The 288,358-nt window shown below is 42.0% G+C and overlaps 4 protein-coding genes, 1 long non-coding RNA gene and 3 other non-coding genes across 22 annotated transcripts; 7 read left to right on the top strand and 1 right to left on the bottom strand.

The window, feature by feature from the left end:
- Nucleotides 1–48,150: 48,150 nt before the first annotated feature.
- PREX1 (phosphatidylinositol-3,4,5-trisphosphate dependent Rac exchange factor 1) lies at nt 48,151–171,517 on the bottom strand. The gene is made up of 40 exons (XM_062505361.1): nt 171,353–171,517; nt 115,490–115,561; nt 111,385–111,507; nt 106,490–106,594; nt 103,579–103,680; nt 99,934–100,095; nt 99,399–99,532; nt 96,517–96,632; nt 95,345–95,494; nt 93,588–93,735; nt 89,895–89,995; nt 88,326–88,429; nt 87,613–87,662; nt 83,484–83,559; nt 81,144–81,216; nt 79,713–79,855; nt 76,996–77,088; nt 75,417–75,565; nt 74,419–74,504; nt 73,109–73,245; nt 72,484–72,655; nt 71,059–71,246; nt 70,249–70,410; nt 69,470–69,680; nt 67,971–68,232; nt 66,126–66,332; nt 63,837–63,925; nt 63,374–63,456; nt 62,669–62,759; nt 60,890–61,018; nt 60,132–60,173; nt 58,394–58,611; nt 57,279–57,378; nt 56,521–56,664; nt 55,776–55,890; nt 55,294–55,360; nt 54,359–54,546; nt 52,959–53,061; nt 52,355–52,422; nt 48,151–50,250 (listed from the first exon to the last, which is right to left on the bottom strand). Exons 1-40 carry the CDS (start codon nt 171,515–171,517, stop codon nt 50,208–50,210), a joined length of 4,971 nt encoding a protein of 1,656 aa, XP_062361345.1. The 3' UTR covers nt 48,151–50,207.
- Nucleotides 171,518–187,229: 15,712 nt separating this feature from the next.
- ARFGEF2 (ADP ribosylation factor guanine nucleotide exchange factor 2) lies at nt 187,230–221,204 on the top strand. 5 transcript variants are annotated; one of them, XM_062505211.1, is made up of 40 exons: nt 187,230–187,451; nt 192,838–192,868; nt 193,666–193,789; nt 194,312–194,458; nt 195,312–195,491; nt 195,798–195,967; nt 196,427–196,461; nt 197,112–197,183; nt 197,457–197,605; nt 197,990–198,120; nt 198,645–198,879; nt 199,135–199,234; nt 199,453–199,592; nt 200,076–200,184; nt 200,657–200,858; nt 201,577–201,688; nt 202,296–202,501; nt 203,372–203,456; nt 203,548–203,719; nt 204,826–204,977; nt 205,158–205,286; nt 205,626–205,784; nt 206,924–207,071; nt 207,922–208,021; nt 208,748–208,788; nt 208,859–209,028; nt 209,633–209,784; nt 209,939–210,111; nt 210,517–210,677; nt 211,494–211,624; nt 211,733–211,862; nt 212,303–212,438; nt 213,278–213,416; nt 213,555–213,609; nt 213,863–213,977; nt 214,245–214,375; nt 215,375–215,543; nt 215,940–216,078; nt 217,096–217,213; nt 217,881–221,204. In XM_062505211.1, the coding sequence occupies exons 1-40, from the start codon at nt 187,313–187,315 to the stop codon at nt 218,061–218,063; spliced, it is 5,370 nt and encodes a 1,789-aa protein (XP_062361195.1). In that variant the 5' UTR covers nt 187,230–187,312; the 3' UTR covers nt 218,064–221,204. The 5 variants fall into 5 exon arrangements, with proteins under 5 accessions (XP_062361195.1, XP_062361197.1, XP_062361194.1 ...); XM_062505213.1 differs by lacking the exon at nt 196,427–196,461 and having other exon boundaries at nt 195,798–195,927; XM_062505210.1 differs by lacking the exon at nt 196,427–196,461 and having other exon boundaries at nt 195,798–196,014.
- A 328-nt stretch (nt 221,205–221,532) lies between these two features.
- CSE1L (chromosome segregation 1 like) lies at nt 221,533–242,184 on the top strand. Its single transcript, XM_062505040.1, has 25 exons — nt 221,533–221,635; nt 223,783–223,878; nt 224,390–224,532; nt 225,529–225,630; nt 226,040–226,185; nt 226,461–226,551; nt 226,814–226,921; nt 227,799–227,891; nt 229,134–229,301; nt 229,403–229,532; nt 230,217–230,282; nt 231,784–231,986; nt 233,023–233,107; nt 233,887–233,948; nt 234,694–234,830; nt 234,991–235,094; nt 235,686–235,783; nt 236,658–236,808; nt 237,291–237,499; nt 238,005–238,102; nt 238,306–238,391; nt 239,427–239,508; nt 239,939–240,085; nt 240,915–241,146; nt 241,672–242,184. Exons 2-25 carry the CDS (start codon nt 223,794–223,796, stop codon nt 241,759–241,761), a joined length of 2,916 nt encoding a protein of 971 aa, XP_062361024.1. The 5' UTR covers nt 221,533–221,635; nt 223,783–223,793; the 3' UTR covers nt 241,762–242,184.
- An 8,770-nt stretch (nt 242,185–250,954) lies between these two features.
- STAU1 (staufen double-stranded RNA binding protein 1) lies at nt 250,955–269,911 on the top strand. 10 transcript variants are annotated; one of them, XM_062504930.1, is made up of 14 exons: nt 250,955–251,894; nt 252,685–252,809; nt 253,551–253,689; nt 254,605–254,743; nt 255,387–255,552; nt 260,249–260,347; nt 261,694–261,906; nt 262,468–262,611; nt 263,034–263,180; nt 263,873–263,945; nt 265,352–265,671; nt 266,388–266,510; nt 267,511–267,596; nt 268,241–269,911. In XM_062504930.1, exons 1-14 carry the CDS (start codon nt 251,702–251,704, stop codon nt 268,326–268,328), a joined length of 2,055 nt encoding a protein of 684 aa, XP_062360914.1. In that variant the 5' UTR covers nt 250,955–251,701; the 3' UTR covers nt 268,329–269,911. The 10 variants fall into 10 exon arrangements, with proteins under 10 accessions (XP_062360914.1, XP_062360912.1, XP_062360908.1 ...); XM_062504928.1 differs by having other exon boundaries at nt 253,551–253,707; XM_062504924.1 differs by having other exon boundaries at nt 253,551–253,707; nt 265,304–265,671.
- Nucleotides 269,912–272,653: 2,742 nt separating this feature from the next.
- Nucleotides 272,654–276,546, top strand: LOC134051352 (uncharacterized). 2 transcript variants are annotated; one of them, XR_009933779.1, is made up of 5 exons: nt 272,654–272,779; nt 273,151–273,261; nt 273,969–274,141; nt 274,914–275,042; nt 276,001–276,546. It is a non-coding gene; the product is annotated as an uncharacterized LOC134051352 (long non-coding RNA). The 2 variants fall into 2 exon arrangements; XR_009933778.1 differs by having other exon boundaries at nt 273,969–274,154.
- LOC134051563 (small nucleolar SNORD12/SNORD106) lies at nt 272,991–273,075 on the top strand. The gene has a single exon (XR_009933793.1). It is a non-coding gene; the product is annotated as a small nucleolar SNORD12/SNORD106 (small nucleolar RNA).
- On the top strand, nt 273,778–273,868 carry LOC134051562 (small nucleolar SNORD12/SNORD106). Its single transcript, XR_009933792.1, has one exon. It is a non-coding gene; the product is annotated as a small nucleolar SNORD12/SNORD106 (small nucleolar RNA).
- On the top strand, nt 274,709–274,799 carry LOC134051561 (small nucleolar SNORD12/SNORD106). Its single transcript, XR_009933791.1, has one exon. It is a non-coding gene; the product is annotated as a small nucleolar SNORD12/SNORD106 (small nucleolar RNA).
- Nucleotides 276,547–288,358: the final 11,812 nt, after the last annotated feature.

Below are 288,358 nucleotides of genomic sequence, written 5' to 3'. Positions count from 1 at the left end.
AGTTGGAAGAGCCAGGGTGATGGTTTGTAGGGCACAAGAGTGCACAACCAGTGTTGAAGCCCAGGCTGTGCACCTTGAGATGTGCAGCAGGTACTGACAGAGGACTTCATTCCTCTGCTGATTTATGTTAACTGAAGGAGAAATTACTGATGCCAGTAATTGGGGCACTGACCCAATTTGGGGCACTGACCCCAGCTTTGGTCCTCAGACACAGCTTCTAATCTTCAAATCACTTGGCAAACATCAGCTGGCTGTTGATGTTAACCTTGGTCATTCCTTGAGAGGTGATGACGTTCCATATAATGATGGAACTATTTTTTTTTCATAGTGGCTGTACCACTCAATCATTATCTTGCTGTACGTTTTGAATTCTTGATATTACCCTCCTGGTCTGCTACAGATACGCTGTTGTGTGTTGTGTTATATTAAGAGATACTGCATATAAACAGAGATTCTGCTGTAGCCTGAAAGTCAAAAGAGCTGGTGTTGTAATTTCAATGCAATTTTTTCACCCAAAGGTCTTTGACTATTAATCACATGTCAGGCTGTTTTTTCTAAGTTTGTTGTATCTTGTATCAATCACATCAAAAAGTCTGTTTTTTTTCCTTCTACCACCTTTTCCCTTCCCTTCATACTTTGTCACCCCCTATTTTAATGACAAAACAAATTCTGGTTGTGATCTGATTCATGTTCATTGAAGGGTGAATTCTGGTATTTATGTAGAGCTATTTTAAAGTAGGCAGTTGAGTAAATCAGTTGTCTTGGGTTTTAACTTTCATTCTTTAAATTTTTAGCTTTAGGATATTGTCATGCGTTGTTTCCAGTTTTCTGGGTGTTTTGTGTGTCTTATCTTTCCTGCTTAATCATTAACTGCCAACTCTGTATGTGGTAATGTGTTTAGAGTTAAAAATATTTTGTGCCAGTGTTCTACCTCCCAGGAATTTGAAAAAGATTTACAGCTGCTACTCAATGGAGGTTGTAAAAAATGCTGTGAATCTGTTTAACTTAAAACTAAGGCATAGAAGGGGGAAATGAACTGACTGAAATGCTTTACGTTTCTTAGAGCTTTACACTTCTGTTCAGTTGTGAAAGTCTTGGCTACTGGTCTCACTGTGTAAACCTCTCATGTTTCTGTCAATCTAATGGCATTAGCAGCTTTATAATTGTTCTGTTGCTGGTATGCAGTGCATCAAGGTGATATACAAGGTGGCTATATGGTCATGATGTATAGATTTTGGTCTCTGAGTTTTATAACTGATTTGGCTTTACAGCCAAATGATGAGTAAGATTTGGATGAGTTAGTGCTGCATTATTTGTCACATCTAAGATGAAACTAAAGTTTCTGCTGAAATACTGCATTGTGGGCCCAGTCTATTTCTGTTCATCTCATACTACAAAAAAAGAAAAGAAAAGAAAGGAAAAAGGACAAGGCAAGAGCATACTGAAGTTATGTGCATTTTAGGAATCTGTCACACTGTGAGGTTTTTGTGTGCTGAAATCATACAACTGATATCATCTTGTACAGAATCCATGCAGTTTTTATCACCATTCTCCCATTATTGATGAGCAGGAATTTCAGGACCAGTTTGGCCCTTTGTATTTAATTCTAGAATTATTTAGAACCTTGGACAAATAACATTATTCTGCTTTACCTGCCTAGCTGCAGGAGATGAGGGAAATATCTGGAACTGAGGGAATCCTCTTTGTTGTGAGGGTAAAGCAAGACATGCTCATTCATATATTCTAAAACTAAAGAGCTGGTTGTTGCATACATTTCACCTGCCTGTGCCCTCTGCTACTGCTCTCATTTGTGCTTTATATCTGGCTTTCTGTGTAGGGAATTTGTGTGCTGGGATTTGTGTTCTTAATCTTGGATACCGTTTCTTAAGGCCTTTGTCCCACAGACTGCTTGCTTGTGAGTAACTGCCTGGGAACCCCATTCTGTGTGATGTTACTGAATGTTTCCTTGGTGCATGTAGGAAACATTTGCAGGTGTTTCCTAGTTTATTACGTGCAAAAAGTAAATAGCAAGCACAAAATGCTACAAATTCCCTTTCCTGGTTCTTTTCCAAAAGGAAGGAAAGATATGTGAGAAGTGAACTGTTGCAAATCTATTTTAAAATACAGCTGAGTACATTTACACATTGGATTTGCAAAACAGATATTAATTAACTGCTTTGTAGTCTGCTAGGATGGGCAAAGTTTTTTTTCTTTTCTTTTTGATTAAAAAAAAAGGAGGGAAGAAAGAAGACCTCTGTTCTTGACCTTGTTCATTGTTAGCATCTGCAAAGTATACAGTATACAAACAAGATCTTACGTGGAGCTGTCTCTCAGTGTTTTTTTGTGTGCATTGTTATTAAATACATCCTTGTATTTAAGTTAAAATAAATCAACAATGTAAAGATACAAAATACCCAGCTTAAAAGTTGTGTGAACCCTGATGCTCTGAGTGCAACAAGAGCCAAATGCTGTTTGCAGAAAGCCAATGAAGCACAAAATATAGCAGCATGTGTCCCTCCCTGTGTGCATTATTATCTCTCACACATTATCTGAGGCACCCCATCTTGCACAGTGTGTGGCTGAATAACCCCCTGCTGCTGAGTGGATTCATGCCTGCTGTTCATTTTTGAAAAGTAATTTTGTACAATTATCCTGCTAAATATTGATAGCTTTCACCACTCCAGCCACGGCTAATTAAAAGACACACTGTGTAAAATTTTAATTAGGATTCACATCAGGGTAAATAATGACAAAAAGAAAGAAAAAAAAGAGGGGGGAAAAAAGGAGGAAAAAGAGAGGAAAAATAAAGGAAAGAAAGAGAGGAAAACAAAACCCATTGGCATTTGTGGGGGGATTTTGTTTATGACCTGCTGGTTTGCTGTTGAACCCCTTTTATCCTCAGATTTATTTCCCCTCCCAGGTTGTTCTCAACTCCTGATCTGAGGGTATGGAAGACAAGAGTTGCTCATTGTGAGCCTGTATTTTATACATTGTCGATAGAAGGTTCTGTGTTTTCTACTGTGTTGGTTGCTATCCTTTCAACTGCACTATAATGACTGCATTTCCTGAGGACTGACAGCCACTGAGCTGGAACCTTGGCCCCAAGGAAGAGAAAGCAGTCATTAACTTCAACTGGGCTTCATTCATGTTCTATACACTGGTTTTGGTTGTGCATAAGTCAAAATAATCATTAAAGGGTAATATGTGTGAGAGAAGGAATGAACCCTTATTTTAACTTACATGGCCCACATTATTCCATTTGCATGAAAATGGAAAAAATGATGTAAAATCTATAGTATATACAGTATGGATACTTCTCATGAAGCAATGTGTAATGTTTATTGTTACATGTCAGCTGCAGGGAAGTTTTGGAAGTGTTTTCAGGCTTCTCAGATAAAACTTAATGCATGCAAGTTTTAATTAAAAATTAATAGAAAAAGAGTGAGCAAGTATCCACCAAAAGTAATTTAAATTCAAAAAGCCACCTACATTGTGTAATGAAATCTATTTCTATTTGGGGGCTGACTTTGTCTCCTTCACCATGCTCCATATTTGAGGAATTTTGCATTTAGGTTTTAAACAATTACAAGTGTGTCCCTCATACAAGGAATTTCCTCCAGTGCACAAAAATAACATTACTTAGTGTTAACTTTCTAAGACTGCCACTTACTAAAGGCACTGTTAATTGTTGGGTTTTTTTGCACCCACTGACTAATTAGACATTATGGGCTTTCTTCAGTGAGCAAGGTTAAAACCTTGGACTTGTGTTCATGGACAAAACTTTGGGATCTTAGAATGGCAATGAAAGCAACAGTTGGCTACAGCTGAGCCTTTTGGTAGCACATCTTTTTAATATATCATATCTACAGAGGGGGCAAAGTCAGACTAAAGATTTTAAAGGACCTTTTGTTACACTTGAGCTGCCAATTTATATTTGCTCTATTGTCCTCAAACTGTGAGGGAAGAATGTAAATTTTAAGTATTCCTGGCTGGAGTACATGGATGGTCCAGATTATGTAATGTGAATAAATGAAGAGACATAATCATTGGTTAGAGATAAAATAAACTGAGTATGGAGAAAAGCTGATTTACGTTCATAAAACACTGAAATTATTATCTTAATATTGGAAGAAGGTGTATAGGAAGGAAAGCTCCAATGTTAATACTTGTCAATTGAGCCTTTATTATTTGTCAGTATATAATTTAGTTATGGGTAATTCATTTTTAATGCTGATTTTAGGGATTCATTCTCTGCAATTCTCAGCTTTGCTAAATTCAGCAACTCCTAAAGCTGGTGTCTTCTTTGAGCTGAAAGTCAAACCCTGGCCCATCTGATCTATGCTTTGCCTGACTGTTAATGGAATGTGATCACAATATATCTTTCAGCTTTTTTTTTTTTTTTTAGGTCAAAATGTAACCAGTAGGCAAAAAAAATTGCCTCATATTATGTGAAAACTATGTGTGCACCAATTTATGTATTTATAAATAGTGATTGCAGACTAAATTTTAGCTTATTTTCATATTCTGTTGTGGTTTAGATTTTTCTTTAGCCAATATAAATATGATGATAGGTTCTTAAGTAACTGATTTACAGCTCTTCCAGAAAAATAATAATTAATAGTCACAAATGTTTGCAACATTTAAACAAATGTAGAAGCATGGCATAACAAATACGTATACTGATTTGGAAATCTAAAAAAGCAAAGTGCTTCTGTGACTGTCTTCCAGCATGAAGAATCCTGCTATGGAAGTGGCTGTCTTCCCTTCAAAACAACCTCTGCTACTGAGCATTTTTGTCACTGTGGTACATTTGGTGATTTGCTCTTAGCACATTGTTATGGGGCAGTAGGGGCCTGAGCCATCAAACTCCTAATCACTATGCTGCAGTTCATTTCACCCCATCTATTTTGGAAGTAATTTCATGTTATCCACCTTCTGCCCCCAGTCTATTCAGGCGCAGCTGAATAAGTACTGGGTGCTAATAATGCAAAGAGACCAATAGCCTCAGGAGCCTCTGAATCAGTCTGTAACAAAATACAATTGGGGTTGGCACTTGGATCTGTACAGAGTTAATGTCTTACCTGCTGAAGAACAGGATCCCCCTACGATATGGAAAAATTCGGATAGCTTGGCTGCCACAGAACATGTAAGGGTGCAGTGTAAATATACCCCATGCCATGGAAGCACCTCTAAGACTTTGGGGCTAAGCTCTGTGATGAATTGTTGGGTTTCTACAGGTTCCAGATCCTGTGAAGATACTTCAGCTCAGGCAGAGGATGAAGCTGAGTTGTCTATATTCACAGCATGCTGTTGCTGAGTTAAGAAGCTACCAGAACTCAGAGCCAGGAGGATATTAACTACTCTCTAGCAAACAGCACTGAGTGTATAGCACACTGCAAACATGATATTTCACTTAATTGTAACTCTTGAGTTTCCTACAGCTGTGAATGATGTTACATGGCTTGTCCCTGGGAACAATATTGCATAAATCAATATAAAGCAGCGGAATTTCTGCCAAATTCAGATAGATAGGAGCTATCTTTTTTGGAAGAATCAAAACAGAAGCTTTCCTACTCACAGTAAAATTTGTCTGAAACAGAATATACAGCAGGCATTGCAGCATGACCACAGGGAACAGTTGTAAAAAATAATTCTTTAGAATCCATGCTTTCTTGGTGCTGATTTACATATTCATTATTATATGTATAGCATGCATAATCTCACAGTAAACTCATGGTAAACCTGTTGGGTACCATAATTTCATTAGCATATGTGTCACAGCAAGATTAAATCATGTTAACTTCATTATTCACTTAATCTTACACCAATATTGTACTATTAAAATAATTACTTCTTCACAATACTTTGTCTATTACAAACTCTACAGCAGTATCACCAAGCACCAAATACTAATCCTGCCCACAGACAAATAGCCTGGCATGCTCAGTACTTTGCCTGTTATTGTTTGGGTCCCATTTAAAACAGCAGGAAATTAATGGTAACATTTCTGCTATTCCAGTCTCATCAGGCAACAAGAAGGCACTGTCTGCTTATCCTTACAAATATAGGCCCAAACTGTTCCCAAAGGCAGTGCAGGAAAATTAGCCATTTACTACTGGAAGCACTCACTGAATGGCATGTGAGGCCTCTTGTCAGACGACAAAACTTTACTTGCTACAAGTAGATTTGCATTTGAAAGAAAATAGTCCTTATTCCTCTGTGTTTGTTTGCCATATCTGAGCTGAACGCTGTGATGTTGTTTCTTGGCACTTCACATTTTATCTATTTGGGATCCACATATACCCCTGGCACAATTTCAGTGGCACTGAAGTTTTAGCCAGGACCAAGTCAGTTCTTGTTATGTAAAAACCAAGCAAATTAAAAAATCCCCATGTCTCTCCCACATCCCAAAACCAAATGCAGAAGAAATCACTTGAGCAGAGTTAAGATCACTTCTTGTGTTAAGTGCTGGTGGGTATTATGAGTGTTTTACCTCTGAACTGAAATATGCATTAGAGAGGTTGGCCCTAATTTTCGAATGAATGTACAAAAAATCCTGCATTTTTGAGGCTTTGCTCTTGTTTTGATCCATGCATCACTAAACATCCTTTTTCCCTGACAGTTTGGCTTACCGACATCAGTCTATTTTGTATTAACAGAGGTTTTTCTTCCACCTTGAAAAGCTGGGATTTAAAAGCATTTTCCTCCCATCTCTCATTTGAGAGAACTCTAATGCAATTGCCTTATACCCTCTGGTTACTCATTTCTTACCTGTTCCCACAACATGTCCAGGCAGAGGGGCAGCAACAGATACATGCATAGACTGGAGATTGTTGCCATCTGGGGTGTGTGTAGGCAACAAATATACAAATTCAAGCATGGAAACAAAAATGAATACATGTTGAAAGGGTGTAAAATTTAAACTCAAAAGTTATTCAGAAAGAGGTCAAACAAGGGAAAAGGGTTGATGGAGTATGAGGAGTGAAACTGAATAAAGAGATTCAGTTTGAAACAAAGCATAAGACAAAATGATAATGTTCTTGTTTGTCAGAAATTAACGGGAAAAAAGTAGTCTTGAAAATCTCTGAACTGGACCCTCTGTGAACCCTTCTGGAAGAAAATGCTGCAGCACACCTGCACAGAATAATTTATAATATGATAATGTATTAATAATCAATAATAAATTTTGAGTATGAACATCTCTCAGACTAGTATATATTCACTTTAATCCAGGGTGTAAAGTCATATATTCTTAAGAATATCACTGTCTAACTCTGAATTCCTATTTAAACATCACTGTCAGATATGTTTGGTTTTTTTTAAAGACTGATACACTGTGTAAAATAGGTATGCATGCACAGATATCCCCAACATATTCTTATGAGGATCTGCCACCCTTGCCTCAAGATTCTGTGCTAAATGAATTCTGCTTTAGATTTATTTTTCTATTAGAGGTGGAGTTGGAGAATTCAGTGCACTTGAGTCGAAAGGAGAATTACAGAAACTCTTAGGACCAATCTATACACACTGATTAGCACTGGTTTAGTTTAAACAGTGTAACTATTTTTGTAGCGACTTATTTCAAATTTCTTTGATTACTATCCTTACTTTAAATATGTTGTTAACTAACTTTGAATTGTCACAATGAGATGCGGACAGCTGTAAGACAGTTCTGTTAACATTATAAACTATTTTGCTGTTTGTGCAGATTAGTGAGGGACTGTTCTCAAACTAGCAAATCCCGTGGTTTTAAAGCACCAGGTCTAAGTTGAATCTTAAATTAAGCTTTTGTAACATTTTCTGTAAACAAATCTGTTCTGCTTTTGGTAAATCTGGAACTATTCTGGCTATGCCTGCATAATGAAATGACTCTGAATTTAGAATAGCACTTGAGAGCTCACCTGAGTAGAATGTGCTTGACTGTAGTCACTTAAATTCTACAAAAAATACCTGAGTGCTGCTGGCATCCATCAATTCATAGGCTTATGTCTATTTGCTGTTCTTTAAACTCCTATCTCCCTATTAACTGAAAGTTTATTTAATAAGTCTATCGAGCGTGAAGGAAAGATTCTTTAAAATAATTCATGATGGAATAAAAAATAATGAAGTTTGCTGCAGAGAAAAAAAAAAGAGTGTTCTGCTGAGTTCATCTTTTTACTGTGCGAAAAATTTTAAAGGAGCTCACAGGCTTGTGTGAAGGAATTGTAAGAAATAAGGTGTTCAGAGCATTTTTTTCCCCTGCATTTTTTTTATGGATGCTTTTCATGCAAGATTATGCCAATAAATTGGCAGAAGTGTTCCATTTTGTTAGGTTCTACCTATGAAATGGGAGGATTCACTGTATTGGTTGTTTCTGCTCTATGCCAGGACACAAACACCATCAAGTTTATGCTATTAAATGTGCAGCACCTGCACATGCCATTGAGTTGAAATTTAGACATACTTTTCTATTTTAGTGGAATACTTGCTATTGATTTGCTTTTAGTTGTTTAGTGGAAGTTGTTGCTAGTACATTACCAATTTAGTAAAGCTAGTAGAAATAATCCAGAGAGGTGGTACCAAAGTTGGAAATAAGTGAATTCATATAAATGAGAACACCTTGTCTGTTGCATATTTGAGTATTTTCCTTCTCTAGCATATGTAATTTTATGAAAAAGACTAATTTTTTCAGCAATTATCTCCACATTTGAGTTTCTATGTTTGCATGTGAATAAACTGAATAAATAATAACTAAACTTGTCATTACAGCAGTCTACATCAGGGGTTAGTCTCATGTTTATTCTTGAATTTTACCTAAGGCAGAGCACAAGTTTTGACTAAAAAGGATTAGATATAAAAGTAAGTGTATGTTGTTGTATAAGAGAGAAAGAGTAGGCAAGAGGATGGTTCATGGTTTTTAAAGTAGATTTCCATAAATCAAACATCAATGGGAAAGGGAGGTTACTGTGCTGTGTTGGCTGCACTTCATCCTCTCCATACACAGTAATGTCCTTCACCTGAACCTGAAAGAGCCATCACCTTTGTGAAGCCAGTGACAATAATTCTGAGTTTTCATTATTACTAGAGAGGCAGGCATTTTTTGCTAAACAGTACTGAGTGATGTGTGGTGATTTTATGATCTTATCCAGGGATTAGGGAGTTGGAGCTAAACTCATTTACCTTAGAGTCACATACTGGCCTCAAACCACAGTTCGTGGACCATGGCGATAAAAAGCAAATGTTTTTATTCAGTTCACATTAAATTCAAACTTCTGGTCCTGGAGATCTGCAGAAAGTATGTGTTAACACGTATCTTACAGAGCTGAATCTTCTAGGAATAGCAATCATTCAGCAGCAGAGCAGAGAGAATGTTAAGGCTTTCAGGAGTATGGCATTTTGTCCTGAAGAAAGCATTGTGCTACAAACTAAATTTTGAATTTTGGGAGTGCAGTTTTCAGGAGATGTGTGTGCTGCTCCCAAAGGGTCACAGGAATAATATTTGTACATTCTAAAGTTAAGTCAAATTTTAATTATTGCTGAAGATAAAACTGAAAGAGCAGTCTGTTCCTATTACCTGAAAGAATCCCTTCATATTTGAGTAGGGGACAGAATGAGAAGAGCTGGATAGGAAAAGGCCTCAAACAAAGGTTTTGACTGATTCTTAGTATCTACACCCCACACCCCCTTATAGTACACATAGTATCAGGTATGTGTTGATTTAGAGTAAAGAAGCATTTGTCTGTCAAGTGGGATCCCAAGATTATATTCTTGTTACATCATCATTCAGTGACAACAGTGCACTAGAAGACATTGGAAAATTAAAACCAAATGATGACACACAATATGGAAATGGGTGGACGTATCATAGGGGGAAATTAAGATATAGAAACTTATTTCTAATGCTGAGTCATTGTGGAGGAGTATATTCTGGATTCTGGCAATGAAAGAGAGGACATTTTTCTCTGGAGTTGCATGCTCATAAATATCTCCAATATTTCTTTGGTCAATGTTTCAGCATTGTAAATTCACAGAAGGAATTATAATGCACTTGTAGTAGAAAAGCGATAAGCTATTTTTCTGCTATCCAAAAATGGGCATCAGCATGTAAAAATCCCTTCTTCCCCCAAGCCTGTGCCAATCAGAAAGAACTCTGATTTCACAGCTGGTCACCATTACAAACTGAGAACTTTCAGCAAGTTATTCAACTCTGTTTCTCCTGATTAGGTAAATGGGTGCTACTTCCTGAAATGATCAAATGAAATTAAAAGGTAGCTTAGTGCCTAACACCAGTTAATATACCGGTTTGCCTGTGGAAGTAGACTGGTTTGTCTAGGATTTCAAAGAGATTAAACCAACCAACTGATGACAGCATAACCAGCCAGAACAGTGGCTTATAAATGCTTACAGAATTTACAGAATTTTAAATTATATATCTGTGTTTAAGAAGCCTGCTGACATAAGAGTGAGTGTTCATAACTTAGCCTAACATTCTTTGTTCATTTAGTTAAGAGAATTAGATGGAACCTACTATATCTGTGTGTTAACTTCATAATTAGGTAAAGACTTAACAAGGAGGTATAGGGACTGTAGTTGTTGCATTAGTTCTCTCCTGCAGCAGGAATTCCTCCTGTAATGGGAATTGCAACTTTCCACCCAATACCCACAGAACCTTTATGGCTTATTTGCCTTTCCTGTTTAAAAGTCAACATAGTAAGTTAGAGACTGATTTCATCGAGACTGAAGAAATGTTAACCACAACAATGAGGGCAAAGCTATTCTCTAAACTACAACAAGAAAAGAACATATCAGAAAGTGTTAGATAATGCTAACCTTGGAATCATCACAAATATGAACAGTCACTTTTTTTGATTACTAGCACTTTATGGGTACCTAATTCTCTTCTATTAAATTACCTCCCCTCTGAAAATATTGCAGTATGTACTGAATAGCCTCTACGAAGTGTAGGAGTTGTTCCTTCTTTATGGACAGTTTTATTTTTGTACTTTTAATGAGAGAATATACTGACTGCCTTTTTCTGCAGTTCCATTAGTTTTTGCAATAAGTTAAAGCTGGTATCCTTTTAGATGCATGGCTAATTTTTGCTCTGCCAGTCTGGATAAAGATCTCCTAAATTAGATTAATTTCTACTATGAAACACCTTTTTCAGGGACACCTTCCAACTCTTGACACTCTGTGTTACAGGACATCCTAGACTGTTTCATATTAAGGTTCTCTGCCATTTGCGCCTATTTTCTTCTAAAGAAATGTTCCCACACTTTTAAAATCTCTCACATTCTTCTACTTTCTTCTTATCTGGTTCCCCAACCTGGAAGCACTGTTCTCATTTCTCAAATTGAGTGCAATAGATTACATCTGTGTCTTACATATCACTCCTGTAGCAATACCTCCCAGAATGAGATCAGTCTGTTGTGTTTGAGCATCATGTTATTAATTCACCATAGACTTTAGATGATTTTATGCTGAAATGATGCCTTGCCAGATGGTCCCCATTTTGCTTTTATGTATTTCATTTGTCTTTCCTAAGTATAGAGCATTTTACACTTACCTTTATTGAAGTTAACTTCGTTCAGTTTAGATTCTCTCTAACCTGCAAAGATAATTTTGAATTCTCAGCTCTGAAATGTTTGCAGCAGCTCTAAAGGATGTGTCACAGACAGATGTTACAATTATCCTCTACTCTTATTACCTGTACTGAAAATAGAAAATACTTTTTAAACTGAGTTTACAACACCATCCCTCTATGTATCCCACTTAAAATGTTTTCACTGTTTGACAAAGGAGCATTTTTCAAAAGTTATACATGTATATAACCTGATATAACTTATATATATACTCCCTCTGCAATTTCTATCAAGGACATATACCACTCCTTAAGTATTTGTCTCTTAATGCAGCAGTGTTTCAGAGCTTAAGCAAGACTTATTCCCTCAGTATTTTTGTACTGCTTCTGTCTTTGAACCATGCCACAGGTACATCATTGACTTTATCACATGCTTGTAACTCAGAATGTTGTACCATCAGAATTAATTCTAAGATCACAGAAAATCCTCCATCTCAGCAACATTTCTGCATTGACTGGGAACTCTTGGGGTACACAGCAAAAATATTAGTTACTGGAATTAGTAAAAATTTTCTTCATTATTTATGCTATTCTTGATTCATGTAATGTTATGCCATGCTACTCTTCAACTGAAAAATTAGACATTTCACTAGAATAGCCAAATACATTAATTCCTGTTTTAAATGTGGAAAATATGTTTCTGAAAAATAAGAAGAGAGGAAAATGAAAAAAACATCAAGCTACCTGCAGTTCAGCATCACAGCAGGTGTATGTGTGGGCAATTTATTCCATGGTTCTCTTTTCCTTTATACTCTTCCGCTTGTGTTACCGAAAAGCCAGCTCCCCTTAGAGCCCTTTCTATCCTGATTTTCACCTGTTGCCTGCTTCTGCTACCCTAATACCATACTCCTATTTTTTTTTTTATTATTGTAATTTGCCTAAGATGTGGACTGTACCCTTTTCACTCTAAGTACGGCCATGTCATTAAATTCCTTCACTTAGTATTCTGAAAGGCAAAAAAAATCACGGCCTAGCTGAAGGGGTTGTAAAGCGACTATAAGACGGCTCCAGCTTCAAAGATCGGGAGTGTTCTTCCAGAGCACACCTGCGCTGCAGCCGTGAAATCCCGCCCATCTAGCTGGCAATTAAGCAGCTCAAATAGCGAAATGAATTACAATACCTCTTCCTTGTTCTTTGGGCGGGGTAGCTGATACCTTCACAAAATAAATATTTAAAGTGGGGAAAGATAATAGAGTGGAAAGGCACGTCACTGGAAAGCACGAGCGGCTGTCCTCAGGTCTCCAGCTCTCGCGAGAGCCGCCGCGAGCCCCGCGGTATTTGAAAAGCAGCGCGGCGCGTGAGCAGACCGCGCGCGGGAGGCGTCGGGGCTGCCGAGGGGAGCGGCTGGGGGGAGCGGGTGGAGGGGAGAGTCTGAGGGGAGCGTCTGAGGGGAGCGGGTGAAGGGGAGCGTCTGAGGGGAGCGGGTGAAGGGGAGCGGCTCGGGGGGCGACTGGCTGTGGCGTTGTTCCCTCAGCGCCGAGCCGTGTTCTCTGCAAGGACCAGAACAAGATTTCGAGACTTTGACGCTGTGGATGTGCAAGGTGGCGAATATGTGATATGGTGATGACCCATCTGCGTCAGAGGTGTTGCCAGGGGCAGACGGGTTAAACTGTGATTTGGTCGAAAATAAAGGTAGGTTGTAGTTGTAGGTGACTATTCCCCTTCTGAGAGGAATAGAGGGTCTGAATGCCAGACACTCCTCTTGGAGATGTCTGCTGCTTCCCCAGGCCTAGGTTAAGTGCATCACTAGGAAACTTCCTGATCTGGCATGGTTCTTGGGCTATTGCCTATTATGCTTTTCCTTGTGGGTGGTGATGGAACCAGAATGCACAGTCCAGAGTTAATCAAAAGTGCCTTCAGGGCCTTGGGACACCTGGGGAGGGAATCTGGAGCACAGGTCACCTTTTCCTTCCAGCTGCAGGCAGCAACATTGGAAAAAAATAGATATGGATAGGCCCAGTCTATTAATTTGTGACTCTAAGATGTGCTGACAATGCTGCAGCACACTGGAAGATTTACAGAGAAGAGCCAGATGCTCCTCAGATGATAGGACTCACCAGGGAAACTGCTCGTATGTGTCCATAACAAAAAGGTTTGGTGTTTGAAATTTCTGCTATATCTCTAAAACATAATTTCTGTTTCTTTACTGTTCTAAGGACTTTGTGTGGCAAACAGTAATCGCTTCTGTTTAAGAGAAGGTACCTTACAGAAAGAACTTATTTCTAGGCTTGTGGCCACAGCTAAAAATTGATTAGTGCATCATGGGACTATTTCATGTTGCAGACTAAAGATGTCATAAGCGGAAAGATTAATGAAATGCTGGAATATTAGGAATGCATATTGAAGGTAGTGTGTTGCAATAAATAGGGCTTTTCTGAAGTTAATGACTTGATTTTGTGAAAACCACTAAAATCCTGGGAGGAGCTATTTATTTTTTTTGTATATTCTTTCTGCACAGTGATGTTTGCAAGTGGTATGTTCCATTTCTTATGACTGGTAAAACAGCTTAATGTGCTTCAGGCGCTGAATGGACATTTGGCTATTGTAACAATGAACCCTGCTTTAACTTCTGTTCTCCTTTGCCAGTTTTTGGAACGTCTTTAACAAAAGGAATAAAACTCGCTCTACTGCAGTGCAGCGTCTTTTGCATTAACTGGCAGTGCATAGATGTTAGGGGAAATGTAAAATAAAGTTACAGATAATGGAGCTGTGTTGCCAGGTCTTGGGAATTACTAATTTTTAGAGACTACATGAAGGGCAACAATGTATAATGTGGCAGCATTATAATGTCATGCCATTTCAGAATGGTAGAATATTGCATTTCTCCTGATGGCAAAGATTATCCTGCATTTATATTTCTTTTTCTTGCCTTGTAACACGAGTCTAATGTCAACTGTTTTGTTAATGTTGTTTTATTATTCAAGTATTAAGAAACACAAAGCCACATCTCAAAGCTCAGGTTGTAAACTCCACTGTTCTGCTCTTCTGGTGACTCTGTTGATTGATGGAAACAGACTAAACCAGGTTTCCTTTTCATTGTGTAAGAAATGATCTCCATTTCTGCCTCAAGATAATGATTCTGTTTCCTGCAGTGATGAATTCTGTGTAGAATGCTTTCATCAGAAGCTTAAAAAGAAAACAGATGTGTTTGCATTGTCTCCATGGAGATGCAAACACACAAGCTAAATTCACATTATCATCAGGGAGAAGATTCCTCCTACTTTGTCTTCCAGAGAAGGAGAATTACGGACAGAATATTTGAAGCAAATGACACAGAACAGTCTACAGACCGTTTTTCTCCCTTTCCTTTTCAGCAGAGGATTCTTTGATCCTTCAGTGAAGATTCCGGAATGCCATGATAGTTGCTTGTAGTTCCACTGGGATTTTGGTAAGAGTTCAAAGTACTGTAAGATGTATGAATGTTTTAAGTAATGGTAAACAGGTAATTCTTCAAACAACTTCATTCCTTGTCTCCACTATTGGAGTAATTTCAGTTTATTCGGTAAGCAAGCATTATTAAACCATATGATGTTCCTTCTGCTCCTTGTTTGGAGGACCATTAACTAGGTTTGCATAGACATTAACTCTAAAATATTTTCCTAGCATATTTTCATCCCTTTGTACATGTCTATTTTCGTGAATCCTTACAAAGCACTGTGTTTCTCCAAGCAGATTCAGTTTGGCCATATGACATGTGAAAACTATTTGAGGCTCATAGTGACTGGGAAAGGAAGGGAGGAATCTTTCCCCTTTTCGGCTCTTTTTCTGGAGGCCATGATTTATTTACAAATGGTACCGGGCTGAATATATCCTTATAAAGTAATGTGGATTTTAAAATTCTTTTAAAGCAAGAACAGATCTTACCTTGACAGAAGGAAATAGGTCATTACATTACATTACATATGTGATGTCAAATGAATCTTTGTGTAGTTTCATATTTCACTCACCCAGCAGTCCTTAGCAGTCTAGTAGATCACTGGGATTATAAATGTACTGAATATAGTTTATTCTAGTATGATTTATACTGTGATTCCTGCTGCAGTCACAGGAATGGGCATTATTGCTGTTAGTGACTGCTTAGTGTATTAGCTGCTCCTTTGCTTTTTCTTCTCACTAAATTAATGAATTAGTCACTATCTGCTATCCAAAGACAACTTTTGGGAGAGCCAAGGGCATTGCTGAGGCACAGCATTTACCAATCTACCAAGATTTTTGTTATTTTATACAGAAAAAATTATCGGAAAGTAGAGGAGAAGGAACAGAATCAGTTGAAATTTAAGCACAAAAAGAAAACTGTTCTCATAACTAGTTTATTGACCAAACAGTGGCATTTGAAATTCACCAGCCAGTTTGGTTTATTTTCGTGTAATGTGTTCACTCTTCTCAGGAAGCAAATGATACACAAGTATCTGCACAGTGACCTAGAGGGGCCTTTACTTCTGCAGCCATTATCAGCTTGTCTTACTGTCATGGCTACAAAGAGACAAAGAAAACACAGATCATGCTCTATCACTTCTAGCAGTCTGTGGCATCTCAGTTCCAAGTAAACAAGTCATATATATTATTTCTGCTAATATAAGTAGAGGAGCTCTTTTAATACACAGATACAAACTGACTTACAGTCAAACCTGGCTTGCTGTCATTAACTTTTGCCACCTGCTGTTCACTTTAACCTATTTCTTCTGTTGCACAGGGGTCTATGGTTCTTTTCAGGCTTTAGCCAACTGTTTAACAAAATTAACAGTTTTTAATATACACTTCATTTGTCTCCATCAAAACATTTAAATCAGGTTTGAAAATACTTTAAAATGCCTCATTTGCTCATTACATGCAAAGCAGGGAGCTAGATGCATTGAACCAGATGGAGTCATGCTTCTTACGTGTACATAAGATTTCTCGTGCTGATTATAGTTTTACCTTATCACATGTAGGTCACTTGGCTATAAAACTATTAATGTCTCCTGGATATACTGTAGTTCCTATGATGATAAATTACTCTCTTCCCTGGGAAAGTGTGTATTAAGGATAGCTGTTCGTGCTGAGCTACGAATTCAGGTAAGGGAGCCTGTAAGCCCTGGACTCTAATGCTCTCTTTTTCTGATCATAATCTTCTATGTCTATGCAGTTATCTTTTGCTCATAACATTATCCAGGACTTTTCTCAAAGGTGTTTGAAAGAATGGCACCTTAATGGCAGCCAGTGTCACTATATCCATCCTGTAGCTAAGTAATGAGATGCTGAGATGCTAAGCAAACAGAGTAAAGGGTGATTTATGCCTGTTGATCTGACTCATGTTATTGATGCATGAAGGTGACAGAACATAGTAAGGAGGTGTCTTACCCAGTTAATTTAGTGAGGGGGAAAGCAAATGTGTAAAATTGTTCTCACACAGCTTAACATTGCACATCTGATTTAAAACCCCAGGCTGGGAGACTAGTCTCTCTTTGATTCCTACATAGTCAAAAGAGAAAGACAGTCCCTCTACTACCTCTTGCAGTAGCAGTACAGAAGCCTGATCTTATTCTAATTCCTGATTCTAAATAGTTGAGATTTACTTCATTTTTATATTGGCTTTTTCTTAACAGTCAATATTATATTCTGCAAGATAAACTGATTTATCAGTACTGTTTCCATCAGGAAGGTCAGTTAAAATGGAAGAGACTCTGTACATTTATAACAAGATTTGTTGAGATACTGTATTAATCTAAAGGCAAACTGCAATTTTATGCCAATGGGTTGTGGACATTTTCCCTGAATGTTTTACGTGTTCATTCAGTAAACCTGGAGCACATCAAAGCAACTAATGGCATTAAGGATGAAACACAACATTTTGATTAGCAAATTCCATCATCATGGGCACAGTTGTCAAGCAGATAAATAAACATTAGGGAGCTAATATGTTTATCCTGAAGGGACAGCTCAAGCCAAAACCATAATTTTTAAATGGAACATCCTGATGGTGTTAGTGTGTACACACCTATTGGTGGAAACAAAATAACCAATACTGGTTGGAAAATCTATTTCTGGAGAACTTGCTTGAAAATTCTACACAGGCAAGTGTTCAAGTGCAGCCTTCACTTCAAATTACTGTTAGCAGAAGCATTTATCCTTCTTATTGTCATTCTTCTTTTAGTTATAGCGAGTCACAATGTCTGCAAAGGTTATGAAGTCTGAGTTGAGAGGAGGTGATAATTCCTAGATGAGAGCTGAACTGGTGACCCTTGTATTATATGGCAGGAAAATAATGCTTCTTGTTATTTCTTAGGGTAAGAAACCCAAATAAGCTAAAGGATGAAGCTAAGTAAACACTGTGCAGCTGCGTTCAAGGGTAGTTACTCAAATGCATTCAGTTCAGCCACACTTAGACAGTTTTTCACCTTCATGGAAATGGGCCTTTGTTTGTCTCAGTTCACAGGAAAAGCTCCATACATACATATACGCACAGTTAAGAAAAAGACTATTTACTTATTTCCAGCTTGGAGGAATCAATAATTGACTATGTAAGTCACGAAGCAGCCAAAATTGATTGAAAAATGATAGTTTTACTAACAATGTCAGGCTGTAACATATTTGCAAATAAAGCTATGCATAACCAACAACTTCATAAATACGAAGATCTGTTTGCAGAAAATTACAAACAAATGTTTTATTCATGCCATACATAGTTTATTACACATAAAACCTCTGCATATTTGATTGTAAGATCTGCTCTGTGTCCTTTTCTTCTATTTGTAGGAAAGTGAGGAAAGTAGTTACAGTGAACCATATTCTCTAGCAAAATATAAATCCTCTGAAGGTGAGTGGTCCATTTGTACAAAAGCCTTTTGCTAGCTGTAGAAGTGTTTCTGTGGAGCTATTTAAGTTTCTTTTCATAGAGCCCCTCTTTAAAGGGGATGAGTTCTTCATTGCAGAGAATTCATGTGTTTAGCTTTTGATTCATAATGCTTCCTGGTGCTGAAATGCAAAGGCGCAGGTTGAGTTGAACCAGCAGAAAAAACCTTCCCTAATTATGATGTCTTATAATCCATCTCCCTACAAAACCAAAAATAAAGACAAAGCACACCTTAATTTGCTAAAAAGAAGAGAGAAAGAAAGGAATAAAGGAGGCGAGGCGAGGAAAGGAGAGAGTGTTTCTCTTCTTGAGTACCCCAAGGATAAACTTATTGGCTGCTTGCTCACTGTGGGTGCAATCAACCAAAGTAGTGCATCCAAGAGATTCTGAACATCATTCTTTCCACTCTTTTGCATTCTGTTACAATGCCAGGTTTCCAAAAGGACATTAAGAAAAAGTTGGCTATGGAAGGCAGGAAGGGAAGGGCCAAGATCATAATTCAAGCCTTCAGCCTGGCTGTTTCTCCTGTAGCTATAGTGCAATGCCAAAACTACTTGCATGCAGACTTCCAGTGTAATTCTGATCACACTCACCTCCAATAAATTTCAAGCCAAGAGATGGAGATGATCCAACATGGCAGTAGTAAATGGAGGTGCTTTTATGGCCCATAGTGTGTATATATCCTCCTCACATCACCAGAAAAAAAATTGTATTGCTCAGGATAAATGAGGAGTATAATTAATAAATAGAGGCATTTGGCTATCAGGGTGTCAAATAAATGCAATTAATGAAGTAGGGAAATAGAAGGAAATGTAAAGTGACAAACCTTTTTTGTTGGCATTTTGTGCATTTTGAATACAGTATTAACCTGGTATATATATCTGTTAAATGCATATGAACTTCATTTAGGAAAGAAGAGGAACAGCTTCTGTCAGCTGGTGATTAGTATTAGGTCAATTTATTTTCTCAAAGTGAGACTGAATAATATTTACATGGTGCAGTCTATCATTCATTATTTACAAGAATTTTCTAAAAACGTTTGACAAGGAAAACCTGGAATTTGGTTGATTACAAAAATGGTCACAAAAATTTAGTAGTTCATACAAGAATCAAACTGCAGTTTTGAGAGCGTATTTACCTTTTAAATTAGCGGTCTCATACAGCAGCTTCTGCCCTATAGAAAATTCATCTTTTCCACTGTGGCTTGCCTGTGGGTTTGTATACAGTCAGTTGCCACCTTGATCCCCACTACTTTCGCAGCTCCAGCATTTCAACTGGGGGTTCAGTCTCTCAGTTTTTACTCAGTACAGCTTCAAGCAAAAGAACCCATTGATCCCACATCAGTGGGAGCTGGGCCTAAATAAGAACAGCAGATTCTGGCCCCTGAGTTGTAAGTCTGTGCAATGCATTTTTGCTAACAGCTGGGACACACATTTATGTAAGTCTTTATGGAAAATCTTTGTTTTTCATTTCTGCAGTAGAACAATGAAGATTGGCTAACCTTACCCATAAACTTATTAGAGCTGTTGAGGGCATCTGGGGGCGGGGGGGTGGCGAAGCTGTGAAAGTGCTCAGTGCTTTCCATTTGAATGTTACATTATCTCTTGAATTTAACTGAATTCAGGTAAGACACTGGCTCTTCATGTTTTTAATTATCGGAGGGGCATAAATCCAGCAATGTGCTGGGTCAGCTGTCCTCTTTTCTCCTAAGCAGTGCATTTTCAGCACACACATGTTCTCAGGTGATTATTCTCTTATCAATTATGGTATCTAAACTTCTTTCCTGATAAATCTAGTTCATATAAATCTACAGTTACAGAGACTGAGTTTTGAATAATGTAAATGGGAGGCGGGTGACAATGCGCAATGCTGTGAGCGCAATTAGTGAGATAAGCACAGAGCTAGATTCATTTTCTCTGAAAGGAGACCAATCTGATTGCTATGCAAAAAGCACCTTTATTTGTGATACTGGCTGTTCATAATGTGGTTTGCAATGCACAAAGTAGCATTTTGTTTTGGAGTTTTAAAGAATTCTGAGATGAATAAAACATGAAATTAATTGCCAGAGAAGAACCTTTGCCAGACTAGATGAGATCTACTGTGCTGAATAGAAGCTATAACTTATGACAGGATCTGTTCCAGTCCCAAAGGAAATTATGTCAATACCAGGAAAGGTTAAATAGCACTTAAGATAATTTGCAGTACCAGAAGTTCTTCCTCTTCATATGTGGGTTGAGGGTACATATGTAGGTTAGGGGTAAACATGTATTAATGTTTCCTATCATCCTGCACAAGGTATTAGAACAGAAATATGTAAAATACCAAGCTCCATGCTTTGTTTTACTTAATTTGAATGAGTGTTGCAGTCAATTTTGACCTAGAGAAAGCTGTGAAATTGAAAGAATAATAATTGGCAGATTTGGATGTTTTGATATATGGAGGTGCTACTGGAATCCTCAGAATATTTGGGATAAGACTCTGCCTTTTTAGTATTAGGGAATAAGACACTACTTTATTCTTGGTCAAGAGGTATGTATGTGTAGCTGACAAAGTTCTGGCCTCCGCCTAGACCTCAATGCAAGACTTTTCCACTTATCTATACATTTTTAGCAAACAAAGAAATTAATATTCATTGGTTCTAAATTGTATAACTCTCTAAATTAGTTCGTGTTCTGTCCCCTATTGGTTATTGATTTCTCACTCTTCATGCTAATCTGGTCCACATTCTTTAGTTTTTAATCTCTTGCTCAGATGGGGAGTCTCCAGCTTTCCAGGCCTTAATCTCCTCTGTATCTTCTGGTTATGCCGATGTCCTTGGAGGGCCATAAATTTAAAATCCCAAATGCCCAACCTTCAAGTCCTCTTGGTTTTGTTTATTAATGCTTGCCAGGGTTAGTTTTAACAAACTTGAGGTTTGGATGATTTAATGATCAAAGTAACAATGTCTGTGAAGGAACTTAAATGATGCTGGCCAAAAGCGGGCACTACATACAACTAATTAAAATAATTAATTAAAAATTAACTGGGGAACTTATATAATTTCCAACAGAGGATCCTAAGCCCCTATGTGAAGTTGTATATGAAATGTTCCAAGTACTTACAAAACCCTGCTGAAATCAGGGAACACTCCACATGCCCATGAGAATCCTGGGTATCAGTTTAGGAATCTCAATTTATGCATGTGTGTTTGGAAAAACTTCTGTGCTGGAAGACTCTGGCTGTGAATCTCTAAGTAGCTGCTGCTGGAGTGACTTGCCCTGTCAATAGATGGATTTATAGAGGAAATGTAATCATTCGGTTCTGTCTCCCAGTAAAAGTCCAGAAGAACAAATTGAATGTGAAGATACAATTTTAGGAAACATATAGTAGTGAATATTATTTGAGTTGCATTATTTTTTACTGAGCTATTAAATTCACCTGAGGTTTGTTGTGGATTTGCCTTGAATGAATACAGGAGCAGGTTTTTTTTAGCTTGTTAACAAGTAAATTTTGTTCACTTTAATCTGCGTTGTCTTTTTTACTTATAGTCTCCTTGAACGCCCCTTGGAAGTGAAATCCAGAAAGTGAACTAGTCTGGAAGAGAGTAGGTAAAAATGCTATAAGGACAATTAGTACCAAAATGAAAAGGAGCAACAGCTATTCTTTTGCCAAGTTTTTATGGAAAATACACACCAACTCCTACAAATCTAGAGCTGTAAAATTTAATATTCCAATATGCTTTTAGAAAGCACATTAAAAGGTTGTGTGCATGTGTCTAGTGTAATATGATATGGAGGAGAAGAAAGAAGGTAATTTTAAACCTCTTTCTCTAGTGAATGGTGCCAGAGACCTCACTGAAAATCATAATTCTTCTGGAGACTGTGACAGGAGGGAGTCTTACTGATGTGCATATGGGAATGTGATCTCAGTTATAGCTTAATTCTTTGGTTTGTAACTTGAGTGATAATAGATATGGAAGGAGATGAAAAGAAGTTTAAAGGAAGGAATGCATGAGTGAATATTTGCTTTTTCAAAATGTGTGTAGGTTTAATGAATTTCTATTTATTTCAATGCAAATTATGAATTAAAGGGAGAAAGCTTAGGGGACTCACAGGAGTATCCAGCAGACCAATCTTGAAATTAATAAAGCACCCATACAAAAACAATTTTTGTATCAATATTTGTTACATTTTTATTGGTATATTTTATCTGGATGTTTTCTGCAGACGTGTGCATACCAGTGAGATGATGTATCTTTTAAATAAAAGGAAGGTAGAGATTTCTCTGAGAAAGGAATATCCATACCCTGGATATTCAGGGTTTTGTCTGTAATGTAATTAACCGCAATTTGAGCTCTTTCACATGTAAATTAGGTCACTGAGAGCACTGCCAGTCTTAATCCCTTTTCTCGTTGTTTACTGGATTTTGCAGGTTTACAGCCTACCTTTTAATTGGAAATTCTTAAAATTTAAATATTCAATCTTTTCAGCATTCCACTACTATCACATCACATTATATTATGTGATGCAAATCATGCCACGGCCAATTTAATTTGGGGTTAATGATTATGTTGCCTTAAACTTCTCTGAGGCATCCTTTAATAGAAGGACAGTTCAAAAAAAACTATCTTACCTTAAAATTTCTGGACTCAAGAGTATTTCCTATGGGTATTGAATCTGTATTTGACCTGTTGCACATGTAATGAAAAATATTTGTTTAGGAAAAACTTCAGCTGCCTATCAGAGCAGGCATGAAAAACTTCCATATATTAAGATGTCTCTAAATCACAAAACATGATTATAAACCTACCTGAGCCATTTTAGCTCAAGTATTGTGGGTCAGATCTTCAGCTGTGGTTACCACATATATGTTGTCTGTGGAAGTATCAGTTTATAGCCAAAGGTCTAGAGAGTAGTTTGTAGCTATGGGATTTTTTTTTTTTAATTTTTTTTGGTGTATGCAATTCTCACATTTAACCTCTGTACAGATGGTATTTCAAAATAAGAAAAAAAAAAAGTGTGCAAACTGTGTGTGGGGCAGCTGTGAAAAAAATTGATTCATTGGTTAAGAAAGGATGGTTTGGAGTTCCCTGGACAATGCTGTGTGTCTCTGGATGAAATGATAAAAGCCTTCTCCTGTTCCAAGGTCACACCTACCATCTTGGGACTCTCGTGCTTTCCAAAGACCGACTTGTTTATACACACAGATTATTAGATCAAATCAGCACATGGTGCTGATGCAGCAGTATGGGTATCATGTTACTTGGCATTTCAATAGCTGTTCTCCAGTGGAGAGAGGGTTTGTCATGCTGGCAAAAATAGTCAAATCTAGTTTATTGATGTCCATGGTAGGGATTGTGCAAGTATGATATTTTAATTAAAGAAAGCAAAATCAAAAGCCCAACTCTTTAAGCCATGTACTCAGCACTGGTTTGAAAACTAGGTTAACCAAGCATGAAAAAAACCTAGAGGCAGGGGAGGAAGAAAACCCAAACTCTTCATTTTAAGTAACCTGGTGGTAGGTTCATGAGACATTGAATATAACCTGACCCAGTGACTTTGGTTCATGATTTCCTAGACAAATAGGGCCAGAAGGTACTCTGAGAGATCAGCAGAACACTTCCTGAGTTCCAAACCAGGAATAACTGTCCTTTGCAGGTATGTTTGCTTGGCCTGTACTTAACAGTCATCACAATGTCACTTTGTGTCCTATCTCCTTGTTTCATTTTACTTGCTGTTAGAATAGGCCCATCCATTCCCACCAGCTTTAAAAGCTTGTTACCATGTTGCCCTTTGGTCTCCTAAGACTGGGAAAATTAAATTCAGTCTCTGATAGTAGGTCTTTGTTCTGGTCATTCTTGTTCTCCTCTCTATTATCTCTATATTCTTCTTGTGTTTCTTGATATCTTTTTTGGATGGAGTTGATATTGCATTCCATCTGAGGTCTTTGCAGTGCTAAAGAGCCAAGAATAATTATTTTGTCTGTCTTGCAGGTAGTATTAGCCTTTAGAAAAACCAGAACTATGGTTGCACTTTTTTGCAAAAGCGTGACATTTTTAAAGTACGTTGGCTGATTTATGATGCTCTTTTGTACCGTTAATTTGGCCTACATGTCATACATAGCTATAATCTGTTCCATTTCCATTGCTTCTCCTAATTATTTCTCCTCTTTTCCAAGATTTGTTTGCGTTGCTATCCTGTCTGTGATCAGAATGTGTAGGTACTTGCTGATGGTTAATCATACACCATGCAGTGCTTTTGCTGGAAGTGCCTGCTTGTCTTTCTGTGCTGTTTGGCAAGGAAGCAGGTCTGGGTTCTATCTCCTCCTCTCTTGGGGCTCCCATGCAGGAAAAGTGTGTGTGTGTTGTGATTAATAGGATGGAGGATATGAATTTGTTTCTCATGGAAGATGCAGATTTTGCAGAGGTTCCATCTGTGTAATGTGGCACTGGACCAGCCAAGAATTTTGCATTTTTGTGAACTCTGTTGTAGAGTGACTGCACTTCTCTGTACTCAGACTGATCTGGTCTCATAAGGTGTGTAGTGCTCTTGCCAGCTCACCTTATATCTGCTTGAGCTAGTGGACCTTATGGCCAGTTAGCCATTTTTCTCTTTTAAATATGTTTTGATTGTTTTGTTGAAAGATTAATTCTTAAAAGCTAAAGATTGAAAATTTTGTCTTCAGGATATGCAGGATGTATCAATACAAATCTTAATACTATTATTTGAGGAATGCCAGAGAAAATAAGAAGAAATATATGTTTCTGTAAGCAGAGAATGTGATAGTGCTGCTGTTATATATAATAAACTGCTAGTGAGAAGTTTTCTGTAGTTCTGACATTTGAACAAGCGTATTAAGAACAAGTCACAAGCTATTTTGTTTTCAGCCATTCAAAGCTGCCCTATTTAGACACATTCCTTGTTTGCTTTGTGGCAGTTTGAAATCACTTTGTTCTACATCTGTATGGTCATTTTGATTAAATTTTAATGTGAAAGCCATATGCATAAGGCCTGGTGAACTAACAATCAGGGATAAGGTCACCATCTGCTCATTTAATCAAAGCTTTGTGCTTAGAATTGCTTTTTACATTCAATAACAGGCCCTGAATCGCTCTTACAAACGTCAGATGAAAACAGGAAATCAACAGAAGGCTCCTCTCTGTTGTACAGAAACTTGTTGCAGAACTTCTTCATGTTTGGGTCAGGCAATACAATTTTTGTTTAAGATAGAACCTTTTCAACCATCTATACCTTGATTCCAAGTCTCAAATTTATTCTTTTTGTCAATCCATTAACCTTCCTGAAACATTCTTGGGGATACTTTTGGCTTTTACTTTGCTTTCAGAATTTTCTCAGCTCATTTCATGTCGCTGATCTTCTGTACTGTACTTCTGCTCAGCCCAACAGTGTTTTCATCTACTGAAGAAGATGGGACTGACTGATTCTCATGGTAACCCAGGCCTTGGTTGCTGTTGTCCTCTGCCCCTGCTTGGGAACAGTAACCATACTATGCAGTATATCTCCAGCTGAGCCAATCACTTATGGCTGTAGTGTTCCATTACCTTGTCTCCACACATGAATGCTTCAAGCTTCCTTATTAAAAGCTGAGTATATTTCTGTCCTACTTGAAATTACTGTCATCTGAAAATTACTTAACTCAGGATCACTAAGTTCAGAAATTGAAGCCAAGAGAAATCAGATTTTTAGGCTGGGCACTGAAGCCCACGTGTTCAAATTGCTGTATTACTATTTTATTAATAAACTCTTGTCCTTGTTTTTTTTCTCTTAGCTCTTTATTAAGTACACTTTCTCATTGGCAGCCTGACAGCCTGTGTTTCAATTCCAGATTAAGAGCTTCCACAGAATTAACTACTTAGTGGTCTTCTGATACATGGCTTAACTCATGTATCTCTGAATACTTTGAGCATTACTTTGCAGCTGACAGTAATGCTGTGACTCTGTTGTACCTGGACACTCAGAGTGACCTAGAGAAGTCCAAGTCAATATTTAGGCTTACTTGTTTAAGATGGAAGTTATTTAGCAACTCTCCAATGACATTTTTTTAATTAAATGCCAACAGGCATGCATGGTGATAGGTGCCAGGTTTAAATTTTATGTATCAGAGGGTTCTTTCCCACTCTTACCTCACAGACAATGACAACATTAAAGCTGTTGGTTAATACATCTTCATTTCAATATAATTTATTTAATCTTTTCAGACATTCATTCTCAATCAAAGACTAATTCAAAGTAGTAAGGAGAGGAGCAAATGAGTTTCTTTTCTCCTAATTAAAAATACTTCCATATGAAGAAAAGACTCAGAAAATTCTATCTGGAGTGGGTGAAATTAGGCTGCTTCTTCAAGGTTAATTGAATTCTTTCAACCTTCTTTTTCTATGAAGATTAGGACAAAAGCCTACTTCTTTTAAAGAACTTTGTATGCTTTCTTCAGGCAGGAGAGGTAGCTGCAGTGAATAAGATTGATGACATGAAAATTTTGCACTGATAGCAGTGCATTTTGAATACTCTATTGATGTACTGTTTCATATTCATGTTTTTTTTGCAGTAATGTCTATGTTATGGTTAAAAATGACATAAAAACAATTTTTTCCTCACCATTGGAATTAATGAGGTCTAGTTCATAATGGCACCATGTTGCTACTCACTCTAGTGCAGCAACTCACATCCCTCCACAATGCTTTTAGTTCCATGCCGTGTTTCCCTGCTCCTCAGCACGTAGGCAGTGTTTCTTCCCTTTCTCTTGTTGTCTGTATCATGAGAGGCAGCATCTGCTGTGATTGATGCTAAATGTTGTGTGCTGGAATCCATGTGATTAACTGGATAAGCACAAACCAAAGTGGTCTAAAGTGGAGAGAAATGAGCCGAGATGGTTCTCACCTCTTAAGAAAGACTTAGTCTCAGTTTTCTTTATTCAGGTCTTTAATGACAGTTATGGGAAGGTGTTTATTCTTAAGACATCTGAGTGTCAAATATCTCTGAAATCAATGCAAAATCAATTAAATTGGACTGAACCAGAATAAAATACCATGAGATCTCAAATCTGCTTGATTCCAGTCTGCTTGAGAAATATGGACCAAAAGCAACAAGGTCATAAATTTTAGAAGGGTTGGAAATTCTTCCATCGTGGTAATACTGTGGCAGTGATCTGGCTCCTTAGTTAATGTGATTGCTGATTAATCTGGCAAACCTTTGGCCTTCAAGCATTCTAAAGAGAAAATCGATGTGTGTTGCCTATTTTTTCCACTTTAGATGAAGATCCACTACTGCGTTTCAGACACATTTTTCTTCTTTGTCTTTTGAATTAACAGCTTCCAGGCTATTGTAAACTGCTCTTTTTCTGTAGTTTCTTCTTGCCAGTGAATATTTAAGTTGAAAAAACAAGAAACATTTCTTGTTTGTATGTTGTTCTGTTGTTTTGGATATGTTATGTGTCCACTGGGAGTAGGCTTTTATGCATTTACTGAAAAATAGGCAAACTATGGTTTGCCATTTACCCTAAAACCCTCTTCCTACTCCAAGCAAAATCATCCATAGGAAAGTGTAATTTCTATGTTCATTTTCATGTGATTGTTGGAGGTGATATCCCCAGGTAAACATTTATCCCTCTGATTTCCATATGTGTGAAAATTTCAGCTTCTGTGTTGGGCACACTTGAAATCCTGTGATCATTCATCAGACTGTTCTCTTCCATGGTGTTTTTAGGCAATCCCACTTACATCAGTAATACTTACCTTTTGAAAGAATGGCATTTATAGGTGAAAAAGTTGACTTCTGTTACTGTGGTAGTGTGAGTGCTGATACTTTAAATACTCAGTAGCTGAAAAAATAAAGCAAATTTTTAAAAATATCAGCTGGTGAAAAAAACTGAAATAGTGCCTTGTAAGTGAAAATTTGTGCATTTAATGTATTTGCTTGGCTTTTGTTTCAGTTTTACTTTGTGGCTTTGGGAGTAGCAGGTGAAGGAAAAGATTCTGCACAGATACTTCTTACTCCTGGCTTAATTGTTGGCTTTGGGGTGGCTGTACATATTGACTGTAAAACAAATTCTCAAATGTTATTTGTCCTGTCTGAGTAAGGAGGGAGCAAAATGAGAGCAGTGGCAAAAACAAATCAGGTACGCTAATTTGGTTTTGCCACCTCTTTTCTGTTTTGTTTTGGTCTTTAATTAAAATTTCTTTTGAATTTCGAGCTCTCTGAAATCTGGGGAGTTGGTGAGTACTAGTTACTAGTATGTATTTTTTTATCTTAGGGTTATGATCCTGTTCCTCTTCTAGTCAAGGTAAATCCTACTGATTTACAAGTGAGCTGAAACTGACTTGTCATTACACAGCACACCAAAGTGCTTTGTACTCCAGGTATCTGTGTCACCTTTTAGGAATATTTTTTCAGTCTTTTTCCTTTTTAAAATCTGCTCTCTGATATCATGGTATTTTAGTTGTATCAAACCAACAAATGAATACATTTTTTTTTTCTGAGTCCATTTCTTTACCATGTTGCATTACTGTCTGTGGTGTAACCTTTCTTCTGGAACCCAAGCTGAAGAAAACATTCGTATTAATGCATCTCCAAAGTTTCCTGTAATTCCTGCTGCATGACAGGGTCTCTATCAGCCTTAATGACTGCAATTGCTACACAGCACAGTGGCCTCTTGTCAAGATTTGGGTGGCACCACAGAAGTACTACAAGGACCCCTGTCAGAGTATGTTTTACCCCAGGAAAGATCATCCAATTTTTAAGAATATATTTGTTATGGAGAAATACTTTTGATTTCCTTTTGGGGGCTTGGTTGGAAATTGTCAGTTACTTATGTATCCTTCCATTCTCCTGAAATTTTGTTTTGTTATGGCATGTCCATATGGCCCTTTTGGTCATTCAGGTGCTTGATAATACTGGGAACTGAGGTACGGGGATATGTGGCACAGCCCTTTGCCTAATTCCACCGTCCATCCCAGTGTTGCTCATGCTTTAGAAGATGGCATGAAACTGCAGGCATGGAACTGGAGGAGTTGCTTAGTAAGTACTTGGTTTACAAGGACTCATTGCATAAAAGAACATGTAGTCTGTTTCAAGTGGAGATTTTGTCAATTCACCAAGCTTTTGCTCCCTTCTAGCTATTTATTCATTCAGTATTGCTGCTGCATTTGGTGGCCTGTGCTTTCCAGCCACACCATGCAGTGTTATTTAACTGACTGTAAAGCATATTTTTCTATGCAATTCAATATTCATCCAAATTTTTCTAAGTGTTAACATTTCTTCATAGCATAATCTTACTCTCTTTAAGCTTTTTAACCCTTCGAATGTACAGGACATTTTCATTACCTGTACAATGCTACAATCTGAGGACAAGCCTTCAGAATAGGTAGGCACATATTGCTGTATGTGCAGGCAGGGGAACTAAGCATGCTTTCAGAGTCACATCTTGACAGAGTAGAATTGATACTGTTATATTCCCTCAGGAACCCACCTCGGTAATGGGCCCATCAATCAGCACATTTTTGTCATCCATTCTGCTTAGGAACAGTTTCTTTTCTGCTTTAGATCAAATTAATTTGAACAGGACTCTCTAGGAAGGAAAAAAGTTTATATCAATTAGTAGAAGCAAACATATGTTCTGTAGCTGTGCAAAGATCCTATTTAAAATTCTCAAGTAAAGTTAGGACGCACATATTTTAAAATAGAACATAACATGTCACGTGATTGTGGCAGGAGCTGAAATGCAAAAACTGTTACGAACGCCACTGAATGAGGCTGTATGAAAACCTAGAAATATTGATATGCCACCTAGTTACTGTGTAAGAAGCTCTGGGAAAGGCTTGTGTAGCACATGCTTTGTAGGACAATTTCTTTGGCATAACAAGTGAGGGGCAGCCTGTGTGATTTGCTGCCCCTGGGGCCTGACAGGAAAGAGCACAACCACATTTCTGACCATCTAGGACACAGGCTCTTGCTGACTGACCAGCCACCACGCACCTGAGGTGTCCATGGCCTCTCACAGGACAGCTGCCCAGTGGAAATGATTGGCCCCCATGGGCCAAACAGCCTGTGCTGCCTCTTTACCTGCCTAAGTATGTGGAGTTATCTTGGGTGTGATGGGACCTTTGCTGCGTTTTGGGACACTGATGAGAGAAGGGTAATTGAAAAGAAGGAGCAGGCAAAAATAAATTGACAAGGAAGTACAACAAAAGAGGGAAAAGACAGAAAAGCTTGGTCTTTGCCATTTGGAAAGAGAGAGGGCAGCAGTGTGAGTGATGGTAGGACATTACAGGAGTGGCCAGGAGTTTCTGAGGACAAGAGAAGCAGGACCTACTGTGAGAGAAGGGGACAGGGAAAGGATGGCAGCGGTACAGAGTTATCTCAAAGTAGGACACATGAGTTGCTTGACACCAACCATAGTATGAGTATGGAGCCTCAACCTGCATTAGAAATTCATGAACAAAACATCACTCAACACCTTGCATTGGATTAATGAAAAAAAAACACTTCCGATATAACAGTTGCCTCCCTGATGGCCAGGGCAGCCATATGTGTGCATGTTTTTTGAGGTCTTCAGCCAAGAAGGAAGGGATTTTAAGGATGTAAAATAGTTTGTATTCTTAAGAAGAAAAACAGATGTCAAACATCAGATAGTGTCATGGGCACAGTTCATTTCCTGGAAGATAGGCTCAGGAAGTTTCTGAAGGAATTGGTCATCCACCTGAGCTGGCACTGCTAAGGAATAGAGGAAAGCTGGGTGTGTCTTTTTTCACTCTTTGTAAGACATTTACTCTGCACTAATTAATAATTTGTTGTGTGAAAGAGGGGCTCTTCTACTATCAAAATCGCTGTTGTGGAGGAAAGTACAGCTGTAAATCAGAGTAAGTGATGTGGTTGATACACTGTGAGCCTAATGTGAGACAAAGGAAATTTCACGATTGATTACCTTCTCTCAAATGAGAGGAGTTGAATCAGTGTAACACGTGGTTGAAGAAACTTGGAGTTAGACATTCCTGTGTAATTATAACAGTCTTTAGCTGAGGTCTGGATTAGTTCGATCATCACGAAAGCACAGCATAATTTCAACATGCCGTAGTTCTCAGCAGATGAAGATGTATTTCAAGCTGTGCGTATGTTTGAATGAGACAAGGCAAACATACATACAAACATACTGTAAAAATAGACTAGGACCCAAAGTGCATTTGCTTTTTCTCTTTAAAGCTGAAATACTGCTTGACACCTGTTGAACATCATGTCCTCTTTGAAGCATTTGTTTCCTATTCCATGAAGTTAATCTGGTCACATTTCAAAAAATGTTGCTCTGTCTTGATAGTATTTCTTGTTTAATGTATAGATCTCACTTGCAGGGTCTCTTGAGTGTAGAGAATAGGGGTATGAACTATAAAAGTGTTGAAGTTTTGCAACAATGAATCCAATAAAGAGGACTAATAATTTCTGTACTGTAGGCAAGAGAGACTGATGTTTTTTTCTTCCTGGCACCAAGGAATGATAATCTAGCAATGGACATATGACTTCTACTGGTTTTTATGAGCCTCAGGAATGTGCATGCATCATGTGGTACATTTTTCCAGTCCCTAAACACTCAAACATTTGCCATGTCTTCCAGTCCTCTGGAAACAAGTTTTAGGAAGTGTAATAAACCAGAGAAGATGTATTTTTAAATGGAGTCGTCTCTAAGATAATTTCCATTGCTAATGCACCTCTTTTATATGCAAAATATGGATGCACATACATACAGTTGGATTCTCACTTGGTAAAACTGAAGGCTATAAAGAGACAGTTCTTTTGTAAAGAGCTTTAAGGTGAACTAGTGAAAACACTGTTCAAGAGTTAGGTATAACTATCTTTTATTACTTTCTTCAAAAGACTGCCAGAGTGTCAAGGGAACCAAATGTGTGGAATGGTGTTCTTGTGTTAGAGACTAGTGAAGATTCAAATAACTGAAGTACTTTTTATGGGTTTACTTAGTTCTAGACATTTGAATAATATAATGCCTAATGAAAATGATGATGAACCTCTATTTTATCACCATTTGTAGACTCTCTAGAGAGCCTTAAATAGTGGGGGATTTATAAATTAGATTTTGATAACTTGTCTTGGGATACATGTGTATTCATGAAATCTGAGAGAGCACAGTTAATCAGAAGGATGGTGCTCAGCACTTGTACAGAATCAGTTGTGTGTGCAGCTGCATAAATGTTTGCAGTAATTGGTATTCAGAAATGCTTGTGCTGGTTTTAAGTATGGCTATACATATGTTTGGTCAAGTTTTTTAGATTGCACAGTTTTGGCTACTTTTTAAAAAAAATTGACGAATACACGCAGGAAAGTATGATTTTAATTTGTATGTACATTCCCCATCACTGTGTGGGTGTAAACAGGGAATGCAAACATATCTGATTAGTTGATTGCAGCCGAACATACGAGTTCTGAAATGAAAGTATTTGCATAACAGACATGTACATCCAGTGGTAAAACAGTTACTAAAATTGCAACTCCTCAGCTCATCGACACATACAGCTTAGAAATACAAGAGAGAACAGTTTTGGAAGGTAGTAGTCTTCTAAACTATACTTCTTTAATGTATAATTTATCATTTAGAAGGGCTTTCCAGCAGAAGGTTGTTTTGGCACTGAGGTAATGATGATGTGTTCTGTGAAAGGACAGAAATTAATTGTTCTGTAGTTGCTGGGGAAATAGCTCTTCACCTAGCTTGAAAGCAGGGACAATGCACACAAGAATGGTGTAAAATTGTAATGAATCCTATAGAGTATCAATCCATCATCATGACAACAGACCTAAACTTTGCAGTACTTCCACTGGCATATGATGAATATGTTATATCACTATGCTAACAAGCTGCTTCAGTGTTTTTGTGAATTATAAAACACTGTTGAGGGCATGGAAAGCTGTTTAGCTGTATCTAGCTAGAAATGAGAATGAGTGGATATGACTGAAATTCTGTACAATAATAAATTCAGTTTAAATTTGTGTGAAGCTAGGTTGCTTTTTACAAACAATTTCTATTCTGAAATGAGTAAAAGTTATTTAACTGAATACATTAGTCAAATCAAGATTTTAATTTTAGCATGAAATGCACAGTGTTAACTATTTTAGGATTAACTAGCAATGGACCATGTGTTCTTCACTTCAGATAATGCTAGCTTATTTTAAAATGAGCAATCCACTCACTGTTAATGTAGCAGGGCCAATTTTAACCCTCATATAACACCCAACAGAAGCCTGTTGGATTTACCTCAGACCCTGGTTTTAAAGTTTGACATTTTTGTTTTGAAAAACAGTTTCTTATTGCACAGTTCTTCCCACAGACAGCTGTGTAGCTTTGGAGTATTGTACAGGTTCGCTAAAACATTGACAACCAAGATCCGATCCCATTCCAGAGATTCATGCTTGCCAGCCTAATAAGAACATGGTCAATTATTGTCCTTTTAATCCTACTTCATTTCCCTGAGGAGCAAGGAGAAGACTGACTTCATTGCCTGGCATGTCAGATTCTGTAAATCCACTGCTACTATTTTAGTCCTGGTGTTCATATGGAGTGGGAAAGCAAGTCTTAAAATTGTTCTGGAATTTGAGCAGAAGTAGATAAGAAATTAGGCCATGGTAGCTCAGAAAGCAATATGGGTGAGAGTAAAGGTACACATACAGCATAGTTGTTTTTTACTGAACTTGCAGTCTATGAATTACACTTTTATTACATTACATTATCCATATTTGGATATTCTGAGAACCAGAAGTGTCCTTACTGTATCCTGACTACATCCACTTTGAGTCCAGCATTATGATTTCTTTCTCAGAACTGAGACAGAGAATAGCAATTCCTCTGTTCTTGGTAGGTCACAGAGGAGAAGGAAAGCTTCCATTAGAAGTCTCTGCTCTGGTAGACTTTCAGCCTAGTGAGTAACAAGTAACATTGCTGTTCCACTTCAGCAGGCTGTCAAATTAAATATGTTTCTGCAATGATGCTTCTGGCATAGCTGGCCTAATGCATATGCAATTCATGTACTCAAGTAAAACAGAAATGAAATCAAGTGCACAGGGAGGGTGTGAGCTGGAAAACGTTATGCCATTTCTGTGACTAAGGTAGGTGACTTGGGTGTTAGGCTGTGTTTCCCTGGAGCAGGAGGAGAGGCCTCTGCTGTTGAAAGTTGTAGCACTAGTACAGCCAGGGTTCCTGAAATCATCAGTCTACATGCCTATTCCCTTGGCACGAAGAGGCAGAGTGAGATGAGTTGCAATGGTTCCAGCCATGGGACATATTCGAATCTTGTCATTGACCAAATATCTGTAGAAATAAATGGCAAAACCTGTATTGCAAAGTGAAGGGCAAAAGCCTGACTTTGAGATGCAGAAATACTTGAGTGAGGTCAGTCTCCACAAGCATCTAGGAGTTTTGGACCTGTTTTTCACAGGGGTTTTGATGTTTGTTCTAGCTTTTAGCAACTGCTGACCAGAAACAGAGCCAGGGCTCTTTTGCAAGCCATATAGGAACTGCTGCAGTTGACTGACTCTCTGGAAGCTTACAAGGGTTACAAATATGGGAAAGCTTTTCCTCTATAATGCTGTTTTGCCTTGACTCTCTTAGAGTTTATAATGAGCACCCTTTATTTTTGAAACAAGGGCTAACCCTGATCTGATACAAGATCCTAGATTTTTATTTCACAGAAGTAATAACTGCACAACCCCCTCTTCCTAAGAGGAACAGGTTAGACAGGTATAAAAAATGTTGAGTGAGGCAGACTAGCTTCTGCTTATTGTTTAGCAGTTGAATGCTTTGTATACTGGAGGGCATAGCGAGGCAGGGAGGGAAATGGCAAACAGGACTGGGAGAGCAAGGACATTTGTGGCTTGAAGACAAATCTGATGTAATTGGAGTAACTGAAATGTGTCCTGTTCAGGAAATAGGCTGTAATATTACATTATCCAGATACAGAGTTTAAGGACAGGCAATTGTCACTGAGAACAGAGGAGGAGATGTGACAGTCTGAATGAGGAAGGACGTTATGCTGAAAACAGAATAACATTCACATGGATGGCAACAACTAAGAGACAACTTGAACTTGAGGCTAAAGACTGAAATGGCGAAACAAGCATAATAGAAAGCCATTTCAGATTTCCCAGGACTGGGTGAAAAGACAGATCAGGAAATATTTATGCGGATGGGGGACTTTACTTGGGCTAGGACATTGATCATATGAAACTGCAATTACTCTGACATTGACTGGAATGAGAACTACAGAGGGATTTAGGAAGCTGGAGCTGTGTGTATTGACACATTCTTTCTACCCTGCAGCTTGTCAACCAACAAGATTAGAGGCCATTTGGAGAAAGCTGCAGTGGCTATGCAAGGCAGAGCATCTGCTGATGCCAGCACTCAGGCCAGAATGATATTAGCTGAAAGTTAGGATGGAAAGAAATTGATGTGGAATGTGACCATGATCCTGATTTCCACATGTGAGGAAATCCATGCTCTGTTGTATTCTGTGGGCCATAACTTTTGGGTGAATTGAAGTGGATGCCATTTCACTGGATAACTTGTCACATTTGTTTTCAGGACTACATGTCCTGACATGGGTTTGAAACTGAATCACTGAGCCTTGTGGGGTTTGGTTGTATTTGTCTTAAACTTTTGAGAACAAATAGCTAACACAAATATAATTTCTAAGTAGGATCAAGGAAGTAGACAGCAGGTATCTGGCCAAAATTGCAAAGGCCTAACTTTGTAAAGGACAAATGAAAAAGGAGATTTATGCCTGTTAACTAATAGATCACAAAATACTAAATGACAGGCCCAGAGCACAATTTAATTCAGTTTGTTTTGATTCGACAAAAGGACAGAATGTGGTGGTTTTAAGGAAAAATGTAAAGAGACTTTAAGAAGAAGTAGATCCTTCTAATGATCAGATATTAGATTGAGGTTAAATAATCAGGGCTTATTGTCATTGAGACTTATTACTGCAGTTATACTAATCATATCCATCAAAAATATAACTTCTCCAGCTTATCTTTTTGGACCTTTTCATTTTCCTGCTGTCATGTTGTTTCTGATACACTTGAGTTGTGCTGTGACACCTGTCTTTGTTTGAACTAAGCTATTCTCTCACTAAAAGCAATTAATTCATTATTTGGTGTATTCAGCCAAATAGCCTTGTCTATGGTTTGATGTTTTCGTGACTGTATGAGGGTAAACCCAGCAAGCTGACACTGAAGAAATTAATCTTTAAAGCTGTATCAAATGGTTACAATCTAAATCTAAACCAAAAGAAAATAAACCAAAATAACATAATATAATGTAATGTAATAGAATAATATTCTTCCTATAGTGAAGGTATAGGAGGGAAGTTTACAAAGAATGTAAAAAGTGTTTAAAGAAATTTACTTAAAGCAAACTGTGTGAATAAATACTGGCTAGTGGGACAAAAATCTTCACCATTTATCTTGCTCCAACAGTGCAGTAATGTTTAACAGTAATGCTTATTCATATGGATATGACAGTACACTATAAAACAAATACATATTAATGCAAAGTCTGTAATTTCTCTCTTTGGACTGTTATGATACAGGATGGTAGAAGCTTAATGGAGAAATAATGCTAACCTCTTCCATGTTGTTTTCTTTCATTCTGTGGCAGTGTGCTTCCATCCAAGTGCCATACACTGAGGTGTACATACACCTGGTGTTGACGTACATTTTCTAGACACTAAAAGACTAAAGGATACTTTTAATTTATATATGCCATCTGAAAGAGAAGTTGCTGCTCTCCTTAGGGCTAAACTACAATAGTTACCTAAACATAAGCGCAATTTTTTTAAAGCCAATGGAATCAGTGGAGACTGGTTATGTCCACAACTAGCTAAAACTGGACTGGCTTTTGTAGATGCACAAGAATTATTGCATGAAGGCAGTCTCTGTCCTCTAACCTGTGGGTGAGGTGAATTTGTTCCACAGTGCTACAGGCTGTGTTAATGTGACTTTTCAGCTTCTTGGCTTGAATTCTAAGCCAGCTTGCTTTGATCCCACACAAAGTATGCCTGTATTTATTTGCAAAATGCCTTCTTGCCACAGTGTGGCCCAACATAACTATTGAACTTAGAGTGTTATGTCTGCAGAGCTTCAGTGCGAGCCTAGAGTACAATTATACCCTCCAAGGGACTGGAATATGTCTGCCTGGAAGATGGAGGATTGCATGATGTTGGAGTAGTTAATGCCAGCTGCAAAAAGACAGCTTGAGGAGCTGTTCTTGCTTGGTAGAAGGAGTTGAGACTGACAAGGTGGGGATAAATACTTTTTCTACTGGATGCAGATGACAGCAGTTACAAAGTATCACGCATAGTAAGTGAAAGGCAAATGACAGATGGAGAGAAAGCCTTATTCCAACAGTTCTTAGCAATTTGTCCCGCAGAATTCTTTTAAAAGACACAAGACATAATTTACAGAAAGACCCATGCCCTTTCTTGCATTGGCATAACATTGTGGACTAACTTGTGGTGTATATTTACACTGCTGTAATGAATATTTGATGTGAAAAGTTTCTCTCATGGGAGTTATTTGCTAGGAATGTTCATCATGACTTTCGATGTATTAACTCCTTTGAATGGGCAAATTATATTACTCTACTTATTCTGCCAGATTTTTGGTAAAAATCTGCAAATGTGTTTTGGATTGAGATTAATGGGGCAGCATCACACAACCTCACCCAGATCTGTCATAGTAATCAAATAAATTTATAACTTTCATACTTCTAGGATAAATATGATTTTGAAATGTGGTTGGCATTAATACCTTTTAAGAACCACACCAAATTCGCTATATTTTTCAGCAGTCTGGCCTGGATATTCCTTCTGAGGTTTTTTCTACAGAATGCTAGGGGTTGTAAGGGACCCAGTTCCAACACTTCCCCTGCCATGGGGAAGTGTTAGCCTGCTAGCCCAGGTTCTTCCAAAAACCCATCCAGTCTGGCCTTGGACACCCAGAGCTCCCTTGGCCAGTTCAGGAGCGATGCTGTCAGTGTGGGCCAGGGTGAGGCGGGCAGGATTTGCAGCACATACCCAGGATGTGTTCTGGGGGACAATGGTGGGCTCTAGGAAGTTGCAAGGGGGGAAGATGGACAGAGCACAAAGGGGCAGTGGCAGGGAGCAGTGCTGAGCAGCTGCCTGTTCTGAGTCACAGGACTGGCACAGGAATATGCAGCATTTCTCTGTGGAAGAGCCTTGCAGGGGGAATCTCTTCTGCTTATTCAGGTTCTTTCTAATGTACAAGCTTCTGAGCATGTTTTCACAAATAACACTAAAATACAAGTAATATTGACATACAGCTGCTGAGTGACAGATAAATTTGTTGCTACTCTTGAAATAGGATTAGTGCTAAAAATAATACCAAACTGAAAGCTCTAGGTGCTGTGCATCTCCAAGGATTTTTCTTTCTTTTAGACACCAAAGAAATAATAAAGATAGTCACAGAAACAAGAAAAACAGCTTAGCTGTCCTCCTTCTGCTGTCTGCAATGTGATTGAGCCTAAGCAGGCTGCTCTCTGTGTGTCTTTCCCTGTCTGTTAATGCAGTTCTGTGTCTTTTTGGAGCTTTCTTGTTTCTGCAGAGGGAATCACTGCCATCTTCTGGTCAAGCAACAGAGAATAATAAAATCCTTCCATCCACTCACGAGCTGTACCATTGCCCCACTCTGTGGAAGCAGGGATTTTCAGTGAGGATCCCTATGGATTTTGTGCAGGCCATTCCATGACTATCATACCAGTTATTTATCTGAGCATTCAGAGAAAAGGGGAACACTTAATTCATCATAGGCTGGCTGCCTGGTCCAATGGGTCCTGACTAGTCAAATTTGTACATTTGATCCATCACTGGTGTAATATGTAAATGAAGATGAATCCATTATTTGTGCTATAAAAGTGGGACAATTTAGGTACTCTTTCCTTAGACAATGCCTTACACTTCTTTAACAATACCCTTACATATCAACAATACACTTCTGTGTTACAGATCCACATAAATTCAGTCTGTACTTTCAGTTTTGCTTCCTGAAGTGGCTGTATCAGCACAGGTCATTCAAGAGCACAAAAATCTGTTGGAGTGAACGGCTGAAGGCACAGCTGGGTGCCATCAGTCCTATCAACTAGTCACATTGTGCTGATAAATGCCTTATGCTTTCTTTGCTGTTTAAGAAATAGAAATATCCCTGTGACTGCATGTGAAGGGACAAAACTGTTTCCTTTCATTTATTAGGAACAATCATTTCCATGAGACCTTTATGTCTCTCCTAAAAATCTAGTCTTCAGTATGATTATATTTTCTATGATCTTTCTTCATCAGAAAACTCTGACTTAAATTTATGTCAGCTTATTTATTTACCCAAATACCAGTTTAGAATGAGCATTTCCTAATTTTTTTGTCTTCCAATAACTTGCTTCCATTGTGACCTCTGAGTTCATAGCCAGAAGCAGATTAAACAACTCACTTAAGTATAGCCACTTTGGAGTGAATCTGCCGGCTAGTGCTATATAAAGGTTGCACTTCAAAATGTCAGTATGCATTGTACTTTGTGTATCTGGAGAAGACTAATGGGTAAGGGGGTAAAGCTGGGAAGTACCAGTACAGAATTTTTGAGACTTTGGCTTGTGTATTACAAGAAAAAAAAATATTCTTAAAGAATGAGACCAGGGGCTTGCAGCCATTTAACATTTAGATTCATTGTGTTTGTTCACATCCTTTCTGTGCTCTAGTTCCACAGCTCTCTCAGTCAGCTGCATGGAAGAAAATATTTGGCCAGAAGCTGATACCACTTCTCAACAAGATTAGGAGCAACCTTTAATCTAACTTTTTGTTATTCTTAGTTCCCATTTGTATATACAATGAAGGACAATAGTTTTTTATTGTCCCCACCATGTAGTCTGTGGGACTTTCAGGATAAAGGATTTTGTGTATAATGGTTTTAATCTTTTTACTTCTTAAAGAGTAGAACTTACTTTACAGCATTCTTTTCATACTTACTAGGCCTCCACTCATCCCATTAACTGTTTCTAGTAAATTATCTGAGCATTTTGTTGTGTCCTGAAAGATGTGTATGTCTGTGTCATATAGATCAGCCAAATGTTCCAAAAAACCCCCATGCAGTGGAATAGATAATTGTAAAAAGCTTCTCACCAGGAAATAATTCAGAAGAAATCAAACCTGACCGTGGTAAGTTTTGGAGCTTTTTAATTATCTTTAGTAGACATACAAGGTGAACTCAGGTTAAGACTTTGACCTGTCTTTGATAGAAAGTCTAACTACAGCAGACAGTAAAGCAAGAATGGTGGCAGATTTAATCATGGTTTTTACCCACATTCAGGCCAGCAGGGCACTCATTTCAGAGACTTGTAAGATTGTTCTTTCCTGGTGAAATCCTCTTGCTGCTTTCTGGTTCACTGACAGCATCTGAAAATGTATTCTGATCTGATGTGGTACCACTAACGAAGGAATTCTCTCTGGCCTTCATCAGTAATGGAAGTTGCAAGAGATATTACTTCTAAACTGGTAACTGATCTTTAAATTCACTTCAAAAAAACACATGCCAATCTTGCTGAGCTGCGAGTCGGTGAAAGATTACACCTGTTTTCCTGTTCTCGCCTACAATGCCTACTGCTCTAAGTCAAAGGGCAAAAACCAGTGAACACAAGGAATGGTTTTCATCTTAAGTTTTCATGTTTAAAACCTGGAACCTTCAGGTTTACTGTCAAGCTTATACTTTTCTAGATCTCTTAACAGTACAGAGTCATCATGTGTAGTAGGCTCCAGAGTGTTCTGCTGAAAAAAAGAAATCATAATCTTTTCACAGGGTGTTTCATCTAGCTGAACCCCCTCATTTCCTTGTCTCCTTTCATCTTTTCCTCCCTGAGGTTTAAAATGGAGGGCTGTGATCACTATGCAAAAGATAATGGATGTTACCAGCAGTTTTCAGTGTGCCTTTGGAGGAGGTGCAGACAGAGCTGACAGGGTGTGTTATCCATCTGTTCACTGTCAATTTATCATGAAGTCTGCCCCTGTTTACCAAACAGCATTTAAGGAGGGAGGGATAAAAGGAGCACTTTACACTGAAGCAGATGAGAATACTGACATGAGCTGTTTGTTCAGCTGGAGGGTCCCAGACTGCACCAGGGAGGCCAAGATACACCCCTGGCAATGGTAACAGCCTTGGATGCCTGCAGCCTTCTTCATAGTAATGGCAGTGCCTGTGGCTGTACCCCTCAACTGGCCATCAGGAAACTCTTTACTTAGGTATGTCTGTGTGCAGAGTTCCAGAAAGGTGAAGACTGAGTTTTCCTGACGTATCTCAGAGTGAAGTTCCACCCATGAAGAACACAGTGCTGAGAGGACAGAGTGCTGCTTCTGCTCTGCACTCCCTGCTTTGCTCCAGCACCCTGTGGTGATTCGTTGGAGCCTGCTGTGAGCTGATGCGGCTTGGTAACTGAGCAGAAAGCATGCCAGCAACAGGATGAAGAGATTGTTGGTGAGTTAGCAAGTGGAAGCAGTTCACAGAGAAGTGGGATGAGTGCCAAACCTGGCCCAGGACACGACAGAACTACAAGGCTGGAGCCCTTCCCTTCAGCTGCAGCACTGACGCTCTGGGTACGTGCACACCCGTGCTCTCAGGCAACCCCCCCCACCTGACCTTGCCTTTAAGCACACATGACTGCTGTGCCAAGCAGCATCTAGAATGAAAGAAAGATATTTTCAGGGAACTAAATTAAATGAAGGGAAATCTATTGGTTTCTGTAGAAGTTCTGTCTAGGGAAAGACTAAATAAGAGAGAAGGATTTCCATGTTGTCAGATGTATCAATCACATGGGTGTCCTATGTATAAACTGTTGATGTTTTGTGGCTCTGCAAAGACAGTCACTTATTAAAAACCTCTTCCATTTAAGAGAGAACATTGAGAAGAAACTATAAATAGAAAAATTAAAAGAAATAGTTATTTTTGCAAATCTGGCATATTTTCATCTTTGTTCTACAGCATCCCACATTAAATCATGCTGTAGTGCTTACCACAGGACAGAAGCAGCTGTATATAGGGTGATCTGAATGCAGGGAACCAAAATCTCCTTCCCCTTGTACTAACTATACTTCTACTGTTTTCAATTGAGATGTATTACAAAAAAAACTAGCCAGAAGTTTCTTGGTTTCTGTTCATGAGATTCATCTGCAGGATTAGCTATTGATTTTTTAGTGGCAATTTTAATATGAAGCGATCGTTCCTCCTGTGAAGAAGCTGGCTTAAATGCCAGGGGGAAAATGCATCCTAACATGGTTTTGTGAAACAATCATTTCTTAGGTGTTTTCAGCCAGGAAGTGAAACAAAGAATGTCTAAGTCTTTCCTTTGGCTGTCCCATGCTCTCCACTCTTTTGTGGAAAAGAGGAAAAAAAATCAGGTGACTAAAATTCCTTTCAACAGAGACTGTTATCTTTCTCGTTTGTTTTTTTTTTTTTTTTTTTTTTTTTTTTTTTTTTTTTTTGCAAGAGCTGATGAACTGTAAGGAATCGGTCAGAGAGTGAATTGTGCACATAACCTTACCATCTGACTTAGTTAATCTTCCAAAATGCAATTCATCTGAGTGCTAACTGTAGTGAATTTAATGGAACACAAGGTTAAATTGAGAAACCAGAAACAAATCTGATCTAAAGGCAGTCAATAACTGAATAGTTAGACAATCCCAAACCCCTGCCACTTTAATGTAACTGAAGTGTCTGGAAAAGACATCCTCTTTCAGCGCTTCCATTACAGGTAATAGCACTCAGAATATATTCAGGCTGTACTGGTGTAATAAGGGGAAAGGAGTGGGAATGGACTGTTGTACTGTTTTTAAAATTTATTTATTTTGAGGGGGTCTTGTAGTTTTAAACAGGTTGCTGTTTACTGTATGTATCAGTTTTGGAACACACATGAAAGCTCTTAGTATGTTTGAAGATTTTTATGGGCTGGTCTGTCTAAACTAGTGAGGCTTACCGCTTTTGAAGGTGGTTATGGGGAGTCTCTCTAGCAGTCCATCATCTGTGTCCTGTACAGATGAGCAAAAAAAGTAATATTTCTGGAGTGGTATTATGCAACAAATCATGTGAAGGACATAATGTGCAAAAAGATATGACCAGTGAAATTAATTTTTAATAATCACCCTTAGTGTTCATTCAGTTGTATTGATTAAAAATTGCTTTCTGAAAACAACTTCCTGTGACTACTTAGACCCTATTTGCTTATTACTTATTTGCCTATTACTCACTATTATATTACTAAGTGGGAAAATCCATTTGGAGAAAGAGAGAGTCTGGGCGTGATTCACTTTGTTTCCTCTGGCTTTCCGAGGTAAGAAGCAATTTTGCATGTTTGAGTGTCATTCAACTGCAGTGAAGGACAGCACCAGCAGAACCAGGAGTTAAGGACAATGTGTTGTCGTGCCACGGGCTGATGGAACTGTACATAAAAAAGCTGAGTTCTACACGTGTCTTTTTTGGAAAGCCCGTTGTTTTATGGGTGTTTATAGCTGGATAGGTTTTGAAATGTCCTGCTGACAAAAGCAGCCAAATTATCCCAGTTGAAGCTAATCGAATATTTACTTCATTTCTCTCTTTGGGGGATCCAACTACTCCAGACAGCATTGCAAACCTGGGCTACTGTTCTTAATGTCCTTTCAGCTGTAGATATAGGCAGCATAATTGTAAAGTGATAGTGGAAATTTCTTTGCCTGATAGGGATTTTTTAGTTTTAATTCTGCAACCTCTGCCATTTTTTAGAATCTGACAATGGAAATTTCAGATTCACATCTAACATAGTATTAATTTGGAAGAGTCATGAGTTTATGAGTTTCCTTAAACACGAATCCAGAAGCAGATTTTTGACTGTGATAAACACTTACGCAACTTTAGTGGTTGCCTAGTATTTGGTTGTTCTGGGAGAAGAAAAAGCCTTGCATTGACTGTGTGCTGATCATGAGCAACCTTCTGGAAGACTGGCTTGGCCCAGAAGAAAAAGTTTCCATCTGAGGAAAAGAGGAAACTTATTTTCTTCTTTTCTAGCTTGATATGGTAATTTACCTTCTCTGTTTTTAATTTCTCCACATGCAAAGAGGGATAAGGCTATTATCAGCCAGTAAACACACAGCTGATTAAGTTTCTATGGATTGTTAATGCACAAATATGCTGAAATTGTAGCTTTAATTCCATTACTAATTGCAAATTTGGAAGTTTCCTAGAGCCTTTATCAAATGAAACATAGTAAATGTCTCTCATAGTAAATGTGTTTTTGTAAGCCATGGCAACTTGTCATAAAATCTTTTCTCCTGCCTGATTTTATGTCTGAAAAAGGCTGTTGAAACCAGCAGGGGTTTTACTTACTGCTGCTTATACAGATATTTCCATGAGATTTAATGTATTTTACAATTTTATGAGTATCCATGAATAAAACTTAAGTACTAATGAGGAATTAAGCTACAAATATGTGGTTTCCTATGGGTTTTCTTCCATCACTTTGAGACTAGACTTGGATGAGTCTGATTTCAGCTATTAAGGCAAATTCTAAACAGTATTCTTGAGATTTTTTTAATGGTTATAAATACCCAAACTAAAGGAAACTCATTGAAGGGAAAAACCCTGAGCTTCTCATCAATAACCTTTCTGGGGTATATACAGAGATGAAAGTCAGGAGGAAAAATTGCTGAATTTGAAGTACAGGTTTTTCAGAGGTCAGAGGATGTCTACACTGCCATGAACTGGAGTTATTTCTGTGCTGCAAAAGTCCTTGCATGGCACAGGACATGCTGCTTGTGTGCAGATTCTCAAGGTGGTTCAAAAATGTTTCATGCCTAAACCAATAATAATTCTCATAGTGGTTAAGATTCAGAAGCACCATGGAATTAATAAGTTATGGTTTCTTTTCTGTTCCTCACAATTCCAGTTTCTTTTAGGTTGGCAGAAAATGCTGAACTAAAGATTCCAGGGAATGGTTCATGGAAACTCTGAAAGATTTTCCAAAGCTTGGGTATCAAATTTAAAACCTGACTTTGTACTCAAGTGCCTAATGATTTATTTTGTGTGACCAATGCTCTGCAGTTGCTGGTAGTTCATTTTATTACAATTAAATCACTTCAGACACTCATTACTGCAACTTTCTTTTACAGCTTTTTAAATTGCCTTTAGATTTTGTTATCGTAAACACCATTTTATTTTTTTTTCTCACCAGACCATTTATCCCATTTATCTGATCATTGATGAACAACTCCTGGCAGATCCCAAGAGATATGAGCAGTGTAGTGCTGGTCACACCCATCTAGTGTGAAAACTGCTGTTTTCTGTCACTCCACAATCTTAATGCAGTAATTTCTGTTAGAATTACAACTTATTCTCATTTCTCATCCATACAGAGGTGAAATAGGCTCTCTAGTTCATAGCTTTAAACTATTGCTTAAAAAGTTGAAAACTTTTGTTGCATTTGAGTTACATGCTCAAACCTGTTGGTAGTTGCTGGTTTGCAATCAACTCTAGAACATGGATTCAACTGAATTTACTGAAACTACACCCAAGCAGGCATAAGAAATAAGGCTTGAGGTTTGTTACTTCTTGCAGCAAGACATACCATGTGTCGTACCAGTTCTAAAAATGTGTATTTCCAAAAACTATAATAAATTCCCTGAAAATAAAACAGAACTGAGTTCACATGGAGTCAGAGATGAATGATGCATCCTTGCCAAATCTTGCCAAATCAAAGCATTGCATTCATGTGATAGCCACATTAACTTTCATGTGATAATTTGCAGATAAATTCCATCAGAATCCCAATATTCAAGCACCTCTAATAATGTTAGTTTGATTTTTGCACATTAAAACTGTGATAAAGCCATTATTTTTAATTATCTCAAGATGAAAATATGTCACTCATGTAAGTAATTTAAAGCTGATTAAATAATAATGATTCTTTCCACACTGCCTTCAAAGTGCTTATAACTAAATTTAATTTTAAGCAAGATCAAGAAAATAATCATTTGATTCAAACATTAATTACTAATTTTTATCCCAAGTCATTTTAAAGCAGAACTTTTTTTTTTTTTTTGCAGACTCTGCAGGGCATTAATTGTCATTTTACAAAATGAGTCATTATTTTGGCAAGGCAAAGTATTTTTCAAACATTGAATCATGACAACCAGAAGGGGTTGTTAAAGAGCTGCAAGGGAGCCTTGGCAGCTCAGTGAAAGCAGCTTTATTTAGCAGCAGTTTGTCTTCTCCAGGATGACTGGAAAAATCGTGGTAACTCTGCTCTTCACAGCAGCCAGGGCACTGCTCTGCTTTCACTACTGCCAGTGGGTGAGAGCTGAACAAAGTGTGTCCTAAAGCATTAAACAGCTTTACTGAGGCATGCTGGAACAGGATAGAGAACACTTGAGATCACTTGAGGAGTCTAAGAATCAGGAGGTTTATTGCTTTGTTTTTAATCCAGTTTGAAATGGATAGAGAGCCTGAGCAATCTGCTCAGGATTTGACCCAGGACCATGAGCCTTACAAGAGTAGGGCTGGTTTTGTTGGGGTTTTTCTGTCTGGACCCTCTGTATCTTGTTAGGAACCCTCCCCTGTTAGGAACTGGGGGAGTAATGGCATCCTCCAAAAATGGGCCAGATTTTTGGATGTAAATTCCTTTGGTAAAGAACTTTTTGATATGTAACTTGTAAGAATGAAACGCAGTGGCTGACTGGTTCTATAGGATATGTTAAGAAAAACTGCATTAATATATCAGTAGTTTTTCTGATAGTAGATCTTAAGCCCCAATGAGATTATTATAATGATCATGTGCAATAGGTGACAAATGTCACCCATGGGTTTTACCACTTTTTTCTGCAGCTAATTAAATCACTCAGTTTTGCTGTCTCAAATCATATGCTTTGTAAGCTCAAGGGTGACCAGGACTCCACCTAAGGGAGTGTACTGTCATTTTATTGACTATGCACAGTCAGCCTACATTTGTTACATGTACCAATTTCACCTTTCTCTCCCTTTAGGTCCTCAGAGAATCCATTTTAATCAGAACTGGAGACAGCTTGCATGTTCTCCTGCTGCACCAGGCACTGCTTCAGCCTTTACTGCTTGCTTTGAATAAGTTATTTCTTCTTTTGTCAAAGCCTGATGGAAGAAAAACTATCAGTCAATATTTCTCCCTGATCACTTTTTCTCCTTCAGGCTGTATTTAAATTGAGATTGAACTGTCTTGACCTTTCTCATTATTACTGTCTTATAAAGGCATCTGTTTTCTCCAACACCTAGCTACTGCATTTTCACTTACTTGCCCTTTGGTTGGTTTGTGCATTGCCCTCTTCTTTTCCCCCTTGAACCTGATAGTTTCCAGCACTGGTTCAAACAATTTTACAGCATCAAACCAGTTTTTCTTTTCTACCTTAACAGGAGCCTGTGGTCTCCCTCACATCTTTAGGCGACTGTATAAACAGGAAGAGTTCAGCTCTACACTGCCAGTTTGAGCTGAAATCAAACCCAGCTTTCCCCTGACCATTTAAACTTCTGACTGCTCCCCATGCTATACAAGTATAACTGCTCAACAGAATGCAGGGTGAAGGAGCTAAGGGTGTAACAAAAAACAAGATTAACTTTCTTTCCTTATGATATAAACCAACTTTTAATAATAAAAACATCTCTCAGGTTTTCAGTGAGAAGAACATATACATTTCAGTGTAAAACAGTGCACAGTGTCAATGCCCTTGGACACCCTTCTCTGCATCTCTCATGTTGCCAGAGGCTGCAGGCCCCAGGCTGCAGAACACAGCTGATGGAGAGGCAGGCAGGGCTCGCCCAACAGGTTCTTTTATACTTTGGGGTGTTCCTACAGTTTTTATAGTACTAAGTACATTTGAAATTGAGGCTTCAGTGAAGAAACATCCATTTTTTCTTCATATAGCAAATGGTAAGAGTAACTTTTCCAAAATTAACAAAAAGTGCATTGAAATAGATCTGCTCATCTGGCTGCAGTCCAGAACGGACACCCAGTGCCAAATCTGTATCCCAAAGCTAGCAGTCCATGGGCTGTCCTAGTTCCCTGCAGCATGTTGCTGTAGATCAGGAAACAGTTAAAAGTAAGAAATTTTTAGAAAGAGATAATAAAAACCAAGTTCCTTCCCCAAAATTATTTCAGTCTGTGAGAGAATAAAACAAATATTAAAAAATTCAAGAAAAAATATTCAAACTGCACCCCCAACTTGCCATAAACAGTATTACGTTCAAGAGAAGATTAGAAAAATTAGAGGCCTTCATGCCCAAATGAGAACATCCAGTTTTAGTTTTTGAGTTGCTCTGGATATTAATAAAATAAAATTAAGCCCACTAAAAAACAAGCAACAACACAAATAAAACCCCCAAACCTTTATTGTCTAAAATATACATTACTGCAACGCTCCTGGGTTTCCTCACTGGGAGCTGGTTTAAAGGATGCGGCAGAGAACAGGAATGGGAACTTTCTTGTACACCTGCCATGTTAGGGAGGGTTGGTCTTGTTAAGGCACTCACTCCAAAAGAACATTATCTCTGTCCTGAGACTGCTGACATGCTTTGATTAGTTTCAGCCAGTAATTTGGAAAAAACTACAGTGCTTAGGGTAATAATGACAGAATGGAGAACAATTATTCAAACAAGAAGAAAAAAAAACATTATGTACATGGTTCCTTTTTTCTTTTAACTTAAAAGCATCCCTAATACATCTTAATAACTGTATTAAAGACTACTTAAGTATTGAGCATTTTAAATAATGTAGATTTTTTTCAGTAAACTGGGAGTAGCTGTGTAACTGCCAGTATATTGGTCCCATTTTAAACAATATAATTTTTATTTTAATCTTGTACATATAATAACATGATCGAAAACACGTATTATTCCACTCCACATAAATAAGTATAGTTCTTCTGACCTGTTTTAAAAACTACATCTGTTCAAATAATCAGATGATAAGACTGTGTTTTTTAATTTGTAAAGTTTTCTTTAAAATCCTACACTCCTCTTCGTTAGCACTGTATTCCAGAGTACATAATCACAGGGCATTAGTAAAAAGAGTTAATCAAAAACCTGACAGCTACAGTAAGTAAAATGAAATAATGATAAGAAGTATTACGGAATGTATACTCTGCAGCATAGAGAGAGTCTCCCACTGGGCTGAAGTGGAAAATTACTCCAAAAGAAATTATGTTCCTATTTGAATAAACCATAGATTGTGCTATTCTTTGCTCAAAAGTGCCCATCATTTCATGAAAAAGAGGAGGTTATGAAACTGCCGCTAAAAGACGTTGAGCAAAAGCCCTGCTGGCAGTGAATGGGTGCCAGGGGCAGTAGAGGGAGAGAGGTGTGTCCAGCAGGATTTTCTGAACCAAGCCTTATCTTGTAGTCTACAACTTTCTGGTGGTGGCATAAAAAAATCACCAGGAGAACTGCGCTTTCTTGAAGAATAATGGTCATGTTCCCGGCGTCTGCTGAATGGCAGCAGCATCCATTCTTGTCTGTAGTACTTGTTTCAAGAATTTATTCAAGAAGTCAAAGAAACACATGGATCCTGGCTGGGCTTCAAGAGTTCAAAGGTAGATTCCTGATGCCTGGGCCAGCAGGTCCCTGTCCTCCAGAGCCTAGCAGCACCACTGGGGTCAGTCCGTGGGGTCCTTGGCCAGGGCTCCTCAGGGCCGAGTGCTCTGCCGGGGCTGTCAGGGGCTGCCTCTGACTTCTATAAATCCCCCTCTGTCGGCGGCTGGCACAACCTATAGAGTCTTTAGTGCACAGGAAGAGCAGGGAATTAAAGCTCATAGGGATAATAACAAAGTTAATGGAATCATGTACAAGGGTCTGCAGCTTCTTAGTAATTCTGCAAGCTTTAGAGGTAGTGATGTATCAAAAATACTCCTATTTTTAATAATTGCAAGTTTAGAGAGTGCCGCTAGCCATTTGTTAACTAAAGTATTTACAATCACTGTTTACGATATTATTTGAGACTCTCCATTGCTTCCTCTTAATTTTGGCTCAGTTTGGTTCTTCAACAGTCCCTCTCTCTTTTTCTATTTCTTTTGGTTTTAAACCCAGTTCAGCATTTTTTCTGAACAAAAATGTAGTCCCCTTCATACAGGCTGGGATATCAAACATAAAAAAAACATATCTGATGGTTGACATGCTTGAACAAATCTAAAAATTAATAATCATCTTTGTTGAGAAATTTTTTGACTCACAATATTATCAAATTGAGAACAGTGGTTAAACCTAGGCACATATTGACTTGTCATTCATGTATGACTTTGTGAGCTTTTTCTCAGCTTTTTGTTCTTTATATCAGGAAAAATTTACAACTTCTCTTTCAAGACAGGTGTTAGAGATTTGTGCTAAGAAATACAATCCTGGGAGCTAATTCACCAGATCTCCGTTTAACTTTGCTCAGTTTATTTTGCATTGTGATGGAACCCAGTAGGAAAACACATATCTGAGCTTTATTGCCCCAAAATAATCCCAGTAAATAGTTATTTGTCATTGTGATTTAGAGCATAGTCAAAAGAAAAAAAATGCCTCATCTTGTGATTTGTTTTTAAAACTGCTTCTTTTTGAAGGTAATATGGTTATGGCCATAACAATGGAGCCAAAGTACACAGCCGTTAATAATGCAAAATAACTACACTGCCGTGGTTCAGGAGCCAACACCGGTGTTTTATGTGCTTTTGAAATAGCAGTTACAATCCAACAGGAGGATAATTCTACTCTTTTTAAAGTCTCTGAGAAAATGAATCAAGACTGTTAGAGGAAGCATCACCATTGTCTCTAAAATTTAAAATAATTTTCTATAAACATTTTGAGGAGTGGATAGGAGAGAAAAAAGAAAAATCAAAAGAGGGGCTAATTTAGACTAACTCAGAAGTCTTAATGGGTGAATAAGGTATCAGTGTTAAAGGAAGTCTTAACACTGAAGCAATGAACTCTTTGGACGACTGAGGCACTAGCAAACACATTGGTTCTGTCTGAAGATATGGCATGGACTTTGCTGGACCTCTTCTGACACTGATTCTTGTGGGCCAGAACTGTTTTTTCTTCATGTAAACAATGCCACTAACAACAGCAGAATCAGAACTTTTTCTGGTATTTGTACAGACAGATTCTGTGTGTACTGTCATCTAAAATGTGACAAACTGTTCTTGGCATTGTGGGAAAATGTTGTGTTACAGTTTATTGAAGAACATTATTTTCTCTCTTAGAGGTGAAATTGGAAGAAACTGACTCAAGATACTTTACTTAAAAGTAAAGGTATCATTCTCCTGTAAAGAGAGATGAACATCTCTATCTCCTACTACTAGGTGCAGTAGGATTCACAAATGTACAGTACTTTTCAAAGCTGCTTTCTAGACAAACCAGTATATAATCCTGAGTAACTGAAGTTCCTTAGGGCTGCATTACTGTGTGGTTAACTCTGACTGGCAGTGCTTGCTCTTAAACCTGCTCTGGCAGAGCTAAGCCATCAGACTCTTGTAAGCACACTACTGTATTATCTTTGCATATCTGCAGTCAAATTTGCTGTTCAGAAATTTTTCTTTGTAAACATTCTGGAGATGACTGTCCATCACTAGCTTTGCCAACTCATAGAAACAGTCCAAAAAAAATCAGCTATGCTTGATTCAGAAAATGCAGAAACCCTTGAATCTGATGATCTGCAAATCATAAGCATCAAAGCTGATTAATCTACAGTGTGTACTTAGTTTAGTACGGGGAGAAAGAAGAATATGAATTTTCTTTTCTGGTATTGCTACTAAGATCATCTTTGGTTACAGCATGAACTCCACAATTGTTACAGAAACAAAATCAGCACTCATAGAAAATGTATAATACATAATAACCTACCGAGGTGCATGCTGTGGCATTTGGTCCATCACTTTCAGATTCTTGGCAGAGATTTCAACCCTTGGTCCCTGTGGAAAAAGAAAATTTATGGTACCGACAATATTGATAAAGCAAATGATCCTTAGGAAAAAATATTATAATGGGAGTATGGTTCTTATTTGAGACTCCATTAGCAACTGCTAAAAGATTCAGAATTCTGTGGGTGGATACAGTTATCATCTGTTTATTTAAAGGATAAATTAGTCCCGAAGCACTTTACAAGCACTGCTGCCTAGCAATAGGTAATTTCTGCTATTTTAACACTATGATTGAGACTTGGATTTTTTCTGTACAGATACTGTCTTAAATATGCTGCACATTCTCTCTTTTCTAACCATCAAGGCACACACAATGTACACTGGGGCATAGATTTGAATTGCTCTAGGGGCTGTACATGCAAAAGATAACTTGCTCCTGTCACACGCCGGTAGAGTTATTCAGCCATTAGTAGGAGCTGGGATACGGAGGTGTTTGCACAAAGTACTGTGCCACACCAAAATAAAGTGGTGTTTTGCCCCATGATGTGGCAAAGAAGTGGCATGCAGCAGACACATGCAGCACTCACCTGCTTTCGCATGATGTCTGTGGCTTGCATGATACACTTGGGCAGCAGCCCGTGACTGCGGGCCAGTATGGCTGCTTGCTCCAGGGACACACTCAGAGTACTCCTGAACGAGGCAACAAGAGTTAGGAAATCACAGATCATAGCTTCCAAAGCATAAATAGGTGTCCTGGTTTAGGGCAAACTGGGAAGGAAACCTCCGAATGGGGTTCCTCTAGAAAGCAGATTCAAGCAGCCCCTCCCCCAACTGGTTCGGCAAAATATTTCCTTGAAGAAAAGTGAAAAAAAACTGTTTATTTAACAAGCAAACTATTCACAAGCATAAAAAATGAGTAATATTAAACAATGGAACCTCTCGCTGTTCTGAAGAGATGGCAAATTCTGAAAGTTCTTGTCATGGGGAGTAGCTGGGCTTGCTCAGTCTCTTATCAGTCCCTCTGACGCTGGCAAATGCCACGTCCCAGGCCCTTGTGGGCCACAGGTGTGAGCTCCTGCTGTTCTTCTGAGTTTTCAGTCCAGAGCAGGGCTGACCAGTTCCAAGAAAAAGAAAAAGCCATAGTTTGGGGAACTTCTCTGCCTCAGCTAGCTAAAAACACTAACTGAAAGCACAGGAGAGCTCTCTGGCACTGTGTGCTGCAGACAGCACAGCCCAGGAGCAGCCATGTGGGACAAGGGAATCTTTGATAACAGACCGTGCACTTCTGCTCTCCCCCTTCACTCTCAGAACCAGCCTTAGAGCTGAGAACTCAACATCCAGCAGAAACAGAACAGATAATGGGAGATACATGCATCAGAAAGTCACCCTAGGACAACAGGCATGTGCAGGACACTTACCTGTTAAGTATTGCTTCTGTTAGCTGTTTACTTTTATTTACTTTTTTAGATTTTCTTACATACAAAACTATTAAATTACCTCAGTCTTGTTGCACCTGGATGCTGCAATTATGTGAGTCTCCAGCATCATTACAAGGCTGTGTGTCACTGCTCTTCTGCATTGAGTAATTTTGAAGGGATTCACAAATTAATCTTTACTTTTAAGACACTGACAGAACAGTGGTGTGTTTCAAAATCAGTGTGGGCACACATCAAGATTCGACAGCTATTTTTGAGCAACTTCCTACATTTTCAGTGCGTGACTGAAAACAATGCTGACTACAAGTTCTGTGCAACGAGATCACTTGCATGGGATGACACACAGAAACACAAAATATTTTGTGTCGAAACTACTTCTTAATAAAAGTATTAGAAATTACAACCAACCCTGAAGGAAAGATGTCAGCAGATTTAGGTCCTTATTACATTCCCTTAAAATTGACCATATTTTGCTTTGAATAGGATCACATCTCTAGAAAGGACAGAAGGTGCCATCACACAAGTAGCACACAGGTTTAAGCCTCCCTTACCTCTGCATCCCAGTGGCACACATGGTGATCTGACAGGCTCCCAGCCGGTAGCAGAGCTCCGAGGATACGGGCAGCAGGCCAGCTCCTGATGAGGCACTGCTGGAGCATCCTGACTGCCCCACCTTTGTACTAATGAAAGACTTCAGCAGCCTGCAAAGCTCATCCATTGCATTGATAGGGCGAATAAGCTGAACAAAGCAATACAAAAACCAGCAGTAGCATATTAACACCCTCAAGCTATAAAGACATTTACAGGTCTTTATCCTATTGTCTAAGCACGATATTCTACACAGAGTAACTGCCTCACAGTAACAACTATTTACAACATATATGAACTTTGGAAGTGGCAAAATAAAATTACTCAGGCTTGGGACAATTTTTTTATCACAAATCACACAGGTTGTTCACAATGTGTATTACAATTGCAAAGATGTTCCCTGCAAGAGCATTTTAATACTTTACATGCACATATCCACATTTCACCTGCTCAGTTAGACAAACTACCTATACATGAGATGCTGGGCAGCACTATTTTCTTGTTTTCTCTGCAACAAAGTGTACAAAGTGAACAAAGCATAACTTCAAAAGTGAACATTTGTTGGTTTTCATGCATCTGTGGGAGAGGAAAATGAACCCATTCTGTCTGGCATCCGTGTCTGGAAAGGGCAGGCAGGGTCACATGGTCTCCTTAGAGCTGCAGCAAAGGGTTTTTGTGTCTACCCAGGTTCTGAACATTTTCTTCTCCACTAAAGAACTGTAGCCAAGCTTCAGATAAATTCAGATTCCCCCCTTTAAAATAGGGAATATTTTTAAATGCTGTTTGGGTTTGCATAGATCTGCCATACAGGTATCCATCCCTCAACTGGAATTTTAGAAATGTTGAAATTATACTTCTATGACAGAATTTATTGCAGAAATAAATGCAGAAACAATACCTGGTCAATCTTCACAGCAGTAGTATTGGAATCAGTGGGCAAGTTTGATCTCTCTAGGTAAAATGTCCTGCAAAAGGCCAGCAGGTATTACATTAGTTTGGTTTGTCCCACTTCAAGCACATATATGTGTACTATCTTGTATAAAAACAGCTGAGAAAGCTGTGCGAAGAATCTTGCACTTGAAGATCTGCTTCCTTATTGAACCACTGTGATTGCAGTAATTTACAGAGTCTAACATATTCCAAATCCCCATTAAGAAAAATATAATTCTAGCTCTGCACAAAATTCTGAGGTCAAATCTGCATTCCTTCTGAACGGGCTAAACTACTGGAAAAAAATTGCCAAGTTTCCGACACAATGAGGATTTCCAAAAATCCTATTTGTGCAAAAATTGCATCTTTTTCATTAAATTTTAAGACCCTTAGCAACGAGTGCTCTGAAATTTTCAATGTCTTTTAAGGCAAAGCAGAAGTACAAAATACCTGAGTTTACGGTAGTATTGCTGCACTTTTTCGAGTGAAATACCATTAATTTGCTGTGGGAGTTCTTCTAGAGATGAACCAGCTGGTTGTGATTGCCCCTCTGTACTCTCCAGAGCTGAAGAAGAAAACATTTTACTAAAGCTATGTTATTAGTGTTTTTTTTTTTAATTCGTTTATTTCTCTCTGTATCATCTAATTGCTCAGTAGATAACTCTTGGATCATGTCAGGCTGATTCTGTTACTCTATAAATTCAACGCTTTTCCCAGTATGGGAGTACAGTGGTAGTATCACGGAGATGAGCTTCACAGAAAGCAGTTCTGTCTGACAGCAATTACTCTCCATTAATGGTCCCTTGAAAGAAATTTCCTGTCTTCTATTTTGGTGTGAAAAGTTGCTTATCAAGTCTATTTCTAGCCCAGATGATTCTGTCATGTTGTTTGCTTTTTGAAACTCTTCTCTGTAGCCTGGGCACATCTCTTGATCCTACACTACATCAAACTATCCATGTAGTCCAGTATAATGTCTCTATGGCCGAGATGTAAAAAAGCCCCAAACCAGCACATCTTGTTCTCATAACTGTGTCTAATTCTAAAGTCTAGCACTCCCCCAGAGAAAATGTCTGCTTCCTAAGTGAGTCTGTAGGTCTCAACTGCTTTTTAAAAGAACTTCATGGTCATTCTTTATTTTTAATCTTTCAAAATCAGTAGTTAGCATATTTTTCTCAAGAAAGCTTTTTATAGACACCTTTTGTAAAGAGCACTGTGTGCAGCTTCAAGGTTCCCCCATTCTGAAACCGAGCAGGCAGTTTGGAGAAGTAGTAGCTGTCAAGATAAAATATAACCTTCAAGGCCTGACGACTTCCTTCGATGTGGTAGAAGACATGAGTATCTGGAGAAATAAAGATAAACACGTGCTGCTTTACCACAGCAGGAGAATTGTGAAACCAATGGTCTCTAAGTTTGTTAGATTACCTAATGACACATCACATCTTCACCATAAAGTAAGGGAGAGCCATTATGGAGAGAATGCAGGCTCTGAAATCTTGTACTTAAAAGATCATAGTTAGTGTGACCTAGTATGATGTTTGATCCAAATACAGTAAATACAGTTAATAATTAGAATCCCATGTTGTTTCATGGTATTTCATAGCCAGTAGACATGAAGAGAGAGATCTGGCAGGGTTAGACACTGGACACTGAAAAGCTGGGAATTCACCACAGGGCATGTGGTGCTAATTCTCTGTCGTATCTCCACCCCTGTACAGAATCACACAGATAAGGCACATTGGCACAGGCCACAGCTGCACAGCACACACATCCATTCCATCAGTCGTGCTTTAGGGGCTGTGTGCTTCAGGGGAGCTGAGGGAATGCAGCAGTGCTTCAGATAAGCTGCCCAGTGCTCTCCAGGTGTGACATGGTCTCTAAGATTTACAGTCAGAGAAGATATTAAATCCATAGAATGTAAAAAAAAAGTGCCTCAAAGAAACGGAGAATACACACTTGCTACAAGGATTTCATCCAGCTGCTTGAAAAAAAAGGCAACTTTGTCTAGTTCAGCCAGAGTGACCTGGATGTCTTCCAGCATGGTGCGCTCCTCCTTCTGTAGGGCAAGGCAACAGAGACAAACAGGTTATTATCTGCCAGAAGATGAGTGACAGGAAGATGCTGTTGTTATGGACATGTTTTGGTTCAGGAAACTTAAAGCAGAGTGCAGAGCTTTCCATGAGCTCCATCTCAGCCAGGAAATCACTAAAAGCTTTTTAGCTCTGTGATACAACTTTAACCACCCTTTGCTTAGATGTTATTTGATGTGATTTACAGAGTAGAGAGGCTCAAGAACTAAGTAAGTTTGAAGGGATGTCTTTCTCCAAACTTTATACCTACAAATGCAAGGAACAATTGATCAGTTACTGCAAAATAAATAGTGACACATTCTATGCAATGCAAACAAATAGCAGTTTCATGGATAGTTTGGATTGCATTTTATAAAAAAATCTCCACACTCAATCTACAATGTCTACGAAGTAGAGAAAAAAAAAAACCTCCCTTCTCTATAATGTCAGAAGTCCTTTTCTGTTTTATGCCTCTTTTCTTAGCATTTTTAGAGTTTCAGCAGCTGAGCTTCTGTAGCTGTAGCTCATCTGTTTATTAGGCGCAGATGAACTACGCAAGCACAGCTCCTGTCATTAGACATGGTGCCTCAAGCCCCAGCACCACAGACCTGAGAGACAGACTGCACTCCATCTGTTTGCCTGAACCCCTGCAATACTCAGAACTTCCTCACCAGTTTGGGAGCTGTGTGTCCTTACCAGGGGATGGCAGGGGATACTCCTGCCACCAACAGCTGGGCACTAAAACCCCTCTAAATGCAGCAGCATTGCTCCAAATTCAAAGGCTGACTGTTTTCTATATTGTTAAAGAGGTGAACATGACTGGAGAAGGAATATGGCACTTGGTCGTCAGCTGTGGAAATCAACAGAGTTTGCAGTAGTGACAGTCTGAATACACTGCTGGAATGCAGGTAAGAGGCTCAACAGCTCTGGCTGTGCTGAGTGGCACAGAATCACACAGGCAAATGTTGGCAGGCCCAAGGATACCACAGTTCTTCATCTTACCACGGTGGGGGAGAGAAGAGACTGGTAGTTCAGTAAAACTCCAGTGGCTGCTATCTGCTCCAGCCATTTTCTGCTAGCATCTCTGCTGCTCTCTTCATACTCCCCGTTGTTGTTGTACCGATGGTTGAGAGCAGCCAGTAACTGCTCTGAAAAGGTGCAAATAGCAGCCACAAGAGACTGACAGAAGATGGAATCACATCTCAGCTGTAGCTCAGTATCTGTCAGAGAAAAGGAGAGAAGCAAAAAGAAGTCATCGATATGCTCATCTTCCTTCTCACTGCCAACAAAGTAGTTTGTGTGTGTGTGTGTGTGGGCACATAATGTTCAGCTTCTGCTGCAGCTTTGCTCTGACTTCACAGACAACCTCTCGTTGCTGTGTGACCTGGGTGGATAGATAAAGACAGCACAGCTGGCACACGTGCATGTTGCGAAATTTTCTAGTCCAATTGGTTCTTCATTATTCCCTCTGCCATCTGCATGCTCCTTCTGACTGGAAAGAAACTAACTGCAGGAAAGCAACTATCTCCTTAGTTAGAGCCATATCTGGACTGATTCCTTTTTTATGTTTACAGGAGCAAGAGAATTACTGAAAAAAGGTCTCTGCCATTACATCTCTCCTGGGCTACTAGAGATTAATCTTACCTCATCCATCTGTATTTTTTGGGCTTCCCATATGCCTAATGCATTAACTGGGCCCATCCATATGGTACCAATTGGTTTGTCTCTTGGGAGAATTTCCCCACATTAATTTTGCTTCCAGAGTGCCTGCCAGGCAGCCACATGCTGGTCAAATCAATCTTGTCATGCTTCAGGGGATTGCAGGCCAGAGAGGCACATGAATAAGAAAAGAGTTACTTCCTAGGTGCCCCCAGCCCCTCCAGCAGGCTCAGTGCTGCAGCAGTTGCTCTCATTGGCAAGGCACTGTTCCCTAGGGAAAGAAGCTGAACGCATCACCCAGAGGCTTTGAAGGTCTGGATTATTTTTATAAGCACTGAACACAATAGACTGACTAACACACTCCAGGCCCTGGGCCATATTCTCACCTGAAGGACAACCATCCTTCTTTCCAGTGGATGTTCACTGAAGTGCTGCAGGAGATGGGGCACACAGAGAGAGACACTTTGGGAAACATTTTATCTACTATCAAAACCCAGCCTTTATGGTCAGTAGACTGGCACACAGCTTTGGACAGACTCACAGACCAGCCCTGGCAGGAGCTGAGAGATAAGTCAGAGCCATACAAATCTCTGACCTTCATTCTGTGAAGATTTGAGAATCAAGTGTGGCACAGTGAAACACCAGTTTCCAGTTATGTATAATCTTATTTTCAAACAAAAGGACACCAAATAAGTGCTACAATCACAAAAAGCCTGTGGCCAGGCTCCTTAAAGACCTGCATCTTGCTCTGCAAGCACAATGTTTGGTGTGTGGCAACAGGTTCCTGATGTCCCCAGTGTATTTGGGTTCTCCTTGCACATTTAAGGTCTTTGTCTGCTCTTGGCTGTAATTCCAGCATGCCTGCTCTGTTTGGAATGATGACAGTCCATGGGCTCAAAAAAGTTGTGCAATAGATCTCATGTTTGCTGCATGTTCTCACCACAACAGGAAGGAGTAAAGGGGAGGAAGGTTCTCTTCCATCTGGGAAGGAGGGTTGTACAAAGGAAAAAATGAAGACAGAAAACCCCTATCTTAGGGACTTCTTGGGTACGTTGTTTTATAAAGAATGAATACCCCTTACCTGTGCATTTTAACAAGGCCAAAAGCAGTTGATTTTTCCCATCTGAAACAGTGAAGAAAATAAATGCTGTAATCAACATAATACCAAAGTAGATGTGATTGCAGCTGGTTAACAGTTTCCTCATACCCCCCAAATCCCTGGCACCTGCATGGCCATGTCTGTTTACTCTGGTAGCCCTCACATGCACAGACATATTCATGACTGAAAAAAAAAAAAACCCTAAGTGTAAAGCAAAGAATTTCACTGGCTACATGCTCTCTTAACTACCAAGAATTACTGGAAACAAATTGCATTTGCAGATGAATCCCCAAGGAGCTGATTTCCACCCAGTGCTTCACACTGATCTGTAAACATCTATGTAACTATGTAAACATAGTTTCATCTACAGTTTCAGTTCAACCAGACTGCAATGGTTTAGGATGTTGTAATATCTGATTAGCATTCACTTCACAGTTTGGAGTATACCCAGTATCTCTCTCTTCATTTTCTAAAAGGGTTTAAAAAGCACATGGGAGATTGCAGTCAGACTGATCTATCTGAATGGGCTGATGAAATCATGTAAGGGGAAATTGCTGCACAGGTTCAATTTTACCATAAAGCACCAGGACTCTGCAAACCATGACCTGCTCTACCTGGTGCTCTCTAGAGCTCAGGACGGCCTTATTACAAAATGAGTTTAAATAATAAAATCAACTGCTAGATTTGACTATGACCTCTTCTCCCTGAAGCTAGTAACAAATGTTTCCTTATTTACAGACCTTCCACATGTTTCTGTATCATGTCAACAAGGTTCTTGATGCGCAATGGAAGGTTCCATGGATCTTCCTGAATGCTGGCTTGAATATTATTCCGGCACCTAACTGTGGTTTCTTCCTTCTGTTTAAATTCTAGAAAACGTGGAGTGTGTTAGCTATTTAGGAAATGCCACATAACTAAGAGTGGCTTAGGAGTTAAAATGTGAATAAAGATGAAAGCAGAGACACAGTATCAACAGCAGTAATTAGGAATTCAAAAAGTCCCTAAATAGAACTAACAGAGAGAGCAAAAGACTATTCCCATAGTCCCAGTATCAGCAGAGTCCCTGCACTGCTTTCAGGATTGTGGGCCTGGCTGACATGCAGGTGCAGGGAGCTCTGCCCCACTCACAGACAAAGAACCCATGCTTCCTCTGCCTTTAATGACCTGCCCAGCTGTACCAGGCAAATCCAGAGAGCAAGATCAACTTCTTGGCTGCAACTTTCATATCCCATAATACGGATGAGAAGTTCTGAAATATCCTGCTTTCTTTCACTGATGAAAGCTAACTATTTAATTATAGAGTAGAAAATTTATTCTCCATGACTTAGCTATGTAGTTAAGCCAAACATGCCATTGTTGGTGATGAGTGCATAAGCAGACAGAGAAACCAAAACAAATTATGCCAAAAAACTGATCCCGGACAGGACGAGGAAAGCACTCCAATGTCCATCCATCTCAAAAAGGTGTCTATGATAGCTATTAAACAGACACTGTGGTCCAGGATTCCAGCTGAATGTAAGCAGGGCTTGTCTGTTCCTCAGTGTGATCAGTTAACTAAAAGACTCTTTCAGGGTAATTAAGATACTTTCAGTAAATGAGATTCTGTTTAAGTAAAAGAAAAGAAATGTCATTTCTTCACTTCATTCCAACAGTGCATGAAAAGGCTAACATTCTACACAAATGTGAATGTGTTCATAGAGATGAGTACATATAACAGAACTCCACAGGAGTTATTTCTGGAGTCAAGGAAAAAAAAAGGGAGGAAAAGATCTCTACTTCTAGATTTTGTAACTAAAAACCAGAGCCTGTGAGAGGTTGGAGCTCTCACTTCCTACAACACCTGAGGTACAGCAGGAGTAGTAGGGAACATTTCCATTTTCAAGTGGGAAAGGAAAAGCAGCAAATATTTAGAAAAAAAAAAATCTTCTGTATTTTAGGCAGAAAAGAAACCACATCCTGAGCCCCAAAAGTACTAAAACCAAAGAGTCCTCATGCTTCCTGAGGAAAAAGAAAACATTATACCATCTGTTTCCTCTCCATGGGAATTAGTTTTCAAAATAAGTGTTATGTGAGGATGAGTTTACTCTGGCAATCAACCATCTGAAGAAAAGCAGAGTAAGTCATTAAGCAAACTGAGGCAGAACTTTTGGTGCCTTGGAGCTCCAGTGGTCAGCTCCTCATCAGCTTATCAGAGCACTCCACTCTGAATTTGACTATGCCTCCATTGCACCTTTTCAAATATGTGCTCATCTAAGCAGGGATTTGGAAACTGGTGAAAGAGCACAAGAATTGAGCAGCATGTAACAAAAGAGGCCTCTGTGTGTTTCAGGAGGAATTCCCATGAAAATGACCTCTTAGAGATACAAAATTTCAGTGGTCAGACATGGTACCTGCCTCATGCATGACTGGGTAGACTGCAGAGGTATGGAACTCTGTGTGGCCATAGCACATTTGCTTTTATGTTAAGCACTTAAGTCCTGGAAATCACATTATTAAATACAGTCAGTCTATTTCTTTACCTTGCAAACTGTGGTCCATGGGAAAGTGCTTGGTTTCCTCAAAAGCCTTATTTATTCCTGGTCCTTTTAGAAGTGCATTGATTGCATCAACCTACAATTGGAACATTATCAATCAGTGTCAGTAAGACTTGCAGAAAAAAATCTGAACAGAACTCTTGTGGGAAACGGCTGAAGCCCTTACACTACTTGTGTTTTGGAATGACTGATACACCAGCAGTCACACTTTGTGGCCATGAACTGGCTGCAAGAGCTTCTCACATTTAATAGCAGCATTTTGCACAACGATGATCTATGTGCTGATGAGATAAGAGAATTGCAAACAACTCCCCAGGGTTACACATTATAACCACATCTGCACGCCAGACTTGTGAGAACCTCCTGAAATCTGTAAATGTGATCTATTTACATCAAACAAAGTATTAGAAGTTTGTCCTTTTTTTTTCGCAAAAGCTTTTTTTCCCCTAAGTGCCATGCCTTAGGTAGGGCAAGTCAGCCTTTCTTAAATCACACAGCAACTTTAATAACACAAACAAAAGTGATTAATCAAACCGTCCTATAATATACTCGCTTACAGTGTACTCCAAAATCTCAACAGTACACCTTCCTCAAAATATTATTTTATAACACAAATTAGTACTTCCAATTTCTTGGTTGACATTGCTATAAAGAGAAAACAACTCTGTGTAAGAATAATGCTTTACATACCTGGTTAAAAAGGTGTTCCAGACAGCCATGAAGTTTGTCTTGTTTGTCTAAAGGTATCCTCATATCATTGGGAAGTTCATCTCCTAATACAGAAGAAATGAAAACCTTTTAACTTATAAACATGATCTGCGATGAGGCATGGGCACACCTTCACACTGATGTGAAGAAAATAATGATTGCTGCTTTATCTCCAATTCTTAGATCAAAATACTTATTATTTTCATATAATGAAAGTATGCAATAACTAAAGAAACTTATCCCTGCCTAATACCTCTCCCATGTTCCATATTTACTGTGGTTTATTAGAAAAGGACAAATCTGTATCTTAATATTCCTGTGATTAGTTCTGAAGAGACCACTGGTGCAAATTAAATATGAAAGTGCTTGTAATCAGCAAAGACTTCTCAGTGCTGCTGAAGGGCTGGGCACGAGATGGACACCCGTGACCTGTGCACACACTCACCTGAGCCCATCTCATCACTGCCCAGGTAAGAGCTGTTGCTCCGCACGCTAGTGTAGGACAACACGGAGTCCCGGTTACTGTTACACTCACTGCAAAGGAGAGCACAGAGAGCATTGAACAAAAGTTGTCCCCACACCCAGGCACCCACACTGCCATTCTGCCTTTATCAGCACTGTCTCCCCAGATCTAGTTCTGTGAAAAAGAACTGACTAACTAATGACATGCAGAACAGCCTTTAGGAAAGGACCCTGGAGCCAGACCGCTGCAGGACGTCTTCTTCCATTTGCAGTTAACACTGAACGTGTAACACACAGACCTCTCCTCTGATCCTTTGCTACCAATTCTCAGGGTATTACAACACCCAAATTCAGCATTTAGGAAGGCTGCAGTAGCACAGATACTGGAGGTGGGAGAGAAAATCTAGGGAATCTAAGTCATTGGAGAATCAGGCACTGCAGATGCTATAATGAAGCAGAGGAGTCACCACAGCTCTACACCCATCTTGCCTCATGCACACCTAGAAAATTCTAGAGTGAATCTCCTCTCTTTAAAGTTCACTTTAATCTTACTAAAAGTAATCAAAAAGACTGGATCTCAGGCTGTTCCTTTCCAATGACGTGACAAAGACAGTGGATTCAATGGTAGAAGCCCAAAACAAAGCTTAAAAAAGTTCTCCACTGCCTCTGCCTCTGATGCAATTTTTAACTGAGAGGAAAGAAAAATATAAAACCAACTGAAAGTACTCTAATTGGGATTCTTGCTGTTCTTTTTTAAAGCTAGTATCAAACAAACCTGTTTTCTTTCTCAGGAAGAGTAATACTTATGGCAACTACTCTGGCAGTATAAACCCTTATGAATTACACCTCCATGTACATAATTTGGATCTGGATCCAAATGATCCCAGAAAATAAGCATGGCTATTGCAAAGAAGGTATTTTCTTATCTGCAATTTGCTTGGGTTTGTAGCTAATCAATGCTGTTTTAAATCAAAACCCATAAAAACACATTCCCCCTCGAGTAACTATTATCTGTAATACATGCTTAATTCTCTACCTCTGTCTAATAAAAATAAGACAGAATAACGCTTCTCAAATTGATGTGTAGAATTCTGGAACAAGTGACAAACCCAGAGAGACTGTTTGTGCTGTCACTTTGTTACCCAGAATAAATTAGGCTGAATTACAGAAATTTAAACTACAGGGATACCCTACTAACAGTGAAAGAAATACAGCACATTTCACTCAGAAAGCTCCAAAGCACACATGCAGATTGAAATCTCACACCACAGAGATGCCCCAGATCTCAGCACTGCAAGTGCTGTTCTATTTCTTTACTGACTTCATATTTGCTGTCCTTTGAGGGGATCAATATTCAACTGGACAAGACCCCAAACAACCAATCTCACTGGCCCTGTCCTGAACAAGGTACTGCAGACTCCAGAAACCCCTTCCAACACAAACTATTCCCCTTCTGCCATTCTGCAGGTCCTGCATGGGTGGCACCTATTGCTACTGGTACGAGTGACCAACAAGAGCAAGTAAAGCCTCAGGACTGCAGTGGGGATGTTACAGAGACAGATCATTCACTCAGGTCCCTGGAATCCTCCCAGCTCTATGCTCTTACTAGAAATGTAAAAATGGCCTATTAAGGATGCTAAATTGCAGTGATCAGACATGGCCATAACTTGTTAGCCCAGTTATTCTGAAGCTGAGTTTTCAAATGTTTCCTACCAAAACAGAGAGAACTGGGAGTAAGATTGCCTTTGGCAGCAAATATTCCTATAGTCAATAATAGTCAATAGTCAATCATGTCCCAAAAATATTTTAAGACACCTCAATAAACATTTCCATTTGTGGTTTCAAAGGCCCATTAAAAATAAAAAACTCAATGTCCATTTCTGTTTCTAGGTGTCTTAGACTTTCAGGAAAATTGGCTGCAGAACTGAATGTTAATACCAGCTATTATAAGACCAAGCAGACTGAGAACTCTGCTGGGCTTCTGTAGTTTCTGGGTACAGGGTGCAGAATGTCACACTAGACCTATTTATTTAATTTTATTCCATTTTCTAGGAGCTTTAGTATTTTGGCATTATTCTGGGGGAAGCGTTTTTGCTGGGTATGTCTCCAGGGTAATAAATGTAATCAATACTAAAGTGAAGTGAATACTCTACTAAGTGAATATTACGTAATTGACTGAATGAAAAACAACCTGTTTGTTGAACCCATACTGGAATCAGAACTTTGAAACACTGTATTAGTATGGTAAAAGTGGCACCATCTTCTGACTGACCTGTAGGAGTCTCTGAAACTCATTGTGTCATGTCCAGAGTCTTCCTGGTCCTCCTCAGAAACTTTGAAACAAACCTTCTTGATTCCACCATGGTCAGCTTTGTCAGGATCACTCTCTTCTGTTCCCAGGGAAGCTGAGGATGCCTCCTCAGTAGATGGTGGCTCACAGGCACCAGCTTCTGTAGGTTCTGTTATAGTGGACAAAAGTCTGCAGAAGCACAACATAGAGCTCTCAGTCCCACAAATGAACTGTTATGACTAAGGCTAAATACATCTATGTGAAATCAGAGCCAACTTTGTGAGCACTTTACATAGACTACTACCTAACATCTGATCTGAACCTGCTCTCAGTTTGAGGCCATTCCCCCTTGTCCTGTCACTCCAGGCCCTTGTAAAGAGTCTCTCCATCTTTCTTGCAGGCTCCCATCAGGTACTGATGCACTCAGTCTTGTTAAACCTCAGGAGATTCCCATGAATCCCAGTTCCCAAAAGGTCCTGTTTCCACAGGTACCCTACTTCTATAACGTGTAGCTTAATCACTGTAACCACAGTTGCCTGAGAATCCTCACTTTCTTCTCCAAAGCACTGGATTTCTCCTCCTCAGCTCGCAGGCCCTACCCAGCAGCTACCACCCTTCTGTACACATGTTGGATCCAAGACTCCATGTGATTTCCTTTCAGGTGCAGTTTTGGTCATATGCTGCTTTTGGCAGGGATACAGGTAATTTTTTTTCCATTGGCTGGTATGGGACTGTTGTGGATTTGTGCTGAACACAAGGTTGATAATACAGAGATACTCCTGTGATTGCTGAGCTTACACAGAACCAAGGCCTTTTCTGTCCCTCATACAGCCACACTGGAGAGGGGGCTGGGGTGTGTGGGAGACTGGGAGGAGACATACCCAGGAGGACAGGTGAGCCCAACTGACCCAAGGGATATTCCAGATCACGTGATACTATGCTAAGCATATAAAGTGGGCAGAAAAAGGAGGAAAGGGAAGATATTTGGAGTAATGGTGCTTGTCTTCCCAAGTCACCATTCTGCAGGATGGGACCCTACAGTGGGACCCCTGGAGGTGGCTGAATGCCTGCCTGCCCATGGGAATCCCTGGCATTGCTTTGTTTCTGTGCACCTTTTGCTTCACTTGTTGAACTGTCTTGATTTCAGCCCACAAATTTTCTCACTTTTATTCTTGTGACTCCATTCCTAATCCCTCTGGCAGAGACTGAGCAGTGGCTGTGTGGGGCTGAGCTGCTGGCGGGGGTCACACCATGCCAGGGCACAATGGGCTGTTCTGTTCATGACTGGGATTCCTGGAAGTGGTGGTCATCAGCTTAGGCATAGTACAGCCTCCTCCCACACAGCTCATCCCTGCAGCCCCTGCTACCAAAACCTTGGCTCTTATGCACCAACCACAGACACACTACTCCATCTTTTGTTACTGGTACAAGGAGACCTGTGATGATGATAAAGAGAGAAAGACAAAAAGAGGAAGGGAAACCATAGGTTCCATAGAGAAACTGGCCTGCAATTACAAGTTTTGCTTAGTCTGCCTTATGACAGACCAAATCTCAAGGGCTCTTAACGACAAATAGATTCTTATTTGGGAATATATAGTAAGCAAAATGGTGGCTGTCAAACTCAGGTAGACTTTTAGAAGCAAAAGACAGCAAAATACCAACATAGGTGGACCTAGTAGTAGACCTGACAGAACCAGCAAGGCCCTGGTGTAAGAGGAGAGTAAAGAGGCTGACAGCTGGGGCCAACAGCACAATGTGTTTGGGGACATCACTGCCTCAATGTTGTAAGAATTTCTTTCCCCAGGGCATACAGGATTTTGTACTCACTTATTTATCTGAATGACATACTGCTTCATTTCCTTCACTGCAATGTCAAGTTTATTAAAAAGGTGCAAGTAGGTGTCCTGCATCTCCCAGTCTTCCTGTTTCAGCAGAAAACTGAGTCCTCTTTCTTCCCGAATTGTTCCTCCATTCTGCTGGCCAAAGCTTCCATCAGGATCTCCATCTTCTGGGGCTGGACATCTCCAGGATGGTGCAGCCATAGTGGTGATGCAATGCTGGGTATATGAGACTGGATTTAAGGTACCTACTAAACATTAAAAGATCTAGTTAGTATCTAGAAAGTCTCTCATGACTTTTCCCACTCCCTCCCAGTGATGATCATTTAGGATAAGTGGAGTTTTAACAGGAAAAATGAAAATTTCACAGAACAGTTTTATATAATTACATTCCATGACAAAATCATTATGGAAAAAAACACAACAAAACAAAACAAAACAACCCCCCCCAAAAAAAAAAAAAAAAAACCCACAAAAAACCAAAGAAGTTGGGATTTTTTTCCTGGCATGCCACCTAGATATTTTGAATTTACTGCAGTTCAGAAACTGGCTAAATTATCGAAGTAAAGACCTATGTCCACAGCTATACTCATACAGACAACACAGAAGCTCTCTAAAAGCATTTATTGAAAAGTTATTGAATTTGGGTTCTCAGCAGTCTGTGCTATTATTCCAGCTCTACAGACATTTACACTTACACACATTCATACATATATAAAGGAATAGGATCCTGTCCTTTCAGAAGATAAATTAATTCTTTTTCATTTAGAATTGCTGATGGTTTTGGTGCAGTAGTTTGCTAACTACCGTAGCTCACATTAAAAATACTAGTGCCAAAGCAAGCAGGGCTCCTTTATAGACCTCAATTTGAATAGTCAATGCCATTGTTCAGAAGGTTGGTTAGTCTATACTTCCCTCTTCCAAACATTCCTGCACTCTAACCTTCACATAGCAATGAACCAGAAGCATGTTAAGTGAGATCATGATAAAGAAATGTTGGAATTCAACCAGATTATAGGAGAAACGCTGCATAGCAGCAATTTATCAGAAAATAGATCCCCTGACAGAGTACAGACTTTCAACTCCAGTGCACAGAATTTATTTAGCAGTGAGAGTAGAAAGCAGCACTACAGTGTGATTGACTTTCATTTTCACCCCAAATGAAGCACTAGCATTGCCATCAGTCCCTGCTCACTTTTAGTCAGCAAGTCACCTCTAGTAAGGGCACAGGACCCCAGCCGCATAACTACCATAAGATCATGCCCAAACCAGTTTAGCCAGCAAAAACATGACACCTGAAGCCCCTCCATGCTGAAAGCCATTATTTTTCACAACACAAGAAGGCTGCCATTTAACTATAAAATTTTAAGGAGGAAAAAAGGGTACGGGCAAGACTACGTTGGAATTTACATTTGATTTTGCTGAGTAGTGGAAAAACACAACTTTTTGTATAGATAAAATCAGTATGATTTGAAAGTTAATGATCACCTTGCTCTGGATCAAGACCAATAATAGAAGGTTTCCGTCCAATGCGAATACTGAATGATCTCCCTGCTGAGGTAGTGCTTTTGGGGTATGACACCTCCATGAGGTTAATATGGCAGTTGGTGGGGCAGAAATCCATGCTGTTGAGGGAATGTGGTTCCATAATGGCTTGTTTGAAGGCTGGGCTCACCTTTGCTTTCAACTCATCTGCAAACTGGGAAAAATAAAATAGGTGTGTGCTACTCCACTTTCCAAAAAAAAAAAAAGTTTATGCAATACAGAAAATTCTTTTATTTTCCTGCCTCCTATTCCAGAAATACAGGAATTCAGATTTCTGCTGCAGCTGGAATAACATGTTACTAAAAAGCTCATAAAACAACAAAGGAAAGCAACTACCTGTACCTCCTAACATGCTCTTTTCAAGCAGCTCAGGTAACTGCACAAAGAAAGCACACACACTTTGTTTACACCATGACACACTGTAGTTACATTCATGTTAAATAAGACATGCATCAATCTGTTCTCACATTTATTCATTCATACAGTGGAAATGAACCTGCAATAATATGTTTTAACCTACAGCTCTGACAAGCAGAAAGGAGTGATTTACAGACAAGGTATTTTTCACTCAAAACTTGCAATTTCAGAACTTGCAGAGCTGTTCTCATGCCTCCAGGACACCACCTCAGAAACAGTTTGGATTCATTAATGAAGAATACTAAGACCCACTTAACACAATGAAGTATTGTCTCAGACTTCACCAATAACTAGTAGTGTTGTACCTCTTGGTAGCTCGTGAGCCTCCTGCTAATGCTTTCCAGCTTAGTGTCACAGATTTGCCGGAATTCATACTGGGGCATAGTGGCCACAGCACTGCTTAGGGATAGCAGTCTTTCACAGTTCCTTACAAAGTGACTGTCCTCTGCAGCAAAGGCTGCTAAAATCTAAACAAAAAGACAGGATGTCAGTGATGTGAGTCTTGACAGTGAGGGAAAATAGAGTTTTCTTCCACTCAGTGAGTAGCAAAGCCCCATGGTTGAATAACACTGCCTCTAGAACAAGCTGCCTTTATCACTACCTGAGAACCACTAATGTATCTAATCCTCAGTCATATAACGTTCCTTAAAAATGTTTAGAATCACAGAAGTTAATCTAAATATCCAATGTCCAAGTTACCTGCTCTTGCATGCTTTCATGGGACATAACGATAATATTACAGGGATTTGACAAACATTCACTATTAGCTGATTTTTGTCAGAGATGACCAAGCCACTCAGCACTCTCTGCTGCCTTCCAATAGCAGCAGTTCTACCCAATTCCTGTAGTAACCCATCCATCCTCTCAGGTGGGAAAAAGCTGCTTTTCTTGCAAGGTAAAGCAAATTTCTGCCTGAAAAGATTAATCTTAAATATCAGCAGAGCGTATGTTACCAGGCAGATAAAAGCATGCTACTGAACAAAACTCTAAAAGGGCTGAGAAGACCAACATCAACCTCAGCTGAAGAGCCAAGCCCACAGCAGCCAATAATAAGCACTATTACTGGTTTCCCATTCTGTTCAGGAACAGAGCTGACCACGCATAGTTTTTGGTACCTTCGCAGTGAGATTGAAGCAACCTTTTGGTTCCACAATTTTCTCCAGAACAAAGGATTTGATTCCTGCACTGCTAACATATTCATACACCACCCCATGCTCCAGGTGGGTGTTATCCACAGTCAGGCTGATGAGAGGGGTTTCTTCACCAATAACCAGTGGAGAAATAACAGTCCGTGGTGTCTGGGCTGGAACCAAAGTAAGTCATTAGATGTGTCTGGCAGCACATGTGAACACAGGCCTGCCCAGGCAAGAGAAACCTGCTGAGAAGTAGTACTGAATGCAGAGACACAACCTTTGGCTCAAGGAGTGTCTGGAACTATGTACTGCTGGAGACTGAGAGAATATTCTTAGGAAGAAATTTGCTGTTGGCTATTAATGGAGACAGCGGCAGAGTTTTAGATAATACACATGCTCCAATCCCCATTCTGATGTTCTTCCATGTGCATGTGCACATATCCATGCTCAGGACTTTACTTCTAGCTCTGTTCACAGATCTTGGAAGAAGCTTATAAGGGCAGGGAAGTATGTTAATCTCTGAGTCCTGTTGTCTGCAATAACGCTCTGGAAGACTGAGATGTGAGGGCAGGGATGTGGTGAGAAGACAACATCTTACACAGAAAGCAATTCTATTTTCACTAGAGACCAGATTCAAGTTCCAGTCAGATTGAGATTTTCCAGGGAGCTGCTCACCCACTTCTACCAGGGTACTGCTGCAGCTGTTCCACTGCTGGAACATTGTGTGACTGTGAGACCACCAGCAGCACCAGACCTTACATGGCATCTGCACAGATGTGCATCTATTCCTGGAGAAGCTGCCAATGGCATTAAGGGAGTCTGGGCTCAGTCCTTTGCAAAATTAAATTTTGCTTTAGTAGTCTCCCTTAACATCTACTTTTCCAAATAAGCCCTCAATATGAAAGTAGACCTGTTTTTTGAGCTATGCCTTTAAAAGTTGTTGGAAATACACACACACACCTTTTTCTGACATAGAAGTAACATGCCTTGAAAACTTGCTCCAGATCAAAGTAATTTAACATCCTAATCTTTAATCAAAAGTAACAGAAAATAGAGATTATTCTAGGTGGAGTTACTTGCAGACCTTCCCTCTCCATCAGCTACTGCCCATAAATGTGTGCTTTGCACAGGCTACCAAAGGATTCTAAAAATGCTGAGTCTCTTCATTCCCACAACTGGCTGTCTTGTAAAGAACAGAGACTCACAGGTGCATGATTTCTATGTGTTTTCTCCATTTTTTCTTCCCCTAAATAAACTTCAGCAAGGAAATACTTCCTCTGGCAGACCTCATTCAATTACAAAGCCTTGCTAAGACAAGAGATACTCTACAATAATAATTATACTTCATATTTCTACTGAAAGCCCCTGAATTGTCCCTAGGTTTTCTTCCCCCATTAGAATCTTTACCAGATTCCTGCTGGCTTCTTTGAAGGGGTTCCAATTCTGCATGTCCTTCTAGTACAGAGTTGTCTTTGCTGGGGCCCGGGTGACTGCCATTCAAACAAGCAGGGGATGCTGCTTGCTGAGCTCTGTCCTCTTCAGCATCTTCATGTGTTCTGTACACCCACTGGTACAACCCCTTTCAAGAGATATAGGCTTCAGCTAGGATATCAAAATGCCCAATCTCCAAATATTTGGACTACAAAGGTGAATCTAGCCATAAATCCTATATCTTCTAAGTAGGCTGAAATATCAACATTCCCCCAGCTTTTCTGCTTTTCTCTGAATTTCAGAGAACATAAAAATTAGATCAATAACTGGGTAAACTTCTATGGTTAGTAACAGTTAATAATTTTCAGTACTGTATGCATGAAATGGCTTTCATATTATTTGTAGGTGTCTTGCAACTCTGGGCAAATGGAATCAGGTTCCCTCAGTGATAGCAGGACCCTGGCATAGAAGGAAATTAGTCAAAACAAAACATGCAGATGTTCTTTTGCTGAGTATTTAGTAAGCATAAAAGCACACAAAAAGGGAAGGGCAGAAGAAGGGTGGGAATTAATGTACTTCCTTTGAGGCTGTGCATTCATACCAGTGCTTCCTGCTGCCTGGTCCTATAGGCTGTGAAGTGCTCCAGAACTTCCTTGTAACTTCCATGTGTTGCATTATTCCCATTAACTTTCAAAATACACTGCCCTGGATGAAGGCCTACAGCTGCAGCCTCAGAACCTGAAAAGTAACAGGAGAGAAGTTAGACAGAAATGCCACCTGCCTATGGGTGAGAACACTGGAAAGTTTGCAAAAGCTGTTTGGTTAGAAAAAGCAGGAAGAGCTGGGTCAGTCCTGTCATGCCTTTGCTACTATTCAGAGAGCTTTCTTGTGTAAGGATAAAATCGTGTGTCTATCCTTCATGTTTTCAGCAGTGCTGGGAGGATAAGCAATCTCCTAGATCTAAATGCATTCATGGCTACATTAGCTGTGGTCTTGCTTAAGGACAAACTGTTATATTTGTTTGAGCCTCTGGCACCTGATAGACAGAACACTTGCATGTTACACAGTTTGCCACAGAAAAAAGACTAGGATGTCAAATGTAATTTGTCTTTTCCAGGCAAAATCCTGAAATAGGACAATCTTCCCAGCTGCAATTTCTAGCTTGCATTCCAGAGAAAGCGTTTCTGAGTGCTGCTATAAAAGGGGTATAATAAATGTGTGCCCCGGGAATGCATCTGTGGGTGCTGCCTAAGCTAACTGCACCCAGCTGGAGACACATTTGTTCTGAAGGAAGGAAGTGCTATATGTCTAAAAGGTCGTATTTTCTGCATCTGCTTAACATAAAGCTGTGCTTTGTTTCTAGCTCAGTTCATATTTCAGGTACAGAAGTAGTAAATATCTCTGTCAAATTGTGTTTTCTCCTTTTAAAAAGACCAAGGAGAGCAGTTTGCCTCTGTCTTATAGTGGTAATTTGTAGCAATAATTCCTCTGTAAAGGGAGAAGTAGTCTCCAAGTCTTCTGTCATACTTTGTGATGTCCAGATCGTGTTATGACTTGTCTACCAACCTGCTGATCCTACGGCACCTTCAAAACCCAGTGACCCAAACTGTGGATGACCACAGGCAAAAATACTGAGGAAGCAACAGACAGCATGACCCCTCAATTACTTAGATAATAAGCAGTTCGAGACAGAAAATCTCACACTATTCTATGGTTATGTGAGTGTACTTCTTGTCTATCACAGCTTCTTGTCACTATGGTCACTGAATTTGTCAGAACTTGTGTAAAACAAGCTGGACAATGAAATCTGGATCTGTCTTTGTTGAAATATGTATGTACACACACACACTTCATATACACATGTCTGTTGAGCTGTTCTCCCAGCTGAACTGTACCACAGTTTCTACTTACCCCTTCCTACTGCGTGAACATATGGTGGTGCTGCTCCCCGGATCTGAAAGCAAAGTGCTTCAGGACAATCTGGGATTTTAATAATCCTGAAAATAAATCAAGGAGAAAGAAAGCATGGTATTAATTTAGGCTGCCAGAGTTCTGGGCAGTTCTTAATATCATCTTTCCTTGGCATTCACAACTGGGTTTGGATGAAAGAAAGCATCCACAGTGTTTACAAATAAAAAACAAAAAAACAGACCTGAAGAAATATACTCCATCTTCAATCTCCAAGGCAGATGGAAGATTCTATTTGTTAATTAAAATTTGGCACTTCTTAATTTATTACATCTTTAAGTGAAAAATAATTGACAGAAACCTTCTAAGGCATTTCTATTCACTTCCATTTCCATGCAAACTTCAGTGCAGCTGTGCTGACCTATACCAGCAGAGGATTTTTTTCCACTAGAAAATTCAAAAAAACAAAACAGACTGGACAAGACATTCTGGACTAGAATTCAGCAACAAATGTTCACTGAAATATTCAGTTCTATGGCACATTCTGGGATTACAGAATCTAACAATACACAAGACACTAAGAGAGCCAACTCTCATTATAAGAAACAGACTGAAAAATTGTAAGGGTTGATATTGATAGAGTCATGCAAAAATAAGCTAAACTTTAATGGCTGGAAATAGTTTTCCCATGCACATAACAAAGTGTGAGAAGCTTCACACCTGAGAAAGAATGACAATCCTTGTGATTCAGTTTTGTTTGTACACAGGGAAGCCAAAAATTATCTGCAGTATAAAGAGAGCACCTGCCAACCTCTCCTAGCAGCCCAAGGGTCATCACTAAAAACAAGCCATGACTCTTGTATCTCTCATTTCTGTCATGTTTTCCTATTGAGTAGCTTTTGCACAGCAAAGTGTTTACAGAGGTTTCACTACAACTGTAGAAGTACTACATAGTAACCGATATTTCTCAATAATCTCTCTCTGCCCATCTTGGCACTTACTCTTTTGATTTGGTGGCTACCAGAAGCCTAAGTGGCCTTCGTGAGCAGAAGGACTGGGATAAGATGGTTTCCACTTCAGCAAACGGGCGCAGGAATACTAAATCCTCATTGATGGAATAGATTTTTCTTCCTGCTTGCAGGCCAGACATCTGCAAGGGGAACAAACACCACAGAGCACTTCGGATCACTGGCAGCAACTCTGAAAGCTCAGGCTTCGAGGTTCAACTGTTCCATACTTATGGACATTTCTAGAATTACTTTCACATGGAATATTCTATAAGTAGTGTTGGTTCATCAAGTCATTTGTCACTCCCCATTAAAGTTTTCTGCATTTACAGAAAACAGAGATTTCTCCAGTATCCTTAAAAATATGCCACTCTACACATGTATCTTAGTTTGCAATGAATAAATTTTAGAACTTTCCTGCTACAAATTTTAAAAGGACTATTAAAAAAGGAGACTATAAAAAAAGAGGTAAGGGGACACAAGTGAAAACTGGGAGCCCATAACAGACTGGCTGTGATGCCCAGTGAGACACACAAGTGTGACCTCCCACACCTTGGGCACAGGAGCTCTGGACAGTTTTCAGCCATCAGCCTTGCAAAACCAACTTATGCCCAGTCACATCAGTAAATGTAACCTGGCTTGAAGTGGTGATAAAAACTGTCTCTGCTTGAAGTACTAGCTCTTCATTAGTCTAAAAAGCCGTAATATTTTAATTTTAATCCCTAAGTTTTGCACTTAACTTTAGTTATTTGGTAATGGTCACAAATCCAATGAGAAGACTGAGATCCCCTAATCTGCCAACTGGACAACAGCCTCAAACATACCCCTTGATGATCTCTACCAGTTAAAATGTTAACACAGCAACATTTGAACTAGGTGCTACGTATCAATGAACCATTAAAAATTATTAAACCATCCAGATTAGAATTACTTTGTATAACTTCAAGGTTTAGCAGCTGGGTTTCCTTCTAAATATGGGAAACCCTTTCATATTTTGCCTGGAATCCACTGACAAGTTCCTTGACTCGATAAAGGAGGTCCACACAGCACTACTCTCATATACACTCTGGCTCAGGGAGATGCAGATTTAGTTCTTTGTTAGACCAGTATTATTAGATCAAGTTCAAAAGATGGGCTCATGGTCAAAGACTACCTTGAAAGATCAAGAAAAAGATTCCTTAAAAATGGTGTGCTGCCATCATCCTCAAACACAACAGATTTGCAGGTTATTTCCCAAGTTTCCAGCCAAACAAAGGGCAGAGGATTATCTGGCAGGCAATGGTTCACAGCGCAGGTTTAGATTAATAACATTTTTGTCCAACCTATGTCGATTTTGAGCACTAGATAAAGCATAGGGTTGGTTTCTTTGGTAACCATAAACCAATAATATTCAAGTCCCCCAGCAATGCCAAAACTCTTATCAATTTACAGAAACAGCTTATTACCAGGAATTGTAGAAGACAGCCATCTTCTGTTAGCTGCCTCTAAGGGAAACAGATTCTAAAAGGATGGTTTGTAACTTTTCTAAGTATTGAAACTTCTCAGGTACCAAAAGATGAAAGTGAGGTCCTACCTCGGCAGAAGACTCTCGTCGAACTGACTTCACCACAATTGCTTTGTTCTTCTCTTCTATGTCAAATCCATAGTCATCCTCTTCTGGTAAAATCTTAAGCAGAGCACAATATTTACACATATTTATGCTTCATGAATATGGAGTTCACAAAAAAAGTGAAGACTCAAGATGAGAAATGTGCCTTTTCATTGCAAGCCAGAGCTGATCTGGACTTCTGTCTTAAGATGGAAAGGGACTACCAGATCATTTCACCTACATAACTTGAGCCGTAAAATTTAGTTATTTCTAGTTATTTCTGCATTTTCTGCATTGAGCCCTTAATATGCACCAAAGCAGATTTTCCTGAATTACTGAGGTATGATCTGCAGTCTTTAAGAAGTGAAGAATCTATTCCCATCCTTGGGAGTTTGTTTCAATGGTTAATCAACTCTTAGATACTGCATTTGGTTTTAACTCCTAGCCCTTCATCCTTCAATAGAGCTTTCACTTTTAGATTACAGAATTCATCATTATTCAATATTTTCCACTGTGAATGTACTACAGATTGAGTGTAGTCATTTGTTTATTTTTTAGAATACATCCCACCTACCTGATAATGAATGATCTGAGTGCTTCTCAGCTATCAGCTTCAGACAAATTGCAGATCCCAAACTGCAGACCTGTTATACATCTAAGTGCACACTACGTAACTGTAATTAACACAGCCCTTCTGTGACTGCACACACCTGGATGATGAATGCCTCTTGTCACCCCTTCCCAGCCTGTCCTCCTAGGATCAGAAATCCCTAGAGGATGAGCTCCTTAGTGGCTTTCTTCCCAGAGGTGTTTGAAATCTGTGACTTTACTTATGTAGCTACAACAGACTGTGGTACACCAACACAATGAAGAACAAAGGGAAAGCTCTTCTTTGCCCTCTCTGCTGAAATTTTGCAGAGTAGGGCAACTAGTGCCACACTTTACTGAGCATAGGAAATGTGGGATACCCTGGAGGAATGCAGGAGTTATATCAGGCCTGGGAAGTTGATGACATTTTGAGTTCCAGTCCAGATCTCCAAGTCAGCATAAGAGATTTGAGAATGCTACAGAAAACGTACATAGTCATTATCTTCAAAAATCCTTTAGAATGCTTCTCTTTTGAATCTTCTGGAACTCCATCATCACCTGTGCAATTAAACCTCTCACTCAACTTTGACTGTGGTCAATCTCTACAGGAAACTCTCCTTTGTCTGATACCCAGACCCAAGCAACCAGCTCTGATTTGTGATGTGGTCAGTTTGGGCTTACAAGCAGAGATGCTGACCCCAAGTTCACAGCACACTACAGTACCCAAATCACAATGCCTGGAGTTGGGCCAAAATCCAAATTTCCTTCAACTATGCAAAGAATGTTGTATATTTTGTCAGTTAGTTGAGATTTATGTCCTTCAATGAGAAATAATTGTGCACATAAATAAATACTAGATCTTGTTTGAATCATATTTTCCAGACTGAAAGCACTTTGTTCCTTGGCATTTTTAACAAGTATTTGCCAAGGTTTCTGTTGTTTTCTGTTTTCAAAGGAAAACTGTCTTGAAATAGAGCAAACTTAGATGAAGGGGGTGGGGAAACCTACCCACTAAACAACCAGGATTTCACGGCAGTAGGAAAGCATATTTCAAAATAGTGCTGAGGAAATTCCAAAAAACCTCCTGTGGTGGGATCAGAGGACGGGAAGGATTAATGCCCTATCATCAGTGTAGAGGCAAGCAGTGAAGTTCCACAGACAGCAAAGCCTCAGGATTACAGCTGCTCATAACTGCTAAACACAGCATAAAGCAGAAGTCAGGCAAAATTATTTTGTGGATAAGTGTAATGAATTTACTGCACTGCTTTTGCAGGGTCTTCAGAAGTCCCTTCACTCAAGGGATTGTTAATTTTTATACATGCAAATGAAAGCAGCTCATGACTTAAGCATGACTACTACACATTTGACACAAATCTGTGCCCTCTAAGTAAGAGATTTTTTCCTCAGCATGTGCTCTTCATTTGTCTTCTGTTTGAGACAGGACTGCATTTTGACAGAGGGTGATTGATGAACTTCAGAACTACAACAACAGCATTCATATGGCTGAGAGAATGATGCCCTGAAATATCTGTGTTCATATCAGTCTTTTAACTTGCATCTGAATTTACATATAAGCATGTTTGAATTCAAACTGTACTTAAACTTGATGTCAGATCTCTTCCAAGATAGTAGAGCCCATTACTTCTTTCCTTCACCATATCAACACTGTGGTACCTGCTAAAACATCTCCAGCTCCCTTACACTCTTGAAAGGGCTTCTTGGGAATAGAAAGGGCTTGAGCTGTGCAATGGAAATAGGTGGGAACTTCCATGCACTTGCACCTGTGTGAACTGTACGTCCAAAACTCCCAGCAGAGCAAGTTGGTCAGGAGCTCCAGAAAGGGGCCTGCAATGTAAGAATTTCCCATGCTCCTAGGATAAGTTATGCAGTCTGCCTAACTAAAAAGTCAGAGCTACAGAAGTTGGAGATACACAGCAAAGCAGACTGAGAATTAGTAGCATTTACAAAGTGAAGAAACACCTAGCTACGTGTGCAACTGCCCATTTTAATTAATTAATTTAATTATTAATTTAATACTCTCTCATTATTCTCCTCTACTATAAAACAATACCATTTCAGAAGAAAGATCAAGGTTTACATTAACATATTCTTACCAGAAGTTTCTTTGCCAGGATGTTTTCCACGAGCTTGAAGTCATTACGCAGTTGTTTGCTCTTGGAACTGGTGCCCTCCATCTCCTCATCAGCATAAAAGCGGAAATATAAGGATTCATCCTTAAATTCACTTTTCTCCAGGACTGGAAATGATATATATGAAATACATGCATGCATTTACATGGAGAAAAAAAAGAGAGAAACAGAGAAGAAAGTTAAAGAAAACCCTAAATATTTTCCCAATCTTTACAGAACACAGACCAGATGCATCTCTATCAGTCAGTTCCTCAGCTCTGTATTTTTAAACTAATCCTGCATTTTAGGACAGTAATTTTCTTCACAGTGCATAGTAGCTCATGACATGATGGGACCTCCATGGCATGCAGAATTTATATAAAATGTGAAAGATCCTCTTGGAAGGAAGATGCTGCTCAAGACCTCACACTCCTTTCCTACATCCAAATGAATACTGTAAAACTATAAAAGGAGCAAAGAGGGGTAAAGGGGCTGTTTAAAAGCATGTAAGATGTCCACACAGACTAAGGCTCCACCTTAAAAAACATTGAGAGGGAAGTAAGATCTACAAAATTCTAGAAGGCATGAAAAAGTTCTTTATCAGTTTTTCAAATACAAGACCTGGGGATGTCAAATAAAAGCAGCAAGTGATGAGCAACTCCTCCATCCAACATGTACTTATGCCAAGGTCTTCCTTGACAAAGGATGCATTAAATGCCAGAAGTTTGCATGGGCTCACAACAGACCAAATTATTTTTAAAAGACCTCAACTATTCTTACATTGTTATTAATATCTATGCAAGTTCTCCATTAGTTATTTACAGTTATCTGCCCTCAGAAACACTACTCAAAATACAGTGAGTAAATGTTATCTACGACTAAAATGGAATGTTTCATTTGACAAACTATATTTACTCTTAGGACTTGTATATTCTATTTCATACTGATACAGATGTGATTTGTTTACTTCCTCTGTTTGAAGATGGATGGTGTCTAATCTGGCAATTTGGATTGTCTAACTTCAGTTTTGGATACCTGAGCACTGAGGATTGTGTTTGCTATCCAAGAGGCAAGAACTAGCCAATTTTACTTAACATCTGATATTTTTTGGTGGTATTTCAGGACAGTACTTGGCTTGTGCACTGCTCAGATGGCTCTGGAAGAGATGCAGTGAAAAAACATGCTCCTCCTAGCTTGTCTAATCCCTTCAGTGCTTCCCATAATTATCAGCAAGTGGCTTCCCTTGGGAAGGCACCAGGCTTAGCCATATACTGGCTCAAGGACTGTGCTCTAGAAGGACCTGCAGGAATGCCTGCAAATTGTGTACACAGCATGTATGGCACAGCCTAGAAAAGCTCATCTGACTGAACTAAGAGCTCATTTCAATGGCTGGGGGAAGCAAAACTGATGCATTACCATGATGCATGAAGCCATTATTGCAGAGTCCCACACCCAGTGCGACCGCCTCCTCCCGAGTCTGACAGTCTCCCTAGAAACAGGAGAAGAATGTTACACCTCAGATGGTTTTCTGAGATAAATTACTCCCCCTTCCCCACCTCGTGCTTGTGGCTCTGATGATCTATGTAGGGAACAATAGCAAGCCATTAAAGCGGGTAACCATTGCCCAAATACTGTTCATTCCTCCAGACACCATTTCTCCCTCCTACAGGAACCAGGGGAACAAGGACCAGCACTGGGGTAAGACACCATATTATCTCAATGTAAAGACTTTTTATTTGGAATTAGAGTGTTGGACTTCAAGACCCATTAGTCACAGACAATAAAATTCCTTCTTTGAAGCTGAGAGATCCAATCCATATTCAGCTCAAGGGAGAAAAAGCCAAGTATGTGAACTCCAAGGGTCAGACAGGTTAAAACTACAGTGACAGTTTGCTCACACAGCAGATTACGAAGGCTTCAGTTTCGCACTACCTGGAGCCTTGAGTGTAGTCATTCAAAACAGGTACCAAAGGTGACTTGCAAATTTACAGACTTCCCTGAAACAGCAGCCTTAAGCTTTACATCTACAACTCAGTTAAATACAAGAAATGCCTAGTTTTCTCCACGTATCTGCTGATTTTCAGCCACAAGTAAAGATTTTATAAATGTGGTTGGACTTTTTAGGCAGACAAGTAAGCTTTAAATAGTGCTGGTAAAAATCAGAAGGCACTACTGGTCTTACAAAGATTGTTAACACTGGTCCCTTGATGCAAGACAAGCAAAGGGACACAGGGGAACTTGGGTTCTGCTGTCTCAGTGAGAGCAGCTGCTCAGCTCATTCCAGCAGGGAGGGCACCCGCTGCTTTGGCAACAGAAGCAATTTCATTGTATTTCTTTCAGCCCTATTTAATGAGAAGCTGTACTCTCCACAAGTATTACACCTTTTCTCCCCTCCATCTGAAGAACTAGATACCCAAAAGCTCTCACAGCAGCTGCAGGGTAGTGAACTGACTTTAAGCAATCAAGCACCGTCTGATCTTGTCAGCAGAACATCAGTCCTTCAAATCCTGCTAAGGAGACCAGTAGTTATTTGCAGAGAATTGTAGTTTTGTAGAGATTTGCCAAGCAAATGCTGGCTAAGCCAAACACTATGATGTATTAGCATTATTTAAATACAGGATAAAACAGGATCAGCTCTGGCCAATCCACAGCAATACTAGCTTTCATTAAAGAGGCTGAGAGCAGAAAAGGCACAACATTTACAAATTAAGAACTAAATACTGTTGTCTTGGTAAAAAAGGGATCAAGGCAGTTCTGAAAGAATTGCATAACTGTGTAATCACACAAGGAAAGCCAAGAAGATAGCTTAAAGAAGCCAGAAGTTTAACATTTACTATAAACTAATTTCAAGTCTTCAGAAGTCTTCTCTCATTTTCAACATCCTGTCATGAGACAATGCTCAATACTCACATTGTGTTATTTTATGGAATAAATGGGTAGTTTATTTTACACAGACTGGGATTTAAAAATCCAATTTATTCTTTCAACTGTAAATAAACTGGAGGTGAAATACCTTCTAATGTTACCATCTTAAACCTTTAGCAGTCTACGTTTGTTCTAGGCAACAAAATCTTTGCATAGGAAGGGTCTAAACCAGACTTGGCTACTCCTGATGACGTTACCTTGGCATCAAATCATTCTCCTAGCAAAACAGCATTCTCTAATTAGAAAATATAGCTTAAATTCTTTCAGCTCACTCAGTACTTCTAAATGCTAAATGTAAGCACTTGTCCAAATACAATAAAGGAAATAAGAAAAATCAGAAAACAGAGCCGTTTACAACCATAAATCTTGACAAAACATGTCTCAACCTTTTCATACAGAAACTAGATACACCAATTTTGACGTGGTAACTTAGGTTTATTCCATACAATCTCCATTTGAGTAATCAGAATTACAGAAACAGTTTACAGTCAGTACCACAGTGAAGAAGCATGTCCAGAGCACATTACTATTACTCTTATTACCACTGCCACCATTCAGTGATTATTGCAGTCTAGTTTTGGTAATGATGTGATGCTTAAAGCTCTAATCATGGTGGCTGCTTGCTTTGGGATGTGTAAACCCAGCAATTACACAACAGGGTCTCAGACCAAGACTGTTTACAGCTCCCTTGGAGAAGGAAAGGAAGCAGATGCACACAGGCAGGAACAGTAACCAAACCACTTTTAAACTTTCCACTGATATACTGAAAAATGAAATTTTTAGGATTATGAAGTGCTTCTTAGCAAAGAGAATATCCTAAACTTTTCTTACCTGTGCAATAAGCCAGTCCACTAGTTTACTTGCAGGGATTACTGATTTGTATGTCTTTAGGTGGTAGTCACGGTCTCTAATTAAAAAAGAGAATTCAGGGAAAATCAGGACTAAGAGGTATACATTGCTTTTACACTCTAAACCTATATATACTATTGGGACCTACTACTAATCCTTTCTCTTTAGAAAGTTTTAAATTTTTCTAGGAACTTGAATTAGGTACTTCAGACCAACACAAAGCAGTGTTACTTAAAATTTCTCTAGATGTTGTTTCAAACCGTCTTCAGGGAGCTCACATTCCCACCAGAGGCACCCAGAAGATTCTTTTCACAGATGTCCTAAGCTCCTGCTGTAACTCTGGTTAGAATACTGCCACCAGCAGTTGCACTAAAAATCACACTCTTCTGGCTGGAAATCTTCCAAAATCCATTGATGTCCAGTTTACATCTTTTGGCTCAGTATCAGTCCCATCTGTAAGCTTCAATAATTCTTCTCTAGTGTTTATCTATTAATGTATTCATAGACAGGAACTCTACACATTCGCTCTGTGCCTTCTTTTGCGAGGCTCATGGAATTAGGCATCTTGTAGTCTGTCTTGTCAAGAGATTTTGCACACTTGTTCAGATTTTACTTCCTTTAGTAAAATATCCCATAGTAGCCAGAGACAAATAGAATAGGCAGTATCCTTTTATGGAATTAGATTATTTCAGTCATTGTAAATAAGAAGGGCTGTGTTTATTTCTTGTAACACAACTGGCACCAGCTCACACCCAGCCCTTGCAGAGAGCATCACTGTTCCTGCAAGAAGGAAAAGGAACCCTATTGTAACTTGATGCTTTTTGCAGTTTTCTTCCACTTCTCTTCTCAAAGCCACGGAGATAATTGATGGTTTCAGCCTTTTGTGAAATATTTCAAAAGAATTTTGATACAAATATAAGAAGACTATGTGGCTCAGGACATCGGGTTGTAACACATTTCACCTCCAACGTCACTGGATTTAATCCAGTTTGGAAGAGCATAAAAACCATTTTAAAGCTGTTTACTGGCCCATGTGAAATAAGTTTCATGGTCTTGATCCAGTTTTTAGTTTCATATCACAAAAGTAATTCCAAAATTAATTTGCATTAATTGGCTCCCTCTCGCTGAGAGTCTCAGTAGAGACACCAAATGCTGAATGGTGGGCTATGAACAATTCATTCCTCTCTCACCCTTTGGGTGGTCCTTGTATCTGAAGCTTGAGCTCCACTGGCATGACTGTGGAAGGAAGCACAGCCACTGGGGCTGTTTTACAGTCCAGATGGATCCATGAGACAGGTCAAAACAAGACTTTATTCTTCAGTTCTGTCAAATCAGCCTCTCTCATTAGCACCACACTATCTGATACTGCATTTTCCCTAAAAATCTAATATCCAAGCATCATCTAAAACCCATCCTACCCAACCCTGTTCCTTTTACTAATCATCTATAGCTAGAAATATGTTGTGAGTGGATGTTGTAAATAAATGCAGCAGAAATGTCTGTGTGTTTGCAGAAGACAGGGTGTGAGAAATTAGAAAGAGAAGAAGAACTTTCAGAGCTTGGAATAAAACCAACATAACATGACAGCATTTCCAGAAATATGTGTCCTCAGACAAAAAGCTTTCCTCAGAGTGCATACAAAGTTTTCAACTTGTCTTCCAGTAATGCAGTAAACCCAACATAAATCTCTAGGAGTTTTCTGGGCAGTTTTTCCTTCTCACACTCTTATCTTGGGAAAAAATGCTTTTAAAATGTCAGCCCAGTAAAGGAAAACATTAAATACTGAGCACTAATGAGTTGGGGGTTCCAGATGAGAAGAAACTCCCAAAACTTTCCTAAAGATGCTGACAGTTTTGAATAAACTGCCATCAATCCTGGCCCAAGGCCCAGTCTTTCCCTGTTTGCAGGTCAGTGCTACTCAGAATCAATGTTAGTTCACTCTCTTTTCTCCCCCTTTCAATTTATCCTGAACAGGAGCAGAACATAGAACGTTATCCAGAACCATGAACTTCAGGTGAATAGTCAAATATAAAGGTGGGAACCATTGAAATTTTGGCAGAACCTTTCTGCCACACAGAAACCAGAGGAATATTCTTCATAGAGTCTAGCCCAGCAATGCACTGACATACAGCGCATCACGTACCTAAGTGGGAACAAGTTCTCTCACCTCACAGCTTCTCAGAAGTACATCAGAGAAACGTCCAGAATTTCCAAAATGCTTTACTTTTTATACTTCAATCCCCAAAGTAGCAAGATTTGTTTCCAGTGGTGTATATAATCTTGCCCTCCAAGTACAAGGGTGTCAGAGTTTACTTGAGGAAAAATATAAAGGCAAATACTACTGGAAACTCCAAGGTTTCCAGGCAATAAAACTAAGTAGAATTGTATCTCAAGGTTGTCAACAACACAATTTTGAATTTGTTATTCCTCCAGATGCCTGTGGCAATGTGTATCTGCTATTCCAAGCAGCTCTGCCAATTTTCAAAAAGGAAGGTTGTGCCAAAAAGGCAGCATGAATGAAGGGATCAGCAATCCTATATGTCAGATAAAGCAGTGATCCAAAGGCACAGCACAAAGCAATGGGCTTTGTACAACGAACTTGGCAAAAGCTAGCTTCCCTAGCCTAAGGTGAGGCTTGTCAGAGGCAAAAAGTCATGCTAAGAAGACATAAAACAATGACAGCCTGAGAGATTTTTTTCTAAAATGGCTACCAAAGGAAGAATGAGTATGAAAGAGAATGGCAGGAAGAAGAGCCTAAACATACTGAGAATTTAGTCCATTCACAATGATCCTAAAACTTCTGAGAGTCTGGTACCTTTCATTGATTATACACAGTTTGTGTTCATGATGTCACAGATCAATCCTAATAAGAGAAGACTCTCCAGCTGGGAAGCTACTACAAAAATAGCACATTGACAGAACACCACAACACCACAGGATGGGCCTGTGGAAGTTATTTTGTCCTTGTTGATTTCCTAAAGCATTAGAGTAGATCCACTTCAGTTTGTGGGAACCCTGAGGTCAGGGACATATTTTGAGCTTCACATCCCCTCATGTCTACTCTGCACATGAATTGCCATCTTCAGGGGTGAAACGTGTATGTGCAAATAGGCTCATGCATCTACAGAACCATTTTGTCTGTCACTGGCAGCATCATGCTTTCCTGCTCTCTCCTCACCTTTGGGGCTAAGTGAAACCTGTGCCTTGGAGAACAGTCATGCTGGGAGAAAAGCCCAAGGTCTGATGATGCAAATTTATGACTTATGAATGGGAATTGTCATTGCAGCTCCTTCTAGCAAGACAGTGGCATCTCTCAGTGAAAATGCAGTTGTACAACTCATCGACAAGAGGCCAGTTTTTTTTCAATTTGGGAATCCAGTCATCTCCACTGGAGGTTTTTTCTTTCTCTTCAGTTTTTTATTTGTAAAAAATTAAGTTCTTCTAAGTGAAAACACCCTAATCTTTCATCATAAATACCTAAACAGAACAACTACAGAGTTCAGGGTAGTTTCCATTATAGACCAGAAATGTTCATCTAATGTCACAGTAAGGTAAACTACATCTGAAAATCATCTCCTGGGCTTTGAAAATCATCTTTCCTGGGCACTTGCAGACTATCTCAATTCTTCAGCAGTTATTTATACAGAGCATAAAGTTCTTAAGATTTCACACAAAAATTGCAGGGTTTTTTCATATTACAGCTTCAGCTTTTATTCTGCTTCAGACTGGCTTTTGTTTGTTTAGGGAGCTCTGAATGACAAAATCCTAGCACCACACTAGAATCTGTTTACATCACTTCAGCATCTGTTGACATTTTCTGTAACTCAAATACAGCAACTCCAATCCCCACCACATGATCTGCCCTGAATCAGAGTCACTGTAACCATACCCAGCTGCTCACTCTCCTTGAGTCCCCAGTTCCAATGTCCTCTGGCAGCAGCACTGCAACTACAGATCTAAGCTGTGGAGATGGAAGGGCAGTAAAAGAGCCAAGAAAATTCAGAAAATTGCTGTTTATAGAAGAAACAAGAAAGATTTCACTAGTAACACCATCCTTTTAACAAAGTAACAAAGTCAGATAATAAATCCAAGGGGATCACAAAGAACTTACTTTACTACTGGAGTGTACAGGCAGTGCAGTCGGCAGTACAGCCTCACCCCCTGCAGAACAGAAGATGCTGAGTGTTAGCAGCTTTTCCTTCTCAAAGAACACTGACTAGCTGATGCTAACAAAACCTGGGTACTGATGTCTCGACTCAGCTGGAATTTTCTATTGATTAATATTAGTATTCAAAACAGTTCCTTTAGCCTCTCTGTCAAACATTCTTCCTTCCTTCCTGGCTTCCAACAGCCACAAATCTGGCTTTACCTCTAATCACCTCCATTCCAACACTTTCTCCATTAATCCTTTCTCACAATTAACCCATTAACCAATGTCCATAAGAAAAAAAAATCAAATTTATTAAAAGGTATGTGGACAAATACGGGATCAACAGAACTCATTTGACAGACAGTTATTAAGAACAATTAAATATTGATCTCTTCTATCCCCCTGAACCATCATGCCCACATTTGCAGCAGACATGTTACCACCTACTGTTTTAAGGCCTTTGGTTACTCTACTGGGACTGCAATCAGCAGTCTTGGGTGCAGGCACAACTGTGCTGCTGTTCATTGCTCAACTCTGTCTCCTCTCCCTGACATGAAATCTCCTGTGGCATTTGGCTGGAGGCTCAGTACAACACAGACAAGAGCAAAGGCAATCTCCCACACTACAGGTCAGTGATACTCAGAGGGAGAGCAAATCACAAAGTTGCAACAGACCTTGGACACAATGTCCTCCAATTCACTTCTTGGCTTGTACGTTCCATCATCATAGCGAAATCTGTACATCACCTGTTCATTCTTAAACTGGTGCTTATCTGAAACTAAAACATCAGCATGATAATTAACACTGTCTTTTGTTCCCACCATGTTCTTTATAGGCCAGTTGGTAAAAATTGAATTTTTATCATTTTACTTCAGATTCAGTTCATGCAAGGCTTTGGCAATGGTCCTAATGAAGGGAATCGGGAACATCTGACCTTTCTCAATGAGTTTTGAACAAAGTGTTGCAAATTCCCACAACAGTTATCACAGCACTTACAGACATTTTTGCAGTTGCCCAAAACTCTGCAACTCCAAAAGCAGAAGCATGCTGGTGGCAGGAACTACAGCTGTCAGAGTTATTCTTCTATCATGGTTCTTATAGTTACCAAAGAGTTCCTTCTAAAAATTAGACTGTTTGGTTTTTTTACCCAGAAAAGCAATTGCACAATAAGGTAGTTAAAATCTTATTAGGTAATGCTATCTGCTGATGGGCTTTAAAGGAGAGGATACAGAAGATATTTCAATGTGATCAGGAGCCATTTCAAAAGAAGAATTGGCCAAAATTAGAAAATACTTTAAAAACATACTCAGATTAGGATTTATCCAATGCATCAGACTAGAAGATAGTTGCAGTCTACATCCAATTACATGTAAGTTTATCCAGCCTCTAAGGCAAACTATTTCCACAGGAGGTGGAGGTGGAGAACCCTCATCCTGAAGATGGTAATTTAATAACTAGTAGAAGTTATTTGTTTCAATGAGTAGTAAAAAAGCAGCAATTTTAAGTATAAAAGTGCCAAGAAGGGAGCAAGTAAAAACTAAGTAATAGAGCATCTTGCACATTTTACAGTATGCAGCAGAGAAATGCCATTGTTCCCACCCTGATTTAGCAGAAATGCAGGTAGCACAGAAAATTTTCAAATAAGCATCCTTCAGTCATGCAGCACTTTTGTATATGCTGTCCCATGCCTCTAGAACACCTCCTCACAACTCTTCTAGGTCTCAGCTGGGTGAGATGAACAAATAGGGCCCTTCACTGTTTTAGAGAAAGATGTTCTTGCCAAATGGGCTGGAAACACAACAAACCCTCCATCATCTCTTTCTTTTGTTACATGCAGAGTCATTTGAATGACCCATCACCTGTGCCCCTGTCTAAAAGAGCACTGCTCCACTCTTCTCTGGAATCCTGATATCTCATGTGCAAAGCTGTATTTATGGACTGCAACACATGTTCAGACACACATAGTACAAAGGAATATACACCTGATGTAGTCCCCAACTAAGATGTCGCAGAGAAATCTAGCAACTGCAGGCACAAACACTTTCTGGACACCAAACAAGTTCTCTTTTCACAGCATAAGTTTGCCCACTGATTAATCCCAAAAATCACTACACATTTTGAGGATTTGATGGGTACGGCAGCAGAAAGTATTTGAACATATGTGAACAGCTTCAGTAAGTTTTCCACCTCATTTCCAGGGCATTACTGAAATTTGATATCTTTTCATGGCATGGCATACTCACCATGATGAATGATTCCATTTTCCAGTAGTGCCTGTCCTAGGTTGACCCCTTCCTCTGGTTTGCTTATCTCTCCAATCTCCGTGAGCCAGGATACAAACTCGCTGCAAAAGGGAGCAGAACACACACGGTTAGCTCTGAGTGGCAGCAGGCACTTGCCTCTGTGAGTCATCAGCCAAGCACAGGAGACTCTCCTTGAAGCAAGTGTTGTAAACTGTTGTAAGCAATGGTACCTCTAGCTAGTGCCTGCATTTCCTACATTCATGGAGGAAATGCTCTGCAGAAGATTTGGGCTCTTGCCATCATAGCCCTCAGCTCACAGATGGTGTACACACGAAAGGAAGGATGACCTGGCTGCATCTCTAAGGATGATGCAAATCCTTATCTTATGGAGCAATCCAGACATCCATGGGGGAAAATATTAGCAAGCAAGATTAACTGAGGACCTTAAATCAAGTTTGACAGTAGGATATCATCCCTTCCCAGCTACTTCTTCCCAAGTTACCTATCCAAGTAGTGTTCATGATTTGACTTAATTATACATGCTCATCTTCCTTCATTGGATCTGATTTCTCTCCCCAGCCCCATGGAGTAATTGGATTGGCTTTAATGGAATTACAGGAGGACTTAGGACAGAAAACTCAACCTGAATTCAAGCACAGAGCAGCAAGAGATAGTATGAGTCCCACTGATGGGTTAATTTAAGGTCATTTTCTGGAGGAGGTGCCTGGCAGATTACATACATCATGCTTCTAATTTATACACAGAAGATGCTAAGTCTCATCTGCTACTCATGCAGCACAAAACAAAACCTCTATGTTGAGGGGCAGAGCTGCACATATAGGCAGAATAAGACAAAAATTTGATAGATATATGGTATGCTATTAATTAGAAACAGGAAGTCCAAAAAGCATAGCAAGCCTGATGAATCCAGCTCTGCCAGAGCCCCAGGGGACTGAGCTGTTTGCCAGATTAATTAGCAATTATGCTAGAAATGTGTTACAGTCTTGGAGAAAAACAAAAGGAATACATGAAAGTAAGCAACTTATGGGAAATGTGTTCAATAAAATACTTAGGTGCTTGCCAGTGTGCAGAAGGTTGCTGCTTAACAAAGCCAGTATCCATGTCTCCACCTGTGGGCTTTAACTGAAGTATTTTTAATCTCTGTATTTATCAGCAATGATTGATCTAAGCTGTAGGAATTATTTATATCTTGCCTTAATAACAAAACAACTTCAGGACTGAAACCTTTGGTTTGCTGAGGGGCTGCTTTGTAGATGTCAGGGTGCAGAAAAAGCAGCAGAATCTATTCAACTATGCCAGGATATTCCCATGGAAACCAGTAGGGTTTCATGAAGCCCCTAAAGCCAGAGTAGTGTTGAGTCATGCTGTCTCCTAAGGGAAGTTTTCTTCACAGTGATTCTGAACTGTTTCTGCTGAAATAGAATATAAACTGCAGAGGGAGGAGAAGGAAGAATGATCCTCCAGCCTCACTAGTGAGGACACGAGGCAGACCCAGCATGGCCCTGCTGCCACAGGGAGCACCCCAGAGAGAGCCCTAGTTGCTCTGGAGTTCCACATCAAGAGCAACGGGTCTATGGCACTTTATAGAACTTAAATGGCTGCCCAAAACTTCAGTGGAAGCTACCCTTCTTTTATTTGGATCTGTCTCTGGAGTTTATGTGGATTGTAAATGTAAGGTTGATATGGTGAGCCAAAATAGGAAAATAATGCTACCCTCACAGCCCTGGAGCTTCCCAGCCATGGGATGATTTTCTTAAGAACTGTTTTAAGATTTCTACAACATTTGATTCAGAAGCAAAACCACTAATCATTTGATATGAAAGCTTTATAAACCCTGAAAAGTGCATGATGGAAAAATATTCCAAGAGGTTCTTTTAAGGAATATGCTAGACTGTTTCTAAAAAGTCATAACTCAGAGACTGGATGACAAAGCTTGATTGGTTTCCTCATCTTGTCTGAAGCAGTTCTCCAGGATAATTGAGAGTATCCTCACTCCCCTGCCAGAGTGCTGCCATGCTCAGCTCTCATCTGACATCCAGGCCAGGACACCATCTCCCAGCTACACCTTGGAAATCAAGGGATTTGGAACAACTGTGTTTCTACACAGGAAATACACAGGAAAATCCAACTCCTCCAGGACTGTACAATCTGATCAGATATTTTTGAAATCTCCTGAGGTTAACAGATGCTCTCTCTTACACACTCAAGGTTTTGCAGTGCTGAAAAGAAACACAGCCAGCATATAATTTACACACAGTGACACCAACACACATAATTCCAACTGTACCACCAGTTACTTGCCTATATGCTACGAAGAGTGATCAGTAAAATAAGATTGCCACTCAAGCCAGTCAGTTGCTGAAGTTAAGTTCAATAAACAGCCTTATAAATAAATGCATGTTATATCTCTGAAAATATTAGGAGTAGATCATGCTGTTTTCCCCAAAAAAACATTTTATCTCTTGAATTATGAGATGCTATCTGATATTCACAAGCCACGAGAAAATTTATTTTTGTGGCCTTGGTGTTGCTCTCAGCTGCATATAACAAAAAATCAGTAAATGCATCTCAGCTCAGTTATCAGTGACTCCCTTAGGCAGGAGTATCTGCAAAAATAAATAGATCACAGCCAATACGCATTGTTCAGGGAAAGCCCTGGGAATGATACAAAATCTGCCAGTCATGACTGGAATGTACCGAGTTGCACTCAGCTGAGTTTCCCAGGACTATACCAACAAGTGAATGCAGAAAAGACATCAGCACAGTTATTTGCTGTGGGAACAGCTATAACATCAGAAGCAATAATCCTTTTGTCAGAGATCAGGGTACCTGTAGGTATCTGAGTCTGGCCTCAGTTAACCATTAGCAAAGGTAGGTCAAGTCCTCAATACTGGAGTGTCAGGTGGCTGTCAAGCAAACTGAGAGCATTTAGACGGACAGACTGAAAAAACAGACATTTTAAAAGGAAAAGCAGCAACAGGAAATCCTGGTTAAGACTTGAAACTACACATAATATTAGGGAACCCACAACAGACTCACACGTAACAGCATTGGAAGAACCTGGTACTTCTTTTTGCATGGAAAAGAGGAACTGCCATTATCAGATCTAAAACGTTTCCATTTTAATCCAACAAGGTCAGCTGGGGGTGGGGGGAGGAGGGGGAGAGGATGCATGTGAAGAAGAAAAATGCAAATACTTCTCCAATATCAAGAATTTTTTTATTTCTTTTCTAGCTGAAGTATCACTAACCTATGCTACCAGCCTGCCTTCTGTCAGGCAGAAAGACATTTCCAGCCCTGAGCACTGGCAATGCTGCTGCAAGCTGCTGTTACAGAGACCAGAGAGGGAAGGGAAATGAATGCATAGTCCAGGTTAGGCCACCAACAGCCCTGATCCTGTGGGAGTTTAAGGTTGTTTTCTTACTCCTTTTGCTGATCTGAAGCAGCTGTTATGACTTACTGTAAAACAGAGTGAGCTGTCACACTATTCAAGCCTGTGTATGGTGTGAAACAAAAATCAATGAATATTTTTAATAAATCACTAATTTGTAGTAGTGGGACTTACAGTCTTTTTAATTAAGCTGCATCTGATCTGTGTCACAATGCCATCCCCAGAAATTCTGGAGTCCATTAATTGGCATGAAAGATGTTTTCAATTCAAATGCCACTTACTTGCCAAGAAAGCACTTGGGAACAGTACTTAATTTTCTTCTCCTATCTTTGATAAGGTTCACCTTCTTGCTCATCATCATTTGGTAAAGCTTCTCTCCTTTCTCTGCAATCATGACATATGCATCCCTCTCCATTCCCAGTTTCAAACCTGGAATATAAAGCAGAAATTCCTTCAGATCTTTGACACCAAATAAAATGTTTGCTTGACGTCAAAAGCTGAGACCAAATAGCAAAAAATGGTAGAAACACAGAAATTGATTGACTTATTTTCCATTTAAGGGGGCAATTAGGTTATTTTTTAATCTGAGTACAAAACTGTCATTGGTAAGTTTAGCACCACCAAGATGCAGCTTTTGTTCTCCATTTTAAAAAGCAGCTTTAAACCTATGATTATATCATATCACACAAAACAGAATGGTTTACAGAACATGAAGAAAGTCCAAAGCAAGAAGAACATGGGTCAGGACAATCCCAAGCACAAATACAGGTTGGGAGAATGGATTGAGAGCAGCCCTGGAGAGAAACACGGGTGCAGCAGGAAGATGAAAAGCTGAACATGACCCAGCCACACAAACCCCCCATGGGATGGCTGATGCCCTAGCATGGGCAGCAGGGGAGGGAGGGATTCTGCCCCTCTGCTCTACTCTTGTGGGACCCCATCTGGAGTTTTGTGCTCAGTCTGAGGTCCCCGAAGTAAGGAGGACCTGAAGCTGCTGGAGAGAGCCCAGAGGAGGCCCTGGAGTTGCTCCCAGGGCTGGAGCCCCTCTGCTCTGGAGCCAGCCTGGCAGAGCTGCGGGTGCTCACCTGGACAGGAGACTGATCCAGGGAGAGCTCTGAGCCCCTGGCAGGGCCTGAAGGGGCTCCAGGAGAGCTGGACAGGGACTGGGGACAAGGCATGGAGGGACAGGACACAGGGAATGGCTTCCACTGCCAGAGGGCAGGGCTGGATGGAATACTGGGAATCAGGAATTGTTCCCTGGCAGGGTGGGCAGGCCCTGGCACAGGGTGGAATTCTCAGAGCAGCTGTGGCTGCCCCTGGATCCCTGGCAGTGCCCAAGGCCAGGCTGGACACTGGGGCTGGGAGCAGCCTGGGACAGTGGGAGGTGTCCCTGCTGTGGCCTTAAATGGCCTTTAAGGTTGCTTCCAGGCAGGGGGATGATCTCTGAAAACTGCAGGTGTCTCTGTTATAACTATCCTCATAACTGGCATTTTCTGGCCCACTTCTCCTCAGATTTGCAAATTGCTTTAGGAGGACAGCATTCGCAAAAGCTGTTTTGGTGGTGCAGAAGCTTTGTGTCTTCTAGCCTGAACACATCATTTTCTGGATACATTACTCTAGAACTTGCAAATCTGGGCAACTCTGGAGTCCAAAAGAGAGACAGATTTTAGACACCTCCAAGACTAACTTGAGAGCAGGAAGCCTGAAGTGGTCCTGTACTTACATGTGCAATTTAAGCACAGACGGACATTAGGCAGAATTTAAGTGATCAGTGTACAGCTAGAGAAAAGGAGAAGTGTGCATTTTTTGGGAACAGAAGTTCATCCTAACTGGATGGTAAGATACTACAATGAATCAAGAACATTCTGAGACCTCAGAGCTGTTTCCTAGCTTTTGAAAAACATTAAGGACAGATTCTAATTGGAGGAAAACGGAGGAAAATGTGCAACTTTTTCCCTTTCTCTCAAATATCTGTATGTGCATATACATTTGTCCTACCAGTTCCTTCAGTGCAGCACAAAAGACATCATCCACTTACTCTCTCTCTGCTCCCTTTCCTTGATTATAGCATCCAGCCACTTCTGTTTATCTTCGGCAGTCTTGGCCATACACACAAACCACTTGTTTTTGGCTGTGTTGTGAATCTTCCAGCCATTAGTCACCGTGTAGCCATTGCTGTGGTAATCTGCTGCAAAAGACCAAAGCACAAAGCACACAGTGAGTAGGAAGCCTGCTCCTTTAACCAAACCAGGTGGGACACTTTCAGTAAAATCATCTTCTTTGAAGACCTTGATTCTTGAGGTGTTCCTCAGCATCTGCCCATGGAACCAGCTGTACTTCCCACTCTGGAAGTACAAGTATCACCAGGCTCTTCAAACTGACTGAATGCTTCAGTCCTAAGAGTGACACTTGCTGATTCCACCTCAGAAGAAGAACTAAAGTCTTTTAAATACAAATCCATCAGTGAAAGAGTCTGTGATGTTTGTTCAGGATATTTGTTCTGACTTTTCTGGTGACATGTTATCTTCCTGCACTGTAAGGATTTCTGTCCCCATGACTTGGAAACTCTTCATATGTCAACTGTTTAAAGGGCATAATACTAATTCATTACTTATTACAATAAGTCATTATTAATAATAACTACATATTATTATATTATTGATAATAATTATTATTATTAATAATTACAATAGGGGCAGTGGTGGTTTGGCCTTTATGGATGGAATCAGAAACTCACCTGGTCTTCCTGCCTGTGTCAGGATACAAGAATCATAATAGAACTGCCATGCCCATATTTTGCTCACGGTCACATTCCATGCTACTAGTTTGGACACTAAGACTAGTATTTACAAGCATTCTAAATGAGAAGACCCAGAAATTCTGTTGTTTTAGCTCTAATGGCTTAAGATGTTAAAAAAAGGATGGAAAGAAGACAGAAGTAACTTTTATTAAATTAACTTGTATTAGGTCAAAAAATAGACAAGTTTTGGGAACACATGCTCTTAATAAGGTCATTTCAAAAAGAAGGACTAGTACCTGAAAGCATTTCCAGTTTTTCAACTACATAAGTTGGTCCAATAATGAAGGTGCTACAAGTTCCATAGATTGCTTCAGATTTCACTAAAGGAGATGGACAAGTACTTTTGTACCACCTTCCAACACAAGATCTGAACTTGCTTTGCTCTTAAAAGACAGCATTTAGTCACTTACCTGTTCCATCTTCCACATTCTCTACTTCCATGACTTCTGTATTTATTCGGCCCCTGAAGATATAAAGGGACCCGTTGATTGACTTTGTCCTTTTGGATGGTTTTTTCCCAGTAACTCTGCAATTAGGATGAAGACTGTTAGCAACACATAAGCAAGCGGTCTAACATATATATGAATAAATCAACCTGAGATATGACTAATAAAGGAGGATTGCAATATAAACTGGTGGTATATGACCACCCCTCTGACATTAAGTAATTGGAATACTCATTCAGATTTCCAAGATAGGTGTGTACCAGTGTTAGGACAGCAATAATGAGCTTGTTTTGCCAGATGGTTGAAGATATGGGTGGCTTCAAGGTTTACATTCTCGATGACTGACTGAAAGACATGTCCATGAACAGCACATGGCCTCGGGGTGAGAACTGCAGCATCACCTGGCAGCATTCCCTTGACTCCTCTGCTCACCTAAAGCCGTGATCAGCGTGTGGTATGCACAGCCTGCCACGGGTGTCACACCTTGTTGTTGTTGTAGGGAAAATTCTGCTAGGGCAATTGTGCACCCAAGTTTACATCCTTACCCATAAGCTTTATAGAATCTCTGCTGAATCCAGGAAAGCACTTTTGATTGCTACTTATGTTCTGATTTTTATGGCTAAAATAGGTTTAAAACTATCCAAATGACACCCATTGTGCTTTACTCTCCAAGAATAACCCTGCTATGCAAGCCAAAACACAACTGGTCAAATTGTCATTAAGAGGTGACAGCTGTCCAAATTCCAGTCAGTGAAGGTTCTGCTGTGGCAATTTGCCAGTACCTCATAAGATTAAAAAAAATATTATAGTAAAAGTCAGCTAAGGAAAAAATTTCTTGCCAGAGTGAAGTACCTATAATAAACTGAGGTGAGATGAGAATCATCAATTTTTTCTGAACATTTTCTCTTTTACAACTACCTTTAGTGATAAATACACTCAAGTCAAAAGAAAACCTGTCCTAGCAGCCCTAGGGAAATCCTTTAAATATTCAGCCTATTTCCTTACACAAAACATACTGTGCCTGACATCAGGATTCAATTTAAACAGCAGTCTATGATCCTGCTAATTCTGACTGCATTTTTGAATCAAGAAATACTCCACTGATTTCTACAAGTTAGCATAACACAATGAGATGAGAACTAAGTAACTTAATCTCAAATTAGGAACAGAGAGAGGCAGTTTCTTAATGGGGTTTGGGGTTTTTTTAAAGTGCAACCCACTAACATGTAATTTGTTTGAGAAATCCAAATGTTACAGCAGCCTTCTCCAAAATCAGGCCAAACTACAGAGGAGCTTGGTAATATCTCCTGTACAAAAAGAAAGCTCTGATAGAGAGCACTAGAACATTTTGTTTTCTGAATCTTAGTGTTCCACAAAAACTGCCTGGGCAGCGCTGGAATTAGACTAACCTCAACTACAAACAGGCTAATAAACAGTTTCTAAGAGCTCTGAAGAAGTAAAAGATTAGTATCAAATTAACTGGGGGTTTTTAAAGGAACAGTTTATGTAAAAAAATACACAGATTTCTGAACTTTGTCTCATACAGAATTTTGAACTTTGGTAAACCTGGTAAAGGGTCCAAGTGAAGTGTTTCCTCCCCTTTGCATCATTTCAGAGTCAGAATGCTTCAGGTAGATTACATGTTACACAATTTTAGATGTAATGGTGCAATTATTTTTTTTAATTTAAACATTTATTTGAATTTTGAATGTAGATGTCACCTAGTAATTTGTATTTAGGTTCTATAGGTTTGGCATTATACACACAAAAAAGTCTGAACATTACTGAAATTAGTTTCCACAGCTTAATGGTTCCGAAATTTCCATTGTTTCCCTGGGGAAAAAAAAAAAGAGAGAAAAAAAAAAAAAAAAAAAAAAGACAAAAAGACCCAAATTTTGAGAAATGTGAATATTCTTTGGAGAGAACACTGGTTTTACAGAATTTCTAATTGGGTTGGCTGTTCTATTTGGCCAGTAAGGAAGTACAAGTTGAAGCAGGGAGATTGGATTAAAGGAAAGGGAGGAAGAGGAGAAGGGAGTGCAGAGAATGCATTGGAAGTTCATAACAGACCAAGACATGAGAATGAGACTGGGCTTGTGAAAGTGAGAAGCTCAGGAACTGAAATACTGCATAACTGCTGCAGAAGCAAGTCACCTTCCACTCTGCCAGTGCTATTTTAATTATAAGCAGCAGGTGTTATTAATACTTAGGTGGGATGATGCAAAAAAAAACCCAAACAAACAAAACAAACAAACAAACAAAAACCCCAAAAACAACAACAACAAAAAAAACCCAACCAAACAAACAAAAACAACAGGATAAGAAAGGAAGACAATAAACAGAGCACATGGGCTGAAATGATGACAGCAATAGCGAAATCTTCATCTCTTTCTCACTCCCCTGGGCCCTGCATCTATTTCACATTGGCTTAGTCTTCCACTTTCCCCTGTCTTGGCTTTTTCCCATTTTCACATCATCCTCTTATGCTTAGCATAACTTCACAATGTAAGCTGGTACCTTCACATAATTCCTGGAAATGCAGCTGCCCTTGGAAGCTTTTTGTCTGTAAGAACTCACCCTGAGCTTTTGCTGCATTGTTTTAACTCCTCTTTGGACTGCACACTTCTTAGAAGGGCACTCCAATTCTGCCTGGAATATTTATCCTACCACACAGTGACTTCTCTCTCCTATTGCCTAAGAGATAGACATAGTCACGAACAGAGGCAAGTTCCACCTGTGACTCAGCCCTACAGAGCAACAGAGAATAAGTGAATGATCAGTAGCTGATCACAGCTTCCACTTACAAATCTTTTGAATGGTAAAACAGAAAATACAGAGGGACTCACCTGGATTTCCTCTTGCAATAGACCAGGAGATTATCAAATAGAAAAAACATTCTCTCCTGGATGTTTCCTGCTGAGATTTTTAACAAAGTCCCTTGTAGCAAGAGCTGTGTGCAAATATCTGTCAGGTTTGACCCCTGAAACATAAAGATGAGAGATTAACTTCCCTTTATGAGTGCACAATGAAGATCTTAGTTACTAGGACGCTCTTATTTAATCTGCCATGAAACTGTGAAATAACTGATGCGCTCATGAGGATTTCACCCAGATCTATTTGCCTTTCAAGTGAGATCTGGTCATTAGAAATGTCAATTCCATTCCAGCTCTAACACCTTCCTTTCTTTCATAAGCCACTTGTTCTGCTACAGTTTAGCACCAACCTACACACACAAAATAAACACTAAATTCCAATTCCTCAGAGTGATGCTGCCCACACCTTCAAGAGTGTTTACATGTCACAAAAGAAACAGAAATAAATCCCTGAACACAGCATGAGTCATTAAATTCTAATTAACTGCTTTTTGGTCCTGCATCCTACCTCCCATCCTTCAATGTGGGACTGCAACTGTTCAAGGGCTTCCAGTTTCTCCATCTGTCTCTTGGTCTCGTTGATATTTGTACAGACAGCCTTCATGGCCTGGAGTGCGTTTTGGACAGCTGGGTGATCAGGATGCTTACAGGGAGTCCTCTTAGCTAATTCCTTCAACAAAAAGACGAAACATAGAAACTGAGAAGTGGTTCGTGGAAAGGTATGAGCATTAGCAAGCAATCCTGCAGGAAAATGCCAGAACCATTGCAAAATCAAAGAGAACTTGGGAGTATTTAACTGCAGATGCTGTTCTTTAGTCTTCATCTGTATAGGGTTAATATGAATGCTGTTAAATAAATGAGGCAATTGCTTATGGTAAATATGCTACTTTAAGAGAGCTCGGGACAAGGATGTTTTGTTGGGTCAGATGTGTTTATTTTGTATGTTTAGAAGGCTGGGGCATGTGTCCTGACATAGAGACAAACAACACCTCTGCTCTGAAGGAGTCTGCAAGAGTGTCTGCTTCACTTGTGTCAAAGCACAACAACCCAGTTAAGCCCCATCCACCGAAAAATAGCAGAGGCAAAACTCAGAACCTGACAATATTAATGAGATTGGCAAAAGGGGCAACAACTGTCAACTCACAATTAATCATATTTTTAGACCAACAGTATTTCACAGTCAGCCACAATTTAATAAGAATACATTAAAGAAATCTAAAATATGGTAATTTTACCTTGATATATAATATGGTCTTTAAGACTGAAATACTTAACTTTCTCACTACCTTTTGCCTCAAGATGTTATTTGATTGTTTCAAAGTCCTGTGCTGCTGAATCACATCATTCTGCAAGCAGGGACAAGACAGAGCTGCCTTCACCCAAAGCCCCGTGCTGTTCCACATCTGCTCAGGAGCTTCTCCAGTTGCCCACCCGTGCTGGCTGCAGGGCCTCCCCACCTCCGGGTGTCCCTTTAGCTCTGCTGCCTTCCTTCTTCCCAAAAATCAGTGCCCATCACAGCCAGCACTTTCGTTTTGCTTGAGTCTAGTCCAACCCCTTTCTTAGTTATAAAGAACTAATTTACTGACTGACAAATTCTACACTAATTTTCCTGCAGACAAAGAAGACAAGAACTGCACTGGGGCAAAAATATTAATACCGCTACTTCTCTATTTGTACAGAGATGATGAAATGCCATAGCTAGGTTTGAATCCCATCTTTCAAACCGCACAAAAGGCTTGCAAATTAGAAAGAGAAAAAGCAACAAAAATTATAAAACTCAACACCACCCCCTAAAGCCAACAAAAAAAGCACCCCACCCAACAAACCCCACCCACAAAAATAGACCCCACCCTACCCCCTCACCCCACCCCCCAAAGAAAATCCCCAAACTAAAAAACCCAATGAAAAGCCTGTTTACAGTCAGACACTTAAAAACTGCAATGCTTTTGTCATAAAAGCTGGGAAACTATAAATAAAACTGAAATGTGTTGATCACCCTCATGTGAATCATTGCTCTGTCTCCATCACTTGTTAGTTAAAAAGAACCCACACAGCTTCATCAGAGGGTGAGAAAACAAAGTCACCTGTTGCAGGATCCCATATTTCATTGGAAATTATTGCAATGCTTAAAGTCGATCAACACTAGGAGATATTCTAGTGTATTATTCCTAATTAAGTAACTCAAATCAACTGCATGCAGATGCCACTGTTCTGAAGAAGAACGCACACACACCTACACACCTAAACATTATTAATAAAAAGTAATTACAGTATTTAAAATATGTGCCTTACCCTACTACTTCAGTTTACTTTCAAACAAGTCTGAATTACTTTGTGCATACTAGCTTTATCAAACTCTAAATACTTACATTAGACAAGGTCATATCAAAGTTACCAGATAACCTGGATGTTCACAAAATGAAAACAAAGTAAAAGAGGAAAGTAGCCTAGCTTTGGTCTAAGACTTTTCTCAGCAGCTGGAATACAAAAGTATCTGTTTATCCTGGGAATTCAACAAAGTAAGATCCTGCCCCCATGAATACAAAAGAGCTATTTCAGGAGCCATAACTGAAGTTCAATAGCAAAGGGAGAGCAAACACTTAATTTGAGGGTTGTGCTATTTTTAAATCTATCTTTTTTTTCCCTTGCTTGGAGAGCTCCATTTTCCTGGTCAGCACAAACAGAATCTGCCTGTGCTTTCCCTCAACTGTTCTCATGTCTGAGACATTTGTGTCTGCTCTGGTAATTTCATGCTAGCAGCTATCAAATAAGTCTTGAATGGGACACAATTTATTTGCTACTAATTCACTACTTTTCAGAATCAGAATCAACCACACTTTATAATGGCCACTGATATTTTCTGAGCTGAACAACTTCTAGTTACGGTATTATCTCACTTGACTGAAGCAGATTTGTTGCCTAATGGAAACCAAATTCCTCTTTGCTTTTTCTTAAAACTTTTCTGCCCAGGAAGCTTCAACTAGTGAACAGTGTGTGACCTCTATCAGCCTGTATACTAGAAGAAATCCATAGCAAAATGAAATGCAGCCCCACAAGATGCCCAGTCACAGCCCCTCCCTACGAGGCTGTTTGTTCAACAGGTACACGTGGGTCTGGGTCAGCTGCCCCAGAGCCAAGGGTAGGCACAGGGAGGGCAAATTCATCTCTACCCCACTGTGAAAGCAAGAAACACTGTTTCAGCCTTCATCTTGGTGGTACTGACTTTGGCTTTCAAAGAAAGGATGTTTGGTCCACAGGAGTTTTGACATACATTCGTCACAGAATTCTTACTTTCTTCCAGAACTCATAAAGGGACCTTTCTTTCAAAATATGAGGGAAAGTCTTTGTATTTTTTAAAATCACTTTTCTTTTAGCAAACGCAGTGTGACTGGCTGAGGAAGAGACCGACATCAGGGAAGACTGACAGCTGTCAGCCACAGAGTATCTATGAGGCCACTGGGGGATGCAAGCACTCCCAGAAACTGCTTTCTCCTTTTTCCTCTCCGTGTCCCCACCAGGCAGGTGACCCAGGCCTGACCAGAAAGGATGAGAGGCAAGTCAGCTCTTTTTAGGTCTCTTATGCCTTATCTTCTAGGTAAGAATACTAGCAAGGGGGCCAATTAGTGCCACATACCACAGTCATTTCTGGATTGACACCCTGGGAACTTATCTGAGACAAACAAAGAGTTTTCTAACAAGCTGCCGAACAGCTGTCAGAAGATACAGGATTTTGATCATTACTGACCTGATCACCATCAAACTAGACACATGTAATGAAAACCATATTCTGTTGAGAGTCCCCAGAGCCATCCAGTCCCTCAGAACACAGACACAATTCTAGCTGAACACAGCTTCACAGGAAGTGCCTGAAACAGCCTGCACAAGCCTTAATAAACATCTGAAATCAAAAGGCTTTGGTTAGTCACTAAGTCACCCTGTCTGCTCTACCCAGATCATAACAGGATTTAGCAGCCCACCAGTATCAGGCAGCTTCTTGCCTGTGCCCATAAAAAGCCATTATCTTCAGAGAAGATCCAACTTTCAGAAGTGTAAATCAGGAAAGCAATAGTGGCAACAAAAGTCAGGGCTAAAAAAATGCAGAATCATTCCAAGAATAAAACAACCATATGGAGAAATACTTCCTCTGGTTTACCTTGAGCAGAAGAGGATATTTGCAAATTCTCTGAATTGGAGTCAGCAGATAACCCTCTAGTGGAATGTCTGTTGTCTTTCTGCCTCCCAAAAGCATGCAACCCTACAATCAAAAAAGAAACAAATATTACCTCAGACACAGCGTTCAGATTATTTTTGACACGATTTTGTATTTCTAAAACATGTGTTTTAGAAAGTGAGTAAGCACTTTACCATACCTAAGGTACAGGAAATGGCACCTCATTCCCCACTGACATACAGCCATCAAGTCTGCAAAGTTCTGCAGGCATCAGCAGAAGAAAATTTGCTGTGGATAACAATGGCTGTGCAGAAAGGTATCTTCTCAGAGAAATATTATACAGCTGGTGACTCAAAAATCATTCTAACAATACAATGCAAAACAGCAAAACTAGATGGACCATTACCTAAAACAATCCAATTTATCCCCACAACAGATATGACCTGGTGTCTTTGTTCTCTATGTAAAGGTGTATACTGTTAGTCCAGAAAACTCTTGAAGGCTAAAATAAAGCCTACTATCTAATAATCATGCAATTAACTTTAGTCCAATTCTTATGTCTGAATTGAACTGGAATTGAAACAAATGAGTTATCTGATTAACATCCATCAATTCTCTGGCAAAACATTAAGCCTGAGCTGGACAAACAGCCTGGGCACACTGGCTGGCTAACCAGCACACATGGAACTTCTGAACAGATTATGGAAATTAATTTCTCAGGATTGATATAGAAATGGACTTTAAGAACAGGGTATGGCACTGGGAAAGAAAAAAGCCTTATAGTCCTTGATCTGACCTTAATTTCTAACAATAATCTGTAATCTTTGTGACAAATCAATACTGCCCCACTGTAAGTTTTTCACACATTTCCCTGATGGTTCTGCTATTGGCTGCTGCCAGAGACAGGTAGTAGATTCAGGTGGACTTCAAGTCTATTTCAGATAAACTAGTCCACATTCCTATGCTCAACCATGAACATGGACTTTGCTCCAAAAGTCACTCCAGTTGCAAACCTGTCCTGTCCACACAGAAGTTGAACTTTAAATGCAGTTCAGCCAGGAAGTGCCTGCTTTGGGGGCATCACCAGTAACGTTTTTCCCTGTGAAATATGTGCTGTGGCTCAGACACATTCTGAAATTTAGTGAGTTTTTTGGCTGTAACTCTACAATTCTTCTCTGCCAGGAACGCTCACAGACAGCATACATAAAATCGCATTAGTCCAAACTGGTATTTTTACAGACAATTGTCTGTAAAGTAACCTGTCCTCAGGCTATTCTAGATCTGTGGCATTGGCTACCCAGCTCACAACGCTCCCTGTCTAGTTTCTAAGTATCCAGTGACTCAGTCCTTCCCATCTCTTCTTTCAGCTCTCTCTCTAGCTCTGGGCTCAAAACTGCCCTTTAACACTTACTGACTTTTCAAACACATTCCCACATTCTGTGTTTCAGCAGCTGTGAGGGGGCAATTGGGCCAAATCTATCCTCACAAGTAAAGCTTTGTACTTTAGTTCTGCTTTCTCTGCATAGCAGCATTGTAGCACTGGTCTGAGAGGCAGACAAGAAGGTAAGGGAGGCCTGGAAGACCTCAGCTAAGTAGACACATCAGTGCATCCCTTCTTCCCACATTTACTGCCATTTTAATAGTCTCTTGGATTCAGGTGCTGCAACAAGCCACAGCAGACAGTGTGACATCTCTGATGTCCCTCATAATCAGTTTGCCAGCTGCTGTCTCTAACACAAACAGAAAACTTTATCAATCCAGTGGAAGTGGAGATAATTTTGAAGGTTGGGAAAGGTGGTGGTTACATGCACCTTCCCTCCTCTTTCTCACTGGCTTCTCCTACCAGAAGCACCCAAAAAAATCTCATGAGCAAGGTAAGGGTCATTTAGTAATTCGAAGTAATGGTTTGAGAAGGTTCATTAAAACTCAGACATGACAAAGAGACTGCCTATGCAACAGCACGAGGGTAGGCTCCCTCTGAGGCCTGCATCTTGTGACTAAAGGAATGCTCTGGCCCTGCTTGTGACTGATGTTTATGTGGAAGTTTTCTTTTTCTGTACTACATGGGGAAAGAACAGACCTTTCACAGCAAGCAAAAAAACAAAAGAAGAGCAGAAAGAAAAGCAGGCAGGTCCTTGGCAAGGAAGACAGCCTTTATTTCACTTAACAGAATTTACTAGGAAAAAAGCTAATGTGATCAATTATTCCCTCACCTATGTGCCAAACCCATTACAAATGCCACACATCCATGGCCAAGAAAACAAGACATTCAAAAAACAAGCAGAATTGGGGTGAAAGTAATGAAGAAAAACAACCAAGAAAGGAAAGAAAAGTAAGGAATGCAGTAGTAGAAAGCAGTGCCCACTGATTGTTTCTCCTCCCAGCCCAGCCTCTAAGGCATGTCACAGTCCCTCCTTTGATGGGAGTTATGTTACTTTTGATTTAAGCAGCAATGATGCACTCAAAACAATTCATCCACACTACATTTCTCACCCACAACTGGACTCCTGGAGAAAAGGATGCCAGAAGCAGGTCACGTTTTTCTGATGAGCCTGCAAACGGTGAGTTTGTCAGGGAACTGAGCAGGGAGCCAAATCCAATGGGAACTAGCCTCACTCTTGCTGCTGACTTATTGCATTACTCCTTTCATCATCTGTGCTTGCTTTTTTTTCTGTTGATTCTTTAAAAAAAAAACAAACCTCTTCCTTGTTTCCACTGCAATCACTCGTGCTGGTAGTGCTCAGTTCTGTGCCTTAACTCATGAGTGATTTCAGTACCCCTTCACCTGAGTGCTCCATACCTGCAATGACCAGCATTCCTGAGATACCAGAGTTCTTATGAGCACAGGGCAAAGTCAGATCATTCACTCAAGAGTGCTAGAGAAGGTGCTTACCAGCAGGAATGTTCTCACTGTCGGGATCTTGTTCAGTTCCATCAGCAGTCTGAGTGCTTTCTCGTGGTTGCTACAGTACTCCTCGTACACAAAGAATTTGTCTTTCTGCAATGAAAAATGAAGTAACTTATTGACTCAGACACCACTAGAGAGATTATTTTGCCACAGTGTGTTACCAAATTCTTTATAAAGAGAGGTGGACTCCAAGTGGCATTAGCATTGGAGTTTTCATGAAGTGTGTGACAGTCATGTAATGTGAACAATGCATACAGTGAGGAACAATATAACTCCTTACTTAATCTGTTGTAAATTAACAGAGACTTTTCTGGGTACTGAGACTTCCAGCACTTTTCCTCTTAATGCTTCACTGACATCATAGGTGTTATTTCCTGAAAGGAGGGATTTTGCAATCTTGGGAATACTTGCATGTGTGTCAGGATATTCCATGTAAGTAGCCAGGAGCAAAATAAAGCCAGGAGCAAGGGGGTTGACCATTCCTGCCGAGGGAAGAAAGCCAGGGGGCTGGGAAGAACCAAGGCCTAAAAGAAGCTCTGAGACCTGGAGGGGAACTGTAACACAAGGCAGTCAGCTGGAAATCCTCTGCCTTTCAAGGGGTGAGAGCCAGGCCCCAGTAGGCTGGAGGGTATACTTTGTGTTCTGAAACAAGCAGCAGACAAAACTTCACAGCTACATATAATCTTTTCTGTAACTGGAAGAATTTCACCAAATACAAACTAAATAACCAACATATTACAGATACTATAGGAAAGGAGGGGTAGCTTCACAACTAGATTGAGCTACTAACACTGGGACTGTCACCCCCACCAGCACGTGCTGGAATGAAATCGCCAATTAAAAAATGAAGGTCAGCTGGCAGGTCAGGGTTAGCAAGTTCTGCTCTACTGATCATCAGATTCAAAGACAGTGCAAGTCCTTCTATCTAAAATGATCAGAGAGGCTGAACCCATTGCAAACACTAGATATCTGGAAACACGGGAGTGATTCACAGAAGCAGGAACAACTATTTCCATGCCCGAGCAGATAAGGCAAGAGGCAAGTTGATCCTCTCAAAGCTGATAGGAAGGGCTGAACTTTCAGCAGCTATGTTCAGAGCTTCCAGTGTTGCATTCACCAGAATAAAAGGAGGGCCGTGAGACTGTATTAGGCTTTAGGCAAAATGACTAATTCAGAAGCCAAAAAAGCACAATTTTTGAGTGCTACTTGCAATAGTACTTCATTTCCTGGCTCAGGTTGTCTTCTATGCGGTAATGCAGCATCGGGTGGAGACACCCAGACAAGCTAGTTTGCATATCAAAGTAATTTCAAAGCATTAGTGTGGCATTCTGCAGGATAATATGTGAGGCTTTCCAGAGCTACCATCTCAGGGCACTAAGCCATGTAGCCAATGCCTTCCAGAGTTTGCTGTTGCATTCAAAGTAGGATTCTGGTCTAAAAACATTCTACCTGAACCTTTTAATCTCCCCAGAATATGGAAGTTAATTTTTTTGAGTTTTGACTGGAGTCCTAGCACTCTTAGAGCTTCCTGTGTCAGCTGAATGTATTTGCAGCATCTAGCTACTTTTAAGACAGCTCGCAGTGATCCAAGCAAAAACCTGCTGCCAGCTGAAGGAGTTTACTAGCAGGAAACCATGGGAATGCAGCTGCAGTCACTGGGAATTCCCTTTGCTATTGTCATAAGGAAAAGAAATTCAATTTACATTAGTTTAGGTCATTCTGGTCAGATGTTCAATGTTCAATGGTAGATACACATTTTCAGAAGCTGTGAAATGCTTTTGGGTTTGGTTTATCACTAACCTGATTAATTTTTCCTTTTCCTGTACTTCAAAATAAAGAACTGAGAATAAATAGATATAGGTCCAAACACAAGAACAATGGTACAAAGCAATTAAAACCACAGCCACAAAGGGTATGGTGTAAAGAGCTGGAATGCAGATGTTCAGGACTGTTATCCTTCATTGGCAGCTGCTCATGCTACTGAGGTGCAATACTGGGAAGTTGCAAAGAAACAAAAGCTTCTGACCATCAGATGCAGGAAAAGGCAGGCCTGGGTCCACAGCACAACAGAAAAAATGGCAATAGGATTACTGTCAACCATAAAAACAGGAGAGTTAGAGAGTAAAACAGATATAGAAGTTTTTCCCACATCATCTCTTCTCACCTCTCCTCAGCTCCCTGGATGCACACAAGCACCATGCTTGAAACTAAAAACAGCAGCCATTAACACAAGATCGTCTGTTACATGGGTGCACATAAAATGTCACTACTCAGGTTTCTGACTGCAGCTTTGAGTGCCTGGAGTTTGAGAGGCTATATTTAGATGATGACAAAATGATTTTGCTAAAGCTCAAGACAGTACAACAATTATACACACACCAGAGTGCTTTCCTCAAGTCTTTTCCAGCTGTACCCCATGCTGGTGACCCACAAATATGAGAACTATGCTTAAAATTACTCTGTGTCTGAAGTGTTTCATTTCCTCTCTGGGTGATACTCAGTCCTGGGCTCTCCCACAGCCTGGAGAGGAAATTACCAGTTACATAATTACAGATTTAGCCCAGGAATTCTGAACCTGCAGTTGCTCTAGGTTAAAGTGTAATTATGGTCAGAGACGTGACCAGATAAAAATGGCAGTTTCTTACTCAGCAAATCTGCTGGATACACAGCTAGACCTTAAGTTTTGGTGACAGAAGTAAGTCTGTACTGTTCTCAGTTTGGTTAAAATAAGTCTTTAACCAATAGTTTATTCTCCAAATATGTCATTTGGATCCATTACTGCTCCCCACAAATTAGTGCAAATTTGAAAACAGTTTTGACTAGAAAAAAGCAAATAAGACATCTGAAAAACTACAACATTTTATTTGGACATATTTTTAACAAGGCATGGCATTTTCTTGTTTCAAAGCAGGTGGAAACCAACCTTGTCAACATCAAAAACCTAAACAGAAGACATAATTCTCAACAAAACAATATCCCTGGTGACTTAGTAAAACTGATCACTCATGCAATATTGCTCAAAAAAACGAGTATAACACACATTTCCCTAGAAGAAGTTTCTGGCTATTACATCTCCAAACCTCTAACAATATGGCAATATCAGAAACAAAGGATCTGACAATTCTCTGCCCTTCTGCTCCACACACAGTCACACCCTTTCCTGCCCTGCAAAAGTGAGCCTGTGCTCACGAGGTATGAGTGCACATGCCCTCTCTGACATTAGAGACACATCTGACATGCTGTTTAAGGCTCCACACTGGATTTGGAATGAATATTCAAGGATGTTTTTTACAGTCTGTTACAGTCACACTGAACCAGCTCCAGAATAAACTCTAGCACCTACCATCAGACAATGAACTTCTGATCACCCCACCAAATGGAATACATTAGCACACAAAGGAAAACGATTATGAGAACAAGCACATTTCATCAACTCTTAAAATACTTCAAAAAGACAATATGTGTTAATTCCTTTCTGGAATTCTTGCAAAATCTGCTTGCTTGTTTTAGGTATTAATCAAGACTTGAATCCTTCTGAACTAGAGCTCCTTGGGACAATATTGGGCCCATAACAACTACCATTCTTTGATGTATTCAACAAAGGTGTCAGTGTGGCACGAGAGCACATGGTTTAATGGCGAACATGGTGGTGGTGCTGGGTTGATGTGGAACTTGATGGTCCTAAACGTCTTTTCCAACCTTGATGAATCCATGATTCTATAAAAGCAGGGTTCTGTTTCTGAAGGCTGGTGGACCATTGCCAAGTAAGGCTCTTCTAGGCCAAGACAGACCAGGAAGAGTCTTTGTAGACTAGAGGACAATAAGGATACACTGATCTCATGAAGAGGACCCAAGCACTGTAGTCTGATGGAACTCCACATGGTGAATCTGGGGATTGCCACAAGGATATACAATACACAGAAACTTAAGAGGAAACGTGCTCCATTAAAAAAAAATGCAGTGTCTGGATGAAACAGTGCTTCAAGAAGTCTCAAGCTATTCACAAATTTTTAAATATTTCTAACACTGAGTTTCTAAAGAAAAGCACCTGTGCTACAATCTGGCTGCTGATAAGTATTGGATTCATAATTAGGACCAGGAATGACCTTGCCAGGTGATCACAACCAATACATTTGAGATTCAGGGCTCTTCTGGCACTTCCTCACTGCGAGCTCCCCACAGGACTCACTGTGACTGGATGGTAATGAAAAGCAGCACCGAGGGTGTTCCAGCATTTCTGAGCATATTGCAACAACAGAACCCTGCCCAAAATGAAGACCAAAGAAATGTTCCCCCTGGTTTCCCTGAGTGAAACAGTGAGAGCGTGTACTGTGAGGAAAGCTCCCGGGACCCTCAGGGCTGCCAGTGAGCAGCTGCTGCAACCCCAGGGTGCTGCAAGGGCTGCTGCACCCCAGGGTGCTGCAAGGGCTGCTGCACCCCAGGGTGCTGCAAGGGCTGCTTGGGCAGGAAACACACACACCACACACCCCTGCCTGCAGGACACACCAGGCAAGCACCTGCAGGAGTACTGTTTCTGAGGTGCTTGAAATTCTGCTGCTTTTTTGAAACTTTTGGAACAAAAGCAGACAAATATTCATCAATAAAATTATGATCAGATGGGTGAGAAAAAAAAAAAGAAAAAAAATTCAACAGGAAAGGGAAGAGTTTCTAAAAATACATCATTGTTTAGCTCAGTTTGATGTGGTGTCCATTGTTCCAACTATATTCACAAGTTTTTTCCCACCCTACCTACAACTTTCATACAAGACACACATTGTCATAGTATTGCTACAAGCCTTAGAGACTAGGGCTTAGTAAGGGGCCAGACAGCTTAAGACAGGAAACTGTACTTTCAGATAGCATTAAGTCATTGTACTTACAAATTTTAAGAAAACATTTCCCAGTTCATGCTGAGACTGGGGTTCTGGTTGCAAACAAAATTCCAGAGCAGCCAGGAACTCCTTGTGAACACCAAGAATATCTTCAATGTTAGAAAATAAGACCTGAAATATAAGGAGAAAAACGTTGTGAGTTTTTAATATATGTCAGAGTTTTATGCTAAGTAGTAACGCCAAAATACTGTGGAGCTCTAGACTTACCACAATAGGATTCAAAGCTCAGAGAGGGAATTGTAAAACATTAATTAAACTGTATTTGCCCCTTTCCTAGCCCCCTACAAAAATTTTTATTGCTTCTGAAGTACTTGCTATAAATTAAGATTTACAAATTAAGATTATCTTTACAGACCTCTAAGCATGATAAATGCGAGCAACCTCTTTTAAGTCTTGAGAATACTTCCTATGAGAATAGCCAGGTAAATGCAACCGCAAGGCCAAACTCATTTTGCAGGAGACAGAAGCAGGAAGTAGTTTGCCTTTCCTTCCCATGTACTAGAAATCCCTTTCTGGAAGAAAGGGACTTGAAGGTATCACACACAGGTTGTACCTGTAAATAGGAGACAAAATCTGCTGTCTGGAATCCAGCCTTTCACTGCCCAGATTAGTGTACATTTGTCACAAATCTCAAGAGCAGCATTTAGAGTTCCCTTTCACTGACCTCAGTGACACCAAAAGGCACACGTAGAGGGGAAGAGGCCCCTCGTTCAACCTTGTATTAAAAGGTAATGGTGACAGTTAAATTATCCCTGTGATTAGAATATACATGTGCTAAGGGGAATAAACTGCCAGGGTGAAAGATGCTATAAATGCATTCTAAATCTTGGTCATTTCCATACAAAATATGAGAAGAAAGTGTGAATCCACGTGTAGGAGATTAAATGCTACCTAGAGAGGAGCAGAAGTCCTGACATGAGGTGACAGCCATCAGTACTGGCAGCCACTGGAGGGAAGGCTACATGGGCAGAGTAAATCCTGGAGTCTGCAGTGACACACGTGTTGCAGACAATATTTCTATCACCTTGCTTTAACTATGTCACTTGCAAAGAGAAGACCTGCAGTGCAGTCAAACAAGTTCTCACATTGGAAGAAGCTTTCCCTATCTGGCTCAGTGAGTGGGAGACCCTAAAGTATGCAGCCTGACAGAATCAGCCTTCATCCTCCTGGCATTTGCTGTGGGAAGTGATCAAGCCTGACATCTCCAAACAATTCCCAAAATGCCTTACTGTAACACTAAATTCTTCAACTTTATGCAGTGGAATTTATTCACCAGATGTAGCAATGAGTCAGCCTGGTGACTGGTGATGTGGCAGCAATTCAGAGAAACAATAATCTGTAAATTAAAGCCAGGACCGAAGCATCAATTTCTGGTATAAAACCAGTTTCTATGTGGTTTAGCAAAGGTAGACAAGATCAGGAATTCAAGGCCTTCCTCTCTGCAGGTAGCCAGGTTCAACACTATACTTCTGCTATTCACAAGGATGGGCAGAGTATTTCTCTCAAACTTATCCTTCAAGTTGACTGCATGTCCAGAGCAGAGCCTGTCATATTTTCCTTGTCTTTGCTTCCCAGAATTCCCTCTCCCTTCAGGAATTCTGAGATATGCTATGCACCATCATTACTGCCCACTTGTGCTTCAGAACTCCTTTCTAGCTCTCAAGAAGCTGAAAGATTCCAACACTGAATTTGCACTGACTGGCTCGGAACCCAAAAAAAGGCCAGGGAACTAGGATCCTTTCATTGCTCCCTAAAAACTTCCTGTGCTAATTCAATTGGAGCCTGCAAGTGTTCTGTCACATGGTTGAAAGTGATGTGCTGATGCAGTAGCCCTTGCCTTATTGCTTTGCCAGAAGCTGTGCCAGAAGGGGATTAACAAGCAAGAGGAAAACATCTGTCAGGGATGATTTCATCCTTCAGGACCAGTCTACAGGGATGGGTTTTGATCCAAGGAATATCTGTGCAAGCTAATGAATTCTGAGGGGATCAGTAAAGCTCTGCTTGCAGCAGAATTTGCAGGTAAGAGTCACTTGAAAATCAAGGCAGCAGACAGACCTTGAGTGCACATGCTCCTGTACCAAACCCAGTTACCAGCCTTGTGCACACCCTCACGTACTGCCTTCCAACTGCTCCATCAGTGAAGTGACAGCAGGGCCTGCTGTGAGACAGCATAACAGAAACTCATCAGGAGAGTTATTCCCACATAAGGCAGTGAAGAAATTCAAACAAAGTTTTTGCGATGTTGCTGCGGCTGTTAGTCTCTGGTGCTTAGCACTAACTGAAATCTGCAAAATAATACTGGGAGCAATAAACCAAATTATCTTAAAAAACACTTTCTCCTTTTGCTCAGAGGTGACTGCCTGAATGCCCTGTATTTTCCTCTAGGCCTTTCTGCCACGTGAAGAAAGAGAGTAAAGACAGGCTTCTCCTTACATAAGCTGCCAAACCACTTTTATAGTAGTACAGTATAGCAGGAGATGGAGGGTGGAAGGAGGAGACAGTATTGACTCTGGACATGAAAAAAGTGCCTTGTGATTCTGTTTCACCAGAAATAGGCATAAGCCTTTTATTACTGAAGGGAATCTCTCTTATTGAAAGCTGGGTATTGTAATAACAGCAATAAACGAAGTCCCACAGTGGTCTCTAAAAGATCCCTCAGGCATTTCGAGAATGACACAAAAATAAAGCAGTGCTTCCCCAGAGGAGTATGAAGAAATTTCAAATACAAATTCTGCTGTACAGGACTTGTAGGCACTGCACCTGATTATGTGGCAGTCATAATTAATATCCATTTTGATTATAGAAATAATGACAGAATAATAATTTTCATCAACATTGACAAATAGTTGCGTAAGTTTATTTTCATGCAGAGCTCAGTTTTTGCACACTATGTACACAAGATCTACTGTCACTAATTATTTGTCTACTTTCTCTTCAGCCAACTCTGAACTTAATCCAGCTGCTGGACAGTGAGTTTTTGGAGAGTGGCCATTTCCAGATTTGAAGACAGCAAGAGGCTGAGCTCCACAAAGCTGCCAGCAGTCTTGCTCCCAGCCCCTTCTGATGCCATCCAGTCAATACCACTACTTGCTGGCCTGAAGAACTGACAGCCAAGGTGAGGCTGGAACTCTGCTCACCTGGTACATGCAGGAAGCCTGGCCCAAGAAATGGAGGAGCCAGCAGGGGAAACTGCAGCTGCAGCAGCACTGTGGGTGTGACATACCTCTTGTGGCTGCCCTGCTCCCACAGGCCTACAGGGCAAAGCTGCTGCCGATTCAGGAGCTCCAGGACCACACAAGTGCAGAAAAGCACCATCCAGTGGCAAACTATGCCTGTCCCACTCACCAAGGGTTTCATTTGTGTTCGTGTGCCCAGAGCGGTTTGGTTTATCGGTTTCACGTGCACATGTGTACAAGGTGAGTTCTTAAACCAAGTAACTACAAGACAGTGTTTTATGCATTTATTACGTTAATGAACATGCACCCCTGTGACCACAGGCACTTGAGAAGCCTGTACCTCACGGTTCTCTATGTCACTTAACTATTTCCAGTGCAAAATTCTTTCAGGAACCTCCTCACACAAGGGTCTTAATATATAGACCTCCCATAAGAACCCAAATTCCTTTCCACAAGAACACAAAGGAAAATTCCTGCTTCCTTCTCATAAGCCCTATGAAATTTCTATTAGTAGAAAATAGCAGATGCAAATTTGCTAACTGAATACTGTCAAACAAGACAGACGAGGGCTGTGGATTCCCTGCCTTTCCTCTCTAAGACATTGAAATGGCCCCTATGTACTCTACTTACCATTTCACAGATCTTGCCAAAAGTCAGTATCTCTGACAACACTACATTGTTGTCAAATTTTACTAAAATTAGCTGGTGAGATGAAAAATTACTGGAAGATGACAGCTGTAAGGATGGGCAAACAGATTGACAGATAAACTGTCAACATGAGTTCCTTTCCTTAGTGAACCAGCTCAATAATAAGCATCAATATGACAAGGGGATATTTGATATTCATATCCCTGAATCTAGCCTTTCATTGCATATCACTTTCCCTACCAAGAAAACATGGAAGACAGAAGCAATACCTTAACATTCTCCTCTGTTATGTACTTCTCAGCTTTGTCCACTGCATTCTGTCGGATCCGGTGAAGAAATGCCTGCAGAGATGAAAGAAGGTTTATGTTCAAATAGTTTAGTAAGTTTGATTTAACTCTTTCATTTCCTCTAGGTTCCCATCAACACAATGTAGCTGATTACCTTTAAGACTGAAAGAATGTAAACATTTACGAACTCCCCACCACCGATGTCCAGGCTGCATGCAGGCACTACCAAAGACATTTCCTACAACACTGTTGGGCTTTGCCTGACAATAAATATCTTCCCTTTGTTGAAGCTTTTAGTTTTAATTATCTGTTACTAGCAGTAACAGTAGACTTCAGCAGGGTCCTTTGGCTAGCCTGAAGATTTCCTGTGTCTCCAGGATGCAGCTGTTCCACCACAGGGGCAGGAGCCACAGTGAGATGTGTGTCAGCAGGGGACTGAGGAGAACAAGGGAGGGACAGACACACTGCTAGAGCTGAGGCACAAAGGACAAACAGACACACTGCTGGAGCTGAGGCACAAAGGACAAACAGACACACTGCTGGAGCTGAGACACATCAGAGCCATGAGCTGGAGCTAGGGACAAGTTCAACAGCCTCAATATGCAGGGAAGGGAAATGGGAATCACCAGACAGTGCCCGTGATACACTGTCCTGTTCACTTTATTTCAGTTGGTTAAAAACAGATGAAACAATGCTGGAACTTTTCACTTAGGTCAGGTTTCCGTGCCTCGCAGCTCTGCACAATTCTGGCTTTAAGAGCCAAATCAATAAAAAACTCCAGGCCAAATACAAATGGACAGTGATCTGGATTTTAGCCCTGGATTCTCAGTCTGCATTTAAACAAATTTCAGGGACCACAACCACATCGCTCCTCTAGTATTGCTAAATAGGAAGAAGATCTTGTCTAGATTCCAGCTAGATATGGAGAACTCAGAGGAGTTTGTGGGGACTAAGAAGTCTGAAGAATAGATTCCTGCATCAAAGGAACAGGACACACATGCTAGTGGCAGAAGAGTTCTTTTGCAAAGACCAGCCAGTCCACCCTGCCAATAATATGGTCAGGAACTGCTCAGCAGCAGGCAGGGAACTGTCTGAGCTGAAGTGTTCAGTGTGATGAGTGACTGAGTGATGAGAGGAGGAAGAGCTGCTGCACTTGCCGTTCAGTGCTGGCTGTGCTAGCTGAGCATTAGTAACCAGACATCTGAGTTATACAAGGTGGCACATCACTCTGGACTCATTCACTAACAGTAAGCCAGGCAATGACTCTCCTTGCTTTAATCACAAACATGTTTGGATGCAACTAACCCAATTGAAATGATCAATTAATGTACACAATTAGCAGCTCCACTGGTGACTAACAGTTACCTGCACGTCAGTCCCAGTATGAAGGGTCTAAGAATAGAGAGCTGTACGTAGAAGTACAAACCACATTAGCTGTTACAGGCCACTCAATAAAAATGTGGAGACTGCATTAATCTAAAAACCAGCTATTCTGTGATGCTTGTCTGAAAAGACCACTTGATGTGAGCACAAGAAAGGGAGGAAAAAAGAGAGGAAAATCAAGCAAAAAATAAGAAAGGCATAGAAGCAGAGAGAGGAAGGATGAAAGGGAAACAGACAGACAACTTTGCAGATGGTCTTCTTTCAAATCTCCCTGATTTGCCTTGATGTGCATGGACAGCAGTTTCTCCAGTAATAATGAAACAGCACAGTTACAAGAGATTTTGGTCTTACAAATTTAATAGTCGACTTTCCAAAATGCAATTCCCCTCAAATTATCAAAACCTAGTGGATGCAGAAGTTTGTTCCCCATTTTTCAATACCTACTGAGGTGCAAGAAGAATTTTTTGCAATAACTCACATGCAAATAAAAAGTATGAAAATCACAAGCTATTAAACAGCAGCTCATGGAGATAATGCTCCTTGCCCTGTTCACATGGCAACACCACTTTCTTCCAAACCACTTCCTGCTTGAGAAAAGATGTTATTCTGACATTGTTATTCCCAAAGATGTTATTCTGACATTCAGGTCAGCATTTCCCAATCTTCTTCAGTGATTTTTTTGTGCTACTTGTTTCATTAGGGTCTAAGCTCATCTGTACCAGCACTAGCCCTCTAATCACCTGGTAACAGAGACGCGAAGCTCTATTACACAAATAGTATGCAACTCTTTTGGGGGAAGGGAGTGCTATAATCTTTCATTAGACCTATTGATTTAGCTGGAAAATCAGAGATATTTGGACCAGGACATGAGAAAAATGATGCCAAAAGAGAAAAGGTGGTGGTGGATGAATATTAAAAAAACTTGCTGTGCCAATATCTTAATTTATATTCCAAAATATTTTGTTATAAAAGAAGAAGTAAATAGCTGAAAGGGTAAAAGCTTGTCTGGCAATCTACAAAGTTACTGAGATACATTCTCTCTGGCTGCTCCAACTTCTTCACACTCTACAAAACTCATATATAAATTCAAGGAGTCTAGTCCTCAATATTTTTCACAAGGAGCTTTCAGGGACCCCTCACCATAACTGTTTTTCAACACCTTCAGCCTCTGTAGAAACAAGCCTCAAGGATATGTGGAAGCATGGGGTCAGGTTTCTTAGGAGATTTGGAAGTATGACCTGGTGACTCTGAAAACCATTCCTAGGACACTGCAAGATGATCACAATCATCCCTCCACTGCAAGCAAGAGCAGAAATCTCTATTGTGGCACACTGCTGGTTTCCTCCTCTCTGAAACTGTTAGGGATTACTGAAACAACAACCAACTGCAGATCACTGAGGCTGCTGAAACTGATGAACAGGCAATAAAAGTAGGCTCTGCTTCCGTCTCCTGCTTGCACCCCACACAGGACTCACAAGAGTAACAATTTCACAAAAAGCAGAGATAAGACAGTTGACAGCACAACATCTTTCCTCCTTATCCCTCCCCACTGCATTGCTCCACTGTGCTCCCACCTGGCCAGGTCTGAGCAACCCAAGCTGTTTGCTTGGGCAGCAGAGGAAGACAGAAGCACTGAAGAGCCCATGGATCCAGAAGAAGAACAGGTCTTTGCACAAGGCAGGAGAAAAATGGGAAACCAGGCTGACCAATTTTCATTTGCCTGATAAAGACTGTAAAGATGCTATCTTCCATTTTAATGTGCTCAGTATTAGGAAAACAGTCCAGAGAGGACTTGTTTTAGTTTAAAATTCTGCTGTGACAACATAATGCTTATTTGTGTACTGTGACTTGTTGAACTAGAGGTCTATTATTCCCAAACTCAGCAGGCCTCAGCTGATGCTCCTCCTGTCATGCATAAGCATGATTTATAGTTTGTCTTACAGTGCAAAGCCTTGCAGGATTCAAGCAAATCTATGACAAATTAGAATGAGCAGAGTGAAATGTTTCCTTTCTGCCTCACATCATGTTGGACAAGTTCCTTCCAATACAGACTAATAGAAACATACTACAAATCTAGAATGAAATTTAAGTATAAAAGTTCATTTCATTAAATAAGTACTTTTTAATGGCCCCTTTAGTATGAAAGTGTTTTGTTCTTCTATTCATGGTCCTCACAATCCACGGTTTCAATGAAATCTCATTGTTTTGAGTGTCTTTGCAGTACCTCTAAAGCACAGAATCAGAGTATATTTTAAGGAAAGAATCTACTAATTGTTAGTTGTTGTCACATGAAACAACTGCACACATGAAACACATGAAGCAACAGAGATTTCTCTCAAATGCTTTTCATATGAGCCTTGTTGAACTTAGTTTGTAGCCTTAATTAGGGAAATGGAGTATTTTCCATCTTCTGTGTAGCAGAAGTAACACAAGGCAAACACTAGGGACGAGGCAGTGACAGTTTGCTCATTCTCAAATGAGTTTGCTCCTTCTCAAAATTCATGTTTAAGGATACTTCCTCAAACATTCAGAAATAGCAAGACACTTCTTACTAAACAGCAAGGCAGGCAAAGTGTGCCTGCCACTGAGGGAAATGAAAAGGAGAACAGAAACAGATGGTGATGCAACAGGTCCCTGTGCTGGAGAAGCAACAACTTAAAGCACAATCCTGTAAAACCTGTTTCCTGAACAGCTGACAGGAATGTCACATTGCACTTCAGAGACAAGGGAGACAATTTTGTTAAACTCATCAGGACTGATTCAGAACAAGGGTCCAGGGATCTAAATGAGTCCAGAATTTTCAGGGTTAATATTAACAAATTGTTTTACACTTGTGGCATCAATTGTTTAAACCTTCTTGCAAGTGCAGATATCTTGTTTCCAAGAAAACGTGCTCACAGTGACAAATTAAGAGGTGACATGAACAATAAATTCCAACATCTGACCATCACTGGCTTCTTCACCTTGCAACTACAGCAGAGAGAGACATACATATGAACCAGAACTTGCAAGCGTAATTATAATTTCTCTTTTTTCATCATTTGAATTAGTGTTGTCACTAGATTTGGCTGTTAGAAGCCTTGGCCTCCATACCAAAGAACACTGTTGTCTTTAGCAAAGTAGCTCAAAGATCCTGTGGGAACACAGCTTTACTGAAATAGTCTGACAAATTAAAATGAGCGTTTACCAAAGTTCATGTTTTAAGAGCAGATGCATCCTTGCTTGTATTACTCAATTGTTAGCTTTGAACCTTGTCATTCTGATCATGTTCTTTTGCATTCTATCAGATGCACAGCTCACAAGCTAAAGCTCTGCACAGATGACAGGAAACAAATATCCTGCATCCCCATCCCACATGTCAGCAGTTCTCACCTGCACTGAGGTCTGAAAGACAATGCAATAAATAATCTCGAAGTAACATAACAATGACTGCACAGGGCTATTGAAGTCTTTCAGCATTTCCCTTCAAGCATGTTGTAACTACCTGACAGCTCAGAGCCCGGCTCAGCCCCAGCTGGGAATGCAGACAGCTCAGCTGGGGTGACCCTGCTCCAGTTCTGCTGCTGCTGGCGTGGCCTGCAGTGCTGGGGTCTGCTTCCAAGGTCTACTCGTGGCCATCCTGAAGACAGCTGGCTTTTAAAGATGGATGAAGTAACTCTGAGTAAATACAGGTAGCTGGTTTTCCAACATCTCTTGCTGTCCTGGGCAAACACCAGTATACAATGTAGAATACTGGGCCTGACTCAGGTTTTTCAGTTATGAAATTAAGTTATAGTATTGGAAATCAGAAGCAACTCCTTTGACATTACTAGCATTACACATGTAAAATGGAGCAATACTGAAGCAGCTGTACACTTTTAAAGAGCCTGTTATGGTACCTCTTACTAGCAGTTCAGTATTCCCTCACTGCTCAATTACTGGCTGCTATATTAATATTTCTATAAAAACACATTTTCTATATTGTCAGTGTCTGGAGAAGGACGGAAGAACTTAAGCATCAGATTAGTGCATTTTACTAAAATTCTCCCAAACAACAGAGCCACAGCTGTGAGAGAGGGCAACTGCAAAAACATTGTAGCTGTAGCTGAGATCTACATGCAAATTAATTTATCAGTAAACACCTGAACAGGGACTTGCCTGTTAGACAGAGGTTTTTAGTAAGAGGAAATAGCACCAGAAATATCTTGTATTGCCCTAATTTCAGGCTTCCTGTGTATCAAACTGGCTTTAAAGCCTCAAAGCTTATTGGTACTTTTTTTAATCTCTTCCCTGAAGAGGAACTACATTATTAGCTAACCAAGATGATTAATAAAAAGAAAAAAAAAACGAGAAAAGGTCATGCACATCATGGAGTATCAAACGTTCTCTGCAAACAGCTCAGGCAGTCTGAGCTGTAGAAGCTGCACAGTCTTTTCACACAAAAGCATGGGAGTTACAGGAGGCACCATCTCTTCCCACAGCAGACTGCATGACCATTTGCAAAAACAGCAGATTCCACTTCAGGTTGTCCTGGTTTAGGGAAACCAGGAAACCAGGAAAAGACCCTCAGAAAAGAAATGCAGCTTCAGTTGCAAAATTCAGATATGTCACAAGGGAGATGTCCTTTGACCTGAAGCATACTTTTGATGGGTATTTTTTGTAATTGTATAGATACATAAGCAATAAATACATGTATCCATGTTACAAAACCACCACTCATACTGGCAATTTAATAAACATTAACTAAGCACATCATGGCAATTTGAAATTTCTTCCCCACTTCTTAGTCTGACAGATGGTGAATGCTGATAAATACTAAATGAAATATAGAGGAACATTCAGAAATTCTGCTATTTTAAATTATATAAATGCATGTATGAAAAAAAGTTTGAATAAATAGACTTGACTATTTCTTTAAATACTAGATAAGAGAAACAACCACTGCTAATATGAAGTACATGCCTGAAATAATTCCAAAAATCTGATTTGTCCTTAGCCAATCCTGAATATTTGGCTGATTTATCTTGCATCTATCTTATCATTGTTACACTGTCTATAACATCAAATCAATCAAAATATGCCATTGCACAGCACTAGGACTTTCAGCTGTATTTAAGGACTCAGACTTTTAATTTCTTGACAGAGGTCCAGCACAAAATGGCTTCTGTCAACAAATCTCAGGAGCTTAAATGAGGATCCACCTCATCCAGGGCACCGCCTGAAAGCTGAAGCCTTCCCTGAGCCAGTGAGGCAGGTCCCCACTGCAGCAGAGCAGTGGGCAGGCAACCTGCAGGATGAGTGACTGCGCTTTAGGAGGATGTTTAAGAGAGGCTGAATTACCATATGGAAAGGTTTCCTCTTTCCATCAAGAGTGAGCCTGGGTGACAAATTCAGCGCAGACCACACTCCTCAGCTGTACCCCTCTCACAGCATCGGCAGATACAAATTCCAGAGCAGTGAGTGTTACTGAACCGTCTCTAGAAGTGAACCAGGACCGTCTCAGTCATTCAGGGATGCCTGAAGGCATGGGGTCATGCTGACACATGCAAAGTTCACTTGCACGGACATTCTCAGCACGGGTATTCCGGGACTGATCACAAATGAGCTGATCTAGCAGCACTTCCCACAAAGAGTCTTTTAACACGAAATTGCTAAAAAGATCCCGGACCATTATCTGCATTTCCAGCCTACTGCTGTTTACACTGGAATTGTAAAAAATCCAGTCAAATCAAATTCATACTTTGACTGATGGAGGGAGGTGGAACTGAAGGGAAGTCTGGAGAAATATGTTGCAGTGTTTCTCACTCCAAAGAGAGATCCCTTTCTTAAGGAGAAGCTGCTTTCATTTGAATTACAAAGATCCTTTTGTGAAGTGAAAGACAGGCTGGTGCTGCAGAAGGGCCATTGTCCCTTCTCTACCATTGCCCTGACCTCTGCTAGCCCCTCCTCCTCCCAGTCACTAATATTTGCATTCTCAGACAGGTCAGAAGATCCCAATTCACTTCATGGCCCCAAAAGCTACATTTCTCACATCTGAAATCCTTCAGGACTCATTGCTACTAATTTCTGCATATCTCCCATACCCTGACTTCTCTTGATTCCCCTTCATGCTCTCCCTCATGTACAATGTTATCTCTAGAACACTTTGAATAATCTCATTATTGTAGACTTTTAAAACCCGACCAAACCCCTCCTGTTCTTTGCTTAAGCATGCCCTTTTGTGAATATCAACCCCTGGAAGATTCCAGCCCATTCTAATATCAATAGAAAATGTAATTGTCTGGGTTTTCAGAAGAACTTAAGAAAGCTACCTGTGTAATTCCCTCAAGCCTTTGGAATATTCTTCCTTTTATTGGCCTCTTCATGTAATTTTCCCTGTTCTACAATCATGAGATGATTTTAATCATTTTACTGTACCATGGCACTCGTCAAAATGCTTTCAGGACAAAGTTTGGTTGAACAGCGTGGTTTACTTCATTCCACTTTTATGCAGAGAAATAAATCCAGACAAGTCTATGTCTGCTTAGTCTTTATGGCACTTCAACCAAAGTTTGTTTCATAAGTAAGTGCCCTGTAAAAAATACATTAATTTTTCGGGATTCAACTCATATGACTTACATTCACTGTGTTCATAGAGGAGAGATGCCTACAGATTGCAGTTCTGCATTAGAGGTGGACCTATCAGCACCAGGGGATGTTTACTCAGGTTTAGGGCTCTACACAGCTACTCTTTTTTTCAGGGGGGAGGCAGAAGCATCAGAGAGACTAGAAACTTCAAGTAGTATCCAAAAAATGTAAAATCAAGACGATGAATGAAACTGCAGCAAAAATTACAATTTCTTCAAATAATATTTCAAGATAGCAAAGTTCTTCAGCTTAGGTTGTTATCAGAAAGACTATTCTCTTCCTTTTCTACTCTTTCTGGTGACGGTGTCTTGATGCACTAAACAGTAAATAGACAACAGAGAGGAAAACTTCAAATCTAGTCCCCTAAGTACATGGAATATTCTTCCTTAGCTGCAACACAGCCTAGGACTTCAGGTAACTGGACAGAGCAGTCCTGACTGACACTTGCTCTAAGTGACCTGTGCATCTACACCGGCTCCATGCAGAATTTATTATCTTGGGTGACCCACAAACTTCACCTCATTGCAAACAGGTAACAAAATCCCAGGATCTTAGTTCCCTAGGAACACTGTCTATGCCCTGATGATACATACTCAAGATTGTCTATCACAAGTCAGTTTAGCATCAGACTTTGGATCTAAATATTGGCATTGCTTCCAGAGGTTTCTTCTCAAGGGCAGGCCTGGCTACGGGCAGAGGCAGCCAGGTTCCCGAGCACGGCTGGGAGAATGCCCTCGGAGGGGGAAGGGGCTCGGGGTCCCCGAGCAGATGGTGAAGGTCCATTTTCCATGAGGTAGGGTGTAAATAAGGTCCCGGTGCCAGTGCCACGAGCAGAGCTCCACTGACGGTAGGAGAAGGCAGCAGGAGACGGAGCTCACGGTGGTGGCGAATTCTGCCCACAGCAGCCACGGCCTGTCCCCTCTCCGGTGCCGAGAGAGCAAGAGAGAGCCGGGAGCTGCCAGCCCCTTCCCCGAGCCCAGACCTCCGGGACCTCTGACCCCAGGAGAAAGCCCTCGGTAAGAGAGCAGCCAGCCCCACCTTCCCCTGAACCTCGCCACAGCTTTTGTCTCTCCTAAGGTCGTTATCGTCTCACAGCAACAGATGGAAGAAAACAAAAGGAGCAACCCTAGCCTCCAACACAGCGGATGTAGACCTGCACCGCAGCGAAGAAAGGAGCGCAGCGCCCGGGCTGCCGACTGCTTTGCGTGCGCTTCGCCCTCAGCCGGCAGCACACGCAGACGGGTTGCACGCACAGCTGCACTTGCAAAATCTGCCTTGATGGATTTATAATTATTTACACACACAGAGAGAAAAAAAAAAATTAAAAATGGAAGATAATCTTTCACACGGTGTTAAAAAAAATAATTAAGCAAAAGAATGTCACAAGTACATTTTTATTACTACACCAGAGCAGGAACAGAGGGTTTGGATGAAGGTCCAGCAGCTGATCTGAGCTGGTTTTCCTAACCAGTCTGCACTATTTTGAAGTGCGCACCAGCTGAGCACTCATGGGAATGGCTCAAAGTTTTCCCACCAGACTGCCTACACTGCAATACCGTGGAAAGCACAGACTGTTTGGGAAAAAAAGAAAGAAAAAAAAAATAGGCAGGAGAAAATTCTTAATTAATGATGAAATATAATGCCACAATTTTACCAAAATCAGAAATCTCCCTGCTGGCAATGTCATTCATGGGCCCTGTTTTTTTTTTTCTTCCCTTTCAGAAACAACACTACAGACCTGAAAGCTGCTGCAGAGTGGTCTAGAGCCAACCTCTGGCCACAGAGCACCTCAGAAACATCCTCAGAAGGCTTACTCATGCCAGGGCTCCTGCCCAGCTCTACATACCTAGAACATTTAGGCTAATCAAAAACACACCCATCTGGGGTGCCCAGACAGACCTAAACTCTTCACTGCACTCAACACTGTGCGCAGCGGTAACCTGTCACATTTCCTCTTGGACAAGTGGAAAATTATGCCATTATGTCAGGTCTAAGAATTAGACAAGTCTGAAAATATGACCTGCCCCAAACCAGCCCAGAGCTGGATTTCATAGTTCCCCTTCAAATACATTTGTTTGCTTGTGACAGACTGTAGAAAACCTCTCTCATGGTAGCATGCTGCCTCTGCTTACACGTTCTTGCAGAACACAATCATATCACACACAGTCCTGAACTCCAGCTTCCTGTGAAACAGAGTGAAGAATGAGACCATTATATTTCAAACATAAAGGGGAAGTTGAGCTAGTAAAGCCTGCTGCAGTCCCAGAACCGAAGGGCTGCAGCAGGCAGCCTGTCCTCCCCAGCCTTCCATGGCCTCGGGCTGGCCTGGAGGGTCTGTGAGGCTGCACTGCTGCCCCGGGGTTCTGGCTTGCCATTCATTCAGGCTGCCATCTTCTCTTCTGCAGTACTTTCCCTTCAGCTGCCTTTTCATTAGAAGCTGACTAGTAGCACCCACTATCTAGCAAAGAAATTCCCACACGGAGTTCCCCTAGAGCCAATATTCCTGCTTTCATCTTGTGTGCAGTGCAGCAGCTCACAATCCCAGGGCATTGCCAGGTACCTCAGACACTGCTGGCACTTCTTCCTCTAAGGATGCATCTCTACCAGTCCAAAGAACAAATCTCAAAATATGCTGCCAAAGCTCAGGTGCATGCTGGGCCAAAGCAAATAGCTGCTTTAAACCTCATCTACCACATTTACAGACTGGATTGAATTTAGCCTTTGCAAGAGTCCCAACTGCATCTGTGAACTCAGTTGACTGCCAGTTACTGAGTGCTCACACAGAGCAGGGCTTTTATTTGTAATAAAATATCTAGAGTGGAAAAACACCACAGAATTTAATAAAAGAAACACTCTCAGACTGCCAATGCCTTGTGGTGCATCTGTGTAGATGCTTGGAATTCCCTACATAAATAAAGCTAGAATTTAATGTTCTGCCAATTAAATAAATGTCTGTTTCAACTTTTGTATTAAAACAGTAACCAATTTTACTTATACAAAATAAAGTGTGAAGTCTTGGATTATAAATAGGCTTCATTTGTGGATCTCGTTTCACAGTTACTCTGCCTAAATAGCTGACTATTCAGAGAAAAAAACACACCCAATTTGCATACCTAAGCACAATTGCATTAGCAAACTTAAGAGGCAAAACAAACACACAAAGTCGAATTTAGACATCAGACATCTTAAATGTTGGTCATTCCCATAGAAAATGCAACAGACCTAAAAGCTTTTTAAGAATAAGTGTTTAGGAGCTTATATAGAGGCAAAATCTTTTCTAGTGAACTGTTTCAGTCTTTGCACAGTAAAGGTACCAGGAAATTCTGGATGCTCCATCAACTGCCACATCAATACAGGATCCTTTATCAAAACCCTTTTTATCTGAGCCATGTGCCAAACTAAGTAACTGTGTTTAAATGCACTACAGATGGTGGACAAAGCAAGAACAGGAGGAAAACTGGAGCTGCAACCCTTCCTTCTCTGCTAACAGCCTAAGCAGAGTATCCTGCTCTCCGTACTCTGGCAATCACTCCTCTGAACTGGGAAGAGCCCACCTTCCTTTTTTCAATCTACTGACACTGAAAGCTGTCCTGTGGTTTTCTTGGGAGAAAAGGTTAGAATACTCTCTGCTAGTCTTCCAGCAGGAAGCAGAAGAGAAGCAAAACAAGAAATGACCAAAAAAATCTCCAGGGCACTTAACTGAACTTTGAAAAACCAACACAAAACTCTGACACCAACATCCCTCACAACACAAAAATAGCCATGGGCCTTGCAAAAAGCATAGGGCCTTGCTCTTGCTGTCAGTCACTTGGGACTGAAAGCAGGTCATACAAAATGCCCATGAGAAACACTGAGAAACCACAGCAAGAAGTCACAAGCACAGGATGTCACAAAAAGTACTTATATTTATTTTACTTATTCTTTAATGCACCTCCAAAAACCCAAAAAATCATATCCAGGGCAATGCTCCACTGAAAGCACCTCATAGCTGGGAGCACATCACCACTATAGCTAGGTGGCTGTGCATGATTTGATTCTGATGCTTACCATCTTCTCAATAGAAAACATGGTTTCTCATGCTATTAGTGCCTTCAGATTTGAGTGGAACCTATAGGCATTACAATCCTTCTATATATAATCTGTGGCTTTTGTTTTGACAAGTGTATTTCTTCCCTAGTAGGATGGTCCTCAAGGCACTGTAAGATCCCTCAATGGGAAAGGGCTGCTGTCTGCTCAAAGCCCTTTTCAGAGACTCCTGTCTCTCTCCAGCTTGCAATCCAAACTTTTGTTGGCTCCACTGACTTCTCTAAAAAGCAACATAAGGCAAGATGTGATTACCCACAAGTCTCTATCCTACTCCTCATTTTATTACTTCTAGCAAATGGAATAGAAAACAGTAAAAGCAAAGCATTTGATACTCCTTGCTAAGTACACAACCTGTGCAGAGCCTCTACTTTTTGAATACCACAATGAAGCTATGAATGACCATTTGTTTTGTGAAAGAGACCACACAAATTACTCTCTGCTCACTGGATTGACTCTCCACTGGTTGCTCTTCTATCACTGGCACCATACAATAAAGCACCAACCTGTTTCGAATGCACATGTTGATTGAATGGGCATAATTCTACAGAATTAGGAAGTTCTGACCTCAGCCTTAAAAGTGACTGGTCCCTTGGTGCTGATGAGATTTCTGACTCGTTATCATAGTGCTAATTTGCATGGCTCTTACCCCATCACTCCCGATGCCTTGTCACTGAGTGTAAAGGCAGGCTGGTGCCTCATCCTTACCTCACCCCTTGCCCTGGGGCTGCCAGCAGTGCTTCCAATTACACAACTGTCACAAACCAAAGCCCATCTTTAGGGCAGAACCCTTACAAGAGTGAACCACACATGAAGTGATGCCAGAAATCTTCTGAGATGTAACCCATGGCCCTGGATCCAAGGTCCTCCTGTGCATTATAGTGCTGCTGGCACTTCATACAGGAGGCAGGAAGCTAGTAGCAATGACTGCTCAGAATCTAGATGATGAATTATGGTGGTTATTACTTACAAAACCATCCCATTATTCTACCATTCCCTTCAAAATCCATTTTTTAAAATTAAATATAACATTACTACTATAACAAATAATATTAGGCCTTGTTACCCAAGTGAAGTAGAGTAATTTCTAGGAAATGGCTTTCTTCCATCATAGATGATGTTGACATTTTTTATTTTCTAAGTATTTAATCTTTCCTGTCTGAATGCTGAAGCAACAAAATAACCACTGGAAAATCTGCTTTGAGTGCTCTTTGGATTTGTTATATTTCCTACAAAAGCTTAATAAAAACCCACTAATTTGTAAGTGAGAGGTGGCATGGTTCAAGCAAACTCTGCAAAACACTAGAATATTTCAAACACCTCTGTAAAACAAAGAGAACATTGATCGTACTAATATAGGTTTAAACTAAGTATTTTCAGGCAATTATGAAAGGAACTCTGATCAGAAACTGGTAACAAAGTAAAAAGAAATCCTAGTACAGCTGGTCATGAACAAAGACATGCTATAGATACTGAAGCCCACTGTTCTCATCAGAATAGCTTCATGGTATCTATATACACATTTCACAATTATCCAAAAGGGTCAGGTAAAAGGAGGTACAGCATGAGTGACAACTTCCTTCCCAGAATTCAAACTTCTTTCTTTCAGCTTTTTCCAGAAACAGCAGAAGGAACAATAGAGAATATGGGGGAAGGAGATGGGCAGACCTGTGAAGAAGTGAGATATGTGAACAGAAGGCAAATTTTCCTTACAAGTTTTCACATGGTGCCCTGGCATACGATAGCACTAGAGTGCTAATGAGACTGCACCTCAGGGGAGTGACTGCAGAGGTTCCTTGCTTAAAATTCAGAATATGCCTAAATGCTGTCTCTGAAATAACTGATTAATTTTGACTTAACACAGAATTAAATATTGTCTCTGACAATGATAAAATAGGTGATGGTAACAACATAAGCACTGCCCAGGAGCATTTTGGCACATCTTGACAAGATTTCTGCACTCCATTGTTTCTTTTTCACCCTTTGATAAACCCAGTTATAACATCCTTGCTTTTAGGTCTATAACACGTGATGGGCTGTTTTGTTCTAGTTTAGTGGCAAAAGGAAAGTACACACATCACTTGTTGCATCAGAAGGTGTGTTTTCTCCTAATGGGACAGTTTCTTCCCAGACCTCACAAGGACAGGGAATACAACCCACCCTGGCTCCATGGTGCCAGGTCATGCAGGTCTCCCTAAAGACAAGCAGGCATGCTTGGCTGATCTATCTTTTGGTACATGTTACTCCAAGACATGCACTCAGGATCTGGCAGGATCTGTTCATCTTTGTCTTGGTGCCTTTGCATTTGGATCTCCAAATTTCACTTTAACACCTACCCCTTTCTTAGAAAGACATTTAATATGGGAACTCCCCGTCAGTAAGACTTTGTGGGACACGACTTGCATGTCAGACCACCGATGCAACTTACTGCTGGTTAAAAAGGATTTTGATTTTATAGAAACAATCTGTGGCTTTTACCAAGGTTTAATTTTGAATATGAAAAAGTACACAAACGTGTGTACATCTTCAGGTCCTCTAAGTCTCGCTACACTTTCCAAGAAAGTGTGAATTGACACCTAAAGGTAACCAAGGTGACCACCAAACCACACCCAAAATGTAAGGAGCAGATTTATTTCATTACATTGCCAGCAACACTGAGCGGCAGAGACACACAGGCTCTGCCAGGCTCAGCTCATCCCGGGACAGACACACAGAGACACACAGACACGCAGAGAAACACAGACACGCAGAGACACACAGACACGCAGAGACACACAGACACGCAGAGACACAAAGACACACAGAGACACAAAGACACACAGAGACACACCGACACACGGACGGGCTCTGCAGGCTCAGCTCATCCCAGGGCAGGCACAAGGAGACACAGACTCACTCTGCTCAGCTCCTCCCAGGGAACAGTGGCACGGGAGGCCCTTCCTGCCCCGATACAAAGGACTTCACACATGCAGAGTTTACCACAGGACTCTGTTTTTACGATCTCCCTCTCTCTCCAAGCAGGAGGCTCAAGCATGTCGGTGAGAGTGGAGTCTCTACACAGGAATTCTACTTCTCAAAGCAGGCAGAGGATGAACAACACTAGGCATAATAAATGGAGTTTCCCCACACTGATACTCAGCATTCTCAGCAGAAAGGTCACTTTAAGCAAAACTATTCCCTCCTTGCCACATCTTCCGGTTTTAACCCTTTCCTCCCAACACAAGACTTGTTTGGGCTAAGAATTTCACAGTATATATAAAGAAACATTTTTCTTATTTGCTTCTCTCATGAGAGTCCTGCTTATTCTTACTCTTTGTGTTTCTTGTGTATTGTTTCTAGAGATTTCAGCTTTATTAAATCAACATGACTAGCCCAAGAGAAAGGAATTACTTAATCCCCTGCCAGAATATATGGGATTATTTAGAGAAAAATATTTTTACATTGATGAAAAGTAATTGTCTTTCAATGTGGGGGTTATTTCTTATTGTTCTCTAGACTCAATCTACTCCCTGTTGCTAAGTTTAAACACAGAATGACAAACTAGTAATTCTTGAATTTAAATCCCACCAATAAAATGGTGCAATTTATAACCTGGAATAATCTACCTACAGCCCACAGTAAATCCCTCTGGCTTCTCCACTATCATTTCTTAATTTGCAAAACATAAACAGCATCATTTATCTTCATCCTTGCCATAATAACATAAATAATGTACAGATTTAGACAAAGCCTATCTATCCTATCTCTAAAGAGTTGCAAGGAATAGTTCTCAATAAAAAAGAGCAGCAGGTCCACCTCCTTCCTATGCAGGGTGTCCCAGAGCTGGACAAAGCACTCTAGACAGGATCTCAGGGGAGCAGAATAGAGAACTCATATCCCAGCCATGGATAAAACTTAAGGTTTTACTTAAGGGTGTTAACAAATGTTTCCAGGGTAACCTAATGGAATCAAATGAAAAACAATACAGAGCTACTCTTACCTTCCCAAATGGACACAACAATGTACATCTCTTGCTAAGGGGGCTCTCTTGCACATGAGCACCTTCTACTCATGGCAGCCACCACCAGTTTTGCATGGAGTAGCTTAAGCATTCCTTAAGGAAGCAGGCACCAAGAAAGCTTCTTGAGCACAATGTTGAAGTTGAGCTCTTCAAAACTATTCAGCAGAGTTAAATTAATCAGCATATACTTTATATCACTGATGAATATACCACAGAAACATCCAAAGATGCTGGCAAATATTAATCCTTTCTCTTTACCACTCCACTCACCAAGAGCAATTAAGCCTGAGTTGCATCATTGTTTTTCCATTGCAATATACTCAGACTGGAAAGCAAAGCTTTTAGAGATAACAATGATATTACTGAACTACATAGAGATAGAAACTGATACAGCTGAACTGCAAAGTAATAGAAACTCTCTGCCTAAAGTGCCCAGGGAATTACTGCTTTGCCTGAGGGGGCATCTTTGCTGACTCTCACCTGCCAATCAGGAACTAAGAGCAGAGTTTATAAAGAAAGCCTCTCCTATGTCCTTCTTCCTTTTGAGTCATCACAGCACCACTGATACCCTTCAAATTCAGAAAAAAAAAACAGTCACAGAGGAACACTTTCCAACTGTTTTCCTTCAAACGAACTTTCACGTTACCAGATTTTAAAAGACCTGTTCACATACACTAGCATAAACTAGCCTCTATCACATAAAGCATATGCTGAACAAATGTTTAAAGTTTTATTCCAGGTAACATCAGTGAGCCATGCAAGGATGTATTAAATGCTCAGACTCACCAGATAAAACTTCATTCATTGTATGAATATCTTGTCCTACTGAAGCATGTTCCAGAGACAATTCTGCACTGGCTGAATATCTCAGAAGCTATTGTTTCTACAGACTGGATTCCATTATGTTATATTTTCAATAGTTTTTGTAGGACATGCACCTAGAATTGGCTTTTGTAAAACATCTTTGACAATTGACAGATTGCATCCAAACTGGCTACATGACCAGGGAAGTGGCATTTTTTTCTGCAAAACACCCAGACCCTTCACACAATGAACACCAGGAAGGATAAGCCTCTTGCAGAGATTTACAGCTTCTTTGTAAACAGCAAGTGCTCTTAAAAAAAAAAAAAATCACTAATTCTAAAATACCCCTGGGTTCTTATAGATACATGATCTTGATTATCAGCATGCCAGTTGCTAAAACCATATTCTTGTCTTCACAAAGTATACCAGTAGTAGGATAATACAGTATTGAACTCCATTCACATCTTGTTCCATTGTAATGAAGACAGAAATATCTTATCTATAATCTAGGTGGAGAACAGAAGAGATAAAACCAGGTATTATTACTGAGAGGTAATACCAGCTGCTGGAATGACTGCTTTGTATGGACACTCAGGGAATTACTTAAATTCCCTGACAATGCAAAAAAAAAGAAAAATCAAGCAGGCGGGAACAGAAGGCAGTGAACATCAAGGTCAGCAATTCTAGAATGAAAAGTATGTAGCTGAAATAATTTGGTGGAATTTCTGCTCAGAAAAATCCATCTCCAGTGAAACGACCTGATGGACAGATAAAATTTCCAATAAACCTCCTGAATAGATGTTGCTTTCTAAATAAAAAGAAGAATAAAAAAGGAAGGAAAGTATACAATCAAAGAGTACAATTTTGCAATGTGTTTGGTGTATCTTCCTCCTGAAGTGCATTTTCATAACATCTTTGTGAAAAAGCTTTCCAAATAATGCAAATCCAGGGAAACTTACAATAACAACAACAGAGAGCAACCAGTATTCCAGTGAACCAGGTTTGTAAACAGCTGCACCTTCAACAAACAGGTACAGGGCAGGTTTCTCAGAAACGAAACACTGCATGAGAATTAAATTAAGGCCCAATGACGAAAAAAGCCGCTAGACCTCAACTTCAAGGTGAAGCCTGTGGTCAACATTACTTTGCTTGCATGATATTATTTTTCCCACTCCCTACTCCTTTAGTTTGCATACCCCTGCACTTCAGTGCTGAAAACGTGACTACAAAAATATGACAACGTGCCAACAAAGCAAAAAAAAAAAAAAAAAAAAAAAGACCCCAAATAAGAATTAATACAATTTCTAGTCAAATGTTAACATTGAAAGTCCAAAGAGGCTTTAGCTAGAAGCCACTGAACTTTTGAGTGCCTACCAAAAAATCTAAATCTGCCCAACTCTCCCAGCAAATATAAGAATCAGAAAACCACAGAATCGCTGGAATTGGAAGGGATCTCTGAAGACCATCTGGTCCAGCCCTCCTGCCAAGGCCCTGGAGCAGGTGAGACAGGAACACGTTCAGATAGGTCTGAAATGTCTCCAGAGAGGGAGGCTCCACACAACCCGGGCAGCTGTTCCAGTGCTCTGGCCACCCTCTGTGGAAAGAAGTTCTCTCTCACGCTGAGGTGGAACTTCCTGTGTCTTGGTTTATGGCCATTGCTTCTCTTCCTGTCACTGGGCACCACTGAAAAGAGCCTGGCACCATTCTCATGGCACCCACCTTGGAGATATTTACATGCATTAATGAGATTCCCCTCCCACTTTTCTCATCCTTAGACTAAACAGGCCCCTATACCACAATCTCTCCTCTTCAGAGATGCTTCAGACCTCTACACTTGCCCTTGCTGAACCTCATTTGGTTTCTCTCTGGTCCATTCTCCAGCCTGTCAAGGTCCCACTGAATGGCAGCTCAGCCTTCAGGTGTATCAGCCACTCCCCCTAGTTCTGTATACTCCACAAACTGAGGGTCCATTCTATCTTTTTGCTCAGAGCACTGATCAACAAGCTGAACAAGGCTGGAGCCAGTTTTGAATACTGAGGAATGCCACTGACTACAGGCCTCCAATGTATTCTACTCCAACCTACATTTCCCAAGTTTGCCTATGACGATGTTATGGGAGATGTAAAAATCCTGGCTGAAGTCAAGGAAGAAAACATCCAGTGCTTTCCCCTGGCTGTTCTATCCTGCCACGCCATCATAAAAGGCATAAGATTGGTCAAGCACAATTTCCCCTTCATAAATCCATGCTGACTTCTCCTGACGACCTGCTTTACTTTTACCTGCTAACAACAACCCGTTCCATCACCATTCCAGCAATGGAGGTGAGGCTGACTGGCAGGGCACTTCCCAGGTCCTTTGTCTTGCACTTTTAAAAAATGGGACTAACACTGACTTTTCCTGAAGTCATCAGGCACCTCTCCCACCCTCCATGATTTCTCAGAGCAGATGATGGGAGAGCAGCTTAGCAACAACATCTGCCAGCTCCTTCAGCACCCGTGGGTGCATCCCATCAGGGCTCATGAATTTATGGGCATTTAGTCTGCCTGGCTGAGATGTAACACAACCCTCAACAACCAAGGATAAATCTTCCCTTCTCCAGCCTTTCTCTCTTATCCCCATGGCCTGGTACTCCTCCAAGTTGACCACTTGTATCAAGACTTAATGTGAAAATGAAGAGGTATTGGATTTTTCAAATGTGGGCAAAAGACAGTATTTTGATCTTGCTAATTTTAAAGGGATTTAGTCAAGCAGGTGCAAACCTCAATGCAGACACTGATTTCTATAGAAGTACCTTAGATCAGGTTAGTTTGAAACTGCTCCCCATAGATCTAAGCTGGACTGCAAACAACCACTGATAAAAGGTTTGCAAGTAAGTAGCACTTTGGTTTAAAATCCCTTCTCAGGTCCCACATCCACAGCTGTTTGTGTAAACAAAGCCTACTGTGACACTGTGCACATAAAGGAGAAAGAGTGGCAGCTGAGGTTGGGAGGAAACAATTCAAGGAAGAAACTAGTACTTTTTCATGCAGGGCTATAACACAATAATATGAGAAGTCATGGCCCAGCTCTATCTATCCTTTCAATGTCTGCTTACACACAAGAACTGTAAGCCTTTGTCAGGCTGACATTTGCATAACATTGCCAAGAGTTCCTTTGAGTCAAGCTTGTGCTCAAGGCTCAGTTTCAAGGCTGTTTGCCTATGCTGACTGCAATGATGCTGGCTGTCAAGAAACTCCAATTCTAAAAGGCCCCATGAATGTTCTATTTGTGGGTTGAAATCTGGAAGGGCATTTTCAATAGGACATGTGATTTTACTGCTCAGGTATCAGTATGACACTGATTTCACATAACAACACAAGGATGGATTCCAGCCCTTGCTCTCAGATAGCAACCCTTACAACTGACACACCAAGGCTCTGTTATTCATTAAGGACCACATACTCAGATGGTGATAAAAGGATGTTCCATTTCTAAAATCTGAGGATTCATGAAGTTCATGAAACTCTTACAAATCTCTAGCATTCTCAGGACTTGGGGCATTTAACTAACAAAATCAGAATAATCAGATATGCCTGATCAACTCTGGATATTTGTCTAGAACCCAAACGTACCAAAGGCAAGGCCTCATCAGTGTGCCTGGTAGTTCAGCAACCCTCCCCTCTGCAACGTAGAGCAACGATGGCATGATTAGGCTAACTCCAGGATGCCCAAGAGCCTTCCAAGTTGTCCTATTAACTGAAGATGCTCTCTTCAGTATCACCCACTAAGATGAAATATGAGGAGCTGAAAGCCTCCCTCACAAAGAGAAATAGGCTCAGTTACAAAATGTCACAACATAAGATGTCATTGGCCCAGAAGCATCAATTTTACATTGCACAAAGCACAATGAGGCAGCCACTGAGGCTGAGGTAAGTCTCCCATCACAAACAATACTCCTAGCAGTATTTCTGCACACAGCAGACCTTCCTCGACAGCTTGCATTTCTAATTCCGAAATCTTACCAACAAAAATGCTCTTATAACTTCAGTACCCATAAAAAAGCCACAGGAAATCTGACTATCAAATGCAAGCAAAACTACCAGTGCTAGGAGCACTTAAAAGAAGAAGTGTGCATGCCATTTAAATTTTGTTATAAATAAAATGAGCAAATGATCGGCACAGCTGTCTCTAGAAAAATCAAGTGCTAAGAATCATTCTGATAATCAAAGCAAGACATGCAAATCAGTCTAGGGATTTTTAATGGTAACGTAGGTCAGATGACAGAGCATTAGTCAAATGCTCACAAATCTCTTAATTATTGCAGCACAGTGAATGCAAAAGAATACTGAAATCAAGATAAAATGTTAGAGGCAAGCAACACAAGAATGCAAGACAGGAATGATTACGGTCTTTGTGTTCCCAAGGAAACCATCTACCTTTCACTCCCTCCTTTACATTAATACTTCCCAGAAAAATGTCAGCTCCAAGTTCTTCCCAAAGCACTCAACAATTGAATCCTGGAAACAAGCCTGGAAAGCTGAATCCGGTTCCGATGTGAGGGGTGTCCCTCCCCGGAGGTTTTAGATTTGCCTGCACACAAGAAATTTCAATGCACCGTCAGGATACTGTACCAACAGGGGAGGACCGGTGACATTGTCAGCTCCTTCCACGGTGGGCAGGAAGCAAAGCCCCTTTGACAAGAGCACCCGTGCAGCAGCGAGAGGCTCTAGCTTTCCCCCGAGCACAGCGAGGCGCTGTCCTGGAGCCTGGGCAGGCTCCGGCTTTCCCCCGAGCACAGCGAGGCGCTGTCCTGGAGCCTGGGCAGGCTCCGGCTTTCCCCCGAGCACAGCGAGGCGCTGTCCTGGAGCCTGGGCAGGGCTTGCCTCCCACACGCTGCTGCCCTACTTAATGCACAGCACAGCAGTTCTGTGCATCCATTATCTGTAGCAGCAACTGACTCCGCAAAACATAAACACTAGGATTTAAAAAAACATTATGGACTGAACAGATACCGAATCACATTGCAAAAGTCTGAAGAGCTGTAATTCCTGGACGGTCTTGACCCGTAATCCATTTCCAGAGTGAGCAAAAGGAATGCTGGTTAATCCTTCATGTTAGAATCCACTCCTCTCATAATTGGAGCTAGCCAGTTAGTCCTGATTTTGGATGAGAGGACTTTCTGAAATATCTGAAGTTATCATATAAGAGGATTGATCTGAATTTCAACCAGCTCTGCTTGTAAGATATTCAGACAGCTTCCCAGCAATGCACTGGGATAGGTCTGAGAGCAACTCAGAGAGACACAGATTTCCACAGATGTAGGATTCTCAGTTCTATCCATTCATCCTGAAAATAAATGACATCTGACTTAGGCACAACTCTACTTATTCTTCTGCCTACTAGAGAGGACAATTTTTGGGGAAAACCAATTAAATATATATATATTTATTTATATCTATATATATAGATATATGCAGATACAGATATAGATACAGATATAAGCAGCAGCCCTTAGGGTAAATGCATCCAAAGTTATATATTGTAACTGCACTTAAAAACAATTTGGCATTGATTTATAGTTATAGTACAGGATTAAGCTCTTTGCTTTGTATTGATGTGACTAATGACCAAGGTTCTTGTAATAAGCAAATGCAGCTGCCCTTGACAATGGAGAAGTCTCTGGGGAGGAGATGAGGATTGCATAATGAAGTTAACAAGGAGTGGAGGACACAATGTTTTGGAGAGGATCTTCATGAAAGCACATACATTCTCTCATCTCTCAGTAAATGCTATAGAATGCTTTAATAATTAAAAACATTCTCAGACTACATGTTTCACAAGAAGATACATTTTTTAGTAAGTATGAAACTAGTACAAACTTTTCCCGTACATAGTTTTTTACTCTGGAAGGGCCTTTACTTGAATAAGATTGCTCAGTGTATGTAGGTATTCATAATGCACTTCAGAAACTATTTTCAAGATGTAAACCTTGCTTCCATGATAACAAAAATATTGAAAGCCAGTATTAATGAAGACCTGTACGTATTATTCTTTAATACTCAAAGCTGTACTAATAGAGAAACAAATATTAACAGAGAAACAAGGGTTTATGCCAGCAGTTTCCAAAACAGAAAACTTTCAGTTGCTCCGATCAGCTGCAGAAATCTAATTTACCAATATCCCAAACATCCATTTTCTCAGTGACATCTGTGATGCCTGCTGAACACCAAATTACTCAAGCTCAGGTAGTGCTACTTAAATAGATCTTGGGTGGATTTTCTTTCTACTACAGAACACCTTGCAGGACTTTGCTCTCACTGAGCTGGGTTACATGATTTGCTGGAGGGAGAGAAAACCAGCATGAGCTTGTCCTGCCTTGGGAGTAGAAATGTTTCTGTCTCCTAAAAGGTGATACTGGAATACACCACCCAAACAACTGGACTAGACTTTGCTTAGAAATAAATAGTGAGAACTCTACATGTGATTATCTGATCGTAGAAAGGAGATGCTAGTCATAGTAAATTCTGCAGGTAAGTCCTCCCCTTTTCTCACATCTCAGGAAAAACGTTTACACAGTTGCTATCATCAACAGAACTGCATAACCTGATTTCATCCTTTCAAAAATATGAGGCTTCATTTAGCCAGGAATAAAAAAATAAGCATAGTTATCGAGAAAAAGGTAAGATAATGCTATAAATTGTCTCAGTGAGAATTAGAACTCCATGAGGAGCATGGCCAAAGCAATTCCAATATTTTCACAAAAAACTGATGGACATCACACCTGAAAAGTGTCATCTTTTGTCAATGACTGTCATGTTCTGGTAGCCAACACAAGCAACTTTGTACCAGAGCCATCAGCTGATCTTATTGGCACTATCCAAGTCCAGCAAACCTTCAGGGGTATTTTATAGCATCATTTATCCAACACTCTACTTGGATGTCCCTACTCCTTCTGGAATAGGGACTTCTTACTTTGGTTACTTACCCTCTCAGCAGCAAGGCAGCTGTAATTCTCACCTGAGGTGATACAAGCTGATACAGCCTGCTGCTCTACAGCTCTTAATCAATTACAGTATTGGGAAGAGAAGACTGGGTATGGGAGCTTGGAGCTGGTAAATATTTAAAATCTATCCACCTAAGTATTTTTCATATGATTACATAAAAATTTGGTCAAGTTGAATTTAGCACTCTCTAGTAATGCCCTAACAATTTTTTCAATTGGCTACTATGTCCAAAAAGTTCTGTGGGTCACAAATTAATTCTTCCAAAACCACCACTGCTGTAGGCACCCATCTTCCTAATAGTATCACAATTAAAGTTGTGTTTGCATATCAGTGTTAAGAAAGCAGCCATGGGAAGCTTCATGATGCTGTAGAGATTAGCTTCTGGGCTTGGCTAGAATGACAGTATTCTGGGAAATTCAACACTTCAGGAGAAGATGACACTGTAGTGATGCCTGTAAAAACGAAGCCAGATGCTCAGCCTGTAATGCATCACAATCCTAAATGTATTAGCAGTGAGCCTCCAGAACAAGGCCTCCAAAAATGAGCAACATCCATGCACTTACTGCAAGACACCCCAGTGTTTTTCACTGCAGCCACAATCACTCCTCTGAACCAAACAAGGCAGGGAGTATTTCAATTTTCACGTAACACAGAAAATCACTAGGCTTGATTTTCTGATTTTTCTTATGTCACTCCATTCTGCCCATGGGATCTTCAGGGATCCCAGGAGAGCTATACAGGAAAAAAGTATGGCCTACTGTACAACTGTGTGAATACCTACTATGGCACCTACAGACACAAGCAAGTGACCACCATGTCAGCTTCTCTTTTGCCAAAATTCACAATGGAATAATAACCTTGATTTGCCCCAAGAGAGAAAACACTGAATATCTCTAAGCAAACCACTCTAAACTAACTTCTGCACTTGACTTCCTTGAAGAGAATTTCTGCTCAGTCAGTATAACTACTCTGGATTCTTCTACAGCACATTGGAGGAACTGATCTAGTCTCTGCAAAGTTTAGACTCTTTTGCAAAAGGATACAGCCCTGCTTGAGTCTGCCTCCTTGCAAAGATGTATCATACAGGCAGCTGTAGGCCTCAAAAGTCCGCACTGCACTCTTCTTTCACTCTGATGGGAGATTCTAGGTACCTGTAACCTACAGCCCACTGATCAATGTCATCTCAGTCTTCCTCTTTTCCTGCTCCTTCAAACTGCTGCTACTTTACTCTGCCCTCCACTTCCTCCAGTGCAACATATGAAGCAGTGCTGAGGGCTGAACAGGGAGGTGCATGGCATGGAAATCACTCCTGTCCCTCTTCTGCCCACCCAAAGAACAGCTTCGAAAGTACAGCTCTAATTTAGGGTTATCTTCTCAGGACACGCCAGCATCACAGCTCTTCCATTTAAACTGCAGCCTATTGTGTGGCATTAAATACATGCCAGCAGGTCTGCAGAGCTGAGCCACCCAAAGCCATGGCCTCAGCCATGACTCACCATGACATCTGGGGGACAACACGAAAAGAGACCAAGCTGGAGCTCTGAAGGGCAGTACTGCCCCCAGCACAGCACAGCCTACTCCACCCCTGTGGAGAGATGGAGAAGCCTCAGCAGGAGATCTGCAATGCCAATAAAGTGATGAGTATCTACAAGGACATTCAGGTCTATCAGCCAAGGTGACATCAGCCAGAGATCTAGACTGCTAGACACTAATCCAGAGACAGCTGCTTCCCTGCACTCAGAGTTTGGCCAACCTGTGACTAATTTCAAACACAGAGCTCTGTGGGGAACCATAACACTTGCCTGATAGGTGTGGGGCCCTGGATTTCAGGCCTGTTTTTCACTTCAATTAAGTTCCTAGCATAGAAAATCACAAAGACCAACTCCCCTAACCAGAGAGACACGAAGTAGTTCCCAAGAAATAATTTTTAACCCTTCAGGATGAGAGGACTGAGATTTACTGAAGGGAAAGGAGAACAATTCTAAAACTTTTGTAGCAACAGAAAGCCTCCAGCTGGCCAGTAGCTGGGACAGCACCTGAACCTGCAAAAGCCTTGCACTTTTTGATGCTCTAAATTAGACATATTCAACCTGAAGGATAGGTAGGCTATGTTCTTTCTGTGTCTGGAAGCAAAGGATTTCCTTTCCAAAGCCAAGGAGTAGCATGCAAGAATCTACCACTTCCTAGGAAATACTGGCTACAGTGCATGTGTACCAAAACCCTGGTGTTTCTGGATGGTCACATTTCTTGGTTTGCACACTAAGAAAGGCTAGTTCAGAAGAAAAGTCAAAAATAGGTAGGCCATGAGCAAAAGCTATGGTTCTGTGTGTAGCTCCTTCAGCCTATTTCTTCTCTGTCATTTCCAGTACTCCTAACACTGTGAATAAAAAAGTAAGAGTGTTGCAGTCCAATCCTCACTGGTTCAATTTTTTACTGCTGCTTCCTCCTAATACCTCAGGGCAGCTTCACCTTGGTTGCAGCTATTGGCAAGCATGCATCTACTCTGCACAGGGAAACACCCAAAGTCAGGACTGTAACACACCCCATTTGGTTACAGACCAAACTTTGCCTCAAAACTGCTACATCTAGCTCCTTCTAAAGGAGTTATTAGCAGTCTTCTGGGGAACCCCATCAGATCCAATTAAGGGAATACAGAAAAACAGCAAAAAACTAGCTTTTATCCACAAGTTAAGAAGCCCCAGTAGGTGAAAAAATATTTTTTTCTGCACAGAAAAGTGATCCACACTACAGGGTAATTCTCTTCAAGGACTACATCGAGTCCAGGCCCTTCTTTTGTTACAGTAATCACAAGACCAGATCCCTTTCCCAGTAACTCACAGCTCTCTGCTAAAGATCACAGATGAGAAGGGTCTGCCTTTGTCTGTCTCTGTCCTGGCTACCAGGATGCAAAGAACATGTTTTAGTAATCTCTAACAACAACATACAGCAATCAAAACAAGTGCAGAACAGCAACACCCAGGAAACCAAAGCTATCTACAAAAGCAGCCTGTGGGCCACAACATGATTTAGAATTTGAAACACCTTTTGTGATTCTGCCCCCAGAAACACGACTGACACAGAAATTATTCTAATAAGATACATGAAGACATGAAAAAGCAATAAGGAAAGTGTGAGGAAGGTCCAGAATTAGTGTAGGCAGCATCCAGTTTGTTAGACTTCATTTGACCCAGTGCCATTCATTAGAATTAGTTCAACTGCAAACAGTAAAAAGTTTAAATATAGGGGATACACCAATGATCCAGGCTAGGTTTATTTGCACAGGCCAATGTTTTCACTACAGTAAATATTTAGCAGCCACATTGTCTTGCATGCAGAAGGTGGCTGTGGGTAGGAAGCCCAAGTGACTACAAGAGAAAGCAGCACAGCTGGGAATGTCAGTAAAAGGTCAGAGCCAGTCTATTTAACAAAACAGACCCCTCAGTATTCATGGCTGTTAGATAAGATCTTTTAATCCCTGACTGAACTCAGATTCCATTCCATTCATAAAAAGGAATAAGGATGAAATAATATTTAATTCAATAGCTGACAAAGCTTCTTCAGGAAGACTACCAAGACAAAATGATCTTTTTTTCCCCACTAAAACAGTTGCTGTCAAGACTACGGTACCTCATGTATTACTATATATATTAGTAAAGACAACACATTAAAAAATATTGAAATTATGAAATAACACCACATAAAGAGACACAACCCATCTGGGATGTTTTTAGACCAGGATATAATGTACATATCACCTTCAGATTTCCTATAGCTGCCCTGACAATCAGTGCCGAAATATCCTGGTGATCTCAGGCTGTAATCAGGGCTACTTCTTTAGACTTTAGATAGATAAATCCTGTGAGCAGCCGTGTTTCACTTCCAAACTCTGGGGTCTTGCTAAGTATTTGTATTATTTGTCATTATCTTTGCAGGCAGAGGTTTAAACTTTGTAAATGCTGCACTGAACAACTACAAAAGGTCTTTAAGATGCAAGGAATATAGGAGGATTTAAAAACACCTCTGCATTACTCCTGAGCTCTCTTTGATTGGTGTCCATAACAAGGAACTCATGAGAAGGAAAGGCAATCTCCACGCAGTGCTGCTCTGCAGTGGTCTCATCTGGGAGAATGTCCCACCAGGCAGAACCATCTCCTGGACATTTGCCCTCATTTTCTTCCTGTGAACTTGTATAAAACTGTCTCCACTTGACTGCTTCTGAATAATGTACAACAGATGAGCAGCAGTGATTGCCAAGGGAGCTCCAGCCCACGGCAGCTCAGTGAGCCCATTGCTGTGCCAGCTTCCACAAGCACTCTGAGGGAATCACAACAACACATGCTCAGGCAAGAAAGAGTCACACTGTTAAAAAATGCATGTGCCACAAGAACAAAGAACACCTGACAGTTCACTTAGGACTCAAACAAAATTCCCAAATTGCCTTATGCTCACAATTTTCTCAACTAAAACCCAGGCAACTCCAAAACCTACACCAGACACTACAAAATAAATAAATCATTTTTCCTGACTTTTATAACCCACTCTACTACCCTTGGTTAATTCATCCTTAGAGAAAACTCTGTTTGGTGACAAACTTATTGAAATTTTTGCCTTTTTTTAAATAGGATTTAAGTGTTAATAGAAAAGAGGAGTTTACACTTTGCAAAATTAAATCCATCAAAGGGGGAACATAAGATTCATTGCGTTTACAGTTGAGCTGACAAGACTGCCTGGTGAACCCACAGCAGCCCCGCACTCCTCAGGCAGAGGGACAGGTGTACATATCTATCTCACAATAGCCAATGTACCAATGTTCAAAGCACTGCTAGTCAGAGGAATCACTGAAGGGGGTCTCCTTTCTATACAGAACCTCTAGACAGAACACCTCTAGAAGAGGTGTTTCAATCGGAACAGTTCACTCCCACACCTCACCACCTCCCATCAGTGAGGCTGGTCAGGTGCAGGTATGCAAAAGGATGAAACCTTCAGGAGAAAATGAAGGAGTCCCAGCAGCCATAAAACACAAAGAGCACAGCAGCCATAACATGCACCACGAGCTGCATTATTGAGCTCCATCAAAGCCCATCACATCACTTCTTCCACCTCAGATACACTGAGTGAGGAGGCAGCTGTGTGTGTCCCTTACTCAGTGCTGCACAAACAGACAGCATTTCCTCTGTAACGCTGCCCCTCATTCTCAGCCACACTAACTTGCAGTGCTGGGTCTCTCCTTGCATACTAAGACTGTGCTTCAGTCTCTGAGAGAAATGAGGCCTTCCTGAAAAGCATGGACCAGCATCACCTGTCTGCACTGAATCCAAGAGACAAGTCAACCAATTTACAGCAGAGGACAATCTCTTTCCATTACATCCCTTCACACAACTCAATTCTGAGAGCTGGTCCCAGCCCCTACCAAGATGTTAGCTGACATTACTCAGTTTTCCTTGCCCTCTCTTCTTACTTCTCCATGCACACATGTATGTTTAAAATGCTGGTCCTGCTATCAAGGGCATTGTAGCTGCTGCGTCTGTTTGTAATCAGTATTACATTACTCAAGAGTCCTGCTAACACACAGTGTAAGTTGTTACTTCATAATATTGAGTCCTTATTAGAGAGAAAAGAAGAAATATTACCTAAACCAAGAAAACAATTTCTGTCTCCTTAATTTGCAATTACAGTGAAACCTTGAGTAAGAGTGGGAAGGGGCATCTGTTTACACTGAGGCAAGAGTTCATGTGAAGCTAGGGACAGATGGAGTTTTTCTAATGTGTAACTCCTTTGCAGTGCATCATTATGGCTGTGGGTGCAACACACAAGGACTGCAATACAAGAGATCTTTGCAGAATTCCAGCTGCTAATATACAATCAATCTTGCTAAGAACAGAAAGGTTTATTCCCTCTACCTGACTTTGATTTCCACTTGAACCTAGTCTTGTCTTTTTCCCACTGCTCATCCTGTCCTCCCATGAATCTGCTGTCCATTTCCACCCACCTCTGCCCTAGCAAAGAATCACAGGTTATGTGCTGGCCAGCTGGTCACAGTGACAGGACTAAAAATGCCACTGGAAACAGGCAAATACATGCCTGCCACAGGGCAATGATTCTTCCAGGGATTTGGGCTTGGCAGCAAAGAGCACTCATGCAGCAGCCTGAAAGGCCTCATGAGACAGAACATTCATGCCAGCAAAGCAAAATGCAGCCCCGGAGGTTCCGATTAAATCATGCAGATGACAATGCAGAATGAATTTAATCAGCATTGCTTAGTTCACAGTTTTTCCATATGCTAGAAAACAGAGAGAAAATAAATAAAAATTATAAACAGGCACCTCTTCCAATAGACAGGAATTTTTGCACAAAGGTCAAATTACCAAATTAGCCTGAAGTATACTGAAAGCTGGAAATAATGGGAGAGAGGAACTACTGTGAGTAAAACTCACAGCAGTGCTTTCCCTAACCTAAAACAAAACTTTGGGAGACATAAGCAATCTCAATTTGGGGAGATGATTTACTTCACATTCTACCCAAGTCCGGCAATGTTGACTACAAGCAGCAGGCATATATTGATAGCATGTATTTAGGACAGATGGTGTTCTGTGATTGCTAATCCAGCTCTTCTGCAAACTCGGAAAGTTCCACAAAACATTTAGGAGGTTCCTCCAATCCAAGAAAATGTGATAACATACTTAATTTTAAGGTTGCATGTCACTCCCTGACTTCCAGTCATGTAATAGTTTGTGATAAAAGCAGTTGCTTATATTGATATCAGCAAAAGGTGACATTTTCAATGGACTTCCCAGTCATGACTGGCCATAGCTTGCAGTGTAAGGGAGTGCATTATGTAGAGAGCAAGGTGTGTTAGGCACAGAACCCCAAACCCACACAAAGCTGGTCCCACCACACACCTGTACAAATCTGTCTGACTGTGGGCAGTGCAGCACGGTATCTGGTGCCAGCATACTTGACTGCAAGAAGTCATAAATGCAGCAACTACATTTGCATTGTAGAGACAATTTGCAGACAATTGGCATGTGACAGCCAACTACCTCCTTCACAACAGTGCCTAATCCACACAGCACTGTGGCAACAAGGAACTACAAGCTTCACATCAGCGTGCCGTATCTCTGCTCTGCCAAATGCTAGCAGCAAAACCTGCTTCTTGTCCCTTCCACAGCAGCACCAGCACGGGTCAGCATCTCAAATTCAACCCTGTACACGTGAAAGAAATAAAATAACCTTCAAAATCATCAAACAGATAAAAACTTGGAAAGAAGTTAAAAGGAACTAGCAGAGTGTTACAACAGTATCAGTCAGAGAGGCTATCAAAATAATCACCCCATTCAAGGGCTTCCATCAGCCTGATTTCATATGCTGAGGCAAACTGGTATTGGAGTTGAAATGCTACAAAGCACTCAAAATGACCTACTTTCACTTTCTATGGACTAAGACACACTGTAGTCCCTACTAACAATATACACTCTTCAGTTTAAATAACGTGTTACAATCTGAAAATTGCTTCAGTCCTCAGAGAAATAAAAACCAAAAAAAAACTAGTTTACAGAACCATCTTTAACATATGAGTATTTCAAATGCTTGCCACAGACTTGTGAGATGAGGCTAGATCCTAAAGAATGTGTTCCTATTCTGTTGAATCCTTACTGAAGTCAAATCTCTTTACTTTAGTGAGTTTGGCAGATTATGGTACAAGAACCTCCATTCTGTTCTCACAGGTTATGAATTTTGTAGATCTGATACTGTTAAATTTAACAAAGCATCCTTTGTGTTCCACAAAGGTCTTCATAAACATTAGGAAAATATATTTCCATTTCATTACTCAAAAGACATATGGCAAGGGAATAAAAGTGACAGCTTTATTCTAACTTGTCAAATCACAGTTTGCTCCTGGATCCCAAAAACCTCACACCCACACCCCCCATCTTCCAGACAAAAGAACTCCAAAATGCTGTCAAAGCTCTAGATAGCATTTGGATTATACTAGTTTACCTTCTCATCAGAAGCAAGAAGCACATAGACTCACAGGAGTAAGTGAGAATTAAAGCTTTTACTCCATCTCACCCCCCCCACACACACACACAAAAAAAAAAAACAAAAAACAAAACAAACAAACAAAAAAAACAAACAAACAAACAAAAAAAAACCACTAATCTGGCCCGCTCACGAGTAACAGTCCTGACTTCTTTTGGGTGTCTCCATACTGTGAATTAATCCAGGAAAAAGTGATCAGGCATGTGTAATTTTCCAAAGCAAAACAGGAACTAGTTGAGGTTATCTAGGCAAAAGATCAAGAAAAATTCAAGCAGCAGACAATGTACTTCCAAGCCAAACAACAATCAAGGTTCACAGAGCCTCTCTGAGAGCTCGGCCTGCAGAACAAACCCCTCGCTTAGGAGAGAGGCCTGTCGACTCAGCACCATGAAATGGAATAAAACCTCTCTTTGTGGCAGCAACCAGGGGAGAAGCACAAAGGCTCTCTGCCACCACAGTGCTTCTGAATGACAGAGGCCTCCAGCACCTCCAGCACTCCTCCCACCCGCAGCAGAATCCCAGGAAACTGAGTGCTTATTCATGACTTGGGCTCTGACCATTTTCTGAGTTTCCCTCTACATCCTCCAATGCCGAGTATTTAACAATATCTTCTTTTAGCTCGTCTTTTGTTTGCCACTTCCGCATTTAATTGCGAGTTCATGGGTATAAAGTGGCCTGAACAGCTGAACTCAGTCATCCTGATTTGAAGGTTCCCTTTCCTCATAAAAGGAGAAACAGTTCTTTCTCTGTCTTTCTGTCTGTCTTCATTTCTCTTTCCTTGGCCACTTCTCCCCTTCCCCCTCCAACCCGGCAATTTTTCTCTTTCCTGCTCCCTTTCCCATCCTGTATTTGTTTCTGTCTCCCTCTAAATCAAAGTGATATTTCTCAGAGATGTTGATGTGTGTAGGGAAGGGAAGGCAAAGCTCTCAAACACCGGCACCTGCCCTTAAAACAGCTCCCAGGCTTCTGCAGCCATTCCTAGTGTGCAGAACACAACAGGGCAGGCAGCTCGTGTGATATCACTGATAACAAAACCTCTGCAAAGGCAGCAGATCCCCTGTCTCGTACAGCAAGTTTCAAGGGAAAATCTCTAACTTCTCCATCAGTTAACTGGGAGGAAGCAGCAGCACAGATAAACAATGCACTTGAGTTCCCCATTACAACATGAATTCTGACTGCACTGATGTCACCTGTTCCCACTCGCTGGGCAAAAGTAGTTTATTAACACTCTAGTGTGCAAAGGAGGAAAAAAATATAAAAAAAGAAATAAGGATAGCAACAGGTGTCATCTTGAAAGGACCAACAGTCCATGCTAGCCTGTTTTTTGACAATTACCATGCTGAAAAGGGGGAAATCTGGTGCTAAAACCAAGAGCCATAGTAAAACTACTATTGTCCTGTGAAACCTGAGACACAAACCCACAGAGTTAATTATTTAATTGGGCCATAGGATAAGCAAAATTTCACCTCTCTCTGCACTCTCTGCCTCTTTCCATGCTCCCCAGACAAAAACAATACCATGATTTTATGCAAAAATGAAAACCAGTGGGAAACAGAAGTGCAGAAACTATGACTTATTGCTAATAAGAACAAAAAATATTAAAGCTATGCTTTTGTTACATTTTATTCAAATTAATTAAAAAGCAGTGCAGAAGGGAGGAGGCCTTCTCAACAAAGGTTAGTGCAATAGTGAGTGTTCTGCTGTGAGAAAACATAGTGGTTTATATGTTGAATATGGCTGTTTGAGGCAATATTGACATGGAATTAAAAACCTCTCCCTGATTTCAGGAATCTATTTGATTTAAAACAAACCTTGTCACAGTTCACTCAGCAGTACAACACACAAGATATAAAGGACAAGTCCTCATCCCAAATAACCACCTCAGCCCTCTGCTGACCTGAGGATGACTGGAGGCAGTAGAGTCCTCCTCTGGCAGAGCTGCACGAGCACCAGTCAGCAGCAGGGGAGCACCAGGCAGCAGCAGGGTAACACCAGCAGGCAGGATGAGCATTGTCCATCTGCTCCCCGAGCACACACGCACTCACCTCTCCACACTGCGAGCACTCCTGATGGGCATGTGAGTCCTCACATTTCCAGAAGTGCCACAGAGGGCAGGGACAACAGCAAATTCCTCCAAGGAACAAACTTCTAAACTGCTCGCAGTTAACATCGTTTAGTTGTCAGAAGAGTGACTTTTTAACAGCTTATTACTGCTGGGATGGTGACACTTGGTAAGACAGATGAGGTAGTTCTAACTTCTCCCAGTCCTATATACCAATTTTATCAAATGGTCGAGTGGTAGTGCACAAATACCAACGGTTTCTGGTGTCACAACTTCCAGAGGCTACTCTTATTAATGTGTTGTCTGAAGATACATGCATTGCTCTGGATTGGAAGGTTATGGAAACAGCTGTCAAAGCAAAGCAACAGAACAACTATCCTGCAGCAGAGAGCTCCAGCCTCTTTTACCAAGCACCTAACACTGCTCAAGTTTTATATCCATTGAAACAGAGAAGCCAAATTGCCTCAACAATTCTGCACACCAAAGCATGTATCTGTTTAATAGCTGTCAACAGTGGCTAGAGGTTGCCTCAAAGAGGCTTTGGGTCACTGTCCTACGTTTTGTGCAGAGTAGCACTAACACTCAAAAGCAGATTTTGCCAAGTTCTGTTAGCCCTGATTTTGTGGAAGGTGATGATAAAATATTTCTGGTAGGATAGTCTTTTTGACACCTCAACCACAGTGATTTGAAAGTTCAGGACAAGAGACATTTGTATTATATTTTCCACCCGCACTAGTTACTCCATCTCCTCAAAACCAGCTACTCATGGACTTAAATGTATGGACAAAACAGAGCTGCGGCCCTTGGACAGCACAGTTTGGGCATTCTACAGAAGATGACAACGTCACCCATGCTCCTCCTTGCTAATCTGCCAGCATGATTTCTACCCAGAAGAACAGGAAGCTGAGCATGTTATAATTGTTGATTATGGAACAACAAACGAACTACATGCCAAAGGATATCGAGCAGAAGCCTATCAACCATGAGAGTTTAGTTGCCTTTAAAATCAGAAGGGCGTCTGTGGGAGTGGGGGTTGGGACAGAGGTATTTTAATTATTTGCCTTTTGAATTCTGAAACTTTCAGTGCTCATACACTGATTCTACAAGCTGGTCTCAATTTGATTGAAGCACAGACTTTAGCATACTCCATCACACACCTCTGCTGTACAGCTGTGGAGCTCTTTATTCAGAGATACAACTTCATAAAACTGAAGCTGTCAGAGACCTCCTTATAGCATTTAGTGACAGTTTACATGCTAAAGAAAAAATGCTAAGGCACCCTAAATGCCAAAGAATTTTTGTTTGCCGGTTTTAAGAACTGTGGAATGTAGGCACATAAAGAGATAACAGATGAAAGAAAAGAAAAAGAGGCAATGCAAATTGCATGAGACTAAGTCCTAAGAGAAACCAAGAAGGACTCTGTGCAAGCTGCAAGTGGGTAGCTTGGACCCAGCCAGGCAGTACAGGCACTGCCAAACCCAAACCCCTAATATAGCTAGAACTACTGTCAAATGTCTCGATACAAAGCTAGCAATTACTACTAATCAGATCATTAATTGTCATTTATTACAGATCATAAAATAGTACTTTTTTTTATTAAGCTCAAAGAGCACTAGGTCTTTTGGAAACAATTACGACGAAATAGCACATAAGTCTAAGCAGATTTTAGACAATACCTGTGCTGATGTGGCAAACAAAAGGACCCAGTTCCACTGACTCATGGCATTTAATGAAGCACAACTTTGATATAGCAAAAAACAACCCAGGAATCCTGAAAGGAGCTCTCCCAAAAACAGATGATCAGACATATGCTCAAGCAGATCACATCTTGTAAACAGATTTCAGAAGCAGACTTTGAAAAACAGCACCATCTGGATCAAATTTGCAATTCTATCCATAAATAAGAAGGGACAGCTTATGGCACTACTGCCAGCATATTTATAAAGTGTGGGAATACCCGGCTGTGAGGCAAGAGTGCTAGGGGAAAATACTTCCACAGGAGCGAAAAATGCAGCTGAACTACTAAGGAAGTGGAGTGAGGAAGCCACTTCTCAGCAAAAGAAAACTATCCAGGACAAAGACGAGTGGAAATGAGGAAGCTGGATGCCAAGAATTTAGAAAAAGGTGAAGCTAGCAAGGTTCTGGAGGTAAATTGTAGCTTAGGAACAAAAATTCTGACTGCACAGCAAACTTCTTTTCTACTGCGGTGCTCCTAGTAGTAGAGTAGAGCCAGGCATGGAGGAAAAGCTGACACTGTCTGGTTTCCCCAGGAGAACCCAGAAAGAGAATTTCAATGTACAAGTGAAAACGGTCCAGTGATTTATATCTTTGAGAATCCAGGCAGACAAAGCACACTTATTCTTTTGGCCCAAGAGACTAGCCAGAAAGTGGGGGAATTACATGCTGTCCCAATTAAAAGGAGAAAATTCTTAAACAACTTAGGTCATTTTGCTTCAAAGAACTGAGGATATTAGTATTCTGACAGTCACATCACAAATTTATATTGTCATCTATTGCCACAGAATCTTCAAGTCACTGTATTTTCAGGACATATTTGGAACCAGAAATTAAACCAATTACCCGGTAAAAAAAAGGATGGCTTAGGCAGTAATTTTACATTATTAACCTCTCCCCAATGTGAAACACCCACCCAGTATCACAGGATATCCCCCATGGTATCTTTCCTACCGCTGGTAACAGCCTCATAAAACTGGATTTCACATTTTTACTTCAGAGAAATGCATAGCTCCAAAACTACTTCTGTTCCACTTTTTTTTTTTTTTAAGGAGTCCACACTTTTTATGCGTGTTTAGGGATTTCTTCTATTTTTAAATATGCTTGGCTTTTGGAGAAGTCAGGATAAATTGTTTGTATTGACTTACAAAAGTAAGTCACATTTGTTTTGCTATGAACTGGAATGATTTAGGAACTTCAACACCTCTTTTCTTGGTTACCCCTCTGCCCCTGGAAGCTACAGGTCCCTGCTCTCAGCCAGTTTATGTGAGCTGTTCTTCTGCCTCAGCATCAAGTCAGCCTGCTCAGTTTGAGGTATCAAAGAAACATCTCAAACTAACTTTTCACTCTGGTATCTTGAAGAGCCCTCACAAATTTCAATGAGACCAAAAGGATAAGGGTTACGAATACATAAAATCAGGTAACAGGAAATAATCAGCCAGGGGAGCTGTCTAAAAGCTTTTGGGACGCTGCGATGCCCACGCGTGTTTCTGAAGGAGCACAGCCAGAGCTGCCCATGCCAACTGGCCCAGCACCCACACAGGACATCCTTGGTGGCAAACCCAGACAGTGAAATACGGATCGGCTCCTTACTTTTGGATACAAACACTCAGGGTACAAACAGGACAGGATATGAACTAGCATGTCAGACCAACAGCCTTTCAGTTGCTTTTGAAGGGAACAGTAAACCTCAGTTCCTGAAGTCTACTCTTTGGATTTTTTAGCCTTTCTCTTCTCTTTTCAAAAATCTTCTCTTGCAGCTTGCTTCCAGGGGCTTGCCTATACCTTACTGTGCCTACTCTCAGCTCTGCTTTGAGCACAACTGTTCTCTATCACGGCAAGCTATCACCCAGAAATCAAGAGAGATGCTTTCTTGTTGCTCCCTCATACCTGGCCCTTGGAACAATCATCATATTCTGCTTGAATTATTTGTGTCTGAAGAACTGGTGGCCTCAAATTCCTCCACTCATGTATAGTTTACATTCTTTCCTCTTAGAATCCAAAGCAGCAGGAACTGAGGTTTCTACTGTGTTCCCACCACTGAAGTGAATCTATATCTCTCTGGCATTTTATTTAATGAAAGATTTGCATGTTATGAAAAAATATCAGGTGTTTCTTGGTTCATTTTGATGTTTTGCTGAAGAAACAGCCACTGCAACTGTAGAATCTGAAACCTGGAAAGCAGATATGAGCTGCTAAGGAGGAGCAGCTTCATCTAATATTTAGCATCACACTCTCTATGCAAGAATACCCTACATAACTCCCTTCAGATTCTGCCAAGACTTCCAGCTCATGCATGCTTTAGTAGTTGTACCACACATCAATAGCTTATGCATTTGGAGTTATCACTGCTATGTGAACTCATTGAGACTCCACTCAAACAAGTAATAGACAAGAATTCACTACAAAAGAAACAAGAAGCCCATAACTCTGCTATAGCCTAGAAGGTACCTCCCATTAACAAACAGGCAAAGTACATATACATGCATATATATAGATATGTGTGTGCATGTGTCTCTGTGTGTGTGGGGTGGGAGGTACTACTCCAGCATAAGTTTTAGAAACTAAAAACTGAAACATATAGAAAGCAGGAAAGTGCTCCGAACTAGCAGCAATTTACTGCCAAACAAGATTTTTAGGTAAGACTCTGCAAGTATTCTAGCCAGGCCTCATTGCTTCTCTTCATGGGCATAAGCAGAGTGCAGACCCTTCTGCCCAAAGCATGCAGCCCCCAGGCCCTGGGCAGGTGGGGACTTGCACACCACTCTTCTTATATTGCACAGCTACAAACCTAACAGAATCTCATTCTTCCATTAGTGCACGGAAACCAAATTTCAGAGATGTTGTAGAAGTATTAGCACTCCTGCATTTGTAATGCTGCCTGCAAAGCCTAGTTTTAACATATACACAGACTATAAAATCAACTTAATCTGAAACACATTAGATACTATTTTTCTAATCTGTTCTCTTGCCATCTTCTTTATGTCTTTGGGTATATAATTCCCTCGTAAGCCAAATGGCTGCTAAAAGTTTACATGAAAGGAAAAGAAAACATACTTTATTTCTCAGCAACTCATAACCTCTGTTTATTACCTTGAAAATTAAAATAAGTACTAGAGTCACCTTGAAAACAGTTACTTTATACTAAAATCACTATAAAGGCAGCTCCAATTAAAGCTGGCAAATGAAGAGTAAGGGCAGATGAATCCTCAAAGGAGCAGTTCTGTGCAAATAACACCAAAAATAACAAAAAAAACTAGCTACATAGATCTGAAGACCAAATTAACAACTTTTCAGCATTCTCTCTTAATCCTTAATCAGGAGACTTTTGTACAATTTCATCATGTTCTGGAGCCATGGAAACTTTCCCAGTTGGTTTTATAGCTAAAACACTGGGATCTCTCTTCTTATACTAACATTCCCCTGTCCATACCCATATTGTCTTCAAGAAGAGACAGAATGTGGAAAAATGGCATTTCATGGTTCCTCTCCATCTCTCTCCTGAAACATGTTTTTCCTGAAAACAAGAACATCTTCAATAGGTATAAAATAGTGGTATGTGCAACACGCACATCTCACACACATGTCAGTGCTGATTAATGAAAGATGTAGAGAGAGAACTTCCTATAGCATTTCACCATGTCTGAACTTCACACTTGAAACCAATCTGAAATTGATATACATCTTGTCTCTTCCTTCTGCCTCACTTCTGCAAACATAATAACTGCACCAACATGGACAAGATGTGACAGAAAAACTGCCTCATCAGACACCGAGTGCCCTTTTCAGAAGTGCTCTTAAGGAGATCTACATATAATGAAGCACCAAACTTTTTTCTTCCAGGTACTCCAGAGGAGAAGACCCTTTTAGATAGGCATCCCAGAATTCTGACAGCATCACAGAGCCTCATATGAAGTACGTGCAGGAAATCATGCTGAGTGTCTGGGATTGTGCTTCCTACCCAAAAACTTCTAAAGTCAAGAGAGGTGCCCCAGAAAAACAGACAAGTTTGGCAACTGAATATCATAGTAACTAAACACTCAGACAGGGAGACCTCTCTAGCTCCTGTCACTGCCTGATGCTTAGGCTGCTGGGAAAGAGAGACTTTTTCTTTAAGAAAAGATTTATATAATGATGAGTGAAAACAGAAGTTATTAACTTAGCCAGATTCTACTTAAATGCACATTACGGTGGACAGGAAATATACCTCTAAATGAGAAGCTTTACGATGAAAAAATTGTGAGATTTCTGTCACTCATGCCATGGTTGGTGTATCATTAAACAAAAAAGGACTCAAACCCAAATTACTCCCTATAATAAAACAACCCACATAGGAAATTTGCTTTCACTTCGTACCAAAGTCTCAACCTTTCTGACCAATTCTACCAGCTCAGCTGAAACTGGCTTACACAGCAAATACAACAAAATAACATACGCCTAGAAAACAGAAGCAGACTAAGACAGTAGGTTTCTCTTCCTCCTTTGAAACTGCCACTCAAATATAATCTGTATTTAACATTTCTTGATTCTAAAAATCAAGGTAAGTGCCTAATCCTCAGCCACTCCAGCTGCATCTCCCAGTCAAACACAAACTGTTAATTAACTTGCATTTGGGCTAAGGACTGTGACTCTCATTTGCAAACTGATTTAAACAAGACAACTGAAGCAATTTTTGTCCTTCCTCTCCTGCAGGTTAGATCTCTGTTTCTGACAAGACTGCACAGAATGTGCATCTGTTGCTAAAACACTGCCCACTACAACTCAACATTTAAGCATTTAAACAAACCACTGTAGCCTTTAATTTGCATTTATACAGAAAGCTGTAGTAGCTGAGGAAACAAACCCAGACACCCATTCACACGATGGGACTTCCCCTCCAAGCAGCTGGGCAAGGCAAACAGGCACGGCAATAACTGGAGTGGTCACCTCACTTTACTACACCAGTAAATTTAAATCAACGCTCTAAGCAGTTAGTAACAGTGAAATTGGTGGGAATATCTTCTGGTTTGGTCTACTGCACTCTAAGACAGTTAAGCGAAATGTGGATTCCAAGATAATGGCATATCACATACACTGGCATTTCCAATTGTGTGCAATGGCCAATACTGAAACTATGATCTCAAATTATGCACAATATTAACGTTGTGTTGTGTTCTACATCAAGCAGTCCTGCTGGACCTTCACCTGTCCATCTCCTTCGACCTATGCAACAGTGGCAATGCCCTTGCTCCAGCATGAAGCTGAAAACACCAAGTTCTCTCTTTTCTTTGCCCTTGTACAAAGGTACTTGCACCCCACCTCATGAACTGCTGGAGTGAAACAGAACAGAAATAGATTGTGGGGACAGTGGGGAATCTGTGATGTGGGACACAAGATGCAACAGGATGCTGTAGTGGTGCAGGGATGCAGAACTGAGGAAAGCAGTCCAACACCACCTCATGCTACAGTACCTACCAGACCCAGTGTCTCAGCCTACGTCTTGGTTTTCCAGATAGATCACATCAGCTGGCATGTCAGAAAAGGCAAGCAGTGCTCCAGTGAGGGCACTCATTTTTTTTTAAATTTTGGTACTGGGTTAGTTTGAATAAAGTAGTCATGGCCTCTCAGAGTCAGAAATTGTGAGCAAAAATGTTTTAATATAAAAACAAGGAGAATTTTTAAGAACACCCAAAAAGTATGGACTGAAGAGGTATCTTTAAAATGAATGAAAAGGAAGGAGGTGAAGCCTTAGAAAATCATAATTGTGCAGAGGGGTGCAAAATCTACCAAAAATAAATGCTCTTATCCCAAAGGACAGGTTTCCACAGTGAATTCCAGGTACTTCTTTAATTCACCTTCAAATTTTAAATCTGAATCTTGGAGCTAGAAAATTGCAGAGGAAGAAACTTCCTTTCTGTGGCATCTCTGAAGTTCTACCTCCTCACCAAAAAAACAAAAACAAAAAACAGAACAAAAAAAAAAAAAACCACAAAAACAAACAAACAAAAAAACCCCACAAAAACAAACAAACAAACAAACAAACAAACAAAAAACCACAACAACAACAACAACAAAAAAGTGCAGAGAAGTCACATAAGTGAAATGTTCCAGATACTGACTTTTGTAGTGACTTTTTTCAAAATTTCATCTTGGATTCAGCTTAGTATTATACAGTTTTATTTTTTGCTTGACCAGACTGGTTTTTCTAGTGAATGCAGGGGCATTCAAACCCCTCTACAGCAGTACATTCAAACCACGGACATTTTCACTTCATTTCTGTCTTTTACACCCTTTGTGCTCAATATGTGCCTGATTACAGAACTCAGGCTTCCACTTATTGCTTTAAAAAGTACTTCTGCATAGTGTTAAGAAGGATTTGTTTCAGCAGCTAGCACACAAACAGACTAGGCAAGTATGAAACCAGATGTCCAAGTGTTTGCACTTGGACTTGCCGAGATTTTAGCAGGAGCACAACTGTTCAGACAACTGCCACTGAGACCCAACATCACTCCTTTGTTCACATTTTTCCTGCTCCCTGAGAGTATTGGGAAAGTGCTGACCAGCAGTTCCTGAGGGCCAAGACTTACATTCTACACGTTATGTTCACACAGGAACACTTTAGCAGAACTCTTCCAGCACAGTCTCTTGCACCCAGCAGAGGTACTCCCAGAAGGGAAAACTGTTAATGCCTTCCATCCCCATGGATTGTTTGTCTGTGCAGAGAGACTGCCTCTGCTTCTGCCTAATAGATCCTCTGGAACTGAGCTAAGATCACCAATTCATCAAGTGCTATCTGCCAAGTATGTGTCAGCTGGTTGTCAGAAGACCAAATTGAAGAATTAACATTCTTGTTGCACTTTTTCACAAAAAAATCACATCATTTATGTGACATCTTTTGCTCAGCTTTTTCTCCTAAAGGAGGTCAGAAATGGAGACAAGGCTCTGTTAGTTACTTCATCTGCACCCTCTGGACAACTCATTTTGCCTTTCTGCACCTCAGTTCCTCCATCTGCTAAACACTGGTGCTCTATTTTGACATGATCCAGCCAAAAAAGTGCTGCATGAAACAGTATCTTTAGTCTCAATGCATTTCACAACAAAATTGTCTTCTTCTCTAAGAGAAATAGTCTGAAAAATTTCTTTATACTGGACTGAGCTGTTTTTTGACACCATGCTGCCCCAGTAGCTCACCCAGAGCCACATTAAAAGAGAACTGATGTCGTGCAGCCTTGCCTCCACACACCACCTGGACATGGTAACTGCTGCCACTGCAATTTCATTCTTGCTTGCTGTTTGCAAATTTCAGTTCCTCTGGTTGTGTGCTTTAAAAATTTTGATTCATACTTTACTTTCCAAATATTGTGGCTTATCTTGTGCAACTGCTTAAGAAAATGGCCTATATTGTGCAAAAGGATCTCTTATTACACAGTGCATGCACAGTATAACAGACAAAGCCCATTTAGAGCCTGGCTGTTCTTTCTGGCTTTATTTCATGCCAAGATACATATTAGCTGTCTTTCGATAGGGAAGGAAACAGAAGTCACAGTGGAAATACCAGATGTACCTTGCTGTTCACAGTGTTCACATTCTACAAGCAGAAGGTGCTGATACTGCAAGGTACAAGCACCTGCTAGGACAGGCTGAACTTTCCCAGCTCCTCCTGGCTTCTGCACCCCTCAGGATGAAGTCTGTAGAGGTAGCAGAATCCCCAAAAGGTACTCTACCAGACATCATGGAAAACAGAGTACCACCCTATATATTCTTTCTTTTATGGTTTTCCTCTGCTACTCAGAATAATCTCAGAAAACTTCCAGCACCCTTCACCAACAGATCAATCCACAAAGCAAGTTTCATCAGCTTGCCAAAAATCAAGATGAAGGTGAGCACACTTAGAGAAAGAAAGGTTTGCTTAACAGTCAAAAAGAGGAAAACACACATTTCTTCAGGGACTGTTTTGCTCACTGAACAATTGCTGCATTTGGCAAGCATACAAAAAACCCAACCCAAACCAACAATAAAAATCAAAGTAAAGGAATAAAAACTGTGCATGAGCGTTAATATATAACAACAGGAACTGTCCACAGTTGTTTTTTTCAGAGAACCACCTTAGCTAGTGAATAGTGAAAGACTGTGTAAGGATGTCACATGTCTTAGTGACTCATTCTAACCACAGAAGTATTTACTTCAATACAGAAGTATTGATCTGTGCTTCATTTTGACTCCTTCCATTCACCTAAAACCAATACTCTTTCCAATTGCGTTTAGTTCAAAAGCCTGGATTATACTTTCAATTCAGTGGTCAAATTTTGTTTCCGAATGCTTTTTACTCTTCTTCTCTAACTTCTAAGTGCAGTTATTCTGGCAAATGCTTCTTCTAAGTGTTGAAGGATGAATGCATAGAAGTGAAAAAAGCCGTCTACAGTAAGATTATCTGTCCTTGCACAAGGGCTTTGCAGTCATAGGAAAGGAAGACATTAGCAAGCAAGAGCATGGAGGCAATGTCACAGCCAGAGGACTGAACACAGCACAACCCTGAAAAATTGAAGGCCTGCTCAGTAAAAAGCCCAGCAAAGCAGGCGCTGCAACTTCCAATGCATTTGAATTAATTTCATTGAATTTCATTTCATTCTTCACATTTCATGTCCCATCTACCATTTAATGACTAAGTTAAAAACTCCCACAGTAGTACTTTTCTCTGGTATGAATAACTTAACAGGTAAATTTCACTTTTCAATGATACCTCCCAAAAATATTGTCTTTGGTCCATATAGCCTGAAAACCATTACTTATTTACTGACAAGTTTTCAGAACACATTCTCCTCATGTGAACAGATGACTTGTGCCAGCACAGAGGACATGTATTTGTAACAGTAGCAGTTCCCCAGGTATCTTTTTAAGAGCCAACAAAGGAGACAAACTCTGTGAAAAGTGTCTCCCCAGTATGCATCTCTCCTTTTCCTGTTGAGGGATCATGCCTCTGAGAAACCAGTGCTCAAAGCAAATGCATTTCTACAATTCTCTTTAGAAAACTTCCCCCACTGTTCTGCCCTTATTGTCTTGTCAATACCCTCCCCTCACAGACAGCTGCTTCCCATCTGAACTGACTTCTGAGCACAGTTTCAGCAACACAACAAACAGAACCACCAGCACCCAGAGGGATATGAGCTAAAAAATTACATGCAAGTGTCCAGTGATTATCATTTGAAGCCTTTGATTTTCTTCAATTAAAAGGGAAGTAAATAAAACAGAAATTATCAAGCACCCTTTATATGAAGGACCAAAGTACTTTCAGTCTACAGTATCTCAGCTGACAACTGTAAATGCTGACACTGAATTACATAATTAACATTCAGTTCCTTTTCACACTGTCCTGAAGTAGTTGACAGCCATTCAAATTGTATTTTCTTTCTGTCTCCTCCTCCACAGATTCAACAAAATAAAAGATCCCAAGTAATGATGGAAAGAGTCAGTAATGACAAAAGACTGTCAAAATGTATTTCTAGCATTTCTGGCCTGGCACCTAGAACTTTCACATAGTAACAAAGCATCAGAAGTAACACCATCCACATCAGCACCCCCAAGGAGAAGCTAGCACTGGGTCTGGGTGTGAGCTCCAATGTACCAGAGTCCTGCTTTAGCACTGAGTGCCAGAGCCTGGGCTAGGACCTAGGACCATGTTTCCACTGGTGAGCCCACAGGGCCAGGACACGCTCCTGAGCCTTGCAGTTCTGGGAGAAAGCTGGGAGAATGTTTCTGGCATGCTCTGGCCTGGCCCCGCTAGCATTCCCCCAAACAATTGTCAGGCATTTGCCAGCTAGGATAGGCCAAGGACCATTCCCAGCAGGCAGTCTGAATGCAGCCATCCTGCTTTGAGACAGACAGTTCAACAGTACAAGACACGACCAGACGATACCAGCTGGCCACAGGGCCAAAGAGTAAAGCCTGGCACTGTTTAGTTTATGACATTTGTAGCCTAAGTCTCTGGCTTAACAATACAAGGCATTAACCACTAATCAGGTCTAACGACACAGATAAACTTTTGTGTCCATGCATTCTCCTCTGTGACCTACATATTAAATAACACACAGCCTACTCACATATACCTACATTAAACTTGTCCATTTTCCCCCAACAACATGAATGCTATTTAAGAATCAAGTTTGAGAGTCCAAAAAACTTTTACAGCCTTCCATTCTGCCCCTTCATACAAAATGGAAGGGGCTTCTTTAGCCACCTAGTGATTCAGTTAACAGCCAAGGCCCCTGTGAGGCCATGCATTCAAAAGCAGTTGCCAGACTAGACAAAGTGCCATGGGACCAGAACTTTGCTGTGTAGCTGAAACACACCCACCTGAGATAAGAAGTTGCATTCTAGTGAGGTCTTATGAGGAGTCTACTGTCAAAGCAGGGCCTTCCACCAGTGACACATACACTTTGAATATAAGGAACTCCTCTCATTGTCAGCTTCCTCAGCATCCAAAATAACCTCTGAAAGCAGCCTTTTATGTTTTCCTCTCTTTCCTCACAAGTATTTCCCTCATGTATCCCATGACAGGTTGTTCCAAATTACCCAAACCCTGCCAGGATGCCAGAAGCATGAGCAGGCAAAACTTCCAAGACAAAAGTGTTATCACTGATGTGATTTACTGTAGATAAAAGAAGGTGTAAGAGGATATGGGTGATGTTGTTGGGCTTTTTTAAAATCTAAGCCCATTCTGTCATGTAGAAAGGTAGTAAACATCTGACAGACATTCAGTAAAAGGAGACTCATGGGGTTTAAGATGCTTCTTAGTAAATTGCTCAGATCCCAAAGATAAGCAGCCCTCCTTGTGTGGCAACCTGCCTGTAAAAGAGGTGTTCTCAGGGAAGGGGCAATCGGTGTGCCTCTCAGGGATCAGTATTCTGACACCCTGGGCCAAGACATGCCAGCAGAAAGGATGTGGATTTGGTGTCACTGGCAGCAGCTCTGGCTCACCCTAAACCAGCAGCCTGATTTGTGCAAACCAAACTTCTGGCCCAATCACATGAAGTTTCATACCCAAAACATACAGTCAAACAGTTCCTAACATATGCTTGAGGCAGGAGCCCTGGAAATGTTGGTCCTGTCACTTAGCTAGTGGTAACTTAACTGACAAATTCACAGGGAATATATAAACAGCACTCTGCCTATCGGATTGTTTTCTCCTTCCTTTTTTTTTTTTTAACTAAAACTGTATTACTGAGCCAAATAAATTAAGACTAGTCTACAAAGATTTTTAAGGAATAAACAACTGCACTTGTTAAAAAAAAGTGTCCTCATTTTAGATAAGCAAAGTGGTTTGGGAACCAACGAATTAATGTGTCAGCACAAGAACTGACCACAGCAAAACCAGAAGTACAAAATGAAAGGTTAAGAACGTTCACAAAATTTACTCCATGAGTCATGAGACATCAGATTAACTGCAACAAGGTATTATTTGTATGGCTGATATGCTTCCACAAAAATAATTTCAGCAATGGGAATAGCAGTGAAAATCACTCAGTATCCTCACATGAACCTAAACGTTCCTGTAATTCAGTCCCACAGTCCCATCATCTCATACCAACCTTTAAATAATCAGGATTTAGAATTCGATGGCCTTCTCTGCAGCTCAAAGATATATGACATAAAATTGTCACTGTTTCCAGAACTGTAGCAAGTGGCATTGCCAGCTGGTTTGTAACAAGTTCTTGTGGTGATAGCACTGGGTGAAAGGGCAGACAGGCCTAAGATGAGCCTCACAATGCCAGAACAGTCACTTCTGCCTTTCTGTCCCTAGGTTCGAAGTGGCCTGTCAGAGCAACATTCAGCCTTGGGCATTCAGTGTCTCATGGCCTGACATATGGCACTCAGCTGTGTAAGCAAGGAGGAAGAAAGACTCACTAGGAAGAGTGAAGGGACTGTTTCCTTTTACTCTGCTCTTGAGATCTGCAGTTCAAAGGGAGCCAATGCCTCTTCAGATGAATGGCATCTACAGAAGGGTGAAGGTGATATGCAGAAGTCAGGTGTTTTAACCAGACAGCCACCCTGAGGATCTGTCCCAGTACACATCTGCTGCAGTTCTCTACATCTGCTACAATTTGACTCAATCACACCTGCAAGTAGTGTGAAAGCTTTAATCACACCTCATTGGGTAATTAAGCAGGACTCATCTGCCGCAATATTTAAATCCAACACTTTGGCTAGATCTCAAGCATGCTATTGATGCAATCCCTGGTCCAAGCCTCGATTTGTGATCCAGAAGGGAAAAGCAGTCAAAGGTAGTCTGGATGAGTTGGCTTTGCATGAATTGCATTGCTCCACAAAAAGCATTTGTAGCCGATTGAGAAAGGACATGGCTGCTTATTTCAAGTCTTTCCTTGTCTCTAGCTGTACTCACTCCTGGTAACCAGAACAGGCTGCCATTTGCACAGGAATTTCAAGCATCATTAAAATCAAAAGATACATCACCATTTACATCCTAAACCACACTAAAACTGTGTAAGGCCTTTACCATTGCAGACTGGAAATCCATTTGGGGAAACACAAAAACAGAAAAGGGATTCTACAGCTGGAGAGAAGACAGAAATTCACACAGTCCCTTTATATTTTCTTGTAAGTGCCAGAAGCAAACAATAGGCAGACAACAGAAATAAGTAATTTCTTGAAAGCTTAATCTGTCCCAGACTCATATGGGTGCCCAAAGGCAGACACTGCTCTAGGGAGATCCTGCTTTCTCAAGCCTCAGAAACCCTCTGTGTCGGGTGGCTCTGGGAGTGCCAGGATGTGCACATGGGAAAGCTGGCCTAAAACACATCACTCTCCTCCCCTTAGGAGGGTTCTGTGCTGCACTGCCAGGGCACCCCAGAAGTCTGAATACCTGACTGCTCCCGCAAATGCTTTTATGCTGACTCACAATCACTGGTATGAGCAATGAGTTGTCCCCAAATGCAGGTACAAACTTAAACAAACCTTTCTCTCCTGTGACAATAATACTCTGTATACTGTGCAAAACCTGTTAAGTAATCCGCTGCCTCACTCAGTACTGCTAAAGCCTCGGGAGTGCCTTGCACCAGGTGTTTTGGGCGCTAGACTTCAGGGCACGGACTAGAGAATTGAGATAACAGCAAAAAAATTCTCAGAAGTAAAAGCAAATTGCTTTTGAGAAAGAAAATTAAGCAATTTGATAAGCAACTTAGCATAATCTGGAGCAAAATGTAAAAATATTCTTGAAATATTTAAGGGATTGGCACAAAGGAAAAAAGAGCACTAAAAAGATAAGACATTATGTTAGGCATTAATAAGAGATTTCTAATACTAACAACATCTAAACACCAGGACAAACCATCAAAAATTAAGATCTTTCCATATCAGAACATGATGGGATGGTTTGTCAAGATTCTCTCCGAGGCTGGTTTTCATGACTCTAATGATACAATGTAAAATTAAAGAATTACATTTCCCACCCTGCCTACGGCAGAAATACTGTGTCACCTGGGGAGTAGAAAAATATCAAAGCTTTTAAACTTTTTTGCTTCCTATATTTAGGGACAAACAAGTTCCCATAATGGGTATCAGTCTGCTTCCTGCAAGTATCAGCCAAAACTGTTGTAAAATCAAATATGCATCCAGCTATGTCCCAAACAACTCTAATATTCTGCTCTCTGCGATGCTTGATTCACTTTTTGATCCCCATGCCCTTTTCCTACCAGAGCCCAGGGCCTCTGTCCCTCCCCTCCCTCAGCTCCCATGGTGCTATTGCAGGAGAGTTTTGCGGCAGAAGCACCAGCGTGGCTCTGGGAAAGCCCAGGGCAGCCAAGCAGTCCCTCCTCCCTCAGAGAGCATGGCACTTGTCCAAACAACAACTGGCACGCCCGAAATGAGAGGGAGGGACAAACGGCAACAGGGCTGATTGATCACAGCACAGCAACCAAGAGGAGAGAGATGCAGAGCCAGAAGGAGGTCAGACACCTCATTCCGAAGGATGTAACAAGACCAAAGTAGGTCTGAGATAAAGGGTAACAAGGCTCAGATGCACACAAAGCTAGAATGAGCTAAGGGAAGCAAAGAGAAATTAATTTTAGTTCTCACCTGCATGGCAGTAAACTGGTGAAACAACACATGGAGTTTATTGATATTTTCTCACCATGGAAATTCTGCAAGAGTGCAGAAAGAAGAAACACCTTTCACAGAAAAAACCTGCTGTGCTCCTATAAACTGATTTGTTAAGCCCCACTGTAAAAGGCATGGCCTCGGCACACTATTTTCAAAGCAACACACTAAGCTCATACTGCTCAGAGCAGGAGAGAACCTGGTATTGTGGATCCTCCAGCCCTGATCTTAGACCTGTGGCTGTAAACTCGGCTCTCTAGACCACAGGCTCAGATGAATAAATATTTCCAGAGCTTTCTCTTTACTTTTTGCTTTTTAGTTTTTCACTTTTACTTCATCTTTCTACATCCAGACTGTTTTCTTCATTTTCTTTCTTTGTATCTGGGGCAAAAGAACCTTTTAATCTATTTGCATTTCAGCCTTTAGCCGCTGATTTTGCACTACACTTGGTCTACACAGAAAACTCTACTAGCAGAATTGCCAACCCCAAATTCAAGACAAAATTCAAGACAAATTCATAACAAAAGCCCCTAAAAACTCAGGAGCATTTTTGTTTTGCTAATGTTCTATCTTCAATTTGTGCTTTACAATCAGAAGGGCTACAAACACAAAAGCCATGGTCTTCCTCAATTTACATACATCAGGAACCAGGCTTTAAAAAAAAAAAAAAAACTCAGTGACTTTACAACTAAACAGAACATCTTGATCATTTGCAGTTTTGACAACTGGTTGTAGGTGACCAACTGACCCAAAATAACAAATCAGCAAAGCTAATTCAGATCACTTCCAAACAATTTCCTTTCCCATCTCCTTTCTTCCCCCCAAATGCTCTTTTAGCTGTCTCACAATAAAGGAGCAACATTGCCTGAACCATATGGCTCACCTTTCAGAAGTGAAATCAGAATCAGTGTTTATCTGCAAGTACTAAGGGTGAGCAGGCTGAGAACAGGGTAGGACAGGAAACTTCAGCTCACAGCTGGGACAAATGGTCTGTTTGCTACTCTATTAGAGCACCAGAGCTCATCTTGGTTGCAAACAAGATTGTGAAATAGAAAGGGAAGGAGAGGGGAGGAAGGCCAAACAAAGCCTGTGATGTTTATCGTGCTTCAAGATGGGTGGAGTGCAAAACCCAGAGACAGATCAATTACACCTACAAAGCAAGCAAGAAGGGGGAGCTAAACATAAATATTTTGAGTCTGTAGGATGTGGGCTGATTTATCTCATGTCCTAATGTAACATTTTTACAATTGATAGGATTTAAGAGGACTTCTAGTTTTCATACAAAAATAAAGGAATGTATTATATTAAAACCTAAAAATAGTACTGGTACAATTAGTAATCCAATTTGATACCTGTCTGGCAAGAATAATTCACCTTTCCTACTGTTTTCAAGCCTGCACAGAACAAACAGCAATTGCTCAAGCTAAAAGTACATCCTGTCATTCTGACATTAAAATTTACAAGTTGGTGGTTTGTCTCTGGAAAGATGAAAAAGACATATTTATATACCACGTAGAGAACAATTTGGCTTTATATATTTGCAATTATCTAAGCTGTGGGAGCTGCACGTGCAGGTTTGAGCTGAATGTTGGGTGAAATAAATGAATGTGGGGAGGGGGGGAAATGTGGTGCAACAAAATACCTACCACTGCAATCCAGCGTATTGGATAACTACTGCTCCAACACTTCCACATGTAATTCATTATTGTAGCTACAAAATGGTAAAAAAAACCTGTGTCTCCTTACTTGAGAGCTGGTCTTTACTGCAGTATTAGTGTCAGATTTGACTGGGTTTCTGTGGAACGAAACAGTCAAACACAGCAGAACCTTTCTTTCCCCAACAGACTGTGCATGACCTCTCCATCCCCAGTGACACTTCAAGCACGAGCAGTTCCCCAGAGCCTGGCCAGGGTTGAGGGCTGCACCCCGCAGCCCCCGCAGCCTGCTGGCAGCCCCCACTCCCGCACGGGACTGCATGCCCCCCGACAGCTGCTGCCACTTACCCAGCTGGTCACTCTCACGGGATTATCACCTGCTGTGATTCCATCACACACAAAAACACGTATTTACAAAATTGCTAGGACTATAGAAACATTTCACGTATACAGTACAGAGTTAAAAGAGGCCAAAGGATTCACTGAATCCTAAAGTCTGAAGACTGAAAATCCTTATGGTTTATGATCACACCAGAGACTTACAACAGAATTATCGGCTTTTATGTCTTTGAAGTTTATCTTACTCCTGAAACTTTTACTAAAGCTCCATTAGGTTCTGATAATTTTCCATTTTGCTTCTTCTATAATCAGTAGTTCTTTAATGATGTTAGCAGGAGTTAATTTCCATCTACTCCAAGCAGGTCTCCCTGCTGCTTAAAAAGTTTGGCTGTGTAATGAGCCTTTACTAGTTAGTAACACAGCTGTGTAACTGAAGTATTGTCTATTAATACTCCTGAGTTACACAGCATTTCTTCAAGGATGATTCCATAATTAGCAATAATGCCATCCCTGTCTAACAAAATGGCAAATAAGACAAAACACAATATTGTGTGTCTGTATGTCCATAATTAAATCAGTAACTTTAGGTCATCAGCAGTGAGCTGGTAGAAAAGAGTTTTCCCCTCTCCTTCCTTATTTTGAAGAAATATCTAGGACAGTTCAGACTATTGAAATAATGGCATACATATAGTATCATATCTGTATTATATTACAATTTAATATAAAATCCAGGCTGTTTTAAAAAACAGCTATATCCCTTGGAATTGATCACCTCACCCTGTAAGATGTGGAACAAATCCCAGAGTAAAGCTGTTGGGTTTCATTTTCTCCATAGTTATGATGCATTGAAAATATATATGAAATACTATACTATAATAGGTAACACAGATGAATATATATATATGTATATGTATATATATATACACATAATACAAATATCAATAGCAGTACCAGAAACTAAACAGGAGCTAAACTGACTAGGAACACTTTCTCATGTCCAGAATTAAATGCAGTAAAATTTCTACAAATCACATACAAAATGAAAAATGATAGGACATCTAAGTTAAATTTGCCGATATAACTCCATTTGTCAAAATTAATTTACGTATAAAACATAGCAGATTCTAGAGACTATTTTATTTAAATAAACACTGTAGCATTTTCATTAATGAGTACACAAAAAATATTCTTAACAGTGAATAACAATTTTTATTGTTAGAAAATAAAACTACATGTTCTATAACTTTAATTATTTAATTATAACTTTAATTATACTTTATCTTAAACTTTATATACTCACTTTATTAATTTATGAAAGCAAAATATGCACCACAATCTTTTAGACAAAGCAAATAAGGGCTGAGTCCTTACACTAATAATGAACCTATTTTCCCCTGCAGCTTAGTGGGAAAACGTTTCTAAGCATAGAAAAAGAAAAGAAAAAGGAAACTTTTCCTTATATATGATCACATATTCATCTCCTAAAAGAGATTAAAATACTGTAAGTAAATTGAAGTTGCATTGATTTATTTGCAAATGTGTAGTACCATACACTTAGAAGATTCTAAATTTTTAAGAGATTCTTGAACATTACCAGGGAACACAGGAAGCTGCTGCTAGCAAGCAACTTCAATGCTGCGAATAAACCCATAGAATTTAGCTGTTTGCTTTTTAAAACACTGTTTATTGAGAACACTTAATGAGGACTAGGGCTTCAATAGCAAATATTTAACCAAGAGCACAGATTCCCTCACATAAGCACTACTGTCCCAGCCTACTTGGGGGAAACACATTATGATGATAAAAGATATGAGATTTAGCCTTCCTTTATTTAACCCAAACTACTGAAGTTTTTTGAGCAAAGGAACCCGTACCCCACATCTGTCTCATCTCCTTTTTGACAGCAACAAGTTTCCAGAAGATCGGGGTACTGCAGCTCTCCTGCACAGAAATGCAGTCTTTCAGTGCAGCCAAAATTACATCTGGATCATATGGAGTACAAAGCATTTCAGTACCACTCACACTATGGAGGAAACAACCAGCCTTGCCCAGCCACACTCATTAACTGCATCTAATCCCAGTGATTATATAGATTATATTATTCTTGCACATATTATTATCCTTGCACTGTCCATTGTGAGAGGTGGGGCAGAATTCTTTCCTGGGGGCTGTCTTGTTAGAAGGATTAAGTTATGGTCATCCACATAATTTATGCAGAAAATATTTCACACTCCGAATTTCATTTCTAAAAATTTAATCCCACTACTGCTCCTTTTACCCTGACACACTGAAGTAGATCCTCATTTTCCTTTACTTGGGGCTAACACCATTCAGCTCTCCAGAAGCAGTTGTACAGAGATTCAGGCCGTAAGATGTAGGTCAATGACTGCAGAAACGGACATTATTTAGGACAGCACATTAACATTTCACATGTGCACCAAGTTAAGCCTGTGTATGAATGCACTCTAAACTAAGGCCCAGAGATAAGAAAGATCCTATCCCTCAGTGCTTTACTAAAACATAATTATCAAAAGACAAATTCCACAGGGGGGTAAAGCTGCACTTCCAGAACCAACATCACAAGATAATACTGTAGCCACTCTACAGCTGGTGACAAAGTGCCTCGAAGGGCTCCGACTGCCAGCAGCACGAGCTAAGACCTCAGCCAGTGCATTCCTTCAGGATCTTCTCCTGCCATTACCTAGGGCCTATTACTGCTGCTCTAATGAAAACTGCCAAGTCAATGAATACAAATAAATAAAAGACCTGCTTTGTTTTTTTTAATACATGAAAATCCAATTTAGCTAACACTGTGAATTCATTTAGCTGTAAGAACTGGAATAAAAAATATATGTAGCTTGAACCTACAATCTAGACTACAACTAAAAAAAAAATCTCAAATTCAGTACTTAGGACAGAGGAGTTTTCTGAGGGATTTTGGTTTTGTCTCATCTACAGGGTGGGGCTCTCCTACATCTTACAGCTTTTAGAAGAAAACCTCCCTGCACTGAGACAGAACCACAGTTCTAAATGAAGCTAACTGGCACTTCAGTTGAAAAACTCAAATTAAAGGCTCCGAGTTAAACTACTGGAGAGAGAAGAGGGTTCAAGTAGAGACTAGTTCATAAAGCAACCACATCCTTGTCATTTATCTTTTATGCTACACAGTTTGCCACTTTGGTGAATCTGAAAAACACTGAAGACAAGCTGATTTTAAAAAGCAAAGAAACAAAAATCTTGCCAGAAGGACAGGTCAAAAGGGGCTCAGGGTCTAAGCCCTTTTAGACAAAACCAGAGTTTAGTCTTCATCTAGGAAAACACCAGAAAGAATTTCTACCCTGACCAACTTCTAAGAAATCTCTGCAGATACTTCCTTTGCTTTGATTCTTGATCTCTGTGTGATCACTAGTTAATATATTTATTTATTTATTTTATGATGTATCTGTTATCTAGCAACTTTTATGGCAGGCTCTCCTGCAGTAGGAGTGTTTGCAGGAGTGTGGTGGTACACAGATGAATTCCACATTTAGAACCTATACAGGAAAATGGAAATATCCAGACGGATTTTTTCTTCCGAACTAGCCCGTGGATAATTTCAGAGGCAGGTATAATTGTTTCCACATGCACAGACACACCGGCACAATCACAAATTTCTGTTTACCATTAAACAAATATATACGTACAATATTTATTTGTAAATAACTGACAGTAAGATTAGATTTTTCAAGCGGGTGTAAAAGCTACTTCTAAACAACAGCAACAACCGAAGGGACGAGGTGCTCAGAGAGCAGACCCGTTCCCGGGTCCGCTCCTGGCACCGCGCGGGGCGGGAGCGCTGCGGGGCCGGCGCTGCCCGCGCTCCGCGCCGGGGGCGAGAGAACCGCGGCTCCGCCAGCGCCGCGCTCGCCCCCGCCCCGGGCCCCTCCTACAGAAACCCCATCTCGGCGGCGCGGACTCGGCCACGGGCACTTTCACAACTCGTGCCCCGCCGCCGTCGCGGCCCCGGCCCGCCGGGAGGAGCCGCTCCGGGCCCCCGAGGGTGCTCCCCAGCCCCGCGGTGCCACTCACCGACTGCAGGAAGCGGAGGGTCCCCACGTAGTCGCGCTCGGTGCTGAGGATCTCGTTGAGGACGCAGAGGCGGAGGCGCAGCTGGCGGTCGGTGTCCTTGGGGCAGCCGGCGGGCTCGGCGGCGCCGGGGGCGCCGGGCGGCTGCGGCTGCGGCTGCGGCTCCATGGCGGCGGCGCGGGCCGGGCGCTCCGCTCCCTCAGGAGCCCCCCATGGCCCCCTCGGCCCTGCCTCGCCCGCGGGCGGAGGCGCTACAGGAGCCGGGCGCTGGGCGAAGCCCGGCTGCGGGACATGCTGGGATAGCGGCGCGACACCGCTGAACAGAGCGCCAAGGGAGGTCCCGGGGGCAGAGCGGGGGAGCGAGGGCGGGAAGGACGGGGCGGGCGCAGGCGGCGGAGCCCGGCCCCGCGGGCAGGCGGAGGACAGCGGGGCGGGGCGGGGCGACAGCGACGGGAGGGTGGCTTCCTCCTCTCCTCGTCCGTGCCCCTCGTAGCGGCGTGTATTCCTCACACACAGCCCTCAAACATACACACACACACACGCACACGCAGTCCCTCACACGCACACGCAGTCCCTCACACGCACACACAGCCCCTCACAAACACACACACACACACACACAGAGCCCCTCACAAACACACACACACGCAGCCCCTCACGCACACACGCAGCCCCTCACACACACACACACACAGCCCCTCACAAACACACACACACACAGCCCCTCACACACACACACACACACACACAGAGCCCCTCACAAACACACACACACACAGCCCCTCACACACACACACACACACACACAGAGCCCCTCACAAACACACACACACACAGCCCCTCACACACACACACAGTCCCTCACACACACACACAGCCCCTCACACACACACACACAGCCCCTCACACACACACACAGCCCCTCACAAACACACACACACAGAGCCCCTCACACACACACACAGCCCCTCACACACACACACAGCCCCTCACACACACACACAGCCCCTCACACACACACAGTCCCTCACACACACACACAGCCCCTCACACACACACACAGTCCCTCACACACACACACAGCCCCTCACACACACACACACACACAGCCCCTCACAAACACACACACACAGAGCCCCTCACACACACACACAGCCCCTCACACACACACACAGCCCCTCACACACACACAGCCCCTCACACACACACAGCCCCTCACACACACACAGTCCCTCACACACACACACAGCCCCTCACACACCTCCCCGCACCCGCGCTCCCCCATCCCGTCCCGCATCCAGCCCTCACCTCCAGCTCCCCTCGCCCTGTGGCTCCCGCAGTTCACAGGGACAGTGCCGAACAGCGCAGCTGGCCCCGAGCACTGAATTGACTCACCCCTGCAGGCCTGGCTGCCCCTGCTGAGGGCCGGCACACACGGACAGCGGGACAGGCACACAAGAGTGCACGCAGCACAAGGGACACGAACGTGCAGGAATTGGTCTTCTGTCCCTGGGTGCCGCGGGTCCGAGGGAAAGCGCCGAGGGGAGAGACTGGCCAGGGTGACTGCGGGTTCTGTGCAGGTCTCAGCTGCGCTGAGGAGCGCTCTGGGGTGTGGGAGAGCACTGCAGAGCGGCTCTGGGACATGGACAGGGAAGCACAATCTCCAGAAGGTCAGATTAGACTCTAAATTCACTGGTTTTCTTTCAAGTTATTTACATTTAATCTTTCATTTTCTTCTGAAAGTCACTACAGCATTTTCATTTATTTACTAATTTTGTGTCCAGTTGATTTCTATTTTTAAATCATCAAATGTTCTTGGGATTTTTTTCTGTTTGGGGCAAGAGGCAGGAGGCAAGACTTTATTTTTAAAAAGCCTAATTGAATAACAATACACCGTTAGAAGAAATTACCATCACGAAAGCTACGCCCCCACCCTGTGGCTGAGTAAGAAAGTTGATAGTTTTAAAGTTGTTATTTTGCTATCTTTGTTTCCCATGTTTTCCTCAAAAATCCTATAATAATTTCATTTCTGTAGCAAGTGCTGAGACAGGAGCCCATCACAGCATAAGTAGGATGTTACTGGGGCAATGCCTCCACCGCCAGAGGGTGAGTGCCTTTCTGTCACCATGCTGCATTGCTTCAAAACACTCCTCTAGCTTTAGTGGCAGTACTGAAAGCATCACTGTCTAAGGATTTTAAAAAGGATGTTACTTGTGACTGAAAGGATAAAAACAATAAGGGAAAAGGCTTCCATTAAGACTAAAGGTAGGTCTTTCACTCCTTTTTTAGAACGTGTTTTCTTTTGGCTATAGGAAAATTCAGTTTGGCTAAGTCCAAATTATTGCAGACATGCACATAATCCTTACTTTTGGTTGGACATTCTGTTAGTTGCTAGTGTGGACTTCTATTTTAAAGAAAAAGACTATGCAATTAGCCAGCAAGCTCTTTTATTATTGAAGGGCTACTATCTGATAACTGATGAAACTCCACCTGAAAATATGTTCCTTCTAGTTTGTTTTCTTTTTGCTTCATTTTAATTTTTTGTACTTTTTAACAGGAAGAAGTTCACAACTACTGCTCAGTTTTGAAGAGAATTTTTACTGCCAATATGTGTTTTCAAGTGCGCACTTCAAAAACAAACAAAAAATGTTGTTACTTTGTAAAACAGCCAGGGAGTCAATTACAAGGAGTCTGACATCAAGCACCATGAATTCAAGGTTTTTCATGAATATGTCATTAATTTACACGTGCTTGTACGTTGTTTGCAGCTGTTACATTTTTATGTTGTCTCTTCCAGTAGCAGCAAGGTGGTAAGGTCTCCACATGGTATCATAATACCAAAGAAAATAATCATCCATGATGTGTTTGTCTGCACACTGGCTGTATTCAGCCTTGCAGAAGAAAACGTGATTCACTCTTGACCTGCTGAAGGCTCTAGGAAAGCCCCAGAAAGTTGCCTGAGATGACTCCAGCACCTGTTTATTGAATGGCAGCAGCTCATTTAAATTCCAACATTGCATCTGTGGATATACAGAGTAATTCTAGAAACTTCAATCAAATGTAATGTAGTTAGTAGAGATTTCCACGTGTGTGGTTAAAATCAGGTTCTGGCCTGTGTGCAGCATACATGAGTCACCTCTCACCTGCCCCTATATAATTCATTGCAGATAACTGATTTTGCTAAAGCCACTGCTGATTTATTCTAGCTAAGAACTAATCCCTTTGATTTCTACAAATGATTAATCTTCAAGCAAGATATATGGAGGTAGTTTGCAGTGAGCTTTGCAGAAATTATTTATTAGCTTCCCACTCTGCAAGAACCTAGACTGCCAGTGGAGCATTTGCATTTCTCTTTTTAATATCAGCCTAAAAATAGATTAAAGATAAAGATGATCAGGTAACTTGACAGCAGAGTGATTTGGAACAAATAGAGGTTTAGAGTGAACATGGTGGACAAAGAAAAAGAATTGCTAGGAAGGGTTGGATGGAATTCTCTGTGATTAGAGGATAATATAATACACACATTCAGTTAAACTCTGAAAGCACTTAATTAGACACATGGCGTGTGGTAAAAGGACATAAGTATTGCATCCATTTGAAAACAGGGAAACTGAGATGCTTAGGTCTGAAGTGGCTGCCCAAGAGTACTGCAAATATGTAAAAGAGAGCCCACTCAAAGGGGCCCCCACAATGTCACACGAGTTGCCAGTCAGCAACTCAGACCTTACCCCGGGGTGGTTGTGATGACACAGCAGTGCCCAAGGCTTGGGCTTCTCCTTGGCGTCCCCACTTACTGGATAACTCTAATATCCTAGAGAAAACTCAAGGTTAACACCACCTCATGACAAAAAGGATTTGGGATTTGAGAGGAAAGAGAGAGATACTGTAAACTGTGTCATGGGACCTGCACGCAAGCTTTTGTAAAATGTTGCATCAGTGTCTCACTTGGCAGAGGGACACACAATGAGAACGGAGAGTTGCAGCCTTCCCATGAGGTCAGGGGAGATGGACAAAAATTTTGAAAATATTCCTGGTATTGAACTCACTAATTAATTGGAAATACAGCTTATTTCTTTTTCATAGGTTTCACATTTGTCAAATTGGGGAAGAAGCATGTATTATTTCATACAGTCTGTAGTCAAGTCAAAACATTCAGTTTTGGAAGACACTCTGGGAGAAGGCAGATATTTGCTATTACTCACTCCTCTGGTACCCTTTCTTTCCACTGTCTGATTCACTTATTTCATCATATTTCCCCTCTTTTGCTCTTCCTCAATCATAACCACCTACTTAAAACTAATAACATACTAAAAAATGCATAATTAGATTTTCATTATGTTCTTTCCTGACATAATTTTTTTGATTATGTAATTAAGGGTTCTCACTGAGCTCTTGAATTGAGAGAAGATTTTTGGTTTAATTAATCAAATGGTCCTTCTCAATTCAGGGTATTTTTAAGCAGTTTTAAGTCAGGTGCAGAAAGTGTTTCTATTATTCCTGAAATAATGCTGTATGATCTGATCTTCACCCTCTAAAGCCAACAATGAAGAAGAACTGCCTTGATGGCAGGCTCAGGTATATTTATCTAAAGAAAAGAACATGTATCAGACTTCAATATACTGGAAGTAGGATTTTTTTTTAAATTTTGTAAATTCTTCTTTTTTTTCTTTTGCAAATTGGAAGCTTGTCAGATTTTTATTAAATTAAACTGGGGTTGTTCCAAGTGATTTTTTTTTCCCCATATAAAACCATTTACAAATTTGCAACTCCTTACATTATTTTCTGACAAATTAACATTCTTACAAAATTTATTCTTTGGTGAGGGGGGGTACTAAAAATGGCTGCTGGGAGCTTTGCAGATTGTATGCAAGTAAGTATTTGCCCTGAGCTAAGACAATCAAGCAAAGGTTGATTCTCTGTATTTTGTTCTCTGTAAGTACATGAAGTAAAAATAACATGAAAAATAGTACTTGTTTTTGTTTTTGTTATAAATCACTTCTTCCTGACTGTGTTTGCATTATTTCCTCTGCCAGTACATTGAACAGGAAAAGCCACTTACCTCTGTGTCAGCATAACCAATGTACAGAAATTGCAATAAGGACCTGGAGGCTGGAATTATGTAGCCGGTTCAAAACTCATGGTGTTTTCACAACTAAAGCTGGGAACAATCTTCTGCGTGGAACAGAGACTTGAAGATCAGAGAAAAAAATGTTTTATGTCATATAAATACACGTGGAATACATGGCATCCATCCACCTGCTCTCCCTTTTTCCAGTTCCATTCTCAGCTTTTCCTGATGCAACTCAGTGGTGTTGATGATTTCGGGGCAGCTGTCTGGCATTGCTGCCCTTCAGTGTGCTGAAGGGGTTTGGTGAATTGTTCTCAGCTTAAGATCAGAGCGTGCTTGAGGGACTGACTGGGCTGTGGCCCACTGTGTGCTAGGTGAGGAAAACGAGCAAACACCACAGAACATGCTGCTGCTGCATCTCCTGTGTCTTTGACACCTGGTGTTCCCAAAGCAGCTGTACAGAGATGTAAATTCTGGGATTTATTGTCTGCACCTGCAATTTTTGGTCAGATTTTGTTTCATATACTGGAATATATGAGTAAACTAACATGCATTTGTGAGACAATATTTGAATTCTTCTCCACTAAATACTGTGAGTGATGGAGATCTGCATTTGATAACCTAAGGATCTTTGCTAAGGATGGGCTGAGCCAGTTTGATATCACATCAGCACAAATCATCACACTTCCTTGTATCCAGTACGAAACTCTCTCCGTGGTTATTGTAGTGCACATATTTTGTATCTATAAAACTGAATTCATGTAACTGGGAAACATTTAGTCCTGTGTATAGCTTGGCCTCTGTTTTTATTGTTGAACTTAAGTTAACTGAAGTGTGAGCTCCCCTTATTTCCCTTTTGACATTGCTGCATGTTTTCACCACTTCCTTTGTGACACTGGTGAACAGGATCAGGAACTGATCAGCTGATCCAGCTCAAATTAACTGGAAGGCAAACAAACAAAAGGTCCTTTTTTAGTCAGGTTTGCTCCCTAACAGGCTCAGTGTGCAACCCCCCAGAGCTACTGGCATGAGAGGAGGTGTTCGGTCCTGTGGTAAGGGCAGAGCTGGGCAGGGCTGGGAAAGGATGGGATTGCCTCCTTTGGAGTAACTCACCTGCAGATCAGTTTAAAGCCAGTTGTGAAACTACAGCCTCGCACAACTGCCTGCATCAACACTGGATGAAGACCGTGGTATTATAACCATTTGTAAAAGGTCAGTGCATGGCCTGTGAGCTCACAGTGTAGGGGGAGAAAGACGCTCTAGGAAATCATCACCAGCTCGAACAGAACACTAATCAACTACAGCAGTCTCACTAGGGAAGGGGAATCAGACTTTTTTTGTACTATTGATATTTTCAAAACAGGCTTTTTTCTTTTTGTCTGGTTGATCTTGTGCAGAAACATGAAAAGTAAGTGTATCAATAAAAATGCCATTAAACTGACAGTGTCACATGTGAAATCACAGAACATTTTCATTTGAATTACAATATAAATATTATACAAGTCTTAACAGGTAACAGAGTTACAAGGAGGTTCATGTGCTTTGGAAGATGGAACTGTAGGCTCGATGTTATGCTGAGGTTGCCTTTCGGGGGGAAAAAAGATAATTTGAGAGAAAATGCTTTGTTTAAACAAAAACTACTTACCAAAGCCAAAGGTATCTGTCTCTGGCCTGCACAATGTTTGGCTTTTATAGCTCGTAGGGACATCCGAGTGTGAGGGGAGCATAAAGTGTGCAGGGTTAAGCAGAATGTTCTTTCCCATTCTCAGGATGCTTTCACCTGGATTGTGCAGTCAGTTTTACACCTTTACATCCATTGCTGACCTTTGTGATCTTTTATTACATCAATAGTCCCAGATGCTCAAATGGACATCCACAATTCAGACTTTTATGGGAGTCCTTGGAGAGTTCTGACAGCAGCCCTGAGCTCTGTCAGTCCCTGGGGAAGGTGTCTTTTATGCTTCCTTTCTCCCAAGCACAAGGAGAGAGAACGGCTCTGTAAAAGTGTGCAAAGTCTTCTCTTGGAATGGTTGATGCTCTGTTTGTGGCTTGCACTAGACCTGTATTGTCATTGTTCCAGCACCAAGGTCCCTGCAGACTTCCATCTTTCCTGTGCTCCTCCAGAGGGGTGGAAGGCAGTGGTTTGTGCGTGAAGTGTGGGCTTTGGTATTTTGGAAATTCTGTTTGGTACTCAGGGCAGCAAAGCACAGCTGTGTGAGTGCTCACACAAATAGACCAGCTGAAGTCACTGACAATGCTCACTTACTAAAGGGTGAAATGGGCTGGGTTAGTAATTCTGACTCTCCACATTTCATTGGGAGCATTATATGGAAATTATTTTTCCATTCTACTGGCTGAACAGGTTACAGAACCATTTCAGTTTCAAATTGAACATGCTGCCTTAGAACACCAGACCAGGACAGTTAACAGGTTCCTCTGTGTCAGTTCAACATATTGCAACCCAGATTTTATACCTTTGCTTTTTGTAACTTTCTTTAAAGGGTAACTGGGACTTAAGTGATAAAGTACAGAGACAAGAAGAAACTAGAACACTAAAATAGTGGTTTTGGAAAGAAGGCCAAAAGATATAATGTAAAGATGAGACAGAGATGTTCAAGAAGATTGTGGAAAAGTTTCCATTGACAATAGCATAGAAAAATAATTTTGCACTTTATAAACAGGACCAGTCTGGACAGAGAGAGAAAGGATCTGTTCCATAGCTCCAATTTCTACACACACTCTTCAGTTTTGTCAATATGTTTCTTCTGATCCAGTAACATTTAATCTCATAAAGCATTTGGGAAATACTGCAAGGACAAAGAAAATGAAGCTTAAATAAGAGTGGCTGGATAGCTTACTGGACCTGTTGGGTTATGCATGTTAAATCTAGTCCAATAGGAAGAAGATACAATAAGCAAAACCAAAACAAAGCTCCTTTTGTCTCAATGAAGATTCCTCTAAAGAATACCTAACTGCAACTCAAGAATAAATGAGTTCCATAATGAGCAGAGAGAGGAAGCCCTTCCTGCTGAGAGGAAAGGAAACAAGCCTCCTTAAATATGAACCAAGGAGCCAAGAAACTGGCTTTGTGAAAGACATGAAGAGTTCTGCACATATATGAATAAGGTCTATACTGTACGGTAAAGCTAGGGACATTTCTTCATGACACTCCGAGTTTCTTAGAAGAAATGATGAGACATAAAGATCAGATTAAAGGTCAGAGAGAAGGTCATTTATAATTTTAATTCTTCATAGAGATACTCGTATCTTCTGACTGAAGTAACCCTGATAAAATCCTATTACAATTGAAAACCAGGATGTTCAGGATTCTGTTTCCTTTGTTTTTACCGAATGCAAGGTTTCTGTCAACAAAATCTGCCTCGTTATACAGGTACCTTGGTGAAAAGCAGAGTGCTGTGCAAAGGAGGCTGTTCTTGGCACACACACAAGGTGGAACAGCCAATTCTGTGCCATTCAGATACACACAACACTAACTAGCACTCGCTTGTGTGGCAAGTAAGGTCTCATTATCACCTCTCAGACAGGAAATTTGGAAGTGAATGATTATCCAGCCCCGGGTCTTCCACCTCTCCAGCATCTCAGGCTGTGGGAGCTACTCAATTGCATTTGCATCTTTCCAAACAATTACACTTCTCACTCTGCAGGCAAAAGCAGTTTGAAAAAATATTTTTCCCAACTGCTTCCTCACTCTGGCTGCTATTTTAAAAATAAATAACACTTTTTGTTGTTTCAAAACATGCTGTTTCTAATGTTTCTCTGTATTTAGGTAATTGCAGACTTTTGTGGCCTAGATATGATTCTAAACACTGTAAAAGGAAAATAGCTTGAAATTTTCAAGCCTGGATATGTTAAGCTCTTAAAATGACTGTGTTTAGGGCTGCTGCTCATCAGAAACACACACTGCTTTCAGTGAGCACAGTGGTTGTTCAGTAATACGGGCCATGAAGGCAATAATATTTGAGTATGTGAACACTTTGATTTCAAGTCTGATCTTCAGATTCTATTGCCTCTCTGGTTGTCTGAACACTGTTATATTCCTAACACATCCTCTTATGGCTACATATTCTTTGTTATTGTGACAAGGAATAGAGGTTGCAGTTCAGCATCGAAGGGTCTGTGTCTACTTGTGCTCAGCACATGTGATTAATGCAATACTTGTGAGTCTGGTACCACAACTGATCTCTGGATTGGATCCTTCTGCCAGGACACGGGAAAAGAAAAATTCTCTAACTTGGTCTTGATCGAAAGGTGGGATTTTAACAAAGTTATTCTGTAGGATAAGTGTCTGCTTTCTTAGGATAGGTTGTTGAGCCTTTGAAAAGTGAAAAATATGAAAACTGCATATTTGGGGTATAGCCAAAGTGTGTATTTCATATTTTTTTATAAGAAAGTTCAAGTTCTCTTGTGTGAGAGAGAACTGTGCATCTGATCTGTCCTGAAGGCTTTATAAGGAAAGAAGAATTTAATTTGTATAGACTTAAAATTGTATAAATCTCACTTATTCCAAATGCTGCTAGTATCCTTCATAACTTCAAGGTAAAATATTGGGCTAAAAGGTAAATCGCAGCAGCAAGCAGAAGTGCTGCAGTCAGGTCTGAGAGCTGGGTGGGGGCTGGCAGTAGTGCAGGGCTGGCAGAGGTGCAGGGCTGGCTGAAGTGCAGGGCTGGCAGTGGTGCAGGGCTGGATGCAGCAGCTCCTGCCTGGCCTGTCAGTGGAAATGAAAGGGAGTGCATTGTCTATAAACATAATGGTGAAATGTCTTGTAATACCACACAAATACTTGTGTAATTACTCACTTAATAGTTACCTCAATTATACTGCAGTGGGAGAACATTTTACTATGTGGATTTATAGATTTTAGGGCATACAGTGTTGAAGTGGAAGAATTTAGAGAGCTGAGATAGTGAATCGAATGAGGACCCCCCCTGGGAAAGCCACTAGCAAGTACATTACTGGACAGCAGGAAAAGTGGCTGGAAGCCCGGCAGAATAAATAAAATCAGTCCCAAAGGAAATAATTAAAAATGGGCAGAAGGGAAAATAAGTTCTATGCTAATGTTGGGCTGGGAACTAACCTACTATACAGACCAGAGCTGGTTTTCCAAGAATTTCCCTGTCCATTCTGCACCTATTTTTAGAGTGTGGTTTCCTTCCTAAAGCAAACTGTGTATCAGTATGCCAGTGGTAAAGTGCTGCGAGGCTAGCGCTGTCAGTCAGCACAGAGCACCTGGCCTCTGGGCAGAAATCCAGAGCAGCTCCTTGCCAAGGAAGTAGCTTGTACAAACCATGAACTCTGTCACCTGTTAGGCATTGTTTGCTCATGATTTATGTCTTGCACTACAGAGTATTTGCCACGATGAGCTATTTACAGCAGTTTAATAGTAATTCTTGTAATTGGCACTGAATCCACTGGCAAACACGTGCATGCAGACACATGTATTTCTTCCCCCTTGGTCTGCCTTGTCTCCCAGTGGAAAGGCTTGCTGTCTTTGTTTGCCTGCAGCCAGTGATACACATCATGCAGCTACACTCTGCAGCATGGTGCTGTGCTCACTAGCAGCATTGGACTGGACTGTGCTGCTTTTGAATTAGCCAAGTAACTCACATTCTTTCCTCAGAAATCAGCTGCTGTAATCTTAAAATACTTTGAGGAAAAGAATATTTGAAAGTAGTTTTAAGAATGATATCAAGCCCATTATTCTTTCATTGCATTTAGTTACACAGTGATGCCAATGTAAGGAGAGCACTGTGTGCTGAGCAGGCCTAATTAGACATTAGAACAGTCTGTATCTGGTGACTGAGACCTTATGTGGGCTGGGAGACACTGAGCCATCATGCCACATGCTGGAAAGCCCAGGTGCATTTTGGTGCTCCGGTGAAAGAAGCCCTTGATGAGGCCCTGTTAAAATGTAAGGTAGACTAAAACTTTTGTTTTTTATGATATATTGAGCAGGCAGACTTATCAGGCAGGTGATGGGGCTCCACTAATATTGTGTCAAAACCCCAATCAAATGCACCTTTAAGGGCAGAGTTTCAGTCCCTTCCCTGTTAGTGTGTTAATAGCTATTGTTTCTTTGACAGGCAATCTTCGCGGCCTCATTCAGGCATTTTTTGCTTTTACTTTAGAATACTGTAAAGTAGTCATATTACATTCATGTGCATAGCCAGGTGTAGCTGCTGAGTCACAGGGCTGTCCATAGTACTATGACTTGGTGAGTAGCTACTAGGTTTGAAGGCTGTATATTATGTCTGCCTTTTTGGGGGTTCATAAATGGTTATTTACGAAGAAGAACAATTGGTTTCTTCCCTGTTCTGCTTGTTCTGGAGTTGGATAGAGTTGAACCATGGGAGTCATAACACCATCTTACCTGTCCTGGTCATTTAAAAAATGAATTTGTTTCCTGTTTCCTCATCAAGTTGCAAACATATTAGACAAGTGGAGGAGAAAGAGTATACAGTCACTTCTTTGTGAGATCTCTGGATGAAATTATTCTAGCTCAGTCTCCCTAGTCAGAGCTATTTTGAGTGACATTCTGGTTAGAAACAAGCAATTTCTAGGCTTATCTTCGCATATCAAATCACCTATGATTTGTGAGAGCATATTTTTCATTTTTAAGTAGATGCATAGCTTTTGAGATTGGAGAGAAAAACTTAAAAACATGAATTCTTATGATTGGAAGGCCAAGAGAGAACATTTTTAAGAATAATTTTTAAATTTTGTAAAATCTCATGTCTTTTAAGACAATCTGATAGTGTGGGAAGCTGTATTTCTGCTTCAATATGCTTGGATTTAGCACTGTAGAAAAAACTACCTGATGATAAAGGCTGCCAGGTTCTCAGCATAGAGAAATTTTTCAGCTACCTCAGTCATCTACTTGGGACATGTTGACTCAATCTTGCTTTGGCACAGAAAGCAAAAGCCTGGGACATATTTAATATTTGCCTTTGTATGTTGTGTGAGACATTGTGTTAAAACATGAGAACGGAAATGAGGTTCTGATGCCATTTTCCGCTTTCTGCATCTCTAAGTGAACCAACTTGCCCTGTGCTGACAGAAGCTGTGGATTCACACCTCAGCCACATGTGTGTGCTAGAGGAGAGCTCACATAAGAGACCTGCATTTGTTCTGTTTCCTTTTTAATCTGGAGTGAGATGGTTTGTGACCATCACACACAATCACCCTGTGGGCTATCAGTGCCTGGGGCAGTGCAGCCATGAGCTTCCTGGGACTCCAGGCCCCTGCCATCCCACTGACCACACCAAAAGCCTCAATGTAACAGAACTGCTGTGTTCTGGCTCTCTGTTCTCGTGGCTGCCTCACAGTACCTGCCCACAGATTGCTGAAGGACACCTAACAACACCTCGTCTGCCCAGGTAACAGTGTCAGCTGCCACACAGCCTCCAGATGGCTTTTGCGGCAGTCCCACTGACTTGCTGCAGCATAAATTGGTTTGAAAGAAGACATGAAGTGGTCCATAAAATACAAACTGGAGACACCCTTGGGCTTCAGCTGGGCCAAGACTGTCTAAATACTCAAGCAACAACTACTTTCTTTAGCAATAAGTAATGTTTCAAACAGGCCAGGGTGAGAAGACAGATCTGAGCCTTTGGAAAAGCCCCTGCTACATGAAGACACCATTTATTGTTCAGTAGCAGTCTGGCTGTGTGAGCTCATAATCTTAAATTTCAGACACTCTGACAAGGTCCCACCCAGAACTGATCCATCTTTCTGCAGGTGTTGTCTTTGTATTAAGTGAGCATGGAAAATGCTTTGTGGGAATTGTCTCCAGTTATGTATGCCTAGAATACTGCCCAGTGAGAGAAGAGATCACCTCAGGGAACACCTCAGAATAATACCCAGCCCAATCTTTTTGCATGTGAGTAATGGAAAAATGCAATGACCACTCATAAAGGCGGCACCCAAGGGGTTGCATCTATTCTTGGATTACAGAGTTATAAAAGAATTATTCTCCACCTCTTTGGCTTTTTCTTTCTTGACTCCTCAAGCAGTCTTTGATGAAGTGAGCTCATCAGTTTGATACAAATTCAAGTATCTTCAGCCACTATATCCAATCACACTTATCAAAGGGAAGCGCTTGTATTTAAAAATAGTCAGATTTCTTTGAAAGGGGAAAAGAGAGAAAACAACCAGGAGGAAGAGGGCTGTGCTTCAGGAACACAGGGCTGTGCGTGGGAGTTCCTCCCACGTGATCCCTGTTGCTGATGTGCAATGTGGTGGACCTGTAATAGCCCAGACAAGGGATAGACAGGTCAAGAAGAAATTGGGAAAGCATATAAATGTCAGCAATTATTTGTCACAGATGCCAGCCTTGGCAGCAATTCATCACAGGGACAAGTGCCTTGCTATGGCATAAATACCAGTGTTCCCGAGTTACTTTTGCCATGGCTGAGGGGAGCCTCAGCTGGAAAGCAAACTCTAGCCCCCAGAGTTTGCAATTGCTGGTAATGATGAGAGGCTTTAATTTGCATCTGCTAATTGGTCCTGCTATAGATCACATGTCAGTTTCTTGGATTTCCTCTTCTATTGCTTCTGTAAGAATAAGCTAGAGCTAGATGGGCTCTCACCAGGTGGGCTGTGGTGGTGAGTGAACAGCCCAGGAAGTTTGCTTAGACACTTATCAGTAATACACAAAAAACTGGTGAGCAAACACAGCAGCCTGAGGAGGCCAAGAAAAAGGAACAGGTCCCATAAATACCCTGTATGAAACATACAGGATCCACTGTGCTCTACTGAGGAAAGGCCAAAGAATTTGCCAGGGACATAAGAACAGCTAAAAATTTGTATGCCTGTTTCAAGAAAAAAAAATCACCAAATTAATTTCAGATGCCTAAATTTTGTATATAGTGATATTTGTAGCACAGGGCACCCTGTACTAGAAATGGAGAGGGGCAAATATTATATTTTCAAATTATACTGTTTGTATAAAACTGTTTCCTACAAGATTGGCATTTGGCATGGATGACTGTCTCTTTTGGGTTAAAATAATGATGATATTCGTGCCACACATAATGGGAATTGCTAAAATGATATGAGTTCTCAAACTATTTATGTTCTGCTGGAATTTGAGCTTGGCTATAACCAAACTTCACCTAGGAGCACGCCTTCCACCAGCTCTGTGTTCTTCATCTGCCACTGCCAGTCAGAGAGCTCACTGTAACTGAGGCCTGGTACTGACTCTTGGCTCTTTGAAACCCAAACCATAACCTCAGTGTAGCCCTACACCTAGGAATTCAGATACTACTCTATGATTTCAAAAACAGGGGTTTTACCTGATGGATTTTTTTTTGAAAAAAACCTTGGTTAAACCATCTGTTCAATCTATTTTCTAAAAACTAGCCTGTATCCATTTGCTTCTCCCCTGAGAAATAATCCTGTCCCACAATAAAACCCTAAAATCAGAACTGATAATTTGGCTGACAATATGTGAAGAGCTCTGCTGCTTAATTAGTTCTGCAATGCTGCTGACAGTAATTACAGCCTCCTTTTGTGTCAATAACTAAGTCAGCAACTCTCAAGATTCAGGGCCTTATTTGTCTTTCGGTTATGTCACATCTGCATCACTGTAATTTCAGGGATAACAGTAGAATTACCCTTAATGTGCAATAGTGTAAATGAAAGGAGAAAAACGTGTCCAGACATGTACATTGGGGGTTGGGTTTGCAGTCACATTTCTGATTGGGAACATATTTAGAAAATATGCATCTAAAAATACAAGCACTGGTCAGTTTTCCCTGGGAAATAATACTAAACTAATGCTTTGCACAGGTGTTTGGAGCCTTTGTTAGCGGTTCTGGGGACAAAAATTGTAGTTCTTGTCAAATTGACACTAAAGATTCACTAATTTTAAAAAGAGTCCTGCTCTTTGAAAGAAAAGGAAATAGAACCATATCTAGAGAATGGAATGTTCTCCTGTATTCTCCACTAGATGTGGCCATCTGAATCTGAAGGAGACCTTCGTGGAACTTCACTGTGGTGGTTAACAGAGAGAGGAGGGCATCAGCAGAGTAAACACAGATTATTGCCACACATTGTGCTGGCTTTAGAGCCCAGAATTGGATTTTGGCTGTGAGGTGCTTTACCACATAGACAACGGGTAAAAGAAGATACAGTTAGTTATATGGTTATTAATTATGAAGGATTAATTTCTGTGACTGAAAATACAATTTTTAGTGAGTCCTCATTAATATACGACTTTGGCTTTTTTACATGTGCTCTCTCTCCATGCCTCGTTGGAAGACCGTGTGAGAATTAGCAGGGATAATGCAAACGGCGAGATACTTAGATTAGAAGCATTATAAAACCGAGCATTCCACCAACGCCATCTCCCAGTCAGTAATCTACGGCTTCATTCCAGAGGCGACGGCAGCGGCCCGGCCCGGCCCGGCCCGTCCTCAATCCCCTGCTCCCCTCAGCCCCGGCCCTTCCTCAATCCCCCATTCCCCTCAGCCTCTGCTCCGCCCTCTAAGCCCCATTTTACTGCGCTCTCTGCTCCGCCCTTCAACTCCGTCCTCAGCTCCGCCCCCTCTCCGTCCTCAGCTCCGTCCTCAGCTCCGCCCCCTCTCCGTCCTCAGCTCCGTCCTCAGCTCCGCCCCCTCTCCGCCCTCGGCTCCGCCCCATCACCCTAAGCTCCGCCCCCTATCCGCTCTCAACCCCACCCTAAGCCCCGCCCTAATCCCCACCTATCGCCCCCGCCCCATTACGCTCTAGGTCGAGTCACGTGACGGTGCCAACATGGCGGCGCCGTGGCGGCGGCGCGGCCGCTGAGGGAGGCGCGTCTCTTCCGGGTGGTGCCGTGGGCCCTGAGTGCCCGCCCGAATCTTGCGGCGGGTCCCCGCCCCGCTCCCGGCCTCGTCATGCAGCCCCCGGCTCGCGAGCAGGACGCCCGCACTAAGAGCATGTTCGTGTCGCGGGCCCTGGAGAAGATCCTGGCGGAGAAGGAGGCGAAGCGGCCCCCGCACGGGCAGCTGCGGAGAGCCTGCCAGGTGGCGCTGGGTGAGTCGGCCCGGCCCGGCCCGGCCCGGCCCGGCCCGGCCCGCACAGGGGCACGGCGGTGTAAGGGGCCCGCCCCTCCGGCACATGTTCCCTCCACCCGGCAGGGTGCGGGAGATCCTCTCGGGACCTTGGAGCGGAGGGAGAGTTCTCTCTCCAGTACAGGATGTGCAAAAACCAGGGGAAGCCCCCTAAGTACTTGTTTTGTTAAGTTCTGGTCTCGGTGTGAAACAGGAGGGACTTGGTCTTGTCACTTCGGCTTTGAGAAAATGAATTGCAGCTTTTAGACTAGGAAGCAAAAATTTTCAAGGCCCTTTTCTTACGGAGTCCCAGAGCTTTCTCGTGGTGTTAAATCTGACCTCTAATCTCCAGGTCGCGTTGGGACTGGCTAAGGACTGTTAGCATTGTGGCCAAGTACCTGTAATGTCTATGATGTTTTCAGAGCTGAAAGCGCTTTTTTGAAGCTGGTGGACTAGTCCTGAAATCTGCAAGTACAAGCTTATGTAAAGGCCTCTGTGTTACAAGTTCTGACAACATCAGGTCACAGAGAGGGAAAAGATAAACTAAGTAGAGCAGTAGAGCTCTGCAGCTGGAGTTTTCTGTGGCCCTTTCTTAATTTGCAAAAGTGACGTCTCTCAGTTTTGGTTGCTTCCCATCAGTATTTTCCTTTGAATGGGGAACATTTAGTATATCCAAGACAGAAGAAAAGAGAGGTTAGGTAGGCTGTAAGGACGCTGGGCAGATGGAAATTCTGTGCCATGCAAAGTGAGAGCAACCTTAAAGAAATGCTGTCATTTTTATTTTATTCCCTGCAGTCTTTACTGCCAGGACATACATAGCAGCTACCTGTGGTGACAGTATATTGATAGAAGGGTACTTTAATTATTATTTAAAATTGGCATTGTGAGCAAGAGAGTAACACATATGCCCCAGCAGTTAGAGACTGCTTTTCCTAATTAATTCCTTTTCCTGATCTTTTCCCCAACTGCCCCCACATGCACTGAACCCATTTACAGGACTGAGAACCTGTTTTGCTGCTATGTAAATATATTTAGATGTTGAGAAAGGGAACTTCCTTGTAAGATGCCTAATGAAGGTCTGTGTTTGCTAAGGCCTAGCCAGGTGAGGATTTTGGGAGGAGTGTTGTGCAGTAGCCCCCGTTGGCACCTGCCACTTGTGTTATGGCTATGCCATGCCTGCATATTCTAAGGTGCAGTATGATGGAGGGGAGCTAGTGCTTGTGATGGTGGACATTGTTTCCCTAAACTTGCTTTGAAAAAGAGTCCATGGGCTCTCCTGGACTAAAGCAGAGGTCGGCATAAAGAGATGACCTTCTGTTGACCAACTGTTAGGGGCCTGGATGACTGTATGGGACGGTCTCTCTTTGGACTGCAAAATACACATGACCTTGTAGAGATCAGAAGTAACATAGTTGCAAGTAGGACAGAAACACAGGAGGAAAAGGAACAAAACTTCTCAGTGGTGTTTTTTGAGGTTTTGGGGTTTTCTGCCTATTTCCACCCCTGCGTTGAAATACAGTGTTACCGTTAGGTAAGCAGAATTTGAATAGATTCCCTCATTCAGTCTCTTGCTTCGTCAGTATGTGTAATGGTTGTGTCCTGTACTTGTAGTGCCAGTAAAACCCAGGAGAGACTGGGAGAAACTGAGGGTTTTCAACAGAGAAGCTGTTTGGCTCTGCTTTAGAAAACTGTCTTTTAAAGAAAATTTGTTTTCAACAGACCATTGTATTGTATAAAAATAGTTGTTTAATAAGCATTTGCATGTAGGTCCAGGTACACATGGTTCTTAATAAATCTGCTGAAATTATCCTGAAAATTTGCAGTGGAATACTGACAGTCTGTATAACAGCAGTTCATATTAGACTAATGCTAATTGTGCACTTGGGTCACTCACACAAACTATTTTTAATGACATCCCGTGCAGCCACCCTGGTTCTGTGGCCTTCTTTGATAGCCTGGGCAGCTTCACATACATATCTTTGAACTTTGTAAACAGCAGAATTTGTTTAGTTAGCTTGTTAATATCAGTTAAAATCTTTTCAACCATGCCTTCACTTAGGATTCTGGTTGCGTGTTTAGGAAGTCTCAGCGTATAAATGACAGATGTCCAGAATAAGTTGTGTGTCTTAGTTTGGCCTCTTGGCCAGCGTGTTCAGAGCTGGGGCAAAGAGGAGGGTGCGGCTCCGACGCCCTTCCCCGCAGGCCCAGTACAGCCGGGTGTGACCCGTACCTGGACTGGGCTTTGCACGGGGTCAGGGCAGGCTGGGGTTGGGCAATGGCGGCTTGGCTGGGCTGGGGGAGGGAAGCACTGGCTGCTCCTCCACGTGTTTGTGTTGGCGCTGCTGCCTGCTGCTCAGACCGTGGCCCGTGTCCTTGTGCCAGCACAAGCCATTTTCTGCACAGGAGCTCGTGTGCTGCCACTGTCACAGACCTGACTGCGGCCACAGGGCAGGCATTGGGCTGCAGGCAGACAGCAAATGTCCTCTGTTGTAATGGGCAGTTTTCAATACAAGTGAACTGAACCCATCCATCTGCTATGGAAAGGCAGCTACTCAGTGGGAGCTTCATCCTGCTTTTATGGCCAGAAGCTCTGGAAGATATTGCTGCAAGGCCATTCTTGTTCCAGTCCTGTTGCCTGATAGGAATGCTGCTGAACTTCCATTAGGTGGGCAGCACAGGAGCTGGAGATGTTTCACTGAAGAAGATGCCATGGCAGAGAGACAGGGAGATCTGGTACCTAAAGCACCAAGTGAGGGGTCAGCACTGTGCTGGGGTGACCAGATGTTGGCCAAACTCGGGACTGTTCTGCAGCTGCGGAAGGGAGTTGAGCTGTGCCCCTTACTCCTGTGACTGGAGAAAAACAGCACCAGTGGCAGGCGGTTTCTGGAAGCTGGCAGTGTGTGGTTAGGGCTTGGCAAGCTGTTCCTGGCAGCAGACTTCAATTAGGCAACTATTTCTGTTTCACTCACTTGTGATGGTCAGACCACCAAATGAGCACTTCAGACGTGGAGGTTTTCAAACTGTTTTCATGCAATCAGTAGCAGAAGTATGCCTGTGGCTTCCTTTTGTCCTTTCATTTATTCTTTTCTGCCAGCATTATCTATTAAAATACTGTTGTGCTGCAGATGTTTTTATATGGCTTTAGAAAAGCTTTTATTATAATAAAATTGTGGGGCACTTGGTCAGGCCTTGGTTAGATTTTTGTTGTTGTTTATGTAGTACTTCTGAGCGTTAAACTGTGGTTCCTCTAATATGGGATGTTATTCTTGCATTGTTTTTCCAGTGCAAGATCTAAGACAAGTATCAGTAAAGAAGGGCACGATCATGGCTCCTTAAGGCTGTCATCTTTGTGAAGTTTCAATTCAACATCTTTTTTTACTCTGCAGAGCAATCAGGGTGGGGGAAATTATCTCTTTGAAAGAAAGAAAAACTTAGCAGAGTTTTTGCATTAGAAAAATTTCTTCATTAAGAAAAAGCTCTGTACACTTTAATTCTATAGGGTGTCTGAAATACAGCATTAATTGTGTTTTTGCCGTCCCTGGCATCCTGCTGTACTTGGGATTCTAGCTATAGCTAAAATATGCCTTTCTCTGCCAAGACCTGGAGGCAGGACTAAGTGTTCTGAAGGTCTAAAGCTACCCAGAAGACTGTTTTAAGCATCCAGTTCCTGCATGCTATGGGAATGTGATGTGCTAAGAGCAAGGCAGATTAAAACAGGGACACAATACGTTGGTGGGTCACATATGTTCTTGGTAGCTCTTTGAATCACAATATGGTGTTAAAGATGAGGAAGGTAATTAATCAAAAGGCCTGCGTTGAAATTATGCTGAACTGAATTTCTGACTAGTCACCTTGTTGGTAGGCCAGCTGGATCCTGGAATGAAAAACACAGTGGTTTAAGAAGTGGTGCTGTACAAGATTTACATTGTCTGTTCGGCACAGAGAACCGTGGTCATTTCTTACCAACAGCTTTCATTCTGTTGTCTCCTCTTCAGTTGAAGCGTAAAGCATCAGGGGATGGTGGTGCTGGGTTTGTGCTGTCACACATAGATATGTTCTTTGTGTGATTTGAGAAAGCTGGGAACACTGTGCACCCGGGGCTCTTCAGTTGTTCTGGTGTCTCTTTGGCTGACTCTGGGGTGGGTAACATCACTCCAGTTTGTGTAGCCTGATTGTGTGCCATGAGAACTGAGGGATGTCAGACTGATGCTCATTAATGAGCAGATATGGCAGAGAACAGCAATCCTGGATGGAGCTTATCACTCACATCTTATACAGATTTTCACTATGTTCTGCTTCCATTTTCTCTATCCAGTGTGGACAGTAATTTTAAAAAGTCAGGGCACTATGAAGATTAATTCCTGTGCCGTTCACTGACAAGCGAGCCTGTAAAAAACCTTGTAATTTGTGTTTGCTGCAGTCCTTGTTCCTTAGTATGCATTGATTCTCCTGAGACAAAAGAAACTCCTGAGGTCGCACACAGCACTGAAAACATCTGAACTGCAGACATCTGATCACAAACAATGGTGCCTCTCCATAGTTGTGGAGAACAAGTATCGAGTGAATGATCATTTTCTAATACCTGCAGTTGAAACAAGAATTGTAAGCAGGATAATTTGCAGAGTCAGGGTAGTTTGCAGCATGTGCTGTAGAATGGGATGGAAGGTTCCACTGGTGTTGGAGATGATGTAGTTCTGCAGCCTTACTGTGGATGCTGGTTTAGATGTGGATTTGTCAATGTTCACAGTGGGTGCTTATGCTGGTCTGTACTGGGCATCATGGTTATACCTCAGAAATCCTTGAAAAGCTTTACCAGGATCTTTGTGATCTGCTGCTGTATACAAGAGAAATGAGAAAGGAACTTTCCCCCTCTATTTAGTTTTATGAAAAGCTCTTTTAAAGTGTAATTGAAAAAAATCTGCGGGCAAAAGGACAGAGTGCATTTGGGATTTCCTATCTCCTGGGAGCTTGTCCAGCTGATTGTTGTTGCAAGACTCAAGACAAGCAGGCTGGCTGGCACTGGAGCTAACAGGGAGTTTGAGTGCATTGAACTCATGGTTTATGTAGCAGCTTAAAGGCTTCTGCAGACCTGAGCACTCTGTGATGTGGACATACACTTGAATAAAAGTTGCATACTATGCCTGGCTGCTCTAAAGATACCTTTTGTTGAGAATGTTTAGAAAAACCAGCTTTTTAAATGTGAAATTGGAGAGATACACCTTTCAATAACTGGTGAAACTGATCTCTGAAGCTGAGGTGTTACAGGAATGGAGTAGCAAATACTGAAGTGCAAGACTGGATTTAAACAACTTTATTACTGTGTTATTGATAATGATAACTGAGGGTTGAATTTTTTTTCTCTCTTCCAGATGAAATAAAAAGTGAGCTGGAAAAGCAAAGGTAAATTGTTAATTACTCTAAACAGTGTGTGAAAAGAGCAAATGGAATAGTTCTGTGGAAGTGTAACGGTGTATATACGTTACAGCAGTGAGTTTGTGAATACCCAGTTACACCTTTCTGCCAAGAACATGTGGCCTGGCCTGTGTGTGTCACTTACATAATGTTTGTGGCTGTGGGTACTCAAGCCATAACAGCCTATGAATTTCACCAGGAGAAAATTGCAAAATTTCTAAAAGGTGCCGTTTTTTTGGCTTCCTTTTACTGGACTCAGTAGCCTGATAGGAAATCATGGGAAGCAGTGCATACGCTCTTTGATGGCATGTGCTCTTTTATTACCTAGGTCAAGAACACAAGTTGAAATATTACTTCAATGAAAATTTATAGACGTTTTCCAGCACTGTGCTATGATTGAAAATGACCAAATGGGTCTCCAAAATGTTCTGTTGGCTTGGTGTTCCACTTGTGGGCTCTGTTTAATCCATTTGGTGTAACATGGATAGGTATATCAGTTGTGTAGGAGTTTTCCAATATTTAAGATAGTGGAACAGTATTGGAGTATAGTGGGGAAGAGTTAAGCTGAAGAAGATGCAAAAACGATAAGAATATAAATAAATGTAAAATTGGTTTTGTGCAATTTTAAAAGAAAATTGACCTTTGAGAAAGTATACACAAGAAAGTTGCAGTGCATTTGTATGCTGCTGTGCATTATTTAGCTTTACATTTAAAAAAAGGAGAAAGGGTAGTTTTCTGTGATATACATGTTTAGAAAAATTAATAACTCTTCTTATCTGACCTAGAGAAGGCACTGCTGCTCCACCAAAAGCAAATTTCATTGAAGCAGATAAATATTTCCTTCCATTTGAGCTGGCCTGCCAGTCAAAGTCTCCACGCATCGTCAGTACTTCCCTGGATTGTTTACAGGTGAGTGTTGTGATTAATCTTGGTCAGAGTGAGATGGAGAAAGCTGCAGTGACCAGAGCAGTGAGGAGCAGCCCTCCCCGGGGTCACGCCCAGCTGGGCACAGGGCACTGGGCACAGGGAGGAGTGTGGCTGCCCTGCTGGAACCTTTGCTGGCATCCTCACACCAGCCCTAAAGGGCCCTTGTCTGCTGTGCTCCACAAGGGGTGTTGCCATGGGCTTCTTGTGCTGCTGATGTGACAGAGGAGCTCACACTCTGGAAAAGAATGGTGTTAAAAAAAATTTCTCTGCTTATGGTATGAAGAAATGGCCTATGTGGAAAAAGCTTTTGTGTCATACTAAAATCAGTTTTGTACACATGTGTGGGTAGTCAAAATATTTGGTGGCCAAACTATAGATGGTGTTAAATTTTTTGGGTTAAAACTGGTTACATGAGGTATGCTATCTAAACATGCCTTTTTATGCTGTGCTAAACTGTTTTTCTTAACAATATTTGGTCGTCTAAGCTGCATTCTTTCCACCTAGAAACTCATTGCATATGGGCACATCACTGGCAATGCTCCAGACAGCGGCGCTCCCGGGAAACGGCTGATCGACCGAATAGTGGAAACCATTTGCAATTGCTTTCAGGGGCCTCAAACGGATGAAGGAGTACAACTGCAGATAATTAAGGTATTTTATTCAGTTTATTTTGGTGCTACATTAAATTGCTTTGTCTCTCTTTCATTTTGTAACTGCAGAAAAGAAAGGTGAAATATTACTGAGGGCCCAGTTGCTCCATTTCTTCCATTGTCCCACGTGTCAGTGCATTCGGAGAGGCTGGCACCAGGGCAGAATTGGTGAGCAACGTGTACTTCCTGTTGGGAAAGCAGAATGTAAGGGAATATTTTATAAATGCTTGTCCTTTCTGAGATAAGCCATCTTTCAGACAGCTTGGTGCTCCTCTTAAAGGCTTGCAGTGCCCACCTCCATCAGGCCAGGGAATTGCTTTCAGCCCTGATAGCAGGCCCTGGAACTGGGGTGCAGTTCCATGGAATGCTGTTCAGGCCTGTCTGCTCCCCTGGCCATTTTTCCAGACAGCTGCCAGTGTATGTTCCCAACAAGGCATGGTAATGTCCAGCAGTACTGTGTGCTCTGAAATCTTCTTGGGCTACTGTAGCTGAGGGTGAAGTTGCTGAACCTTCTAGTTATCCAGCTTGATGTTAGTGTAGGCCACTTGGTTTTTGTGTGGAAATGAAGCTATGGAATATTGTTACTTTATTTTGGAGATGGACTATCTCCCTTGGTGGAAAATTAGTTTTGATAAGACTCTCTAAGAACAGCTCAGGAGAGAGCAGAGATGTGGAAGTCTTTTAAAACTTTCTTTGATTTGAAACGTAGTTGCTTATAGAGCCTTAAAAAAAGGTATCTGTGTTTTGTACCAAACCCAGTGATTATTCTGGAAGACATGCATGAAGAGGAGCATGAAGAGCATTGCTGCCTACTTGCTTAGGTTTCATTTTTACCATGTTATGGACTTTTCTAGGCTCTTCTCACTGCAGTAACATCTCCATATATAGAAATCCATGAAGGAACAATTCTTCAAACTGTTAGAACCTGCTACAACATCTATCTGGCCAGTAAAAATCTTATTAACCAGACAACTGCCAAGGCTACCCTGACACAGATGTTAAATGTCATTTTTACACGGATGGAAAATCAAGCTGTAAGTAGCTATTACTTTTTCTCCTCTCAAATGTTTAGGCTTGCTAATGACTGAAAACTTTTTTATTATTGTTGCAGTGCTGATAACAAGGTATCACACCATAGGTTCTGCCAAATGGCATTGGATAAACAAATTATGCTTTTCAAATAAACTTGAAGTGTATATTTTTAATCTTATTGGCCAAGTGATTGTAGTTTCACTGTTTCCTGCTAAGATGTGAATTCACAAGGGAACATCAGTCATCGTAGACAGGATTTCCCTTGGTGTATTTTGTGCCTAGATGAACCTTTCTGTCTGTGTTTCAAGCTGCAGGAGTCCAGAGAAGCAGAGCGAGCGCAGAAGCCACAGTCTCCACGGCCAGGGCAGCGACAGCACAGCTGGGGAGGCAGGGCTGGCACTGGTGGCACCGCGCTGGCCAACGGGGAGCCCGGCCACGGTGAGCCCGGCCACGGGGAGCCCGGCCACGGGGATCCCGGGCCACGGGGATCCCGGGCCACGGGGAGCCCGGGCCACGGGGAGCCGGGCCACGGGGATCCCGGGCCACGGGGATCCCGGGCCACGGGGATCCCGGGCCACGGGGATCCCGGGCCACGGGGATCCCGGGCCACGGGGATCCCGGGCCACGGGGATCCCGGGCCACGGGGATCCCGGGCCACGGGGATCCCGGGCCACGGGGATCCCGGGCCACGGGGATCCCGGGCCACGGGGATCCCGGGCCACGGGGAGCCCGGGCCACGGGGAGCCCGGGCCACGGGGAGCCCGGGCCACGGGGATCCCGGGCCACGGGGAGCCCGGGCCACGGGGATCCCGGGCCACGGGGAGCCCGGGCCACGGGGAGCCCGGGCCACGGGGATCCCGGGCCACGGGGAGCCCGGGCCACGGGGAGCCGGGCCACGGGGAGCCCAGCCAGCAGGGCCACGGGAGCCCTTCCATAGGGAGCTGCAGGCAGCCCCCGCCCTGCCAGGGGCAGGTGAGCACAAGGCAGAGTCTGTTGCTTTCCCTCTTTGACTCCTAGCTGGCCTGTTGCAAAGGGCTCTTGGAGGCCTTTGAGGAGCAGTGGTGAGGTGACTGGCTCCTTTGGCTCTCCTCAGTAGACTTTCGGAGTGTGCTGCCATCCTTGGCTTGTGTCTACACTACAACTGCTCCAGAATGGTTCCTGCTCTCCCTAGAGCTCCGGTTAAACCATGTGTGCTTTATCTGTGGAGAATTGTAATGGAATTTGGCTTGAACAGGTTGATAAAAGGGATGGAAAGGAAGAGAGCTGTCATGATATGTGGGAAGTGACAGAACCGCTCTCAGGTAGTTGAAGTCCTGTGATAAAAATGATGCATATATGAACACCGTATCATCAGCACATTCTGCATCCAAATTAGGAATGTTTGTAACAGCTGATAAATAAAAATTACAAAACAGCTGGATTAAAAATATCAGTGTTTTGATTCAAACAACATAAATAACATCAATGAGTATTTTTGAGCAACTTCTCAGACATAGCTTTCAATGAGAACTGCTGAAGAAAACTGATACATTTTTGTGCTTCTGCCTCTGTCATGTTTTTCCTTTTAATCATCTTCCTAAACAAAAAATGCTAAATTAAAAATTCTCTCTGTGTTTCATTAGAGGAAACAATTGATGGAGGAGAGGAAATGGTCCAAAGCATCTTGGAAGATGTGGTGGAGTCAGCTGTGAAAGGTACTGAAGTCTCCAAAGTGAAATAGTTGTGTATGTATTGATTATAGAAGCATGAAGTAATTTTTGTTACTAAGTTTCTTGACAAGAACACCTACTAAGGCAGCAAGAACAGGTTTTGATTTTAAGGTAATATTCTTTTGCTGATTGCTGAGAAACTTTCTAGGTTACCAGTGCTACTTCTGTGCCACTGAAGGGGTGGTAGAGCTTCCCAAAGTCATGGGATAGAAAACTCTTCATGTGTTATTTTAATATTTTTTCCTTTTTCCCCTTTAGTGGCTGAAGAAAAGCAGGTAACAGAACCTGTCAAGGCTCTGCCTGCATTAGAGACTGCAGATGCTCTTCTTTCTGGCTCTAGCAATGAAACTGTACAAACAAATGGGATTCCAGATGATGGGCAGTCTGTTTCCTCCACTGATAATCTGGTAAATAGCTGCACTGGATGCCAATATACATCTATGAAAGAAGAAATGGGGTTTTTTTGTGACAACTAGTACAGTGGGATTTGGCAGAAGAAAGGGACAGAAACTCTAATGTGTGTGTCCTGCTCAGGTTCAAAAAGGAAGCAGCAGCTGCAGTTTAAGCATATATTGAAAATGCCTGTCCTAAAATGGATAATATTAGTTGTATTTGAATACAGAGTGGGGACAGAGGTAAAGGGTCAGTCAACATGTGTGAAAAGATCCAGATCCCTTGTAATCCTGTTTAGGTGAGGTTTAAACAGTAACTGATTCTCAGAGGAGCTGTGGAATCTCCTAATTGCTCTGTTTGTCTCAATGAGGGTCTGTGTTGTGTTTCTTGCTCTCAAGGAGACAGATGTATCTGGACATCAAGCTGCTGCCAGATTTTCCCATGTTCTACAAAAGGATGCCTTCCTTGTGTTCAGGTCATTGTGCAAGCTCTCGATGAAACCTCTGGGGGAAGGACCACCAGATCCCAAGTATGAGACTGTGTGTATTTTTCTGTCCCCTCCTGGCAGCTTTTGGAGATGGTTAAGTAACTGCTGTATAGTTAACTCTGTGTTCACAATCCATTTATCAGGCCATTGGTTTAGTTAGCTTGATTAATCTAGGATTGAAAATAGCTTCAAATTATTAAAAATTCAGTACTTGAGAATTTTGTTTTTTTCATAATAGGCTTATTAATCTTACCAGTTGGAGTGGCCTTGACTACAGTATTTGTGAAGCTTTTGATGGGAGAATGAAGTAGGGAAGTGCTTAAGAAGCATGGAGCTGCATTTATTAGGCTAGTCTAAGATGTTAATATTACTGAAAAAAAATTCAAATTTGGATGGTAGAAGTCCAAAAATCACTTGGCTGATTTCCACCCCACTTGCCCCCTGCATTTAAATAAATCAAAACAGCAGTTTCTTCCTGATGTGGAAGAAATGGTGTAGTGCTAATGTCAAATGCAAGTATATACTAAGAAAATACAGAAATACATTTAATGTTGAATTTTTTCTAGGTCCCATGAATTGCGTTCCAAGGTTGTGTCTCTCCAGTTGCTCCTCTCAGTGCTGCAGAATGCTGGTCTGGTTTTCAGGACACATGAAATGTTCATCAATGCAATCAAGCAATATCTTTGTGTAGCATTATCTAAAAATGGAGTCTCTTCTGTTCCTGATGTGTTTGAGCTCTCTCTTGCCATCTTCCTCACATTGCTTTCAAATTTTAAGACCCATTTAAAAATGCAGATTGAGGTGAGAGACTTTTAATCTATAAATTGCATATGCTGTAGTTCTCAAAATACTGTAATGGTTAAAGGACAGCTAGAATTTCCATTTTAACATCTTAGTTTGGTTTGCTTACTAAATATATTACTACTGTATCCAAATTCTGATCTGCATGAAATGCTACTCTTCAAGAGAAATTACTGAACAGAAATGAATCTGTACATTTGATGTGGTTCTAATACGTTTCAAATCATCGAGTCCTTAACCTTATTTATTTTGCAGGTGTTCTTCAAAGAGATCTTCCTGAATATTCTAGAGACTTCTTCAAGTTCCTTTGAACACAAATGGATGGTGATTCAGACTTTAACAAGAATCTGTGCAGGTATTTCCACTGTGTAAAAGAATCACTTCTTCTGGCAGCAGACAAAAAATATTTTGAAAAGAAATGTCACATATATAATGTTTAAAATTTGAACTTTATCACAGAGTGCTTGGGTTAAATGTCTGGATTCATCTGCACTGCCTGCTCCAACTGCCTGATTCCTTTAAAAAATTCTATTCCACAGAATCCTAATCCTTCCATTTCCTTTTATTTTCCAGATGCCCAGTGTGTAGTGGATATTTATGTTAACTATGATTGTGATTTAAATGCTGCTAATATATTTGAACGTCTTGTAAATGATTTGTCCAAAATCGCCCAGGGACGAAGTGGGCATGAGTTGGGAATGACACCTTTACAGGTAAGGAAAACAGCTTTGAACATAAGGTACTATTGTTTTGTAAACAGTGCTATCTTTGCATTGTTGCTGATCCTTCCAGAGGTTCACGTTGTCTGTAAGCTACTGATGTTATTTTTAATTATTTTGATAATTTGCAATTGGACACTGAAGCCGTGCCATTAATTACTTGATTTTGCCACCCGTTTGCACTGTCACACCAGGCTGGTTCTGGTCTCTTTAGCTGGACTGCCAAGGGAGAGAGAACCAAACAAGTCTTCCTCTGCCTCAGTTAAATGATTTCCTTTTGGAGCTCATGAACCAGTGGTACTGTCTCTGGGATTTGCTTTCCACAGACTTGGTGCCATATCCCCACCATAAGCATTTTATTTTTAAGATTATACTTTTTCAGCCCCTAGAGGGAGACTGTTGTAGAGACTGTTTTCAGCATGGTTTGTTGGTTTGGTTTTTTTTCTTTTTATTTTATTCTTCTTCTTCATGTTTTAGGAACTAAGCCTGAGGAAAAAAGGACTTGAATGTTTGGTTTCTATTTTAAAATGTATGGTAGAATGGAGCAAAGACCTTTATGTGAACCCCAATCATCAGACTAGCTTGGGTAAGATTGTTTCTGTATGGAGAGACTGATTTATTTAATCAGTTCATTCTTGTGTTCAGTGTTTAGAAGCTATTCAGAAGTGTGGATGCTGAGTTTGTGCCTAACAATTTGTTTACACAAGTGAGGTATTTTACAAACAGTTGTTAGTGCTGTTGCAGTAGCTGATTCTCCAAGTGCCTGGTTTGAATAACTGGGTTCTGTTGGTGAGCTTTAGCCAGGCCCTTGTCTACTAAAAAAGCTCATGTAGAACAAGACGTGCAGCCAGTCTTGAGTTACTAAGTTGAAGTGCTGGAATTTCTCCATAGATGCTGCTGCTTTTCTGCCTTTTGTTGGATTATTTTAGAATTGCATCAATAGAGCATCTTCATGGTAAAATAAGAGTACTGACTCACAGATTTCTGCTTAAAACTTCTGTAACCAAAAGCTCTTGTCTGAACAAGGGTAATCTGAATCTCACCTTGTTTGTAAATAGGTTCATATAAACCATCTGAACAGGAAATGGCTGAAGGGAAATGCCTGGACACTGGAGGGAGGAGGAGCAGTGTCAGTTCCTTGGACTCCACTGTATCGTCAGGAGTTGGAAGTGTTGGTACCCAGACTGCTGTCCCAGATGATCCAGAGCAATTTGAAGTCATCAAGCAACAAAAGGAAATAATTGAACATGGGATAGAACTGTAAGCCCAGTATGAAAACTAAAGTTCACTAGTAATAGAATGTGTTGTTTCTTATGGTCTCACAGTCACACCTGTAGGGACACTTACAAATTAATATTAATGCTGGAGACTTGTCTGCTGTTCTCAAAACCAAGTGCTGGAGGCTGTTATAGTTAAAAGGAACTTCATAAAATCCTGGGTGGAATGGAAGGGGTTTTCACAGCTTTCCTTTTTGCTGGCTCAGCTCCACAAGAGTGTGTATGTCCAGAGGGAAATAGGTTTGAGGGGCACAGTTGTCTTGCTGCTCTTATATGATTTGTCCTTTACTGAAATAGAGTTTGAAGAATTAAATCATTGTGCAGCTTTGCTTTACTTCTTTTTCATTAATTTGAAAGTCTTCATGTCTGTAAATGCTAGAAAAGGGTCTTGAACAGCAACATTTTTAACATTTAATGTAAAGTCTCTAATTTTTAATGTTCAAAAAGGTGAGCTTTGGAGTTTTCCAGCAATAACTTCTAAGGTTATCAGCAACTCAGTGTAGCTTATGAGATGGATCCTGTGGTGTGATGTAGGTAATAGATTTGTTGTACATTGTTTTAACTCTTTTCCTAACTAGAAAGAAAAGACATGGACCTACAACACAGAATCTTTGTTTTATGAGGACTCTGTAAAACTCAAATGTTACAGGCTGTGATATTTTTAATTGTATGTCAATTTTCCCATGTTTTTGTCTGAATAGGTTCAATAAAAAACCAAAGAGAGGAATACAGTATCTACAGGAGCAGGGAATGCTTGGCACTTCAGCAGAGGACCTGGCACAGTTCTTGCACCAAGAGGAACGCCTCTGCTCTGTAAGATTACATGCAGCACAATCAATACACTGAATTGTACAGCCAGTACCTTCAGCCCTGTCGCCAGTGTCTGGAGTGTGTGCCCTGGAGTTCATAGCTTAGAAATGAACCTGCAGGGCTCCTCATGGACACACCTAATGCCACAGCTCCCTGCGGTTTCCTCAGTGTCCCAGGCTCCTTAGTGACTACTGTGTTACAGTGAAGCACTGGGGGATTCCCCATCAGTGGAATGTGCATTTTGTCAGTCCCTGGAGGCTGGCAGGGGACAGAGCAGTGTCAGCTGCTGGCAGTCCCTTGCCAGCAAAGGAGTGTCCTGTGCTTCAGGGGCAAAACATTCTCTGCTGCGTGTGCAGCTGGGCACAGTTCAATTTTCCTTGACTCTGCAGTAATGCAGATGTTGCCTTTGGCAGTAGGGAAGCAGGAATCTGCAGGCTGAGGGGGCATATCTGGGACCCCTGTCCTTCTCCACCCCTCCACTGGCTGCTTTGCCCACTCAGCAGTGTGTCAGCTTTACAGAGCTGGCAGCTGAGCAACTCTTAGCCCAGGAACCCTCTTGCAGACCTGGCACTTGGATGGCACAGTAATAATTGTCTCTTGTGTTTTTTAGACTCAAGTAGGGGAATTTCTTGGGGAAAGCAGCAAGTTTAACAAGGAAGTGATGTATGCCTATGTAGACCAGCTTGATTTCTGTGGCAAAGACTTTGTCTCCGCTCTGCGGATCTTTCTGGAAGGTTTTCGTCTGCCAGGGGAAGCCCAGAAGATTGATAGATTAATGGAGAAGTTTGCTGCTAGATACATTGAATGCAACCAACGGTAATTCAAACCCTTTGTATCAGATCAGTGCCTAGAGAACATTCCCTGGCTGAACTGACATGTGCCCTTAGGGGCAGGGGATGGATTTAGCTCATACCAGGCCAGGAATTTGTGCAGGCTTGTGTGAGGAGACCTTACTGCTCGTATTGCATAGGAGAGATACTGATGCTTGCATTTCCTTAAATCCCAAGAACTTGCTAGAAGGAATTACTGGGAAAGAGAAGCCCTAAGTATGTTAAAATGCAACAGCTAATACAGAGATAATTTTAGGCAAATGTAGATCAGTCAAGTATAAAGGACAGTATTAAGCAGTAGAAATGGCTAGAATTAAAAATTCATGACATAAACAGCTAATAGGATGTTGCAATGCTTTTGCTTGCGTGTTAGATGTAGAACAAAACACGTATATGTTATTTGATACCAACTAGACAGAGTTGCTATTGTTCCTAATGCTATCAGCACTGAAGTTTAGTCAGGCTTGGTTAGTTCCCTTTCCGTGGTCCAGTTGGTGTATCAGTGCCTTGGTTTTGTATCAGTCTTAATGAAACTGTGAGTGAAAAATAAGCTGTCCTTCAACTTTTTAAAGATTATACATTATTGTTCTTCAGGTAATTGGCAGGGAATGTACTTGAAAATCTCAGTCACCTCTAGTTTTTAATATTGCAATGATGATATGCTTTTTCCCCCCTTTTTATTTGTGCTGCAAACTGCTTGGGGTTTGATGCATTTCTAATGGCTGACTTCAGTCTTTGTTGGCTCTTTGGTTGAATCCATAGCACTTCTGGGTATTTTTCTTGCATATGGAAATAGAGCTAATGGATTGAGGAATTGGGTGTCTATAAACCTGTTTGTTTTTTTTACCTCCCTCAGGCAAACACTATTTGCTAGTGCAGACACTGCCTATGTTTTGGCATACTCCATTATAATGCTGACTACAGACTTGCACAGTCCACAGGTAGAAATTTTAAAAATCCAAAGTTATAGAAGTTCAGACTTCTCCTGAACTTGCATTCAAAATCTGATATCCAACTTATTTCTTCTTACAGGTAAAAAATAAAATGACCAAGGAGCAGTACATTAAAATGAATCGAGGAATCAATGACAGTAAAGACCTGCCAGAAGAGTATTTATCCACAATCTATGAAGAAATAGAGGGAAAGAAAATTGCAATGAAAGAGACAAAAGAATATGCAATTGCAACCAAGTGTAGTAAACCAAGTAAGGAGGAACTAGAAACTGGGAAGACCACAGTGCTCTTGAGCTATGGCAGGAGCCTAGGGATGGCACGGTGGTGTGCAGAGTCCTTGTGAAATGCCTTGGGGCAATACCTGAAGTGCATTTAGAATGGTTGGTAGGGGTACATGGAATGGAACTGGCTCAGTCACTGCTTCACACTGCCTTCTGTGGTGGGAGCAGCAGTGTAGGTGCCTCTGCCCCACTGCAGAGCAGCACTAGAAACCAGAACTCTTGGGGTTTTTAAACAGAAGAGTGAGGAGTAACTCAGGGGGAACTTAGTTTGGAATTAGCTTGTTTTTTATGTGCTAGATGAGTGAGGGCTTGATTTGGGATGATTTTTTGTCTCCCTCCATAGTTCAGTGGCTGGGAGGTATCACAGTCCTTGTGATAGTGTTTGCAAACCAGAGAAGTTCAAGAGTTTGTCGTGATCTGTAGTCACCTCTCCTCATCCACCTAAATGAGGGCTTCTGTGTCTAGCATGCAGTAGAAACCAGTATCCCCAGATGGACCCTACTTCTACTCACAATAGCTGGTACTAATTTAATTCAAAATAATGAATTCTGAACCTTCAGCATAGTGGTTTTTCCAGTGTTTTCCTGTTGTTTGCAGGTTTTCTCAACCAAAATAGGAACAAAATTGATTTGTTTGAAGGTTGAAGTTGCATCCTGTAGTATAAGGATAAAGAAACACCAAGTTATTTATTTATAATTTCGGTGAGGCTTGTTTTGGTTTGGGGATGTGAGCCTAAGAAAATACAGGATTTTCCATCCACTTTTACAGGCAGAATGACTTAATAGAGTTTGCACCTCTGACTTGGAACAATTAGGCAGTAGCATGTGTTGTATAATAAAGGGCTGAATTAGTTATTTTGTACAGAATAAAGTCTGAAGTTTGGGTGTGTTTTTTAGTGCTGGCCTTCTTTCCTTCGGCCTGGGGCAGCCACCTGACTTCTAAGATTTTGCAAGATTTCTAGCTTTAGATTTCATTTGCAATACCTTTATTTAATGTTTTGTGATGCTCAGTGTGAAGAGACAGAATATGCTTTTGTAAGGAAAGCAAGCAATGTCTGTGTATGGTGTTTCCCTTAGGTGTAGCTAATGAGAAGCAGCGGAGGTTGTTGTACAACTTGGAGATGGAACAAATGGCAAAGACAGCCAAAGCCCTCATGGAGGCAGTGAGCCATGCAAAGGCACCTTTCACCAGTGCCACTCACCTGGACCATGTCAGACCCATGTTCAAAGTGAGTGTCAGGTTCTCACTGTGCCTTTGTTATGAAGAGTTTTAAGCATGGGAAAAAAAGTGGAAAATTACTCTGAAGAGTTTGCTAATGCAACAGACGGGATATATTTGGCTTCAGTAACCCAGTGTTTTGGGCTAAAGTTGTAAGAGACTTCTGAATTGAGTTTCTTCCTCTGTTTAGCTTGTCTGGACTCCACTGCTGGCAGCTTACAGCGTTGGCTTGCAGAACTGTGATGACACAGAGGTTGCATCCCTGTGTTTGGAAGGAATCCGCTGTGCCATTAGGATAGCCTGTATCTTTGGAATGCAGGTTGGTGCCAAACTTAGCCTGGGACTTGCTGAGGGTCATGTGGGCTCTGGGAGGCAGGTGAAGAATCACAAACAGCTTATACATAGAAGATGGAGTGTCTCACCTGCTTTCTTGGAATGGTAAAAGGTCGTGATGTAATCAAGTATTTCATCAACTCTGCTTTTCTTCTTCTTGCTGAATCTTCTACTAAGAGCGTTTGCTAACTGGCTCCCTACTCTCCTTTAGTTGGAAGGTGTCTAACAGTGCCAGCTAGCCAGAGAAGGAAAATTTGTTGTAGGCAAGCTGCTTTCTCTGGTTCTTTGGGGATTTGATTTTGGTGCTTGTTTCTCTGTCTTGTAGCTTGAACGAGATGCTTATGTCCAGGCCCTTGCTCGTTTTTCCTTGCTGACTGCCAGTTCCAGCATTACAGAAATGAAACAGAAGAACATCGATACTATTAAGACACTCATTACAGTTGCTCACACAGATGGCAACTATCTTGGCAATTCTTGGCATGAGGTAAATCTTTATTAATTTAAATAGTGAATATGGTGTCACATTTTTTTGTCTACTATCAGGTCCCAGAACCCTCTTTAAAATATGAAGGAAGTGCATTATATTGTTAAGTTTTTGGTTTTGTTTTTTTATATATATATATATATATATAAATAACTCACTGCATTTTTTAAGACCCTGTGGAAACTGTGTGACAATATTGTAATTTTTGTGGCTGCATTTGATGTGGAATTGAAGTTATATAGAAAAATCTCATTTGGCTTCAGAAAATTCTGCATATAAACTATTGTATTCTTATTCATGGAAACAAAAATATTCTAGCTTGCAGGTCCAGACATTTCTGTGTAATGTTTGGCAACATTTACACCATAAGCACATGAAAAATTTGGGCTCAAATATTTTGGTGGATAATTGGAAAAGATGAGTTATCAGGATTATATGCATTTTCTTAAAGCCTATTTTCCAGAAGCAATTTTGCCAGCTCTAAATCTGTGCTGTTGCTAAAAGGAGCATTTCTTCTGTGTTACGTTCTCTGGCTCTAGTCTTGGGCCACATGATATGAGCTAAAATGTGCTAGAGCTGACAGATGCCTCAGACCTGGCTCACAGCACTCTCCTGAGTGCTTGTGACAGCCAAGGGATGTGGCCCTGAGGGAGGAAGAAGGAAGAGAGTGAATTTTGTGCCATGGTGAGCACAGCATTGGCATTTAAACTGTTCAGGCTGGAACGTCACTACTAACGGGGTGAGAGCTGCACTGTTTCAGTCTTTTCATCTCTCTAGGACAATGAAGTCTCTAGAAGATCAGCTCCAACTTGTTTATAGTCTAGAATGTTGATGCTGTAAAAAGTAATAAAAAGGTATCCTTTAGTAGTTGATCCAGGTTAGATTTTGGAACAGTGTTTGTTTTATTCTTGTATTGGAGTGATTCATGGTGGCTGATGATATTGAATGAACCACTCAACTTAATTTTCAGTTTTATTACCAATGCGTTTTAGCTGTTATCAAAGCTGTTATCATGGCCCAAGTTGTTTGAATGGTTGGAGAACCTGGGAAAGTCATAAATGTTAAATACAAATACATGTTTTAGGAATAAAAAGATGGTGGTGTGCAGAAATGCAATGTTTAATTTCTTTTGGTTTTAGATCTTGAAATGTATTAGCCAGCTGGAGCTGGCACAGCTCATAGGAACTGGTGTGAAAACTCGGTATTTGTCTGGTTCTGGGCGTGACAGGGAAGGCAGCATTAAGGGCTATGCTTCTGCGGGAGAGGATTTTATGAGCCTGGGATTAGGTAAGATTATTAGTCCTGAACTTCACAAAGAGGCACATGCAACTGGAGTAAGGATGTTAAAGAATCCTCAATGTTACAAAATACTCAAATGTATTTACTTGCTTCCAGGGGAAGCTGTGTTGGATTAATGAAACTGTGCATTCCAGTATGTGTTTATAATTACCAAATCTGTTCTAACTTTGGAATTGGGTTAAGCTATTTGATAACTATTCCAGATTTATTTGTTGGAATATGTTGTTGTCAAAACTGTTTTGCCATACAAAGTCATGGTTTTGTTACAAGTATTAATTAATATAAAAAAGCCATTTATTTTTAGGAATTAAGAGATATTTTGATAACTGACAGTTGGTTTCCCAAAGGAATTTTTTATCTCTGCATGTTTGGCTTGCTGTTACAGTTCCTATTGTTTCTGCACTGTGTACAAGAAACAGACCTTGCATTTTTGGCTGTAAATTAGACGGACGAGGCAAGTTGCCTTCATCTTTGTAAAACCACTAAGGAAGCAGTTTAATTTTAAAAAACTCTGGAGTGGATGCTATACATTATGATTACAATGAATACAGAACTGTGTTCAGCATTAACTGTTTGTAGCTGACTTAACAGTTCATATTTTAAAATAATATTTTATCTGTTCCAATTTTATGAACAATATCATATCTTAACCTAATAAATATGATGTTTAGCTCTGTAATGATCTGGCACAAATCTGGCAAAGGCACCATCTGCTCCGTATAAATTACATGGTAACTAGAGGCAAGAGTCACTTCTTTGTCTACTTGTTTGATGTTGGAATTAATGTAAAGTCATTATTTCCTGATGGCACATACTGTTTTTCATGGGTTTATTGCAGGGAACCTTGTTGGGAGTGGAGCTGACAAACGGCACATGGCGAGCATCCAGGAGTCTGTGGGGGAGACCAGCTCACAGAGCGTGGTGGTAGCAGTGGACAGGTACTGAGAGTGTAACCTAAATCATCATCTGTCATCTGCCCTTCTGAAATGTTGTCTAAAGACATGCTTCTATCCTAAGCTATGAGTGGGAGTTCTTAGTAGCTACTGATGCAATTGTGCAAATCTGCACAATCATATATTCAGACTTGTCATGTTTATTCTAACCAGGAATGTGTCTGTTACCACATCAAAGTCCAGAACACTTGAGAATGTTCTTGGCTTTCACTGTTCTGTATGGACCACTATCAGCAGTCTGAACTCCTGTCGAGTCTGAACAGCTGAAGGGGAAGAAGGGAAATCGGTGAATCCCTAGTCTTTCTCCTGTCTATTTTGACAGCCACAGCTGACCATATTCTCAGAGAATATGAAGATCAAAGGTGGCTGATAACAAGTCTTGTAGCAAAGCCTTCTTACTGTCCGTTTATCATTCCCATGAAGTTTAGCATGCTGTCACCCAAGTGAGTGTTCCAGCATAACTTGGCCTGGGTAAACTTGTGAGCCTGTGCCTGTTCCTGCAGCGGGGCAGGAGCACAGCAGACTGTGACTTGGTGCAGGAAAGAGGATGCTTAGACTAAGGAAAGATGCATGTGCTGCTGCCAAGGAGCAAGAGCACAGTAGGAGCAGAGGTCATGGCGTGGAGGACTGTGAAGTGCCTCCAGATGTGCTGAGCTGTAAGAGGCTCCTGTGGATGCGCAGCTGAAAGCCCAACTCCTGTGTTTGTTGTAGGATATTCACGGGCTCCACGAGGCTGGACGGGAATGCCATAGGTAGGTTTGGTGGGTGCCAGGGCCCCGGGCACGGGGGCAGCCTGGCTCACAGCTGCCCTGTCCCGTGCAGTTGACTTTGTGCGCTGGCTGTGTGCCGTGTCCATGGACGAGCTGGCGTCCCCGCACCACCCGCGCATGTTCAGCCTGCAGAAGATCGTGGAGATCTCCTACTACAACATGAACCGCATCCGGCTGCAGTGGTCCAGGGTTTGGCATGTCATTGGAGATCACTTCAATAAGGTACTTCTACAAACCAGCTTACACTACATGCATCAATAGGGGGACCTCTTTAATCAGCTTTTCCCTTCTCTGTTGTTAGTGGTTTAAACTCTGATATTGAAAAAAATTCCATTCAAGGCACCTAAAAGGAACACCTATTTAAAAACCTAAAGTGTACAGATCCAAATGTTTCTAGGAATGATCTTTAGTTAAATAATATTAACTATGATTTGGTGGTTTTGTAATTTTTCTTTGTCTTTTCCTTTGGAAAAAATGCCAGGTTAGTTTTCATCTAAAATGTACGCAGGTGATCCTGGAACAACAGTTGTTTTCCTTAGGAAATTGAATCATGTTAGGATGGGATCCTTCTAAACAAAGATATCATTAATTTTGTTGTATTGTACTGTATTTTAATTTTAGCATCTAGCTGGCTATTAGAGTTCTGCTTTGATGCACTCAAAAATCCATGGGTCTGTTTAGATGGACAAAATGACAGAAAGCCCCCTTCAACAAGAACCCCTTCTTTCCCAAGTGTCTGAACACGAAATGGGATAGCAATGTTTAGTGTGTCAGTTAATAAATGCACATTAACTGATAAGTGTTTGAAAATATGCTTTTCTTCTAGGTTGGGTGTAACCCTAATGAAGATGTTGCCATCTTTGCTGTAGACTCATTAAGGCAGCTGTCAATGAAATTTCTTGAGAAGGGAGAGTTAGCCAACTTCCGCTTCCAGAAAGACTTCCTAAGGCCTTTTGAGCATATTATGAAGAAAAACAGGTGTGAAACACTGCAATTTCTGCTTTAGCTTGCTTTGGTCCCTTTAAAGATGTCACTTGGTGTGGGTTGGGTGGCCATGTACAGGCAGGTGGGGCAGTTATTTTGTGCCAGCGTAAAATAGTCTTGCTTTCCTTTCTCTTTTCTATTTTTTAAGATCTCCGACCATTCGAGACATGGTGATCCGGTGTATTGCTCAGATGGTGAACTCCCAAGCTGGTAACATTCGTTCAGGCTGGAAGAATATTTTTGCAGTCTTTCATCAAGCAGCATCAGACCACGATGGGAATATCGTAGAGCTGGCCTTTCAGACTACAGCACACATAGTTAGTAAGTAATGTTTGACAGGAGCATGCACCCAAGTCAGCCTGGCTGCTGTGAGTCTGCTTCAAAAGGCTCATCTGAATAAGGCTTTTGTATTTCCAGGCAAGTAAACACACAACCTCGCAGCCAGACTGTTTAAACTCTGCAGCTGGGTCATACCCTTGAAGTCTTCTGAATGCTATGGACAGGACTAACTAGATACAGATATTCTGTTGTAGAACTTTGCAATGTGGTTGGTGAGGTCAGACAGGGAAGAATGCAAGAGAGGGCAAAGAACCATCTTTAGTGTAGATCTGGTCCTTTCATGTCTGTCATAGCAGTATACCATGGGTGACAATGCCTAGACTGATACGGTTTATCTATGACTTTTGATATCAGTAAATTTAAAACAAATTTGTTTGTTCTTCACAGCAAATATTTTTCAGCAGCATTTTCCAGCAGCAATTGACTCATTTCAGGATGCAGTGAAATGCCTCTCTGAGTTTGCCTGCAATGTTGCCTTCCCAGACACCAGCATGGAAGCCATCAGGCTTATTCGCTATTGTGCAAAATATGTCTCTGAGAGACCACAGGTATATTTGAATTTTTACCCTGCTGCATTTTCATACTCTTCTACTATTAAATGGAGATTCATCTACTAAGAAAGAGTTCTCATACTCAAACTTCAATTGCAAGTGTTACTATGCAAAGCTTATTGGGATTTAGAAGTTTTTGGTACTATGTGAGCAGTAAACTAGGGCTAGTTAGGTAACCTTAAGTCTTGTAAGTCCAAATGGGAAATAACTTAGGTAAATAGTCCTTATGTTTTTTGTTTTTGTGGTGTTAAGATGACTTGGAAAGCAGTGCTTTGTGTTCTGTCACCCTAGTTATGTCTAGTTCAGTTGGTTACAAAGGTGTATTCTTCTCCACTAGTGTGTTGTGTGAGTACTGAATGTAATAATCACTGTAATAATCACTGGCTGAGGAGAGCCTAGAGTTACATTGCAGTTGCACGTCCCCACTACGTGCTGCATTCAGGGTACCAGAGACTTGTAGAACTGCTTTCTGCCAATTTTAGATTTGCTTGTTATATGTATTGATGTAACAGTTGTCTGTCGCTGTTAAAGTTGCTTTCTAAGAAGTCCAGACCTCAGCAACTTGTAAGGCCTTTAGCTAGACTGAAGTAAAAACAGATTGAAGTCTTATTTCCATATATTATTTTCTAGTATTTTTTGGAAATACTTACAATTCAGACCTATACTTAGACTTTGCAGAATTGGAGTGTTGCAGTAGGAACTAAGCTAACTTTCCAAGTCTGTCTGTACTACTGGTGGTATCTAAATTTCTCACATATAAAGATTTTTAAGATAATTTTTTCTTTGAATCTTTTTTTCCTGGTGATCTTCAAGGTATTAAGAGAATACACAAGTGATGACATGAATGTGGCTCCTGGGGACAGGGTGTGGGTCAGAGGATGGTTTCCTATTTTGTTTGAACTTTCTTGTATCATCAATCGTTGCAAGTTAGATGTTCGTACAAGGTAATAAAGCTTTTCTTTTTTGCCTTTTTTCTTTTAATTAATTCAGTGAAGATATCACAGGAAAGCATTTTGACATCTGTTCCTATACTTGTTTGGGTTTGTTTATAGAGGCTTAACAGTGATGTTTGAAATCATGAAGAGTTATGGGCATACCTTTGAAAAGCACTGGTGGCAAGACCTGTTTAGAATTGTGTTTCGGATTTTTGATAATATGAAACTCCCTGAACAACAAACAGAGGTAAAACAAAAAAAAAATCCAAAAAAGCAAGCATTTCCTAGAATTGTGTTTTTAAGGACTCACACACCTGAGGCAGCAGTTTCTATTGACATCAGATGTTGCCACCTCATACTGCCCCAGACTTAACTAGACATGTTCTGTGTTCTGCCAAATTCTGTGGCATGAATGAAACTTGTCACAGTGTCCAGTGACGTGTGTGTGTGTGTGTGTGTGATTATTTTCAAGGAGAATATTCTCCCTCTTGTGAACATGTACAGTTTTCTGAGCAGTGTTGATGTGGCCAGCTAAGTGCTTCTGACATGACATGTGCAGTCACAAGGCTTTAGTTCAGAGTTCTCTTCTCAGAGCTGTGTCTCTTGTTGACCAGCCATGTGTAAGCCAAGTGTTGTCACCGTGGGAGAATCCCCACAAAAGCAAAGACTTTTCATTTTCTGTCCCAGAAGTCAGAGTGGATGACCACGACGTGCAACCATGCCCTTTATGCCATCTGTGATGTGTTCACACAGTTCTATGAAGCTTTGCACGAGATCCTCCTTCATGACATACTTGCACAGTTACACTGGTGTGTAAAACAAGGTACCTTATTTACCTGGATCTTCTGATTAAATGTAGTTTTAAATCTTCACTACTTAAGAAGGGGAAGGATAACTGAATTTTGGAAGAATAAATGTGCCCATTAGGATAATATGTGTTGCCATAGATTGATGCAGTATCTTGAATATCTGACCACTGATCTTTTTATTGAGTTAGGCAAGTTTTTTGTTTTTTGTTACTGTGTTCATAATGGGCTCATAGTGTTACTGTGACCCAAAAAAAAAAAAGCTGTTGCAGAATGGTGTCAATCTTCTGAACCTTCTGGCAACAACCTTTCTTGGTTTGACTGCAGTGATATATTACCTCCTTTATTTACACATATAGATTATGTGCATGCATTCTGATTTTTTTTTTCTTTTTTTCTTATTTTCTGGCATCCGCTTCCCCTCCTTCTCCCAACCAACAAGAACTTCAAATACAGCTTTGTAAAGAACTTATTTTCTTTCTGGCTCCAAGTCTTACACCTGAAATCCTGCAAGTTACTAGCATGGAATGATGGGGGACAATCTTATAGTAAATCATAAGTTTCTGATTGCTGCTTTTCCTTCCTTTTTCTCACTGTGTGCTTCCCTTCTGCTTCTGCCCTGTCTTTTGTCTTCCCTGGTTGGATTTCCATCTCATGAAGGCTATTTTGAAACTCTTTTTTAAAATTCAGTAGGTTCTTCAGCTTCATATTGTTGTAACATTGTATAGGTAGGCTTTGAGCCAGGAGACTGCATTTCACAGCATTAGTAAAATTTTTTAATGGAGCAGTAATAGGGAATGCTTAATTTTTCACTGACATTGTAGAAGTTGATAAATATGGAACATTTCTTTCACAGATAATGAGCAGTTGGCACGATCAGGTACAAACTGCCTAGAAAACCTGGTAATACTCAATGGACAGAAATTCAGCCCTGAAGTCTGGGGCCAGACATGCAATTGTATGCTAGAAATCTTCAAAACAACTATTCCTCATGTGTAAGTTCATAGGTTTAATTTTTTATATTGATGCCCAATTCCAAAGCAACAATATTTACCTTTGTTGTTTTGTTCTGTTTTGTTTGATTATACTTTTGTGTTTGTTTTTTGTTGTTTTGTTTCTTTAACTCTGTGAAGCTTGCTGACATGGAAGCCTGTAGGAATGGAGGAAGATTCATCTGAAAAACACTTGGTAAGAGTTAACTCGGGGTAATAAACTGACTTGAAGGGTTTTGTGTTAGGTTAGCTTTTGAAATACTCTGTTGTAGTCAATACACTTGACATGGAATTGACAGTAGATTGTATTTGGTCTTGTTGTAAAAAAGGATGTAAGGGATGGATGCAGGAAGCCTTTGAATTTAGGATTAGAGAAGTCATCTGAAAAGTGATAGCTGGCTGGGAGTTAGTGTTTTGGATTGCTGGAACTGCTCTGCGCTCTCTTCTAGGATTTGGACCTAGATCACCAGTCTTTAAGCAGCATGGATAAAAATGCTTCTGAAAGAGGACAAAGCCAATATTCAAATCCAACAGATGAGAGTTGGAAAAGTGGTCCTTATACAAGTAAGGGAAGCATACAAAGTTTTTCAATGTGCCTTTATAGCCAGTCTTAGTTCACTTCTGTAGTTCTCTACATAAAGTTTTGGGGCAGTTAAACTTGGAGAAGTCTGCAATTTGTGGCTATGCCTTGCAGTGAGATTTTCTCTTTAGAAGATAATTCACAGCTTTACTAAATATTGATTTGTTAAGGGGAATGTCACATTTTGGTAGCCTGTTGTAAGTGAATTGTCATGAATTGCTTCTGAAACTTGTGTTACTCCATTTCATTAGACCAAAAACTATTTGCTGGCCTCCTGATCAAGTGTGTGGTACAGCTGGAGTTGATACAGACCATTGATAACATAGTGTTCTATCCAGCAACAAGCAAGAAGGAGGATGCCGAGCACATGGCTGCAGCTCAGGTACCATCAGACTCACTTGTAACCTTGTTGTGACAGCAAAGCACAAATTATGGAGAGCTCTGAGGTGTTCACAAAATACTCTTTTACTGACTCTCAGCATTATCCTCAATGTGTGTGTGAACTACTCTTACGCTGTGAATTTTTTGTCTCAACATCTCCAGTGTTGCCTGGTGGTCTGCCTGTTGTAGTATTATATTACCTTAATTTTTACTGTCGATATAATAGATTGTAGTTGTTTTTATCATGAATACATACTTGTCAAAAATGGTTTTTGTTTGTTTGGAGGAAAACATTCTTTTCTGCTTATTGGACTGAGTGTCTTCATTTAGCCACAGCTGAGGCTCTGCTCAGTCTCTGGATGTTTGCATAGGAAGTGTTGCAGAAGTTCAACTTCAGCAAGGTCAGTGGTCAAGATTTCACTCATTGCTGACCTTGGAGATGTGTCTGTCCCTGGAAGTTCTGATTCTGGGTACTAGTGCACAGTAGCCCTGGCATAGCTGTTAACAAAACCCTAAGCTGGAAGTTCTGGCTAGTACATTCAGGAAGTGTTTTGGGGATGGTATAGTTTAGCTAATTTCAATAGGAATTTAAAATATTGACTAAATTTAACATGAGCCAGAGATGGGGAATTTCTACACTAGGCAACATTTCAACCCATACTGGTTTTATTGTTCATTTTGATAATTTCAGAATTCAGCAAACCTAGCCAGTCAGCTTCTAGAGAAGAGAATATGTTCTGCGTTGTATTGCTGTGACTGCCATGTCTTCATAAGGAAGTTCTTCCCTTGCTCTTAAGTCTTATATTCTTGTCAGTAACCAGGAGAGATCATAACTTCTCTCTTCTTCAGTACCCTACTGAGAAGAGTGCAACTCTGATCTTTGACAGGACCACTCTGCTGTGTTGTACTGCACTAATACTGCCTTGCACCTATAAATGCAATTAGAGTTACTGGAGTTTATGGCATGCTCTCTATCTGTTCCTATCCCCCTGTTCTTTAGCGAGATACATTGGATGCAGATATCCACATTGACACAGAAGACCAAGGAATGTATAAACATATGTCTTCACATCACCTTTTTAAATTACTGGATTGTCTGCAAGAGTCTCACTCATTTTCAAAAGCCTTTAATTCAAATTATGAGCAGCGAACTGTGTTATGGAGAGCAGGTGAGGCTTTTATTTTTATTTGATTAAAATGTTGAACTGCACTTCTAGCTTTAAGTATCATGACACAACAGTGTGCCATTGCAATCAGCTCTAGAGTTTTTTGGACCGTTGCATGCTTTTATTGCTTATCTCCTTCCTGATGACTTGAATAATTCTGTTTGCTGAATTATCTGCTTTTTTTAAATCAATGTAGAGCTACACAGTACTCTGGTACTGCTATAGTTAAGTATCTTTACAAATAAATCAGAACTCAATCAAAATCAAGGAGGAGGCAATACTGTCTGGACAAGAAATCATTATTGGTCACTAGTGCAGGTATTGTTGATAAAATTTATTTTTGGCCAGTAACGCCAGCTTTGGATGTTCCCTCTTGTTCTGCATGGGACTGATTTCTAGGGTTCAAGGGTAAATCAAAACCCAATCTCCTAAAACAAGAGACCAGCAGCCTGGCGTGCTGCCTGAGGATCCTGTTCCGGATGTACGTGGACGAGAGGCGGCGAGAGGCGTGGGACACCGTGCAGCGCCGGCTGCTCAGGTGGGACAAAGGGACACACAGCCAGCCCTGCTGGGACAGAGGGACACACAGCCAGCCCTGCTGGGACAGAGGGACACACAGCCAGACCTGCTGGGCAAATGGGCACAGACAGCTGTGGCCACTCTTCACTGAAAGCTCACTTAGCAGTGAGGAAGCAATCTGCCTAGAGCACATGGAGCACCTTCTTGCCTGACAGAGGCTTTTCTTTATGGAAGTGGGGGTGTCTGAATAGTTTTCCCATCTGAGTACGTAGCAATAGAGGCATAATAGGAGACACTAATTGAAAAAGAGTGCAGTATAAGCTGCTGTACACCTGGAATTTAAACAAATGTAGAAGATCATTCTAAATTAATACAAAAAGGTATTTGGGTGAGTTGGTACATAAAAGTTGAAAGCACTAGTCTCTTAACTAATGTGAAGATCTCCCAACTTGCTCTTGGTACTAATACAGTGGATTCTGATATATCAGCATGACAGACATGTTAATCTGTTTAGTCCTTCTTTAATTAAAAGAGTGTCCTAAAAATAGTCATAGTAAGTGGTACAGTTTGTACCTTGTATTGACAGTTTCCAGTAGGAACCAAAAATCTATTAATGCAATAATAATTCTTCCTTAATCTGTGATGCTGAGCAGCAGATTTTTATGAAACCAGTCCAAATTTGGAGGGGGAGCTCTCTTGTGGTGCTGATGCCTAAGATGTCCCAATGTCAGGGTTAGGAAATAATGTTTGCAGGTTGAAAGTGAGAGCACTTCAATTACAAATGTTTATCAGGCAGATTAGTTTTCCTTTTCCTTCTCAGTCACCAACATGAAAAGCATATCAGTTCAGTTTTCTGGAACAATTCCTGTACCAGAAAAGGCAAATTTATGTAGTTAAAGTTGTTGCATGTGATTGAAAACTTTCCCATGGAGGTGCATCTTGCTTGGGAACAAAGTACACTGAGAGGACAAACAGAGCATATCAAAAACTTTCTAAAGGTTTTCTTTGTTTTATGTGAACTGTGCCATCTCTGCAGTGTGTGCAGTGAAGCCCTGGCGTACTTTATTACTGTCAACTCGGAAAGCCACAGAGAAGCCTGGACAAATCTCCTGCTGTTGCTTTTAACAAAAACACTAAAAATCAGTGATGATAAGGTAAGAAGGGGTTGGAAGTCATGTCTGCATTTGGCTATGCTTTTCACTCCTGCTTCAGCCTGAGTTCAGTCTTAATTTCCAGCCAGATTGGAGGTGGGAGGTTCCTCATGGCGAGTGCTCTCCTTGCAATACAGCAGTGGCCGCTGCATTGTCTGCAGGCATTCTGCATTGTGGAAATGGGGCTGCATCCATGCAGTTCCCACTTTTCTGGGAATGTGGATAGAATTACTGAACAGCTTTCATATAAAAACACAGTGAGTGTGCAGTAAGGGAGAGGCTTATACTGTATTGCAGCTGCACAGGAATGGTAAGGGTGAATTTCACCCCTGTAAAATTGTAATTCTAGTTTCCTTTACAGTGATGGCAAGAGTAATTTTTAGGATTTTGGCCCTTTTGAGGAAAAGAGAATGCAGATACTCATATTGCTACAAATTGACTCTGATAGTACCTGTAGGCTGAGAAGTCACAAAACCCTAACTCTATTTAGGGAGTAACACCAAAGCAGCCCTGTGTTTGCTGCTGCCACAAGCACCACGGAGTTTGGTGTCCTGGGGCTGTTGGGAGGGCCTGGGTGAGACCTGGCGTTTGGTGCAGCCACAAACGTGTCAGCACTTTTTATTTTGCTCTACCAATGGAGAATGACGTTGTGTTTCTCTATCTTGGCTAGTTCAGAGCACATGCTTCCACCTACTACCCGTACCTGTGTGAGATCATGCAGTTTGACCTGATCCCCGAGCTGCGGGCGGTGCTGCGCAAGTTCTTCCTGCGCATTGGGCTGGTCTTCAACATCTGCATCATGGAGCAGCAGGCACAGCTGGGAGGGACCTGCCTTCCTGGTAGCTCTCAGTGAGGCTGTCGCACGGCCTGGACGTAAAGCTGGGTCCAGAGATGGATTGCAGTGGGACCCTGGTGTATCACCACCACAGGAGCAAATTATTCTTACAGTGGCATTTGGGAACGAGGAAAATAATCCTGTTCTGTCCATCCTACAGAAGTGTCAGCAGTTTTGTTTAAATTATTGCTTACAGAGTCAATACAGTAGGTGTGCAGTCTCTTTGTTTCAACGCTAATCATTTGTATGATCCAGTATGTCTCTTCTAGTCCTTTATCCACTGCTCAGTCTTTCATCCCAGCCAGAGCTGATGAATCAGCTGGATCTCCACAGAAGTTATGCCCCTTGGAAGTAATGATTGTATTTGTGTAGCCTTGTGATGTTGGCACGTGTTCATAATAAACTCAACTGTGGTGGCCAATGACCACCCAAGATTCCTCTAGGTTTTCCTTTGTGTCCAGGACCAGCCCAGGCAGGGCACTGGGCTGTTGCAGTGGACAGCCTGCAGGAAATATGGAGAAGGATTTCCTCCTCTTTAATAAATGACTTAATTTTTTTTTTTTAAATATCAGTACTGCATCTTCTGAGACTTACTTTTAGTTTTCTGGAATATTTTGCATCAGGAGCACCAATAGCATCTTGTCCTTTATCTTATTAGGCTTGAGTTAAAGGCATTTAAGAAAAAGAAAAGGCTTTCCTTTTCCTTTCATACATTGGCAGATCATAGAGCATATACAGGAACATCAAGGCTCAGAACAAATAAACCCACCTTTTTGTCCCTTGAGTATAATGTATTTAGCAGTAATGGCGACTGCTTAGCAAAAAGTCCAGTCCTTAACGTTTGTCTCCTTTTACTGCAGATCTGCAAGTTCTTATTTGTCATTTTGTGCAAATGATTTTTGTTCTCAACTGTTAGTTCCTAGTAGCATCTAAAAAACCCAGAATTTCCAGAAAACTGCTCTAGCAAAATTAAACAACTTCATTAATGTGCTCTAAGTTACCAACTGTTGCTTCAAAGCAATTCTGTGCTTTGAAGGCTATCTGTGAAGCAAAATGTGACATGACACCACAGCTTGCCCAAGAGTTTTCTCTTTCCTTGAAATGCATTGGGTTTCTGTGACAGTGTTTCCATGACAGAATGCTGTCTTGACCTTTGAAATAATTATAAATTTAAAGTTTCAAGACTTCTCTAAACCAGGAAAGTATGGCAGGATGGGAGGAGAGGCTTCAGTTCCTAAAATAATGCAAAGTGTTATATTAACTGCTGTGCTATCCAAAGTAGCAAACTAAAAGTATTAACAGTATTTAAAGAAACAAAGAACCAAACAGCAACAACAGTCTTGAATGGAACTAAGTGTAGAAGATTATTTTGTTGTTTGAGTTTCCTGGTAGGATGGCCTCAGGTGAGGTTGTATTGGGATATGCTGCTCTGAGCTGCTGGGGATGTGCTGTCTTTGGAGGTTTATTTTGGTTGGTGTTGTTTTGTTTATTTGTTTGGTTTGTTTTTTGTGATCTTTTTCCAAAGAATTTTTATGGTGCTTCTCAGTGCATCAGCTTGTCCTGTGTAAGCATTGTTTGGGGAAGGTTTTACAGTCAATAGTAGTGACAAAGCTTTCACAGTTGATTTTTACTTTTTATTTTCAACCAAAGAAAAGTGGCAGTTGAGGCGCTCTGACTTTTAAATGCCCATTAGGTTAAATCTCTACACTGCTATTTAGTAGAAGGGGTGAATGGATGTATAGGACAATAGGAGAAGACTGAAAAATAAGCAATGCTGGTATTTAACTTGCTGGATTTGAAATATCCTTTTGTGTTGCACCTTGTGTAGCTGCTCATTCCCTTGGGAACGTCACTGCATCAGGTACTGCAGAAAATGAAGTATTTATTTTAATTCTATTTAAATCTGTAATAATATGCTATTCTTTTTCTTCTGGTCATAGGTAGTCCTAAGGGAAACATTTGAACCATTATTTTTCAGATTTGGAATGTGTCACTGCCTCATGGAATGTGTTCCCTCATGTCCCATCAGACACACCTGGCCCAGCTGCATGTTCCTCTGTGTGTCACAGGTTTGAAAGCCCTACAGTCATGTCTTGAAACAAGTCTCAGTTCTGAGGTCTCAAATTGCTTCACAGTTGCTTCATGGGCTTTCTTTACTGTAAGGGGCAGCATTTGTACTCTCTCTGCACATAGGATAAGGACGTTTAATTCATGCTTCCTTTCAGCCCTTGGTCTGAGGCTGTTGTTTTTTTCCTTAAGAAAAGCTTTTGTTGTGTTTAAACCAGTTACAAACTGCTGAAGTTGGATGCGTTCCATCCAGCCGTCCCAGGGTGTGCAGTGCACGGAGAAGGGTCCCTGGGCTGCCCTGTGCCTGTCCCGCAGGCGTTGTCCCCGTTACAGCAATAAGCAGGGAGTGTTCAGGGCATTCGCTGACTGCTCGCTTTGGTTCGGCCCTCCGGCTGCTTCCTTCTCCCGGCTGCGGCACACGGGGCCGGTCACCGGCCCGGCTGGGCAGGAGGGACTGGGCAGTGCAGGGAGCCAGAGCAAGGCAGCTCCTGCCGGCTTGGGCAGCACAGGGATCCGCAGATGGCCTGGCCTGGCCTGGCCTGGCCTGGCAGCAGCACTGGGCCTCCAGAAGGGGGGAACCAAGCCCTCCCTTTTGTGATTAACAGCTCCCTTCATGCTGCTTCGGGGGCGTCTTACCGCCCAGGAAAAGGTGTTTTTTGCGGCAGTTTGTTATCCGTGTCTGGTGCCTCACCTTCTAAACTGTAAACAGAACGATCTAAACCAATGTCCTCTACTACAACCAGCACCCCCCCAGATTTTAGCTCAGTCTTACTATTCAGGAAAAAGATTAAAACTAATAACTCTGTCAAAAGTGCATCTCCCTTTAATTTGTAACTTCAGTTTGTTCAGCACCTTTGTTTAAAATGTATGTTTTCACATATTTAAAACACCTGAGTTTTAATATCCCTGTATTAAGTGTGTTTACTAGCGATAATTTAAAGACCATTCCTTGCCAATGGCTGTATAGAGTTCTGAGAGAATACCAAAATTATATAGTAAGATAAAATATGTAAAGTTTTCTACACGAAAATACGGTGTATTATAGTTATAATATTTCACGCTTTAATCAAGTGATAAATCAATAAAGTTTTACGAAATGTTGTTTTTTTGCTCAGGTGGTTCCTTAAGAGGCTCAGAGGACTTCTCTGCGGGGTTGGGGGGTTCCGGTTCGTGCTCTCTGCCCCTCGCACGCTCCGTTCTCGCCGCTGCCCGCGGCGGGCCCGTTCCCGTGACGGAGCCGGGGCTCGTGGGCGGGGCGAGGCTGGCGCGCTACGAGAGGCGCCGCGGAGCCTTGTGGGAAAGGCCCGGCCATTGGCCACCGCCTATTAAGCGCGGCGCGGATTGGCTGCCGGCGGCGCCCCCGGGGCCGAGGCGACCGCTGATTGGCCGGGCTGCAGCGCGCTGTCCCCGCCCCGCGCGATGCGGTCACGGAGCTGCCGCCGCGCCCTCGCCCGGCGGTTTGAATGTGAAGCGCAGCCGGGGAGCGCTCGGAGCCGCCGCCGCCGCCGGGGAGGAGCCGCCAGGTACGGCCGGGACTCGCCGCCCCGCGCGGCGATGGGGCTGGAGCGGCCCCGTGCGCCGGAGGCACCGCGGCCGCCCGCGCGCCGACTCCGCGCTGCGCTCGGCGCTGGGCCCACGGTGCGGCCAGGGGCGCAGCGCACCATGCTGGGCCCTTCCGCTCGCCTCTCGCGGCCCGCGATTGGTCCGAAGCCGCTGGGCCTGCGCAGCCCGCGCCCCTCATTGGCTGAGGCCGCTGCCAGTCCGGGCTGTCGAGGGGGAAGGGGACCGAGTTAGTCTGAGGGTTCTGGGGCCGCTCAGGCTCTCGCCCGGCCCCGGGCCTGCCGCCCCTCATGGCGCCGCCCGGTCCCGGGGGCTCTGTGCCGGGGCGGCCGCAAGAGGCAGCGCGAGCGGAGCAGCAGCGGTCCGGCGCCGGGACGGACGGAGCCGCGCCGACCCTTCCGCGGGTGAACGGCCCGGCGGGCCGTGGGGGCGCGGGGCCGTTCCCCGCCGGAGAGCCGCGGGCTGCTCCGGCCCGGCCCGGCCCTGCCCCGCGGGGAGCGGCACCGGCCCCGCGCCCCCGCCCGCTGCCCCTGGCGCTGTTTTAGCAGGCCCGCGCTTTGGGGAAGCGGGAAACGGCCCTGGGGATCCTGGGCACCGCCGGCATGGCTGTTCCGTCCCTCTTGGGTCCCGGGCGCTGTTCGGGAGGTGTTCGGTCAGGGCCGGGGAGGGGATGCGGTTGTGTGCGGCTGCTCCCGGGCCGAGCCCAGGGGCACGGCCGCCTTCTGTCTGGGTCTGGGTTTCTTCTCCGTGAGCGGTCTGCAGTAACTTGGCTGAAGTCGATGATGAATTAAGCACGCTTTATGGGTTTTGTGAGGCCTTTCCTGCAGGCGCAGGCTACAACGTGACACTAAGCATCATATCGCTCCAGCTAAAGTACCACCAATGTTTTTTGTATTGGAAAACAAATATGAAGAGCTAGAGGGAGAGAAGGAAATAATCATATGTAGGTAGCGGGTCAAAATATGTTGGTGGATGTGCATTGGTGAACAAGACTACCGACAAGTAAACCCCAAAAGCAAAGGGAAACACAGGAGGCAGGACTCTTCAGGTAGATTTTTACTTCTTGCAAAATGTGTTAGAATCTGATTTGCTTATTAACGTTGATTTAATTCAAGAGGATACTGCTGCTGTCTTTTAATATTATATAGATGCCAGAGCTGACATAAAAAATTGTATCATTAAAGCTCACTACCTTTGCAAGCATGCTTACACAAAACTGTTTACTGCACTGGTGATCAGCATGGAGCAACTCCAAAGTGGGACAGGAAAATTTCAGTCAGTTTTACCAAGTAGAAACTCTGGAGAAAAAATGGAAACCCTAGCTGCCTCATAACCCTTGTGGGAAGTGAATTGTGCTGCTGGTGGTGGGAAGGACGGGCAGGATTGATGATGATGATGTCCTCAGGAGCATCTCCATTAAAGCAGATCTTGCTCTTGCTGTAATTTAAATTATTCCAATGCAAGCTGTGAAGTAAATCTGTAACTGTGGTACCGTTAAGAATATGTGTGGGAGACACTAGAGGGGAGCAATATGGACCTATTGCACAGAGTTATTCTGTAAAAAGTATTGTATTTAAATTAGCTTCCACCCTAGTCTGAACTAATTTTACAGGGAGGGCAAGCTGACTTTGCTCAGTCTTTTGTCTCTTTTTTAAAAAAGTATTTTCTTTTGAGATTTTTCTTTAATAAGGAGTATTTGATTTTTTAAAAAAGCCTTGAATCTTCCACACACTTTGAATTGTTTTATTTACAATTATGTAGGGCAGGACTATTCAGCTGTTTCAGTCAGGATCAGTTTCTGGGGCTGGCAGCAGAACCAAATTCCTGTTGTCCTGAAAGGACAAGAGATCATCTTTTGGCTGTACCTGGCTCATGTCTGCAGGATGTGTAAGCCTTTTCTAGAGTTTGGGGTCCATAAACCAGACCCTGGCAGTTACCTGTCACTTGAGAAGTGGAATCTTTGCTGTGCCTGTGCACCCTGTGGGGACTGTGCTTGTGAGGTATTGTCAGAAAGAGCTGATGTTGCTTCTGTGGGATCTGGTTTTACATGGGAAGCTTTAGGATAGATTTTCTAATCTCTGGTTATAACAAATCTACTTGTGTGTTTTAGGTTCTGCCAAAATGGAGCTCAGTGATGCCAATTTACAAACTTTAACTGAATATCTAAAGAAAACACTAGATCCAGATCCTGCTATAAGGCGTCCTGGTAAGTAATTTTCATTATTGAGAACAAAAAAGTTCTGTTTCTTTTTGACTGTTCTGTCTCTGTGTAGCAAACTTCAGTGGATATTTATGCAATAACCTCTTTACAGAAGTTCTCAGTATCCTTTTAAAACGAAATCCCCCAAAAAAGTAATGAAGGATGGATATAAATAGAAATAATTTTATTTTTGCTAATTTGTTTTTCTCTATTCTTGCTGTTATTTAAAACAGTGCTGCTGTTCACAGCAAGTCAGGATTTACTTTTGGGGTTGTGGCTTTTCTAAGGGTGCAGAGACAGTATTTCCCTATCCTGCTGGGGGTCCCAGGGCTGTGGTTGATGGCAGGAGCGTTGAGGAGCTGGGGAGCAAAGTTGTGCTACCTTTTGTCAGGCATGTTCCCGTGAAGCTCTGGGGAGTGTTTATGTTGGGTATTCCAAAGAGACACTGGAGAAATCGTAGGATTCCCATTAGAGAAAGCAGTTCATCTTCTGCTGACCTCAGCATATTCTCTTACAGCGGAGAAGTTCCTTGAGTCTGTGGAAGGAAGCCAGAACTATCCTCTGTTACTCTTAACACTGCTGGAGAAATCACAGGAAAATGTCATCAAAGTCTGTGCATCTGTAACGTTCAAGAATTATATTAAAAGGAACTGGAGAATTGTAGGTATCCTAGTGGTGCTAAGAACCAGTCATGCTTTTAAAGTACAGTAAGCAGATCCACATCCCACCCAACTCGAGTCATCCATGAGCCTGCTGAGGGAGCCCTTGATTCTCTCATCCAGATCATCAGTAAAGATATTAATTAGTACTGGCCCCAGTACTGAGCTCTGGGGAACCCCATTAGTGATGGATGGTTCAGCGTACCTGAACTTCTAAAATTGCTGACTTTTGATTTAAGTGTGTGGAAAGATGGTAAAAGGGATGTCAGAAGGGTAGTGGTTCCATCAGGTTTAAAGTATCGCAAGACTGAGTGTCTCTCTGGAGGTGCTTTTCTCTTAATTGCTGGATGATTTCTAGGTCTCTGAACTTCAGTGCTGTCATCACAGGTAATGTGACTGTCACTGCTGTCACTGGTTGGAACAATCCACCTCATTATTTTATTTCTTTAGTAGCAGCTTTCAATTTTATGCTACGTGGCACTGCTGAAAGACTGGACTTGGAACTGATTGGTGTTTAGAACTGGTTAGATAACTCTTAAAGTCAACGTTAGGGTTTTGACTGTGTAATCTGAACCTTCATGTACAGTCTCTAGAAAGGATGGCTTGAGACAGTTCACACAAAATCAGTTTGTGGGGTTGGCAGAGGTGCTGTTTGGTGTGGTGGAGGAGGAGACTTGGGTAAATGTGGGGATTTTATTGCCATGTGCACCCTCCCTCACTGCTGCTCAACTGCTGACCTGAAAAGTTACCCTTAGAGAAGGAGAAAAAAACTTCCTGAAAGTTTTACAGAAGGACATTATTTCTTTCAGCTTTTTTCAGATGCTGCTGTTCCAGATTCATTGCAGGCAGTGTCTCTAACAGGTCTGCTTCTTAGGTTCTTCAGCATTGTAATAGTTACATAAATCAGTATAAACAGTTGGTTTCTGAAATGCTGATCATCTCTCATTTTCTAGAGAATGCTGAGATCCCCATAACTTAATTACTGTTTTCATTTTAGGTTGAGGATGAACCAAACAAAATCTGTGAGTCGGACAGAATAGCCATCAAAGCCAACATAGTGCCCTTGATGCTTAGCAGCCCAGAACAAATTCAGAAGCAGGTAATGTGTCATTCCTGGTTGTATCCATGAAACTTTGTGAATATTCTTAGCATGTCTAGAGACTATGTTTATTGGCAGAGCTCAGTTCCCTTACCAGTGAGCTCATCCTGATCCAAACAACTTCAAGGATATTGTTACAGGTATTTCTCCCTACTTTTACATTTTTTCAAGATGATTACTGTATAATCTTTTAGCTAAGTTCTAACATTAGGCAGCTAAATGCCAATTCTAGAAAGTGAGACTGTGTGAACTTAAGCTGAGATTTTTGCATTTGTGTGGAGAGCAGTAGATGTTTAACACAGTGATTTGGGAATGGGACGAGAGTGACCAGGGTTTTCTGGGATGTTTGCAGCACCTGGCACGGCTGCTGCATGCTGTTCTGTCACGAGTAGTTGTGTTCCCTTTGCAGCTGAGTGATGCCATCAGCATCATTGGGCGGGAAGACTTCCCCCAGAAGTGGCCAGACTTGCTGACAGAGATGGTGAACCGCTTCCAGAGCGGCGACTTCCACGTCATCAATGGGGTTCTGCGCACCGCCCACTCCTTGTTTAAAAGGTACTGGCAGGAAGGGAATGGTGTGTGCATTGGAAACGTTCTGTTCAGCTGGCATGCTTTACTGTTAGACTTCAGTAGTTGTGACTTCTACATATACCTTTTAAGTAGTTATCAAATTGTACACCTTGCATGGTTTTCAACCATGTTGTTTAGTTCTTGTTTACTTGACAATATCTGTTTCAAGGTTCAGTGCAAGACAAAATTCTGTGTGAATTAATTTGGTAATAAATGTGAAGGCTATTCTGTTTTTCATGTGTTTCTCTCTTACTTGTCAGGTACCGCCATGAATTTAAGTCAAATGAATTATGGACAGAGATCAAACTTGTCCTTGATGCCTTTGCTTTACCCTTGACAAATCTCTTTAAGGTATTTCTTGTTGAGTAATTTCTAAAAACAAGTTTAATGTTCTGAATTGCTTGCTGTGGATACCTCTAAAAGTAAAACTCAAGAATTGTTGTTCGAAACTGTTTAAGAGGTTCAAATTCCAGTCATTAACTGGGACCTAACAGGATTGATAAGGGTATGAAAAATAACAATATTATCTGGTTTAAAAAATCATTCCATGACACTTTTCAATATTTTTTTGTTGGCATGGGTTTTGTACTTGACAGTCTTGCATTTTTTCTAGGCAACTATTGAACTTTGCAGCACACATGCAAATGATGCCAGTGCCCTGAAGGTTCTCTTCTCTTCTCTCATTCTAATTGCGAAGCTGTTCTACAGTTTAAATTTTCAGGTGAATCTTCTTGTTCTTGGGATAGTTTTGCTTTGTTCTGAAGAAGCTGTTACTATGGAACTCATTTGAGGCAGCCTTCAAGGCCATGCTTTATGGCAAAAAGAGAAGTCACCAGTGCATCTGCTGGAGTAAAAGCACAGTAAGGAAGGGTTATTTAAGACATTAGGTTGGCCCTATATAAACACAAGTTCAAGAGAGTCTGAGCTGGCATTGCTGCAGGGAGGTGTTGTATGAGGCCTCTGAGTAGGAGTGGGTAAGGCAGGAGTCCAATGCCCGAGTTTGTGTTCACTGTGCCCCTTTATTAACGTGTCTGTACTGACAGGAACTAGGTCACATTCTACAGGGCTACATTACATGTAGCTCTGTGGCACTGTAGGGGCAGTAATTCTGGGAGCAGGGTGGGTTTTCTGGGTTTGGTATCAGATCTGCATTTACTAAGTGTGCTGTATGGGAAATGGTAAAGAGCTCCCTTGCTGAGGTGATGTTTATTTAGTGTCTCAACATAAATGTAAGTCTGTGAAGTGTGATTGTGCCTGGATTCCTTGGGCTGTATTTCCATAGGGGGCAAAAGAGCAAGGTGGAGTTAAAAAAGACTTGTGCTTTCTTGTTCTGAGAGCGAGAGGTGAATATGGCTCATTCATTATGAAATGTGATCTGGGTCTAAGCAGCTAGTTTATTTGGAACTATTACTCCAGGGCTGTGTCAGAACAGCTTTTGTTTGGGAGGGGGGAAGGGGCATTGTTTCAGTCTGAAGACTTTTACACAGATTATTGCCCCCCAGTAGATTATAAGGTGAATGCACTGCTTCCAGTGTAGGTACGTTACGTGAGCAGTGCAATCAGAAATGAAAATGCAGATTTATGCTTTTCCTTCACAGGATCTTCCTGAGTTTTTCGAAGATAACATGGAAACATGGATGACAAACTTTCATAGCCTTTTAACTTTAGATAATAAACTCTTACAGACTGATGTAAGTACTGCATAAACCACCTGGTTTGCATCTGTAGGGGAGAGGGTGGACTGACAATTTATTATGAACAATGCAGTATTTTTTGTGGGGCAAACAAAGGAGTAGAATGACTGTAAGAAAATGGAGTTTAGGAGAAGTTGCTCTGTTGTCCTAAGGAACTTGAGGTTCAGTTCTTCAAGTTGTGTGACGGTTATAGGTATACCCAGCTGTGCACAGAAATCAAATTACCAATACTCATCACTGAGTTGATTCTTTCAGGAACAGCTGCTGAAGTAACCTGACCATTAGCATGACAGGGCTCAGGTTTTCTGTACTTTTCAGCTGGTTCATGCATTGTGTTCTAAAAAACCGGGTATCTTAAAAGAGCTTGAAACAATTGAACATAAAGGGCAGGACATCTCTTAAGTGCTTCAGCATTTGCTGTATTGGTCTAATTAAAGAATGAGTAATTTCACTGGTGGAAGCTGATACCAGCTCAGCAGAGCTGCAGTTATTTTTGTGCATGTTTTGTGTATTTTAAGTGCTGATGTCTTCCAAAACCAGCACTGTAGTTTGCCACTTGATGGAGCCAAAAGAACTTTATAAATTTCTTGACAGCACACAGGGAGTCATATTAAGTGTATGTTGTGCTCTAGTGACCCTGCTGCTAAAAGAGGCTTTGCTGCTCTTTTGTGTCTGTGGGCTGCTCCCAGCAGAAGCACTTGTGCAGCTGAACTGGGACAGGCAGTAAAGCTGAAATATGGGGGGGGGGGGGGGGGGGGGGGGGGGAGGGAAGAGGGTCAGATAGAGCTGGGGTGGTGGTTGGTTGAGTTGTTTTTTTTAATTCCAGCTCCATTTCCCAGTTCACATTGTGGTTCCACAAATGTCTGCTGATCTGGGGAAGGGGACGGAACTTCTACTCCCATTAAAGAGTCATGATGTAGTGGCTTCTAAGCATATTTTTCAATGCCTCATGTGGTCTTTTTTATATTGCATTTGTAAATTAATTTTGCGTGGACTATTGTGGCTGTTTTCAAGTGCACAGTACCTTAATTTGAAATGTGGGTATGATTTCTAACTTTAAGAGCAGTTTGGGTACAGATCAGCAATAGAGTAGTACTAGGGACATGAGGGATTTCTTTCACCTGTTTAAAACATGGTAAAACGGTGATGTAAATATTTAACTTAAATACCTTGATACTTCTGATGTTTAAGTAGTGTTGAAGTTTGGATGTTTAAGTTTTTGGTTTTGTTTTATGTGAGGATGAAGAGGAAGCTGGATTGCTGGAGCTCTTGAAGTCACAAATTTGTGATAACGCTGCTTTATATGCTCAAAAATACGATGAAGAATTCCAGCCCTACCTGCCACGTTTTGTAACAGCAATCTGGAATCTGTTAGTCACAACAGGCCAGGAAGTGAAGTATGACTTGGTAAGTTGCTAAAATCTGATCTTGTCAAGTTGAATAATAAATGATAAATTACAAGTGGATCAGTCATGCTAAAGCTTTGTGTTCTGTTTGTGGTGCTGCAGCTGGTCAGTAATGCAATCCAGTTTCTGGCCTCAGTTTGTGAGAGACCACATTACAAGCATCTGTTTGAAGACCAGAATACATTGACAAGCATCTGTGAAAAAGTTATTGTTCCCAATATGGAATTTAGAGGTAACTTTTTGAGAGTTATGTTTTGAAATACAGAACAAAAATCTAACTAATTATCATGACATGTTGCTTTGCAGGACTAAGAATTGAGGATTCCCTTTTGTGTACCTTAGTGCTAGATTCAAACCCAAGTTTCTGCAGCAGATTGCTGTTCTCTGGGCTTTGTAGAATTGTATGAATATACCTAACTTTACATGTTGAAATCCCAGTGGAGGAAGTCTAGGTCATGTGCCACCAATAAATTTCTACAGTTAAAGTGAGTATCTGAATAATTCAAGGAGCCTAAATAGGCAGGAATTTCAGGCCTACCAAATTGTAGTGTTTAGTTCTCCAGGTTTTGATGGCTCATATTGATCCTATATTTAAAATGCAGTGAAAATGTATTGAAGTGATATGAAGCTTCTCTCTCTTACATCTGTGAATCTGAAAGCCTCTTCAAATACACCTGGTGTTGAATGTGTTAGAGTTTTTTTTTTTTTTTTAATCAATAAATCAGCCCATGGATATGAAAGACTAATTTGTGAGACAGAAGCTAAACAGACTAGTCTGGCTGGATATTTCTTGTTAATTAATATTAATGTTATAGGAAGATTCTTGGAAAAAATAGCAAGTTGATAATGATACATGCTTTTACCATAAAAATCAGACACTTCAGTACTTCAACTTCTATGTATTTTATATTTTCAGCGGCTGATGAAGAAGCATTTGAAGATAATTCTGAAGAGTATATAAGAAGGGATTTGGAAGGATCTGGTAATCCACAGCTTTATACTAAGAATACTTCTTCTTTAAATATATCTCTAAAGAGCTGAAGCAATTTACTGAAGCTTTTATAACTTCATTTTGAAATGGAGAAAGTTTCCACACAGCACCCCCAGCTGGATTTTATCCAGTCTCTGGTCAAGCCTGCTGTCACGATATGCTTGTCACAATGTCTTTCTGGTTTGAACAATGTTTTTATAGGGCTTTTTCCTTAACTGGATTGGTATGTCTTCTGCACTACCCAAATTCTCATTTCAACAAATACAGCCTGTTAGTCAATGTTGAGTAGTAGCCAGTTGTGTATTAGGTCCTGTGTGTGGAGGTTTAAATAACAGGGAGAGACTCTTGATGTTTAAACTGAAATTCTGCCTGCGGTTGCACACAAGCTGTGCTCAGGCCAGCTGGCCAGCAGCCAGGCTGGGACGTGGCATGTGTTCAGAGCAGTGCCAGCCCGGCTGCTGCAGTGCTGGGGGAGGCTGAGCTCTGCAGCCAAGCCAGAGACTGAGTGAGCCAAACCTGGCTCTGTGTGACAGCTCTGGGCCACCAGCAGTTCAGTGACAGACACTTTAGAAGTAATGGCATTTTGTGATAGATTGAAGGAATTACTGTATGTTTCCAGTGCAGGACAAAAATGGAGGAAGCATTTTTGAACTTTTTTTATCCAGGATTGGCTGCATTTTAGGTATTTGTGAAATTTTTTACAAAAATGTCCTGTCAGGTGTGGTGGGCCAGAAGCTGGCTTGTGTTCCAGCTGCAGTCTGATGGGGGAGAGAGCAGGAGGGCTGAAAGTGAGAGGATTCACAGATAGAGACTGTGTAAGTGAAAGAAGGAGTAAGAAAAGGGGAGAGAAGTTACTGACTCACCACTGCCCACAGGCAGACTTTTGCCCAGCCTGTCCCTGAGCAATGGCCACTTCTTCTCCCAGTTCCCCTCCCCTCAGTTTTTGTTGCTGAGTGTGCCATACAGCACGGAATGTCCTGCTGGTCAGTTTGAATTAGCTGCCCTAATTGGTTGTCCATTCCCACCTCCTTCCCTGCCCCAAACTACTTGCTGGGAAGGCAGAGCAAGAGGAAGAGGAAGCCCTGGCAGTGTGACAGTACTCTTCAGCATCAGTCAAACCCTGGGTGTTAGCAGCAGCTTTAGTCATTGGTACCAAACATGGCACCAAATGGGCCACTAGGGAGAAATGAACTCCCTCCCAGCCAGAGCCAGTAGCTTTGGGAGCATAATGCCAAGGCAATTCCAGCCCCCCTGCATGCCTGCTGCCACTGCTCAGGGGCAGGTGTCCCCTCTCCTTGCTGTACAGGTTGTTCAGTTGTCACAGGAAATCAAAGGCTTACAGGTGTTCTTACACAGCAGTGTGGAGGGTTGCAATAATTAACATGGGCTGTGGCTGTAACGTGAGAAGCTGTTACTGTTTGATTATTATGTTTTATTAATATGAAAAGCTGTCTGCTTTCTTGTATCCTAAGAATCTTTGGTTCTCCTGCAGATATTGACACCAGGCGCCGAGCAGCTTGTGATCTGGTCAGAGGCTTGTGTAAATTTTTTGAAGGACCTGTGACAGGGATTTTTTCTGGATATGTTAATTCTATGCTGCAAGAATACGCAAAGAATCCATCTGTTAACTGGAAGCACAAAGATGCAGCAATTTACCTTGTAACGTCTTTGGCATCCAAAGCTCAAACACAGAAGGTGCTTGTACATTCTGTTCGCTGTAATCTGCCTGCCTTCAGATCTTACAGTGCACATGGGGGGCCTGCAGCTGCTTCAGAAAGGGAGCATCTGTGTGTGCAGTAGTTGAAGTTGGGGAGGTGAAAAGCTGCCCTTTATGTGATCCTGTCACAGTGGGTGGTGTCTGGCCTTCAGGTAGCTGGGGTGGTGTGGCTCTGTGGCAGCCTGACTGGCATGTGGGATCCAGCCAGCCAGAGAAACAAAACTGCCTCAGCTCTGGACCCCCTGAGCTCTGACTGCTCCTGAGGCAGTCTGGAAGCCATAGAAGGCAAACAGAGCTTTACAGAAGATAACCAGATGTTTTAAGTAGACTAAAAGGAGTTTAAATGACTCTTGGAGTTCTTGTCATGGTATTTCCCAATGTTTCCTGCTACTTGAATGTTTGATTTGTGAATGACATGTGAATGCTAATGATGGCTGGAAATGGATCTCATTACTTGCTGGGAGAAAGCAACTAATAGGCTGGAGACACCAAAAAAGCACAGGTAGGCTAACCTGTATTTGGAAACAGGAGCATTGTATCAAATGTCCTATGGAACAAGTTTAGATGTACTACTAGATATTTTAAATGCTCTTGCCGTTCAGATCTCAGTGTCTTTACATGATGGATCTGAGGCAAACATAGTAAAACATATACAGCATTTTATGCAATTTTGCTGAAGGTTCTCAGTTCAATTTTACTGTAGCCAGGTCTATACTGCTGACCAGCAGTTGTTAGTGATGTGTAACAGGAACCAGTCTGATAGCATTTGGGAAACTGCAAAGTTTATATCTTTTTCTATGCTATTTAATGGCAAATATGGACTAATTTAGAACACTTAATTGAAAAATCTTCATCTAAAAATCCTGGTTTAAAAAGAGGTTGCATTTTTTATAAGAGGAAAACTAATAATAATTTGTTATATAAACAGCTAGTTTTCATACTCATTTTGAGTGAGAAAACTAGCTGTTTATATCTCAGCATATAAAAATAAGAGTTGTTTTTTGCTTCTTCCAGCATGGAATAACACAAGCCAATGAACTTGTTAATCTGACAGAATTCTTTGTGAATCACATTCAACCTGACTTAAAATCTGCTTCTGGTGAGTTAATGTTAATTTTGATACTTTATTTTTATGATATATCATATATTTTATGATATATCATAATCTTGACAGTGACCATTGCTTGTGAAGTCTCAAGCACTCCTTTATCAGCAGAATCTCTGATATGGACTGGTAACACCTGGCATAGAGTAATCCATTTTTGTTTGGCTAGCAGAGAAGGAGCTGTTACAGCAAGGGGGATTGCCACCTTCCCACCTGCTCTCTGCAAGATCAGCGCATGTATGCACATGTTGGTATCAGCTACATGCTTAAACTTGATTACTTTTTTTTTGATTACTGTATTTGAGATCTTGTGGTAAACTTCTATGCTCTACAATAAACCCTGAGAAGTTAAAAATTCTGAGGCCAGGTTATGACCTGTACAGCCCCCATTACTGAGATTGTGGATGTCTAGATTTAAACCATGTAGTTTATTTTACAGTCCAACAATTATCTTACAATATGTGAAGCATAGTGGGTTGTCTCGAAATGTGTAATTGAGGGCCACTAAAACTGAAACCAGAAGATGAAATTTTATCTGAGCTGGGTAGTACTTTTAATGGTACTGGGGTGTGATTTGTACCTAAAACTGATAATCTAACAGTGCCCATACCAAAGTGCAGGAACTAAGAAATGTAGAAAAACATTGTCTGTATTATTTTCTACAGGGGAAAATTATTACTTAGTGTCAAGTGTCACCTGTATATATAGTACATGTTCAGTAATCCCATTTGTGTGAGAAGTATCAACGAAATTTGCATATTTTTCTATTTCAGTGAATGAATTCCCTGTGCTAAAAGCAGATGGTATAAAATATATCATGATTTTTAGAAACCAAGTAAGTTTTTCTTTTACTCTTATGGAAAAACATATTGTATGTTGTTACTTTATACTTGCCAAGCCTAATTTATTGCACTTGGCCATATGCTAACTCAGCAGGTGTTTGATAGTCATATACAACACTCCTTGCTGATTTTTAGTTTGGAAAGTAAACGATATTGTTAAAAATATCCAATTAACATGGAGTCTATATGCTGTCCATATGCTGTGGGAGCACTGAATATCTTAGCTGCTTAATTCTGTGACACACTCAAATATTTCCAAGTCAGTGTTAGTCCAAATACCCTTTACTGCTTCTGTCATTGCAGTAGTTGTTAAAAGCCCAGCAGTTTTGTCCTTTCCTTTTTCTGATTAGTGAGATGGCGTGAAAAAATATGTAGCATATTATTCTAAAGTCTAGATTAACTTTATTAATGTTTTATGAGATATCCGTGATTTTGGCTTTTTAAACCTTGGTATTTTTAATTGCCTGTTAAGGCAAAGTAAAATGGAAAGGGAAATGTACGTTAGGATTATCTGCACTCACTGCTCATCCAGTGTACCACTGGTGTTCAGGGGAAGTGTATGAGTGATAGCAGAAGTGGGTACCTCCTGGTTGTTGAGATGTGAAGTAGCAACAGGAGGAGCCTCCCAAGATGCTCCCTCTGCCAAGCTCTGCATATCACTGATGATTGGTTGTGCTTTAGAGTTGAACCATCTGTATTTTTTTAATGTACTTATGATTTGTTGCTGTACTTCTGTAGGTACCAAAAGAACAACTGCTGGTGTCTATTCCCCTCTTAATCAATCACCTCCAAGCAGAAAGCATTGTGGTCCACACTTACGCAGCCCACGCTCTCGAAAGACTGTTTACCATGAGAGGGACAAATAATGCTACCCTGTAAGTTTTCAAGCAGAAGTAAATTCATTGCTACATAGATTTTGTGTATTAAGGATGAGAAATACCTGTAGGGGATCCTTTGTGCCATATATTACAGTATTGTATAAGGCTTGAAGTTTGACTCTCTTTCATCATTAAAGAGCTGTGTTTCACTTAACAGCATTACAGCTGCAGAAATGGCTCCGTTTGTAGAAGTGCTGTTAACAAACCTTTTCAAAGCTCTGACACTTCCTGGCTCATCTGAGAATGAATACATTATGAAAGGTAAAGGCCTAATGAGTCCTGCAATATAAGAATGACTGGGTTAACTTGAGGTAAAGACTTAGAGTTGCAGGTTCCTGACATGTTGAAGAGCCTGCAGTTACTTACCAGGCTGTATCAAGTTGTCTTTGACTAAACTTGTGGTACCAAAGAGAAACACTAAACATGATGGTACTGTGGGAAATGAGTTCTCAGATGCTAGTCTTGTAGTCAGGAGAGCTGCCTGGACAGTGTCAAAAGGGGAAGATCTGAGCAGTCTCTGATCCTGGGGAGGAGATGAGGTCATGGCTAGGGAGAGGATCGATCTGATCACGGCTAAGAGGATGTGAGATCTGAGACTTGTCCAGGACAAATGGTGGCCTTGGTAAAGTTACTTAATCTGCTGTGTTCATCTGTAAAATGGGAATAGGGAGGCTTTGCTTTATGCTTTATGCTAATTATAGATTGAATGTTCTTGCAGCAGGTGCCCTTTTCATTCTGTACCTTATTTCTTGGGATCCTGTTCTAACTGTAAAAGGTAAAGGATTTAGGCATATGTTGAGCGGCAGAAGTGTATTTTGTCTTCAAAAGCTAACATTTTCCATTTATTTGCAGCCATCATGAGAAGTTTTTCTCTGCTACAGGAGTCCATAATTCCATACATCCCTTCTGTCATCACACAGCTCACACAGAAACTGCTGGCTGTCAGTAAGGTAAAGAAACAGAGCAAAAGGGTCACCTTTCACCTTTTGGAGTAGTCTTGCTGAGGATTTATGTGTACTTTGTTGGTGGTGTTCTGTTAGAATACTTCTAAATTGTTCAATATTTTCTGATGCAAGTAATTTGAAACGGCATTCCAGTGAGGTACTGCCTTCCTTTTAGAACATATCCTCTGCTCATTCTCCCTGCTCTCATCTGAAATTCAGAAGCAGCATATGAACTTTTTCTGTAATGTTAGTTTGTTGCAGTATAAATGCTTGCTTGTGCAGAGGCCACCAATACAATAATCTGGTTTCATCACAGCTTCTGTATTCTTTGCCCATGAAACTTCTGAAAGTAATAATAATTGGCATTGAAGTGTGGGATTGAATTAAACAAATTGCCCTTCTGCTTATGGTGTGTAAAATTCTCTTGGTTTTTATTTAGACTTGCCAAATTCTTAACCACTGACAGTAGGGAATGCCTTAAAATACCTTCATTGATTGTCCAGAAAACTCCTTCTCTGTGCAGTTTAAGCATAACTGCAGCTTACAAGGAGTATTCAGTAGATAATTGACTGGACACTTAGGAGATTGAAAAATAATATTTTTCTGGTTTTAGTTCTGTGATACTTTAACTGTTTGCTAGTTTATATAGAGCTTCTGAAAAACACTTGGTATTAAAAAAACCCTCTCCTTTATGCCTTAGAGGTCTTTATGTTGCTTTTATCTATGGGATTAGATTTGTAAGCATATTAATACATAAATTACAAGTATCCCTAGTCCAAAATGCTACTTTAGTCTTCAGTTGAAATAAAAAATGTATTTAGCAAAATAAGTGACTTGTGTGCAAGTTTGGGTTGATAATCTATTTATAACTTGTTTTCAGAATCCCAGCAAACCTCACTTCAACCATTACATGTTTGAGTCCATCTGCTTGTCGATAAGGATAACGTGCAAGGCAAACCCAGAGGCAGTCGGGAGCTTTGAGGAGGCTTTGTTCCTGGTGTTCACAGAGATCCTGCAGAATGATGTGCAAGGTAAGAACAGTCCCTGAGTGTCTGGGCTCTCACTGGGGCTGGCTGCTAGGATTTACCTTATGGCAGGTTTTTTGTAGCACAGGAAATGCAAGGGGAGAAGCAATATTTTCATGGTCTGAAAGTGTTTAGATTGTTCTGTAGGGTATGTCAGCAGTATTCACTTATTCTAAATTGCATTTTTAAAATATCTAGTAATCACTAGTCCAAAGCCTCTTAATATTATTCTTAATTCTGTTGCCTTGTTTGTAGTAGTTTGTTTTTGTATGTTCTGAAACATTAACGGGTAGAGGAGATAGAAAGTGTATATATGCAATGCTTGCTAATATTTGGAATAATTACATTTGGGAAGATACGTTTCTTCAGAGTTTTATTTATTGAAATCTTTGTGATAATATTAAATTGTGATTTCAGTCCATAGATAAGTGGTTTCTGGGAACTGACAGTGACCATGTTGTCTGACTTTGTCATTGTTTCTCTTGCAGAGTTCATTCCCTATGTGTTTCAAGTGATGTCCCTACTTCTAGAAATGCATAAAAATGAAATCCCATCATCCTATATGGCATTGTTTCCCCATCTGCTCCAGCCAGTTCTCTGGGAAAGGACAGGAAACATTCCCCCTCTGGTCAGGCTCCTGCAGGCTTACCTGGAGCGGGGTGCCAGCACCATCGCCAGCGCTGCCGCTGACAAGATCGTGAGTCTTGGGGAGAGCCACTGCCTCCAGATGTGATGGTCTGGGCTTACAAACTGTGAGGAACTCCAGCAAACAGCTGGATTTGTGCAGAATTTGGTGCTTACAGAGACAAACTGATACTCAGAATGTAACTTGTTGGGTGCTTTTCCATTATGTGGATAAGATGAATGCTAGGCTATCGTACTTTTGTCAGCTGAGATGAAAAATTCCTGCTCTTAGTTCTTGCAAATGATAAGTTTTCTTAGACAATTTTCCTGTCTTGTTTGCCTCATGTTAAACATGTGAATAATGAGAACTCTCAGGTTCTGTTCAGAACAGTCTTGAGAAGAGTGAGTGAGAAGAAGCCAAAATGTGTCTTCCTTGACCTGAACTGCAAAAGCTGAATCCTGGCTTAGCTTATGAAGGCTTTTGCCTTGGCGTATGCCTTGGATGGTAATGGTCAATTTTCTGGTAGGTCACATATGAAGAATTGTTGTCTAGAGTTCTATATCTGTTTTTCTTGCAGCCTGGATTGTTAGGTGTGTTCCAGAAGTTGATTGCCTCTAAAGCTAATGATCATCAAGGGTTCTATCTTCTAAACAGCATCATCGAGCATATGCCTCCGTGAGTATGAGCTGAGATTACATTTAAAGCTAACTTCTGTAGACTTTAATTATGAAGTGTATAAACATGCCAAATGTTAATTTTTAACAACTGAAAACATCACATTTTTCAGTCAGGTTTGAACAATTCTGTACATGTTTTCTGTGAAGTGGCGTCAGTAAAATCCTAGTGTGAATTGAATAACTATCCTTTTAAATTTCCAGTGAATCAGTTGACCAGTACAGGAAACAGATCTTCATTCTGCTATTCCAAAGACTTCAAAATTCCAAAACAACAAAATTTATCAAAAGTAAGTTCCTTGCTCTGTGGAAAGCTCTGGTGACAGAGGTGCAGCTGCACAGAACAAGTGTCCTCTCAGGCCGTGGATACGTGGATGGAGGGGGGTGGTGACTCCAAGGACTTGCTCCAAATTATTTGTCATCAAGAGGGGTGTATGGGGCAGTCAGCATAGCAGGTGACACTTAGTTCATGAAAATGGAGGGAGACAAGACTTACATACTTCTCTTCCTTTCCTAGTGTGTGATGTCATCATCTAAAAATGTCTCCATTTAATCTCCAGCCAGTAGCAGCAAATTTTCCCTCTCGTGCAGCACAGCAGTTACTGACCACACATCCTGTAGTTACCTGTAGTGGTGTGTTAGTACTCTGAGGTACTCCATGCTCTTGTGTCATTTTGGCCTTAGTATGACTAAATTTACTGATAAGCTATTATGTTAAACTGGCAAAGATGTGGCAGATTATTGAAATATATATTCTGGTTATTGATACTGTCACAAGAAGACTGTCATACTTGCTAAATTATTTTAATGGTACTATCACTATACAAATTACACAATATCCATTTTTAACCTTAAAATTATCTGGTTATTGCCACCTGATAAGAACAAGAATGATAGATTTGCTTATAATGGTCTTCTACAAATAAAGCTGAAGTGGTGCCTTTAATATACTGCACCTGTGCAAAGGGGCTCATACCTCAGAGTCTGCATTGTGTGAAGTTCTCTGCTGAAAGTAGAGGATTTTTTAAGAGTTTCTTTGGTTCTTGATGGGAAAAAAATCGCAAACGGCTTTTTATAAGTGCTCTAAGGGGGTAAAAGGAATGACTCTTGTTGTACCACCTAGTTTTTGTGTTGTGGTATGTGAAAAGATCAGTTTCTAGTCAAAGTTCATGGCAGCAAGCTCATGTACTTCACTTAAACTGAACATATAAAGTCTGCCATTTCTATCCCCTTGAAAAACTTGCTGGAGTGTGTTTTGCTGCTGACTCTAAAGCTATTCTTTTGTTTTCACATTGATTTTTACTTTGACTTTTTTCTTGTTACAGGTTTCCTTGTCTTCATTAACTTGTATTGTGTAAGATATGGGGCATTAGCTCTACAAGAAATATTTGACAGCATACAGCCAAAGTTAGTATGCTTTGTTTGTTTGCTATATTTAATACTGCTGTGTTATTTTTATCTTTTGAAGTAAGAAAGTTGTCTGTTTAGCTAGACTGTCAGACTACATTTATCACTAATTTGACTGGTCAAATGTTTCTTTTAATATGGTTTGTTCATCTGTCTATAAAGTCTTCTTTTTCTGAATTTCTCACCACAGTTCCTCACTGATAGTTCAAGTTACTAATCTAAGAGGATTATAAAAAGGAAAGATTGATGTTTTTAGTTGTTACCCTTTGTGAAAAGTTTGTATGTGCAGATGTCTACTGCAACAGGATAGCATCTTAACAAATTACCTGGTTGTCTCTATTTCCTAGTGATTCATGTTGTTTCTGGTTCTCTTTCGTCACCATAAGGCTGATAAGGTTTTCTAATACTTTTTTTCTGAATGCCACCATAGGATGTTTGGAATGGTGTTGGAGAAAATTATAATTCCTGAAATCCAGAAAGTGTCTGGACAAGTTGAGAAGAAAATCTGTGCTGTTGGCATTACAAAAATATTAACGGAATGTCCTCCCATGATGGACACTGAGTACACCAAACTGTGGTAGGTACCACACTTCTTCAGGCTGTGCTAGTGAGGCTGTTTGAGTTATTGAAAATGTGAGCTCAAAATACATCCTTGAAGGAAAACTCCTTTGTGATCTCCTCAGGCCCACAAGGCAGTTTTAGGCCTTTCATGCTGCTTCTGTTTCTCAACAAATGAAACTCTGTGATCAAAGAGAATGACAGAACTGGTTTGAGATGTTTTGGATGGACATAGCACGATCTGGCTAGCTGGAACTGCCTTTAGGGAAATCGACTGCTTTCCTCCAGCTTGTGTTCTTTCTGAGCAGCTAGACCCAGTTTTCACTTCTAACTCTTCTAGTCAGGAGACCCAAGCATATTCATAACCTGACAGAGAAACTATAATATCTTAGCTTGAGAGGGGACTTGTGGGGAGAGCTACCAGAGAAGTTTGATTGTCAACCAGTCCAGTAGTGTAGCATGCCAGGTAGTTAAAATTGGATGACAACCACTGGATCCCACACTAGATCCCTGAACTAGAACTTTTTTTAATGTACTTGGAGAAAAATTGTGATCTGTAAAATCATTGCTGTTTATAGATATGTTTTATGACAATTTGACCTGATAAATACATACATTGCTCAAGCTGTTGACAGTACCTACGTTACGCCTGTAAAATATTGAGAACCACAGTTCTCCTGGATCTTCCAAGATCCAATATACCTTGGATATCTACAGTTTCAGCAGCCAAGTCAGTACCTCCAGAGGGTAAATTATAAAGGGTTCCAAAGAACTTGAGCATCCTTGTAAAATACACCCTGTCCTGACATATTTTAAGCACCCCAATTCTGCCTCTCCTCTGCTCCCAGGACTCCTTTGCTGCAGGCCCTCATTGGCCTCTTTGAATTGCCTGAGGATGACACGATCCCTGATGAGGAGCACTTCATTGACATAGAAGATACTCCAGGCTATCAGACTGCATTCTCTCAGCTTGCCTTTGCTGGGAAGAAAGAGCACGATCCTGTAGGGCAGATGGTGAACAATCCTAGAATCCATCTGGCACAGTCTCTCCACAAACTGTCCACAGCGTGCCCAGGCAGGGTAGGTGACTGAACACTTGCATGCTGCTTCTGCAGAGAAATGCCTTTGTGAGAATGGGTCTCTTTGCTAATGTTTGATAATCAGCAAAATGAAGTAGGTCATAACTCAAGTGCAAGATCATGCTGTGGTTTTCTGTCTTTTGGAATGTTTGTAAGGTTTTTCCTTAAGAGCCTTAGAAGGGCCTTATTTTCACAGCACTTAATTTTGCAGAAAGCTTAAATATGCCATTTTTAACAAGAAAATTCACACACTTGATGGTCTATAACTAATACATGTCTCGAGTTCAGTTGGTTGTATGTACTTGGGGAATTCAGGCAGCTCATATAAGATCAGACAATGTGAGTGTACAGCTAACTCTTTCAGCCCACAGCATCTTTGTTTTGCCCAAGATTTTGGTAAGTAAGGACTGCCTGAGAGATCAGCCACTCTCCATGTGGATAGCTGCTGCTCTGACCTTGTGTGTGTGGCGGCAGGAGGGGGTTCATGTTTCACTCGTGACACCTCTGCCCCACCCTGTGCTTGCAGGTTCTGTCCATGCTGAGCACCAGCCTGAATGCAGAAGCGTTGCAGTATCTCCAGGGATACCTCCAAGCTGCAAGTGTGAGTCTGCTCTGAGCTGCAGAGACTCCACAAGCAGGATCAAAAGCTGGTTTGTAATGCAGAAAGTCTACACTGACTTTTTTATAGCAGGGCTCAGACAAAATGAAAAAGCTGCTTGAAATTGTATTGCAGATTCCATCTTGTAAAAGATAAGTGTGGCTTTAAGCTGAAACTGAAGAATTTGATGGTTTGTGTACTCATAGATAAAGGTGGCTAACTTCCATTCCCAGTTTAATCTCAAAGGGAATAGTCAAAGTGGTTTGTTATGGAATTGATTTGAAATCTGCATCTGCAGTGTTTGGATAATATTTGGAAATGTGTGGAGAGCACTGGCTGTAGAAACTCACTTCGGTCACTAAAATTCCTTTTCATTTTAATGTTGTCCTTTGTATTTCTTTTGTCTTTCCTTAAACTTTATCTAAATTGTGAATAAATAAGTACTTGTTTAAAATGTCTGTCACTGAGCACTTACTATTTTAGAAGAATGTATTTGTTTTAAAAAAAGATGTTTTACACTTAGGATAGAATATGAAATAATGGTACCGGGAGGCTTTGTCTTCTATGTAAAGAGTTTAGGTACATTGTAGGATCACACAGAGCAAACTAAAACTTCGGGAGAAGAGCATGTGAGGGCAGGAGCTCTTCCCTGGGAGAAGGGATCAGCTCCAGCTGGGGTTTTCTGCTGTATTCAAATTAAAATTCAAGCAGTGATCTTGGAGTTAGGTTTAACTCGGGTGTTCTCCCATACGGGTTAGGTCTGTGTGTTCTCGGGGCCTGGGCCGGAGTCCCTCCCTGCCCTGGGTGGCTGCGGGTGCGTTCCTGCGCTCTCTCCTGCTTCGGCCCTCCACGGCTGCGCCCGCTCGTCTCACGTTTCTTTTCCTAGAACGCAGAGATGCGAGGACAAGGCGCGTATTTCATGGAGCGTGGCTGCTTTCCGTGCAGGGAAAGGCCGCGCGGGCACCGGGGGAACGGGCGGGGCCGGAACAGGGGGGGCGGGGGAACAGGCGGGGCCGGAAGCGACGACGGACGCAGCTCCACCTCCCCCGCGCGGGGCACGCCGGGAGCTGTAGTTTCCCGCTCTACGGCTCGCGCGGAACGCGCCGGGAGTCGTAGTCACGGCGGAGGGGCGGTGCTCCCGGCACGACTGCGCGCCCATTGGCCAGGGGCGCGGCGGGGGCCGGTGCGGCGGGGGGCTCGCCCGCTGCCGATTGGCTGAGCGCAGGCCCCACCCCCGGCGCGGTGCCGTCAGTTCCGGCGGGCCGTGCCGCCCCGCTCATTCTCTTTGGTGTTTGCCCTGTGCCGCCCCGCCGGTCCCGCCCGGCCCATGGACTGAGCGACCCCCGCCCGCCCCGGCCCGGAGCCGAGCCCAGCGCAGGTGAGGGGGCGCGGGCGGCCCAGGCCCGGCGGGGCCGCGGGCGGTGGGCGGCGGGGCCTGGCGGGCCCGCGCCGGGCCGGGGCCGGGGCCGTGGGGAGAAGGCGGCCCGGAACCCCCTGCTCGTCCGGGGCTCGCCCTGAGCCCGTTCCCGGCCCGGGGCTCATCCCGCCCACGGCCGGGCCGTGCGCCGTGGCGCGGCCGTGAGACCGCCCCGGCGGAGAGCGGGGACCGGACTGCGATGTTTCCGGGGGCGGCGGCAGTGACAGCGGCGCTCCGGGGGAGCCGAAGCGGTGGCACCGCGGGCGGTGCCGTGGGCGGGGGGTGCTCGCTCCCCGTGCCCGCCGTCCTCGGCGCGGCTCGGGGGCGGCAGCGGCGACTCACGGCGCAGGGCCCGGGGCAGCAGAGCCGGTTCGAGTGCCCGGCAGCGCAGCATCCTTCCGGGGCCGGGGCTGGCGGTACCAAACTCCCGAACCGAGCCCGCTGGCCGCACTGCTGGGACAGCACGTGCGGGAGAGGTGACAGCAGCAGGGACAGCGCCAGCCTCTTCTGCCCTGCTGAACGGGCAGCCCCGGCTTGCCCCTCTCTCCCGCCGGCTCTGGCAACCGTCACTGCTCCAGGATCACTTGTCCGTGTTTCCCGAGCAGAACACTCGTTTTTCGTGAGATGCAAAGCAACAAGTTCCGTTTAAACCTTTCTCCTGTCCTACAGACAGTGCAACTTTGAGTTGACCATCCAGGGGCTGATGTACCTGGTAATGCCAGAGCCATTTTTGTGATGCATTCATCTGCTGGGTATTTTTGTCGTTGCTTTTCTGGTAGTTTTAGGCAAACCTGAGAGGAACATCCTTTGGAATGTCAGTGAAGGCTAGGTGTATATATATGCACACATATATCACTGAAATAAATTAACTCAATGAAGTCTGTTATCTGCTTTTGGGATGGTATATTTATAAAATCTTGTTTCTTCTAACTAGAATGTGCAAGTGTTACTGGCAGTTCCCTTGCTCAAACTGGAGGTAGTGTTTTGGGTTTGGTTTTTTTTTTTAAGAGTAGTGCACATGAGAATTTGAGTTGTGATTATGCAGCTATGGCTGCAGTGTAATAAAGGGATTTCTGGTTTCTCTGTTGATTATCTCACACATGCAACAAATGTGTTTGTTCTAACTTTTACAGAGGTTCACTGAAAGTCTGTCACATATTGATGAGAATGTAAAGAGCCCAGGGGCTGAACTTTTTATTATAATTTCTGAAGTTGGATCACAAACTTATTTCAAAACTCTTCTAAAAGGATGCATGCAAGAAACAATTCCGTTTTATATTGTTATTTTCAGCAGCCACTCTGTTCAGAGTTCTTCATAACATCATGAATCATGTTTTCACTATCAGTACAAGTCAGTCAAAATGTGTTTTGTGGCAAAATTATCCATAGGTTAAAATACATTTGAAGTTGTGTGACTGTACAAAGTCAGAACAAAACTGGAAATTGCTTTGTGCATTTCAGATCTTCCTGAAGAACAGCAGCTTTATTTTGGAGAGAAATGAACATTCCAAGGCCCTTTTCCTGGTTCCTTTGGCCAGGATCCTTGTTGGGGTTGGTTATTTCACTGGAGGTGCTAGAGGTGCCCCAGGGCAGTGCAGGAGACCTGGGCATGTTGGTCTCAGCAGTGTCTGTGGGTTCTGTGACCTGTTCTGCTGCAGGGAAAAAAAAAATAGAATCTGTGTGCTGTTTTGTCACAATGCTAATTGAATTGGAAGTAAACAGTTAGGTGTTTATTCATTACATCGCTTCCAGGTTTATCGATTTGCATTGTTTGGACTGTCTGGTTTATATGTTTGGTATGTTTTTTAGTTCCCTCTTTTCCTTCTTTTACTTCCATGTTTTAGCTTTTCTTCTCTTATTAATAGTCCATATCTTGGCTCCCAGACTACTTTGCATAACATTTAGTGTTTGTGCCCTTACCAAAAAGAGCAGCATCTTTTTCCACAGAAGTGTTACTGTCTTGCAGAAATTATGCAGAAGATTTATCTAAGAAGAAAATATTGTTCAAACAGTATTTTACATTTTGTGCAAATAGCCTTAAGTCTCTAAAATTTAGTCATTGCTTATCAATTTATATAGCAAGTCTTTGTTCGGACTTTTCAGCTGTAAATAGATGGTCTTAAACACTCTTGCAGCAGCTTGAGAGTGTTATGCTTTATGTTACAAAGCTACCCCTAGTGTGGGTTTTTCAAAGGTATTTTAGATAACAGAGCATCTCAAATCTCCTAGAGTTTGTGGATGTTTATTTTTTGTGACTCAAATAATTGAGTGCGGGACAAGAGACTCGGCCACCACATTGGAGTTATTTAAAATTCCTTAAAAACAGGAACAGAGAGGGACTAATCAGGGTTTTATTTAGGGGTGAACACACTGATGTATCCCAGTCTGCACACAAGGAGAGGAAATGCTGTTCACTAGTGGGACTGTGTGTGGTGACTGTGAATTCTGGTGTGAGCTGGGCCTGGTCCCTTCCAGGGCTCCAGACTGTCCTGCCTGGCCACAGGGGCAAGGGTGGAGGTCAGGGCTGTGTGAGCTGAGCCCCCCTGGGTACCCTCACCCTGTGGCAGGGCTGGGCTTGGGGCTCCTGTCTGTGAAATGAGGTAAATGATCTTTCCTGCCTGAGAGCAGTTTGTTGTTGATGAGGAGCAGAGAACATGCCTTGCTCTGGCTGCCAGGGGCTGCTGGCTACCCCAGTGCACTGTGTCATGGAGCTTCTGCTCTTCAGAGAGGAGTCAGTGCTGCCTTTAACATCTCATTTCCTGTGGCTAAACCTGCTTCTTGGGTATTGCTCGTCACACGACTTTGATTTGGTGATGTCAGGAAGCCCCTGTAATATGAACTTGATGTTGTGTCTGGCATTTGTCCTGCTGCTCAGGCTGCTCTTCCAGGTGCTGGTGCTGGTGGAGCAGGGTGGTGGATGAGTGCACCCAGGGTGGCAGTGGGGGGCACAGCTGGTTCCTAACCAGGGGCACGAGAAGAGTGTCAGGACCTGCAGCCTGCCAGTCTGCACCTCCTGAAGAGCAGGACACCTGTCTGTGTGCTGGTCTGAATGGGTGAAACCTCTTCCTGTGAGGGTTCAGTCTCTTCTATTTGCAGGTGGTTTCTCAGAGTTCAGAGGCAGCCTGTGGCAGGACCCCTGTGAGATGCTCTGCTGCCAAAGCTGTTGTGTGACAGCAGCCAGGCCCTCGTGTCCCTGGCTGAGAGGTAGAGACGTGCCAGGTGCTCAGAGGTGTAGGGAGTGCAGCCAGGTGTGCTCAGAGGTGTGTGCAGTGCAGGGAGTGCAGCCCCACAGGGAGTGCAGGGTCCATCCATCCCCCTGCAGTGGCAGCCTCAGTGACATCCCTCAGGTGACACTCCAGCCTCATCCTTGGGGATGTGGCAGTGACCTGCAGCTTGCCACCAGCAGGGAACCTCTGTCCCCCACAGCAGGGCACCCCGGTGTGACTGGCAGGAAAGGCTTCCTTGGTGTGTTCTAAACCTGTTGCCTCTTGTTCTGTCACTTTAACCATAAAGAATAGATCGTTCTTTTCCACTCCAGACTCCTTTCAAGTGCATGAACTGCTGGATCTCAGGCCCCAGCCAGCCCTCTCCTCTTCAGAATACACAAGTTCAGATCCTTTAGTAGTTTTCCCATACGTTCTATTTCTCTGAAGCTGAGTGTTTTGGGCTCTCCCTCCTTTGCTTCTGCCTGGAGTCTGGTCCCCAGGTGGGTGCAGGCTCCAGCTGAGGGCTCTGTCTGAGTGCAGAGCAGGGCTGGTGCACACCTTGCTCGGGCTGGTTCTTATTGCTGATCTTTGGATGGGGAGGGCTTTTTCTAAAGCAGCCTGGCAGAGTCAGTGTGTGCTGGGAAGTGGTGCTGGTTGTAACTCTTCTTCAGTCTGCTGGTGCGCATCAGTGGTGTCGGTGCCATGGGGACCAGCAGGCAGTGTCTGCCCAGCCCCTTGGGCTTGTTCTGCTGAGCTCAAGGGTTTGTTCTTGGCAGGGCTACCAGGAATGGCTGGGGGAGAAAATTCTGGTGTCTTCGTGCAACTTGGTCTTGACCCCGCCTGCAAATATGATCCCTTTCCTTGTTTTTCAGATGCTTAGTTTAGCCTCCAGAAAACCCTCTAGAAGAGAAGTTGAGTTGCCTGCAATCCTCTTGTGTCCCCTCTTCACTCTCCTGTTGGGAAACACCAGGTGTGATGCCAGCCTGGTTCAGGCTCTGCATGCTCCTTTGTTCCAGCAGGAGAACTGCTCACAGTCCTGGGAGTCAGCCCAAGAGTTTGAAATGCCTGTCTGAAGGAAATTCAGGAGCTCTGTCCTCTTCTAACCCTAAACAAGATTAAGATCTCCCCCATTTTGTGGCTGGGAATGATGTTGCTGGCATCTGCACACAGTTGGTTTAGGCATGGAAAAGAAGGATTAAACTCTGTGCTATATTTGTAAGCAGAATAAAATAGGTTTTGATTTCCATTTAGAGCAGTCCATGCAGTGACAGGTTTCATATGCAGCACTGAGATAATTTCATTCTAAAATGGTTTTAGCCTATTTGTGAGTGAAATCACTAGATTGGAAATGTAGCCAAAAGGTAGAATTTATATCAATTTTTGTGATTAATAGCCACCAGAGTTTCTCAGTTTGTGGCTTGCTTTTGGTTTGGCTTTGTGAATTAAGGTCTGGGCCTAATTTTGGGAGCTGATCTCTAGGGCTCTTAGGAAGAAGAGCCTCACTACAGAAGAGCAGGAAGCCTTAACTACAGAAGGAAAACTGGCAAGTGACTTTTAATTCTGCAAAGAGCGCTACTGTGAGATTGCACTGCTTGGGTGAGAAACATCACTTGGGGTTGGGGAAAGAGCAAGGAGGGTTCTTGATCAGGTTGGAGATTCTGCTTGGAAAAGCAGCTGTGCTGAACAGTTTGTCACTGGTAATGGAAGGGTCATACAAGTCCTCGTGAGCCAATAGATGAGGCAAACTCGGTGTAGGGTGAGAGATTCTCTACTGAAGATTTTTTTGTGCCTTTAGGAAGCAAAATGCTAACTCTCTGTTTTTTCTTTTAGGCTTTCTCCATCATAAATATCCTATTTAGAACTAAATACAAATCTTCACTCTCTGGATCTCCTAAAGGTACTGGAAACTTAATTAAAACATTGAAGTTTCTTACCTTTCTATTTGCATTGTATTAAAAAATGACAAGTTCTGGTAAAACATGAGTATCCAGAGGAAGTGTTTTTTGTTTTTGGTTTTTGTTTTTTTTTTTTTTTTTTTGGTCCTCTGGCTTCTATCTGCAACTCCTATGTGAATTATAACACAAAAAATAAAAAACAAAATGTGAAAGCTTTAATCTAAAAATGTTACCTTCGTTTGTATATGAAGATGTTAATGTCTTTTTGGCCGAGTGGACTGGCCTTGCTCACAACTTTGTGCATTTCTTTGCTTACCTTAGTGACACCTGAACTTTGCATTTTAATGTGTTCAGAATTTCTAGGAATGTTCCAGGCATTAATGCACCAAAAGAAAATAAAAATCTAAAAGAAGTGATGAGCAGTCCTGTGTCATGTGGAAATCCGTGGAAGTTAGCATTGCCCACAGGTCCTTGAGTTTTGGTGGCAGCCACGCCCCGGTGAGGATCAGGTTCTAGTGCAGCACTGCTGTGGTAACACTTCAGTACTCTTGGGTGAGTTAGCCAAAAGTGACTGTGCAAGGGTGGGAAAGGAGCAGTTCTGTAATCAGCTGCTGGCTCAGACTGTGTAAATAAAACACTTGTTCTTTCACCTCTCTTGGATACCTGAGTGGCCTTCAGTTCTAGCAGCACCTCGAGCGTTGGGTAGGGATCAGTGACTTGTACCAGTAGGTGTCTTGAAAAGTCTGAAGTATCTAACCCCTGATTATGTGGAAAAATGCCCTGAAATTCTGGCATCATTGCTCCTCTGTCCACTGAAACACCTTTTATGAGTTGTTAGCTTCAACTTTCTTAGTTACGGTACTTTTTTCTTGGATAGTTAGAATTTTATAGGGTAAAGAGCATATTTCTTTGTAAAAGCTCTGCAAACCCTTTCCAAATCCCCTGATAGATTATCTGTAGTTAAATGTGCAATGATGGACAGTGAGTTTTTTACCTGAATGAAATATTTCCCACAAATCAACTCCAGGATTGTCACTGCACAGTAGCTGTGAACTCAAACTCACATTGCAGTTTGTTTTGTCAGACTTTTCCTTGAGGTTCTTGTCTGAGGGGGTGGGATGTGGCCTGGAGTCCTCTCAGGTTTTTGTGAGCAGGGGCTGTGATGTGCCCTGGGTGTCCCTGTGAGCTTGGGAGAGCAGCGATCTGCTCTGGGCTGGAAACAGCCAAAGCTGGCTGGGCTCTCCTTGTCAGGGCCCCCTTCCCGGGCAGCCAAAGCCCTGGGGATGGTGCCTGGCTCCTCCTGCCCTGCCCTGCCCTGTCCCACTGCACAGCCCCCTCCACCTGTGTGCTGGGCTGAACCACAGACCCCTGAAGCCAGGCACTGCAAACCTCTGAAAAGCAGTGCCTGGCTTTAAAAGCAAACTGCCTGGAGAAGTTTTTTGAAAACAATGTCAGACTTCCTTTCCAGCATGATCTCAAACATCCTGATGTTTCTGACATCAAAATAACAACTTTGGTGTTGTCTTCTCAAAATGGGTGGCTAAAAACTGTAACTTCAGTTCCTTAGGAAGACATTGCACTTGAGTAAGACAGGAGTGTTTGCTTTATTATTGCAAGTCTTCACTGCATTTCTCCATCTGCAAGACTTTTATAGTCTTTGCCAGGCAGTTATTAACGTTTTCTTAAACCTGAAAGCTTTCAATGATTTTAGTGATGCTCTTGGGAATGAAACTTAGTGATTGTAAAGTTATTACTCTGGAGTCACGTTCTGCACTTTCTTAGAGGTCCTTTAGACACAATCTCTAATGCCACTCTCACAGTTACAATGCACCCAGTGTGTAACTGCTGCAAATTTAGTAGTCAAATATAGGATTTGTTTTGAGGTTAATATGCATATGTGTCTTCTGGACTAATGAGGCCTGAACTATTTTTGCTCTCTAGTAAAAACAAAGTTATCCAGGTGGTAGTATAAGTCTGACATGTTTATGATTCTTTGTTCCAAAGTAGAAATACTCCAGATGGTAGGTTTGGTGGTGTATGTGTTGTTTCCCAGTAGTTTCTTACCTCTTATTTAATAAATAATTAAATATTTCTGTCCATAAATGTATTAATCTAGGTTCTCCTCTTAGGCTTATTTTATCAGTAACTAGCTAAAAATTTCCCTCTGACTCACTGCTGCTCCTCTCACATTTGGAAGTCCATTCACAGGTTCAGAATTTGAAGCTCACAGAGCACTAGTGGAGTTGTGTTGCTACTAATAGCGCTCTGGTGGTAGCTGGAGCAGTGACTTCTCCTTTTCACCTTTAAGTTAGGAAAGAATAAACCTTTTTTTTCTGCATTAATCAGATCTGCAGGTGACCAGTGTGTGTGTGCATGTGTGAGTGTGTAAAATGGATTTACTTGGCTGAAAATGTGTTTCTAATAAATAAATTGATATGTGGCTTGTAAGCAGATATGGACAGCTGACCTATTTGTGTCTATTTAGGTTCTACTGGCTGAACATGAAGATAATTTTGCATCCATGTGTAAGAGAAATTTAATACTGATTTGTCAGCACAGGAGGATCTGTCCCAGCACTGCACGCGGGCTGGGACGTGTCCTGTGCTCCAGGGGGGTTTTTAAATGGCCAGAGGTGCCATGGGCACTGCCCACACTTGTTTGTAGTGCTGCAGAGCCAAGTGACTCTAAATTGATGCTTGAGCTGTGACTGAGACATGTCCTGACTTCAATAAAAGTAACCTTCACAATACTTGTAGCTGATACAGTTTATGAATGCTTACACCTTTGCTTTTCCCCGCCAGAGGTACTTCAGCATTTTGTGCTGGACTCCAGCTTTGTCCCTTCAGAAGTGGCTTGGCATTCTTGGTGATCTTGGGAGAAAACTCTGTGATAATAATTAAGGATGTATTCTCTAAATATTTTTTTTTTTTGTGAAGTCTGCATTTATTTGCCCTCCAAGTGAAAAAAGTTGAACTTCACATGGTGGAATGCATGAAATGTAATTTGTCCGTGGAAGTTGTTCTTTGTTCAGTGTGTAACCAGTGGCTCTGGGTGTAAGTAACAGGATTTGCTTCCTAAGTGGATTCAGTCATGGGGAAAAGGGATGGACAGTAATGAAAAAGCATAAATAAAGCTTCTGTAGTACTCTTGTGTGAATGGAAGTGTGGAACGTGATGGGGTGCATGGGTGGAACTGCTGTCCAAACTGGGTGTGTGAGTGAATAACTGGACAAAATGGGAACAATGGCTGCTTGCTTGAACACTGTTTCCCTTTTTGCTGATGGAGGAATAATTTCAGTAGGTTGTTAGAGAATGCTAAATATTTAGTATAATCTGTTTTTCATCTTTACATTTTAGGTCAGCAGTTTGGTTTCCAAAATTGGAGTTTGTCTGCGTTCAAAGCTGTTTGCCTACAGTAATCTGCTCTGGTTGGAAGTGAACATGTCTCAAGTTCAGATTCAGAATCCTTCTGCTGCCCTTGCAGGGAGCCAAATACTGAATAAAAACCCATCTCTTTCACAGCCTTTGAGTATTCCTTCTACTACCAGTTCTTTGCCCTCTGAAAATGCAGGCAGGCCTATCCAGAACTCTGCTTTGCCCTCTGCTTCAGTTACATCTACCAATGCAGCTGCAGGTAAGATACAGGGTCAGTAATTGGTTATATTTTTAATGCTTATAGTTTGGCGTGATATATTTCTGATATCTTGCACCTACACGTAATTTGAAAGTAATATTTTTGCAACTGCAGTAGCTCCCTATGGAATGAAACCTGTTGGAGACAGGTAGAAGCATACTTTTACATAAAGCTCCAGCAATTAATTGATATGTTTATAATAGCAGAGAATATTTTTAATTGTATGACATTAAATTTTTGAAATATTATTATCAACCTTTTCTACCAGTAGCTTGTTTTAAATATGAAAAAGTGTTGTTTGAAATAGTTTGTTTAGTTCTGTTATCTTTAGTACTTTTATGACAAGTTCGATGATAAATATATTATGCTAACAAAATGCAATAGAACAAATAAAGGGTAATAAAAATAGCTAATGGGGAAAATAAGAAAAGGGAAATGAAATTAACCGAGTTTGTGAAATTATTCAAAGCAAGTGATAATGATGAATACTTGGAAGATTTGGTCCTTGACATGTGCTAGATGAGATGTGAGTTGTAAGCAGGAGTCTCCTAACTTCTTACTTCTGGCTTGCATTAGAACGTTGAATTTAATGGTGGTACTTTTAGGCATGAGCACTGCTTGGGAATCCAAAAGTTCAATGGATTGTTGCCAGTTTGGCCACTGAGCAAAGCTGTTTGTTCCAGTCTTGCAGACAAGTAGGTGCTAAGACAGTGAGATTTCTTTTTTGAATTGAAATTTTTAGCAGATTTCAATTATCAGTTAATTTATCTGATCTTATGTAACCTTTCAGCTCCTTCAAACATGGCAAACCCCAAAGAGAAAACCCCCATGTGTCTTGTGAATGAATTAGCCCGTTTCAACAAGATCCAGCCTGAGTATAAGCTTCTGAGTGAGCAAGGTCCAGCTCATTCTAAGGTAAATGTTCATACCAGTTTCTTGCTGCTGCTGCTCATGCTTCCTCACCCTCAGGAGTGGGAAGGCAGTGTGTGGGATTTTGGTGCAAGATAATTCAGAGTAATGCAGAGGAAAGGGAAGCTCTCCAGAGCATCAGTGGTAGGGAAGTGTGAAGCTGGTACCTGGGAAGTAAAAAGTTGGATTCCCAAAAAATTTCACGTGAGCTTCAAGGTGTGAAGGTAGGTACATTTACAGAAAGTATTGGAATAACATTCAGAGCATCTGTTCAATTGTGTTTCATTCACCTGTGGGCATGTAGAAGCTTTAATGGTACAGTGTGAACTTGACTTTCTTTAAACTGATGAAAAATATCTTTAATAAACCTTCTGGAGGGTTAAAGCAAGTGTGGAGCTGTGTGTCCCAAAGGTGAGTTTCCACTCTGCTGTTCAGTGCCATGGGCACAGCAGCAATCCTGGGGGTGTCACCTCTCTCACACTGCTCTGAATTTTCAGCCTGTCACATCTCAGGCAGGATACTTGCCAGCTACAATTGTTGTGAAATTCTTAGTTCAATAATTGGGAAAATCGTGTTCATGTCCAAAGTGGTGGAAATCTGGAGATGGCATGGGAGTTAAGATAGCTGGGATTACCATATTCTCAATTTATGCATCACGGAAAGACTCAGTGTTTTGTGTAAGGGGGTCTAATAAACAACATGAATTCTGAAGCAGCTTTTTAAAAAATGCCTGTTTGTGATTTTGAGGTGTTTACAGTGCAGCTGACTCTTGGGGACCAGCATTGGGAAGCTGAAGGAACTAGTATTAAAAAAGCCCAGCATGCAGCAGCTGCCAAAGCTCTGGAAGGGACAAAATTCCCAAAGCCTACGGCTCGTCCATCTCGCAGTGAAGGCAAGAATCCAGGTATATGCCACAACAAACTGATTTAAAATAATAATACACAGAGAGAATACACCTTTCTGCTTTTGGTATGTATTGAAGTTGCATAAGGATGAATAAAAACTGTGATTCTGCCTGTTTAACAATGGCAGTGTCAGCTAGCAAGTAATTATTTTGTCTGTGCACTGTTCCAAAGGTCACTTTCTTTTGGCAGTTGCCTTACACCAGACCTCTTGTACTGGAGTACTGCTGATTTCTGAGCCAGTGAGACTGGTGGTAGACAAAATGATACTTAGTGATTGTTCTTTCTGCAGTGAGAATGGACTAGGAATCAGTTCTTCATGCCCACAATATCAGCACTGAGAGGAATGTTGTAGCCCTCAGCAGCAATTTACCTGCCTTTTAACAAGGCAAGTTGCAATTTGGAAGTGAAGAGTCCTAGAAACCCTTCTTAGGTCCTTGAGGACAGAAAAATGTTTGATCATTCTCAGTAAGCAAGAGACACAAGGGATGTGGCATGTCTGGTAACTTAAGAGTGTGTTTGGAGAAACTTCTTTACTGCAGAAAATTCTTTTTCTGCAGTTTGTTAGATACGCTGTAAATACAGGTTAATTAGCAGCTTCAGAAATTGAAAGCAAAATGATAAACCCCCCCCAAAGCAAATCCAAGAGGAGCTCCCAGCACATTCACTTTTTCATAACAGGGTTTGTCACAATTGTACTAGGCTGCTTTAATGTGCATCGCCTGGACTTACTCTGTTTTTATTCATTAGGAGTTCTGTTTGGAAGTCAGTCATTTAAGATGCTGCACGTGGCAAAAGTTGAGCTAATTTTTCCCTTAAATTTAAATGAAATGTAAAAGTTTAAACTGTCTCAGTGCCTTGTGGCAGCTGGACAGTCCTTTCTGTTCCTTTTTCTGTAGACAGTGTAACCCCCACAGTGGAGTTGAATGCACTTTGCATGAAGCTGGGGAAGAAGCCCATGTACAAACCCATCGACCCCTACACAGGGATGAGATCCACCTACAACTACACCATGCGAGGTGGCACCTACCCCCCACGGTGGGTACCTGTTGGCTGGGGCTGCAGGCTCCCACCTGAGCCTCTGCCTCTGCAAACTGCCTGTGTCCCCTCCAGGGACACTCAGCTTCAGAGGCAGGAGCTCTGGGAAGTACACCCAGCAACATCTGTATTGCTTTATTTCTTTGGGTTGGGGCAAGGGAGTTGGACTGAATGTTAAAGGGTTTTTGAGAACATTCAGGTATAGCCAGCTGCATTAAGCGAATAGCTAAAAATTAGGTAAATATTTCTTGCATTTCCTTTCTGTGTAAAAGTAAAAGTTAAGAAAACAGTTTGATGCTTTTCTGAAACTATTTTAATTAAAGTTGCAGTTTAAAGACTTTTATATAGGCATAGGAACTTAAAATTCAAAGCTTCCTGGCCTGCCAAGTCTGTAGAAGTGCAGTTCTGTTGTCTTTGTGTAGCACTTGTCAGAAATGTTCCTATTGTAAAGCAAGGAATGTCAATATTTGTTTCAAAGGTAGCTCACTAAATTCTTTTAGGCTCTAAATCAAAATTTGGCTTTTTAAAAGTAGTGCTTCGGTGCTGGTGTGGTTACTGGTATGCAAGATTGACCCACATCTGACTTAGGTGTCTGTTTGATTTGTAGGCCAAATCATTTGCTTATTTACCTCTCTCTTTGCAGGTACTTTTACCCATTTCCTGTTGGGCCTTTACTTTATCAAGTGGAGCTTTCAGTTGGAGGGCAGCAGTTTCATGGGAAGGGAAGAACAAGACAAGCTGCTAAGCATGATGCAGCTGCTAAAGCTCTGAAAGTTCTGCAGAACGAGCCCTTGCCTGAGAAACCAGAGGTGGGAGTTAATCTTAGTGTTGTGAGCGTAAATTGCTAGAATGAACTGGGATGTAATTGTAGGTTTTTTCCTGGTTGAGAGGAAGGGGACAGTTGGGAAATCTAATTCTGTGTAGCAGTGGTGACTTACTTGTGTCAGTAGAAACACTTTCATTTAACAGGATAAATTTCTATGGAACTAGAATTTTCCCGGCTGAAGTTATGTTAATTTTTTTACTGTCATATTTTTCCATAGCAATGCTGTAGACCTCTTGTCAGATATGAGCACTGGAAGGATAGATAGGAATTAATATCTTACCAGGTACAGATCCTACACAAACTTCTGAAGAAGTGCATAAATGGGCAACATAAAACTCAGTCATGGATTTACTTCCTGGGGCAAATTCCTACATGATTTTAGAAAGAACCATGGAAGTTCTAGAAGAGCAGGAAATGCATGGAAATGGTAGACTCATACACACATTTTGATAGAAATATAAGAAGTCAATTTTTATCCCTTTGTATATTTATGGCTGCCCAGCCCTTTCTATTCCAATACCCCTGTTGTGTTTTTTGTGCTTTTTTGTGGAGAGGCTTTAGGCAGAAGGTGTCACTTTGAGCACAGGAGCTGGGCTGGCTGGGAGCCTGCACCCCTTTTTGTGTGTTGGCTGCTTTGGGCAAAGAGAGAGCTGTAACTTGCCATCTGGGGAGTGTGAGAACTTGCTGGATATGGAGTCTGGCTGTGGGCTGAGAAAGGAGAAAAGTGAAGAACTGGACAAGAAGGTAACGGGGGCTCAGACTGAGGAAAAAATAGCTGGGAACTACCAGGAATGGCAGAGCAAGAGGCTTGAGGAGAATTGAAGTCAAGGGATTCTGAGTTAAAACTTGGTGCATGTGGGAGCAGGCATTGCCCTGGATCTGACAGGTCAGGGAAGAGGCTTGGGAGGCACTGGTGGAAGTGCTTCAGTATGGGAAAGCTCTCCTGGAGGAATGCAGACTGAAGGGTGGAGGCTCCTAGGGATTACAGATGCTGTTGGGAAAATAGAATGATGCTGGGAACAGGAGCTGGGGCTTGGGCTGAGCACTGCACTGAAATCTGAACTGGTGGCTGGCAGTGTGGCAGGGGCCAGCTGCTCTTCATGCAGGAGAGGCCAAAGGAGAGGGGGATGTTCCCCTTCAGTGCTGGGAACCCCAAATTCTGGAATGTTGTTCTCTGTCAGTGCAGAACATCCCCTTTTTGTGCCCACCCTGGTAACAGATGAGCTGCTCTCATGGGCCCTTTTCCCCCTCAGGGAGCACAGAGCCAGGGACAGCAGCTTTGCAGGGCTCACATGGCACTGAATTCTTCTCTGTTCACTGTTGTAGAAATGCTTCAGTACAGGTCACTTTCTGAAAATATGTAGAATTGTGTTTTGGAGTTGGATAATGTGATGTCCTCAGAACAAATTGCAGTTACTGTAGGATGTCACATTCTTTGTGAGGGGTGTAAATCCAGAGGTAGAGCAAGAGACTGCAAGAAGGGAGAATTATTATATGAATAAAGCAGGACCTGAATGGTGTCTTTACCCTGATAAAACTGCATTTGTAATTTTACTTTTCAATTTATATTTGACTTGTCTGTAGAAGGAACAATAGGAAATGCAACTTAGGGAAAGGAGACTGGGCCTTGGAACAGGGTGTGCTGGTTTATAAGGAGTACTTGGATAATCAAGTTCTCATTTAAAGTGATGAAGGTAGAATAAGGAAGGTTGTTGTGCTGAGTGGACCCTGTTCTTTCTGCGTCCAGTGTGGCAAGGACCTGAAAGGATACAGGACAGCGAGGTCATGAGAGATGCTGTTAAAAATGCCTGTATACAGCAGAGGCAAATGAAGATTTCAGAAGCAGACATAATCCTGATACTTCCTAACAGTCATCTGATGTTGCCAGTAATTTTCCTTCTAAATGTAGTTATTTTGGTGTATCCCATTTGTGTGTATGCTTGTTTAAACAGAATATTCTGATGTTTGAACTCAAGTGTTTTAAGGAGGAGTAATTTTGTCCTTTTTTTTTCATTATTTGGGGGCTTTTTTGTAAATTTTTGTTTTTATAGACTTTTACTCTTGTATTTTTAAATTAGAAGATATTCAGTGCATAGTAACAGTTGGGCTCAATGATCTTAAAGATCTTTTCCAATCTAAATGTCTCTGTGATTCTAAGAAGAAATCATTGAGTAAAATGATTAGACTTTAAGGGAAGGAATGTTCATTTCCCACACCTTTTTGGGGTGCAAATCTAGGAGCAAGTGGCAGGAGAAAAGGTGTACTAATATTGGCTGTTGGCTGGAGCAAGCCCTGCCTGACGAGCTGAGCTGAATGTTGGAGCACTGGGAGGGGCTGTGGTGGGAGATCCCCAGGGACCCTCGCTGGGGCTGGGCTGGGTGTGTTGGGGGAGGAGCAATCTGGGGTTACTTGCTGTGCTCAAACTCAGATGATAAAGCATTGACTTAAAGCTTAGGACACCTGACTTCTTAGGCAGGAATTCTAATTTTGCCTCAAAACTTGCTTCTGTGTTTGTTGCCATCTCCCGTGGTAAATAGGAGCTGCTCTTGGTTCCCCCAGTGTGCAAGGGCAGGCTGGGACTGGTGGCTGTGCTTGCTCAGTGCAGTTCTGGGCAGCACATCCTCGGGGTCAGAGTTTGCTCACGAGCACTCTTGAAGAAGAGAAGGGAACTGGAAGGAGTTCCTGGAAGAGGGCAACTCCCTCGTAATGGAGTACAGGACTTGTGGAATTTGCTGGAGCAATGTGATGAGAGCTAAGAATGGTAAATGCTTTGGGGTCTGGTTCAGATTTAGAGGCACGTGGCTCTTGGAGAGTTTAGTCAATGCCAACATGCAAAATACCTCAAAAGCAGACTGTAGGCATCGTCTGCCTTGAAGTGTGCAGGGAAAGAGGGAAAGCGTGTGCATGATTATTTTTGATTTAAAAAGCCAACTGATCCAGAGCTCAAGTAGAGGCAAAATAATCAGTAAAATACATATAGTCTGTTAATGGTTATTTTGCTAATAGTTCACTCTTTTTAGATAAAGGTATTGAGGAAAAGAAGCTTCACTTTGCACTGTACACACAGACTTGGAATGTGTTGAGAGCATACAATGCAATAGAGCAGATAATTCCATTCTATTTATTTGTATTCTCTTGAGAGGATATAAAGTGGCAAAATTTAATCCAATGAAGAGAAGTCATGGTCATCTTCACAAAGAAAAGCATTGGAATTTGAAAAACGAGAATCTCTCTAAAATAACAGGGAAAGTGCTTGTAATGGAAGTTGCTGTGGCAGTGTTGGTGAGTGAGGGCAGGGCCAGACTCTGGCAGTGCTGGGGTGAACGTGGCCTTAGCATTCAGGTGTTGCTCCTGGGAATGGCTGCTGTTCCTCTGGGACTTGGCAGTTGCATTGGCACTGGGGTTTGGCAGGTGATGGTGGGGACTTCAGGCTGCTGTACTCGATACTGGTTTTGCCCCTTTTTGCCCCTTTTTGCCCTGGGCAGGATGCAGTGCTGGGCAGGGCTGTGAACAGGGCTCTGGGGCAGCCCCACCCAGACCTGCACTGCCCCTGCCTTGGCACCACAAGCACCACAGCCTGATGGACAAGGGCAGCCTGTGAGAGCAGTGTCTGATGGGACAGTGGGAGGAGTGAAAATCCAGATTAATTTTATCAACTATTTTTTTCTAAGGTGGGAAAAGCCTGTCTGAACTGGTGGGATAAAAAAATCCTTTGTGTTTTAAACTAACCTGTTAGTAGCAGGCATGGGGGATGCTTGCTGCCAACAAGTTTTAATCTATGAAATATCTCTAGCTCAGCTCCCCTGCTGCTGTTCCAGTAAGATACTTAAATAATTTTTATTACCTGGTTGCATGACTACTGTTGTGGCATGATATAATCAGTGATATTGTTGCTGTTCATCTTTATCATAATCTTTCCACTATCACTGCTGGACACTTAGTTCTAAAATTTCTCTGTTGCTGCTGACATGCCTTAGCTCATGTTGATGGCGGCATCAGTGAAGACACTTTTGGAATCCCAGTCAGAGTTTTACCTGGGGCTGTGAAGATGTGCCTATAGGCACATGTGACTGTGTACTGGCAGTGCTGTGCCAGCAGGTTTGAGTTCTCAGAGATGGTCAGGGTTTGATTTGGGGCAGGTTCCTGATAGGATGTTCTTGACTTGAGAAAACAAAGCTGCAGGTGAAGCACTTAAAAGGGAGCATATGAAAGGACAGGATTGTGCCAGGGGCTCGTCAGCCATCCCTCATTGACATTGGTCCCACTGTCAGAATCTTTATTTTTCCTGCCCTTTCTCTTACCTGATCCTGTCTTAGTGCTTTTGGTGCAAATGTCCAATCAGTATATGAAAATTGTATTTCATAAGGTACTTCCATTTGGAAATCAGTGCATTTAGCACTTTTCTGTGAACACATTTTTAAACCTATTGGCACTTATTCCATTTGTTCCTTCTTGTAATGAACACATGAAAATATGAATGTTTGAAAGCTTTTACACATACACCTTAATGAGCTTCTTAAGATTCAATTCTATAGTAAGTGGGCTGCATTTCTCCACATTTATGTAACATGGCAGTAAAGGTTAGAGTACTCAAAATTTGGAGAGTTCAGTAAAGTGGTTGAATGAATAAAATTCAGTTTAATAGGATCTTTATTTTAAATAGAGTATGCTTCTTTTAGGTTAACGGAAAAGAACCAGATGATGAAAATCTCAATAAATCTGAAATAAGCCAAGTTTTTGAGATTGCACTTAAAAGGAACTTGCCTGTGAATTTTGAGGTATGTTTACTTTACGAGCTCTAGATTTGTTCTCATTAGACTATTAAGGGTACACATTAAGTTGAATCTCTCCTAGATAACCCAAACAACTGACTTTTAACATGTCTTGTTAGTTGTGAATGCACTTTAACCTTTGACAGTCACCCTGATTGTTTTGGAGTTTATATGGTAAAGGGAAGAAAAAAGAAAAATCCACCTGTTCACAAATTCATGCCCTAAAATGATCACATGGAGTGAACAGATACACTGTGGTTTTCTGTGCAATCTTTTTTCCAAGCTTTTTGAAAAAAAACTTATTACAGTGAAGAACCAAAACACAGCCCTGCACTAATAATTAGAACATGGAAGTGCAGAGTTGAGGCAAAAGAGTAGAGCTCACTCTGAAAGACACATATGGAAGTATTTGCTTAATTAAGCACTGATCTGGACTACCCATGAGTGCAGAGTCTCACAAGTAGGTTTCTTTTCTTGCCATGAGGTGACCTCATGTGCATCTGACTTTCCTTTCCCTTTGGCCTGGCTGCTTGCTGCCTCTTTGCCCCTCCTTGATCATTTCAGTTATCTTAAATCAGGAGCTTCCACAGGAGCATCTCTGTTTCACTAAAATAGTAATTTATCATGCTGCTTTCCTGAGCTGGCAGAGTAACATTTAAGCCAACTATCTGTATTATTATAGTAAAAAAATGCAATTGTGTGTAACTAAATTGCTTCTGAAGCTGTTCTCTGAAATTTTACATGAAACTTTCAATTATTGCAGATTAGCCTGAGCATCACTGGTAAAAATACACTGTCACACAAAGCCAATTGTGGTGGAAGCTCTTAATTCATTCTTACTGTTTGACTATATGGATATTTTGGAGTATGATGTGTTATGAATGGAGTTAAAAGCCTAAATCTGTAGCAGGCATCTATCTTTTAGATGTCTCCAGAATTCCTCAGAACTTTTGGACTAAATGTTAGATCCCAAAGAATTGCTTTCTCTGTCGTGTTTTATTCCTGTACCATGGTGTATTTAATGGGTTGCTGTTAACTGTGGGGAAGTACACACTGGTGAAATAGAACAGTCCTGTTTTTATACTGAAACAGTAAAGCAGTACATTAAATAAGACGGGTTAATGACTTGTGTAAATACTGTTCACTGCTTGCTGCATCTGATCTTTTAAAAGTGTATGCTTAGTTGGGTGGGAGTTTGTTATTGGAGTGAGTATGAATTACTTTTTGGATTGTATGAGAATCTAAGATCTCTTTATCCTTAGTTCTTGAGAGAAGTTTGCTGTAAACAATGTGCCCTGCCATTTTTAATAAGTGTTTATCACGCTTTCACTCAGTTTTTCCCTCTGAAACAGGTGACCAAGGAAAGTGGTCCTCCCCATATGAAGAGTTTTGTAACCAAGGTATCAGTTGGAGAATTCATGGGTGAAGGTGAAGGAAAGAGCAAGAAGATCTCAAAGAAAAATGCTGCAATCGCAGTCCTAGAAGAACTGAAAAAATTGCCCCCCCTTCCTACAGTTGAGAAAATGAAGCCACGAATCAAAAAGAAAACAAAATCAATAGTGAAGGTAAGGGGGAAATGGTCTGAATTTTGACTGTGAAAATAATCATCAGAGAGGCTTTTCTGAGTCAGTTATAAATACTCTGAAGCTGCTCAGCCTTTACCAGCCCTTGGTGCAACAAATGAGCTGGTACTTTGCTCCCACTCTAATGGGGTTCTGACACCACTTTTATAGCAGTTATCAGTAAATTCGGGATGAAAGAGAAACCTTATAAAGGAAAGAGCAGCACATAAAAACCAAGCTCTGACTTTCAAGCCTCAGACTTCATGGCTTCAGGTTTTTCTTGATTTTGCTTGTACAAATTCTCCTCCAAGCTTGTCCCTCCTAATATAGCAGGATTAGAATTTGTAAAGCTATTAGCAGGGTAGGTTACATGTGGTCAAGTGTGACAGCAGAGCCAAATAAATGGATTATTTCTCTGTGGCTATGACAGTGTTGAATTAATCAACTTTTATTTCAGTATCTTTAAAATGTAGAGATAAATTAATTCACTGGTATGCTGCATTTTGTCTGTTAAACCAAATATTCATAAAGTTTGGCTTATTTCCTAAACACTGTTCTACGTAGCTGCAAACAAGTCCAGAATATGGTCAAGGAATGAATCCCATTAGCAGACTTGCCCAGATCCAGCAGGCCAAGAAGGAGAAGGAACCTGAGTACATGCTCATCACAGAACGGGGGCTGCCCCGGCGCAGGGAGTTTGTCATGCAGGTGGGTGAGATGGCACAGCCCCATGTCTAAAAACTTACAAATAAAAATAAACATTTAAAAATAAAAATTAAAAAATTGCATAGGGCACCATTAGTCTATGTTGCAACTGCATAATGTTTTAATTAACAGAAATATTAATATTCCGCTGAGAGATACTAAGCTGCTTGTATTTTGTAGTGTAGAATTTATTAACACTAACCTGGGTACCCAAGGTGAGATGATGAAGTACAGTTCCTTGTGTGACTTCTGTTTGTGATTTTTTGTGCTTGAAGGCCAATGATTATTGATAATAAATGACAACTTGCTTAGAACAATGATCACTTGAACTATTTTGTGACTCACTGCATGCTGGAGACAGATCACTTATAAGAGACTCCCCATACTAGTGCTTAAGAATTGAATTTTCTTCCTCTTCTGTCCAGGTGAAAGTTGGTGTACACACAGCTGAAGGAATGGGCACGAACAAAAAGGTTGCTAAACGCAATGCAGCTGAAAATATGTTGGAAATTTTAGGTTTCAAAGTCCCTCAACCTCAGCCTCCAAAACCAGCATTAAAGACAGAAGAGAAGGTGAGTCTTGAGGAAGCAGCAGCTGGTTAATGCTGCAGCAAAAGTTGAGCTGAACAGAAGCAGCTTTGCAAGGCAGGGGAGAAAGTTCATTTTCTCTGCCCTAGCCAGGAAACAATAGTATTTGAGGGGATTGCTCTCTGAAGGAAAAATAAAAAACATTAAATATCCAGTGTTTTGGATACATTAAGCTTTTGGGTTTTCAAGTAAATCAAAGTCTTCTCAGAAGGATAAATGAATGTATTCCTGCTTTATGAAACATCTCAGAACCTGTGATAATTGATGTGTTGTTCTTGGGAACTTGCAAACTTGCAGGTTATAGTACTCTGGTAGCAATAGTTTTACACAGCCTTGTCACAGTTGCAGTGAAAAGTTTCTTATGGTCTGTCTGTGGGGAAGGAGTCTTGTGTTCTGCTGGTGATTCAGCAGATACTGCTAGGAGTTCAAACAGCAAATCCAGGCTTGGTTTTCTCCTCTTCATGTCTGTGCTCATTTGTGGTAGTTTTAGGCCTTCAATGGATAAGAATCACTGAACTTTTCTTGATAGCGATGTAATTATTGATATTTTTGAATAATAACTTTTTCAGTAAAATTTTGGCTGGTTAGATCACCTGCACCTTGAAAACTTTAAAATTTGGGGGGAAAAATTTTAAAGGGATATTGTGTGTTTGAGTTCTATTCCTTTTATTTTCAAGACCCCAGTGAAGAAACCAGGTGATGGAAGAAAAGTAACCTTCTTTGAGCCGGGTTCTGAAGAAACTTCAGCCAGTGAGTAGCCTGGTGAAAGCAGCAGGGCCCTGCTGGGGGTGTCAGGTCTGTCCCCAGTGCCTTCAGCAGTGCCATGTAGCACTCTGGGGTGGGCAGAGCTGTGCAGCTGCTGCCTTGCAAACCAAATGGAAAGGTTTGGTTCAAATCCCAAAGAACTTTTTCCTCCCAAGGCCCCTGTTCCTGGTATGAGGATATGACAAGGTGTCAGTAGTAACTGGTCAGCCTCAGGCAGGGTTGGAGAGGGAAGGAATGCCCTTGTCCAGAACCACCTCAGTCTGTTCCTGGTCTCTGATGACTGAGCAGGAGCTGTGCCTGCACTTGTTTCAGGCAGTGAATAGTTGTGGTGCACATACCCAAAGTGGTAGAGTGGAACCAAAATGCTCCAAACCTGGCCACCCTCTACACAGACACTGCTTTCTGGAATGTCATCTGGTGGGAGAAATCATTATGGAAAGTCTGTCTGTCACCACAGATTGCTGTTCTGGAGGGTGTGTTTCAGGTACTTCATGTGTTTAAGTATAACTTTGCTGTTTAAACTATAGTAAGTTGGAATTGACTTGGACTTCAGTACTATTTTACTGCATCCATAAGACCTTAGGTAAACTTCCTGACTTTCTATTCAGATTTTGCTATCCCTATTTTCTGTCATCTACAAATTTTGGCTTTCTTCTGTAGTCTTGAAACAGCTCAGCCCTGCAGAACTTCATTACTCTGTTCTGCCATAAAAATGACTCCTTGGTTTATTTTGGTGGCACTGGCTTCCCCACCTTTCTTGAGCACACCTGTGCAAGTTTCATCCATAGCTCTGTGTGAGTTCCCTTAAAAAGCTGTTTTTATCCCTCTTTAATCTAACTTACAGTGTAATGTCAGCAAATTGCTGTCTATTGACTGTGGCTGGACATTTGCTGTAAATAGTCTTGCCTCTTTGTGCTATTTCCATTTTACCTTTCCTACCTGGTTGTTCTCAAATTATACAGTTTAAACTTTGCAGATTGTCACTCTCTTTACATCATTTAATGGTGGCTCTGGCCATTCTGTGGTTTCAGTATTTGCTCCTACAGTTTAAATGCTGAAAAAAAAATTCTGGAAGCAAAAGGTATATCTAGAATGTGGTTGCAGCTGAGGTGTCTGAGCTTGGCTGTCATGGAGAAGCTCCTCTTGGAGGTGAAGGTGCTCCTTTTGGCAGAAGCAGGTGTTGCAGAGTCAGTAATTCAGTAAGAAAACTGTCTCGATGATGCTGAAGCTCTGACCCTCCAAAGGCTGATTGAGCTTACCAAGTTTGTTTGGATTTCAGAAGTAATTTGAAATGAATTATTTTTTTTTCCAAAGTGACTTTTGGTGCCTCTGTGTGCCTGCAGGAGGACTCTCAAACAGCAGCTCTTCAGTGTGCACCTCTCTCCTCCCAGGTAATAAAGAAGATGAGTTTAGGATGCCTTATCTCAGCCATCAGCAGCTTCCTGCAGGAATTCTTCCCATGGTCCCTGAGGTGGCCCAGGCTGTAGGAGCCAACCAAGGACACCACACCAAAGAGTTCAGCAGGGCAGCTCCCAACCCCGCCAAGGCCACGGTGACGGCCATGATCGCCCGGGAGCTGCTCTACGGGGGCACCTCTCCTACTGCTGAGACCATTCTGAAGAGCAGCAGCTCCTCAGGCCACTTCCCCCACGGGCCCCTGACCAGGCCCTCCGAGCAGCTGGACTACCTTTCCAACGTTCAAGGAATCCAGGTACGTGTTCCACTTTGCAAGGCTTCTTCCAGAGCTCTCCAGGCTGCTCTAACCTTCTGCTCGTACAAAAGCTTTTTGGTTGTGGTGAGAGATGAGTTCTGAGCCTGCTGAAATTCATGTGACAGTTTCACTTTACCTATGACATATACTGAATTTTACGTCTCTGTAAATTTAATTTTCAAACACGCATTTGTGTGCCTTTCTCAGCCCCAGTTCGGTGCTGCTCTGAGGTCTTGGAAGAACAAAATTAAAGAAGCGTTTTCTGAAAACTGTCCCAGTGTAGGAAGACAGTGTGCGTTTGAACTTGGCTGATGTGAAATCAGGTTTTTTCACTGATCTGTCATACATTAACATTTGCTGTAAGCTCTGCATTTTATTACATTTCCTTTAATGGGAATTGCATTAAGTTCCTATATTCATATGACAGATGAGCTCAGTGATTCAAAATGCATAATACAGAAATTTGAAATGCAAACAGCAGTTATCAGAATAAAGGTTCCAGTAACAATCATTATTCAGGGGCCTTGCCAAGCTCTTGTGAGTACTAAAAAAACATTTTAAGTGAGGTTAAACTTCAGACAGAGTGGTAACACTGGCTGAGAGAATGATGAGAAGAAAGGCTCAGCTTCATATATGGGCAAGTAATCTGTAGCAGTTGTGATATACTTCCTGTACTTGGTTAACTGAAAAGAAATAAATCCTTCTCTTTTCTTCAGGTTGAATATAAAGACTTCCCAAAAAATAACAAGAACGAGTTTGTATCTCTTATAAACTGTTCCTCTCAGCCACCACTGATCAGTCATGGGATTGGAAAGGATGTGGAGTCTTGCCACGACATGGTATGATGGGCATTGCTGAAATGCTGCTCCTGGGCCTTAACCCTGAGGGGACACCAAGGTTTTATATCACTGCTGGGAGCAGTTAGATGTTCTACAGTTCCCTGGCTTATTGTTGTCTAATATTTCACAGGTTGTGGAAATAATGATTAATATTATCAGAATCTAATCTAAATAATGCTTATTATGCTGAACATATGAGCACAGTTTTGGTCTACAGAAAGCACATATGCTTCATCTTGATAGTCTTTGCATGAGTCCATGACAGTAAATGCACAAAAATGAGTGTATAAACATAAGAGCATCTCAGCTTATTTCCTTATTTTATCAGAATGGGCTGATGTTTCATTGGGAACTGTGATACTTGGGCTCGTGTTCCCAGACTTGCTGCAGAAGTGGAATCCCCTGTGGAAAAAATGCAGTTTAGCATTGGATAGCAAGAGACACTCTAAGTCTGTTCAGTTCCCTTTATAAAAAGGACTTTTTATTACCAGTGGCTGAAATAACTTCTTTGTGGAAGAATGAGCCTGCTATAGTGAAACCTGCAGGGGACTTTGGCTGTAAAAGGCTTCAGGTGGAGCTGATGGGATATTCCCAGTCTGCTCCCATTCAGAGCAATTGTTCTTTTGAGCTCCAGAGGTGAGCTGAGTGTGGCAGCCTGAAGGAATCTCTTGCAATATGTGAATACACTTAGGAAAACCTGATTTTGCTGATTTTTATACTAAAAACTGTTGCGGTACTTTCCTGATGGACACAATTTGATACAGATTTCACTGTTCTTTGTTACTTTCTTTGGATATTTTCATGCAATGGGAATCCTCAGTCACAGCACCATCCAGTTGTTTAATGAAGCAAGATGAAATTCTATACCTTTGCATTTTCTACCATAACTATGGAGCTTTAGTCTTTAAAATAAGAACGTTTGTCTGGGTTGACAAACCAGTTCACTAAGTTACTGAACTGGCCAGAGGCTGAATTGCTGAGTGCTCTCTGTTCTCTTTAGGCTGCACTGAATATTTTGAAGTTGCTGTCGGAGTTGGACCAACAAACCACAGAGATGCCAAGGACAGGAAATGGACCAATGTCTGTGTGAGTGGTTCCCACGATTGTGGTTCCCCTTGCACTGATGCAAATTAATCCCGGGAGAGTTTTTAGACCAATAACATGTGAGGGATTTGGTTTGCCAGAAGGGCAGGACCAGAGGGAGGGTTGGAAGATCAAGGTTGTGGCTTTCATGTGTCAAAGGCAAAGCAGTGAGCAGCAGTGAGGGGGGGTGTGGTGGCTGTGCTGTGACCCCGGCCCAGGGTGACAGCTCTGGGCCCCAGCAGTTCTGGCCTCCCTCAGCTCAGCTGCCCCCTCCCATTTCTTTGGAAGGAGTGTGACCCTGCAGTGGGCTTGGGGTTCCAGCTGCTTCTCTCTCTTGCAGTCTTGTGTGTCACAAGTAAGGCATATGCAGGGGTCAAAGCTCATTTTCAGCAGGAACATGGAGAGGGTTCAAATTATCCCTTTGCTGGGTTTGGGAGGAGAGAAAGTTGAGCTTCTCATTGAGATAATAAGATCTCCAATTAACAGTGGTTTGATTAACAAAGTACTAATTGATTAAAAATTGGGGCAGTTATATGGTAGGTAACAAATTGTTAAATGCACATCAAATTATTTGTATCCGATTTAAAGCATCTTATTTGTGGAAACAGTGTTTTGTCTCCTAAGTAACAGGTGTTTTCTCATTTTAGATGCGTGAAACAAGAAATGGAAAGTGACCCTCTCCTCAAACCGGCGAGCGCAAACCCTTTGGGACAAACACTGGACAGCACTGCCTGAAACAGGCTCTTGACTGAACCCAAACCTGAAAGCACCAGAGAAAATCAAATGCTTCCTCTTAATGTAACCTAACTGTTGGAGTGCTACAGTCTCTACAACCTACTGTAGTGTCTAAATCATAACTGTTGCTTTTTCTTCAAACAGTGATACATTTTTAGTTTCGTTATGTTGTTTTGATTGAAATGACACTATAAATTTTTCATTTAAAAGTTTCTTAATTGTATCTAGAACCATAGCACAGTTTAGAAACTTTGTCTTCTGAGACTGACATGTTACCTGTGAACTAACTTGGGAAGATCATATCCATGTAGTGGTTATTTTGGTTTTATTGGAATAGCAGCGTTTCGCTGGAAACAAGGCTGTGTCCCACCATTTTTAAAAGCCCCATATTTTTGCAAACCAACCCTAATTATCCAATGGTTGAATGAATTTAAACACTTTAGGAATTTTAAACTTGGTTTGATCATTTTTTGGTTAATTTCTAGTTTTCTTGAGTGTGGGGTAGGGGAACTCGAATGCACCATGACTTTCAGTGATCTCTGGGCTGTGTTTTAGGGACTGTGTGTTGGTGGCTCACAGCTCACTACAGTACAGGATATGATCTCAATGTAGTGCATATAAAACTGCAGATTGATTTTCCTTGAGTGCTTTATACTGTTTAATTACATCTCCATGTAGGGCTGAAAAAAACGACCTATGTTTATATATAACTGTGTTGCTTTTGATGTTGTGTTCCCGCGCACGGTGGGTGCGCCGAGGTTTGCATTGGTCCAGGTACAGCACGATAGCCGCGCGAGTTCAGTACTGCTTCCGTTCATTGTTTACGCTGGAATTTTTTCTCCCCATGGAATGTAAGTAAAACGTAGTGTTTGTCACCAATAAATGGTAATACTAAATTTTTTTTTGTTAATTTATTCCTGTACACCACCACAGGGGCTGCTTTTTTATAGATTTGTAATGCTTGTGCTCTAGTCCGGGCGGTGTGTTAAGCTGTGGAGTAACTTCCAGTGGTTCTCGAGTGCATAGAGAATGTTCTATGTTCTGTGCTGTGCAGGGTGTGCAGACCTGGCAGGGCGAGGGAATGCAAAGTAACGTGGGCACAGTTTGTTCTTTGTGCCACAGTATCAGCGCAGCTGTGTTAATGGGAGCTCAAACTGGACTTCAAAGTGAAACTTAAAAGTTCACTTAAACGAGGAACCTGGCCAGCGAATGGGACTTCTCCAAGTAGAGACTAAAACCGTTTCCTTGTTTGCTTGTATCTTGAGCCCAGCCCTGCCTCGCCCCAGCGCTTCCGGGGCGGTGCTGCAGACGGAGCTCGGTCCTGCAGCAGCGCTGGCCCAGCACTGCCCCGTGTCTGTCTCGTCCAGTGTGAGCTACGGTCAGTGTTTACTTACTGTGACCTGCAGGAGCAGCTCCTACCCCTGTGTGTAGGGAGCTCCTGCCTCAGAGAGCAGTTCCTGCAGGTGCTCTCTCACAGCTAAATGTTTTGGCCATTTTATTTGCATCATCCAAAGCAATCGGGCCACAGGAATTGCAGACCAGATTGCATTGAATCACGTTGGGTGTGATCATTATAAACTAAAAACCCCCAAACATTGTAAAGCTATTTTGTTTTCAATTTTTTTTTACATTTGTAGAACTAAAATGCTGTACATTTAAAAATTAAAAGAAACTTGCTAGGCTGAGGCTTTGTATTGCAAATTTTTCCAACTCATAAACTCCTGACTGAACAATTCCTCTTGGAAAGCAGGGAGCATGCTGACAGCAGTGGGCCCGGGTTCTTCCCACCTTCATCTGCTGCTGCTGAGTTTTCTCCTCAGATGGGACTAGAGCCTGCTCTTGGGACTGATCTGCAGCAGTCACTTGTGACTAGTGTTTTATAGGAGCCTGGGTTAAGGCACTTTGCCACAGGGAGCTGCTCAGTGCTGTTGAACACCCTGATCCCCTCTTGGGCCTGTGTAAGAGAGGTGTGTCCTGTCCCAGACCTTGCTGCCATCACAGCCTCCTGCTGGAACACTCCGTGGCACCTTGTGGATTTGGGTAAGCTGACATGAGCTCTGAATAAAAGTGGGGCTTTGCCAGAGTGCTGCAGTCCCTCACTTTTCCTGTTGCCTCTGTGTCTGATGCAGCAAAGGCTAGAGATGCAGCTGAGACAGTGTTTTTGTTTCCGACTCCCTAAGGGAGAAAGAGGACTTTGTGATCCATCAGTTTTGGTTAGAGGATTAAGATCTTAAAGAATTTGTGCCAAGTTTTTTTGGGAATGTTGACCTGCAAGATGGCTAAAATGCACCCTTTAGCTCTTGTAAAAGGCTCTGTAGGAGAGCCAAATGGGATTGGGAAGCACTGGAGCCACAATAGTAATCCATTCTGTGAATTTTGTGTTTGGGATTTTTCCTATACTAAAAGAACAGTGCGTGTGATTTAGCAGAAGCTCATGAAGCTTTTTTCCAACCCCCATCAGTGTGCTGACTGTTTTATTTTGATTATCACAGTGAAGCTGCTGAACCAACAATTCAGGGAGATATTTCCATGGCTTTCTTGATGCCTACTTTTTTTTTTTTAATAAAGTCCATTTGCTGGAAAATCACAATCTGTATTAGAAATGTCAAGAATATTGTAGGCATCTGGTGCTGATTTTCTGTTTTAGGTTATTATGTTGGGAAAGCAGAGGTTGTATCCCAAAAACAGTTTTGATTTCTTCATAGTCAATTCTGATTTTAAAAGAACCCTGAACATAACAGTATAGGAGTTAAGAACAGCACATGAAACATTTAATCTAACAAGGCCTTGTTAAGCAATTTAGGAAGATTTCATCTTTTCCTGTCTCCCCTGCCCAGAGAAAAGAAGGATTCTGTGCTGGCACTCGGGAGCTGGCACACAGGAGATGCTGACAGAGTGAGTCCCTGTGAGGGCTTTTGCACCTGGTTTTGCCAAGGAGAATAAAACCCAAACATAAAATCCAATACATTTAATATTAAGTTCTGCTGCAGCTATTGCCTATCTCAGACCTTCCCACTTTCCCTTCCTTGCCAAGCTAGGCAACACAAATCACGTTTACAGTTCCTTTTGTGTTGTACATGTAACAGGGTTTTGCAGTGTAACAAGATTAGTTTTCCCTGTAATCCTCTTAAAATATCCTTCCTTTGATTGTCTTTTCATCTTTTGGTGTTCTGGAACCTGGATTAACAGCATTGATATTTATTCCTGCTTGATAAGCTGCTTTCAAAAATTAGTTGCCTACAAACACACTTAACTTGGAAAAAGCATTTTAACGGGAGCTGAATTAAGCAGTGTGTATGAAAAACAAAGCATGGAGCCATGACATGATTGTGAGCCAGTCTGGACCAGAGCTTCTTCCTGCAGGACACAGCTGTTCCTCTCCTGGGTTTAGTCCGTGCTGATATAAAGGCTTCTGGTTTTGTTCCTCTCCCTGCCCGTGGCCCTGCGTGACTCCATTTCAGCCCCATCTCTCGGGCTGGTGTTATTCCAGACACAGAAACTCCTGCACAGCTCAGGCTGATGCGGCGGCAGCTCCTGGGCACGGAGCGGAGGGATGGACAGGGAGGGATGGACGGGCACGGAGGGATGAGAGATTCCCTCCTGCTCAGGGAGCACCTCCATGCCACCGGCGTGTGGCAGGGCTCCACCAGAGCCGCATCACTGCACTCACACGCCGTTCCCAAGGTCAATTTTAGCTATAACAATCACCACTCACGGCAGTGCTTGGCTTACAAACTGGGTTGTTTTCATTCAAGACACATCCTTTGCTTTCTATTCTATTCCTCGCGCTACTTAGTGGCAAAGTATTTGACGCACTATAATTTACCTGCCTAAAGCAGCTAAAAGCCAAATCCCTGTGACGTGTAGCCCAGGCAGGGCCGGGTCCCCCCCCCCGAGCCGAGCCGAGCCGAGCCGAGCCCCGGGAGCAGCAGGAGCCGGGCCGGGACTGGGCACAGCGAGCAGGGTGCGGCGGCTGCTGCTGCGGGCTGAGCACGGCCGCGGTGCATCTTGGCGCTGCAGCGGCGCCTCACTGCTGGTTTTTATTTTATTTTGTAAAAGAAAAGCAAATGTCCAAAGCCACGCTCGCCCATCCCAGTAAAGGACAGCAAACGGCCCGACCCCGCGGGTTTGCGCTGCTCACCGCCCTTCACCCTCCCGGCCGCCTCCACCGGCCCGGGCCACGCGGAGCACCGCGAAATGGCGGCGGCGGCGGCGGCGGCGGCGAGGGGAGGGGAGGGCAGTGCAGGGCAGGGCAGGGCCGAGCAAGGCGGCCCGGCCCCCTGCTCCCGGCAGAGCAGAGCAGGAGCGGCTCCATCGCAGGGGCCCGCGGCACCGCCCGCCATGGCGGCGATCGCGGCCCCTCAGCGCGGGCGGGCCCAGGGCGGGGCCTGCGGATCCCATAAATTCCAGCGCGCTGCTCCCGCCCGGCCTCTTGCTGCGCGCCGGCTGAGGTGGGTACGGGTACAGGCGGGGCTGGGAGGGCGCGGGGTTTCCCTTCTGCCGCTTCCCGGCGGCGGCCGGAGGCGTCCGTGTGCCCCTGAGGCGTCCGCCGCGCCGTGTGCCCGCCCCGCTCCCGCTCGGCCCGGGGCCTGTCCCCAAGGGCGCCTCGCCGGCCTCGGGCCGCTCTTCCCGGCAAGGTCACACGGAGCTCCCCGGGCGTTCGCTGGTAGCGGTGATGACTCTTTCCCCGTCAGAGCGACAGTGTTGACTATAGCTGTCCAAGCCAGGTCGTGTCTGACGCACCAGCGGAGCGGCCGCGGGCCGGTGCTGGCTGTCTGCTGCTCCCGGTGCTCGGTACTCACTGTGCTTTGTTTCCCCGTAGGGCGCGGCGGAGCCCAAGGCCTGTGGGAGCGCCCTGCCCGGAGCGAGACCGGCCATGAGGGCACTTCCCCGGCGTGCGCCCGCAGGCCCGAGCCTCTGCCGGGGCCAGGCGGTAAGTCTGCAAAATAACTGTTCCGTACCGGGCTAAAACCGCTCCTGTTCATACTAGCTCTTTCAAAAGAGTTCCTGAATTATTCGGGCCGCCATGGTGGTGTCACTGGAGAGCTGCCGGGCGTGTGTCCCTCCTGCCGCGGGCACCGCGTGGTCCCGGCGCTCGGTGCTCGTGGCCCCGGGCACCGCACAGCTGCTGCCAGTGGGAACGGGAGCCTCGCGTGGATACCGGACTTGGTGCTGCAAAAGGCAATAATAACCTGTTACTCTCTACCTGCCTGCTCTTTCTCTGTTAAATGTCTTGGCTGTCTCGAATTCTGCTATAGAACCCCTATATATCGGTGTTCTCTGTTTTTTGGGAATATTTTCCTGTCCTGTGTACATTAGAGCATGCCAACCAACCACTTTTTTGGGGGAAGGATTTACATGAGCTCCTTCCCTGGCCCATAGTTCTGCCAGAGAAGGTGGGAGTGTGGCACAGCTGCTGTGACCATGCAGTTGCAGCTCCTAGGGACTTGCTGGTGTAAGTGATGACTGAATTTTTTCCCCATCAGAGCGACAGTGTTGATTTCTTGCTGTTCAAGCCAGATCATGTCTGATGTACCAGCAGGGAAGTGCTTCTGTGTCCCACACCCTGGTGTTTGCAAGTGCCCAAAATATTGCAGTCAGGGGCCTGATGCTGATGGTTCCCTTTGTCTTTACCCCCAGGGCACTGTGAAGGCTGAAGCTGGGGGTTGAGCCTTGGGGAGACCTGAAGTTAAGGCTGCAGCTGGGGGTTGAGCCTTGGGGAGACCTGAAGTTAAGGCTGCAGCTGACAGTGAAGAAGTGTGTGGGGAGTTGTCTGCTTTGCTCCACCATGCCTGAACCTCTAGCAAATAACAGTAAGTCTTTGAAGTAAGTGTAAATCATATGTTTAATTAAATATAAAAAGAAGGGAAGGGAAAATAAGGAAGATGGGAAGAAATACCTTTCTTCAAGGGAATTGCTTCCAGTTTATCCGTAGAGACCATACTGCTGAGTCTTAATCTAGGTACTGTAGAAGTGAGAGTACAGGGATTTTCCTCCTGTAGAAGCATTGCATTGAGGTCTTTGGGCCTCCTGTTCTATCATGTCCAAAGTGAACAGCAACCAGCAGACCAGGAAGCTGCAAGCTGCTCATGTGTGTTGAGCTGGAGCAGCATGGTGGCTTACAGCTCTGCCCTGTTTGCTTCCCTCCTGCATTGTGTTCCGTGGACTCATTTGACTCCCTGGGTGATGGGCTGCCTCAGTAAGGAGCAGGAGCCTTTCCTGCTGCAGTGTGTTCCTGTGGGAGGGGCTGCTGGGCTCCTCTGCCCTGACTCTTGCTGGCCAGGGTAGGGGAGTGCAAAGGAGTTGCCAGTGTGGGCATAGCTCTGCCAGGAAAGGTGGGAGTGTGGCATAGCTACTGCAGTTGCAGCTCCTAGGGACTTGCTGGTGTAAATGATGACTGAATTTTTTCCCCATCAGAGCGACAGTGTTGATTTCTTGCTGTTCAAGCCAGATCGTGTCTGATGCACCAGCAGGGAAGTGCTTCTGTGTCCCACACCCTGGTGTTTGCAAGTGCCCAAAATACTGGAAGCAGAATTTTGATATTGTAATATCAAAATATTGATGGTTCCCTTTGGCTTTACCCAGGGCACTGTGAAGGCAGATGTTGGGTGTTGAGCCTTGGGGAGACCTGAAGTTAAGGCTGCAGCTGACAACGTGTGATGTGGGCAGTTGTCTGCTTTGCTCCACCGTGTGTCTCATTATCAGGGGAGAATGGTAAGTCTTTAATTCACCTATGTTCACTGGCTTTAATTAAAAGAAAAAAAAATAGAATGCCTTTCCCCAAGGAAGTTGCTTCTGCAGTGCCTTGACAAGTTAAAGTCCCTGGAGGTTTGGCAGAGTGGGGATTACTATTGCAGGAGGGGCCCTTGTAAGTACTAAAATCTGAGTATCCCTGTTAAAATATTCCAGTTTCCTGCAGGGAAGTTCCTGTTGAATTTTTTTTCCAAAGATCGCAAATTAGTGGCAGAGAGGTGTGAAAGATTTCAATTAAACTTTCAAGGGCATAAGTGTAATGTTTTTGTCTTGCCCCATTTGAGCAGTGTTAAAACGAGGTACTTCTTGAAGAGTCCAGGAGCTTTTGTTCTTTGTAGTTTTTCGGGTCCCCTCCCAGCATGGGAGGTTCTCAGTGTCTTCAAGTGGATGTAAGTCATGCTTTTAGCAATGTGTCTGTTTGCAAGAGTGGGATTGCTTTTGGTTTTCTTTCTGTCACTTGAAGATAAATTATGTGACATCTGAAGACTTGTCTGGTTAGCATTTGACTAATTCTTCAGAAAACGTGCTTACCAGAGTTTCAGATGAACAGCTGTTGCCACTGGCTCATCCAGTTCCAGCCTCATGTTGCTGTTGAGGTGCAGCTGCTCTGTCTTCAGGGAGGCTAAAGTCCTGAAGGGCAGGATTGTGCTCTGAGCAAAAGGACACAGGTGCTCAGTTCAAATGGTGGGGCTGGTTGAGCTGTTACTCTGGCACACTCTGTTCCCTTAGCTCCCCCTGGCTGATGTTGTGCTCTAAAAGCTCCCACAGTGCAGTTTGAGTTCATCCTATTTGGAGTGCCTGGCAGGGAGAAAACTTTTCTGTGCAGAGCAGCCCTTGTCTAATATTTTTATGGGGACTAGGGTGGATTTGAAAGCTGGGGTACAGTGGATAAACAAAATATTGGCTGTTCTCTTGACAGGTTGAGATTTATGAGAAGTTGTCCTGGGTCTTGCTGCAGGTTCAGTGCTCTGCTGAAGATGGATGGTTCTGCTGCTCCCATGCTGCTTCCTGGAATCCTCATTCAAGCCACAGCATTCCATCAGCCTGCAACTCCTGACGTCTCAAAGCTGTCAGGAGTGATTAATTTGTGTCCTGCCAACTTAAATGGAGGGTGTTACATTTTTTTGTCCCCTGGGTACAAGGCATGTAACTGGAATGGATTCTGGAGCTTTTGCATGTTTGATGCAGTTGGATGCTTATGTCTGCAGGGGCTGCATTCCCTGCCTGGCAGCTCTGTTATCCGGCCATAGTCATGAAGGGCAAGGAAGCCTCCTCAGAGCAGCTGTCAGGTGTGGGAGGATGGCCTTGTGTGTGAGGAAGGGAGTCAGGGCTTGGTTCTCCCCTGCCATGCAGAAAGCTTCAGTGGTGTGTCCCTGGCAGCCTGTGAAGTGGGCAAGGGATGCTGCAGCCCGGTGTTTCTGTACTGCTGGGAGCCTGTTTGCAATAAAACCTGAATAATGGGTGAGTTTGGCTGGTGACTGAAATTCTTGACCCATGTTTAACAGCTCATTCATGGACCTCCCAGTTGTTTGGGGAATTGGAGAGCCTGCTGCCTCAAGCCAAGAGAACAGAAGAGGCATGATCCTATGGCAGCAGAGCTCCACGCACCTTGGAGTAGAACTGCTTGGCTGAGGCTTGTGGCTGCTGCTGTGCTGCAGGTCTGGGGAGAGGTGCAGGCTCTGCTCAGCCTCTGCATAACTCATCAGTCTGTGGTTCTGGTGTGGGACTTTCCGTGTCTGAGCTCATAGTGGCCTTTGGCATGCATGCTTAGTAGGAAACAGCAATGATGGAAAATCAGCTACTATTCAAAGCAGTCTTCAATTAAATTGAGTAGAGATTTTTCTCATTGAATTAATGTAAGCAGGCATGATCTCTTGAAACTACTTATTGGTGAGGGACCAGAACTGCTGCTAATACAATTACTTTCGTTAATGTAATGAGCAGACCTACCAGCAAACATTCTGTAGGGAGGAGAGAGTGCTTGTCCAGTGGGAGCTGGAGGGACAGATGCAGCTGAAACGTGTTCTTTGGCATGTTTTACTGCCTCTGCAAGAACAGTTGCTCAGGTCAGGTTTCAAGCTCTGCATCAGGATAAATTTGTAATGGTAGGTTACTGATCCTGGGCAGCCCTGAATGCTGGGGAGATGGGTTTGGGGTTTGTTGCAGTGCAGGGATGGTTTGGGGGTCTGGTGCAGGGGTGGTTTGGGGGTCTGGTGCAGGGGTGGTTTGGGGTCTGGTGCAGGGATGGTTTGGGGTCCTCTGCCCGGCCGGCAGGGGGCGCTGTGCCGCCGCCTCGGTCCCTCAGGGCGGGGCCGGGGACACCCGGACCCCAAACCTGCTGCAAGGACCCCAAACCTGCTGCAGGGTCCCCAGAGCAGCTGTGACAGAGCCTGCTGGAGCACGGGGAACTGGTACACACCCTGCTTGGCTGTAGCAGCCATGGAGGACAGGCAGTCCTGTTAGAATACAGTGCTTTGGTAAGCGGTGGGGATGAGGAGGTTTAAATCTGGATTTAAAGCAGCTTGATTTTAGCTGGCCCTGGTCAGCTCCAGTTTGTCTGCTGGATAGTTTGAATGAGGATGGAGGTCAGAAGTGTCCTCTGCACAAAGACTGGCTTGCAGCTCTTGGTTTGTGAGGACAGCTCCTTTGGAGACCCTGCACTGAACACAGCCACAGCGTGTCCCAGCTCAGAGCTGTGCTGGGGGGTTCTGCAGAAACAGACCTTGCTGTTGGTACCCTATAACTTTCTAAACTGAAGCCTGGAGTCACTCACTGGGCTGGTATGTTTAAGTAAATGTTTACTTTTCTCAAACAGATCTGTTTCTTGGTGCCATGTGCATTTGGGAGAAAAATAACAAGATTATTTCTCTGTGTGATGTTGCTTTTAATAGAATTTTTCATAATACAGGGAGAGTTTCAACATTTGTATTCCCAAAGACTATTTTGACTGCATGGTGATTATATTCTTTTTAGACCCATGTGCTAGTTGCTGCATTAGCTTATAGCAAAGCACAGTCCATTACTCATTGCTGCTTCTGCTTGCTATGTTATTTCCTCTGCTTTCATGTCTGTTCAGGGATAGATTATCTGACACATCAGCTGTGTTGACAGGCTGGACATTACCATGGACAGCCAGTGAAGCACAACTTGAGTTTGTGACCACCCAAGGAACATCCAGATTTTGGGACCCTTAGACTGATCCAGGCAGTAAGAAGACTTTGCTTTGAAGCAGAGCGTTTCTGTCTCCTACAGTATCCACTGTTTTGAACAGATGCTCTGCAGCTATAACTTCTAGATATAGACTCTTCCACACTTCTTGGCAGAGCCCTTGCAGTGGTGATGTTACTTGGGTCAGTGCCTGTGGTTTTCTGCTAAGGTGGTCTAGGTGTGACCTCTTTATTTTTCAGATGGGAACGACATCATGCTTTTGGGAAAAGCAACCAAAGAAAGCTCTTCACTTGTTTCTTTATGATGTGTTAGGATAAAATCCTGGTCCAGCTACTGAACGATAGCTGTGAGGTCTGTAGGCAGCTCTGGTCATTCAGCCAAAGGCCTTTCTTTACCATCCACAGCACAAGTATTCTGACTTGTCGAGAATTGCTGGTGGTCCCCACACTGTAGAACATGTGCTGGGAGTCATGGGCCACGTCCTGCAGGCAGCAGAACGAAGAGTGATCCTACCAGAAGTCCCATGGAGCTGCACTTGGTTGTCTGCCTGTGTGAACTTACCCCAAATATGCAGGTGTTCCTCCTCCCTCAGCTATTGGCAGGGGGATGTGGAGCATGGCAGCATGAGTGCTGGACCTGGGACTGTGCTCTGCTACTGCCCCTCAGGGGATTGTGCAAGAGCCGCTGCTTCTAGCTCGTGTCAGCTAATTAGCTGAGTAATGCAATCTCCTTTTGCATGTCCTTCGTGTTCTAGATCAAGAACGAGACGTGCATTGCTTGAATGACTTACCGGAGGTCACGCAGGAAATTCCAGCTTCCTAGACCCCATTAGCTACTGACTGCTACTGCTCTTCTCTTTTCTGTCCTGGCCTTTATGCCTCTTCCTCACTGAAGGATTTGCCACACTTGTGATTTCCAAGGTGACAATATCTGACCACTGGCAAGAAAATGAGATGCCTGTTCTTTGCTGCAGATGTCTAGTGATACACAAAAGAAACTGAAGTTCTTTCTATTTCTTATCTTACTTGAACATTTTACCATGCTATGCCCAAGCTGATGCAGTACCAGGTCTCTGTGCCCATGCCTCTGAAATTGTACATGCTGAAGGTGTTAACCTGTCCTCTAATGTTATTTTCTGTTTTTTTTCTAGAAACATCTTTGTTGCAGTTTCCCTGAAATGGGAACACTCTCCACACCCAGTCTTCGTACAATAGCATAATTGCTTGCAAAAAAGCAATTTATAAATCCCAGTTTGGTGTTCAGCAAGGTATAGCATCTGTTGTGATCAATATTTTAGACCAAGTCTCTTTGATTAAAAAGTTACAGTAAAGCCCTTTGCTTTGTACTGAATAGCTAAATAATTCACAGGCATGGCTGTAATCTCTCTAAAATTCTTGCATTTTGAATTAAGAAGAAAATTCAGGGTAATTCTGCGGAGAGGTAGCATAGCCAGATGGATTGTTCTTCTTAGGAGGTGCTGTACTGGCAGTGAAGTACTTTCCATTTAATTCTCCTGAGGTATGCTGGAGTCAAATCAAGCAAAAAAATTGGTCTCCTTTATAATCTATTTTTGATGATAATATTTTGATAATTTGGTGTGTAAATGCCATTAGTCGTTGCTGAACTTTTTTGTTTGCTGAGTCCGCAGAAAGGGACTGTCGGGTGCGCGGCCAGCGAGAGGTGCCACAGAGTGGCAGGAGATGGAGGGGATCGCTGTGAGCAGCACCGTGCACCGCAGCGCTGCTGCTCGGCACCGGCCACAGCCCGGCACGGCCCCGACAAGGTGTGGGGCGGTTCCAGTACAGCGGGCACAGCCCCAGTACAGTCCCAGCAGAGCCGGGCACACCGGGTGCCGCGGGCCGTGCCCGGCTGGGGACGCGCTGACTCCGCGGTCTCGGGGCAGCGGCAGCCAAGGCGCGGCCCGGCCCGTCCCGGCCCGGTGCGGCCGCTCCTGCCCCGTGCGGGAGCCGGGCCGGGCCGGCCGCTCCGCCCGCGGCGGCAGCGCAGGTGCCCGAGCCCGAGGCCATGGCCCGCCGGCCCCGCTGGCTCCCGGTGCTGCTGTCGCTGTCGCCGCCGGCCCTGCCCCGCCGCTCCCCAGGCTGTGCTGCCCCGGCCGGCTGCTCGACGGCTCCAGCGGGCCCCGCTGCTGCGGCCAGGCTTGCACCCGCACCCTCGACTGCTGCCACGACTGCGCCCAGACCTGCCCAGGTGAGCCGCTGGCGGCCTGCTCGCCCTCGGCTCCGGCACCGTGCCCGGCACCGTCGGGCTCAGCGGGGCTTGGGGGGACGGCGGAGGAGCCCGGAGAAGAACTGCGGAGAACTGCTCAGGACGGCTATGGGACAAGTCTCAAGTAAGGAAGGTCGTACTGAGCTGTGTCAAAAAGTGCTATTTCTGGAGCAGGCATTTCACTGGCGTCATTCCTGTAACCTTCCCCATCCCCGACTGTTGCTCTTCCTCCAGTCATCCCCTGTGTGGTATCTCAGTGGAGTGCCTGTAGTGGCTGTGCAGAGCTCTGCAAGACAACCCATCGTGTCCGGACCAGGCACATCATCCAGGAGCCCGGGAACGGCGGAGAGGCGTGTCCTGCTCTGGAGGAGAGGGCTGGCTCTGTGGAGTGCTGGAGCCGGCAAGGAACAGAGTGCCAACAGTCCCTCAGAAAGCCCGCTGAAAGGTGTCTGAGTAGTCCTGGGGCGGACTCTAGTTTGGGTCAGCAGAGCTGTTTTTTCCTCTGTTTGAAGGACTGTTTTTAGACACTGGTATGTTTGCCGTGGGCCTGCCTGGGCTGATTGAAACTTAGCTCTTCACACAGGAGCTTAGACACGTCCTTCCCAGGATAGTGTTGGAAGTGGTGCCTGCCATTTGCTGTGATCCACTGTGATCAAAAGTCAGATCTTACAGGTCTGCTGTGCTCTCACTTTTATACAGGTGCATATCTCTGGAAATTTTGGTGAGATTGGCAGATTTATGTCTGTTTAAAACTTCTGTAAGTGGGTGTTGAACACTTCTTTTTTTTTCCATTTATATATATGTGGGGTTTTATTTTATTTTATTTTATTTTATTTTATTTTATGACTTATCTGCAAAAAGTCACCAAGGAGTGATACCTCTCCATGCTGAGCTATGCCTTCTCTGCACTGGAGCATAGTGAAGGCAAGGAAGACCTCCACTTAGTTTCTGGAGAAAAAGCCTGGGTTTAGTTTGTACAAATCAGGTTTTCACGGAACACCTTTACTGATTGTCTTAGAAGAATTGCTTGTCATTTTGGTTGGTATTTTGGGGTCAAGATCTGTCCAATCTGAATGTCAGCTGCAAGTGACTTCTTCTGTTGACAGCTGGCACTAAGTGAATATTGCCTCCCCATGTGGCTTTGGGTGTTCTTGTAAGTAGGCTTACTCTGCTCAGGCAAAAACCTGGCAACTATACAGATTCTCTCCTCAGTGAAATGGTTGTCAGTGATAGATAATATGAAAATACAAAATTAGAATTGTTTTTCTCCTACTAAAGATAAAACCCTCTGACATTAAATGCCCATCTTTTCTGTTTTGCAGACATAACGAGCCTTAGAGCAGCATTCCACTGACACTCTATACTCTTTCTCTTTGGTATATGCAGTCCCAGCATTAATAACTACGGGAGGGTTTGGAAAAGGGAGGAAGAAAAGAGCTGCAGCTGATGGCAATGAAAGGGCAGGGTAAGTTGGACACTCAGCTCAGGGACTCAGCCATACTCCACCCACAGACTCTCTCTGGCTGCAGGAGGGAGATCATCACAAGGAAAACCCTTACAGACCAAATCTTAGCTCCTGTCACAACCTGCTCTACAAAATCCATTTAAAGTAACTGACAGGAGTCAATAGAGGAAGTGTGGCTCAGCAAGTGGATAGCAGACTTGGAATTAGATTAGTCAAATGCTTGACCAGTCTGTGTCCCCATTGGTAAAAACAGATGCCAGTGATACCTGATATTTTTTATATGTTAGCTGAAAGCATCACCAGAGTAGTTTTATTCCATATTTAACCTTGTCAAAATGCAGGTACCTCGCATGTTCTGCTCATAATGACCTTGGATGGGGGGATTTTTTGGTTTGGTTTTTCACAGGTGACTGTGGCTCTGGCGGCCAGGTGCTGCCCTGCCCTGGTTTCTGAGCTGATGCACGGGGTTGTTGGGTTGCAGGTAGTGTGGAGTTGCAGCTGGTGGCCCTGGCCCCGGGCTGCCTGCAGGGCCAGCGGTGGCTCAGCCGCGGGATGCGATGGCACAGCCGCGGGATGCGATGGCACAGCCGCGGGGTGCGATGGCTCAGCCGCGGGATGCGGTGGCTCAGCCGCGGGGTGCGGTGGCACAGCCGCGGGGTGCGGTGGCACAGCCGCGGGATGCGGTGGCTCAGCCGCGGGGTGCGGTGGCTCAGCCGCGGGGTGCGGCGGCACAGCCGCGGGATGCGGTGGCACAGCCGCGGGGTGCGGTGGCTCAGCCGCGGGGTGCGGTGGCTCAGCCGCGGGATGCGATGGCTCAGCCGCGGGATGCGATGGCTCAGCCGCGGGATGCGGTGGCTCAGCCGCGGGATGCGATGGCTCAGCCGCGGGATGCGGTGGCACAGCCGCGGGATGCGATGGCTCAGCCGCGGGATGCGGCGGCTCAGCCGCGGGATGCGGCGGCTCAGCCGCGGGGTGCGGCGGCTCAGCCGCGGGGTGCGGTGGCACAGCCGCGGGGTGCGATGGCACAGCCGCGGGGTGCGGTGGCTCAGCCGCGGGGTGCGGTGGCTCAGCCGCGGGGTGCGGCGGCTCAGCCGCGGGGTGCGATGGCTCAGCCGCGGGATGCGGTGGCTCAGCCGCGGGATGCGGTGGCTCAGCCGCGGGGTGCGGTGGCTCAGCCGCGGGGTGCGGCGGCACAGCCGCGGGATGCGGTGGCACAGCCGCGGGGTGCGGTGGCTCAGCCGCGGGGTGCGGTGGCTCAGCCGCGGGATGCGATGGCTCAGCCGCGGGATGCGGTGGCTCAGCCGCGGGATGCGATGGCTCAGCCGCGGGATGCGATGGCTCAGCCGCGGGATGCGGTGGCACAGCCGCGGGATGCGATGGCTCAGCCGCGGGATGCGGCGGCTCAGCCGCGGGATGCGGCGGCTCAGCCGCGGGGTGCGGTGGCACAGCCGCGGGGTGCGATGGCACAGCCGCGGGGTGCGGTGGCTCAGCCGCGGGGTGCGGTGGCACAGCCGCGGGATGCGGCGGCTCAGCCGCGGGGTGCGATGGCTCAGCCGCGGGATGCGGTGGCTCAGCCGCGGGGTGCGGTGGCTCAGCCGCGGGATGCGGTGGCTCAGCCGCGGGGTGCGGCGGCACAGCCGCGGGATGCGATGGCTCAGCCGCGGGATGCGATGGCACAGCCGCGGGGTGCGATGGCACAGCCGCGGGGTGCGGTGGCACAGCCGCGGGGTGCGGTGGCTCAGCCGCGGGGTGCGGTGGCACAGCCGCGGGGTGCGCTGCCCGTGGCTGGGGCGTGCGTGGAGTGCCAGCGCCCGGCTCCGCAGCCGCCCCGCACTGCTCGGGCAGCCGGCTGTCCGGGCTCCGGCTCTTCTTTCCGTGTGCGGTTCGTTGTTCTTCTGCCTCGATCCGCTTGTTTCAGGGTCGCGCTGTGCTGCACGCGGCTCTCTGGGGAAATGAGGGGTCTTTGGGTATCTGTGGGCAGCTCTCTGCATAGGACAAGAGGTGATCCAGCTGTGGTGGGTGTGCTTCGCCAGAGCTCAGGCCTGGGAGATACCGATGTGAAGAATTCCCTTAAGCCACTGAAAAATCTGGGCAGGGGCACAATGCTACAGAGAAATGTCTGTTCCTGTCACTCTTAGGTTTTACTTCACACTACTACCACCTGTGGGCTTCACTTGGCTGCTGCTGCTTTACAGTGGTAAAGAGGCAGTGTCAGGCCCGTGGAGTAGAAATGGATGTTATCAGACTAAAGGGGATTTACTGGGTGATTTAAGCCCTATCGTAGCTCGTGGTGACTGCCCTGCAGTGCAGGTGCAGCTCGTTTTCTCTCACTTCTCCCTGTAATGACTGTCTCAGGAATCACCTGTTGCACTGGCAGGCAGTGGGGAACCATCGATGCAAGGGAACCTGGAGGAGAATTCGCCAGTTGGACACTTGTTCCTGCTCTTCTGTCGCAGCTTCTTGTTGGTCTGACTTCTCCTGGCAGTCCCAGCAAGCCCCAGTGTGTGGCAGCAGCAGGAGCCCCAGCCAAAGCAATGACTTCTCCCTGTCAGAGGCTTTGCTTTCATTGCCTTTCCAGACAGGGGCACCTGGAGTCCTCTCTGTCTGTGGGTGCTCCTCGATTTTCGAGGAAATCAGGCTGGCTGTGAAGTTCTGATCTCTTTTTTCCCTCAGAGAATCTTGTCTGACTTTGATGACTTCTTGCAATTCCTCCTCTCTCAAAAGGAATGAGAATTTACCAAGCAACAAATCAAACAAAAAAGGCTGTAAGAAGCCAGGTTTAATGATTTTTTTTTTTATAGTCTCGGTGAAAAATCGGCAATGCAAAATACATTAATCCAAGTGCCTTCTTGTTGTGGCAACAGGACTTTGTGAATACTTCCTGCTTGTGTATCCATCCGTTCCTTCTATCTTCGTCCTCCATAGTATCATAATTTCATTTGGCCCCCAGTCTTACAGAGGGTTGATCTTGTGCTGCTGAGGTAATGACAAAACTTAGAAATGTGCTTGTCAAGACTGTGAGCATAGGGAAAAACTGGCCCTTGGACTTCAGCTTCAAGGAACATCTCTGAGTTTGCCCAAAATGCAATGCAGTCCTGGGGCCTTTAATAGGAAGTCAGCTCAGCTGTGCCAGGAAGGCTGACTGTAGTCTTGTGTTTTTGACTGGGAAATACTTGAAATATTTTCCTTATATTCTGCTTACTAATATTAATACTTTTCTATAAATGAAAATAAAAGGGATTGCAGATACTCTTCCAATGTCCATCTGTTTGCTTAATCTGTATAGTGCCATCTCTTTAGTTTCTTAACCTAATTTGTTCCAAACAGGAACTCGCTGCAGGGTGAGATCAAGGTCATTCCATTTGACACACCCAGGTGAGTGTGTCAAACTCTCCAGCAGAGAGTTTTAATGCTCAGCTCCCACTCTAGTCTGGAATTGGATCACAAACCCCTCTAGTGACCGTGCTGAAGGTCTTCAATGGAGACATCAAGGGCACTGTGGATTCATGCTGCAGATGCTGAGGTGTGTGGGGGCCATGAGAGCTCTGGAAGCACATGATGCCTTTGACCAGTGCAGTAGGGATTTCAGAGCAAGGCTCTGCTTCTCATTATGTGTGAGAAACTGTCTGTGAATTAAAGACTCACAGGGGTTGATACCATCCCAGAGGAGGGAGATTTTAAGGAGAAAGCCAAAAGGTCTTGTACTTCACTGGGTAACATAACCTGTCACTAACTTATGGCCTCTCAGGAGCACTTGCTGGGGTGTGAGTGGAGGGGTGGGATCCCCAGAGATGAATGGGCTTCATCTGGTATGTGGGCTTGGGAATAAATCACTGGACCATGTCATTTTGGCTTCTGCAGTGAGGATCTGTCAAGCTGAAAGCCAGTTTCATTTCTTGGTGGTCTGTAATGAGAGCAGCATTTTGCCACTGGAAGGTTTTCTTTGTCCTGCAGAAGCCCCTTATTGAGCCACTGGCTCAGGAAGAGGCAGGTGGTTATTTCAGGAGCAGAATGGAAACAGCTACTGGAAAAGTTTTTCATTTTCAAAATCTACCAAACTGTTGATCTTGGGAAACCCTGCTTTTAGCACATTTTTTTCAGAATTGAATACTGAAGCTGTAAAAGATGCAATTTTTTGTGTAGTAGTTTTTGAAAAACTGAAGTCTTCCACAAAGGTTTTCTTTGCTGCTGCCTCATCCCTGAGAGCTGATAACAGTAAGGTCTTATCAAGAGCTGCTGTTGGTGGCATGGTAGAACTGCCAGGCCTTTTTCTGTCACTGTAGCTTGGAGATGCAGGAGTATGAAAGATTCAGCCCCAAGGGACCCTCACAACAGCTGTGTTTCTGCACAGGCTGTCACTTGATGACACAAGACATTGTAAATGTCTCGGCATCAGCACATCCTGAAAAGGGCTGTGCAGTGTGCTGGCTTCAGCTCCACACCTTGTGCAACTGTACAAAAAGATCCTGCTGGTAAATTCCTGGGGGAAGTGTGTGTGAGAGAGAGCAAGAGTGAGCCTTTTGAGTGGAAGAAGGTAATGACGTTGTCAGATCACTTTCCCTGCAAATGAAAATTAGCTCGTGGCATTGACACATACTGGGTCCTGTTTCCCTTTAGGAGTTTTATCACCATTCATCATCATGATCTCCATAATTTCTACTACCTGGGTTTTGGAAAAAATGAAACTCTTGGAAATCCAAGGCAAAATACTCCTGAAGAATGGCTTTGTACTGTAAACAAACGAGGCAGCTTCGCATGGAGGAGAGGCTGTTCTCTTCGGATGACAGCCGTTCCCATGACAACCTGAAAACCTCTCACCACTGGTTATCACCAGGAGAACATCTCCCACAGCAAGCAGGCAAAGCCAGGAGCTGAGTCCTGTCCCTCATAAATCAGCCTAGGCTGTGATAATGCAGCACCAGGCAGTTCCACTCTCCAGGCACCCACCTGGCTCCACACCAAAGAGCAAATAAAGCCAAAGCACTGGTGAGTTGGATTTATGCAAAGGCAAAATGAAGCTCAACTGATATTCCTACACTTCCTCCTGTTCTCCAGCTGAGGATCTCAATTTTTAATGATGAAAAGTCAAGCAAAAAATACAGATCCTTTTACAACCTGCTGAAGAACCCATATGATTTTCTTTTGTAGAGAAACTTTTCACTGGCAAGGGATGGAGAGAGAGAAGCCATGGGGAAAATGTGCTTTTCCTCACTCTAACCTTGTAATGTCCAGCCTGGGATTAAGGAGTTTTCTTCTGTATTAGATGCACAGAAGGTGTTAAAAGACCATTTTTCACATGATATCTTCATAGGCCCATCAGCTCCATGAGTGTCCTGGTATGTGGGATTGCATTAATCTGAAGATATAAGGCTCCATAAGGAAAGAGCCCTTGCACATTGAGAAACAAGAGGTAAAATATGCCCAGAAATGGAGCCAAAGGTAAACAAAAAGAACAACAAAGAATGTAATTTTCTTAAATAGGTATGCTGCTCTAAGGACAAACTTCCTTTTGTGAGCTGAGCGTGTTCTGCTGGAATGGTAGGAGTCAGCAATACTTCTCCATAACTTAAACTGTTGTTATCTCCAGCTTTTAAAACAGTTTTTGTCCTTTATTCTTAATTTTGAGTATTTTGAGTCTTAAGTACTAAGATAACCAACTTTTTTCTCCCCCCTTTTTTTTTGAAAAGAACATTCATCCCTCAAAAGGTTTGAGTAGCAAATGTTCATTATTGCTCTCTGGCCTTATCTCAAGATGTCAATAATTTGATATCAGGCTCAGCACTGTGATATCTCACAAGCAGTGCCAGCTTCAGCAGGGTGGCAAGGCTGGACCCTGCTGCTGTGTTCAGCTCCTGGCCTCTTACAAACCCCCAGGACTGCTCAGCTCTCTCTCTTTTGTCTTCTCAGCTGCCAAAGGGGGAGTGTGAGCCTCACCATTTCTGTGAAGGGCTCAGGCCCCTCAGGAGGATGCTCTGGATGCTGTCCTGCATCTGTGTGCAGGGAGCAGCTCCTCCAGCCTTTCCACTGATCTCATTAAAGCTCTGCTTTTAGCAGTTGGGGATTTGTAATTTTTTGTTGTTGTTGTTGCCACTGCTGGTTTTCTGCATCACCACTCGTTCTTACAATTCAAGTGACAGCTCTTGAACTAGTGTGTCAAAACAGCATGATTTAGTCAGAAAACTATTGGGAAGATCGTCTCTAATCTGACAACAGTTATTCATGTTTAACCAGGTGAAGGTAAACCCTTGATCCCGCTGGCTCCTGGGGAAGCTTTCCCAAGGACAGGGTGTTGGTAGGAGCTTGCACACCTGGGCCCCACTGCTTGGGGTGTATGATGGAAACTGTTTAACACACGGTTTGTGCATGTGTCAGGGCTGCAGCTGGACAGCTCTGAACCTTTGCAGAGCTTTTCAGACTG

Source organism: Cinclus cinclus, chromosome 18, assembly GCF_963662255.1.
Source record: "Cinclus cinclus chromosome 18, bCinCin1.1, whole genome shotgun sequence".
NCBI lineage: Eukaryota > Metazoa > Chordata > Aves > Passeriformes > Cinclidae > Cinclus > Cinclus cinclus.
The sequence above is the reverse complement of the archived record's forward strand: the minus strand, read 5'-3'. Positions and strand labels throughout refer to the sequence as shown.

What these genes read in the sequence shown, in the direction of transcription:
- STAU1 (XM_062504923.1), top strand. Translation starts at nt 251,702, where the DNA reads ATGTCTCAAGTTCAGATTCAGAATCCTTCTGCTGCCCTTGCAGGGAGC. An exon ending in AAACAAAATCAATAGTGAAG is followed by an intron (nt 261,907 to 262,467) that starts GTAAGGGGGAAA and finishes TGTTCTACGTAG; the next exon opens with CTGCAAACAAGTCCAGAATA. An exon ending in TGGAGTCTTGCCACGACATG is followed by an intron (nt 266,511 to 267,510) that starts GTATGATGGGCA and finishes TGTTCTCTTTAG; the next exon opens with GCTGCACTGAATATTTTGAA.
- PREX1 (XM_062505361.1), bottom strand. Translation starts at nt 171,517, where the DNA reads ATGGAGCCGCAGCCGCAGCCGCAGCCGCCCGGCGCCCCCGGCGCCGCC. An exon ending in TAACAGAGGAGAATGTTAAG is followed by an intron (nt 111,508 to 115,489) that starts GTATTGCTTCTG and finishes CTTATATTTCAG; the next exon opens with GTCTTATTTTCTAACATTGA. An exon ending in CTCTTCTCTCCCCCACCGTG is followed by an intron (nt 57,379 to 58,393) that starts GTAAGATGAAGA and finishes CTTGCCCTACAG; the next exon opens with AAGGAGGAGCGCACCATGCT.
- ARFGEF2 (XM_062505210.1), top strand. Translation starts at nt 187,313, where the DNA reads ATGCAGCCCCCGGCTCGCGAGCAGGACGCCCGCACTAAGAGCATGTTC. An exon ending in GAAGGACCACCAGATCCCAA is followed by an intron (nt 198,121 to 198,644) that starts GTATGAGACTGT and finishes AATTTTTTCTAG; the next exon opens with GTCCCATGAATTGCGTTCCA. An exon ending in ATGTCTCTGAGAGACCACAG is followed by an intron (nt 210,678 to 211,493) that starts GTATATTTGAAT and finishes GTGATCTTCAAG; the next exon opens with GTATTAAGAGAATACACAAG.
- CSE1L (XM_062505040.1), top strand. Translation starts at nt 223,794, where the DNA reads ATGGAGCTCAGTGATGCCAATTTACAAACTTTAACTGAATATCTAAAG. An exon ending in CAGAACAAATTCAGAAGCAG is followed by an intron (nt 225,631 to 226,039) that starts GTAATGTGTCAT and finishes TTCCCTTTGCAG; the next exon opens with CTGAGTGATGCCATCAGCAT. An exon ending in TTTGACAGCATACAGCCAAA is followed by an intron (nt 239,509 to 239,938) that starts GTTAGTATGCTT and finishes ATGCCACCATAG; the next exon opens with GATGTTTGGAATGGTGTTGG.